Source organism: Caloenas nicobarica, chromosome 4 (assembly GCF_036013445.1).
Source record: "Caloenas nicobarica isolate bCalNic1 chromosome 4, bCalNic1.hap1, whole genome shotgun sequence".
NCBI classification, from domain to species: Eukaryota; Metazoa; Chordata; class Aves; order Columbiformes; family Columbidae; genus Caloenas; species Caloenas nicobarica.
In genome coordinates this window covers 45,541,689-45,830,046 of record NC_088248.1, presented here as the reverse complement: position 1 = coordinate 45,830,046, position 288,358 = coordinate 45,541,689, and the positions used below count along the sequence as shown (strand labels likewise).

Here is a 288,358-nt window from a genome sequence, read left to right as displayed (position 1 = left end):
GGCAGCCAAGAAGAAACCCAGTTTCTCTGGGTGAGTAAAATCTACACTCATGAAATGTGATACCACACACTTGCTTCCACAACATAAATGCGTAAGGCTGCTTTTCAGACAGCAGTGCTGTAAAGTCAGAGCAGGTTGAACTAGCATAATGTAGCACTGCCCAAGAAAGGAACAGTCCCATCTACTTATGCTCACTATGTACCGTTGCACCAATATAGGCCATACATGCATTCACGTGGTGAACCAGATAGGGAACCAGCCTGACCACAAGCTAAGCAAGCCAAAACATCTGTAGAGTTTCTCCACTGATCCAATGCATCGCCTCACTAAAGCTTGTACTGGAAAGAGGGAGGTATGAAGTGGACAAGGGAAAGAGGAGGGTGGGGTTGCCTCTCAGCAGTGTTACAAGCTTATGCCACTTTAAAATACTCTTGTAATTTCAATATACATGTTCTTTACAGATCAATCAACTGGGAAAAAAACTGAGCAAATTCAATGCAAATTCAGCATTCATATGCTGTGGGTCAGCCAGTTTAGAACTGCAATACTTACCATCACTTTTCAAAAAATCATATCATGACACCAAGAAGTGTGTCAGAGATAACAGTAAGGCAGGTGGCAGAGAAAACACCCGCTTGTTTTTTTTAAAAGAGTGAGTATACTTTTCTGCAATGATTATTTCTGTGGAGTACCCCACACGCACAAATGAACATTCTATTTGATTAACTAGGAAGTGAGACCTAGGCTGTATAACTAACCTTGCATAATATTGCACTTTTTCCCCACTCAGAAAATATGTCAACCATTCCTTCTTCGGCATGTAAAAAAAATAATAATTAAAAAAATAAATTAAAAAAAATCCTGCATAGAAAATAACCGGTAAGGGTTCACAGAGCTATTTGATCTAGCTATTGCTTGAGACATCTGATCAACACAGAACCAGTTCTCGCTGATTTCGGCAGGAGAAAAATAATGATATATATCACTACTGGACATCAGGAGTAACACTGTATACATTAGAATGGTTTTATCTTTGACCTCAATGGATCAAAAATGTAATGTAAATGCCATACAATCATAAAGGATAAATCAGGATAGTTCCATTTTATACTTACACCTGTTGAATTTCTGTCGAAATGCTTCCTACCTCTTTCAGTGGATTTGATGACAAATGAAGACTATTCAATGAGGTGTTGCTAAGAAAACTGAAGTCTTCCTTTTTTAACTCAGTGATTTGATTGCTATCCAACATGAGCTCACGAAGGTTGTTCAACTGTTGCTGCAATCCTAAATTTGCTGACTTCAAAAGATTATGAGATAGGTCCAAAATATTCAAGTTCTGGGAAGAAGATATCAACAGAAAAGTATAAAATTAGTTTTATTTTGTATAATATAACACCATTTTGAAATATTGCATTGGAGTCTAATTGATTCGAAATTAGTTGCAATACTACAGTTATATTTGTAATAGAGAAATGGCAGCTTTCAAGCTCCTGCAGGAAGAAGCCTTCTGTATCTTCTGCACCTGTAACTTTTGTGTTCATGGTCTTAAACTGCTAAATTATCTGCTGCAAACCAAATAATTACTTTATCTAAAATTCATTAATTCACTGAAAGCCCTCCTGTTCCAGATAAAGTGATAAAAGCAAAAGCCTACAGCTGGCTGCATTTAGAACTACCACAGTATTAACACCTTATGTCTTCACTGGGGTCCACCCCTATCAATGGGAGTGAGGAAGAAGGGTGCAGTGGCAGCCTACAAAGATCAGTACTATACTCCTTGTCATACTCCAGCTGATGCTCAGGTTCTCAGATGACTCCTGCACCGGCAGGGGAGGAGATGCTGCCCTGAAGGCGACTCCACAGAATGTGCCTGGAGGTGCCTCAAGCCAGGTCTCCATCAGCGCACGGCAGCAGCAAAGTGAGGATGGCTAGAACGTCAGGTCTGTTCCCAGCACCAAAGCTGGCTGTACTCATTTGTGCTTAGTTGAGAGCCAGCAGTCCCCCAGTGCAGGCACAGACATTGTAGGTAACTGAACTGGAATACTGAGTTTAGCAGAAAAGTTCAGATTTGTTCTAAACAACATGCACACTCATTAAAACATTGTACAATGATCAGTAGCTGCACATTGTCTCTATTTTCTTTCGTCCTTTTGCATGATTCCCTGCTTGGTGCAAAGACAATGGAACAGTGTTTCCCCGCCTTCTGTGCTGGTTCCCCAACCTCATAGATGCTATAGAGAAGAATATTTAACCACATGTAAACTACCAGGAGAAACAAATGTAGAGTAAAAAAAGGTTTTCATTCTTTCTCAAAGCCAAAAGTCTTGTGAGACACTACATTCAGCCTAAGCACTGGCCTCCATGGTCTGAATAATTACACCTTGACCTTGAGAATTTAGGTTGCTACAGTTTTTAGACCCCAGGCAACACAGATTCCACAGCATCCATTTTTCCCTATATGTCATCTGCTGCTGTTCTCTCAGCACAAATCCTGTATGGAGAGGTGCCTCAATGGGATGCAATAGGGAAAAGGGGATGGAGAGTATTGACTCATAAGGATGGTGGAGACTCCAGTGTGCTCTAACACAAGAAGCCATTAGGCCTTTTATTTAGAAAAACAACGAAGGGAGATTATATGCTGGATATTTTCAGAGGCAAATAGGCAGTTGTTCCGTAAACAAACTGGGAAAAAAAAAAAAAAAAGAAAGAAAATTCCACATTTATATTTATTTACATGAAAAGATGCATTTCTCAAGCTTACCTCCAGGGTTTTGAAAGGATCATTTTTTATATCTATTGTGTTGTGTCCTAGATGGAGCTCAGTCAGGTTGCTGCAGGAAGCAAAGACTCTGTCAGGGAGCTTATGCAATGCATTATGTTCTAACCTCAGAATCTGCAACAAGGGCACATTTTGGCACAAGTCTGGTTGCAGTTTAGAAATGCTGTTGTAGCCTGCGTTCAAGTAAACCAGCTGGCTGTACTTGGTCAGATTTGCAGGACCTAGCTGTCTTAGCTGATTATGAGAGATGTCCAAACCCGTTATATTGTTTGGGAGATCAGAAGGAATTTGAGTCAGCTTTAGGTGACTGCAGTCAGCCATTTCATTTTGGATCTGACATTGTTTTCCAGCTGAGGCACACAGTAAGCAGACAGACACCAGTCTGACAGACAAGCTGCTCCACCAAAGAGTAGCACTGCCCATCGTTTTATCTGAAAAGGCAAAATGAACACAGTACAAATTACAATCATTTTGACACAACTTATATCTTAAACTGAAGGCTAAGCAAGCCAGGCTCAAAAAACATGTAGCTTATACTGAGCAAACTCTCAGTATTTTTCACCCATAAAGTAGCATTCATTTCTGCATAAAAGGTATGTCTAAATCTTTCTAAATTAAGATTTTTCTTTAAGAACAATAGTATTGTATTACATAAAAATAACTATGTTCAAAAAGCTACCAACACTTTATCTATTATCAATGAACACTTCCATCCATTTTCCCTTCTCTGATTAATTTTGCATTGCTTTAACATGCATAGGCTACAAAAAATTATACACAGGCCTGTCAGTGTTAATCACTGCGCTCTGAGCCTTAACTACGTTGACAAATGTTTACACACAGGCCCCTCAATGTTAATCACTATGCTCTGAGCTTAACTGCAGTTAAAATATTTATAGTTATATGCAGTAAGAATGCCTCATATGCCACTTCTTTATTTTACAGTTCTTGCCAGTTTTTGTTTTACAAGCCAGCCACACAAAATTCTAACTGTCTTGCCATCTCATAGCAAAAGAAGGAATACCACGCTAGAGAAAGGGGTATGAGAAAGTAAGAACAGACAAAACAAATCAGTACCAATCTAATCAGGAAAAGAAATGGAGAACAGCCAAGGTGTAGAGAAAACATGGTCCATAGATTCAATACATTCATCCAAATATTTCCAGGAAAACTTACACATTTAAGAGTTTATATACCCCACCCCATCTGTTTTGAGCATTTCCATTAGGATGTCAACCTCTGGTTGCTCCAATCTTCAATGTCTCTGCCTGTTTAGGTATTACATTTCTGATGATTCTCAGACTTTTTGTATTCTATTCAGTTTTGGTTTATTATCCATAAGATTTAAATTCACCTGCTGCTTTTGTAATGCAGTTTTAATGGATAAGGAAGAAAATTAATTCCACACAAATTCTGACTGGAATAAAGCTGTAAGAGCTCAAAAGGGTTTCATTAGCCAGCTGAGTCACAGAGCTTGTCTAATTAAATAGCATTTCTGCTAATCAAGAGAAGAGTCCAGTGTATCTTCCATGTCATTCTCTACTGAATTAACCTTTAGCAGAGGGAGAACAAATAGTTTGGGACTGCTTGCCAGAATATTTTTTCCATGCTTAGCAGAAAACAGTAAACCAAGGTTCCTCTGCTTCAATTTTTTCTTTGCTAAAAAAATATAAAGCTTATAATTTCACTCCTGAAGCTTTGAGTGTCTCCACAATCTCCATATACACATATCTGTATGGCCTTCTGCCAACAAATTTGGAACCTACCTGCCAACCTCAATTTACCAATTATTTAAGTGTCAGCATGATGGCCTTCCAGGTATAGAAGACTATTGGTGACCCACTACAGAATAGGCTATAGGGGAGAATTTAACCTTACTACACTTCACAGGAATCTAGAAGAGCTTCTCAAAAGACTAACTCCCAGCAACGTGGACTATCTTAGTTCTGCAGCTCGCATTTTCCTTTGCTTGGAACCTGTGTTTAATTAACATGATGTAGCTTTGAGCACATTAGATTATTGCTCAATAGCAAACAACAAAATAAGAAATTAAACCAGCCCATTCATACAGAAAAGGAATATGCCTTTGGAACTGATTTTTTTTTTAAAGAGAAGAGTTTTCACTACCATAACAAAACACTCTGAGGAACTGACACTGCAGCCAAGCAGGAGTTTAGCAGGTCAGACACCAGCAGAGTTTGGCTCCATAGGGAACCTGTCTTTTCAGAAGGCACACGTTAGGACTGTTCCAGTGACAAAAAGCCATGTTACAATGGCCAGAGGAACCCTGTGAAGTGCCTCTGTGGTAGAAAGCTGGACATCTAGGGAGAGATATCAGAAGGTAGTTATAAGCAAGGGAGAGAGGAACCTAAAGCATTGCAAAGGTGTACACAAAGAACTGCAAAAGATGATTTAAAACAAACCTTAACGAAAACAAAACCAACAACAAAACAAACAAATAACACCCCCCCCCCCCAAACAAACAACAAATGATTCCCAGCTGAGCACTGCCTCACCCTTCTGCAGCTCACACAGCCTGGCTGTCCACCCACCGGCCACTGGCCAGCAGGGAAGGGGAGGAGGCAGCAGATGACTGTACCTGATTGTCCTGCAGACAGCCTGACCTGCTACAGCTGCTGCTGAACACAGCACCCACATCCTTAGAGCTGAGGAGACGAAAGGACCACTTGTCCTGTCTCATTGCTCTGTACCCTGGCTGCTGGAAGAGCTAAGGAAAACAAAGGGGAAGCTTGCCGGTAACAAATGCTTTACCTCTGCATGCTTCTGAGGGCTTATTTTGGGGAGGTCAGGTAGCTGGCAGCCTCCTCGGCAGCTGTTGCCAGCTCATATTTAAGTTCGAAAAGCTGACTACCAATGAGGCTCGAAGGGCTGCCTTTTTCTGCTTTTTTTCATTGCAGTAAGTCTTGAGTCAGCTTTAGGTGTTTTATGCTTTGATTGGAGATCCAGTGAAGAAAGCACACACCCACTATCAGACTTAAGGGACAGTGTTATAGAATAATATTTAATAGTCAAAAGAAAGAACAACGAGTTTTAATGTTATGAGCAAGAACTTCAAAAAGCTGGAGAATTTAGCAGGGGAGCCTCCAGCATCTCCTAGGGAGGGACATTCCCACTTCACCTGTATTGCCTTTTTTTTTTTTTTTTTTTTTTTTTTAACACACAAAAATACCTCCTGCCAGCTGAGGGCAGACATCCGGGCACAAGCACCAAAGCACACTCATTAAGCCAACAGCAGTAGCACTGGCTTGGCTAACTTGGAAGTTAAGAGAAATCCAAGATGAAGGAAATCGCCTAAACGCCTGAGCAGGACTTCGGCCTTGTACCTCTGGTATCTGCACTTATTACTGAAAAGTGAAGAACGGCATCCACTTACCGCTGCGGGCTTGATCTCCTTCGGTTTGGGGGCATCCAGGGACTGCACAAGTTTCTCAGCACACGGAAACCCTGAGGAAACACGCAGCTCCGAGCCGGAAGAAGTGAAACTGAAAGCGGGACGGGCTGGCCGGGGCAAGCGGCGGAGGCGGCTCCCGCGGCGGGGGGGCGGTGGCTGGTTCCCCGCCGCAGGACGGGCAACCTCCGAGCCGCGGTAGCCGCCGCTTTCCCTTCCCCATGGGCTGCCTCGCCGCGCCGAATTGCTCTAAAGATCCTTGAGGACATATCCCAAACGCAGATACAGTGACTAATCAGTCATAGGAATATTACTCTTTTAACGTATAAACAAAGCACCAATAGGTTCATACTGAGCCGTGTACAGCGTCTCTTCTTACAAGGGAGTTTTGTTTATGTGAGAGAGTAATTTATTAATTTTTAAAAAAATATATATTATTTTCTACTGTATTAAAAACAATAAATTGTTTTCAGAAGTTCAAGTAATAGCTTTTAGATGTGTATCCTTTTAATACTGCTTGTGAACTCACATTCCTGCTTTCCCAGGGACCTGACCATCAGTTTCCTGGCAGGGACTGCCTCAGTATCAGCTTCTGGACGTGACATAAAGTGCTGCTGCTTTGACTACATTGGCATTGGTAAATCATGTGCAGGGCTCACTCAGCCATACTTAAGACACACCAACACCACTGAATTCACCTTATGTTTTTAGGTAGTCATGCTGTCCCTCTTGACCAGAGAGTGAGTAGCTGCATATTCAGCCGGAAAAGAGCAAACTTGGGCTCTAATTCTTCATTCAAACTGTTTGAAATTACAGCGTGCAGCAATGTGCTAACCACCTGCCCACCAGGAGGTCTGGGGAGGGAGACTGTGCTGGTTTCTACCCTATATCCCCTCAAATCTGGAACTACTGACAGATTTGCTGTGGAGCCCAGGGAGGCAGGCTGGCTACCAAAGAGGTCAAGGACCTTACTTCCAGCTCCCACTCTATGACCCTTTCAGCAACTGCCTAATATAAAGTAATATTTATTCTTGGAGTTAGGACACTGAAACTGAGACCAGAACCAAGCTCCTTTAGAACCGAAAGTCTCTGAAGAATGTTTCATTCCTATTTCACAATTAAACCTTGATCCTCCCTTTCATCTTGCTACAGGAAGAACAAATTTCTGTTCAAATGCTGCCCTGTGTGCTTCCTCTGAAGAGCATTTTCCCTTTGTGTTTTGTAACTCTGCTGCTTTGGAACAGAAGAGATCACATGAATGGTACAGAAGGATAATAAGTAACAACCTCTGCAGATCATATCTCCCTCTACACCATACTTATACTACAGATAAAATGTGATCTTTCATCTCACCTGATAATTTATTCCCTCTCAATCCTCTCTTCCCTATACACATAGAGGACTATGAGGAAGCTAGAGTTGTTTCAGGCACAATGGAGGAAAAAAGTCTGATGAAGCTGCTAATTTTATCAGTAATGCTTTTCCAATACTCTAGCCTTAGAAAAATGTGCATGGCTCAGGGAGACAACGGCACTAGAGTGCTCAAAAGCTCTGCTCTTTTGTGGAACACTTGCACTAAGGGTAAGAACATTTATTTTATTGCAGGAAATTTCAAAGTAAGAAAGCTCTTGTAGATACTTTGCAGCGTGATTTGCAAGAACCAGCAGATATTACTGGGCAAGGTAGACTCTAGAGGCATATGCAACCTGTGCACGATCAGCAAGTATGGGATTTCTATGGCAGAGGACAAAGTGAACACATCTGTCCTTATTTCAGTAGTGTGAAGTCACATCAGGCTCTCAAGTTGCCACAACTCCACTGTAGTTTACTTTAAACTATGCTTATGTTTTCAAGTGCTGGAAATAACATGGCAAGCTCATAATGGAGGGGACAGTCAAGCACTCCATGTGTTCAGAGAATAACTTAGGAAAGAACAGTGCAAAACTGGGCAATGCTCCCACATGGTGGTCGAAGAAAGCAGCTTGAGTGCATTGAATCTGAATGGAGACAAAAGACAGCCAAGATTCTGGAGATGTAGCCATGTCACATACATCTTCAACAACAGAGTAACCAGCTGCTGCACAGACCTCTTATAGTTTAAGCTTATCCAAGCTATAAGCACAGAATGGTGGGGATGTCAGTGCAGTATCTCACAGAACACTCTCAGAGCAAACATGCCACCAAAACTTTGCCTGGAAAAAAAGCAAAAATGAAGTCTATTGATCTTAACCTGATCTTCAGATACATACAAGTGTATTAATGTAGCATATGACTAATTGGACTTCAGTGGTTTTGTAAAGCGCAAGTCAGACTGCAAGCATTAGGGGGAAGACCCGTAACAACAGAACACATGTAGACACTTCCTATGACCATCAGCCACTCGAATGGTAAAAGCACCATAATATTGTGGTTGGATTCAGACATCCCAGGCAGCAATGAATGTGTTCAGGCAAACAGAATTTAAAGAAGTCTGGAAGTGCACCTAGCTACTGGGGGAAAGAAAGCCAGAAAGAACAGAGCCAAACAGTTAAGACTAGAGGCAGATCTTGACAAGAGACATCCTGTAACATCAAGGCAAGTAGAAGGAAGGACAGTGTGACGGAGTAAGTTTGTATCTGCCTCCTGAGACAGGAGAATAGATGCTTCTGCTGTGTTGTGATTACATGAATTCAGCTAAGTTTAATTGTACTGCTGCAGAATCTAACTCTTCAGGTGCCTTTTGGGTGCAATAGTTCCTTTAAGACTGCTCACTCATCACTGCTAATTTACAGGTTGTAAAAATTTAATTACAACATTAGCTTATTGTGGACATAAAAGTGGAGAAGAGTATCTGAGGACTGACATGCAGGCCAGTGGTAAGGTGGAGTGTGTTCATTAGCATTCTCCCAAACCTCTGGGTGCCCATCAAAGACAGGAGAATTTGCTTCCATGCATTTCTTTTTTTTTTTAATTTCTAGCTGAAAACATGGCCTGGGCAGGTAGCTGAGAAGTCCAGCCGGTGTTTGAGATTTAAGCTGTCTAATAGCCAGCCATGAGAAGTGGGCTCCGTCTAAACTGTTTGTCACCTGGAAATAACATATAAAATGCCACCGGACATGCACAGAAAAAGTCTACAGCATTTGCTCACCAGCTCTGACACTGTGGTGTACACTTCGCTGGTGTGTTGTACTCACCATAAAGATCAACTGCAACTGCACACAAGTCACATTACATGAAAAATTCTGGCACAGTAAAAGCATTCACAAAAGCTAATTTCAGTACAATTAGGTTGCTTTACTTAGACTAGCCAGGTGGCAATTTAGAGAACTAAGAATTCAACTCTAGAATGGATTCCTGTTCAAATCCTCCTCTCTATAATAGGACAGCTACAAAAGCAGCCTTTGCAACCCTTTTCTCTGCATCTTCCACTGTTCCAGCAAGAACAAGGATGCAGTGCTACCAGTATGTGTGCTATGTTAATGCCTTTACTTTCCATCCAGGGAATTCTAATCCAGAAGACAGAACCCTGGAGACAGAGAAATGAGAAGTCAGTCACTTTTAAGTTAACCTTTCAGTCAAAGTTAGAGAAGGTGAAAACGCTTCACTTCATTATTTCAACAATGTTTCATGTTTGCATCACTGGTTTTATGTATATATATTCTGCTATTAAATGTTTTAGCTTTTTACATAGTCAAGTAGTAAAGAGGCTGGAATTTAGGACTTGGGTATTCTTGTGTTGTAGAAATATTTTTTTGGCAATGTCTACCTCTAAGACCTCTCTCCAAAAGGTGAGAGGTCTTCTTAAAGTCTTGTTCTTATCCAGCTTTCTCAATTAAGCATGCATATGAAACATTTTTTTTATTTGCAGTAGTTTCTATTTTGCAGCATCTCCCCACAGTATTTAATTGTCTGGTTTCAGAATCCCTTCCTTTTTTGCTGTTCCCCCTTTTTCTGGCACATTTTCACGTTTGTTTTCACAGTATATTTCCAACAGAAAATCTATATCCCAATGCAGATCATATACAAAGGCCCCCACACGAAGTGATTTCACTGTGAACACAACAAACTCTAGTGATAAAGTAAAAATGTCAGCATTTAATTTACTCTCATGCTTGCAACAGATAGCAAACACTAGTACTAGTCTACCACTCCTAGAAATATTTCTGTGCTAAAGACTATGCCTTTGAAGACAAGGTAATCTCAAGGTAAGCTGTTTTTAAAAGAATCACAGCTGCATTTGAACTTCGCATTTACTGAAATCTCTATGCAGTTATATCCAGTATCTTTCCTGCATTGCATCTTTTCCTCAGCAATCACTGTGTCCTGAGAGCCCTAAATGCTCAGTTTCCCTTAGAGCTCACAGAAGGCAAGATACACAGATGTGAATAAGCACACAAACACACCCACAGTCCACCCTTTTTTCTTCACCCCCAGGAAATATTTGACTGTGCTGACAACTACTTCAAATCTAAAGCTACTTATTTACAGTGGCCCCTGGTACACCTCTTGTGCACACCTGTTCTCTGTTGTATCTCATGAGACTTTGGAAACAGTGGCAATAAGTTATTCTTCAGGATTTTTCTCACTAAAATAAAGATATTTTCAACTCTACCAAATTGCAGTGGTATGAAAGGAGACCACATCAGCTGCCCAATATTAAAAGTTTCTAAGGTGTATCACAACAGCCAGACACACAAGTACACAAGTTGCTGCATCTAACTTCACTTACAAGGTACCAGAGAAATCATGAACACACCTTTAAATGCAGTGAATATTCATTGTGAGCCTTCCAGAGCCATCAGTGCTTACGTGGTGCCAGTGGACCTCAGACAAATGATCCTGCTTCTGTACATTCTGCCTAATTGTGTGGGATTTTTGGCAATGCTTTCTTGAATTGTGAAAGCCCCAAGGCTAGTTATACATTGCTCCCAACAGGATCTTTTTAAACTTGTCTTAGGTTAACTAAAATTTTATTATGTTGCTGTCGGTAGTTATAGCTTTTAGTTTGCTTAGCAGGATAGCCAAAGAAATTGTAAGAGTCTTTAGAAAAACAGATGTTTTAGGGGAAGAGCTACGTGGACAACATTTTTGAGGAAGAAATACCCAACCATTTCAACTTTCTCATTTAATTTTGGCATGCTGGCAGTAGTTTATTTTAGTAATGGTAATGACTCATATTTTAAATGTAACAAATATAACACAAAAATGATGAAGCTGAATAAAAGTATAGGATGAAGTGACATGATTCAATGTTCCTGAAACAAAACTTCAGTTCTACAAGTGGTTTAAATTACAATTTTTCATTCTAAATTGAAGTGAACACAACAGCCGCTTGAATCCAACCAACAGCTCTTTTAGGCCCGTCATCAACAGTGCCATTATGTAGCCCATATTCTTTACAAAAGGAACAGTGAAAGTTAGGAAAAAACATTTACAGAGAAGAAAACCAAGAATGGTGAATCATAACTGCCATCCAAACTATCAGGCTTTAACTATAATCTTGTTAGGTTAAAATGTAAAGACTGAATCCAAACACCAGTGCATTAGATTGTTACTAAATTCATCTGCGGGGTTTAAACATCTGTTGCTATTCAAAGTCTGAGATTGTGAAACCTTTTATCTATAAATAAAGTGTGAAACAATATCTTTCAATTCCTTCTAGTCAGAAAAAAAGGCACAAAAATAGAGAACTATGCATTATTGTGAATAGCTAAGAACTCCTAGGTTTAACAGTTGATACACATTTCCAATTTCTTTTCATGGGCAAGTTTTCTGTCAGAATTGGAAATATGACTATGTTGGACAGCAATTATATCTACAAAAACCTGAAATCAAAAAAAAAAAAAAAAAAACCACCAAAATGTAAAGCACTGGGCCTGATTCAGCACCTTGAAATTAGAGACTATTACAATTTTTTCTATATTGCACAAAATTCATTCCCTGAGGCCATTTTCTTTTTGTCCACGGCTTAATGCTTTGAGCATACAAAACGCATTTGGAAACATTTGTTTGCAAATAAAAATAGGCATTTGCACACAAATTATATGACCCCATGCATGGTAACAGCTGTGCTGTTCTCCATTAGCCATACTGATAAGGGGATTTAATTACCTTATACGCCAGTCACTTGACTATAATTCTGACCCAGTGAGGAGTTTAACAGAAAAAATAGTATGACATTCAGACTGATTTATGTTAGGAAAAGTTAACCCTGCAGAACAATGTTTAAATGGGCAGAGAAGGCAAAAAGAAAACCTCCTGTGTGACATGTATCTACGAAAACAATGAAAAATGAGATAGAGAAATTATTCACTTAAAATATGGGTCCTTGCTGGAATAATGAGACTTCAGCCCAGGCAGACAGAAACCCAGGAAGCAGAAGGACCGGGGATCAGAACAGAGCATATGGAAAAATCCCATCTAAAAGAGCCATCTTGGCCACAGCAGGTTACATTGGCTGCATTCTGACCCAGTTTACCAGAAGTAAGGATTTATCATTCGTTGATACAAACATGGGGAAGATGCAAGATGACTTGACAACGAAGGACACCACAAGGTCTATTTAAGTGTGGCTGAGAAGTTGTTAATATCCATTTGAAATTGTGTACTATGCAACTGATTGCTGATCACTGCTAATATAGAAAGATACTGAGAGCTAGAAAGATTCCGCAAGAGATGATTTTACATTCTGGAGAGAATCCTGCCAAGCAACACAACCAAATAAAACTGAAAGTGACAGCCCATGGCATTGAGACCTGCTTCCTGCTTTTACAGACTGTTTAAAAGCAGTCTGCATCAGGAGGATCTGCAGTTTACAATATAAACTGACTTTCTAAAGGTTTTCTCTTAGGCAGTAGAAACATTTTACATCTTTGCTCAAATAGTGGCCAATCCAACAAGCAAAACAAGTCAGGAATTTCTTATTAATTAAATCCAAAGATTGAGTCCACAATTATAAATCTGTCATAGTATGCATCTGCCTAGCTGATAGTTCCAACTATTTAGACATCCAGGAATTTGGGTGAAAAATGAAACTTCAGTACATCTGAGCAACCTACTTAAGCTCAGCACAGATGCCTTACGTCAAGCGTAATGTTGCAAAAGTAAAGCATGTGTGTTGCCTAAAGAAGTGACATCACATTGACTTTCCCTTTTAATTACACCATACAGGTTAGATGTTGTAAGATATTCTTTGTGCCAAGTTGTTCTTGACCACACTAGGAAACCCTTTGTAAAATGAGTGTCACCCATCTATGTAAACATGACCACAGAAGTCAATTTTTTTTCCCCTCAGGTGAAGTTCAGCACTTTTAATCTATCTGCCTAATACCTGTACCCATAATGAAGACAGATGCATGTGTATACAGAATCAGCCAAAGGATTTCAAAAGTTATTTGTATATGTGAAATATCACACATTTCTTCAAGGGAAGAGGATTGACAATGAAAAAAAGCTGAAAGCTATGCATCTCTTCTGATTTGAATTCGTTGTGTTAACACAATTGCAAAAACCTTCAATTAAAAGCACTGAAACAAAAATGAAGTTTTCATTTAGAAAAACTACAGGAGGTAAGAAAGACAGCAGATTTGATTATATATGGTACTTACTACATGGTGAAATACAGAAGTAAGATACTGAATAGGTTCATTGAAGTTCCTTTAGCTTTTGAGACCTGTGACTATTAGTCACTGCTTTATTACGGTTGAAAGTTGAAATAAAAATAGCTTGATAGAAAAACAATGTATCCAGAATATTTTTAAATGTTTTTGCACTACATTATTTAGCAATTGACCTAATAACAGAACTATGAGAAACATATTTGAAGTACTGTAATTATGAGGAAGTTAGAGGAAAATGCATTAAGTCACCAGTTAATTTTTTTCCTACGTAAGACAGTAAAAGCATTTGAAAGGCATAGGATTGTTACCGGTACTATTTTTTTCCACAGTAAAGCCGTTTATAACAGGAAGTGTCACATTTTATAAGATTTTGAAAAGGCAGCACCAAAGTATCAGGTTAGCAGTCACTTATGAATCAAGCCACCAAATTTGTCAGGTTTTTGTACATGCAAAAAGCCACCACTAGATGTCAGCAATAACTTTCTGCAAAATACAAACGAACCGGTTAGTTTCTGTTTAGGAATAGATACAAACTCATGAGGTAGCTCACGAAATCCGAAGTTCCTTAAGGGAAACGTTTAATCTCAATATTGATCCTGCAACTTGTTCAGCATCAGGGCTACATGGGCGGCACAGCTCAATTTGTTGAATTAAATTTAGAATTACAAAGAAATTTCACATTCATATTCTTAATAATGGAACATTTAACATAGATAAGATGAATCATTTTACTCAGCTGCAGCTAAGAAAGCCAAGCCCACAGCCTTAAAGAATCTGTTATGTGTACTGTCATCATCACTTATAAGCCTGCTGCTGCTACTGAATTTACCAGAATCTTATCTAAATAACATAAGGAGTAACATATGGACCCTAACTGCATTTTAACAGCTTCATAACAAAAACTGAGGTGCCTCATTATGACAGTGGTAAGATACCTGACAAATATGCCTTATTACTCCTAAGATACAAGCCTTAACCTTCCCCAAGACTGCCCAGAAGATATTCAACATATGATTTTCTGGTGGCTGATTCATTAAAATTACGCAAAACCAGAAAGCTGCAAGCACTTGAAGTTTTTTGTCAACTGACAAAGTATCTGAGAATTTCTCTCCTCATTCAGTTAAGTGTGTCTAGCTGCTTACTTTGTGTACTGTCATGGGGATAAATGCCTTACTAAAGTGCCTGTGACCTGTTTTTCTTTCTGAATTCTTGTGCTTATGTGTAGAAGCAGGCAGGTCTGAACACCAAATATGAAGGTCCTCAGTGAAGGAACACTGGTATTGGAACCTAGACTTTTACACTGCTCTTCAAAGCAAGTTATGAGATTGATTCACACGTGGTATTAAGTTGTTCGTAATTTGCAGTATAGTTAGTAGAACATTTTTCAGACTTACATTTCAAGACAGATTTCTGTATTTAGGAGGACATGGATTGAAGGGAGCAGTGGTGAATAATTCTGGGTTAATAATTTTGTCCCAGACAAGGTCAGTAGGTGATTCATGTTATTAGTTTGTTTGCAGCTGAGAGTAAGAGCAAAGTGTGTTGCAAATAGTCCGTATGCAAATCGGAAGGAATTCTATCCTTTGATGTTCCCCTACAGTGTAAGCATGGGAAGGCTGTTCTACTACCTTTTTATCATTTTCCCAATCCTATAGGTGGAGGTGAAACTCATTTTTCATTCTTAGAGAAAAAACTTGGGCATCTACAGATGAAGTATACTATCAGCTGCATTTGTGCATGCAGTCAGGAATCAGCCGCCTAGAGTCTTGCTAGTTTTTCAAGTCAGTTCTTCCTAAGATATTTTTGCCACCTGTATTGCAAATAAACTGATCGCAAAATTTGTAGCCTTAACAGCTTCCCTAAGCAGATTATTGTATTGCTGTTTTCTCCGTGCTCTCTTGTTCCATTGAAATGGCTATTACAGGCAGTTGGGTATTGTGTAAAATAAGTTGTAAGTCTTTTAGCACAGACAGTATCAGAACTTACATAGCACCTGACAACCTCAGTCTCTGGGCATTATCATAGTGTTAGTGCTGGTTGAAAGATTCACATTTGAATTTTTTTAAAAAAGTCTGCAAAAGATCCAGAGGTCAAGTTCTATAGCCCTTGAGTTCAAGAACACTTCAAAGTTTGCAAAAGCACTGAGCTGGTTTACCTGAGTTAGAATAGTTGGACATACCTTAGCACATAGCACAATTGTCTGAAGCAAATGGTGCTTGTTTGAGCTACACCGTTTAACATCCAAATCATTTCTGCCACTGAGGCCATTACTGTAGATACTCAGGAAACAATAAGGAAAAGACGGCAAATCCTCCAAATTGCAAATAAAATCACTTCTATCAAGAAGCAAGACAATTCACGGTACAGTTCTGTTAACTCATGTACCCTGTAGATCAAGTCAGAGGTGAATTGCAAAAAATAAGAAATAAGGTAGACAAACATTTTAGAAACTTAAAAATAACAGTGTTTAAATCTTCTTTTATTTACAAATTAAGTCATCTGGATGATTTTTGCTACAAAGAGGAAAAAAAAGGATAAATTTTAGAGAATCTAGGGATTTAGAACTAAAATGAGTCTTTTGCCTTTAGTAATGTCTTTTCAATAGGTAATTTTTACTACAAGTTAAACAAGCACAAAAAAGAAGCTGCTGCAGAGCAGCGCATTTCACCAGTATTGCTGATAACAATGACTATGCACATGTGGTTTGGAGTCCCAGAAAACATGAACTTGGCTTTAAATTTACCTTAGAGTAAAACTTTGGGGGTAAGAAAGCCTTATTTCTTTTCCATGTTAGTTCAATTAAGTTGACAAATGGAAGCTCTTACATAAATGACAGCTAATGACCTTCAAACAAGCTGATATTGTTTTAAAAAAGAATTCTTGAAGCTATAGCCTTAAACACAAAATAGTGAGACAAGCAAGAAAGCTGTAAATCAGGAACACCAAATATACAAACAAACAAAAAAATCATCTGTATGACTTTTATATGTTTTAAGACTGCTCACATGTTTCAAAACATGCCTCCTGTGACAGAGATGTTTGTTTGTATTCTCAGAGCAACTATTCAAAAGCCATTTTTTTCCATCTGAAGCCATGGTCCTCACAATGTTGACAAGGTCAGTGAGGTCCACAGGAAGTCATTTGCTGAGTAAGTGCTAGTCATGCAATTTACAACTGCTTGGATGAGTGGTTTTAATTTACAGCACATTTTTTTTAAGCTGCCAACCTGTTTTGAGGAAAAACACCTGAATCGTTCCCATCAATTTTGTTGTATCCTCCACATAAGTGAGAACATTGCCCATATTTTCAGTGCCAGATACAAATAGGATCGTGCGTTTATATATGCCATGAAATAGAATGGGAAGTAGTGCCCACTTGATATGATTGCAGCCACTTTTCACTCCTGTCACATATGAGATGGAGAAATAAGAGATATCAGAGTTCTGAAAGTAGTTCAGGGGCATAATTGAAAGAATGATGGATGCTACTGCACAGAAAACGATCTCCTTAATCTTTTAGATACAGAATATATCATGGCTCTTTAAAAATACTTATAGTAGACATTAGAACACTGTTCTGTGCCAGTTACCCTGCCCTGTTTCATGGAAGTTTTACAACAACAACTTTTAAAGTTGAAAAGGGGAAAAAAAAAGGTCAAAGGATATTAAAAAAGTGATTTGTTCTCTTAAGCAAATAAAACATTGTATGCACAAATACATTCCTGTACAGTGCCTGGAAACACATCATAGAAGGGCACTCTAATAAAGTGATCATATTATTCATTAACATTTAAAAACTATTCCAGCATACTGCTCTGTGGTATGTTCTCAGCCTGTTTTGCTGCAGTTAAGCAAGAGGTCCAAGGTTCATAGGGGAGGGCTTGTAAGCAGCTCCCTAACAATGTGCTTGAAATTCCTTCCTTTTGTAGCAGGAGTGCAAAACTACAGTTGAATAATTAAGCTATTGAACTAGGATTTATGCCGAAAAGACTAATTTGTAAGCTGTGCCCAAAGTGTCTGGGTTTGAAGTGATTTGCATATTTCTTCTTCTGGTATTCCAGGAATGCTATGGGAAACTTGCTACCCCAGGTCTCAGCAGTAGGTTTCTCATGCATACCTTTCCAAACTTGTCTTTGATAGCGTGGAAGTGGTGAGTGTGACAAGCATCAGTGTTATATTTGTGTAGCTTATGAATACAGGTATTCATGAAACTGGAAGCTAACCTGAAATTTCTTACAAAGTATGGTACAATGAGATTCTGTTTATCTAGGTTACATTAAAAATTAATCTCAATGATTTATGCAAAAGCATAAGGGCTCTGATAAACATAAGTAATGAAATCCAGCCAAACATTTATTTACTAAGATAAAAAGCAGACTTTGTGAAGTAGGAAATAGTGATGACACTGCACAGAATGCAAGGCAGCCCTGGGCATTCCCCTGCACACCCTTGTTATTCAGTACTGCTCTTGTAGCTGGAACTGAGCAAAAATAGAGTTTGACCATGACACTTCAGTATTCACGTTATATTCCTCATTTCATTGCATAATAAATTCATTAATTTAATCATGGGAAGTCATTAAGCTATCAACTTAAATCATTCATCCATATGAAATTACTTTTAAATGCTAGTTTAAAGAATGCACATAAATTACGGCTAAAGTGTTCACTTGGATCAAGTGAAATGATACTAAATGCAAAAGTTAATGCAACAGAGTGGCTATTCAGGTTCAGTAAAGGCAACAAGCTAGGCACTAAAGCCACTGTTGGATATAACTCATTTTTTTATGGCAATGTACACATCCAGATGTATCTTCTTCCAGGGTTTGACATTTTATGGGGATTTTTTTGCTTTTGACGTATTTTTTACTTCTTGTGTGGGCGATGATGTTTGTATCCCTTATACAGACCAAAGCACAATTCTTTGGATGGAAAGTGGAAGACATGCTCCTTTGCTAAGGAGCAACCAAGCACGTCTAAGGGAGAAAAGGTGCAGGGCATTGCAGGGCGTGCAGCTGTGTTCAAGAGGCCCTGCTGACATTCAGTGCTGCCTCGCCACCCTGGCCCACCAAACACGAGGAGCACCGAACCTTTCCTGTACCCACGAGTGTGACGGGGAGCAAATGCCATCATCTTTGGCAAGCCCCTGAGACATGCTGAAACGAGACCCCTGCCATTGCCTCTATCCACTATTGACCTTGAACTATTATACGTATCCTTAACTTCAAAGAATACCACCTTTAAGTTAGTCCACTTTGGAAAATCATCATAGTAAGTCTTATGCTGTAAATGAGCTTATAGCTAAATATAGCCCATTAGCTTGTTGAAAATGCAAAAGTTGTTCCCTCTGCATCTAAAAGACTGCTTGAACATTTCAGTTTTCTTGATACCATTGGTATTTTTGACCTTCACAGACGTTACGAGACCACATTTGCCTGCAGACGACCAAACGACATAACAATCAACTCCTTTGCAGCTTGTCCGGTGTTTCACAAGTTTGCTGGTCTGCAGTAAGCAGAGTTGTATTTTTTTAATTGTTCAGCAAGTTTTTCCACAGGAATAGTTACTTAATGAAACTTTTAACACTTTTGATAATGCCTAACCCATTGAAAAGAATTTGGAACCCTAGATAAGATCAGCCATCTCATTTCTTTGTAGCAATGCAGCCATATTGTCTTCTCCATCTACTCACAATTCCCATACAAATCTGTTGTTGCAACCAATACTTATGTTGTGTAAAATGCAGCCTGCTTAATTAGCTGGCTTTTAAACTTTTAACTTTCATTTTGATCCTATAGATGCTCTTACATACATACAGCAAAGAATACATTCTATTATTACTATAAAGTAACTTCTGATTCTTTGATACTAGGCAAATGGAGCACTACCCTGTACCAAGCATTAGTAAAAGAGGGGGAAAGCTCATAGATACATGTACACAAGAACAATTTTCAGCAGGTCTAAGTACAAATATGGCAAGTGAAGCCAGGAGAACAGTGACATTCCAACTAATAACTCAGAGTGGAAGTACAGCCTAATCTCCTGACCAACAGTCATACGAAAAAGAATAAAAAAAAAAAAAGGCTGTTAGGAAGGAAAATTCTAAATACAACGCACATCATTCCACAAACAGCTTGGAAAGAAAACATGATTATGCAAAAGTTTGATGAACATTTTTATGACGTTACAGAATTTTATATTATATGATGTAACACAGGAAACTAACCTCTGCAGTCAATCATAAGAGGAAAGAGTCCTTAGGACATGCCCAAGCAGGGTATTTCTTGTTGTTCAAATCTTCGTCTGTTCGGAAGCAGACACCCTCCATGAGAAACTGATTTTAGATATCCTAAAGAGGACATTTGGTTTTCTGGGAAGGAATTTTAAGGGTGGTGTTTGGATAAATATAACCTTTGCAGAAGCCAAAAGCCCATTACATGGGTTGGAAAGAAATAGTCAAAGATCATTGCTTGAATTGATTTTGTCAGCGTCAAGGCAACAATCCAACAGTACACACCGCTGATGCCATCCGCTTATAGCACTGCACAAGTAAAGCTTCAGAAAACAAAATCTGGAAGGGACACAGTACAAAACTACCAGCCCACACATGTAAATTGCATTTTCCTGGAAGTAACAGGCAAATGCATGGCAAAATTAGGACAAAGTGACTGTTTATAAGTCAGTATAAACTTGTTTTACGTCTGTATTTACCCAGAAGCTTTAATTTAAGGTTGTGGTATTTATAGCTGGTAAGGCCATGACCTATTTTTGAGTCTCATATTCTTGCTGAAATGCAAGCCATTTTGCCAATGAAGGCTAATGTAAATTCAAAGAAAAACAGAGGTTTTCAGCAGAAGTGCTTTTTAAGGCTAACCCTGACAAACCAACATGTTCCAAGGGAAGTCTGAAAATCCTGCACCTGAGGAGGAAAAAACCCATGTACCTACACACACAGGTGTCCATTTGCATAGAAAATGTGAAGAGAAACCTAGAATTCTTCATGGAAAAAAAGTTGAACGCAAGCCAGAAATGCACTAGTGTAGCAAAACCCCAACACCTTCAGTTGCATTAGCCAGCAAACTGATGGAGGCAGTTCTTTCGCTACAGTCAGCACTGCTGAGACCACATCTGGACCACTGTGCACAATTCTGGGCTTCCCGCATACAAAACAGATACAAGATACACCAGAGGAAGAACAGGGAAAGCGGTCAAGGGATTGGAGTGTTCTTCATACAAGAGACTGAAAGCACTATGATTGTTCAGCCTGGAGAAGAGAATAATCAGGGAGGATCTCTGTGTGTATAAGTATCTGATCAGAGGGTGTAAAGAGTCAGAGCCAGACTCTTCTTAGTGGTACCCAGTGAAAGGATGAAGCAATGGGCACAAACTGAAACACTGGAAATTGTTTAAACAAAAAGCTTTTACTCTTAGGGTGATGAAATGCTGGAATGGGTTGCTCAGAGGTTGTAAGGTCTCCATCCTTGGAGACATTCAAAACCAGACTGGACATGGCCCATATCAACATGCTCTGAGTGACTCTCCTTTGTGCAGGGGCTTGACTAAACAGCCTCCAGAGGTCCTTTCCTCCATCCTTAACTATTTTATGATTCTACAAAGTATCAACTTCATCCATTTCAAAGAGCTTAGGCCAACCTACCTTCCTTTTAATGGGTTTTCGCCTGGTCACATCTCTGAGTGATTAAAGGAAATCACCAAATATACCACTTACAAGGAAAGCAAATTTCAGGCTTCCCTTTACATTACATATGATACTAGAAAACATTCACTGATGGCATTGGTAGAAAGTCACGAGTCTTAACTGCAGCTCTTTACATGGTGCTAATGGGAAACTGAAACATCTCGTTTCAACAAGGACGCATTTAAGCAGAGTTAGTGTAGACTACACAGTATTGCAGCAGACTAAAGGGAATTGGTGCAGAGAGGCATGCTATGTCTGTATATTCAAACTTTAGGCTTTAGACGTAGTTGGTCATATTCCAGCAGGAACAAGGTATAATGGTCCCTTTGGAATCAAGGGTGAACATCTGCTCCAAAGGAGCCTGACATTTTGCTGTAACCCATTTGTGTTGCACTGTTCCGGTGGCCTAGAGTGGAAAAATAAATACTCCTTCCAGTGCCTGTCTGTAGGTCAGAATCAGAAACATGACCTAGAGCATGGTATTCTTTGCTTCAGAGCATTATATGGACTAGAAGAGGGAATAAGGTATATAGTGCTGGCGTTCCACTAGCCAAAGATGTTAACAGGTGCTGAAATGAAGGATTCTGCTGACTCTTGTTTCAGAAGCGCTGTGTCCAATATTACCTTGCCTAGAAAAGCTTCTGTTCAGCAGACATTGCTATAAGTACAAATGTCTGAACTTATTAACATTATTTGCCTTATCCTGTCCACCATCTAGAGGTCTTCAAACTCATCAATAAAGAAATTCAATGAAATGTTTAAGAACGTAGAAGTTAACATCACTAAAAGAAAATAACTGCAGTTATTTTCTTGTTTTTCTACTCAGAAAAGGTGAGGGGCCAAGATGATTTTCTCCACTGTCATTTTCCTCATCATTTTAGCTTTCAACCAAAATACAGGGAAAATTATACTATATATAGCAGACCCATAAAATCAGCATATGTAAATCAATATTACAGAATTAGAAGACTATGTGATTTTTATTGCTGTTATATAGGTGGAAATAAAAAAATTAGGAACTTGTTAGGTTGCAAATGTATTCAAATAAATTGTGAGCAATACCTTTAATTTTGACACTCCTCCTTATACTCATTATATATACTGAATCATGCACCTATGGTAAAAGTAGGGTATGATCATGTAATGGAATAAAATTCTCTATATTGACAAAGCCAAGAAAATTAACAAAGTTTAGACACCTGATTATTCAACAGAAATAACCTCGTTTACTATAAACTTTCCCTTACTTCCAAATGCTTTTATTCCTTTTGAGGAAAGTGATAAAATAACTCCTTCACAGGCAACCATAATATGGTGCCTTCTTTGTCAACAGCAAATGTTTCACTGAAAAGTCTACCACACACGACTAAGCAGTCAAGCATAAGAAATCTAACATTTGTTTTCTCTGCAGTCCTAGAGCTAGGATATCTCCTATTCCATTTTTTTCTGAGATGACATTAACTACTGACTCAGTATGCTGAACCTGACTACTCCTACAATTACACAGTCCTAAAACTACATTTGGCCCTTTGAAGGCAGCCACAAGGCTGATGTGGCCTCCAGTGAAAATGAGTTTGACACCCTGATCTAGAACTTCATGGATGCTCCAGCAAATGTAGAACCTCATTTCAAATGACTGGCACTATTGATCAGGCTAACAATATTTCCTGAGCAGAAGCAAATTAAAACAATTTCATTTATTCAGCATCTAAAGCATATTGCAAGCAGTTATATGACAGCCACTCAAAAGAAAATATTGCAAGACTCCTTTCCAACGAAACATGAAAACAGGATGGTAACAGCTCCCTACCCAATATCTTATTGTATTGTAAAGGCTCAACATAGTCCTATTGGAATCAATAGAGGTTATGCCTACTTACATTAGCAAAGGATCTGGCTGCAACTATTTAGTGATAAACAGCAGTTCAAGTATATTCTAAAGAACCTGTTTGTTTTGTTTTCTCCCGACTTTGAAAACTGTTCAGTTCATGTATAAAAACTTGCATTGTTCTGGAACATGGATCTACTTGCAAGAGGTGACTCATTCTTTCGCTGAGGACAGCATTAGAAGTAAAGCAGACTGAACTTAAGTTAGAAAGGAAATAATACACTGGCAGACAGGACTAAAAGACTCACTGATGTCACACTATTAAGTCCTAGAAAATTACTCTATCATTCTGCTGCCTGAGCCTAAGATTCTTTCCTTTCTTCTTAATCTCACTTTCTGGACATTATCCAGCTCACTTGATTCACCTCTCAACTTGTAGCCTCTGTCAATCTTTAGAAAAATAAGCCCTTTAGATTTTTTTTCCCTTTCTTCTTGTTGCCAAGGATTCTGTTTAAAAAGCATGCTTGCTTGACTTTCAGGAATTTGCACCAATATAGAATAGCGATGAGTTACAGCATGTTCAAGAAATGCACACACTTCCAAGCACAGAAAGAGCTGATGACCAACAATGCAGCTGTCGTATTATGGTGCGCACATTGCACCACACTTTATTTGCAAGAAGGTTGGTAAGTATTTAGTTGTACTGATTTAAAAATCAACAAAGATCCTAACGAGCCTGACATATGTTTCAGGACGTGTTATCAAGTACAATGTTACAAGCCAGGTGGATACGAAAAACATGTTTGGAAAACTGACAAGTTTCTGCTTAAAAACAATACTGCCAAGGATTTCAGTAGAAGGAATTTTTCCTGCTAATCCTCACAGTAACTGAGGATGCCATTAAACATTAACTGTGAAAGTCATGTCTATGTATTTCATATTCCAAAACTTCTCGTTAAGCACAAGCATAAATCAGACTTCGTGGGAAAGGGGGTTTAAACCAGAAGAAATGGAGAGAGAAGCAGCATTTCTTCAAGTTTTGCATCACCTAGGACAGCAACTGTGCCTTCCACAAAGGAGGCTGATCCTATGCACCATGCTTGGCTAGGGTTTCTTCTCATGTCTTCTCGTGAAATTATTCTTCCCTGTGCAAAATACTAAACATTCCCAGCAGGAATGACTTGACCCTGAACATCACAGAACCCTGGACACAGACTGAAATCAGATTCCTATTCTTATCAGCCATTATTTTATTTCTGACTGCAGTGCTATCTTGGCTCTCTTTCTTTCTTGACACTCAAAACACTTCCTGAAGAAAAAAAAAATCAGTGGAAAAAAACCCTTTTAATTTCTAAAAATTATCATTTTATGCTGAAAACTCACAAAACACCCCACCTGCTTGACATTTTAAATATAGGCTTCCATGCCATGAGGAAAAATGATGTTACAAGGTACCAGATGAAGTTTGTTTTTCAATGCACTTTTTCCTATCACTTCAATGTGTGAACAATGTCACCCAGGCTAAATTCCACTATCACCCCTGTGGTTTAGCCTTTCCTGCTGTCTGGCTTTCAGCCTCTAGACATGTCCAATAGAACATGCTAGGCTCATGGATCTAGGCAAAAGGCAATGGCAACTTCCTTAGCTTTAAAGCTTCTTCTCATCTTCATTAGTGTAACGGACCTTTCCCTGGCACGTATCTTTTTGTAATCCTGATTAAGAATTATGCTTCTAGTTCATAGTGCAATTCAGACAGTGATATTCAAATGGATTTCTGTTGGGTTAGAAGCAGATTAAAAATCTGTTCAGAATAACAGTCTGCTCTAAACAGAAAGTTTTAATGTTAGTTATTTCACCATCAGGTGAGTATAAACTCTCCATGCCAAAAGAGTGTGATAAAAGAGTTCTATCAGATCACCTACCTCCCTGCTAAATTTGCCATTTATGGAGATCAGAGTAATATACCTTAGTTTGGCTCCCATCATGATAAATTCCTAGGCAGGTACAGTAGGCATAATACTTTTCAGAAGCAATGCATTTATTGCACAGATCACAAAACTGTCCCCAATTTCATTTTGGTCTTTCGCAGGGAGAGAAGACCAATGCTCTCTCAAAATGGCAGTTGAAAATAAGCAGCTACCATCGGAATATTTATTTGGCCTGTAACTCATTTCTTTGCCAGGCCAAGAAATTATTGGATGGTCAAAAGCAGGATTCAGGTCAGGTGAACTGCCTTGGCAGCCTGAGATATGGCCCACAGCTATTACATCATTATATTTATGCAAGTGTAATGTTATGCAGGAAGTACAAGCAAATATCTGTGCATAGATAATGCCTGGTAAAAGCCAACAAGATCTTTCACTTTTTGCTGTACTCAGAGCTTTCATTTTTTTCCATTACCCGAACTATTTACAATAATCCAGACTTTAGTACTAAATCTTATGAAAAAACTTTTGCTTTCCATTACTTTTAAGGCACTTCAAATTTTCCTTCTAAAATAGCACCCACTGAACTAAAAGTGTTGTGCAAAAAAGTCAAAAAATATTTTCCTATCCAAAACATATGGACATAAATGTACTGAATTGTCCTGCTTTGCCTGCTATTTCTGTCTTTGAAGATGACTACATTTCATTCACAGTGCTTGATAACAATCAAATCTTGCCCAAGACGAGTTTTATGGAGACAGATTGCTCATGCATAAAGATATGTTAGAGGCTATCTCACCCTCCCAGAACTTTACATGGTACCCTACCAGAACTTTACATACTTGCACTAAGTCTCAGGATATTCAACTACATCCAGAAGCAAGTCTTAAGAATTGTTTTATTTAGCGAAATTCATCTCAATTCTTATTGGGTAGACGATTTGACTTTAAAAATAAGACAAAACACTTTGAAAAAGTTAAAACAGCTTTGATGCAACACATTGTGAACAACACCTTTTCCGCCTTTGTTCTGTGCCAACAATCATTCTGGAAAATATTCTGAGGATAATATGCCCAGCTGCATATTAGATAATAATTTCAGATATTGTTCTCAAATTATATTGTGAGTCATGCCTAAGAGCATGCTTCATAGAATTGAAGGAGTCAAATACGGAAGCCCTGCTACGCTTTCTAAAGAAATGAAATGAAGTTACTAAATTGAGTCAAGATGGACAAGAAGTAAAATTGTAATGTAACTCATCACAAAAAAGAACTAAAAGTCCCCAATTATTCTTTAGTGGGACATTTGCATGCCACCATTCAAGATTAATCCACCATCAACAGAAAGATTTTATTGAGACAAGCATTTCCAGCAAAGTCACCTTTATCTTTCATGGTGAGAAGGTCAATTGTCTTCAAATATATCACCACTAGTCATTCATGCTATTAGTCTAAAAATCCTTGAACCTTGTTGCTAAGTACCACATTTTTAGTTATACCTCATCAAAACACACTACTCCAACAGCTAAGCAAGGATTATGTCTGTTTTAGAGTTTACCCTGTCTTTCAAAGGCAATGTACAACTTAAAGAGTCTTGGTAAAGAAAAGGGATAGCAATATAAAAGTTAAATCAGTGTGTACTTTACTCACCTCTTCCTGCTTGTGTAACTTTGGTGTCTCTTCTATTACTGCTCACACTAGGTGGCAGTTACTAGCAAAGGCAAGAAAAGCAATCTGGAATTCTAGTCATGCTGAAAGCAATGCATGATACATTTGAGGGTGCTCATCCTTTTCATCCAAATGCTACTAAAAGATTAAGCAGGACAGAACATAGGAGACTTTTCAGTTAAAATAGAAGATTCCCAAATGCAACTTTCTGTGGAAACTCTATTCCTGCATGTGTAAAGAATCCCAAAGTGTTCATGGCCCAACTCAAAAAGGATCCTTTTCATCTTATTTGGTATCCACAAAACCAAAACAACTTCAGAGAGAGAAAAAACGGAGCCTACTTTCTTACAAAGCAAATGGTAGCACAAGAAAAATAGGAAGTTGTGCTGCTTTGAGAAGGAAAGACACCTTTAAAAGATGGCATAGATTTCTAAATTGCCTCAAAGAAGTTTAAAAGGTGTCCTCTGCACCTTATGCTTCATCATAGCCACAGTAAAAAAGGCAAAAGCTCCTTCATTTTTGTGCTGGGGCAGGGAGAAGGGCTATTTGTTGCAAGTCGTTGATTACTATTTAGGAATAGATTAAGGAGGCATTTAGGCATCTCCAGCACTACACATTCACCTCACTCCTGAACTGTTCAGCGAAACAAGTCTGCTGATGGCAGCAACACCTACTTTCCACAAGCTCCTCTTTCTGTGGTTCCAAGTGAGTCATTCACAGACCGCTATCTTCCTAACAGGCAAGGGTAGACCCTCAACAGCTGGCTCACAGCTTTCTACCTGACTCAGTGAAAACTTTAAGAGTATAATAAAGGCAACAGATTGCTTTCCTCATCCAGCGTTTTATACCTGATAAGGAGCCGAGTGAACAATCTGTTCCCATAAGAAAATGCCTCAGTTAAACAAAACCATTGCATATCTTCCTATTGATTGCTGTATCATTAACTGTATGTGCAGCCACTAAACTTGCCTGAGTAGATGTGAGTGTCGGTGTACTCACAGGCCTACTCTATGAGCAAAATTACCAAGGCAATGACAGCTCCCAGAAGTACTACCTTAAGGCATTTAAAGATAAACCTGGTTTTAGTGGAACAGGAATTTAGCAGTGCATGCCAACATCACAGCAGTCCAGAGTCCACGACACTAAGCAGAATCAAGCAAGACAGTTCTCTCCTTCAATAATCTGGGCCAGTATCTGCCACTCAGAATCTAATCTACAAACCAAACATAGCTGAGTTACAGCATAGTTGAGAGAAGTCTTCAAAATATTACTGTTAAGACAAGAACACTGAAATTTATTTATTGAGATCAGTGATTGCAACAGTAGACAGATCACATCCTTACCTGTTGCTGCAGCATACTTTGGTAACCTAACAGATTTCTAAAGAGCCATGAGAAATAACATAAAACAATATTATCTTTTAAGGTAACTGTTACAACGGCATACAGAGTATCTTTCAAAACCAATCAATCAAAACCAATAAATCCATACAATTATGAATTGCAGGCTTCAGTATAAAGATACTTTTTAACAATTCCTTCAGTGCTGTTATTTTTAGTATGTTTTCAGAGGGATGAACCTATAACCTACATCTCAAGTAAAGAGGATTTAGGTGTTAAAGTACCACACTCACTTGTCAGATTTTTCCCCTCCTTCATTTCAGCTTTTGCCCACCACCTCTTTCCTCTACTGCACACAGAAATTTGGACATTAATCGGTCACCTTTGCCCTGACTGTGAATATCCCAAGTATAACAACATGCCTGGCATAGTGGGCAATATTTAAAATGATAGTAGTTTCATACCAATCAAGTTAAATTATAACCCAGACTAACCTCAGTGCAAATTCTAAAAAGACCACCAGCATTAGACAGAACAAAGCCAGGGATTCCTAAACTGGGAATTACAGCCAGTCATAGTAGACGAATAGGCACCACAAGAACTTGCAGCTTCAGAGAATCAGCTTGCTGCTCACGTTCATCCTCCTGGTTCCATGTGGATGTGGCATAAAGGCAAGAGCAAAAAGAGATCCCTGTGGAGTTGACGAGACTGGAAACAGGTAGGTGCTGCAAGAGAGCGCAAGATGGCTGGGCAACATGGAGCTATGCCTCTGCAAGGCAGCAATAGAGAAGGATGGGAAAGAGAAATGACAAAGTGTAATAGTCCTAAAACCAGGTGTTCTAAAGCAGGGAGCCAGAAGAGAATAGGCAAGTAGATGCTAAAGCCAGGCTACAGTAGTTTGCTGTGAACTTGTTTTAAAGAGGGGCTCAAGTGGGTGGAAGGCTCCAGATAAAGCTGCCTCAGTTTAAGATACAACTAAGAGAAGCAGTACTGAAAATGCTCATGATGGGTAAGATAACGTGGGATGTTAACTGTTGCTAAGATTGTTGCTTGCTTTACTTCTCCCTGTAAATAAGCCTAAAATGTGGGAAAGACAGGTGAGAAGGTCAAGTATAGAAGTTCAAGTCATCCCACCTGCAGTTTATGCCACCATTGCAGGCATCTGCCAATCACAGGCAAAGGTCCATCCACCACCCACATGCTGGAATGGCCTTTTTTCAAGATGACTCCTTCAAACATGAACCACTGTGCTCATCGCACTCCTGCTGCCTACCAGACACCCACAGCAAATGGAAGTTGCCCAAAGCCAGTGGTCACTCCAGGACAAGGCTCTCTCCTTTCTGCACAGAACATGCCTTTTTGAATAGTGACAAGCCTGCCCAAACAGGCTTCACTTTGGTCATGATGCCATCACAACAGCAAGCTTTTGCTCCCCATATCTCACACCACAATCCCCTGCCACCCTAGACAAGGCTTCTCCCAACATATCCACAGCCCTTCCTTGATGACGCTACCCCCATCTTAGGGCCTCTTTTCATAGGTCTACAAGCCTGCTCAAACAGAAAGCATTCAAGCTTATTAACACTGTTCCTACCACAGCATATCCATAGTGAGTGGAAGCTGTGCACTGGCATTCACACCTGGATAAGGATTTCCCCCAATGATTCCATTCTCAGAAAAAACTTCAAACACAATTGGAAATGAAGCACTTTGCTCGTGAATGTCATTGCCAGTGCATGCTCTGGATTCCCTCCTCTCTCTCAGAGATCTACTGCTCCTGAGGAAAGATTTGGCCCTTGACAGAGGGTCTCCTGTTGAGAATATAAGCTCCCACAAACACCACTCACTTCACTCCTCAGTGCCAGTGCTGCCACACATTGCTGCCAAGAACGTGGAAGCTACCTACAGGCTTCTGCCTCACCTAGGGGTGGCTGCCCACCACCAAATAACCGCTTTTCACAAGATTACAACCCTGTCAAACATGAGGCAGTTAGCTCATGGGTAAGGACCCCCCACATAACAGGCCTTGTCTTGGAAGACAAGCCCACCCAAACATGAGGCACTCAGCTCATGAATATCATCATTGCACTCTCCTGCCACCCCCACCACCCTCACACCATATGGAAGCTACACACATGCATATGTCAGTCTTACAGAAGGCTGCCCTACCCCCAACAACTCCCTTCTCACAAGACTCTAAGCCTGCCTGAATACCTCAGCCCATAAGCCCATGCTTCCATAGCACACTTCACCTTGCCACCCTCAGAGGCATCTGGTCCTTCTGGGCAAATGTCCCTCTCCCTGCCCATCCCACCCAAATGCCTCTCATATAGGGCACTTCACCAGTAAACACCTTCACCACTGCACATTCCTGCCAGCTCTGCTGCCCTCACAGACCATGTAAACCTCATACAGGCATCTGCACCTCGTTTGGGGAAGGTAATCTTTTCTGCAGTGGACACTTTTGCAATATGAGCCCATACAAACACTACTTAGTTCCCCAAACACCATTGCAGCCAAACTCCTGCCTCTTCCACAAATGGCAGCAGCACACAGGTTTCTGCCTTCCACCCCAGCTAAGGCTCCAACTCCTGCAACAGGTCCCTTCTGCTGAGATGAGGCCACCCAAATATGAGACATTCAGCATGCAAATGCAATTGTGTGCTCCTGCTGACCCCATCACCCTCACAGCACATGGAAACCATGTAGGCATCTGCCATTCCTGGGCAAGGCTTTCCTCATCCCCCAAGCAGTCCCTATCTTGGGACACTAAGCCCATAGAAATAGCTCTCAAACCTGAGGAACTTCCCTTGGAAATACCATCATAGATTCTGCTCCCCACCCCCTCATCCTCAATAGAAGACATATACCTTGTGTGCACCTTTCCTGTGCAAAGCTTTCCCATCATCCTCCAGTGGATATCTTCTCCACAAACCCACAAGTCGGCTCAAATAGGAGACACTCAGCCTTTGAACACTACTGCAGCCACACTTCTACTGGTCCCATAGCAACTGGAAACTACTCACAAGTGTGTGTCACTCCTGGTCAAGGCTACACTCCTCACTAGCAGTTCACTTCTCATAAAAGTGCAAGCCTGCCCAAAAACCTGTCCCTTACCTTATGAATAACACCATACACTCTTTCCACCTGTGACACCCACACAACCATCTGTCAATCCTTAAGAAGGATTCTCCTCCACCCCCACTGCACATCACTTTTCCTTGGGCTGCAAACTCCCCTCAAAGACAAGGCTTTTAAGCTCATAAAGGTAATTACTACCACACACTCCTCCTTTTCATGTCATCTTCACAGCATACAAAAGCTGCACACAGGCTTCATCCCTCCCTGGGGAGGTTACATCCTACCCAGTAGGGTTTTTTAAAAAGGCCATACAAAAGGTTCTTAGACACTCCTGCCACCTCCACAGCAAACAAACTGCATATCAGGCGTCTGCTTCTGTCCAGCAAGACATTGGTCCCCCACAAATTCCTTTTCACCAGGCTATATGCCCCATCAGGCATGAATCATTTAATTTAGAATGCCATTGCCTAACCCTGCACCTTCCACAGCACATGAAAGCTGTGCACAGGTACGCACCACTGCTCACAGGGATTTTCCCCCAGTTCTATAGCTTCAGCACTTTACAAGCTGCTGCTGTCACTGCACACTCCTGCCTTTTGTATCACCCACACACACCCCATTCCTGGACAAGGCTCCCTTCCTCCATTCCCTTTTCTTATTTCTTTAACTGTACATTTTACTTTAGTTGTGAACACCTTCACATCCTCCTGCCATCCTCACAGCAAACTCAGGCCACACACAGGTCTCCGTGCTGGGTAACGCCTCCACCCTTTGGGTTTCCTTCTCCCGTAACACATGCACACACCAACATCTCTCAACAAAAGGACCTTATCTCAAGAACACAGGCCCTGCCACACATTTTCTGCCAGCACCATTCTCAAAGTTCATTACCGCTCCTGGAAAAGGCTTCCCACCACCACAAGGCCCTTTTTTTGCAAAGATCCTAGCTGCCAAGACACCTCCCAAACACGAGCCATGCTGTTTGTGAGCACCACTCCCACTGCACGCTCCCTTTACCCCACCCCCTTCACTGCATACAGGACATACCCACAGGCACCTGTTCCTCCATAAGGAGATCTTCCCTCATACCACACGTCCCCCCTGCCCAGTCCCTTCTGTAAGCCGAACTGCAGGCTTCACAAGTAACCCTGCACCCTCCTTTCGTGGCTGTAAGCTCACTCAAATACGACTTTACCACTTCCCCAGCAGAGGCAGCACTCTAAGGCACCCACCAAGCCTGGGCATAGGTCGTGTCCCCTGCCGCCCCAAGAAGTTGCCTTTTTGCACTATTACAAGACCTTCTGAAGGTACTTCTTTTAGCCAGGCAAGACCTTCACATTCTCCCCATCAAGCAGGCACAGGTGCCTGCCCCACCCACCAGTACCCAGGAGAGCTTCTCAAAGAGCCACAATCCCACACCAGCACCTCTCAACACAAGCACCTATGCTTATGCACAGCACCCCTCTTACACACTCTTTCTGCCTGCGCCTCTCTTGAAGTCACCTACCACTTCTGTGCAGGCTCCTCATGCCTTAAGGCACTCTCCAGAAGGCCCTGAGCCACCCAGGCAGGTGTGACACATATGGCATTCAAGCTGCAAACATCCCCACATGCATCCAGCTCCATGCCACACCCCCCATGAGCCTCCCTCTTAACAGACCACAACCCTCAGCAAGCACCCTGACAAGGGTGCTGTGCTCAGCCCCCAGACAGCAGCCCCACTGCCTGCTCCCAGCTCCTCTCCTGTGATAAGGACCCCTGTGTGGGGCTTGACTACATTTCTGAGAGAGCCACAGCGTGCAGAACTGTCACCCATGTTGGAGGAGACACATGAAACCTCACTTGCTCTTTCGCACCTGTCCTGCCCATCCCGCCACCTGCGCGGCTCTGGTGAGGTTACTCGCCGGTGCAAACAGCCATTGGGGAGCACGTTGACTGCTGCTCTGTCATGGCGAAGGCCGCCTGTGTGCTCGGCTGCCGGTGGGCTTCCTCATGGCCACCCGACCCTCAGGGAGCTTTTGCTGGTACGTGATGTGGTTTTAATTATGTAGGACGTTTTATGTTTAGTGTAGTACGGCAGTAAAAGGTATGGAAGTCTGGGGTGGTTTTACTTTAAAATAGTTTGGGTTGGTCCACCTCCTGCCTTTTATTTATTTATTTATTTATTTTAACTATGAAAATGCAGACCAACTATTTCTGTTTAAAAATATTTATGGTTGGTGGAGAGGTGCTGCTTATAGCTACCGTAGTCTTACAACCTCGTGACTGTGGCTCCAATCTAATTTAAAATTATAATTTAAAAGCCAAACTGTTTACCTGAATGGACAGATATTTTCATGGGTTTTTTCATGTTTGGTTTCAAATCTTAATGTCCCAGTTGTTGAAGACATTGAGGAGCTGCTTGGATGCAAAATAGTTGGGTAGGGTTTTTTGTTGTTTCTTTCTGTGTGTGCAGTTGCAAAATAACCAGCTACAGAAAGCACAAGAAGTAATGCAACTGTTTATTCTCAGCTCTTCTTGGGGTGCTAATGATTAATTCTTAATGTTTCACACCTCCCCCTTAAAAACTTTTAATATAGACCTGAGAACTTCAGAGTGGAATGAGTAGCTCTTTGATGATTGTCACTAAGTTGGTGTTTTACTAGGTATGATAATAGCTATAAGGAAGCAATAAGGATAGACAGTGAAGGCTTGTATTGGAGAGTGGTTTATTTCACTTCATAGAAAGGTTCTGATACTGCTTTACTTTATCGCTTGTTCCCTCATGTCAACTCTCTGACCGTTGCTTTAGCAGTCATGTACCAAAGCTAAAACATTGGCTTCTGTTAGAAAACATTCCTTTTCTAACCTTTTATCCTTTTCTTAAAAGTTTGATTCTACTGATAGTATGAGGGGCTAAGATTATGAGAAACAAACTTAAATATTATTTGAGATAAAGAGCCACACAAAGTTCTATAATCTCACTGTATCCTTTCTGCAAAATGAGAGAAGTGAGTTTTTGGTAACCTTAAAAAAAGTCAAACATCTTAACCCCTAGAGAAACTGAATTTCTCAGTGAGAAAGTGGGTGTTGCTGCAGTGTTAAAATAGAGCACCTGTTATGTTCTACCGTAAAGCAAAGCATTTAGCTTGGCAATGTTTATTCCTTGTGGAAATTAATTCAGCTGTCTGCTGTAATTTCTGTCCACCAGTGCACAAGTTCCAGAGCACTAATAACTATGAAAGCTCATTTTCAAACCATAAAAACTTTGGACCTTGTGACTCAAATGGTAGCTGTCATGAAAAATGTAACTTTCACTGTTGCTAAAAGTGAATTCTATGGTGTGAATGAGCCAAGCTCGTTTCTGCCCAGTTTCTTCCTGTTTCTTGATTTTTCAAGTTATACAGCTGTGTGATTTTTACCTTGTTGGGTTTTGTTCGTTTGTTTGGTTTTTACCACACCTTCCTAATAATGTTGCTGAAGGGCTTGAATAGCATCTTATATTTCCTTAGAAAGAGAAAAGCCGTTATGAATGAAAAGTTAAATCTATATAGATAGATATAATATATGTACATATACGTGGTAATTTGTCACCTAATTTCAAATGCTTTATTGAAATCAATCAATGAGAAATTATTTCTGTAAGTTTTCATTTCAGTGCTAAATTGAATTAGTGATAGAAGCTTTGAGCTGGGTTGAAAACATAGTCAACATGTCCTTTTTTTTTTTAAACAAGTGTGACTTGTATGCTTACTACTGAGGACAAGAACTATTTCAGTATCTCTTCTAGATTTTTTTCCAACCCTTTTATTGCTGTCATAATATTGGATTAAAGACAGCAGAGTCTAATAAAATACCACTAATTGGATGCTTACCAAAATACAGTAATCCAAATACTGCAGAAAAAAATGTTATGCAGAACAAGACTAGGCTTCACACTAACAAGAACTTAATAGAGGTAAAAATCGCTATAATCTGGGAAGAAATAGTCGAAGTTAGTTGAAGTTGTAGTAAGAACTACAATTGACTCCGGATAAAGCATCTATAGACAGTTCAGTTTTGCCAGTGTGAACTAGCTGTATAATTCTGCGGCAAACTCTTTAAAAAAATAGCTGATTATTGCTAGTGAAGTGCTCCTAGTGCCTGTGGCTATTGAGTAGTTGAGAGAATGTTTTATGCATTTGTGGTGCTTATCACAAAAATGAGAGAAAACTAGCAGAACACTAACTAATTTACTGCGGCAATGTGGTGAAAATGTGAGCTATGCTTGGCTCATAAATTAAGGTGGAAGCTAGCCATCCAGATTGATCTCAGCATAATTCCTCTGCCCATTTATTATGAAGTAGTTAAATCCTAGTGGAGTGGAGAATAAGCTGGAGTTATTTGTACAGTCTTATTGGCAGAAGGCTAGAGAGGAGTTTGCTTTTCATGGAAACTGTATCAACTTTGGCAGAGGTGTAGAACTTGAATTTCTGGAGAAAGTCTTAAATCTTGAATATTTTCATTTTTGAGGAAACAGTGAACTATTTCAGTGCAGGTTTTGAAATGTGTATATGTGTAAAAAACATCAAGCCAATCAAATAACAACTAGATGCCAAGCTAAACTATAGTTACAACCATACCTACTATAAGAAATGTAAAAGTGACCTTTCAAAAATCAACTGATAAGTTGATTAGTAGTAGGTTAGTTGTAGTAGCACTTGAGGTAGGTATTTTAGGTGTTTCTGGGTGCAGGGGGCTTAACGGAATATTCTCTAACTCTTTGCCTGGAATACTGATTCAGTCACATTGCCGTAACAAAGTTAGTTAGGTGCCTGCTTTGAGCTTCTTGGAATGAAAATTGTCTTGCTACAATCCACAGTGAGGACTGGAAACAGCAAGGATTAAACCTACAATGGTAAAATAATTCCAAATTAGATGTGATAGGATAAGAAGCTGTTAAGTCTTGGAATATGCCAACTGGTAGAGATGGAGACAAAAGCAGACTGTACAGTCCTGGTAGCTTTGGGTAGTCCACTTCTGTTTGATAATTTAACTAAATATTATAAATAATTCTTTCTAATACATGGTTTTCATTAATCCCTTCTCTTAAACATCATCTGTCTCCTAGGAACTTCCCATTTAAGATGTTGGCGGGAGAAGAGATGGAAAAATGTTTCTGCTCTTAAGTCAGGGAATACAGTTCTGGGCGAAAGAAATGCCAAGTGTGTTTTGTAGTATAAAATGGTATTACAACATGACTTGCTGCAAGCAAGCCTTAGGAACACCTAGGTGTTCCTAACTGGGACTAAGTGCCACAAGTAGTCTATCTGCTGTTCCTGTAGTTCCTCACTATGCAGTTATGTTCCTTGTTAACTCTGGGGCATTTTTATCTAGTGTGACTCCAAACCTTCTTAGTGATATGGGAAAATTGATGTAGTAGAAGCAAAGCTGGGACAAGAGCAAGTGTCAGGTCTGATGCTTCTGCCAGGTGGAACCAAAAGATAAAGATGGTTCTGAGGCATGACACAGTTTTACTCTTGGGTAATTTTCTCTTCCAGGCTTTTTTCTCCTTTTCCTCTCAGAGAAAACAGCAGCTTGCAAGTCCTTCCAAGCCCCTGTCAAATTTGAAGTAGGCAGTGAAGATGTTGGTGCTTTTTCTGCCCTAGACAGCTGCTTGTCTTGTGTCTTACAGTACTCAATTGTGACTAATAGTAAGTGGTGAGATATCGAGAACAACTGACGCTTGCACAATAACGTTATTCAAACCAGTGTGCTATTGCCAATATAAACTCAAATATACTTAACACTATCGTAATTCCCTAGCAGCCTTCCAAATTGGCTGGTAGACTCTGAAAGCCCTCTTTATTGTGACTTTGTAAAACCCTGGCATATTAGATTAAATAAATGGATGTTGTGCTCTTAAGCCTTTTCAATTGAGATTAAAGTCTTTGTGAACTTTGTGAACAAGTGTAATCTTGCATAGGCCCACATGTTGTACTTTAATGTGCTATTGAGAATCTCAGATTGTAGAAAATGGCAGTCCCCTGAGGATCTGAGCACCTCTTAGGTTTTTTCCTTTAATCTCAGACTTGTATTTTTTATTAATTCATTGAAGTAGCTGCTGGGTTTTGTGACGTTTTACATTTTGGCACATAGGATACTAACACAGACCTCTACTCAAGGCTTTGCATGCTAGCAGTGTTGAAAACTGGCTGCTATGTATATAGTATACTTAGAGGCTGGGGCTTATGCATAAAGTACAGAAACACTGTATTTAGAAGTAGGGCACTAGTTTCAGTAGCTATTTAATGTTTTGAGCGTTAGGTGCTATGAAAATAAGTGAGAATAATTTAGAAGAGCTTGCCATTTAAGAAATACCCAACTCAGTATCTAGTAGCCTAGAGGCATGGGAGAACAAACTTGTTTATGGGACTGAGCTTGCAAGAGAAGGCTACAGCAGAGAAAGGATGCAACTAATTCTCCACTACAAATGTGGTGCATATATATGTATGTCTTCTTGAAGCCAAACTGACTCTTTCCCTCCTAGCCCCAGTAGTGCTCTAGATCTGCAAACAGGACTAGTTCTCATGCAGAGCTGAGTCTGCTGTAGGACTGATGCTTCAGGTAGTGGCAGCCTGTTGGTGCCGCTAGCTTTTAGTCTGTTAGCACACTAGCTGGTATTTTTCAAGTGCCCTTCAAGTAACACGTAGAATTTTTAAATGAAAAAAGAGTAGAGCCCCCAAAAATAGTGGAATGGGGAAAATGGCCTCATTTTTACTCTGTTAAATATTTGTAACATTTACTTGATCAATGCTTGTTTCAACTCAGCAACCTGCTAACTTATAAGTCTTGCATTAACTGGAAGCATTATTTTTTTAACAGCCAAAGCTGCTACAATCCTATGACACTTGACACTCTTGGTTTCTATCTCAACCAGAAGTGTGGAAAATAAATTAAATTAATTTTCCCCAAGTTGAGTCTGTTTTGCGTGTTACCTCTTCCACTTACTGTCCTTACTTCAAATTCCTTGAGTCCCATGTTGAGTGCCAAAAAGGACTGTGACAGATTGACCCTGGTTGAATGCCAAGTACTCACCAAAGCCACTCTATCACTCCCCCTACTCAGCTGGACAGGGTAGAGAATGAAAGGCTTGTGGGTCAAGATAAGAACAGGGAGATTACTCAGCAATGTCATGGGCAAAACAGATCTGACTTGGGGAAAATTAATTTAATTTCTTTCCAACCAAATCAGAGTAAGACAATGAGGAATAAAAAGTAAATCGTAAAACATCTTCCCCCACCCCTTCCTTCTTCCTGGCCTTACCTTTACTCGTTATTTCTCTACCTCCTTCCCCCGCAAGTGGCACAGGGGGACAGGGAATGGATGTTGCGGTCAGTTCATCACACGTTGTCTCTGCCACTCTTTTCTTCTCACAGAGAGGACTCCTCACACTCTTCTTCTGCTTCAGCATGGTCCTCCCCATGCACTGCAGTACTTCATAAACTGCTCCAGCATGTGTACCTTCCTCAGAGTGCATTCCTTCAGGAACAAACCGCTCAAGCCTGGATCCTCCATGGGGTCACAAGTCCTAACAGCAAACCTGCTCCACTGTGGATTCCTCTCTCCATGGGTCCACACGTCCTGCCAGGAGCCTGCTCTACCATGAGCTTCCCATAGAGTCACAGCCTCCTTCAGGCATCCACCTGTTCCAGTGTGGGATTGTCCACAGACTTCAGGTGGAGATCTACTCCACCATGGACCTCCGTGGACTGCAGGGGGACAGCCAGCCTCACCAGGGTCTGCACCATGGGCTGTAGGGGAATCTCTGCATAGGTTCCAGTGGAACCTTTTAGATTCCCTTTTTACAAGGCTGGTTTAATAAAAGATGCTGTCCTTGTTTAAGGGAACTTCATGAGGAAGAGTGGCATAGCTTGTCAGAAGTCACTTACCAGTCATATATTTGCAAGCTGGTAGATATCTGTTATGCCTAGAGAATACCTGTGCCAAAACTTCTAGCATATGTGAAACTGCTTGAAAAACATCTTTATCTAGAATAATAGAAGGTAGTGGTGTACAGAGATTAATATACTAGCTCCTTCTGTATTAGAGCTTATGGTAGGGCTTTTATAGATAGAAGTCATCTTTTGTCTTGGTGTTTGATCTCTCTAATGAACCTGTAAGTCTAATGTTTTCTTCTGATTCCATAGATGACGTTATCTGAGCTATGAGTTTTAGTTTCACTTAATGTACTTTCTTTGGTATTATATCTTTTTATCACTGGGGAAGATTCCACTTTGTATTCTGCACTGAAACTGTTCTCTACTGAATAGAAAAGAAAGTGTCTATGTAATCTACCAAACACAGATTTAGAATGCTAATTATAATCCCCCTTCCCTCTGAGTGCTGATTGAATTTAGCCTTAGTGAATTGCACTGCTGTTAGATTTCAGTTCAGTTACTTTTAAACCTGCTGGATGGTTAGAATGTGCCCAGCTGTTGTCAGAGTCCTGCAGGTGGGCAAATATAGCCAAAGTTTTAAAGTGGTGAAGGTTGACCTAACACAGCTTGATTATATATAAATGCACAACAGAAACTTCAATTTTGTAGATTTCTTTAAATAGTTGAATGTAACTTGTAGTTGAGTAAAATGCTTTGCTTAATCTTAAAAAGGCAAGGAAGTAAACAAATTGATCCCCAATCACTTTCTGTTTTCCAGTACAGCAAATATAGTAAAGATGTCAGAGTTATTTATAAATTGTACATTAGAGATAGGTGTTGGGTCACTACTTTCAAAAATTGAGACACTGGACAATATAGAAGAGCATCAGTCTCACTTTCAATACTGATGTTTACAAGCACAGAACTTTGTATGCTAGGTGCTTCCACTGGATTGAATTGTCCATGTACCTTTCACCTTGATGTCGGGAGCCCTTGAAGGTAATTTCCAAGCTGGTTGCAAAACAGGATTTGAGTGTAGGCATCTAAATTCAGAAAAGTGATTCTGGGAGCCAGAGCTCAGCTGTCACTTGATCTTCAGTTAACCTTGGGAACTGGGATTTGCTAGTCTGGGGATTACAAAGTGGAGAGAAGAAGGGTTTAAAAAAAGGTTATCATATGGCTTTTGTACATACCGAGAAAGCATTGTAGCTTTGGCAAGTCTTGGCACTTCAGCACCGATTCACAACAAAACCCAAACAGGATTTGTAAATTCTCTGCCTGGAAGCTTGTTCTGGCACTTCTGCTCTGAAAGCATGTTTAACACTGGTTAACGTGGTTGAGCTTCTAAACATCCAGTTATCTTCCATAGAGAAAGATGCATAAAGATGCCTTTGCAAGAAAGCTTGGTGCTAAGAATTTACCTAGTGCATGTGAGTTGAGGTTTTTCTCCTTTAGCATGAGGAGGCTCTTAACTAAGTTTCTTGCTTCTTTTGTGATTCCATATGTTAGCAGGCTGTTTCACCTGCTTGTTGAGAACTCTTTACTGAGCTGAAAAATATTTGACAGGCAGGAAACAAGGTATCAGTGCAGGAGTGGAGGTTTGAGTCCTGGTTCCTCTTCCAGGTATCTCAACTAATGGCTGTCATAGATATTTGCATCATAGCTACTGTAGCAAGAATGAACCCTTAACAGGTGTGCTAATAACTGTTATGTGTATGAAGATGAGATTAATTTAAATTTGGATTACACTTCACACAGGTGCCCAATAACAATGTGTTGCAAGCTTTGAAGGGTTTGGAGTTATTTGGGTTTGGTTTAGAGAAACCTCTGAGAAGTCTGCACCAGAATACTTAAGGTTTTTTGTGGCAGATTTTGCTCTAAATAGATACAGTATGTTGACATATAGCACTTATTGGTGAGCATTAGCTATGTACTGCAACATCAGGAGAATTATCATCTTTATTATTATTATTATTATTATTATATCCATATGAGTGCCTGTTAACATCAGGAAACATATACTGGTTCTTTCCCTCTCAAAAACTGAGACTAGTAGATACATGTTATATGCATGCAATTAGTTACATTGTGTTGGTAATTTTATTTAGTCTTGCAACATCTGAAATAGATGCAAGAATGCTATTCTTGTTTAAGTGATGCAGTTCGTAATACCCTTCTAAGATGGATTAGGTAACCTTATTTAACTCTATCCTCTAGAGGTCCTTAATAACCTTAACGTATCTGTCATTCCCACCTGTTTTAATTCAAGACTGATTATGCTAATGTGCCTTAAAACTGGAAACCACTTGACCATTCAATATTGTTTTAAGCAGATATAGCTTACAGCATTTTTAGAGTATAAACACAAAGCTTGCTATTGTGAAGCTAATTCATTTTTATTAGGCTTGTCCTTGTTTAGTCTACATCTAAGCTTGGAAAGCTGTTAACCTTTTTTGAGAAGCTTTTCTTGATTTGGAATTTCCCCTCCTCCCAACCAGCTCTTGCTAGCCTGCTACTGTTCTTGTAACTGTTTTCTGAATGTGTCCCCTGGGAAATAACCGAGCCCAGCTGAAGAGCAAGGTGGGAGCAGTGAGCTCAGCAGCCATCCAGCCAGACTTGCAAGGAGGTAAAGGTTTGATGCTTCCCAACAAGTAATAGATTTGATTATGCTCTTTCATTGTGCAGGAATACAACACACATGTTGTAAATGCCTTATGTGGTTGTGAAGGCTACCACGCAGATCAGAGAAGAAAGGACAACATTGGAGGGGTACAGGCATATGCTGTATTATATCCCTATACAGTACCTGGCAAGTAGACTGCAACATTTCCATGCTGGAGTGTTCTCATTTCAAGGTATTGATATTTTCATTACAATTGAATGCTTCATTCAAAATAGAAGAATTACAGGGATTGCCATGGTATTGATGCATTAGGTTGATTACATATTTAAAGGAAGCACTTTTCTTACGTAAACTGTCAGGTTTTTATATGGCTAAATGACACGTATTGCTGATTGTTCTCCACTGACTATTTTATCTCTTGTGATTTAAAATAAAGCTGGAAGAGCTGGCTAATCATAGAAGTCTCTTGTTCCTGCTGCTTCTATAATTTGGTTTTGTGTATTGCTTTGAGACAAGTGACACTTAAATGTGTAAGCAGAATCAAAAATAAACTGCTGCTGGTGTGAAAGGACATATCTTATTGCTGGTTTATGCGAGTGTATTTAAGGCATGGTGAAAGGGAGACTTTAAGCTGCAGGCTAATGGCTGAATTGAATCATCATGATTCTGCAGTGGATTGCAGTAATGCAAATGGAAGTTTTGTGGAAGCGGACTGCTTTAAGTATGCAAAAGGTAACAGTAAGTAGGGGCATGAGGACTGTCACAGTATTGTTGTTCAGAGTTATAATGAGCAAGCAGGTATTAGCATGTTGAATACTTCTGTTCATTCCAGGCTAATTTAAAAGACAATTGACTGAACCGAAGCTAAATATCCACAGAAATTTATTTGACTAGGAGTGCTATAGTGTGGTTTTTTTTCCTCTCAGTGAGTGTCATCTTTTGTCTTCTGTCTGTAGCATCCACCTATTGGCACAGATAAGTGTAGGGCATATGAATAAATACAATACTTTTAAACTGAAGTTGACATTTCTTGTTCTGATAGTTCTGTTGTTGCAATACTGGAAAACAGTAACAATTGTTTTTAATGTAAGTGTTCATAAATAAAATGTGATATGGTTAATTATATTGAGTCAGTCCACGTATGGCACAGCATGGGGTCATGGGTAGTGAACATAGGTATAATACAGAAACTGATGGCATGTTCTGAAATGATAGGGACAAATCAGAGTTCTGATCTTTAACTTGCTATGATTGCATGTTCTAAGCTCCTCTAAGTTTGTATCCTACAGTTCCCTCAGTTTATCTACCCAGCCAATGGTGTAATTGGTGTTCTTGAGAGAGAAAATTCAAACTTCAGAGCATATCACACACTAGGTAATCACAGTTCTGGTAAGAAGTTAGGCTTTTTAGATTTCCCTATATTCTCTTGCTTCTGTAAACTCTCAAGTTTATTATTACTTGTATGTCTATATTTATACATGTAAGCTGATGTATCAGAGATTAAACTTGGTTTATAATGTCAATTCTTTAAAATTAATAAAAAAGAAATAATGGCAAGTCTTTGTGAAATCCAATTAAAAATTGGTAATCTCAGTTTGGCTGTGGTAGCTATGTTGTTTGAGGGGAGATACTAAGAGATGATGTATAGAAATAAGTAAACAAAATACTTTATCTAGTCATTCTTAGTATTTACTGTATTTTAAATGTTTGAGTAGCCATCTATCAGACATAGTGCTTCTATTAAGTGCATTGCTTGAACAATATACAATCTTTAAGTAATTTGTACTATTACTAGTTTGGAATGATGAGGGGCAGATTAGTCTTTAGAGCACTGAAGAATCAATTGACATAATCACAAAGGCCTCAAGGCTATCACATAAATACCTTACCTCCATTAAGATGAAGCTAAATTTTTGTAAAAATTTCATTTTAATTTCTAGTGCTTCTTAGACTGAAAATCAGATAGGTTTTTTTAATATACATATGCACATTTTGTGTATTATACTTATCTGGATACTGAACACATGTTCTCTTTCTGTAGAAATGTGATTGCTTGCAAGTCTGACTAGTATGGCATACAAAATGTGCCAAGCTGGTTTTACGTGAAGGTAGTGCTTACAACTGTGCTATAAAAGCTTGAAAACTGGGCCGTTTTTCATGGGGAAGCAGACATTTGTAGCTCTTGCCAAAAAGTCTGTGAAACACACCGAATACTTCACAAAAGTATGTGAATAATATTTATATAGACCTAAATTTCTAGTGCTTCAGGGAGTCCTTTCATAAAAAAATCCTCTTTGCATTTGGCACTAGTGACTCTGTAGTAGTGTAAGTACCAAAAGAGCACTTAGATAGCAAGGAATTAATCCTCAGGATTATCTTACGGAATAGCTATTAGGAGTAATGTACAAATATTAATATCACTATTCCCTGTACAGATGAAAACTTAGGTACATAATGAAGATTTAGACCTAATAATCTGGAATCTAGAAGAACAAATCTGCTTCAGTAGTCCATGTGAGTGCTGTGTCCAACTTAGATAAAACCATGAGGACACTTGCTAGTATTGGTCAGAAAATTATCTGTGTCCAGAGATTTTCAAAATATTTCTCAATTGTTGGATCACTTTGCTCTATTGGAGTGGTTAGGTAAACGTATATTTGGGAGGAGCAGTGAATGAATAGTGTTCTTGATGAATGGTGTAGCAGTTCTTTCAGTTTTCCCATGTGAAAGTTGATGAGTTTATCCTGAGCAATAAGTGATACGGAGAATGATTCAAATGTGACATAAGGTCTTGCTGTAACTTGATTAAAAAACAAAAACAAAAAAAACCAAACAAACACCCCCCAAAACAAACAAACAAACAAAACAACAAACACACACAGAAAAAAACCAAAACAAACAAACAAAACAAAACAAAAAACCCAACAAACCAAAACTGCTGCTTATACTAGATTTCAAGGACTGGGGGGATAGGGGAGTGTAAGGGTGGGGTGTATATTCCTTCAATATACACTTCAGTTCTCTGCAACAAGAAATTTCTAACCAATCTCCACTAAAATTAGGAGATATTGAATTATCTGTGTTAGTTCAGACTCTTGAAATAAGTGAAATGAGTTTTTTACTGAAAATCACAATCCTTACAGTATTGCTGAGAAAAGCTAAAATAGACTGAAACAGTACAATTATAATAAATTTTATAGTTTGTTTGTGATCTGTTGAGTATAATAACATTTTGTCAAAATAATTGCAAATACTTTTCTGCAGTATCCTAATAATCATTTATTGTTTGTTTTGCATTTCCCAAGAAGATATTTTTTCCTTATTGTATGTTAAAAAATATACAAATCCTGCTCTGGCAGGGGCCTATTACCAGTTGCTGTGAGGTACAGGCAGACAAACTAAGTAGTAGTGTTTCGTCTTCTCAGCCACATCGTTAGATATACCAATGTCAAACTGATTCAGTGTCGCATTCATATATATGCAGAGTTCTATTATATACGTACATAGACATTTTATGTAGTTTGCATTGGCCATGTGCAGGCTGTGTACAGGCACTGACGTTCGAAGTTCTTTTTCTTCCCTAATGTCACCATGCCTTTTAGTTTTTTGCAATATAGATCACATTTTATGTATTTCAGGATAATGCTTCTGTCTTCAGCGAAGAATTTGGCTAAGGCATTAAATCAGAACATAAAGGAAATAGAATGTGCTATGTATATGTATGCTGATTTATCTAAAAACTGGTACTTTTTTTAGTAAAAACTTCATAGGTAATTATAAAGAAATGCATATGAATTGAATGCTCAGTTCTGCTGGAGCAAGGAATGCTTGTTAACCAGCTACCTTAAACTGCCTATTCAAGGATCCTATAAGATTAGGTTAGATGACAGTTTTCATTAGAATAATGCTGTAGAAGAATATAGAGCTCATTTCCACCTCTACCACAGAATTTTGGACCTAAAGCCATTTAGGATTAAAATCCGACAAAGAACTGTGTTACTTAAAAAGTAAACACTCTGGTATTTACACTAATGCCATTACATTTAGTGCTCTGTGCTTAGTCTTATTTCACAGTGCATAAGGGAGACTTTGGGGACTTATCGGTAGATCTAAAATTAGACAATACATTGAGCTGCTGCCTGGAACTGTTAGTTAAGCATTTCTTAGGAAGACAGGAGGGTACCTTGACTCATGAACTAAAGCATGCCCCAAAAAAGCTGGTTTACCATTGTGAGATCTAAGGCGGGGGAAGCCTTTTCTGAAGGCCTAGTAGAAATGGTTTTATCTAAAATAAATAACTTTGGCATCCTTTCAATGTGTTAAAGTGATATAAATACATTGTAAACATAACATAAAACTGATTAGGAGGTTTTGACCAGAAATGTGGAAGTATACAAATGGCTGAAGCTTAAATATATCAGTGACTAGAGCACCAATAATATCCACTAATATGTACGTACTGGCTTGTAATGCTTAGTGTATTAAACAGTTCTCAGTAGTTCAGTCTTTTTTTTTTTTTAGTAGTATTATTTTTAGAATTTAGGCTTTAACATAGGTGTTGCTCTCAGATTTTTTTAATCTCCCCTAAAATGTCACACTTGCTATCTTAAATCAGGATAGTTGTAACTGCTGTAGTTTCCCATGGTTATTCCACTTTGAAAGACCAGACAGAGATAATATTTTGCAGGCTTCTATTAAATGAGAGAGGGCGTATTGGAAAACTGAGGCTGAAAAGAATTTTCTCCCTTCAATGCATTGTGAATGGTTGGACTCGGATTACTTTAAGTAGCTGTGTAATATGTTGCAAAGATGGAGTGCAAATGAATACACAGATTCCAGGACAGAAGATACTGTGTGCTGAAGTAAACTGATATTCTCCAGCTTCTATTAAACTATTTCCCTGAAAAGACCTGAGCTAACATCAGAAATGGTGGGAACTGGCTTGCATTCCGGGTTTTGTTCTGGTCTATTCATATTTCATGAAAAGGGATGGATTGAAAGAAACTCTTTTATATACAGTGTAATGGTTTACCCAGAAGGTATGAAAACACAAATAAAGATTTATTGAATTGAGATGATTGAATGAAAATACACATACTTTTAAGACTGACAGTAACAAGCATCTTCTAGCCTTATGGTAGCAGTCAGATGCACTCAAAAAACTGACCTAGCTTCATAAAATCTAACACAGGACTAGAAGCACTTGAACAGAATTCATGCTGTACTGTTCCTAGACCAACTAGTTTTATTGACACCATTAGTTTGCATCCAGTCCCTGAATGTGTGACCTCTAAGAACCATTTTATTTTGGGTACTTCTAATGACATTTTTCTGCACAGCTCTTTTCAATGCAGCATTCTTATGATGAGCCATGAAATTATTTTAATAGAAGAATTCATCATGGATGCCTCCTCAATGTTTATAAATATCTCAATGATGGGTGTCAAGAGGATGGGACCAGATTCCTTTTGGTGGTGCCCAACAATAGGATGAGGGGCAATGGGCACAGACTGAAGCAAAGGAGGTTCCATCTGAATATGAGGAGAAACTTTACTTTGAGAGTGACGGAGCACTGGAACAGGCTGCCCAGAGAGGTTGTGGAGTCTCCTCTGGAGACATTCAAAACCCATCTGGACACATTCCTGTGCAATCTGCTCTAGGTGAACCTGCTTTAGCAGGTGGATTGGACTGGATGATCTCCAGAGGTGCCTTCCAACCCTAACCATTCTGTGATTCACTTACAGTAATAGAACTGTTGTTATGATTCTTGCAAATAGACTTAACAGTTGACATTTTATAGTCAAAACCTGGATGCACAGTCATATGAGTCTCCATCTGTTCCTGAGACCTTTATGATGAGCTAGTTTGGGTGCTACTGATACCTGTAGCAAGTTAGACTTCTGTCTCTCAACTGTGCTGTGTCTCTAAATTAATTTCAAATAAGTGCTTAGCTTTTACTTGAATGACAAGCTAAAACCATTTAAATGCTGTTACACCAGTTCCTTATGTTAATTAGCAGTTTTCTTTGATATGTGAACTGTCTACCAATTAGTCAAAGCCAAAACTACTTGTGGGATGGAATAGTTTCTGAGTTACCCCGACACTGGAGGTGAAGAAGGAAAAGCAAACACTAGAAAGCTGACACTTTCTAAATAGAAGGTTCACCTTAAATTGAATATGAAGCTTATCTGATTTCTGAAACTAACAGTATTGAGTGATCATGTTGAATGTGAAATGAAAAGCTGTATGAAACATTTATATATTTTAGTTTGCATAGACTAATTTTTTCCACGTTATATTTCTAAATGCTGTTTGCAACCCTAGACAATGAGCATAGGACACTTAATATCCTCCTAAAGTGGAAGAATGTGTTACTCAACTCAAATGAAATGTACTTGAAAGCAATTTTCTCATCTGGAACAGCTTTCTTTAGAATGAGGCCGAGAAGGCTTCTAAGGTTTGATATATCTTTGGTAGAACATAGCTGTGACTGCATTCAGTGTGAAAGCATTATCATATAGCCTTTCTGTAGAGCTGACTTCCATGCAGGTGTGTATCCCTTTATGGCCATCCAGACACATTAATGGATGCTTCCTTAATAAAACAGGAGCAGGAAAACACTAGTTCAATTGTCAGATCTGAGATTACTTTTTGAAGGACTTCGTGCTTTGCTGTAGTGGGTTAACCTTGTCTGTCTACCAGATGCCCACCAAGCTGCTCTCTCCTTTTCAGCAAGATGGAGGAGAAAATGAGGTGAAAAGCTCATGGGTTGAGAGAAGGACAGAGAGACCACTCACCAATTAGTGTAATGGGCAAAACAGACTTGAGGAAAATGAATTTATTTGCAATTAATAATGGAGCAAGATAGTGAGAAATTAATATAAAACTGAAAATGTCTTCCCCGTGAACCCTCATCTTCCCAGGCTCAACTTCACTCCTGACTCTTGCCTCTTTAGGTGGAACATGGACTCTCCATTGCCTGCAGCTTCCTTCAGGGCATGTCCACTTGCTGTGCTGTGGGGTCCTCCATGGGCTGCAGTGTGGATTTATGTTCTGATGTGGGCTGCGGGGGGACAACCTGCTTCATTGTGGTCTTCTCACAGTGCCTGGATCCTCTCCTACCCAACCTTGTTCACAGACCTTGGTGTCTGCAGGGTTGTTTCTCTCACTTTTTCCTTCCTATCTCACAGCTGCTGCACAGCAATTATTACCTTAGATGTATTATCACAGTGATGTCACCAGCATTGCTAATGGGCTCAACTTTGGCCAGTGGTTTCTCATTTTGGAGCTGTCTGGAACTGGCTCTGTCTGACAGACTGCTCACAGAAGCCACCCGTACAGCCCTGAGCTACATAAACCAAATACATTCGCATTTTTGGCTTTGTCTCTTATGTAACACAGAGCTCCAAAAAATAAAATATTTAGATGTTGGAAAATGGTTTTCTTATAATAGGTGCTCTGAAAGAGACTTTTAATGATACTGGATTCTGATTGTACTGCTTTTTTTCACATGTAACTATGTGTAGAAATATAGTTGTTATCGGAGCCCACATAATTTTTCAAAAAGGTGCTCCATAGGTGAAAAGTTGTAGTGCAGTAATGGCACTTTAAGCACAACCTCTGTGGGGAGGGTTTGACAGGAACTGCATATCAGTTACATGTATAAGTCTTAGAAGGTAATTCAAACAACTAAAAACTTGACCTAACTCCTAGGCTATTCATGGAGCTGGATGAGCAAGATATTTTTAGCCCATGGAAATGACTGCTTTTCGGGCTTCAGATTATAATATTAGATGGTATGTCATAGTTCTATGGTTTGTAAGGATGTATAAATACCTGGTGTCTAATCCTGGCTAATTGTAGTTGTACATAGAAAGCTTAGTTATATACAACAACTTAAGTATTTAGCATGGGCATCCAGACAGGTGAGATGGGATTTCTGTATGTCACTTCATGATTAAATCAGAAGTACTGCAGAAACATTCATATCAATATCACTTCAGTTTGACTATCATATTCCTAAGATATAGAAACTGTGTGTATATATTTTTTAATCAGACTATTTAATGTGAAATTCTACATCTGATGTCAGAAACCCAAATGAGGAGTTGCTTTAGATAGAAGTTTGCCTGCAAAGCAGGAAGGATTTAAAGATTTGGTTCAGACTGAATAGTATGCTGTAGTTTATGGAGAGCACAGCATCTGCAATCTGAGCAACTAAATGTACTCTGTAATGCATGGACCGACAGGAACTGGTGATGTTATACAAGAGTAGTGTGAATTGGAGTGGACGAGAAGATGCTTCACACGTGAATGTGAGCCTATGACGGAGTCTCTGTGTCTGCTGATCTTGCCACTATTCAAACCTGCTGAACTTAACTGCCTTCCTGGAACCTAAATTTCTTCCTCAGGCTAGACATGAGGAAGACTTTTTTTTACAGTGAGGCTGGTAAAATACTGGAACAGGTTTCCCAGAGAAGCAGTAGATGCAACAGTCCCTGGAAACATTCAAGGCCAGGCTGGACAGGGCTATGAGCAACCTGATCTAATTGAAGATGACCCTGCTCATTGCTGGAGTGGTTGGACTAGATGATCTTTGAAGGTCACTTCCAACCCAACTTATTCTATGATTCTAAATGTGTACGCTCTTGAGAAAGTCCTGTCTGCATGACACAATTCTTAAAAAGTGAGAATTTCCGGATACCTGTATATAGCCTGCCCAACTATGGTACTTATCTGCTGTTGACTTTGCTATGTTTTGAAAGAACTTGGTAGTCTTCAAAGTGAATTGGTCTGCTTCAGTGTGGCATTTATTTCTTCAATAGAGTAAACTGCAGAAGATGGTAGGTATGCCCATCTGTTCCAGAAGCATTCTAGGCTCCAAGACAGTTTTAGTTTAATATGCTGGTTAGGATGTGTATGGGGGTAAGGATGTCAAGTATCTCTTTCTCAAACAGGAGTATCACTCAGGGGATAGGTGAATATTTGAAAGGAGTACTGTGGAGATACTAGTTTTCAAATATTTGCTGCTTGTCTTTAAGATCTAATATTAATCAGATCAAAAGCAACTATTTTCCTCCTACTTAAGAGTGGGAAATAATATGAGGTTTTACTTGCTGACAACTACTAAAAGTAGTCATTGTAGCTGACTAATAGTCTTAGTTTGGAGTGTGAAAAACTTCCAGGTGCTTTAGCAAATGAGCTGTTTTGTCATCCAAAGAAAGCAATATAAGTGATGTTTCACAATATGCTTGTGTGAATTCATTAAAATTATTTAAACCAACAGGTAACTTTACATGGATGTAAAATCAAAGAGGTAGGTATCTTGTTAACCTGAGTCTGCTGTCTTAAGCAGAATTCTTTATTTACATGAGATAGATTTGTTTTAATGAATTGGATTCCTCTAAAAGGAAGACTTACTCAGAATTGTCTTTAACTAGAGACATTAAGGCATTGCATTTTGGTCTCACTGTATCAACATGACTATTTACAATTTCGATTCTAGCAATAATGATATTTATGTTAGGAAATGTTTATTAGAATTAGGAAATTATTGTAGGAAATCTGTATTTACTATGAGATTTCTTGGTGTGAATCATGTGTTAGGAGTGTTGATTATTTTGTAATCTGATATACCATACACCTGGTATAGTTGTTCTGTAGTTTTTTCTTAGCTTAATGCCAGCAATATTACCTGTATATTGTAGCAACCATGTACTTGCTAGTTTCTGAATAACATCACTGTATCGACTTAAGTGCAGTACCACACCTCAGTGTCAAGATATAGTACACCTCCATTTCTTCTATAATAAAGTATTTCACAGGCTTTAATGTTCAAAAAGGAAGTAGTATCTATGTAGTTGTCATGTAGTTGTGTATCTTCAGAGCACAAAGGAACAGAGCATATGCTGATACAAGTTATAGTACTGTAAACTGTTACGGAATTTCAGCATCATGGGTGTGACCAAGAAAGCTGTGGTTATAAGTTAGATCTGTTTTCAGAATGGCTTGTGCTGAAATCTAACATATGATTTGGATTTTCTTTTTAAATCCTAACATTCTTAAAGGATTTGATTTAAAAATACCCCTGAAAGTATTTGTTATTCACGCCAAGGTTTTTGTGGTTTTGTTTGGTTTGTGGGGTTTTTTTTTCCCTGTTTTGTTTGTTTTGGTTTTTTTTCTGCAAAGGGTATAAAATCTACATACCAATAAACTTTCTACTTTTCTACTTTTTCTGTTTTTCATTCTTTTTACTTCAGGGGCATGTATACCTTCCTAATTACATGCAAAAGATTAATATTGCAGAATCAAATTCAAAATTCTGCAGCACTGATTAGGAGGGAATGGGCTTTAAAGGAGGCTGGAATCAATAGTGTCATGAGACTCATTTCCCCTGGATGTTCACTCCAGAATGGTTACTTGATTATGAAGATGATGCACTAATTGGAAAATGCTTCTGTTAAAGATAGTGACTTTTAGTGTCATTAGTAACTTAATTCAGGAACAGGATTATGCTGGTTTCTACTGCCAATGACAACAGAAACACAGCAGAAGCTATGAAAACAGACTGCAGCAGCCACCTGTATGGCCTTTTCGCTTCTCAGTTAATTTTCATGCAGCGATTCCAATATAAGGTTAATTCCTAGCGGAAATTGGCCAGCTTCTCATTTTATCTTAAGTTGGCAGGCAGATGGTTGAAAACCAGTTTCTCAGTTCAGATGTTTCCTAATTAGTTGCAACCTACCCCTTTTTCCTAGTGTGAAGAAGTCCCAGAAGATAAAAGGCTGGGAGAGTTGTCATCATAGTAGACTAACATGGAAATGTTGGGAAAGGGAGAGAACAGGTTTGGTTTTCTTGTATAATTTGCACTTTTCAACAAATTTGTGATTTCCTGTCCATCTTACATAGCAGTGGGAAAACTGGGATCCATAAGTAGTCACAAAAGAAAACATATCATCAATAGCACGTTGCTTCAGGGATTAACCAGTTGATAGGTAGTGCTAAACAGGTATCCTTCTCTTGAATCTATAAATCCATGATTAACCTCAACCCTAATGTTTTCTATTGGGTTTGATACTTTCATTACTCTGTTCCATCTTTGCTATCTGTCCTCTGTGACTTTGGTTATCCCTGGGTGACCTGGTCCTACATAAGAGTGAGCATATCTTTTATGTCTGTCAGTTTTCTTTGACCTAATCTTAGTATTGTCTGAAAGATTTTTTTTTCTCCTGTATTTTGCACAACTCTTATAAAGCAATCTCAATTGGTTTTGTTACTGCTAACTCATCTGTAGCTCTTCCTGCCAGCATCAGTGTATGTTTAGGAGAAAATTCTATCCTGGCTTTAAATGTGACTTACCTTTCCTGAAATGAAGCTTCTCTGCCTGTTACCTGGTTGTCCTAAGCTTAAGACTTAATTTACATTTGACTAAAGGATTTTAAGTATTTCCAGTTCAAACCAAAGGGCCAAATTAATATTATCCTCGAAAAGCATATTCTGTTAATGCTTTATATGAAGGTAAAGCCAGGAGAGCCAGAGGAATCAAAACTCTTCTTCCCCTCTCCCATGGACAGAGCAGTGAATTGTACTGGGACTTGCAAAACTGAAGGAAAAAACAAGGAGCCCTAAATAACAACCTAGAAACCCTAAAAGGCCAGGTTACCAAGTTCTCAGCTATGTCTAGTTAGGAGTCTAAATGTTCATTTGGAGCTTCTTAACCAGCAAATAGGAGGAATGCAAAGTTTCATGCTGGCTGGAGAGGCTGGAAACCTCTGTTCCACCACTGCTGGCAGGGAACTAGGCAGACTTCTACTGGGATTTCCCTCTGATTTGGGGCAGTTCATCAAAATCTAATTAGTATTGTCAAATTCTAAGGAATCTACTTTTTTGAGTAAGAAATTATGTTGGAAAACATTCAGCCACTCTAGCTTCATACAACCTGTTCATAAACGGGTATTAGAAGAGATTCTTGGGTGCCAATGTGTTGTATTTACTGACTGATACTTGTATTTCTGTGAGCTTGCATGTTGCTTTATGTAGTACTTCTCATTCTGAAAAGCTATCCCACTTAATTCTGAGTTGGATAACTGATAGTTGCTCATCTTCATGAATTAGTTCATCTCTGGCATATCAGTGGATTCAAAACAAGTATTTTTCTCATGTTCTGTTTATTGTACAGCTTCTGCAATGACCTCTTAGAAATTGTCCAGAACTTATTTTCGTGATGATAATTATGTCAGCTTTGTACTGTAACCTAATTTATTTCAAAAAGATAGAATTCTGACTTGCTGTTATGGTTTTGACTTTCTTCAAATAAGCTTAATTTCAGCACAGCAGGATACACCTGAAATTAAAATTTAGTTGCATTTTGACAAAAGCCTTAATATTTTCCCCCATGTTGCTCTAAGAAATGAGGTATGTTAATCTTAAGGGCTTGATGGCTTTATACGTGAAATGAAGTCTCACAGCAGAAGGTATTACTGCCTGCATTATCCAATGAGTTTATATAATCAAATGTTATCCATAAATAGAAATGTAATGTCTGGTTTAATTCCAAATTATGAAGGCTACCTGACAGTTCAGAGTTCACATCATATAAAAGGCAGGTTTGGCAGTTGAAAGAGTCTAAAACATGGCAAATGCTAGAGCAGATGGTCAACTTAATTGTTTGTTTGTATGGGGTTTTTTCATTTTTTTTATTCTACCCTCATGCCAAAGTGGTGATTATAGTTGTAGGTGTAGATAGACTTCTACCACACTTAACAAGAACACTTGCATTGGTGGAAAAATTTGGGACTTTTTGTAGAACCTTTAAAAATCCTTTTATTCAACTGTGGAAATATGTTTTTCAGTATTGAGAAATTAATATTTGCAGTTAGAAAAGTTTTAAAGCTGAGTTTTGTAGATTTGTCATTGCAGAATTGCAATCCAGCATAGAAAAAGTAGGAGCTTTCAGTAGTTGGGGTTTTAGGGCACAATTACTTTAACTTAAAGTATGAAGCTAAAAGAACAATTTGCCAGCTTCAGTTAAATTGTTTGTTTTATATATATGCACTGAACTTGGCAGCTGTTCTTATAATCAGTGGGTCAAAGTATGCTCTTGGCTATGTTGACCCAGCTGTGTACTGTTATAGCTTGTGTGCAAACTTGAAGGAAGAAAATAATCCTATTACACCCAGTTTATAGAAACAGTTCACTTCAAGCAAGATGACTAAATTGCCAATGCATGCTTCTTTACAGGGTAGATCACAGCTATCAGTGTGGGTAGAAGGAAGAGGCCTTAGCAAAAGAAAACTCTTGCTGAGGGGCATAGATGTCTGCTGTGACTACCATTGCTAATTGGCTGGTTTTTTTCTTCTGAGCAGTAAGCTGGTTGTGAAGCATATGGTAAACACTTTTATTTTCAATATACTTGAGGAATGGTTTTGTTTAATGAATGAAAAAGTAGTTTTGCTTGCTTAAGAGCTGTGATTTGGATAATGAAAGTAGCTCATAAATAAAAACATGCCAAGGAAGCAGCTACCCCAGTCTAGACCTGTTCACCAAGTGTTGCTGCAGGGATTTGGTAGAAAGAGCCTTTTCAAGTTGTGCCCTTTGCCTCTTGATCTGTCACTGGGTACTACTGAGAAGAGTCTGACGCAGTCTTTACTCAGCCCATTAGGTATTTATACACATAAGATCCCCCAACATGAACCTTCTTACCAGGCCGAACTGTCCCAGCCCACTCTTGTATGAAAGATGCTTTGGTTCCTTAATTGTTTTCATGGCCCTTTGTTGGACTTGCTTTACTAAGTCTCTAACTTTTATGTAACTGGGGAGCCCAGAACTGGACCCAGTATTCCAGATGTGGCCTGACCAGTGATGAGAGGAAGGATTGCCTCCCTTAGCCTATTGACCATGCTGTTCCTAATTCAGTCAAGGAATGCTGTTTGCCTTCCTTGCAAGCATGACTTGCTGGTTTCCCTTCAGCATATTTTCCACTAGGATCCCAAGGTTCTTCTCGGCAGAGCTGCTTTCCAGCTGATTGGCCCCCAGTGTGTACTAGTGCAAGGACCTGGTCCTTCCAGGGATCTTACACTTCCCTTTGAACTCTATTAGATGCTTCTGAGCAGCTCTGTCCCTCTGAACAAAAGTACAACCAAACAGTAATATCAATGACTTTCCCAAATTTGTATTGCCTGCAAAGTAGCTGGGCATACACCCTGTTGCATTGTCCAGACCATTAGGGAAGACTGACTGCAGGGTACACCACTGGTGACCTTCTGTGGTCATGCTGCTGGTCATAACTGTTTGAGCCTGGCAATTCAGCCAGCACACTTATAAATTAAATAACATTCAGCTAATGAACTGTATGCTGGTATCTCACAGTAGAAATTCAAGCTTCCTATGCTTTTTCTTTCTGTATACTGCAGGTTTCTTGGTTGGCTTTCATGCAGTAATGAAACCAGCCAGTTACTTTCGCTACGTACTTTGAAATATAATTTCCCTCTGACTCAGGTTTATCACAGATGTACTAATCCTGTGAAGGGATTATTTGCTATAGAGGCTTTTCGCTTTTGCTGTAGAAAATAAAGGAAGCCAGAAACTACTTTTTCCTTTCAGTGTGATATCTTATATTTCAGTGTGATTTGTAATGACATAGGCAGTTTTGTAATGACATACCTTAGACTGTGTTAGCTGTGTTATTAATCAAGAGAAGGTGGGCAGCAATGTTAAGTAAGATTTTGTTTAAACAGATACATTTCTGCTTACCAGTATGGGTAAGAGAGAACATGAGAAATGGCTGGCAAATGACACAGGAGGTAAAAAGCAAAATAACAAGCCAGGAGCATTTAAAAATCAGTGGCATGGAGTACCAGTAATGAGAAGTTCACTAAATAAATACTTTGCATTTGTTCCACAATCAGGCTGGCGTTTTGGGTTTTTTTTATACTGCATATTAACCTACACATTTTAGTGATCTCTTGCTTTCTTCTCTTGCTTTCCCACTTTTCATTATGGTTCAACTGTTTTGTTCCAGATAGCTGTTAAATCTGCATGTAGCCTGACTCTTCTGGATTATCAGAGCTTTTGCTAACATCTAAGTATCAAGAAGCCTGTGTTTACTTGTGTTCTATAGGTGTATGTTCCTTCTGCTTCTGTAAGAGAGCTTAAATCTAATCCTGCCCACAATCAGGCATCACACAAGTGAAGCTAATAAAGGCACGGTGCTCTACAAACAGTGGGAATTTCTTTATGTAATCTACTTGTTTTACCATCTGCTTACTTGCTAGTGTCCCTTGAGACTCCTCAAAGACCCAGTTGAAGCTGTGTTGTGACGAAGCTTGTCATATATTCTTACTATTGGTATGTTACAGCCTGTTAGTCACCCATACACATCTTCCTTTTCCAAAACTTGAAAATCCCCTTATCTTTATTTGTAGGTGCAGATGACCTCCAGAGGTATATTAAAAAAAAAAAAAGTTACTGATTTTTTTTTTTTTTCTTTTCTTCTTTCATTGCTGTATTGAGGGATGCAAAAGTTGCTGGTGAAAAAGTCCACTAATACTTCTGTGGCATGGAAAACTTAGCAGGGCATGCAAATAACCAGAGAGCCTGAACAGTACTTTCAGTTGGTAGTTGCAAAGTGGGTAATTTGGGAATGCTCTAAGAGCTGCCAAGGGGTTAAAATAGATGAAGTAGATGTTGAATTAAACTGGAAGATAACAACCTATGTCCAGGAATGTATCCTATGGCACAGTTCTACTGGGTTTTTTATAAGATTGTCTAAGAGTACCTAGCTTAAATGCTGTAACACATCAAGCAAAACCTATGTGTGGAGCTTGCAGTGCTCCTGCAGACAAAAATTCACACTTGAGCCTTGTTTTTTGGATAGTAAAGACTGCTTCGCTTCAGTTTAATGTATGGATGAATTAAAGGGTTTTCTGTAGCATATTTGTTCCAACCAAAAATGTACCTACTCTAGTATCCAGGTTCCTAACGCGACAGACTATCCTGGCTGTACTTTCACACTGACTTTCCATCCGAGGTCTGTCCACAGTTACAAAATTTCTCCGCCAACTTGTATTCACACCATGAACAAGAACAAGCTCAGTGTGGAGTACAGGGCCTCTTTCCATCCCTCATTATCATGTCTCTGGGCACAGCAACTCTGAGTAACTTGAATGCTTTCTGGAGCTATTGGGCTCCCCTTCTACCTTCAGGCCTCTAACCCTCAATACCTTACTGCAATGTGCATTCACTTTTCCTCTAATTTGAATGTCCCCTTTTATCTTCCTACCCCTTAATCCTGACAGATGCAAGCTTAAGCAGAGAGTTTGCTTGTTATAGAAATCAGACTTGGTGTGTGATTGTAAATGCTTACAGAAATAAATGGAGCAAGTACAAGTGTTCTTTCCCCTGTGCACTCAAACACTATTGCACTGTTTGCTTAATGATTAACTATTTCAATTTTGTGCCTGGTTTATTGACTATATAAAGGGGTTTACTGGCTGAAGATTTAACTAAAAGTGAAGTGGATTAACGAAAGTGGCTGGAAGACGAAATACTTTCATATTTTATTTCATTTTTCAAGCTGTGGTTCTCTAGCTGTTTAATAAACACTGAGCAAATTCTAACCTGGTAAAAATTCTTTCGAAAGGATATTTCACAAAGAGCCATTTTGGATGTTGCTGTTTTGATCCAAAATATCTCACACACCTTTGCATTCAGAGCGCACTACAAAATACCTTCACCAAGTTTTGTGATTAATGGGGAATGATGCTTGGAGGGAAGAGACAATACTGGTCAGGTTAATATTTATGATGAAGTAAAAATGGTTAGTATAACAAAGACAGGAGAAGAATGTTAAATTCATCACTAACTGGAAAATGTACTGGAATGTAGAACAATTGATTAAAGTATTCATATCTGAATTCTTCAGAAATTATTACATTAAGCATGACTCTTGTTCTTTTTATCATGCCTTGTGCTGGACTACCCTGATTTTCAATTAATTGCTTTCAAGCTAGTTACACTAAAAGCTTTGACTTCATAGTTCATCCCAATTTTCTTTCTACAGAACTAATTCTTTGTATTTACTAAACTTTGAGAAGTTACACTTTGTTCTTTATCATAAGTCAAACATTTCTGCTTCTGGCACTGTGTAGCTCTTTTATTCCAGCCTGACCGGTCTGTGTATTCCACTCTATGCCTCTTTTCTCCCATTTATTTAAAAAAATGGGAGAACTTTCTTTTCAGCTTTGGTTTTTACACTACTATAATATTCCCTTTTGGCTTTTTAAATTAAGTTCAGAAGACTAAATTTTTACCCAGTAGTTCTTTGGCTATCATTTTAATTTCTTATTTGTTCTAAGATCTCTGAGGAAGTAATATGAAAGCTGTACTATTGATATTTGAGTAAAACATTTACTTACTGTTCTTCCTGGTGCTGATTTTAGTTTCATGAATTCTACGGTTCACATCAACAACTTCTTAAATATAGTATCAGTGGTCAGCAAACTTGAGTCGCTGATGATTTCTATGGCTTTCTAAACTTAATTTAATGCAAAATTTATCTATAGCTTCTGAAAAACATGTTTTAAAAACCTGAGTTACTGTCCAAGAAAAGCCAGTAACACTTCTAGTGCGTTTACAGTTGGAATAGTGTCCAACTATAGCATGACTATGCCTTGGATCATATGTGGGTCTATAGTTGAACAGAATGATGAGAGTTCAAATAGCAGAATGATTCATAACACCAAATATACAGACTAGTTTCTGAAAAACTAAGTAAATGAACTTTAATCTGTAACTATTTTAAGTGTGTGGACACGTGAGCTGAGATTTTTCTTATCTAATCATACCACAGGTGATTTTCCAAGGGTAGTCACAAACTATTTCATAAAGTACAGTGGAAAGTCTTTTAGTGCAGATGTGTGGTACAGCCTTATGTGCGGCTGTTGGTACATAAGACCAGAGATCACATGCTAAACTAAGATTTATTGTTTCTTGACAAGGTCTGATACTTCTTAGCGGTTCAGCTTCCAAAGAATCTTGGAAAACAGAGCACTATTGCAAAATTGATTTGGATGTACTGTGCAAAGTGTAGCAAATGTGTTAGCAAAGAGCAAAGGTAACCAAAAGTCACAGCAGAAGGCTCACACATAAATCCAGTTCTCATTATTAGACCTTAAAAAAAAAATAGAGATAAAAATATGGAAAATGCTGATCTCTTTATCTTTTAATTATAAAATAGCAGCTTTTGTAGCTTCTCCATGAGCAACATGAAGGGCATAGGTTTCATTACACAGCATTGAACTTTTCACAGAGACTTAATTAAGCCAATATGGTGCACTAGACTGATTCTCAATAGTCTTGCCCTCAACTTTAAAGCAGATGAAAGTTTTGAGAAAGACAAAGGCCTGGGCCTTGACAGAAGTCTACATAACTGTAGATTCCTGTACTAATGACACTGCCCTACTAATGACACTGACAGGAAAGCATGAAGTATTGAGGGAAAATTGACATGATCTCTGGATGAGATGTAGATCAGTTTCTCTAGAATAAATTAACATCCCTTTTTTCAGACTATCCTTTTTATGGATACAGTTGGACACTGGAGAGAGCCTGTTCTTTTAGGAAAGAGTGAAAGTAACCATAACCAAAATGTGTATGTAGTTGTATGAACTGGAGATTGCAGTGGTAGGAAAGTTTAGAAACTGTTTAGTGAGACCAGCTTCAAACTCTTGAACAAAACTTTACTAAATTCAACTGTTACCACATGCCATAGGGTTTGTTCTTGTCTGTAAATATAACATAATCACTACATGCACCAAACTGGTCTTTGATCATATCTTCTGCTAGCTGCAAGTATATAATATATGAGAACTGATGAGCTCTGTAGTTAGAACTGGTGACTGGGGTCCTTGGTGCTCTTAATCAGGGAGGTCGAGGTGATCAATCTTTAACTCTGAGAGAATTCAGAACTAAAGCAAAAAGAACTTGCCTACTTCAGTACTGTTTTTCTTGTTTATGGTTTTGTCAGTCATCTTTCCTCGATATTTGGTAGGATGTCCTGATTCTCTACAGTCCTTGGTGCTTACGTTTTCTATCTTGCAACTTTCACTCTAATGCCTCCAAAATGCAACTACATATTTTTCTTTGTCCTTTTGATGGCCTTGTTGCTCATAATTACTTTTTTTTTCCCCGCTATACCGTCAGTGTTACAAGATATTTGTGTGCTGTTTGCTATATTTTTTTGTACACCTAACACTAACCTGCCTGAAACCCAAATATTAAATATATCCTGATTACTGCACATGTATTTTACAGACATCACATCTCTCTGCTTCTAGCTACACAGGGAAGAACAGAAAACCTTCTGCACATCAAATCTAAAAATTCAGTTAATTTGAATTCATCTTGATAGTACTCAAGATGAGATCACTTCCACAAGATAATTCAAATCCCTTGATAAAACAAAGGTGAATTCAATGATGTTTTAATATAGTCAATTCAGAAGCTCAAACGAAGAAGAAAAATTGTAGAAACCATAGAAAAAGTGAAAAATATTCACTTGACAGCTTGACTAGAAAGTGCACCTGGGCTTTTGATGAATAATGACCTGAACTTTAACTCCCTGGGCAATGTTGTGGTTAAAAGCTTCATCTCCTTTTAGGTTCTAATAACAGTAGAAGGGATTATTTCTGTGTATTGCAAAGGCCATGGAATGCTGTACACAGTTGTGCCTGCATTTTAAAAAGGAATGGAAATGTGAGGATGAAAATAAATATGGTTTAAAAACAAAGCCCCACCTCGAACCCTGTGTTCAGTTTTGGGCCTCTCACTATAGGAAAACCTTGAGGTGCTGGAGAGAGTGCAGAGGAGGGGGATGAAGCTGGTGAGGGGTCTGGAGCACAAATCTTACAAGGAGCAGCTGAGGGAACTGGGGCTGTTCAGCCTGGAGAAAAGGAGGCTGAGGGGAGACCTTATCGCTGTCTACAACTACCTGAAAGGAGGTTGTAGCATGGAGGGTGTTGGTCTCTTCTCCCAAGTAGCAAGTGATAGGACAAGGGGAAATGGACTCAAGTTGCATTAGAGAAGGTTCAGATTGAATATTAGGAAACATTTCTTCACAGAAAGGGTTATGAAGCAGTGGAAGAGGCTGCCCAGAGAAGTGGTGGAATCACCATCCCTGGAGGTGTTTAAAAGATGTATAGATGAGGCTCTTAGGGACATGGTTTAGTGCTAGATTTTAGCTTATGGTTGGACTTCATGATTTTAAGGGTCTCTTCCAAACAAAATGATACTCTGATTCTAAATAGTGTCTGAGCGTGTGTGTGTACATAAATATGGGCTCTGAACCGACATACATACCAAAATAGTAAGAAAATACCCATAGTGGTCTCCTCAAAAATGCAAATAGCAAATTCTATATCACAAGGAAAGTGTTCAGTCTTTAAATGCTTTATTGGCAGTTGTGGACCAGTTGCTTATGCAGAAGCTGGTGGTATGTGAAAATTTACAGTGAACTAAAGAATATACTAAATTATGATGGTTTTATTTAAATATAAACAAATTATTTTCATTGCAACTATTCTTGTTTTATAAGTATAATGGGATAATGCATGAATTCAGTGAAGTGAATGTTAAATTCCTCTTTAAATATTTCATCAGCAAGCACTTCTGCTTCCTTTCTTCTGACATAGAATTGTGAGTGAAATAGTCAACAAAGCTGTAGGATGTCTTAATTTTAATCCTTCCTTTGTGGTTACTTGAAATGTAACCTTATGTGTCAAACATAATGAAGCTTTAAGGCTATAATTTGCAGAAGCATGCTTCCATTTACTTTTGTGTAAAATGGAGGAAACACTAAAAACTAAACTGGAGGAAACACTAGTTGTATAAGCAGATATGAGTTTAGTTATTTAATATTATCACATAAATACTTAATAGGCACAAACATTCATCTATTTAGCTGCTTTTTCTGTCCTATATGTACAATCTATTTGCTATAATGTGTTATAATTGGGAGAGTTTATATCAATGTACAACCACCCCTAAGGTATCTTCTATGTGGGCAGATCAGAAGACAAAACTATTTTACTATTATGCTTTAGATTTGAAATGTTAAACTAAAAATTGTATGTAGTGCTGATTGTTTAATGAGACTTTAATAAATACCCTGATATCCTCACATTGCTTCTCCTAGCATGCAGCAGTTCAGAATTCTGGTCCTGTGATATTAAAAATCATGACCTTAGAACTACGTTGACCACTTGCAATTGACAAGGCTAGCTAAATTTTGTCTTCTGCAATTTTTTTTAGGGTATCGAGAAAGGACCCCTTGAATTCTTTTGTAACTGAAATTTCTGCTAGAAATTTTTTCATCAAACTTGATCTTGAAGGCTTTATTTGTTCTTCACACTATTTTGCAATGCACTAAGTGATGTGCACTCACGGATTTCTTTGACTTACCAATACTGTCACATCAGAAGTGCCACCACTGCTACAGCCATTTTTCAAATTTTTTTACAGCTTTTCTAGTTCAGTGTCTGTTAGTCCAAGAATGTTGAATATATAAGACTACATCCTGAAGAGAGGTGTGAATCAGGCAATTTCTTGCAGCCATGATTTGTATAATCAAGCACTGCTTTTTCTACACTGATACAAAGAAGCACTTGCCAAATTTCTTGGTCATAGTGTTTTTCCAACATTTGAACACAGCAGTTCTTAATCTCTGGGATAAACTGGATTTTTATTAATGCAAGTTCTATCTGCTCTATGTAAATCAATATGATTATCTACACAAGGTGAAATAGCCTTTCTAGTTCAGTTGTTTACTCAACAGAGCAAATAATAGAAGCATTTGCTGTGTCCTTGTTCTATCTTGGCCTTAGGAAAGGCAACCTTTCCTTAGCTTCTACTGTCAATGAGGAGAACTGGCACAGTGAGTAAAATAAGACTGTTCTTTAAGGCCAAACAAACAGTAAGACTTGAAACAATTTCTAAGCACTTACAGAAGTCAATTCTACAGTATATCTATCTACAGATAATTATCAGCCAAATAATTGGGCATAGTTTTCTTCAATGAAGGAGAGCTACTCAGTGGAGAATACTGAGGGCAGGACCATGCTTGCTTCCCTGCAGTTCTGAGCAGGGACGTATTCAAGGCTTGTAACTCTGAGTTGTTTCTGGTAGTGGACAGTTAAATGATAACACTTTTCCGTTCTGTGTAACAACATGATAAAAATATCAGGAAATTAAAGAACTGGACTATTCAATCTCCCCTTGCCGTGGATTTTAATCCAGTGGTTTGTCTTACAGAATACTCTAATGATTGAGTTTTGACTGCCGCAAGGTAAGTGTGCGTTTCTGTATTCCTTAAGATGGCCCTTCACATTTCCACAGGCCAGCAAAGAAATAAGAGCAAGGACACTTATCTGTGAGGGCCAGTTCCAGGTTTCAGTCTGCTTGAAAGGCTGTGTAAATATTGTTGTCCTTACTACTTAAGTAAATGAACACACTAAGCAGGAATCTTCCATAACCTGTGTCTAGCCATTGAGCTGTTCTACAAAAGGCTGACACCTCAGGAGGTAGTGCTGTTGTGCTGTGTTTCAGACCTCAGCTATTTTGTTCAGCTGCCAAGATTTCTGATCAATTCCAGAGGTGTATTAGGTGCCTGTGAGGCTTTTAGTTGGCAAAACCTAAGATTATTAGATAGTTTAGGTTCCTTTAGGCTTAGATGACAGATAAGGATGGCGGTTCTGGTCACAATGTAAATTTTGCCCACACTTTGTTTTGAGTCAAGCCATTTAACTTGTCATATGTATACTGTACTCCCAGCACTGGTATAGCTAACAACAAGTTTACTTCAGTATGACATGTTATGTTAGACCTACACTAACAAGAGTTTCAGAAACTCAGTCTAGAACAAGAGCTGGTCTTGGGAAAAGCTATAAAGGACCTGGACAGGCTGGAGAATTGGGCGGAGGAAGAACTTCATGAAGTTCAACAAAGGGAAGTGCAAACCCTGTAAAGGAATAACCACATGTGCCAGTACACACTGGGGGCCAAACAGCTGGAGTGCAACTCTGCAGAGAAGGACCTTTGGATCCTGGTGGTCAGCAAGCTGACCATGAGCACTCACAGCAAAAAGAGTCAGCAGCATCCTTGGCTACATTAGGAGCAGTTTTGTGTGTAGTCTGAGGGAGGTAATCCTGCTCAGCACTGCTGAGGCCGTACCTGTTGTATGGAGTTCAGGTCTGGTCTTCTCAGTTACATGAAAGGTATGGACTTGCTACAGTTAGTCCATGAAGATTAAAGAACAGGAGCGTTTTTTCTTGGAAGGAGAGGCTGAGAATGCTGGGACTGTTTAGCCAGGAGGTGGCAATGCTCATGTTGGGTGATCTTATCAATGTGTGTGAATAAGTAATGGAGTAAGTAAAGATTCTTCCTGGTGATGCTCACTGACAGGACAAGAAGCAGCAGGCACAAGCCGATATGTGTGAAATTCTGTTTAAACACAAGAAAACATATTTCATGAGAGTGATTGGACACTGGAAAAGGATGCCCAGAGAGGCTGTAAAATATCCATCCTTGTAGCCATTAGACCCAACTGGACATAGTCCTGGGCAACCTGGGCAAGCTTGACCCTGCTTGAGCATGGTGTTGCTCTTGATGAACTCTGTAAGTCCCTTCCAACCTTGTTATTGCTGTGATTCCATGAATACATTAGAGAGATCTTCAGGATTGAAGGAGGAGCAGAAGAGAACTAAAAAATAATATAGTGCATCAAAGAAATGCAGTTCTTTCATCTAGTTGATCCTGTAGTTGCTTTTGCTCAAAACCTTAGTAAAGCTAGAAACAAAATGAGTATAGCTGGTATGGGAATAAAGTAAATACTTCAGTATCTTCATTTGGGGATGAATTACATGGTAATATTTGACACAAAAATACAGCATATGATATTACAGATACTGTTGGTTTTTTTTTTTTCTGAGCAGACATTATTCAACATTACAAATAACAGCTTTAAAACTTGTAACCACAAAACTTCACTGTACATACAACAATCTTAAGCTTTGCTAGAAAATTTCTGCACCGATTTTGCATATTATGTTGGAATTTTACAACTTAAAGATATCAAAGATAATAGTTAAAACCTTAGGGGATACAATGTACTTTTTGAATTGTAATAGGAAAGTATGCTCCAGGATAACTTTTTCCAGCTCAAACAAGCTGTGGGTTTACTGGAGGGAATATTAAATAATAAGTGTTGCACAAGAAATAAAAGTAATTAAACCACTCTTCAATTTTGTACTCCTTTGAGCTCATATTTTCAAATTGTGTCACCTTGCTTTTTCTATCTATTTTGTTGCATATGAATTTCAAGCAGTTACTGTCTGTGCTGTTTCTAAAGGCAATTATGGAATTTCTTTATGCACCAAACATTGAAGTGTGATACTACTATGTATTTTTGACAATGTGTTTGATGTATTGTTAGTACTTCATCTAAATTTCATTACACGCTTCTTGAGGAAGGCACTGATCACTTCTTTTGTACAATAGCAAGTATGTTCTCAGTACTTAGTAATCTGAATAAACTCAAAATTAAATAATCTTTAAGGACTTAAAAGTAGTATAGACAAGTTGGTAAGATGATGTTCAAGCTTAAGTTTTTTTAGATCACTTCTGAGGAAGGCAGGAAGTTGAAGCATTCATATGCAGTGATGAGCAGCAGTTTTTAAACTATACATTTTAGTGTCTACGGAGACAAATTTCAGATCGAGTTTTGTTGGCTCCTGCAGGAATTACTCCAGAGTTCTGTGAATAGAAATAGTTCAAATTTACTTTCTGTATAGCAAACATGCTCAGCACAACAACTGCACTCTTTAAGCAGGTCCTAATTTTACAAAGTATAATTCTAAAGGTATTTACAAATGCAGTTGGGTGTAGATTTCTGTTAGGTAACCCTGCTGATTGATTATTTTTGGTCAACTTGAGAAATTATTTTCTTTGGGGCATAACAATAAAAAACAGTCATCTTGGTGAAATACCCCATCTCTGACCACCAAACGGTTTGGGCTAGTGAAATACTGTGACAGTAGCTATTTCTTTAGAGTGTGCGTATTTATGAGGGAGCATTTATCTACTAAATCAAGTTATATTTGAATTTCTACTTGTCTTAAAGTCAGTGTTTTTAGATATGCCAAATTAAATAATACATTGCAAAACTTGTCTTAATTTTAATCAAGTCTGATTAAAACAGAAAAAAAAATTTTTATTTAAACAATTTACTTTTTAGTATCTAAATGACTGGACCAAATTTTAGCCAGTTTAAGTAGGCTTCTGGAGAAACTTATTTCTCTACAGCTTTTAGAAGCGCATACCTTGATTAGGATTCTGACTTCATAATTCCCACACTTGTTTGTCTTCTTAAACATTAAACTTCTTTAGGTCCTAGAGCTGTAGCTGAATTTTTGCAGCTTAAAAAAAATACTTAAGACTTCATTCTTAAAAAAATGAAAAAACATCTTTACTTAGAAGCAATCCCATGTTCAGGGAACCTATCCGGAAAATGCAGTTTATCAGTCCAAAAGAATCTTGAGCACAAATGTTTGTGTCAGTAAGAATACTTCAGGAACTTGAACAGCTGAACAACAGTACACAGCAGCCAACATACTCTGCCAACTGCTTGACACTTTTATGTAGCTTCTGTTTACTATGTTTCTGGGATTTATTTGGGTATGTGTTTGGATAGGTCAAAGGTCATGGTACATCTTCACAGAACCCAATATAGAAGATTCTACCTTGCCATGGTTCTGCTCCCACTTTGATTTTGATTTGGTGCATACTTTATTTGGGTTCATAAACCTGAAAACTTGTCTGACACTTGATTGTCCATCAGTGGATACCATCAATCTCTGTGAAACCATTTGTAAATGCACTACTTAGAATCGCTTTTGAAGGTATTAGTATTTCTCAAATACAATAAATCAGTCTCAACCTAAAGCAGCCATTTAATTCAAGGAAAAGACTTCTAGGGACAAGAGAATGAATTCCATTTTCCAAAAGAAGAGTGGACTTCTGCCTGGAATTTGACATCTTTGCGTTGAATATACATCTTGCCTCAATGTTTTTCTTTTTATTTCCCTTCTTGTTTGGAGATTTTTCCATATGTATTTTTAAGTACAAATGAGATGTGCATTCAGGTTGCACATGAGAAAAAGACACAAGTGATATAAAGTGTTTTGGAACACCTTACATTGATATAGAGATGAGACATTATTATAGTGCTTGGGATATTCAGTTTATACTCAAGTCTTTCAGAACTTTAAAAACTTTTTTTTGTTGTTTTTGTCTGATAGTGACATGAATCAGACTAATTACCAAAGGCATGTCGCTTCAGTCTTTTCTGCTCTGGTCAAGTTTTTATGAACTATGCTTTAAATCGAAAACATTCCTAGCCACTGGATGCTAAGTTACTGATTAGTTCTCTAGCACTATGCTTTTATAGTAAGTTGTAATCACCTTTTTATAGTAAGTTATAATCACCATTTACACTATCATTCGGGGGGAAAAAAAAATTGCTGTGGGTTTTTCAGATGGAAAGTGCTGGTACTCATTTCTTCATAACATACTTCTGTAGGCAAGATTCTGTATATATATTGTTTCTGATGTGGCCAGTCTATTTTTTTTTACTTAACTTACTGATTTGTTTGTTTGTTTATTGATTACAATGTGTCTTCACCCAATCATTAAGTTTTCTCTAAAATTGAGCTCTTAGGGACCTCGGTTCCCACTCGGGTTCCCACTCGTTTTATAGAAAAGATAGTCTAGATTTCTCTTTTTTTGCCACTGAGTAATTATGCAAAATTATTTTAACTCCTGACTGTTGTTTTTTCCTAGGCTGTGCCTAAAAGAATAAGCATTTCTCCATTCCCTGAAGATGAAATTCAACAGCCTACACATAATCAGAAATTTCTGTGTGGATTCTGAGGCTTCTGTAAGAGCCAGGAAGGAAATACTGATACATGAAGTTAGGAGGGACATAAGGGCCATCATGTCTTGCTGGTTTTTTCTGTCATCACTTTCTTCTCTTGGGCTCACCTCTCCTAATATATAAGGTCTGATTATATTGCTTGGTTGTGACAACTTCAAAAATATAAAAAATAAATCTGGTTTAACTGTGATAATTCTTGCAAGACTTTTTAAGAAAATTGAAATATACCACAAGTTATATTCCTGCTCCTAATGAAATAAAACCAGGTTTTCAAGAATTACCAGAAATGGGATTTTCTGTGCTGATCATCTGAAGGAATATAGACTGAAGAATCACTAGTACAATGTGTGTTACTTCCAGGAAAGCTGTGCCTCTAGTTCATAAAGCTTAAGTCCTTCAGTGAGCATGTACCATGCTTTAAAAATGTTTCTGAGTATGGCTGAAATGGTTCCCAAGTGAGGCAGCTAGTGCCATTGTGTTTACCCGTATTCCAGTAGAGATTCTATATAGGCTATGGCATACACTTGCAGAGGGGTACAGGAGAATACTGACTGTGCACATACCCTACTCTTTATAGTCTGTTAGCAGGCAGGTGCTTGCTCAGACCTGGATGGTACTTCCCCTGAGGCACATCTTTACATTTATTTGTTTGAAGTAGTAGCTTGATTTCCATAGTTCAGAGAATCTTTCATTTCTACTTTTCATGCTGATTAGTGTAGCTAATTGGAATTCCTGTTAGTGAGTTAAGCTTATTTTTCACACAAAAGAATTGATTTTCCTTTCCTCAGTCCATTAATTAATTATGTCAACTTAGCATTTTCAGTTGTGAACTCAAAAGCCCTAAAGCTTCTGTGGTAAGCAATACTTTTTGAAAATGCATCTACCTCATCAATATGCTTGAGAACACAATTCCTTAAATAAAAATAAGGAGTTCTAATAATTACATAATATTTTATCTGTAACAGAGGCTTTAATCATTAAACCCAGAAAGAGATACTTGTCAGCTCTTTGGACCAAATGTGCAGTTTATAATAATCACTACTGGAATTTTAAGTATTGTAAGATGGAACAGTTGAATGCAAGGACAGTTTAGTCCCTGTTCTGTGTACAAAGCAGAGGCAGGTGGAAATATGGTAAATTGTGTGTACTCGCATGCTGTTAGTTTTCTTGAGCTTAAAATGCTGTTTCTGTTTATGGATATGTTTTAAAGTAAGTGGAAATGGCACAGGTAATCCACCTCCACACACTTGATCAAGGTCTAAATTTGAATATTGCCATTTGAGTTAATGGTCCGTTAGTATTTGATATATGGCTCAACTGCGTCCAGTCATAAAAGCTAAGGAGTAATAGCATGAAGAGGAGAGGGGAACAAATCTTTTCAGCAGAGTTATCATTATGATTTCCTTGCTATAAAGCAACTATTTGCTTTTAAGTGTAAAGATAAATAGCTTATTTTAAAACCAATTAATTTGGAAGTTAATACATGCTAATTCATTTTAAAAGCCTAGATATTACAAATCATAGTTTTGAGAAGAGTAACATTCAGCATTTAGATGAAAAAGCAAGTTACCTCTTTCTGACAGACTATATTAGCAAAAGTTGCTGGTTTGTGGGGGCAGTTTCAAGTACCAGAGACTTTTACAGCTGCTTTGATGAACACAATGGAGTTGTGATTTATGTATTATGCAAATAACTGTAAAGGCTTCTGAAGCTTTGATATTTTAGGTGTAATGTGACTGAATTCTACAAATGATCAAATTCTGGAGACAATTCCATTGTATAATACAGTTTTATTCATTTTGTTCATTATTTTTTATGAACAGTCCTTTGATTATTTTTAAGACCTCTTCTTTCCAAGTTTCCTAGTTTAGTGCTAACTGTAATTTTCTTCTGAAACTTAGCGTTTAGATTTTTTTTAAGTTTCTGTGTTCTTATGTGTGGGTATTGTAAGAATGCTAGTGTTCATTTAGCAAATAAATTCAATATTTTTATTTCTGTTGTTTGTGGCGAAGAGACACCTAGAAAATTCAAAATCCCAGGAAACAAAGTTACTTTGTGAAACTAAGTTTTGAGTACTGCAGCTAGAATTATTGGTAGTATAATTAGTTCCAAGAGTATACTTCCTTTTTGTTGTATTTTATTTTAATTAAGAGGGACTGGATAGCACAAGTTACCAGATATGTACTGAAGACTTTGAAATGCTTTAATATGTGCTAATTCTGTGTGGAGAACTGAGAGCAGTTGTTTGGGCTTAAGTGAATCCATTGGGTTCCCTCTGATACATAGAACACATGTTAGAGTGATCTTTGTGCTACTTCTGGTAGGGATTCCTTAGAAAACATCTCTTTCCAGGCTGGCTGTCACTCTGCAGTGTACTCATCATAGGAACTGAGTTTATGTGTAATTTTAGATCATTAAACTGTTGAGTGAAAGCATCTAGTTATCAGCGTCACGTATTTCAGCCTAATATAGCATTTGTCACGAACTCGTGACGAATCCCAGCTTGTGCTCTTAAGGAATGACAGACATGTAGTACAAGCTGAAGAATGTCTTACAGCATCAGTGAGAGAAACAAGTTAGTTTATCACTAGCCTCGGCAATTAAAACTCACTGAGACTGAATCTGATGAGCTTAGGTTCAGACTATGCTAGTACAATCACAGAGCTCTTCCTCATAGCTTCAATCATGAGTTGGTAAATTTGTGCTCATTTGCAGTATGTAATTTAAGCATATTTTCTCTCCTGACTAAGGGCCAGCCACAATTGGTAGCAACAAAGAACATCAGGATTTTTCACGAGGGTAAGGGATAACTCTGGTACCCTGTTTTTGCAAACCCTGTTTTAAGGTCCCTTATCTGGCCTACGTATGTTATAGCTGTGTGAACAGCTATAGATTGTAGAAAATTTCCAAATATTTGCTAGGGTCTAGGATTTGAGGGAAAAAGACAAGAAAAAAAAATCCTGTGGTTCAGAATATGACTAAAAGGCAAAAGATTTGTGGTGGTGGTTTTTGTTTGGTTGGTTTGATTTGGTTTGGTTTTTGGGGGGTTGTGGTGGTTTTTGTTGTCTCTGGTGTCTGGAATTCAGACATTCTCTTGTTTTTTCTCTGCTTTTTCTTCGCTAAATTGGGTTAAGGTAACCAGACCAAATCCTCTGCTGAGCTGAGTAGTTTATCTCTATGGTGACAATACAGAAATGGTCTAAATGATGAAGATGCTCTGAGTGCCTTATTCTCACACTCAGGAGCCATTTATCATGGGGACTTTAATGTGGTTTCCTGGAGAGTAGTAATTGACATTTTACCTGTTTCCAGTAGCATTTGAGCATACCATATGAGCATGAAGAAAATACTTTCAGGAAGGGCTACAATTTTTAAAGGCTGTGCTCTTTATTTTTGAGTCACAGGAGTCACAAGACCTAATGAACTGTTTATCTCTGAACTGAAATTGTATTCCTACAATGAATAATGCCTTTACTAAGGAAATACCTGTTTTCTGTAGTTATACTGGTTATCTGTTAGCCTGAAAAGTGATTTTTAACTGTGGTCGCTCAAATGCATTGAACGTTTCTTCCTATGCCTACACCTAAAACTCAGTTAGTACAACTTCATCTGTCTTTCCTGGTGACATGTAGCAAAAACTTTCTGGTCTAATTTGTGTCCTGCACATTATGACAATTGAGAAGCTATTTTTTATTAAACCAAGTAAAGATTCCAGTAAAGATTGAGCTAGAAATTACTCTCTGAACGTAGGGCACAAATCCCACTTTCTTATTCTGAACTACTTGGAATGCCTTCCTATTTGCTGTGCTAGGAACTGCATTTTTTTTTTCTTTTTAAAAGGCTTTTAACATACTTGTGCATATTAATCAAGAAATATTTAAAACTCGACTTTGTCATACAAAAATTTAGCAGGACAACTTGTTAATACTGGGGTTTCGGGTTTAGCAGAAAGTGGAGAGAATCATTGTCTGAAACTTCCACTGAATTTGACCAATAGTCAATCTTGACAAACATTCCATTCTGTGAAAGAGACCTATCTTTGTTTTTTCTGTCTAATGTAAATAAAAATAGAAGTGCAAATAGTGTTACCTTCACAGAATCAGTTTTTACTGCTTAATACTGTATTAACTGGTTACACAAAGGGAAAATCTAGCTAGGACTGCTGTGGAATATTAAAGGCAGTCTTTTTCTACATTGTTTCTGTGGAATATATGCTTGCTTTGGCAACTAAGATAACCACCTGCAGATCACATTTTGCAACAAATTTAGTAAATCTAGTTTTTACCGTTGTCTACTACAAATTTGGTGAAACTGCTGTCTGCTGCTTTAAATATTAATATAAGCACGGTTCTTCTCCCCCCACATCTCAAAACAGTTGTCTTAGAACACTTAACACTAAATAATGGGACAGTGGTTTTCTCGTTTTGAAAAATCATGAGTGCTTCTTGAGTGTTTAATAGGTCCTGTTTGTGTATTTCTTTTTTTCCTGCATAGAACGCAGGCCATGAACTTTATTACTGACTAGCTGGACTTGCTTTGTTGATTGATTCTTAAAGGAAATGAGGAATTGTTTTGCTGTGAATACATAGTCAGTCTGTGTTCTGTCAGGCCTTGCCTGTCCTCTTGCTTGTCCTCACAAAATGGCACTCCATCAAGGCTATCGCTGTTGTTGGGATACCAGTCATTCAGGGCTTTCCAGGGCATTGGACATTCCATACAACCTGATTAGTACAGCAAATGCCAGAGTAACTTCTGTTTGTTTTCTGTCAGTGGTCCAGTGACCCAGCCTGAAGAATCACAGGATTGCAACATAATTGGTGTTTGAAAGGACCTCTGGAGTTTTAGTCCAATCCACCATGGTCGAAGCAGGTTGAGCTAAAGCAGATTGCTCAGAACCATGTTCAGACAGATTTTGAGCATCTGCAAGGTTGGAGATTGCACAACCTCTCTGGGCAACCTCCTCCAGTGTTCAGTCACAGTAAAGCTTTGTTATGTTTAGATGGAATTTCCTGGGTTTCAATTCGTGCTTATTGCTTTATTGCTCTTTCACTGGATACTACTGAGAAGGCAAGAGAGACTGAGATGTCTCTCAACACCTGTGTTTTGGGTAGCTGTTTTCTCTGCAACCATATACTTAGCCAGGTTACCCTTGTTATTTTTCGAAACTATGCTTGTTAGCTTTATGTATTTTAATGGTCATTTACAATGACCTTAAATAATAATAAAGCTGTCTTTAATGTCTTAAAATACTTCAATATTTCCAGTGCACCTGTCTTGTAGACTCAACTAACCATTTTATCCCGCTGATTCAGGCTTCATCTTTATGATGAAACACCTGCTTAAATCTAGTAACTGTCTTTATAAAGAGCAATGCTTGTGCTGTAGTGGAGATGAATTCATAGCTACGACCATTACTATGTTTTCTAGTGCAGAGTCTAGGATGTAGATACTTTTGCATATCACAAATCTATGTTCTCATGGTGGGATCTTGAACTGTAGAGTTCTTTACAGTTAGCAAGATTGCAATGCTCATGTCTAGCTATTTATGGGTACAATATGTAAAGTAGGCTTTTATGCAAGCTCTGGCTGAATCGTGTAGCCTGCAACTTTCAACCTGGAAGAAAACAATTCACCCAAGTAAACAAAGTAAATGGTGAAAATTAACATGTATTTCTAACCTTAAAATTTTCTACAGTAATGAGTACATTGAAACCAACAGATACTATAGGTCACTGATTTACATCTGTGTGCAGTATGTGTTCGTTTTAGCATGTGTCTAAGCAGCTTCAGTATATTAAGAATCAACAGAAGAACAGAAGTCTAAGTGGCATACAAAATGGCATTAAGAAAGTTCCTTTTAAAACTAAAAAGCTACATTTACTAAACCAATCTCAAATTGTGTTAGCAAGAACATTAGATATATTTGGTTATGATAGAGGCAGTTACACTGCATTCTTTTCTACTGACTTTCAGGGTAGAGACTGTAACTTTAATGTCGTACTTTTTGAGATTAAATGCTATATAAAAATAACAGCTAAAACCCAAAAGCAAAAAGAAACCTTCTATCACCATAAGAAGTCTTAAGAGATGGACCTAGCAGACAGGTATGCTGGTGTATATGATGTATTTTGTCCCTGAAATATAACTTTTTCTTTTGGTGCAAGTGAATGTTGCATATCATGCCCAAAAACTAAGTAAAGATGATTAAGACTTAATATATATTAAAGCTGAAACAGCAATGCAATTCGGCCTTCTGAAAATGCAGCTCACTTCATCTTCCATTATGCAAACTAACTTTGTTGGGTTTCTCACATTATCACTGAGGCAATCACACATAGAAATATACCTAGGTTTTCAGACGTGGGTGGTGTTTTCAGGAGCAGAGAAGTGGAGTCGCTGCCATGGCAGTGACTACCTGCTGTGAAAGCTGGCACGCATTTGCCTTCATTCTTGGAACTGCTTCTGTAAAAGCTGTACTTCTGAGAATGGCAGGAATGAGCTGCTCAGCCAGGAATGCTGCTTTGCCCAGCATAGTGATATGCTCCCTACAAAAGCTGCCATTGTGTTTAAGGGATGCAGATTAATATAAATAAGAATTTTTACTAAAGATATAATACCAGTTGTTATTCACTTTACATCACATGAAAATGCAACACACTCTGCATAGTCAAAATGAAACAGTGAAAAGAAGCTGGCGTGTCAAAAGGTCTGGCATGATTATGGACCTTTTGGACCTACACAGTTAAATTTCAGTCCTATGAAGCTGCTGGTTATCTGTCTCTACACGCTGACCTCCCTCAACTCATGTTAACTTCACTAGGTATATAGGATATTTGTCTTAACTCTAACATCCAAATAGCCTGATGCTACGCAAGGCAAAACAGGCACAATCTGTGTTCATGAGTCATCACTTGAGCATAAACAAACACAGATTTTAGTGCACTTAATATTTGTATTCTGAAATGTGTATGTTCTTTAAAAAAGATGGTTTGAATGGTATGATGTCATTGCGTGGCAGTGATCATTGAAAGCCTTCAGGATTGCTTAATTTCTGTGTGCATCTCTCGGCACTGGAAACTTGCTGTGGGCTGAAGCTTCTTTGTAAACGTACCTCAGAGATGAGACTGACAAATAGCAGCTATGGTTGATTAGAAAATGCTTCATAATAAAGTTCTTAAGGTATTAGTGTGACTGGAGGGGAGCCACAATGACCTATCTTGACTGAGGAAACTGCTAAACACCTGCAGTGTCAGTATTCTGGTTTATGATGCTAAGCCATAGACAAAGAATTCTTGGCCATGATTTATGACAATCAGTGTTTCTTATGACTTCAGTAATTCAGTTACATGAGTGGAGATAAGATGCCATGGTCAGGGTAGTTTCCAGCTGAGGAAAGTCTCTTCCAGTTTTTATGGCTTTTGCCAATAAAATGTATTAATGAAAGATCATAAGTAGGTGTCTTTGTGATGGATTGTACCCCTGTCACTGTACCAGTAATCATAATACTGGGAATCTTGTTGCCTCAGGTCTGTAGAAGAAGGAGCTTTCTTCTCATGGGAGGGAACATGTCACTTTATTATCTTACACTGACAATACAGAACTCCTGAAGGGAGTTCCTGTTAAGTGGAACTAAGTTTAGCTTTACACTTCAGGGTTTTTCTAGTGATATTTTACTTTTTTTTTTTTTTTAACTTTCAACTTTCAGATAAAGATATTTCAACTCAGATTCAAGACTGGTTAGGTTGAAATAGTCAGTGAGGGGGTGACTTACCTTTATGCTGAAAGTTGTTTAAAGATCAAAGATTTTTTTTTTTTATTGTCTTTCCTAAACATGTTCTGTTCCCTGATGCACAGACAGGTACAATGCATAGAAGAGAAATGCGATATATTAATGATGCCCAGCAAAACCATTTTGTGTGCTAGAAATTATAATAGTAAAAGTTTTGTGGCATCTTACTTTTCTGACCCTGAACAGCTGCTGTACTACCTGTAAAAAAGGAATTATAGTTCAAATTCTCTGTAATTTCTTACAGCTAAATGTATTTGTCTTCCGTTAAGGCCTGGGTCTTTGCTCTCAAGAGGAGCAGGGGAGAAAGAAAGTATGTTAATTGCTTTAAAGAGAATAATTAAATTCAGCGCTGAAGCTTAATGTTTATTTTCAGCTCATTCTGAGTATACAAGCTCTCCAGCTCTCCCAAAAATGAGGAGGTAAGTGACGAAAAATACCAATCCAAACTCACTCACTGATTTAAAGTAATTAAATTAATCTGGCTTTCTGATGTTCCAGTCCACGTTGTCATTGCTTTATTAATACATTAAGATTGAGTTCTTTCAGATAGTCTTATGTGTTCATACCATACAGAGTGCAATGGCATGAGAAAAAGGGTAAACACTTGCATTGACTAAGACAATGATTTTACACAGACAGGAACTGGAACAATATTTGACCTGTAGGATGTTTTCTGTGATCATGCAAATCTGTTTGACCAGAACTGTAGCTTTCAATCTCATTATGGCATAAGACCTAGCATTTTAGAAAACAAATGTACTAGTAAAATGTGGTGGAAGTGACCTGGAATAAAAATGGAACCTTACAATATTACTTTGACAATTATTTTTCATAACTCCCACATTTAGACCATTACCATTATGAAAGGTGGGTATTCAGCGAACACTTCTCATTGCATTAATAATCCAGATTTTTTTAATGGAACTCTATCTGTTTCAAGTGAGAATGTATTTATATTTAAGAGAATTAAGTTATCTGTTTGGAAAAAGACAAATTTATTTCTAAGTACGTTTTAGGATTGCATCAGCTTTCAGTTATGCCACAGCTTTTTATAGCTTGACTAGTGCTAATGATATCATTCTTTTAACCTGATGATGATAACACTGGAGTCCCTTGATTAACTAGAATGGCAGCTCATAATTGATATGGTGGTTAAAATTAACAGCAGTGTAAGATGCTGCTACCCTGTGCTTAGTCTTACCTTATACAACCAAATAACTAGAATAGGATGATAATCTGGTTAAAAAAAAAAAAAAATCACTGGAGAGTGTCATAATAAGGCTGTATACAACTTCTTTAGGAAAAAAATCTGCACTCTTTATTTTTCACAACACTTTAAAATAAGCAAGACAGATCCAATACAGACAATGTGACCAAAAATACCACCAGTATTTTTACTTCTCTCCACAAACCATATATAGCGCAGGCAAGAGAAGCACTACTCCTTTCAAGGGTAGCAGAGCTCCCCTGGGAGGGAAAAAACGGATAAAGGGAAATTTTATTATTGGTACACTGAGATCTGGATAACTCCTTTAAAGCAGGTAAATGGCTTCAGAGAGCTGAAAAGTACTGTTTCTTTTTCTGGCTACTGTCAGCTGAGTTTGTTGAGATAGACAGGGGAAGGCTAGTGTGCTGTTACCAGTCTTTCAAGTTGACTGCTACTCTGAAGTCCGTCCTGTACTGTTTCACACCCTGCCCCAAGCAAAAGAAACCAACAGGCAAGACCTGTCAAATTGGTAAGATACCTGGTTATATTTCTGTATTTCCTGTAACCTTTGAGATGTTAAAAATATAAGTGTGAAAGTATAACTTCATAGAGAGTTTATTAGGGTGGAACCAAATTCTTGTTAAAACAGACAAGGCACTATGAGAAGATTTTGTTATGGCTAAGCTTCTTTTTAAAGAGCTTTTCTGCAGTTGAATTTACTTTTGACCATCAATTCACTATAGGAGGATGCCATTAAAGAGAGCAGAGACTCTTCAATAGCTTCCAATAACTGGCAGAAGGAATCTTTACTGCATCATCAGCTATTCAGCTGTAGTCTGAGGATCCCTATAGTGATATGTAAATCAGCGTGAAATTATGAAAGGCAAATATGATGGTACCCTCTTACAGTAACTGCAGTACTTACAGGTGAGTGCAAGGAGACACTGATTTCTTTTACTGGTGCTGAGAGGAATTTTCTTACAGGTTAATGATAAACATCAATTAACACAATTCTGAAGTGTGTGAAACTTGGAGGTACTAAAACTAGTGCAAGGCTTTTGCAGAAATTCAGAATAGGTCCTTTTGAGTTTAGCACATCAAACACTGACTTCTTGTCATACAATTTTCTATACCCTGATCTAGCTCCTTACCCAGTTAGGGCTCCTGCCTACCACTTAACCAAATGCTAGTTCTAATTCTGGCATCTCCTGTAGGTGGGAGCCCCAGCAGTAGAAGAGATTGAGTTGTTTTTCTGTTCTCTTCCAAAGTATGCTCTTAGCAAGCCAGTCTTTCAACAGACTATATATAAATTAAGCTGATGAGTCTCAGAAATATACATATCACTTTGTCTATAGACCTTCAATGAAAGCTAAATCATTGACAAAGTGTGAAATTGTAAATTTTCATCTAAAAAACTGGGAGTCTGCTCATTCTTTTGGAATGTGCAGTGTGTGATTGTATAACTTACTGAACAGGTGACATCACTGATGACCAGTCAAAAAAACCTACACTTCTGACTGTGATTTCTATTTGTAGTATTCCAGATATCAAAGATCAGACTGTACATTTGGCTTAGTGTTTTTATGGTAGTATTATCAGCATAAATTGCCTTAGTGATTTTGAATATTTCCATTTCTGGCAGCAAAGTGCTATAAAGTTTTGATACTGAGTTCTGACTGCAGAAGAATTTCAAGAGGAAAAGGTAGAAAAAAATCTCTCAAGAAGTAGATGCTCTAGTACTAGAGTCTGAGTGCTTGAGACGAGTGTCATCTTTTAGCTCAGACGATGCAACGGAGATGTGCCTTAGGATGTGGCTAGTGAGGAATGGATGCTTTTCTTAAACAGCTAGTGTTCTAAAAGAACATCAGTGTGGGGGAAGCTACAGTAAGTGATAAGAAAATAAATTATTCAGTAAAGTTAGCTCTTTAAAACCTTGGTATTCTATTTGTCAGACTTTGGCCTCCTTGAATATTGCTTATGTTTATCACTAAATGTCATGTTGCCATCGTTTAACCTTCTAAACACTGCAGCTTTCAGTTTGTTCAAGGACCACAGTAACAGTTTCAGAGTTCCTTATAAGGAGGTCATATATTTTCACTCAAGCTTTATTCCCTCTTTGTAGACTGCCTGTTGGAGTTCTTAAGCCAAGAAACCAGCTCTGAATATTTTCTGGAAGTGTTTCCAGTGTAACACTGGAAGTGTTACAAGGGCAGCTATGTGCTGTGTTTCTGCAGGTTTCTGACTCTCAGCAGTGTTATCAAAGTGTATACATTACTGCTGTGAAAATCTTCAGGTTCTCAAAGCAGATGCTTAGAGGCAAGAGTGGTCACTGCAGTCCTGCTGATGGAACCTGGGCACAATTGTGCTATTGGTAGAATATGTAAAGATGTAAATTAAAGATGTAAAGAAGTAAAGATGGAATGGCTATATTCACACTCCATACATTTCGTGCAGGATCTGATGATAGCTGTTCCTATTTAGGAAATAAGGAGCAAAGAGCTCATGTTAGGAAATACAGTGATTTTTCTTGGCTTTCCTATGAGTACACAGGAGACAAAAAGCTTTATCGTTTTCTATCAGTTGCTTGGTACATGATTGTTCTCTTATCATTCACCTGTCCTATGTGATAGGATATGGCTAATCCATAGACAACAAAACATTTTGGTGTGGCTTTATGTGTAATGATTTACATGCTTCAGGGTAGTAGTGAAAGATTCCTGATAACTGTAGTGCAATTGTCTAGATGATCCACTGGCAAAATGCTTGCAGCTGCCTCAGAGGTAGTTAACTCTCTTGTAAACTTAGGTTTTCAGTTACTGCACTAGAGATAAGTTCAATTTCTCAGCATTTTGAAAATTATCTTGCATCAGTATGGAATGCTAGACCAAGTTTTACATGGAGCCTGGGAACACACATATGCCCACCTAGTAGTCCCTTGAAAGCTGTAACTCTCCAGAATCAGAGTAACTGCTATGTTCAGAGTTCTCATCAGTAATTCAATTGTAGCTGCTAATTAAGATTAATGTTTTTTCTTATGAGCTGTGGAAGTTCACTCAGCTGCTCAAATTGAACAGAAGTCAAACTTATACTACTTTTGGAATGCAAATCCTGATGCCTTATGAAAACATCTGTAATGCATACGGTCCTGACCTTTCTTTTAATGCATACATTAGATATGACTATTGGTGTAACATCTGTCTCTATCACCTCATCTATTTCTGCTACCAGCTTTCACTAATAAAGGTATATAAAAAATGTAAAGCAAAATATAAAAAACTGGAGAAAAATCCTGAAAATCATGGCCTCTTCTAAATCACTTAAATTTTTTCACATATTTCTTTATAGTAAGACATGAACGTTCACCTGTTCACTTACAAACTACAGCCACTTCTTTGGAAAATAAATGTCTATGAAGTAGTAAAAGGCTATGCTGTTTAAAATTTAGCTGTGGGATTACTGAATGTTGTCCTGAGGTTGCCTGGCACTTTGAAGATCGATTTTGTTATCATTCAGGAGATCAAATGACTAGAACCTAAGGGATTTAATGGAAAGTTTTAGAAAACATACACACACAAAATCACCAAAACAAGTGAAAACTAAGCCTGTCTGATTATTCAACAAGGTACACTTTAAAACTTTGCTGCTTTAAATTTTTATTTCAGTAGGAGGACGTACTTAAGGATCTGATGGCAGTGTACAGATTTGGAATTATTTTTTTTTTCCTCAAATTTCTAATTTCTGCCTAAATTCTAAGTCTGGAAGAGGGAAACTTGCAGTGTTATATAGTGAACATCTACCTCCCACATGCTCTTGGAAAAGGCTTTTCTCATACAGAAAAAATCATCGCCATACTATTACTTTCAAGATTCTTCTCTGTACTGTGACTCATGGTTTTCATATTCCTTTCCTTTTAATGGACATAAATCAGTTTCCTTTCAATTAAAAAAAAAAAATATATTCACTTACATTAACCTTGGGGATTCAATTATTATAGTCAGAACAAAAACCTCGAGTATACCTCAAGTACTTCTTTTTAATAAACTTTATTAGTAATTAGCTGTAAGTGAACTTCTGGTGCAGAAGCACTGAAAATAATTGGCTGTGGAATGTGGTTTTCATTGAAATCTACAAAAACATACTGAACAATAGACAAAACTGATTTTTTTTTGTGTGTTTTCTTAAGACTGACTTACTGCCACTTATTTTCTTGATACCACAGTCCTTAAAAGTAAATTGTCTGACAAGAAATGTGTAAACGAGAGACTGAGATTGGTCCTTATTAAAAGCCAGTGATTCATTGCATAGGCAATAAAATTTTCATTCTGAATTTTATTCTTAGATCTATTTGCATCCCTCACTCCTCATAGCACTAATTATGAAGTTTCACTTTTCCAGTGAATCCAGTAGCAGATTATTCTAGTTGGGAATACCAGATGTTAGGGGAAAGTTCAGCTTCCACCGCTATCTTTTTATTCTGGCAAAGCCGTGGCCACTCTGCACCAACAAAGCTACAAAATGTTTTTTAACAGCAGAAGAGAATTTTAGGGTTTTTTAACTGCTATGGCTCGTTTCCCATGGTTGTAACTAGATCTTTTAATTTGCAAATAAATTCTGGATGAACTCAGAGAAATAAGATAAGCTTACAGGCCTTTCGTGTCAGCATTACTGTTCTGTAAATGCACAGAAATCAGAAGATCTAGCCAGGCTTGGACCAATTTGATAGAGCAGTGTTTAATAAGTAGGAAGAGATTAATGAATCTGGGTAGAACAAGTGCATCCTGAATGCTAGACTGCTTTCTTCAAGAGTGGCTCTGGCTGTGGTCCACAACCTTTAGGGCTTTCCTCGCATAACAAAAACCATCTGGAATCATGCAGCTGTGGTTCAAGTCCCAAAGCTATAATATGGCTGACCTCCTCTTTACTTGGTAATTCCTTGTGCCTTTGCAGTGAAAAGGTAGCAGTGTGTTGGAGTCCTGTCGTGTGCTTTGTTGCTGCCATTAAGGGAAGAATCAGTATTTGAGTTTTCACCCTGCTGCAAATTCAAGGTGAGGAGTGACTGTACACCATTTTTCTCCTTCCCCTTCTAGAATGCTGAGAAGGGGTGGAGAAAGTAAGTGGTTCCTGTTTTCTGTGCACGGGAAAAGGAGTTCTACAGGTTAGAGGTGGAAAGAGAGATAATATGCCCTAAGTTTTCCTTCTGTATCCTTAAATTTAGAGTCAGACTCTAGTAGTTTGAGGATTTGCATATTGGATTGGGAACTGGGAGTGCAGCCTACAGTTAATTGTATTAATACAGATCGGCTATGTGCTCCTAACTGGGAAACTGAATTCTGTGGTTCGTTCTTCACACATTTTCAAAACTCTAAACTCTTGTTTCATTTAGGAGCTTGAACACTTCTTCAGTTTTTTTCTTGGAACATTGAGTATCCTGGTAACAAATCAGTTATCAAACAGGATGTATCAGGTCCCAGTTTGGGTTTTTCAGCAACAATAATTGTTATAATACGGTATGACAGTTTTCAACTTTTAGAGGGTGTTTCCTGAGACTCTGGCAAGCAATTCCCAAATTTTTGAGGTACTTTAGTTTTTAAAACTACAGAATCTGTTGCTGTTTTCCAGATACTTTGACACAGCTGTCTGTCTTATCCGTTTTTGTTCAAACTGAGGTTTATTTTATCAGAAAAATTAAAATACATGTCCTCTAGATACTTAAGACTTTCTGAGGGAATTCAAAACTGAGTCGGACTTTTGTGATGTAGGTGCTCTTATTTTAGCTCTTCAAATGCAGAGAAGATCATACTAGCAAGTAACCTATTAGATACTCAAACAGTAGTCTTTATTGAAGCTTTTTTCAGCATTGCAGATATCTAGTGTTACTCTATCTAATGTCTTACAATTTACCTATTCTAAAAAGACATTTGCTGTGCTGTGTTGTTGAACATTGCAGGTTTGATTGCTAGCCAAAGCCTGTTTGTCCTTTAGTCACTGACTGTTTGGTGACTGTGCTCCAGAGATGTGACAGATAATCAGCTGCTTCATGCAACTGGCAAGAGGTAACCCTGACCTTTCCTACAAATAATTAGTGTCAATTATACTCCCCACCTACATCCTTTTCCGCACTGTGGAGAGAGAGAGAGAAAAAAAACCCAAACAAACAAAAACAACGAAACACCACAGCAAAAAACAACAACAAAACCCCTACACACATCATGCTTTTCCTTATTTTGTTCTGGTCACATAAGTAAAACTAGCAGCCCAGTGCCACAATGTTCTGCATAACTCCAGAGTTCTGAATTATATCAGCTGGAAAACTACTGTAGATTTTCATTTTTAGGTATCCTACCTCTTGCATGAATGTTAGGGTACTGATTTCTAAAAGGAAAAGGTTCTTGCAAGAAATCCCAGATGAGGAACGAATCAACTGATGTGGTTTTCTGTAGATGTTGACTTCCCTTGTTGATTATTGGCACAACACTTGAAAATTACTATTACACCTAACCAAGTATATTAAAATAGTCCACTGAATTTCTTTCTCTCTGTAGACACTGTCTGGGTAGCTCTGAAGATCCCAACAGTGTTGTTAAGGCCCTTCTGAAACTTAGCTTCAGACTGATCTTTCCATAACACTTCCTTTTCATGATAAGCAAGAAAGTTTTGCTATCCTGTTCTTGAAAAATCAGTTGCAAAGTGTAGAAGTCTGTCAATCGTGATTCTAAATTCCTTTGGCCATGTGTGCCTTGCCATGTGAGAGGATGAGACTGGGTGCATACAGCTGTACTAAGTGGCTAAATGTCTTGAAATTTATGTGATTGAAAATTCTGAAGTTGTACTAGGCGTTAAATGAAGCCTGATATAGTATAGAAATCTACAGCAAATGGTGGTAAATAGGAGAATTGTATGCAGAGCATTAGTTTTTCAGGGGGAGGAGTTCAGCTGGATATTAAAACAGTTGGAATCATTTGCCTGTGCCTTACTATTTATTGTGAAGGAGACTGATTAAAGTCTTAATCCATCAGAATTATAGTCTTATCTTCTCTGTATGAAGCATTTTTCCAAAGCCAAATATTATTTCTAGAACAGATATTGTCTTCCTTTGTCTTCCCTATATATATACTCTTCTTCACCTCTATTTTTTATGAAAAGGCCAATTATATCAACTCTCTCAGCTGCATGGACAAGACAGTTATAAAAAGGTAAGCATTGCGAACCAGTTGGATCATCTGATTCAGCGTAGTGCAATGCATGCTGCTTCTTATCTGCTGTATCCTGTCTTTCATTGAGGTTACATAGGTCATTTATTCTGACTAAGGAGGGGGAAATAGCATTGAACACCACCTTTGACAGTGAATGGTAAGTGCACAAGGCACAACTGTATCAACTGGTAGTATACTGTTCATTGTGGGTTTAGCCTGCTGAAAAGCTGAGAGACAGACTGTCAAGTACCAAAGGTGTTTTACTGTGTTGTTTTTACTCTTTCACTCTTACTCTGTTAGTAGGGTAGTCTCATTGGATCTTGACTCCTTAACAAGTGATACTTCTTGTGATAGACTTGTGAGTTCCTCAGTCCAAACCTCAGATCATCAGTTGGTAGGCAGTATCTGCTTTTAATCTGTATGTGGTGCTGTCCTTTAAAATCCTCACCCTGTTTTTTCACTGCTTAGAAGTGTATTAGTTGCTATGGAAACACCATCAGTGTTATGAGCTTCTAAATCTTGAATACATTTGAGTCGTCTTGTTTTCTTTCCTCTTGTGCGTGAATGCAGTTGTTCTTTGCCTCCCACACTACATCTGCAGCTTGTTTCAGAAAGTGATGCTGAGCAAACTCGTCACTGCTGCCTTGTTGAAGTTAAATGCTGGGAGATTGTAGGATCTGAGCATTCTCATAATGGAGGTTCTGATGGCACCTTTCATGTTTCTGCTGATGAGTCTGATTCTATTTGGAGAAATCAAAGACATAAGGTTTTGTGCCAGAAAGGAATAAATAACCATTATTAATTTAAAAGCAAAAACTTGGGCAATTATTTTTTTTGTTGTATCACAAAATGATTTGGGCTGGAAGGGACCTCTGGAGATTGCCTGGTCCAACGCCCCTGCCCAAGCAGGGCCACCTAGAGCCAATTGTCCAGGATGACATCTGGAAGGGTTTTGAATATCTCCCATGACAGAGACTCCACAACTTCTCTGGGCAACCTGTGGCAGTGCTCAGTCACAAAGTGTTTTCTAATGTTCAGACCGACTCTCCCATGTTTCACTTTGTACCTGTTGTCTCTGGTCCTGTCACTGGGCAGCACTGGAAGTAACCTGGCTAAGTCGTCTTTACACCCTCCCTTCAGGTATGTGTATGCATCAATGAGATTTCCCCCCCAGCTCCAGAGCTTGCTCTGGGCTAAATAGTCCCAGCTCTCTCAACTATTCCTCACAGGAGAGATGCTCCAGTCCCTTACTCATCTTTGTGCCCCATTGCTGGACTCTCTAGTCTCTCAATGCCTCTCTTGTGCAGAGAAGCCCAGAACTAGAGGGGAGGGATTGCCTTCTTGTTGGAATGTTTCAGCTTTCCCCCCTTAAGTTTTGATGATAAATAAAATCCTTAAATATAAGTGGGCTACTTGATGAAAAACTGGCACCAGACTTTAAAATAATCCCATTTTATAATTTTATACCTACTGCTTTAACACTGTTTAAGACCAAAAATTAAGACAGAATTGAAAAATACTTTGGGAAAAAAAGTAAATGAATTTTGAGTTTAAGAAGCCAAATCATAGCTAAAGCTAGAAGGCTATTGGAGTCTAGATGTCTTGTCACAAAAAGTTGATTTACTTTTTAGGTTAAAGGATGTATTTGGCAGATGTTCTGCTAATGTTCCAAATGTGTTGTGTTACACTCTAAAGAAAATAAATAAGCTACCAAAAAAAGTACAAACTGTTAACCTCTAAGCAGAGGTAGATGCTGCTGTTATTTGTTTAAGCAGTTCTGGAATGCTCTGGCATTTTTTCACTTCCTAGCACAAAAGAAGAAATGACATCTTCATGAAAAGAATGCTGTGGATAAGCTGGGTGGTACCTTATCGACTTTGCTATTGTAGTTATGCCAGCCAGACATGTTAGTGTGACTTAGACGTGCTCTGCTATGGTATTTGTACTTTGTCAGAGGTGTTCTGAGATTGATTTGTGACCTCATCTGGCATAAAGAGGTGCTGCCAAGTTCTCAGAATTGATAAAATGTGAGCCTGTTTTACAAGGAGTTTATTTAAAACTTCCTGGCTGCAAAGACCTTTGGAAAAAAAGATGGCTTACTAGCTTTATCATACGTTTTTGCTACTGGTGCCCTTACTTATCTGCTTTTCCCAAATCTTGCTGTTTTTAACAAAACATGGTCTGACGTATCATAGCTGATAGCATTTCTTTCAGATGCTTTTGAGATTAGGTTATGAATAGTTATTTTTCCAGGAGGACTGTGCAGGAGAGCAAAATTCTGCATGCAAGGTGTGTGAATTTTAGTCTATAAGGAAGGACAAGCTTTTAAATGCACTCTAGTGAGTTCTGAGGAGTGTCAGAGGCAGATAGGACTAGCCCAACAAGCTTTCTGTCACTTAATAAGCCAATCTAATCAGGCAAGAACAACTTTGAGTTGAGAGCCATAAGTATGGTTGTGTGCCTGGGGAGGTGTTCTCTATTTTTAGTCAGCTGGTTATCATCTGGCTCTTGGCATCACGCAATGTTGAAAGTATGGAGGAGGGGGAGCTGGAAAGAGATCAGTTGGGGCTGATTTTATTACTTAATTTTTGTTTTTCCTATGGCAGATTGAACAAAATTAGATTGGTCAAAGAGGTATATTAAGAAACAGACTTACAGTTTGTTGAGTGATAGTGCATGGGGTAGGTAAATACAAAAATATGTAGATGGCTGAAAGTGAGGCTGCGGGTGAAAAGGAATATAGACCTGGACAAAGGGATCTTTAATTTAAAAAAACAACAACAACAAAACCACAACACATCTTGATTATTAGCAATGACTTGGCTATCCCTATATGTTTTAAGTTGTATAGAAATAGAATGGTTTGAATGGATTCTTGTTGGGTTGGGCCTTTGTTCCTAGCAGGCCTGAAGTAGGATCGATTAGGAATTCCAAGTGTGTGGTAAAAGCCTTTCACAAAGCATTCTGGGTAACACTTGAAAATCCATGCTCCTCTGCTTTCCCAGCAAACTGTTCTTACTACCTTCTTTATTTTTGCATTTCTCACAGCTGCTATTCCATAAATGTAGTGATTAGAAGTTAAGAATTTTTTTCTCAAATAGGAGAAAAGGAATGCATGTCTCAGTTTCCACAGTAGTCTATACATGTAGTGGTAATAAGGTGCAAAGAAATGATATGAAGCAGGCTTTTGAAATGAAGGGACAGCAGCATATTGCCAAACGGAGATACATGGGTCTGAGCCTTTGTCATGGTTTAACCCCAGCTGGCAACTAGTACCACACAGCTGTTCGCTCACTCCTTCTGCTCTTTCCTCCTCCTGCCATACCCTTCCAAGTGGGACTGGGGAAAGAATCGAAAGAGGGAAAAAAACCCACCTCATGGGTTGAGACATGAACCATTTCATATAACAGCAAATGAGGAGAAAAATAATAAGAAGAATATACAAAACAAGTGATGCACAATGCAGTTGCTTACTACCTATGACACGGCTAGCCCGTTCATTCCCAAGCAGCGGTGTTTTTCCCCAGGCCAACTCCAGTTTATCTACTGAGCATGACATGATATAGTAAGGAATATGCCTTTGGTTAGCTGTCCTGGCTTTGCTCCTTCCAATCTTCTTGTGCACCTGGTAGAGCATGGAAAGCCAAAAAGTCCTTGATCACCTGGCAACAACCAGAACAGTATTATTAGCATGAGTTCAGGCCTCTGCATTTTGACACAGCACTACTGCTCAGAATGACATTTGACGTTCACAGGAACTCAGGCTTGTAGGGATCTGCAGTTCAGAATGGAAACAAAGCTTGATTTTTTGGATTGTGCTGGAAACTAGGTGGCCTGGGATGTTCTTCAGAACTTAAATCAACTTAATCTGAATTCCTGCTTAGGTCTCTGAATTACTGTAGCTATTTCATGGAGCTGTCAGTACATGACACAAATAGGACTGGAAAACTTTCAAGTACAAATTGACCAGATAAACTATTAATTGTCTTGGCAACATTCTTAGCATATTCTGAAAGCACAGCACACTTCAGTAGCAGCTTCTCATTTTTTTATTTGCTTCAGGTTGCAGTTGATGTCTTAGGGGTATTTCAAGAATTAGGAGGATAACCTTTAAGATACTCATCTGTGTGTTAGTTTTGTTTTGAAGGTTTGCTATTTCTGTTAAAACAGGACATTTAAGCACTCATTTATTGGGACAGCCTCATATATTATGTCTTCACAAGCTCAAGTTCACCTTTTTCTCTGAAAGACTATCCTGAAGATCTGAAAACAGAACACTCATCCATATTATAGTTTAAATGAATTAATGTCTGCTCAATATATCACAAAATTTGAGGTGTTTTCTTGGGATAAGTGACAACAAAGTATATAGGTGTTATAATACATAATAACATAATGAATCCAATTGGTAACCAAGCAAGTAGAAAATAAAAATAAAGAGTCTATTTTGGGCTCTTTTTAATCTTCACTTAGAATGCAGCTAAAATTATTCTAAAGCTGTAAGTACAAACAGCTAAAAAGTAGCTTAATATAATTTTAGTAAGATTTAACATTTGAGATCATGCAGTGATACCTTCATTATTGTTTGGTTTTTTTTTTTACTAAATTATATCAGAAAGTAAAATACTAAATATGGGATGGGAAATAGTGTGGAAATTGCTCCAGGAATTCAGCAGTGCCTTTAACATTGCTGTAAAACATGAGGGATCTAGTCTTATTAGGTTAAGATGCTTTCATCTCTAATTACAGAAGGGCTTCAGGGTTTCTTTTAAAAATTTTTAAATATTTGTTTTTAAGAAAATCGGAGTTAGTTTTCTCATCTTTTCTATTCCATTTTGTGGCTGTGTTATTTGTCATGAGTAACACGTCTCAAAGTGAAAAAAAGGATATATACTTTCTGGGATAAAACTTTCCCAAATACACCTTAAAAACATTTCTAAAATGTTTTTGTGATTGTTTTATTCAAATATATGCCACATCTTAAATACATAAATCAATTCATTACTCTATATGATCTACATAGTGTTCTCTGACAGCATGTCAAGTACCTGATTGAATCCACAGTACAGAAAACTGATCAGAGTTGTTATTGATGAGAACCTGGAAATACAAAGCCAACAGCTGCAGTTGTACTCAGTGCTCAGTAGCTGAAGGGGCTACAAACAAGTTTGACCCTGAATAAAATTAACTGTTTATGTTTGAATTCCAGTTCACTCTTTTGCAGATCTTGGGTGGGGAGTGATAGTGATATCTTGGGAATCGAACATCAGGGCCTTTTTTCCAGGCTTGTGGTCACCTGAACCCTTGGAAAAATGACGTTACCTGGTCTATTCTTGAGCATACTCACCTACAAATATTCATTCTGTTTACTTACTGCTTTGCATTTAAGCAGGTTAACCAACCCATGTGAAAAAACAATAATGATAGATAAAGATTTCTTTATGATTAGAGTAGTCCAATTTGTCTTCAATAATAGAGCTTACTACATTTAAATATACATCAAATGATTATAGAAATTGAATGAAGATCATAAAGATCTGTAATTACTAATGATATTCAGGATGGCTGAACAGTAGGTGTTTTCCTATTTGGATAGTGAAAAATATCTAGGAACAATTACAGTGCAAGGCAGGAAATAAAACACTAATGTTAACAGAGTAGTTGCTGCTTAACTAAAATCTGGTCTTCTGACATTTCCTGTCCATGGATGCCAATATATTGAAATTATTATAGTTCATGTTTTTAAAACAGTTCTAGAATGCGAATTTATTTTTTATGAAACAATGGATTTTAATGAAATGTACTCAAAAAACAGTTCTTGAATTGATTGAAGAAGTCATAAGAATGAAATGTTACTTTAATGGAGGTATACATTTTATATTCCGTGGAGCTGGTTTGAGACAGCTGGGAACTCGTTTGTGAAGGAAAACAGCAGGAAAGGCAAAATTACAATGGTGAATGATATGTTGATACAGTATCTATCTATAGATAAGGCTGAGAACAATCCTTTTTATTTCTGTCTCAAAACTGAAGATTGTTAGCAATGTTCTGGTCAAAGATCAGTGAGTACTAGTTTTCTTTCAGCTCCGATGGTTTTCGATGTGAGCAACTGTCCTCCAGGTACTACAGTGACATCAGAAAGTTCATTTGAATTAATGTGGGAGTAGGATTTGAGCAAAAACACCAAATGATGTGTTCTATTTTCAGCTCTGTTCTAACACAGCAGACAAGTGGTTGTCTTTAAGCACTTAAATACTCATTGTAGAGTCAGTATGACTCTACGTCTTGCACTTAAATGTTTATATAAGGGGAGTAGGATAGCTGCCACCATTTCAGCTGTCTGATTCTGGATCTTTCCTAGATACACAGGCTTATCAGCGTAACTGAGCCTTGAGAGGCTATCAGAGCTTATTCAGTCTCTGGCAGCTGCACAGGGGGTCCAGTTCCCATCCTTGATGTCATGATTTCAGTGGGGTTGGCCAGGAAAAATTTTATGGATGTACAGAGCATCTAGTAGAAACTGTTTCTAGGACTTCTGTGGAGCTTTTCGGTAGTCGCAGACAGATTAGGTACTTACACTTTGTGCTTTAATTGTTTGCTGAATTGGAACCATAATCTGCACTTGGATTAAGCCTCTTCTACCTAATCACTTATGTCACTGAAGAGAAGGAAAGGTTGCATGTGCATGTATATCAAGTCCTGTGTGCATACTGCAGGCAAAAGTTCCATCACTCTTAACTGGATGGAAGTGTGCCAGCATTATAAACATAGTTCTAGATGCCTAAAGACTGAATTACCAAGCTGTAATCTTCAAACAGGTTTTTTATTAAAAACAAAACCACCACCACAAAAAATAACACGAACATTTTAATGAAAATACTGTGCTTCCACTGTATTAAGACACCTGCATATTTATAGATACATAGATATGGACAAACATCTTGAAACCTTTCCAAGCACTAACCTATTGTTTAAAAAGTCATGACTGCTACTCTTTCAAAAGCTGAAGTTTTAGCCTGCCTGTCGAGAGTATTAGGACAGTAACCACAGTAGGTTAGTGTGATAAAGTGATAGAAAAGCTGTTTGTGTCTTCACTTACTGGAGATTTTTTTTTTGTAGAGTCTCTTAATGCATTAAGAAGCAAGGTACTAGGTGTGCAGGCTATTTCCTGTTGCTTATTAACAAAAAAGTTAGTGAACTAATCATGGTGAAATGGTATTCTTGTAATGCAGACTGGTTTTGTTTTAATACTTAGTTTGTGTGTAAATAATTAGTTCGGTAGTTTAATGTTTTCCAGCTAAAAGCTTCAGAATCAGGTTGCAAAATCAGCAGACATATTTTTCAGTTGAAAAGTATTATTGGACAGTAATCATAGGACAAAAAGTCATGGAAGCTGGGGGTATGTTTGTCTGATGCTGGCACAGACTCAGCCCCAACTGCAGTTTGAGAGGTGTGGACATCCATCTTTCTAAAGAAGGCTAAGAGAGGACGAAACAAGACTAAATTATTGTTACTGTTGAAACACCTATTTAAATGGACTGGAATGTTTCAGCTCTGACGTATCAGAAACCTAAACAGAATTTACCTGTTTCCTGGTAAGCCCCCGCCCAGGCCACTTTTCTCTTGTAATACTTTCAGCGAAACTAGCACTTACAGAAGGAGGATAAAGATGCTCAGGGAAGAAAAGTGTAAAATCTGCCACAGTGGACCTTAGTTCTCTGCCTGGGACTTCACTGAGACACCACTGTCCTTGGACCCTGAGAGCAGAAATTCCACTTGGAGTGGGGGAGCAGCAGAGCTTTGTCTGCAAGCTGTACTCACAGGTGAAACACCTGCTATAGCCCTAGAAAAGTATGACACTGAACAAGGAAATGCCATGATTTGTTATATATACTAAGCCAATCCCTGTTAATGACTAGGAAGGGACAGAAAAATCTTTGAGAATTTTTGTGTATGAAATGCAGCATACTCAGTTAGATACATTTAGTATTTCTAAATGATTTTCAGAGAACTTTAAGTTGCTGAGTGCTGCATGTGCTTTCTAGCTTTTATTCCTGACTCCTTAGGTGGCTGAGATACAAGATAATGACAGCTCTTGAAGAGTGGGAACTTTTGTAAGCAGTTTTAAATTTTTCACGAACATCTCCTTTTCTTCCTACTCCTGATTGAAATGAAAAATGGTGTTATTCTAAGTAGGATAAAATTGGTTTACATGGTGATTGAAATGTACAATATTTGAAAGCGATCTAATAAACAGCAACCTTTTAACTTGTTAAGATCAAGACGTGTTTATAAATACTGGGAGTAATTGTGGTAATGGCAGAGGTCAGCTTTCTGTAAACGAGCGGGGGTTTGGGCCTTGTTGTTGGAAAACTAGCTGCCTGTTGTATAACGGTTACCCCTGTTTTCCTAAATATAGAGGATTATTCACCCCGAGTGCTTACACTGTGCCTTACGCTTAAATTTAGCGCATCAAAAGAGGGTAGGTGTTCATACGGTAATCTGCAATTTGCTTGCAGTGGGTGCTCCTCGCTGCTACAGCCCTTTCAGCTCTTGTCAAAACGGAGTGCTCCCCGCAAACCCAGGGCTCCCCGAAGACACCCGGGGCCGGCTTCTCCTTCCGCGGCTGGAGCGGGGCGGGCGCGGCCCCTCCGCGGGGCGCGGCCGGCGGGGCGGGCGCGGCGGCGGGGCCGGGCGGCCATTGGCTGTTGCCATGGCGCCGGCAAGCCGGGGGAGCCCAATGAGCGGCCCGCGGCCGCGCTGGAAGGACCAGCCATCTTGCCTATGGGAAACAATGTGACATATTATGCTGTGCTTTACCGGGGGAATAAACAAAAATCTCCTCGGAGGAAACGGAAGAAACGGGCATATTAGTGAGTAATTACAGCGGCTTAGCGTGTTCGCGAGCTGCCATTTTGGCCAGCGGGTGACTGCCGGTCCCGCTGGCTGACCGGAGGAGGCGGAATGCAGGGCGATAATGCTGCGTATCTGCTGTCAGGCAGCGGAGCGGGGTTTTGTCTGGTAAAGGCAAGGTTTCTCTGCAGTGCTCTCTCAGCAGCTCGCTAGCTACTCCGAGCAGCTGTGATCCCGGCGGAGGGTGGTGCCCGTCCTTTTGCTGCTGCCCGTCCTTCCTTCCGCTGCTGCCCCGGCGTGTGCGTGTGAGCGGCCGCCCCCGGGCGAGCGGCGCCGCTGCGGGCGCAGGTGTGTGCGGTTCGTCGGGGCTCCGCGCTGCGCGCTGGCCAGGAGCTCCTTCGCAGGCTTAACGTGCTGCTTTGTGAGCAGGTTGGCTTGGGAGCTTTCGCCTCTGGACTCTTCCACGAAAGGAAGCTGCTTGTGCATCTCGGCTTGTGTGGGAGAGGTACGCCTTTGCAAGGACTGTTTCGATTTTTGTAAAATAAAACTGAGCAAAACTTCCTGCAAGGAATAAGCTTCTTCAGGTATCTTTGCATTTAAAGGTTGATTTGGTCAGTGGCTTGTTCTGAGTGGTTGCTGAATTAATCGATCTGATTGCATTTTTGTTAAATATTTCAGTGGGATGTTCCATATGGTTGCTGATTCAGAAGGATGTTTATAATGGTTGCTAAAATTTTATGCGTGCATTTTCTACTAAAAGGAAAGGATTTTTGTTTGTTTGTTTTTCATTGTGTTTTTTACCATCAGGATAGCGTAGGTAGAATAAAACGTTACAGCACTTGTGAGCATATTTGAAAAGCCTGACATCATCGAGTCCATCATTACTGAAATTCATGCATTGTGTTCTGTCTCAATGTAACTAGATTTAAATTGTCCAACTGCTGCTATGCAGTATGTAGGTCATAATAAAAAGCAGGTTTTTCACCAGCTTTCAATGGACTGCATGCCCCAGTGCTGTGGTTGATTAGTTTGTGGTACTTGTACTGTTAAGAGTAGTGGTATTACAGCCAGCTCACACCTCCTTTTTAAAGATATCGCACATACCGTGCTAGACAAGAGCACAACACACCCATTGTGTCCCTCCGTTTGGCGTTCAATGAAAGGAAGGAAACCAGCACTCCACATGGAGCACAAGCACATTAATAGCACAAGACGGTTAAACTTTCATTGAACAATCTCAGCGATTATTGAGATAGGCTAGAGAAGGTAGAGAAAATAAAAACATGAAGACAAATGGAAGGTAATAATTGAAATGGCAGAGGTTTTCTGACTGGGACTGTATGGTAATGCTGTAGATTTTCAGTGCAAAATGAATTGTTCTGAATAGTTATTAATCACAACACATCTGTTTTAGAGATGAAGACTGTAATTAGACCTACGTCAATAAAACTGCAATCCATCAGTACAGATAACGTTTATATTAAAACTAGCATTTTATGAAATACCAACTGTATTCTCACTGAGTAATACAGTTTCTGAATTAGCCGATATGCTGACATGAAATAAATTATTCTGACAAGTGAATCAAACATTCTGATTCACCTGGCATCTATAGAAAATTAAATGATATTGTGGTCTTAACTCTTTAATAATTATGTAGATTTCAATCACACTGAGATCAGCCATTTGTTTGCACAGTTGAGTGGGCATGAAATCAAGAATTTGAGGTCTGGTATCTTTATAGTTAAATTAATAACCAGTGCTCTGTAATTAAGAGCCAAATTCCAATGTGTTATTTCTATATATATATATCCTGCAAAGGTATTTGAACAAGCGTGTTCAGCAACTATCCCCCAAATGAGATATTGCATTTGGAAACAGCAATATAGAAATGGATTGCTACCATGCATTTTCTCTATTAGAAAAGCTCCATCTTACTTGAATCATTCCAGGATTTCGTTATTCGGTGAATGCACACCCCAACTTCTTTTGCTGTATCTCTGTGTAGGGGTCATACGGTAAGTTGTTTAGAGAACAGCTTTCTTCTGTATTCTATAAAGTGGAATGCACATTTATAGTGTATTTATGATTGAGTCTCTAATTATGATGAAAATTATAAACAAGCAGAGCTGGTATTTCCTTTAAGGTGTTTATAAGCCTTTAACAGAGAGAGCTTTTGTTATAACAATATGAAATACGGATATAGCAGTATTCAAAAAGTGAACGATCTTGCAGTTCAAGGTGGACATAATGTCACTATGAAGGTGTAAGAAAACAAGTGAGGACTATCTATGACTAATCACTGAACAGTGTACACCCATTAGGTGCTGATAGATGCAACTTATTTGTCCATATAATTTAAAGCAGTATTCTGTAGTCTTTCCATTCTGCTTTTCTCCCTTTGTCTTTTTTCTCATATCAATTCCCAGCTTCCCTGTTTCCTTACTGTCTCTTTGGCAACATCTGATCCTCTCAGAGCTATTTGTAAATCAAATCGGTGACTGTCAGTAATGGCCATGGAGGTGCTGCAATAGAATCTGGTATGGAGGAAGAATTTAAATGAGTTAGAGGTAAGAAACAGTAACAAAGTAAGAAGTGTATCCAGTACGAACTAGTTCCCCATGATGTAGGTATAAATGTGTAGAATTGGGTCACTGACGTAGAAATCAAATGGGCATGAAGAGAGAGGGACATATTTCAGCTCATGATGAAATGAAGTGTACTTATAAAGAGAAGGCTTACAAGAAGACCTTGACAATAATATAACACAGGACAAACTGGGTATTTTTGCACTGGAAAGGGTGACATCAAGTTCCAGTTGAAGTCTAGAAGTTTTTCAGGTTTCAGTGTAGCTATAGTTTCTATCCAAGAGATAATTATATGTCATCTGTAAGTCTGTATGTTATGCAAAGTAAGGCTCTCTCTTGGTCAGCAGTGATGTAAATAACATTAGCTGTCATACTTTAACATTACGTTCACTTCAAACATTTTTTTAGATGGATGACCTTTGAAGGTGACTCTGCGCCCATGTGTTATGCTCATAAACCTGATACCAACAAAGCAAAAACAGGCAGATAGATCCTAAAATGCTGTATCATAGTAGTAGGTGCAAATAGTAATAGAAATGAGAGAACAGGATGACCAAAGAAGGTAGAATGCAGTGGTGCAACAGTTTTCTGTATGTTGTTTGTTTAAAATAATCAGCTTTGTGCAAACAGTGATAAGTATCAAACAAGCATGCAGTCTGTGGAGCACAATAACCTTTGGAGAGCTAGTGTGGGAATGTGTTACCTACCCTCAACCTGTGGACTGTTGTCTGTATACTTACATATATGACCAACCTGTGAGCAGCAATACAGATAGCATGTGCCCAGGGAACACACTCAGATATCGAATTAGGGTGCCTTGTATAATGTTACACTGTGGAACGGCTGAATGCCAATTCTGTATCAGAAGGATCAGGTATTGAATATAATACACCAATGATGAGGATGCATCTGGAGCAGGCAAATTGCATCCGATGTGACCTTGAAACAATGTTTCTGCTCCAATGAGTCTATCCGCACAAACATGGAAATAAAAATTGACAATTCCTCCTTGTTTGTAAACAAGAATTTTACAAATGTATACTTTAGTATGCTGTCCTACTACTATGATCCTTTCCCATGTCACTATTTCAGTATTGCATTAAGCATGTTACTTATTGCCAGTATGTATTTTTTCTTTACTGTTGGATGTAGTGTATAGCTTCCTATTTGGGAGATATTCTGTGTTCATTTTTCTTCAAATAGTGTCATGTCTTTTCATGAAAGTGTTTTGACATGAGTTGATCTTTATGAAATTATGAAGCTTCTTAACATTCTAGGGCTAAAACAAAAACTGAAAAGACTTTCAAAGTCACTGATGTAATGGAAAACTTTACGTATGGGAGTGAGAAGGGAGAGACATAAATACTTAGAAGGGCAGCGTGTATCTTGAGTAAAGGCATGCTGGATGACCACATTCTAGATCTACTTTTGCTTTCAGGTTTTTTGAAACATGAAATGTATTTTCCTTTTGAGATGTATTGTTCCATAACAGTGATACATCATAGCTAATGCTGCTGTAAAGCAGGAAATTCCAAAGATGAAGCCTTTTTTTTCTGTTGTTTCCAATTTCTTTCCCTAAATAGATTGATTTTTTTTTTTTCATCTTTTTGTACTGAATAAATATAGTGTTCTTAAAAACCTCACCAACCACCATCAGGGGGTTGAATAGCACAGATGTGGTTCTGTGTGCTTAAGTAACCTGAGTAACATAGTACACTTTTTAAAGAATCGATACTGAAGATCCCAAGCCTCTAAGGATGTGGGAAAAAAAGACAATGGGGGGAAAAGCAACCTTTCTTTCTCTGAATCTTTACTATGATCAGACTATACAGTAAACTTTTTCATTAGCCTTTTCAGAAAAATAGCTGTTAAATAATGCTGGGGCATAGAATAATAAAAGCTTTACTTATTTTTAGGACACTTGTTTTGCATTTTATATACAAGTATTAAAGCAGTGTAGAACTGAACTGTTTGATAGGCAACTAAATCTATCCCTAGTTTGGCAGCAGTTGCTGATTAGCTAAATTTGTCCACAAGCATAGTGGTTTTACTCTTTTGCTTCTTCAGGACCCAAAGGAAAAGGCAGGGATGCATGAGGAAACCCAAGGAAAATGGAATCAGTAACTGCAATTCTCATACCTGAAAATCAAATTCATCCAGGCTTACAAAAACAGTAAAATGCATTGATTTCTAAAGGTTGCATTTGTTTACAGATTCAACAGTTATGCTAATAGTAAATCAGTAGTTCTGACTGAAGGTCAGAATAGGTGGAAGAGTTGTTGTTTTTTTCAAACAGTTTAAAAACAATGGGTCTGGTTCCTTGCTGAGTTCTTTTTTTGATCATTGTCAATACGTGAAGTCCCAGTTCAACTGCAGCAAGCTGAAAAGTAGTTTTAATGCTTCCTAAAAGTCTTAGGGTTGGATGGTGTGGCCCATGATGAGAAAGAGGTAGGGACTGTGTCAAGAGCCGTAGGGTGTTTTTTTCAGCACATTGCCATGTTGTCTGAGGACTCAATAACTGTAGCCTGAACGTAAAGCTTCATCGCCATAGTGGGCCTTGACTGTTACTGTGTTTAATAAAGCCACGTATTTCTTGGTGGGATAGGCACATGTGTGTGAAGCCATAGGAGGCACAGTGTGCTGCCTTGCAAAAAGGAGTAGATATTACTTAAACATCATGTCAGTAGTAAGTGATGAAGGTGCAGAAGATGCAACAAGTTTTCCTATGTCAACAAGTTATAAGTATTTGTACCTGAGGTAAGAATTTGAAAGATAAATTAGCTAATTATAGAGATCTGATGGGTGTTCTTGACAAAATATAGTGACCTATCTCTAGATTTAGCAATAAAGAATACCAATAAAATAATAGAAATAGGGATTTCTGAAATGTAAATTGTAGAAGAGATATTAGTATATGAGTTTATCATATATAGAAAAGTCGGAATGAGTTATGAAATCAGAGAGGTCCGATTTATATTTTTACTATTATTAATGAGACTAAATGCAAAAACAGAGTAGACTATACCACAAAACTTGTAAAAGTACAAATTTCAGTTCATAACAGGTAGGATTAAGACTACTTTGGTCTTTTGATTGGAATAAAATGCAAATATAAACAAAATATCTCACGGCTGTTTACAGCTAATCTCAAACTGTTTTGAATCTGATTAGAACAAGGTTATCCAGTAGGACTGACTTCCTAAAAGCTAATACTTTGCCAAAGTTTATTTTTAGCAAATGAGAGGGGGGAGGCTGTCCATGATTCAGTTATCTGGATCGATTCTGATGTCAGAAAAAAATGCATGAACTAGAAATTATGTATGTTACTACAGGGCGTCTCTGTGCATATGAGCAGTATTTTTACTGTTTGAAGTGACCACAAAGGAAAAATAGTGATCCAGGACAATAAAACAAAGTGTGGAGTAGACAGTTAAATTGGATGCTTGAATGTTCTGTCTTTGAATGTTTATTTTATCTAAATATTTAAAAAATCAGGCATCATTATAAAACCGAAAATACTTCCTTTTTTGTAAACATAAACGTAAACTGAAATCAAGATATTGTTCACACCAAGTTTTCAAGCAGGTGCAAAATGACATTTGTAAGGTACTAAATGCCCGTTTCTCACTGAATTTCATGTTCATTTGAGAACCTCAAACTCTACCCTGTTACACAGATAATGAGAACTTTTGTAGTTTCTTGAACTATGATAAATAAGGATGAATAAATAATGGGTATGAGGTGATTATTTATTGGTGAGAATTACAAGAATTGTATTTTAGGAAGGTTATTCAGTAAATCTCTAGCACAAATGGTTTGCTCTCTCTGAAGCAGCCAGTATGGACCATCATAAGGGGTGTGTTAATGGATTAGGTGGCCCCAGATTTGGCTTGGTATTTCAGCTGCTCTTTTGAAATATCATGAGACACGGAATTTTTGAATTTCAAAAAGACTGTAGCTTTTGAGGCAATCCTAAGCTGTAGTGATTGGCCTAGATGAAGTATATAATAAATAATTCCCTTTTGAACATGGAGGTCACGCTACTGACTTCTGTGTGTTTTGTGCTTTGCATTTGAATTCTGAAGCAGCTATTGTCTGATTTAGGCATCAACCTGTTTTTTTTTCCTACTAATAGTAGGGATTTTAGAGACAAGCAGTAGCAACCAAAAGCGATATCAGTGTGTATCTTTTAAGTCACATATTAATCATATATATCACACTGCTCCTTCTAGCAAGTTATGCATTCTACACATTTTAATAAGCAAATTCTGACAGAAGCCAGCAGTTACCAGTACAATTTTATTTAATTTCTAGTGAATTTATAATGAACAGGGAACTCTCAGCAGTGACATTCCCCCAGATAATCAAATTCATGGTGATTGCACTGTTTTCCTTTTGGAGAAATCCGTAGTTGTTAGGAATCTCAAGGAAATAATAATTTCAGTGTGACTGATGCAATCTAATGGTTTACTTTGAATAAGTAAAATATAAAAGAGGCTAATCAAATGAAGTGCTACTGTATGAGAGCTAAGTGAGATGCTGACGGGTTTGACAGTAGAATAAAGACCAAGCCAAAGACTTTGTTTTGACATACATGCAGATAATCAGGCAAATTCAAGTCTTTTAGCAGACCTCTTCTATAAGGGTCACTTTACAGATACAGATCATGTAATTTGAGCCTTGCAGATTATTCTACTTTTAAACAAGTATGAGAGAGAGGTTTTTAATTCCTTATTTGCATAGCTGTAGATTTACACATTCACATGCTTTTTCTTGTGGCATTTGATTCACAGATGACTGATTTATGGTCTGGAGCAAAGGCCAGATTCAGCACACACTTTATCATCAGGACTGCAACCTCTACAAAAATTGTTTGGAAGTCTGCACCTGTTCTTGTTAACATACACTGTAGTAATGCATTAGGAGGATGCTTTCCAGCTTGAGGCATTAGTTTTCTTATGAGCACGGCAAAAATAATTGCAGAGATGTTATGCTAAACTAATCCAGGTGCGAATTTGTTTACTTTTAAAAATATTTAGTGGTGTAATTATCTTAAACATAATTCTCTAAAAATCAGTCACTGCTTAGGTTAAAACCACAAATGAAAATAAGCATGTCAGGATGACTAAAAGAGCTACAAAAAGTACAACAGCAAATAGATGTTACATTCTGTGTAGATGCATTCTGCTTTCAGTTCTGGTGTTCACTTTCTGTATCATTAGCCATCAGAAGAGAAAGCGCAGATGAATTATTTCCTAATGAACAGCAAGTTCATCTGACTTGCTAGTTGAAAGCACACTTTTGTATTTAAGTAATTGTTTCTATCTGTATTAGATCATCACATTGCAAAGAAAGCATCGAAGTCAAGTTGCCTTTGCAATAGGTGCTGAACGTAAAAGATGGAACAAACTTGTTTGCAAAGGTAAACTGAAGAGCAGGTTTATTGATAGGTGGCTTTGACCACTACTTGACCATGATCTGTCCTGTGATACTAGTGGTTTCCTGATAGCAAAAATGAAAATTTAAAAGGAATTTGAGGAACAAGCAAATAGTAGCTTTGTAGATAAACTTGGAAAGTGTTCTTATGATAAAAGGCTACTGCTTCTTATGAATGGATGAAACTTCCGTGGGAAAATCTGAGCATGTATTGTCCAAAGTTGTGATGAGAGTTTTGAGAGTTGCAAGAGGAGACAGGAAGAGAATTATGAAAGTGCTTGAAAGGGAAGAGGAGAAAGATAGAATTGCTGGAGTGAGAAGTTGAGGAGCCAGCTGTGTGTGCCCACTGTTCTGGGGCAGGGATGGGTGTGATGGCTTCAAAGCAGAAAACTAGACTGGTCTCATGGGGTGCATTTTGCATAGATCAGAAAGCATTGCCTAAAACTGGGGGCCCAGATACTGTAGCTAAATTGTGTGATGACAGAGGCCAAAACAATAGCATTCCTGATGAGGGACCAAAACATGGTCAGACTTCAAAAATGCTGTGGAGAAATCAGTCCTCTTAGGAAAAGCTACAACACACTGCTTAAGAGAGTAAAGGGGAAGCAGGTGCTAGGAAAAATAGGCCAGGTCCTTGAGGAATTCACATGCTTGAGTATCCAAGGTCCTTTTTTTTTTTTTTTTTTTTTAATGCATATTTGCATTCTAGTTAAATTTCTAATCTATACACAGCGTGCCAGGGTATCCCACAGATTTTTTTTTTTAATTGTTTGTTTGGTCTTCATATGTACACTTAAGAATTCCAGTTTGCAGTTTTGAAAACAATGATCCCTTCTGTGGTTTTATTCTTTATCTCACATTTTATTCTTGGGAGACTGATCAAGTCTTGGCTATTCATAAGCACTTTAGATGAAGCATTAGAAGTTTGGCCTGTGTTTTCAAATAGGTTGTTATGTGAATATCCATTATGGAAATCGGACTCTCTCTAGCTATCTGCCACGAAGAAGGGAATAATGCAATTCTGAGGATAGGGATCGGGCAGTAGGCAGTTTGGAGGCAAGTGTAACAGTTCATAAAAGAAGTTGCTGTGGTATTCGTTTTACCTGGCCACTCTAAAATAAGGAACTTTATTCTGAGATTCTGAAGTCAGTACCCCGAACTATCTATGAAGCAGTTATTTACACTCTGAACTATCTGCTCCTTCTGCTATGTGTATATATTTGCTGACAATTCACTGTGCTCATTCTTGTCCATTGGTTTTGTACTGAATTATTTTAACTGGGGCAAATTGTGTTAGAATGTTAGTGGGATATCTTGTGTGTTTTGGTTTATATACACCTATGTAGTAGGTATGCAAATTATTTACAGAAGGTGTCCATTCCTCAGAGTATGTACTTAGTTTTCAAATTGTCAGCTGAGCTAGAAGTTTGAAGGTGTGTTGAATTCAAACATGGCATAGAAGAATAATTATATTGCAGGCTTTCTCATGTGTAGTCCTTTCAGAAATCTGTGCAGCTCCACTGTCATCTTCAGGATTGTATACATTTTAGTTAGACTTCTAAGGACTTTATCTTCCAGTATGTTTAGGAACAGCTTCTCTTTATGTTCATTAAAAATGTGTTTTTCTGAACTAATTGGAGATAATGCTGTGAAAGTTTCACATTCAACACCTAAAATTGTAAAAACATTCTAATCACGTATGTAAATGAGATATTTCTAGAAGAAGCCTCTCCTTTTGTTATTGGACTTATTTTCACTAGTGTTGGCACGTGGATAATCTTTACTGAGCATCTTTGTAAAGACCTAAAAGGATTTTTAGCTATTCAGTGCCCAAAAGCAAATAGTTTTGTTAATGAACTTCTTTAGGGATAATTTTGGAACTATACTCTGAGGCCCCTACTCCATTTTGGTGGGTACAGTTTACGACTGTAAAATTTGTACCCTTAGATTTGCAATACTGTGAAATCTAATTTCCTGTTTCTCGTAATCCTAAAATAGTGTGTCTTCCTACAAGTGCTGAAATTAAGATTCAAGTTTAGGCTTGTAAGAATCGAGTCTGAATAAGACTCTTAAAAGCAAGGTCATGACTTCAAGGTAGTTGTTCTTCCGTGACTTACCTCAAAGCTGGGTGCGTATAGTATTCTTTCCAAAGACACCTTCTAAACAAGGAACTTAAAATGTATTTAAATGTTTGTTTGAAGCAGGAAGAGAAACGTTTAGCAAAATGGATCTTACAAATGAAATTAGTATAGACTATGGTATTTTCAGAAGCTCTTGTTGGTCTGTATTCTCCCTTCGAATGCAATAATAGAAGTCGTCCCTGAATTAATTAAAAATAGTTACCGGAAATTTGTGTGCTTTTAAATGCCACTAAAAGGCCTTAGTATCCAGCTTTTTACTATTCTAGCTTTAGGTTCTGCCCAAAGTGCCTAGTAAATCCCTTTTGGAGAATACTAGAAGGATTTAAATAAAAGAGGGCAGGGAGGAAAGTGTTGCACTTTTGTCTATTTCTGCCACTTAATGTGTGGGTTGGGTTTGGTTAGTTTGTTTTGGCTTTTTAATTCACATAGGCATTTAATTCTTATCATTCTTATCATTATTATCTTCGACACCATCTGAATGAATCTGCTAACCTTATTTACAGTATATTTATCACTGGAAATGGCTTTACGTGTATATATACACACATTTTATATATCTTTTTTTTAAAATGTCCTGGTAGATACATGATTAGTTCTACCTCCTAAAACTTTGAGAACATTGGAAATTACTTTCAAATTATGCTGTGCATTTCAAGCTGGGATCCTACAAATGCTAACCTGACTAGAAAATCGAGGGCAGTGTGGTTTCGGTGTTTTATTGTGCTTAACTTTGTGTGCTGTATCAGACACACCTGAATGTTTTAAATGTCACTAACGAAATCAAGGTAAGGGTTCATCTTAGTTTCATGTAGAGGATGAATCAGGAAATAGAAATATTGTGTTGTCATTACAAAGACAACACTGTTTCAATATTGTATCAAAGAAGATTTTGTATGTTGTCGTCTTTAGGTATGGATCACATAACTTGTTGGCATAGAGTTTTGTTTTGTTTATATTTCAATGCCATTTTCATTTTTAAAAGTATTATAAAACCAGTTTGAAGTACTCAATTTATTAGGGACGGTTTAGACTTAAATTTCAACTCGTATTTCTAGTTCATGACACCAGTCTATTGTAAGCTGACTTTTGTTATAAATAATCAAAAGCCATAGAGATACTATGTAAAACTATTAGTGATTTCCCCCACTCCGTTGTTGTACTCAGGTTTCAAACTCTAGTCTTCAAATAACTGTTGATCATATGTCATTTCTTTTCACCCTACTGATCAGAATGCAAAGGCTAAAAAAATGAAAAATGCTTTTCTCATGTTTTCTTTATGAGCAATTTGTTTAATTTGTGTAGGAATCAAATGCGTGTGAGCTTAAATTGCAAGTCAATGGGTTCATAGCACAAGGCAAAGCAATACAGAGAGCTTAGTGTGTTTTGGTCACTAAATTTGTAATAATTAAACTTCTGCTAAGAGGTATCTAATATGTCTACTTTCGATGTTTTTATGTATAACACAGTAATTTGACAACTTTTGAATCTCTACGATCTCTTTCAGGAGGTAAAAGAGAAAACTGGGATAATTAACTCTGTTCTGTAAATTTATTAGAGAAAATTTTACCTTTCAGCTTCTCAATTTTGTTTTTCCATATATGTAAAGCTTTCAAGCCATTCTAGAAGCAAAGGATACCAGAAGTCACTGACTTCATCCTTTAGTTTTCTTAAGTGCAAACGTCCATTGTTGCTTGTAGTGATCTGAGGGTTAGAATTGAGAATTTCTATTTTGAATAGGACCAAGCTGATGAAAAATTGAAAAGCCTTGAGGCAAAAAAGGGTATTTTGAACATTTGTTATTAATAGGTGGATGACTTTGAAAAACAGAGGATGTTAAAGTTCTAGGAAGGGAAATCTGCCTTTCCATACGTTTATTTTTCAAAGAGAGGAAATTACCTAAAAGTGTAAAACTTCAGGGATACAAAATAGAATATCTGCTTCAAATTATATTACCTTTGACTTCCAGTTCTTATATATCTTAAGATCTGCCTGAATGTGATGGTGATATTTTCATTTCTGCTTTTCAAGCCTTCTTCTGTATAACTTCAATTGCCATGGATTTGGGTTTATGGTGTGGATGCAGGTGCTGCTTCCTTTACCCAACGTGCAAATACATATAGTTGTGTTGCTGCAACTGTCAGTTTCTTGCTGTTTGAGGATATTTTCAAGGACTTTTCTCTCCACCTCCCTAGTTGACACTGGCCTTTGTTATTTGAATTGAAATCTCTAGAAGGCCTGATTTTTCATAAGAAGTATACACTGCATCCTTTGAAAAGTGTGTGTAGCACTTCATGTGCCATACTAACTACCAAAAAGTGAGGTATCAAAGAAGCATTATTTTAAAATTGTGTCTGTAGACTCTTTTACTCATGGAATGATTTTCCTGTGCAGGGATAAAACCTTTGGTGGAAAACAAGGCTGTAGTTTTGGATTCTTTAATAATTAATGATGTTCACTGGTCAACAATGAAAGTGTACTGATGGAGGAGGATTAGGAAATTGCTAAAAATCCTTTAGGTAATGTCATGCCAACTTTTGTGCTGTCATCTCTGTACTTGCCACTTACATGAGGGTCTAGGTCCGTTAGCTGAAAAATTAGTTCTGGCCGGCAAATAAGTCAACATAGAGCAAATAACTGGCAATACAGCTGTAACATCCTGTGTTGCCTTTAACACAGTGAACATCAACTTGTCTTTCCTCTGCTAGGAAAAGCATGAATATAGCTCAAAAAAGTGTTTCAAACTAATAGCCTGTTGTACGATTAATGGTACTATAGAGAACACAAGTAGCAAACAAAAGCTGTAAAAGAGCTCTCATTTTCACTTAGCTGAAGCAGTGCATGATAAATGACTACATACTAATGTGATTCTGTTAAGAAAGCAGCAAAACAAACAAAAGCTCAGCACTGATTTTTCTGAGCCATTTTCCTGGTGGGCTCAGGCTACTTTGGGTATAGAGTACCTACTGGGAAATGTTGGTATTGTGCTATAACTTGACTTTTGTAAGCTGAAGCTGAAGAACTTAAAAGCCAAGTGTTCCTTTCCCTCCAAGCTACTAGTGTGAGGAAGTGTCAAATCTCTGGGGAAATGATCTTCAGGAATAGAGATTTGAACAGGAAGGGATCAGTTTTCTGCTTTAGGGACTTCCTGTTGATCATGATACATCATACTGCAGAAGAGGAGATTGACCAGGTGATTTGCCATCACCAAAAAAAGAAAGATTGTTTAGCAGCTTCCTGCTGCTATATCATTGCCTTTCTTTAACATACTTATGTAACTTATCTGTCCTCGAAGTTACAACAGTCTGTATTTGGATTGTCTAGAAAGCATTAGTTTCAATAATACTGCAATTGGAATGTCAAGATTTTTCAAATACAAAATGTATGTATGTAATAACATCCAGCTGTATACATCCAGTGATGGGATTACTCTGACCAATTGCAGGTGAATTTACATGTTGAGTCCTTAATTTAACTACTGTTGTGTGAGTAGGAAAGAACATGTGAGGCATCTCTCTGGGAATCGCCAAAAATTTGGTACATGTTAAAGCCTATTTTTGGGGTCATGCTCAATTTCATAAAGGCCCGAGAGCCTTGATGTTTCTAGCTAAGATGTACATTGATACTGATCACACTCTGATGCCATGGGTTTGCCATTCTGGCTCTTGCGACTCCAGAGCTTTTGAACTTCTCTGCAGGAATCATAGTTTGTGCTTTGTATGATTTATTTGTTGTCTTTATTGTGTAGGCCTAACTTAATAAAATGAGTCTATGGCTGCCCATAGCATGAAGCTACAAGCTTGACAGGCCAGTTCTAGCCTATTAGAAGTGGAAGGGTGAGAAACAGCTTTACTGTGCCCACTGAGCTGATTACAGAGGGGATGGTCCATGGCACCTTTGCAGAAAGCAGTGATTCAGCTCTATTCTTGAATAAGGTAATTTCTTAATTTGTAAGAGATTTTGAGCTGAGTCCCAATCTAACATAATATTTCCTTTAAGTCATATTACTTTGAACAGTTACTCACTGATGTCTGTGGCTACCCTGCAGGCCCTCAAACTTGCTCTGCTGGTGCAATGCGGTATAAAGAAGGTGCAGGCTAGCAGTTGGGCAGCTCTGGTCCTTCTTTAACTTGTTGTGTATGTTTGGGATTTGTGCTTGATTCTGCTCATCTGAATTGCCTGAACTGCTTCTTTTCAGGCTTAAATTAAACAAAAGGACACTTTGTTTAGCACTAGGAAAAAAAAATAATGCTAAGGATAACTAGGTACTGGAGTGTCTAAAGAAGTTGGGGTCTCTTTCTTGCTGGATGCCTTCTGAAACAGGCTGTTTAAATGTCTGTCAGGAATGATACATTTACTTTCAATTTTGCTGTTATGAAGCAGATGAACAAGATGACCTGGAAAACTTATCTCTTTGAAGATACAAGGGATTGTAGGAGAACTGGCTCAAATTCAATCTACTGCTGCTGATATTGCCCAAAGTTTGTGTCTTCCTTCAAGCTGACATGGATTGGTTTGTAGCCAGATCTGTTTTCGCACCCTTCATGAATAACCAGCCTGTCACTGCTATCCCATCAAAAATTCCTTCAGAATCAGTCTATAGAAACAACTCGTGCAAAGGCCTGAGAATGTGTGGTTTGAGGTAAAAGGATGTGGTCATAAGGAGAGTTCAAGCTGACTTAAGTTCTGCCAGAATGTGGTACAGATAGAATTGCAAAATAATAGAATGGTTTGGGTTGGAAGAGACTTTTAAAGGTCATCTAGTCTAACCCCTCTGCAATGAGCAGGGTGCTCAGAACCTCATCCAGCCTGACCTTGAATGTTTCCAGGGATGGCACATCTACAGCCTCTCTAGGCAAACTGTTCCAGTGGTTTGCCACCCTCAATGTAAAAAAAAAAAAAAAAAATCTTCCTTATATCTAGTCTGAATCTTCCCTATTTTTGTTTAAAATCATTACCCCTCTACTATTCAACAGGCCCTGCTAAAAAGTTTGTCCTCATCTTTCTTATAAGCCCCCTTCGAGTATTGAAAGGCCACAATCAGGCCTCCCCAGAGCCTTCTCCAGGCTGAACAACCCCAGCTCTCTCAGCCTTTCCTAATAGCAGATATGTTCCAGCCATCTGATCGTTTTTGTGGCCCTTCTCTGGACCCTCTCCAACAGGTCCATGTCTTTCCTGTACTGAGGGCTTCAGAGCTAGATGCAGTACTCCAGGTGGGCTGCAAGCGCACATTGCTGGCTCGTGTCCAGTTTTTCATCCACCAGTAGCCACAAGTTCTCGGGCAAAAGCACACTTTCAGTCTTGGAGCTACCATATTTGCCTGATAGCCTTGGTGCCCTTGGGCATGGCATGCTTGGCCAACTCTTTGGGCAACTCCTAGTGCATGGCAGATTCCACCTGTCAGGAACTGATGGTCAAGCATTCCTTGTGACGTGCCAGATGACATACTTTTCCAGTGGTACATTCAGTAATGTCGTTGAAAAAGGTTTTCGTGATGCCCAAGGCCTTGGTTAAGATACAAGTCTTGCAACGGATCTGCTTCAGCACCTTGTATTGATGGATGCAGTAACTCTGCTGTTCTTATACTGCTTGTAGCCCTTCTCTTGGGTTTTGGTGACAGCATTCTTGGAGTTGTTGTTGGGAGCAGGAGCTGACTTGGTAGGCTCAGGCATTTTGGCAGCACCTTTTCCTACCAATAAGCAACATGAAGATGGGCAAAGATGGAGGCAGTATAGCTGCAAATGACTTGAGTCCACTGGTGGCATGTACGTGAGCTCTTGAAATAACTATCTTCTTTGCAGCCTGAAGGACTGATAACTGTCACAATTGTGCGAAATTGTGAGGAGCAAACTGAGAGTTTGCTGAAGCAATTGTATCTAATGAGCTTTGGCTGACTTTAGCTTTATTTATGATATTAATATCCTATGTTGCAATTGGAGGTGGGAAACCCAAATGCAAATGTTGGATCTTGCTAAAAACCAAATATTGCCTTTGAGATCAGTCTCTTGGACAAAAAATAAACCCCAAAAGATACCAGAAAAATAACAGACTACCAGTCTTACCTTTTATTCTAAAATGCTGAAGTGTTATCTACCTGTAGGTGGATGCATTTAAAGCTTTGCACAGTTGCTTATGTCTTTAGGTTGTGTTTTCAGTTAAGTGGATAGTAGTAGCAAAATGTATAGACTGACTAAAGGAACACTTAAGGAAAGATAGTTCTCTACACTGCTTTTACCTGTTGTTTGGCTTCTCAAGAGGTTTTGTACTCAGTTGAGGTGACCAGTACCATTCCCTTCACCCTGGGCTTCAGTGCCTGAAAGCTTCAGTTGTGGTAGGTCTGCTATCCCCTACCCTCTGGGCTACAAGTAGCAGAAAATGTTAAAATTATTTGATTGGTAAATCTAAGGACTGTTATTCATATAGATCCATATTTTTTCTTTACTAAATTGGCAGCATAGCAAATTGGCTGAACACCATTGTGTTAATTATTGAGAAGCCTAAATTCCTTTGTGGATTTAGTCATGGTAATTGGAACAGAAATTCAATACAGAGTGCGGAGGTGTAAAGCTGGCTTGGCCATAATCTGGTGATTTAAGAAAGAGCAGAATAGCATTAGGCCTTCTGTGCTCTGGAACATAAAGCCATGTGAAGTGAAAGGAGGGAACTGGGACTTCTGTTTCTTCTGTGAATTTCTTTTGCTTTGCATGGACCTAGTCTGAGGCTGAGCAGGGCGGCTGTGCACAGGAGCCTGCATAGCCTCAGAGCCTAGGGATGGCAGTTCTCCCCTGAGAAGGGGACTCAGTCTTATCCATGGCAAACTGTTGGAAGGTGTTAATATTTAAGAGTATATTGTTCAGGTGTTAATATTTCAGAGTAACTGGAGGAGAGGCAGTCCCTCAAATTTTCCTTTCTCCTAGGTAAATTCTCTTTATTAGACTAAAGAGAGTCAGACTCTTGCTCTGTGAGCCACATTAAGTCTTTAATTACTCTGGGAAAGATGGGCCTGTGTCCTCAAAAGTCCAGACAGTAGCTTGATGCTTACTATTCTGTGTCAGCAAAGCAGGAGATGTGACTGTAAATCCTTCTGGAAATTTAATCCAGCTTTTCAGTATCTGTGGCATATGTTTTAACATCCATCAGTACAGTGTTTTTAAAAAAATAAAATGTGGTGGGGTAACACCATCTTCCATGATTTTTGTGAATAGTGAAAATAACCTGAGAACATCTTATTGATGTTTGTGCCTCAGTGGCAAGGTTGATAAAACCAAAGTTTGTGTGTGACCACTGTCACCAAAGTTGTTTCATCAACGTGAGACACCTCTTGTTTGGTCCAGCAGGAGAGTTTTAGCTGTCTTGGAACTTTACTGTTGAAGGATATATGGATGCTTAGGAATTTGGGTTTATTTAAAACTGGTATTTTAAAGATTGTCACTTTGGATTTAGGCTCAAAAATCATTTTGAGCAGCTCATTCAACAAACCCAGTCATTGGAGTTGGTAAGTCACAATAAGTATTGCAGGTTTAGAGTGCTAGCTTGTTTACAGGCCTAGGGTTTAGGCTTTTAGGGAAACCCTACTCCTTAATGTCCCCAACACCCTTCCAAAAAAACCCTCAAAATCTTACACAGTAGCTGAACACATTCTAGCAGATAATTGGTCTGAAAGACAACCTTGTACAAAGTTCTTGAAACAATGGGCTAGTGGTGTGTATCAAGAGCGTGATAAACAATAAGCTTCTGTTCTCCATTTCCTGAAAAGGCTTTTTCGTATTGATTTCCCCATATGTTTTTAACTCTTTACTCTTGGAGCAAAGTAAGTTGGTTTTATTAGCAAAATAGTGCTCTCAGCAGGCGTATCATTCTCTTGGTCCAGCTTCATACTGATTTCTGCAGTGGCTGTAGTTGCTTTTCACATAATAAGGAGAGCAGTTCTGTGGTTTGCTGCCAGTTGTATGAAATTGGTGTAAGTATTGGAATTGGTTACAATAGATGACCAAGAGGGTTTAAATATTTAGCTAATATGTTTTTAATAGCTGGGGGTTTTTTGATGCATGTGATTTCACTTCAGGCTTGAGAGTCTCCTTATGCTTTAATGTATTTATTTGGTGCTCAGTTAAAGGTATTGTAATTTTTAAAGGATTCTATAGTATATAATGCTGTTCTTAAACATACTAAAAATATAACCATTTCAATGACTGACAGAATGCTGGTTTTGAGTCCTTGGATATCAAACTAAACCTGCAGCAATGAAATTCAATCCTGTATTGCCAAAGGTGACTGGCAGAAAGTCTGGTATTAGCCTTCTTTCCACCTTCTATTTAGGAAATAGATTAATTTTCCAGAGAGATATTGACTTGATAAGCATCTTATGATGGTTTTGTTTTAGTATATTAGATGTCAAAGAAGTGTAGAGAAGGTGACAAATCCATAGATGCTGACTCTGTGTCAGAGCCTTTTACATCTTCAGAAACATCTAATCATAAAGACCGTCAGTGGCACTTTGTAGCTTTTGTAAAAGTTCTTGTAATAGATACATCAAGATTCCTGAAAAGCAAATTTAAATTGTGTGGTAAACTCAGCTTACTGTGATGGCAGAGCTTCTTATATACAAAATGTCTTTCACAAAAACCTGGCTAGGGGTTTCAGTGTTATATAATTTTACTTCTGTCACCAGGCAAAATTTTATTATGGGAGGGGAGGAGAGAAGCAGACTTAACAAATTCCGAAGTAAAATATAAGAACTGAATATAGCTAAACACAGACGGTGTCTTTTAAAGAGAATGCAGATCTACTGTTCTAGAGAACAACAGCAGAGGTAACTCTACATCAAACATCTGCCATTTTGCACAAACATCAGTTTGTGTTAATGAACTGAAGGCATGATTCTTTATATTTGATGTCTTGATGCATGTCTTTCAAATGTGTGAGAGTTATCAGTAAAACACTTTTGTAACAAATTCAGAAGGCTTCTTGGATACTCTGCTGGATCAGAGATTGCCTGATAACTCTTGGCTGGCTCTTGAGTGCTTTCTGAGGAACACAAGCCAAAAAACCCTACAATTCCAAGCTGCTTCTTTTTGGTCTTCCTTCCTAGTTTCCAGGTTTTTCTAATGAGTTTATAGGGATGAAACACTCCTATAACAAACATAAAGAGAAAAATGTAATAACTTTATTATTACCTAATGATACTAGTGAGGTGGGCCATCCACCTTGTTTGAATGAAATGAGAGAAAAAAAAAAACCCTCTTTAGACAGGGTGGAGCACTCTGCTTTTTTAATGTGGAGAGCTACTTTGGGATGTACTGAGATACTAGAGAACAGAATTGATTATGTGGGAAACTAATATACTAATAGAACAATGCGGGGGGGGAGGAGAGAAAAAAAAATAATTACATTGTATGGTCTTCAAGAAACTTCACTCTCCTTTGAAAGTTTTGTAAAAGATGAGTTCTTCAGCCAGAGCTTCAATACGGGAATTATGAAACCTCAAAGCAGTGATAAATGCTGTGTGTGTTACTTCTGTACTATTCACGCAAGTTGCAATTTATTGTCCCTCAGGGATGTAGATAATTTCCCGCTTCTTGAAATCTCTTGACCAATGATTCTATTGCCATATGTACTGGGAAAGATACATACACAAGAGCAAGACTGCTCTGTAGCGACGCTGGGAGAATTTTTGAAGTATTTTAACATAATCACCATGCGTAGTTCATTGAGATAACTCATATTCTTTAGGGTTAGGAAAAAGCATCAGATGTAACTATCACAGTAACTTGGCTGCCTACCTATTCTTCCTAGCAATGTTGAATTCTGTGTTCTGAAAGCCTGAGTCACTTTGTTTTTCAGTAGACTATCCACCTTTTTCAATGTGTAGCTCTAATGAAACTGTAGTAGAGACTGAAACTCAGGTATTGCTTCTGTGGGTTTTTTAATGTTAAAGGTTTTTCAGGAGTTCTTTTTCATATGGTGGTCTATAAGATTTCCAAAGTACCTTTTTGATACATATCCAACTAAAGAAAACTGCATGGATATTTGTAGACATTGGTATATTTGCTGTCATTCTCATATGATAATTCTTAAGCTACCGCTACTACATGAGGCTGAGGCATGCATGCTGACATAGGGCATCAAGATGTATTTAGAAGTAACCTCGCTAGAATGCACAGCATATTTAATGATAGGGGGGGAGAGCAAGAACTTTTAATACATTAATAACATCTAGCTGAAATTTCTAAATTAAACTTGATATCACTGGAGATTAATTTTTTCAAATCTATTTTCATTCCTTGGCTTTATAAGCATATGATGCATTTGCCTGAAGATGGGCATGCCTGGCTTTAGGTTCAGTTATCACATATGTCCATGCGTTTTTCATTTATTTTACATTATGTAGGAACAACCACAAGTAATGGTTTATATGATCTATGTGTAAAGAGGTAATCCATCCTGTCCAAGAGAATGGCCACAATTCTTTCTAGCTCCATTGCATTTCAGCAGTGGAAGCTACTGAAAGCACATCTGAGACACTGAAAAAAGTTTCATTCTTATTTGTAAGATCCTTCAGGATCGTATGTGTCTAAGACATTTGCAAGACTAGCTAAAGTCCAGGACAAAGCATGTGGGTGGTAGCTTCACTCCTGTCTTTCTGGAGATTTTTTCCTGTAATCTGGGAAATACTCATTTTGGAGATTATATAGTGGAGCTGGTATGCAGCTCTTTTGTCTGTCAGCGTGTTGAACAATTTTCTGTATCTCTCAGCTATCAGGATTCTTTCTTCTGGTTTATTAGAACTCTGTCCTGTAGCATCTGGTCATGGAGCTCTTGGAAACTTGTACCAAGTACCTACATGAGCAGCGTGAACTGTGTACTTCTTGGTAATGTTTAAATTGCTTAATACTAATCATTGATTAAATCACACTGCAGTGTGCCACTAAAGAAATTAAACGCTTGATTTTAGTGTTGCTGATAGCCACAAAATGAGAGATACAATTAATCATCAGTCTCTGGAAAGCATAAGGTCATCGTCCTGGTAGTAGTGACATATTTTTCTGCTTTACTAATAAACATACAGTTATATTTCTCTTTGAGACCTTGATGATATTATATTTATGACATGTAATGTTTTGTGTAGATAAAAAAATCTAATTTATATCAGTACTGAAAGCACATCTTAGTATATACCAAAACAGCACTTTTGTCATGTTTAGTAAGCACTAAAAATACTGATAGGTAAATTATTATTTACACAAAACAGTTGCAGAGTGTATGAAGAAGCGGGTACCAAAATGGGTTAGGCGCTGATGGTAAATCAGTTAATGGTAAATCTGCCTTCTGAGAAAATGCTTCAGAAAATAAATGCTGCAGTGCAAAGCATTGTGTATTGTATTAATGCAGTAGTACACTGATACTGCTAATAATGATTTTAACATATTCTTCTATTTTCATATTTGCAAAGTATTAGTATTTGGCATACAGATACTTGTCAATTTTTAGCCTGTAACCATCAGATGAAAGCATTATGTATAGCAAGGTAATGTAGCATCTGACACTAGTGGTCTGGTACATATGGGTCTTGTATCTATTTACAAACTATGCTGCATGTTCCACCTGACCATTACAGCTCTCAAGCTGGCTGTAATTCACACATTCATACATTGTCTGAAATATAAGCTATTCGAGTCCTTTAATGTCTTTATTCAGGGATCTCAAGTATAAACTGAGCTTTTTAACTTATGTGAACTAGTTTTGTGAAAAGTAGTAGTCCTAAACTAGCCTTTTAGAATAAAGCAGCAATGATGATTAATTTAATGGGCCGGTATTATATTTAGAGTTTGTGGGGCTGTGCTTTTTGTTGTAGCTGCTTTTAACTACAGTATCACTAAAAATAGTTGGGATCTAATGGAAGGGATGCTTCTGAGCTAATCCAGAAAGAATTTGTGCTATATTTTCACACTCATCAGCTTTTTCATTATTATTGTAAGTGTATTATAGCTAATGTTTTTTAATTTGAGTCTTCTGGAACAAGTATGCTTTTTGTGCTTGTTTTTAACAATGAGTATTGTTTTACTATTTTAATAGTTTACTAAATAGCCTGTGTGTCTGGCATCCTGTTTCATGTGTCAGTATAACTCTCAAATAGTTACTGTTCACAAATAAACCAGAAATTAAGGTGACCTGTGGTGTTCTAAAACATGCTCAAATTAGTGTGCTTAAGTAGACTTGATTGGAAATGTAATAGATATTGAAACATTTTCTAATTTTTCCACACCAGGCTATTGTAGGTTTAGAGAGTAACTTCAAATCTGATCACTTCTCATTGAACCAAAGTAGCAAGTTTTTCAGTGGCAGTGCATAACAATGCGGACACATATGAAAAGTTGTTTTGTTGAAGCAAAGTAAGTTGTGCCTTTGAGAATTGCTGAGATACACAGAGGAACATCTTGGAAGCTTCTTCCTGTACCAGAAGTTGCTGTGAGAGGTTAAATAACAATGGTGGTACTGACTTGGCTTACCTGTATTGTCTGAAACTTCGAAGTAATTAGCTTTTAGGTACCCATCAAGATTTTTTGGGGTCTTTTCCTATAGTCATTGATTTGTTTTGATACTTTACATTTCTCACTATTTTTACGTTATGAGAGGGTAAGCTGGCTGGTTGGGGATACAGCAGAAAAGGGCAGGGGGGATCTGTATCATCTCACTGAATGGCCTTGGCAGAAAAACTGGAGTGCCAGTAGCTTCAGGTCACTAACCTTCCAAAATAGCACTGATGCTGAAACTGCAAATGTGAGATACAGACTAGAAAGAAAGTACTGGCTTCATTCTTGGTAAACTGATTTGTCCTGTCCTCAAATCTGTATACCAGCCAGACATGATGCACTTAAATGCATATAGAAGTACTTCCATCTCAGATGAGCCCTTGTGTAAAGAAGGCAAAGCATCTTCAGAGAAGATAAAACTCAGAATGTGTTTTTCACATAAAAACATATCCCTGGTGGTTAATTTCCTGAGCTACAGGTAATAGTCTTCAAGGTCCCAGATTTCCTTTTAATAGTTTTTTCGTTCATTATCCACACTGGTTGTTCCCTGCTCTGTTTCTTTAAATAAAAATTTGGACAATGAACAAAGTTTTTTGCTATGGATTTCCTGATTTTTTTGATTTTTTTTTTTTTTTTTTCAGCTTCGATTGGGAGGCTGGTTTTTCCGTACTGCATTTTCATTTCGATTGTAGGCAAACCCATTGCTGCTGAAAATAGCTCAAATGTTCTTAGAACAAAAACATCAGCCAGTAGCTCAGATTCTTTCTCTTTTTCTTTTGCAGACTCTTACACGTGAGTTAAATTAATTTCTTGAGAGAAACCTTCATAAAGGGCTAAATAAACAAGATCTACATATACAGAAATTTCTGCATTTGAGACACAGCTAAACTTGTCTGTCTGGTAAGTTGTATTTTTCTTAAGGATTTGTCTTTCTTCCTGCTCTTATGACTCACATTCTTGAGTTTCTAATTAGTGTTCAGAGAAAATCAGCTTCTGTTTGCTAGTTCTGCTGCATGCTCTGTATGAAGTACTAAGACTAATCTGCAAAGACGTTATTACTGTGCTGCTTTTACAAACTTCAAAATAGTACCTGTGATTCTGTATGGTATTTTGATATAAGTGGGGTTTTAATTGTTTATCATTAAATGTTTTAAAGCAAAATTGGTGATTGTTCTGTCTGGAAATTATTTACCTGTTTAAATGTTCTGAATTTAATTAATTAACTTCAGAATTTGTATTGCAAAGTATATTCTATGCCAAGTCAGAGTTTAAAAATAAACTTTCCCAGCAATTCATTCATGTCTCATTGCTTGCTGATTTCATCTTGTGTAGATAAAATAGGTTCATGTTATTGATGCAATGATGTATTTTTCTTGGTGACGTTCCTATTTCCTAGGGCAGTAAACATGCTTGTTAGTAGTCTTTAATTTGATAATATCATTCTGTAATAGTTCTATTAAAGATATTTGTGACTTTGAGTTTCTTCAGGTTTTGATTGTACTGCTTGAAACAAATATTTTTTTCTTTGATTATGAAGTGTTAACTGAGTACAACCCAAACAAAACCAAGTTTTGTCCACTGCCTTCTATTTTTATTCTTCGTTGTGATTAAAATGAAGAAAATCTCAGAAAAGCAAAAGATTTTTTGCTTAGTGCTGTGTCTGTTCTAAGCAATTGTCTAGCATTAAATGGCAGTCTATATATACCTAGTCCATCTCACCACATATGCTGTGGTGCTTTGGTTTACCACAATTACTGTGTATAGATGTATTGCATACCCTGGTTCTGCATAGCTCCTTTTGCAGCTTTGCTAGCTTTGCTAGCATAATGCTAGTTTATTTCACAAATGTATTGGAAATCCACATTGTATTTAAAAGTAGTTGTACATTTAATGTAAAGCAGTAGTTATGCATTATGTTTTCATAGGAAGAAAAATTAGATCACTGCTTTTACAAGAAAACTGTTTGGGGGCTTTCCAGTTCTTTTAAGTTTTAGTAAGAGGCTTTCCATCTTATTTTTGGATAAAAAGAGAAAATCTGAAGTGTATGTATGCATTTCATATAGCATATCTTTTTGTTAAAAATACACAATTTTGTGTAAAAAAATCAGGAATTTTCTTTAGCAGTTTTTCAGAAAAAGTAAACCAAGTCTGGTTCAGTTGTAATGTTTGAAGTAATGTTTTATTCTGATATTTGAGAATCATGAATCTAATTCTGCTTGTTCTTCCTTATAGTAGCAGATACCAATAATGTAACGTTGGACTTTTGGTACTTTGTTTCAAATGAAACAGTTTCTATTCTTTTTCCCCTCTCCTTTTTAATTAAAAGTATGTTCCTCTTGATTTAAGGTCTTCCCCATTCCTGTCTTACTGTCACACATAAATCTTCTTCCCTGGTCTTTCAGATCAGTCACCCTGTCCTTGTACTTCCTAAGTTCTTTTGACCACACTCTAGTGAATACTTGTCTTAACATTGATGGTTTTCATATAAAAAGAATTTGTCACCTGAGACTTACTTCAGAAGAAGCTGAGGTTTATGAAGGAACTTAAATCACTTTAAAGGCCATACTGTGGTTACTGTTTGAGCAATGTAAAAATTTGTGATCCCTTAACATGTCCAAAAGACATAGCTGGAAGAGAAACTACACAAAATAGGGCTGCAAAATAAACAAAATATTTACCAAGTTTTTTCAGTTAAAAGCAATGCTTGAATTTTGCAAAGTAAGGGCCAAGGATGATCTATTAATGGTCATTTTTTTAATTCATGTAACTTTGAAGTTACTATATAAGACCAGGTTTTTGCTTGACACCTGATTTTTAACTGAGTAACAGAGCTGACTTACAGGAACTTGTATCTGGCATGTTAACACAACCCAAATTTAAGCTGAGTGAACTTGGCACAAAATTGAACTAAAGGGAGGAAATCTCAGGAGTGCAGTGGAATTTCTTTCATTGAGTAAGTATACCTCTGCATTCATGAGGAACAAACAGTAACATTTTGTGCAGGTTTCTGCTTTTGACAGTGTGTCTTTGTTCACTTCCCAAAGGTGGTGTCAAATACATTGAAAAAATAAACTTTCTTATTTTAATTTTTCATTTTATTTGATGGGTTCCCTGGGACCATATCATTAAGTCTGGAATGGCCTAACACTGTTTGTAATTCTTTGTGTCTTGCTCAGAACAATTTAGGTTACATTAATGTGTTCCCTCCTTATTGTCTTTGTGAGCTCAAATAGAGGGGTGAGAGGTAACTGTATCTATAAGCATTTTATGATGGAATTATTTGGTCTGTGTGTCTCAGAAAATGTTTCTTTCTTGCCAGTATAAGTGTTTTCCAAACAATGTGTGATATTACTGAACTGTTACTTTGAGAAGTAATAGATGGTCATAGCTTGAATTTCTTGGCAAAAACTTCATGCTGATAAAGATCTTAAAATAATATGCTGTTTAGTCACAATGTGTCAATATTGCTTCCGCTGTGTGGTCCAAGTTCAATTCACTTATTGATGGCAACAGGATTTTGTGGTGTCTGTTCTATATGGGATTCTGATCCATAAACAGAATTCCAAAGTGGCAGGATTTTAACAGCAGATCATAGAAATATGTTGAAACTGTGTGGGTTTAATATGTGACAATGCTGGAGAAGAAAACAATGTTTTGAAAACTGTAGAGCAAGACCTGATGATAGAGGAAATTAATCTGAATAAAAGGCCATCATACAGGCACATCTTCATTGCATTAGCCTCAGACTGGGGATATATCAAATTGGAGGTGCTTGAGAGCATGTGTATTCTTATGTGAGACCTATGAGTGTGTCTGCACTGGGCTTACCTGGCCATGGGCTGTTCTCAGATGGCAATAGATAGCTCTGGAAAAAGTTCGTGGTGTGATTCCGTATGTAAGTAGCTGCTTTAGAGGGCTGCAATTTTTATGGCATCCTGGCTAGTTGCTGTCTGCTGTAACCAACGATGGCCCCAGGGCTTAGGCTGTGCTCTGACCTTTTGATAGATCCAAATGAACTAGGAACTGGCAGGATTCCCAGATTCTCACAGTAGCTTTTGCTCATCACCCTTGATCTGCAGTTTGGGGGAAGAGGGGAAAATGAATCACTTCATTAATAATCGAGTATAGCAATGCGCATCTTCTGCCTGGATTACTAACTCTAACTGTAATTTTAACTGTCCAAGCTTTTTGTTGCTTCACCTTTCTACAAAAATCCCTTTTGAGATATTTTTTTTTAGATTCTGCTACCTCAAAAGTATTCATTTTCCATGGTTTGTTTTTGTTGGTTATTTGTTTTTAAGTAAAAGTTGATAGTCAAAAAGACGTATTTTTTTGCTTATGAAACACACAGGAATAGTTTAGTTTTCACTTCTGCCTTGAGCTTTGAGTTTCATTTGACTCTAACTTGTGTTTGAGTTTGAAAAATACTGATTTGGTAATAAAGTTGCATGATATATAGAGGATTTTCCTGTTTAGCCATCTGTGTGCTTGTACTTTAAAGGGAAAAGCGTGCTTATGCACTGTCTCTTCCTAAGTAAGCACTTAACCATATGTCTAAGAAGTATGTTTTAATCTGTTTTCAAGGTGGCTCACATAAGGCATTACTTGCTTATGTTTGTATGTAAGACTGCATTTCTCTCTGTATATTAGTGGCTTATGTCCCTAAATGTTTAATGCTGTTTAGAAGTCTGCGTCATCTTTACTGCTAGAGGCAGCTTGAGCACTTAGGCTGCTTCCATGCTTGAGAATTCTAATGAATTGTTCCACAGAAAGGTTTTTTTTGTTCCCTATAAAAAAGATCATTTAGGATAAATGCATTTAAAAAGGAATTAACTTGGTACAACAGAGTCTCTTAGCATGCATATCTTCCCTGGTTTGTGCAAAAATAACAGGTGACACATGTAGTAGCAGCTCTATTCTTTTGAAGCTAAAAGTGTGAGCAACAAGTTCCTGTGTGCAAGAAGCCTCTCAACTTTGGAAGTGCTCCATGAGGCACCTGTACGGGATTCACTCATTTGTGTGATTCATCTCAGTGGACCTGAGTGAACTGAGAGGTGAGGTGCACCAGATACAGCAGAACTGTATGTGTGACCCTGAATCTCTGTCAGGTCTCTGGATCTTCTGGAAAGCAGCGGATTTCTTCTCCAAAGTCAAAGGAAGTAGAAGTGAGAACAGCAGAGATAAATAGTATATATCTAATAAGATACTATTATCTTATTTACTTCCTTGGAGGAAAGGAAGCAGAGGAGGCATGAAAGGGAAGATAAACTATGTTGCTCATGTGAAGGGGCAGTTGACTTGGAGAGCCAATTCCTCTGTCTTGATAACGCTTAGTCTTTCAGTACTCTTTTTCAATAGTTTTCATAGCCTTCAATATATAGAATTAGCTAGTTGATCCTTCCACAGTGATGGTTAGACAAATAAAGGCAGTTGGAACTTGCTGTCAGAGGTCCATTGGATCTCTAGATGGTGCTAAATCACCTTTTGGCTTCTGCGCCCTCCTGGGTCCTGCACGAAGCTTTCCAGTGCTAAAAAGGGAAGCTAATGGCTGATATTTCTGATGTTACAGATCAGGCCAAAAGTAAGATTAAAAGTGAGAATAAAACTGTAGAGCAAGACCTGGTGATAGAAGAAATTAATCTGATTAAAAGGCCATCATACAGGCACCTCTTCATTGCATTAGCCTCAGACTGGGGATATACCAGATTGGAGGTATTGTTAAAAATGAGGATAATGAGGGGTGTGTGTGTGTTAAACAAAAAGCTTGGATGCTATGGCTTAAAGTCTGGGGACATTCTGATGTGCTGAAAGACATTGGTTTTGCCTGTGACAGAAACAGTGATTAAAAATGACCTTAGACTTCTGGAAGCAGAATTAAGCTAATATTAAAAGCTTCTGAAAAATCTACCTAAAAGTATGTCCCAACTGTATCTGGAGGCAGGTTTCTAGAAGACTACCTATAATGTAAGAACTGAGTATTTAAAGCTAGATTACCACTTTGTACGGATACCTCTTGGAGTAACCAATGGTAACACGTTCCCACAAAACATTTTATGGTAATGACTTTACATGAAATGAAATATGCATTATTAAGATTCAGCAGTTGTACAGTTTAATCTACTGTTTGAACTGGAATTCAATTTTGTCTTAAGGGTGATGCTTCTGAAAAGCACCTTCATCAGCTGCCCATTTTAAGAAAGAAAAAAAAGCTTGGAGTCAACAGTGTCAACGAATGTAACTAGGCAAACATGTCTGAACTCCTAAAGAGTGTAGAGATGTACTGCAAATGTGCCTTACTGAATTACATTAAACTCCAGAACTTGATGTCCTGTGAAGTTTGTATATGCTAGTGGCAAAGGTTGCTGTACACTGGCCTCCCCACCCCTATCTGATTTCTCTCCTTTATGTAAATAGGATAAACATAAATCCACTGACATGGAAATAATTATGTGGTTTCTTGCTTTGTAGCAGCTGACTGCATGGTGGTTTTCTAGCAAAACGCTTAAGTGACAGGCGGCAGGTCAGCATGGTGTTGATCTGTCTTCCTGTGATCTTGGAAGCCTCTTCCAAATGACTTAAAATGCCTAAATTTCTGTAGTGAGATGTGCCAAATATTTGCTTGTATAACCAAATGACTGGTCAAGAAACATTTGTTTCTGTCTAGATATGTATTAAGATATATATGGTAGTAATAAGGAATGGGTAGAACAGCTGACATGAACAAATAGCTGACTTCTAATTAGAATTTGAACAAAACTTGTCAACTTACTTCAGATTGAAAGTACTGTTATTACGTGACATTGGATAAGGAGTATGCTTTTGTTAAATTTTCAGATCTTTTTATTCTTTCGGTCCAGGTAAAATGAAAAGCAGTAGTGTCAAAATAAAACTCTAAATTTAGAAGTCTGTTCCATGCTTAGCAATAGTATATGCTTGACCAAAACATTTATTTAGGGTTGGAGGATTGTTTCCAATGGAAATCTGGGCTCCTTTGAGGAAGGCCTTTACAAGCCAGCAAACACAACAGTGCAAGTTTGAAAGACGTTTGAGTCAGTCGGTTGAACTACTTATTACAAAATGTTTATTCATTGCATTTAATAACTTGTCTGTCAATTATCTGGCAAACCAGAATGACCTGGAAAAAGGTTGTTCTTATTCTTTAAAAGATTCACGTACATGTCTGGGCCTATGGAACTGTCACAAACTGCTGCTACTATGCATTTGCAGAATACTTGAGTATTCAGTGTTTAAAACCTCTGTCTATCTGGTCAAAAATTACATGACACAATGTTTAGTCTGATCTTTGAAGATTAATAAACACTGACAAAATCTATAGGATATGGACAAAATGTTTTTTGGAGAGAATCACACTAAGTGGTAGGTAGTATATTTTAAGTTATTTTAAATGTTATTCCCTTGTTTCTTGTGAACTCAAAATACTTTCTTTAGGTTTTTGCATAAATTGCTCCATTTAGATTAAGAAAAAAGTTTAAACTGATAGAGAACTTCTAAATTTGTTTTCCTTTTGAGGTTTCAGGATTATTTTTGTTTCTGCAGTCAAAGATGCATTTCTCTTAATCACATGCTCCTCACCAAGTAGGAATGAGGCAGGTTTTGAAAAGAGCATCTTTTTCTGCAAAGAGAACATCTTTCCCATCTGTTACACAACGGTAATAATATTAGAATGAATCACTTAATAAATTTAAAACTCTGGACCCTTCATTAGTAGCACCTCTGATTCTGGCACAGTAGGCACTGAATGATACTTTGTGTTTTGTTGAACTGATGGAGTTGTTATACTCAGTTTTTGTTGGCTTTGTCACTGTTTCGCACTTGGTGCTCTCATGCATCCTTGTGAATGACATGTTATGAGATGTTATATCCAAGTGCGTTATCAGGCATAGCAGTGGCAGGCTGTGTTCTACAGCTAATAGAAGAGGAAATCTCAACAGAATTTAGAAAATGCAACATCCTGCATGAAGTGCATGTACCTCATCTATTCATTGATTCTTCTGGCAATAACCTTTCTGTGTGTAAACCTTCCATTTTTTTCCCCCTCTTTCTAACAACAGTATCTTAAGCAGATGTGTAGTCCTTTCTCTGTTGTTATCACTGTGTAATTTCACAATTATTGTGAATAACTTTAATGTTCCATTGCATGAGTTACACACTGTAACATTTAACACTTGTACATTCCTTTCTGAAAACTCAGAGCAGTAAAGAAAACTGATTTAATAGATTAACTTTTCATTAAATTATGTAATGAGCAATCATGATAATATCTCCTGAATGCACTTCTAAATCAATGGAAATGCACTGATTCTGGCATTCAAATGATACAGAAATTTTCATATCCCATACATGAAACTGATAGAAATTATTCCTGGAAATTCGTAGTAACATACAGTTAAGGAAAAGCCCATCCTATCTGTCACTGCTATAAAGAACAAAGAAAACTGATATGCACTTGTTTGGACAGTACCAAGTGTAATGAAGCAGTGATGGTAGCCCTGGCACAGAGAGCTACTAGTGCTATTAATACCAGGATCACTAGCATAACCATGAAAAATCACTGTCCTGCTTTGGGCAAGTGGACAAATAAAGAGAAAGAGCTCAAAATGCAGTGCAAGACCATTCAGTTCAGTTTAGATCATGATAGATGGCTTGGCCCTTTATATATAGCTGTGCTACTAATGTGAACTGTGACATGTCAAACCTTAGTTTTTCAGTCAGTTCTTTGACAGCTTCTTCCATTTCATGCTGTTATTCCCTTTCGTGCTGACAGTAATAAAAGTCACTGTGTGATTATTTTCTGCATAGAACAATCACGTTGTTTTGAATTAGAGACTAAGGAAATTACTAACCATAGATTGTAGTATTTTAATTAATAAATGTTTTGACTGTAGACAAGGTGTGGGGAAGCAATCAGACCAAAAAAATGATAGCGCATATATATATATGTCTAGATTGCTAGCTTCAGTCTAATCCAGGCAAATAATGGTCATGCACGGTTTACCATAGAATAGCAATTTGGTCTATGTCAGTTAAACACTTCTCTGCTGACAAAGCAGTATCTCCTGAGATGAGACCGCATGGTCTTCCAGTCTGACCATGGCCTCTTCTGTGCCGGGAATGAGCAAGGAATTTAAAGTACTCATCTTTTCATCCCTACAGGATGAGTCCAGGGTATATTGATCAAGTGAAGCTAGCGTGGTTTTGGTTTTACTATTAATTTGAAGCAGTTTATGTGGAATAAATACAGCACTCAATTTTTTCTAGGCAATGTGTGAGGCATAACTACATTTCAAAATCCAAGTGCATATTTACTAGATGCATGTTAGATTAACTGTGTATAAAGCTTCACACTATATTTGCACACAATTGGAAGAGGTGTAGGTACAGTCAGAGTATGGAGGATTAAGCTGATGTGTCATACCTCAAAATCTGCGATATCAAGACCTCCACTTCAACCAGCTTTCAGTTTTTGTAAATAGGATATTTCTCACCATAATGACCTGCACGAGAATTATCTCATTTCTGAATTAGGTCATAAATTTAGCTATGGATATGGATTTTACAGGAAAAGGACAACAAGCTATAACAACAACAAAATATATTTCTCCGTAAGCATGGGCTTATGTTGACACTTCAATTCAGGCTGCTTATCAAACATCTTTTTTAGAATAATCATGCCTTGACAGCTGCAATAGATATAAAACCGACAAATACTTGGATTTTTTTGTTTTTCTTGCTTCCTAATGGACTTCAGAACTTGATGACCTTTGCTGAAAATAACTTGACCAGCTGGAGCCATATCCAGACAGAACTATTTGAGGGCATGTGGTGAAGGCTCAGCTGTTTGGACTGTGTTTATCATTCCACAGATATGATAGCTAGACAAATAGAGGAAATAAAAAAACAGTCATGAGGGTGAAATTTAAAACTAAAAAAAAATCCTCCCTAAATCATTATTTTTTTCTAATTACTGATGGCCTTGAGGAATATTTCCACGCCTTAAAATGCTGTTACTCAAATGCATGCTGCATTTTTTCATCCACATTGCAGGTTCATATTGCAATGGTGATACTTTGTTCTTTCTCTGTGTTAATGCTGAGGGTCGTGAGAGGTCAAACCAGGTCTCTAGATCCAGTCTAGAGGCATGTCAGTGCCCTAACTTTTGTGCTGATTTCATCACTCTCGCTTAACGTTACCATTATTGGTCAATATTCAACAGTGGTTTCAGTCCTTGGTTACAAGTTACAAGTGGTTACAAGTACTTTACCTGCTGAGAAAACCTACCATAGATCTTTGTTGGTTAATAATTAGCTTTTTGCAATGCAACTGCCAGTGGAAATATGTTTAACATTCTTTTGATCATTTAAAGGATTTCCTTCACTCTCCTATTTGCTGTGCCTGCCTACTAAGATTCTATTGAAAAACAGTTTTCTTGTAACCAAGAAAAATATACTGTTCTAATAAATAACTTTACCAGAGGTGTTACTGCTAGCTGTTTTATTTAAATGTGGTAGGGTGCTGCAGAACCAGGTGAGTAGGGAGCTGGATCCCAAATCTTTCAGTCAGCAATGGTATGCTTAGCCAGTAGTTCATTTCTACCAGTGCTGGATTATCACTGGAGAGGTAGTAGGAAGGGCAATAAACTTGATGTGTTGTAGGTCAAGTTGTCTAAATATGCATTACCTCTAATGCTTGAACTGGCTAGTGAAGAGAGCTCACAATGATACTGCTTATTAGCAAATAATTTTTAGGAGCTGTCTCTTCATTCCTTTTGTTCATGTGATACATTAGTATTGTTCCATTTGTGAAGGAAAACCTGCTTTTTGCGTAAACATACAAAAAGTTACATGTGCTTGTTATCAAAATAAAGGTGGGTTCAGACTCTTTTGAAATATACATATTTGTAACAAGAGGGTCCTATAAGAACCATTAAATCTTTATTAAAAAATTGAGTCAGTCTTGAGAAAAACTGTGTCCTGTACTCGAGTAAGATTTTACAGACTTGATTGATACCGACGGGGTTATGAAGTATCGCGAATGTTGATCAAGATTGTAAGAAACTTCAGCTACTCTTGTGGTAGAAGTTGCTTCTGTATCCTAGATAGTTTGATTTTTTGGGGGCCTAAGTCATCTTTAATTTTGGCATAATCTGTTGTTTCTGTAATGGAAGCCTGCCTCAGAAAATATTGGACTACGCTGTCATGGTACTGTCAAATATTCTGCTCGTTAATTTCCCGGATGCAATTTCATTGCCTGAAAGGGTGGAGAACTCCATTAGCTTCCTTAAGACCTTTGGTACAGTCAGCTGTTTTTCTTTGCTGAGGTTTTGCCTGTCAGCTTGAAAGCTTCAGAGTGGCTTTGCAGAGCTGTGCCTTGGAGAACACTGGGGTACAACAAGCTGCTCTGCGGAGGTGAGGAAAGGGCAAGTCCTGCAGCGGCTTTGACATGGCAGCCCCTGGCGTGTCTTGGGATACAAGCCTATCCTCAAAGGTAACCTTGTAGTAACACCAATAGCAGGTCCTACAAGGCCATCAGTAGGTGTAAAGGCTAAAGTTTATGTGTGGGGAAAACCTAATTGAAGGGAAGGAAGCAGGAAGTTATCTTGCCCTTTTTAATGGTGCAAATATTTCAACGATTGTCAAACAGACATTTACCTGTATACATGAACACAAGCCTTTGCACGTGCCAGAGATTCTCACAGTATTGATGCAGTGCGATTTTTTTTTTTTTTTTTTTTTTTTTTTTTTAAATCCCCTCCTCCCCTTCCCCCGACCCCCACCCAGCTTCAGCGCAGCGGGCTGGCTGTAATCTTGATTGAATTTACTTTTCTGAAAATGAGGTGTTAACCTATGGTGGACATGGTATCTCATCTCTGAAGGAATTCATCAGATACATGAGGGATACTTGGATGAATAGAGACACAGTTGCAAAGTAGACTTTTGCCGTTAAACCTTTCAATTGCTTGATTCTTGCAGGTGCAGTATTCCAATTTTCTGCCATGTTTGTGTATTGTGCTGTCGGTACCTTGATCCTCAGTCTAGAAAAACTGGTCCTATATTAGTCAATATTTATTTTTCAACAGTATTCCCTTTCACTTTGGCAGATACTTAATACTGGGAATTAAAATAGTCTTTGTGGGGAATTTGTTCTCTTTTGACCAGGTAGCATACTTGAACTCATTCCTTACTGCTAACTCTGTGACTTAATTCCAAGTTACAATTTAATTGGGCCTTATTTGATAACTTGTTAGGTTTCTTGTTACTGTATTTTAGAGATTGGGGGTGGCTTTAATGCAGCAATGATGCATCTTCAGTCAATCCCAATGATGAAAATGGCTTTCAAAACTGTTACTGTTTTGGGCTTTGTTCTTGCCCTTTTCATACAGGGCATAGTGATTGTAATAAATGAACAGATCATTTTTCTGTGGAAGTGCCTGGTGGATTTTTCTTCTGAGCCTGGCTGAGTAATACAGTTTGTCCCTGTTCCTAATGTCAGAATTCATTTAAATACCTTCATTCTACCTTTGTGCCCATTTCCTAATCTCTTCCTTTTGCTTTTACAGAGCAGTAGGAATATTACTCAAGTCAGTGTCTAGAGCGGCATAAAGGTTGTATAGCTAAGAGCAGAATTCATCAGCTTTATTACTGTTTCTATAAAGCTGCAAGCTACAGAGCATTATATTAGAGAAAAAATATTAGAATATCCTGTCAGGAGACGGTATCATTTGGAATATTAAGCAAAATTGTCTTTCAAAATTATTCAGTGCTAAATCACTGTGTGAAGCAACTTATGTGGCTAATCTGTTGCCCTTTCTAGGCTTCTTTAGCTTTCCAGTTCTTTGGAATGATGAAGTCCTTCTGACCTAGACAGAAATGCTAGGTTGACAGTCGATACCAAGGTCTCAGACAAGTTCGTCTGAGTAGTTGCTTGTTTTCAGTGGTGTAATTAAACACATTAGGCTAGAGATATAGTGAGCTCTTAGTCTTTGAAAATGACTGACTTACGTATGTAGTCCAGATGAACTGCAGGCCAACTATCCCTGCATTTTCATAATCATTTTTAAGTCAGTATAACACTTTTCAAACTGAAAATGTTTATGCAAAAAAGGTGTTAGCTTTTGGTCTTAGTTGAAGGATTAGTTCTCATTTGGACCAGTAGATGAGTCTAACTCACCTCACATCAAGCAATGAGTAGACCTGACACAGGGGAAGCAGGAGTGACAGGGAAGGGAGATGCACCTTTCTTGTGGTGAAGGCAGGATCCTAGATTGAGTTGAATGAACTTTAGAACTGCTCAACTTGTCCTCTGTAACCTTTGTAGGAAATGAGAACATGTCTGTCATGCAGAAAAAACACATATGCCTGCACCCAAGCAACCATGTGAAGTTAAAACATGCAACACGAAACCTCCTTGCACCTATGCAAAATAGTTGTCTTGTATGTTTTACTATCTGGACATCTTTACTACTTGGGCATCTTCAATCTCAGAGGCTTTTTCTACACTGTGGGGCTGGGAGCTGCATGAGGTGCTTCATGGCTGGCACACGGATCTGCAGCCATAGTGGTGGGACGTGCCTTGTCCCTGTATTTGCACATGTCTGGATGACTTGGGGACCAGGACATTTCATGGAGAATATGCCCTTTGCTGTAGTCAAAGACACAGTAACTTGGAGGCCAGGCTTTTTTCTTGAGCTATGTAATCCCTCTCATGTGAAATCAATAATAATTTTCAATTAGTCTCAGAGTGTGGTGAGATTTGGGGGTTTGTGCTTGTTTGGTTTTGTCTGTGTTTTGTTGGTTTTGGTTGGGGTTTTTTGTTTGTTTTGGTTTGGGTGTTGGTTGGTTGTTTTTTTTAATCCTGTTACACACTTATATTTTATTTTTCTTTCCTGACAAAGCTGTACCTGAATCTTCCCCTGCCTGTTTTCTTCAAATTTTATACTATTAAATTTCAAAAGTAATAATTCTTACTGTTGTTTAAGTTTTATCAGTAAAAGCTGGTTTTGCGTAGTGTTACTGCTTGTGCAGTACTTTAAATGCAGCTCATTTCAGTGATAAGTTTAATTAAAAAATTATGTTACGCCAGTTAACAAGGTGATGAGTTCTAGCATTGGAATTGGAATGACTGGGAATGCAGACACCTCTTCATTAGTTCTTCTGCTAAATCGAGTCCATTATTTAACTATATCTTTTTTCATTCTGCTGGAAGTATATTTTTCCTAAAGGACTGTATTTAAGGAAATATAGAGCAAGTTGGTTTTATATAGGGTGCATTCATTCCTTTGTTCTCTTCAGGTGGGATCTAGTTCAGTGCTAATGACCTCTACTGCTTGACCTACACATCAATAAAATTGCCAGCACAACTCCTTTCTCTATTTCAGCACAGGCGGCACAAGAGCAGTTCACAGATAAAAGCAGTCACGAGGTACGGGATTACAGAAAGTCAGAAAAAGCACACTGGAGTGAGAAGTCCCTCAAATAAACCCATATTATTAAAGTGCCTTGGGTTTTGTGCTGTAATTGTAAATTAAGTATGATCGAAGTTATTTTGTTTAGTATGAAGTGCCTTCTTTAAGCTGCTCATGTGAACTTGGAGTGAAATAATAGTATGGAAGAAAATGTGGTCTAGACAGTCGTTTTTCATGACTGCACATTAAAAATTAGTAGACATATGGTAAGCAACAGGATATCTGTCACACTAGGTAACAGATGATTGTCAGCTTTCCCAGTCCCCTGAGCAGAAATAAGTATCCATTTATTCTTCTGTTAAGGCAACTGTGCTACCCCATGTACTAGATTAGTTACAAGGCTGCTATTTAGTCACAAATGTGGTCATTCCTATACTGCTTCCTTAAGAACATAGTTTTAGCTGACTTTCGTAGCAAATCATAAAATAGTTACACAAAACCAGTCCTTAGCTGTATAGTTTCTTGATATATAACTCAGTAATGCAATAGTAGGTTAGCCATTGTTTTCTTTAAAAAGTCTCCACCATGCCATCCACCACTCTGAAAAGCAGAATGGGTTAAATACATAATATAAAAAAATACAGATAGCAGTACATGTCAACCCCCAAATTAAATATGCAGCAAAAACTGGAAAACAAAGAGATCCAAATTACTACTTTGATAATTTTGTACTGGAGCTTTACAAATCAAGAGTGTTACTAGAATATAAAATATCCATAGCTTACATGAAGTTTTGGAATCCCTTACACAAATTGAGTACATCTCAAATTACTGTACTCCAGCATGTTCATTAAACATTAAAGTGACTTCATGTATTGACTTCACAAATCATCTTTAAAGTAGTATCAGATACTGAAAATCGAAACTTTTTAGACTTGTACTATGCATGCTGACTTTGTTTATTGATATCACTCATAGTAGTGTTCTGCACAGACTTCCATCCTGGTGAGTTTAGAAGCTTTGGATGCAATAAGTAGGAAATCTGACATGTTCTGCAGTAGGTGAAAGACTTATCGTGAGCAATGACAGAATAAAACATATGCTGAAAATATATTGATAATGTAAAACATCTGAAAGCCAACAAAGTAGAAGCAGTTTGGCAGCATTGATTTTGTTAAACCACAATACAGTACTGGAGGTAGTGAAGGGAATTCCTCCAGTGTTCCTGCTTGTTTCAGTTTTGCACAGGGCAGTATCTGTACTGATTTGTATCCCATCAACTTTAGCAGATCTCAAGTGCATCTATCAAGAGGGGATAGGGCAAGAGTTCAATGTGGAATCAGGTCATTAGTAGTGATTTTGGAGGGGGTTTTTTTTCCTAAGGAAATAAATCAAATTTTAAATAGGTACAATGAATCCAGCTTTTAGTCTGTGGTGCCATCTCTTCTCATTTCATGCACAAATGTCTATTTGTGTCCCATGAAGTCTTTCTTCATCTCCTGGTATTACCTGAGAATTTCAGCTTTGTTTAAATTTGCAATATCTAGCCAAAGCGCAAAAAGATATTCCAGTTGCCCCCTAATCAGAAGTTATGTTAGCTCCAGGTACAGAAGACAGAGTATTTCATTTTAATTTCTTTTAAAATTTTTATGTTGAAGTTTTCAATTGTCTTTGCCTAAATAGCTGATATTGGCAGTACTGTTGAAATGTGCTGTTTCTAGAATTGCTAGATGCATGCATTAAAATAAATTAGAGCTCCTGCGGATGTCTGATGAAACAATTTAGAATGTTTAGTTTGAACTAGTTTTAAGCACCCATTCTTGCCAGTATTGCTTTACATAAGCGATTTAGGTTCTAATTTTCATCTCTGGGCTCAGCTTGAGGGAGGGTTGTTTGCCTCTTTCTTGGTTGGCTGGTGGAAAATGTGCAAAATATACACTCTTGGAAGGGTACAGGATCAAGTCCCCAGAATGAAAGTTCTCTCGGGCAGCACCAGAAGTCAGAGAAGCATGATGCCTCTCCCTTGGCATGATACCACTACAGAGTATGTCTCAGGGGAAACTATCTAGGCAAGCATGCAAATCTCTTCTGTGCTGGGGCCACCAATTAGTGCCAATTAATATGGAAATCTTTTTTTTGATAGCTAGGAAATAACCTGTGTACAGAAAAATCCAGTTCACAATTTGAAAAATTGTGAATATTTTTTCAGTAGGGAAGATATCAGTAATTGTTCAAAATGAAAGGTTCTGAACCTGAGTGTAAGATGTAAACTAACAGCAAAGGAATAGCTGTGAAATTAGCTTAATACATGACAGAATACTTGTTGCAATACTTTTGGCTTCAGGCTGGAAAGTGTTCAAAGCAGTATGTTAACATTTCTTTTGATAGAAGGGAGAGCTTCAAGCCTTGGAATTTCTTTCCTCACTGCCACTTCCAACAAGCAGCACTGGCCACACTCAATCCTGTGTGCCTGACTTGATTGAGTGAACGTTCTAGGCTTAACAGGAACCTTCATACTCCTAAAGGAAATTTGAATTTTTACAAAGCTGGAACAAAGCTTTTAATTTAAAAACAAATGTTATGGCATGTGCTGTTTTTAAAGAAAAAGCAAAAATCTTTATGCAATGGTAGAAGTCTTTTAAAAATAAACAACTCCCTAATTTCCTGATTAAACGGAGCACTGAAACTTGCAAGTTAATGCTAAAATAATCATGCAAGCTCCAACATTTCTTCCTTAATAAAAAAAAAAATGACCTGGCAAAACAGCTTGTATTATAGAATGCCAGGTTAGAAGGGACCACAAGGATCACCTGATCCAACCTTTCTTGGCAAAAGCACAGTTTAGACAAGATGGCCCAGCACCACCCTGTCCAGCTAAATCGTAAAAGTCCCTAATGTTGGGGAATTCACCATGTCCCTGGGGAGATTGTTCCAATGGCTGATTTTTCTCATTGTGAAAAAGTTCCCTCTTGTGTCCAGTCAGAGTCTCCCCAGGAGTTACTTGCACCCATTACCCCTCATTTTTTTCCATGTGACTCCTTGTAAAAAAGGAGTCTCCATGTTCTTTGTAGCCACCCTTTAAATACTGGAACATGGTGATGAGGTCTCCCCTAAGCCTCTTTTCTCAAGGCTGAACAAGCCCAGTTCTCTCAGTCTTTCCTCCTGTAGCAGCCTCACAGTCATTAGATCATCTCTGGCCCTTCTCTGGACCCTTTCCAGCCTCTCCACATCTTTTTTGCATAGTGGGGACCAAAACTGAACACAGTATTCCAGGTATGGCCTGACAAGCACTGAGTAGAGCAAGACGACGACATTTTTGTCTCTGCTGGTGATGCCCTTGTTGATGCAGCCCAGCATCCCGCTGGCTTGCTTTGCCGCAGCCACAGCACATGGGTCACTCACATTGAGCTCGTTGTCCACCAGGACCCCCAGGTCCCTTTCCACAGAGCTGCTCCCCAGCCAGGTAGATCCCAGCCTCTGCACTCAAGTAACAAGCAGTCTCTCTAGTTGTAGATGTATAATCAAGTATAGCATATATTGAGAAATTATTTTATGTATTAATACTTAGATTTCATTTCAACCCACCCAGGGGTACTGAGTGGCTTTTGGTTATCAGTTTTGTGGTGACAGGGATGTATCTAATGGAGTCTTCTGGAAAGCAACATGATTTGCATAAGTAACTTCCCCCTTTTAGAATTTCTTGATAGAGAAGAAACATGTTTTCCATGTTCATTTATCTTGAAACAGAATTCACACAACGTTCTCAGAATTTTGCTTTTAAATCAAGTGTTAGGCTAAAAATGTCTCTTGATCTGCAGCAGCATCTCAGAAGCAGAGAAGTCATTATGTTTAATTAGAATAAAATATTTATTAAACACTGGTAGATTGAGTGTGTTCAGTAATGGAGAAATTGTTTGTGGGTAATGTGCTCTAGTAATAACGTACAAGACATGCATGACGGAATAAATCTACATGGTGATTTTTCCTTGTGGCTTGTTTTTCATCTAGAGTAGAAGTATTATTTACATAGTATATAATTTTTCCATCATTCTTAGATATCTGAATCAAAAGTCATTTTGAAGACTGTCTTGTTAAATTGATAGATTTAGGTGCCTATAAGGCTATTGTATCTCCTCATATATTCTTAAGTATCATTTTTCACCTGTAGTATATGCAAGTATGGGGAAATTGGTGAGATGACGAGGAGTTTGCCCATGAAGAGCTAGTGCACTGCATCTTTAGTGTCCGAGTATAGTCGTATGTGATAATGAAACAAAGAAAAAGCATCTAAGAAACCAGGTAAGAAAACTAAATATGAATTATAGCCTGGGCTTTTTATATTATAGCCTATTGGCTAAATTCTGTCCCTTGCCATTGAGACATTGTTGATTTACTGGAAATCAGTCATTATGGAGAATGAACCTTTGTTCTCTGGCTTGAGCATGCAACCTTGAATGTTTACAACAAACACTGTTGTTGTCTTACTGAGGGCTGGAACTATCACTGTAGCTCAGAGTTGTCTCATTTGCTAGCTACAATGCTTTATTACATGTTTAGTAGAGACAGATAAAATCCAGTGTAAACATACAAGGTGGTATGGATAAGCTGATTGGAGGAAATGCTTCAGTCAGGAGTGGTCTGAGCTATGTGTCATTCTCTAGATGGATGCCAAAGCTTTACCTATGTTACAAAATTTCAAAAGGAAGAATTGCAATCAATTTTTTGTGTTGAGTATTAGTTCTAGAATACTATCTCTAGATTCATAGCAGCAAGCAATGACCATAGGCCAATCTGACTTCATTTTAAAAAGAAATTTCAAAAATAGGGCTAACCTTTTCCAAAACCCAAGAAGCACTGCTTCTGTGCTTAGTCTCCGAACACTGAATAAATTGTCTTTGCAAACTAATGAAGATACAATTGAGCATTTCTAGCCTGTGGCATCCCCTTCAAATCTTTAAATGTAACTGGAATTTGCTTGGAATTAGAGCAACTATTTTCTGGCTATATTTTTCCAGTAGTGCTTACTGTACTACTGAAGCTATAGAAAGCAGTTGTTTCTGTCCCTGTAAAATTGTTGAGGAACAGTAGAAGGAGAAAGCTATTTGAGAGTGGACTGATGGCTGTGAGTGCAGCATGTTGATGGCATTTCAGTTTCAATCTCTCAGTCATTGTTCGAAAGGTAATGGGGTAATTTTGTCCCTGCTAGTGAAGTGATGAGTTTAAAAACTAGAAGATCCACCTATGAAAGACACTGAAGTGCTAGCTGTTAAGATCTTCTCTGGATAACATCTTCTCTGGATAACATCTATGTTTGTCAACAACCCACACTGATTAGTGCTGGTGATTCCAACAGCAGCCCTGTTCAGCATTTAAGTAACAAGTGAGAGGAAACTTCAGTTTTTCCTATTTAATAAGGGCACTGTAAGTGCTATCTTTGGATGGACCAATGCGTACAAACCCATAGATGTTTTCTCACTGAGTAAATGCTTTGTGTGGTCTGTTTGTGACAGCAGCCTAGCTGTTTGCCTCCATATCCCCCAAATACATGCAGTCTGGTAACTTGATTTAGCACAAGGACAGGCATAATATTAGCACATGAGGTGATTGTAAGCAAGTCAGAATAAAAGTGCTTAGCACTGTTATATCACTGAGGATTTTTATGTTCACTAGATGTTCCCAGATGCTCAAGAAACCCCATCCCAAGTTTTTGGTGTAGTGCTTTTCATCCTGTTGTGTCTGATTCCTGAGTGCTTTCCACTTAATTGTATTAACTTTCTTCTAGTACACCAGGCTTGTGACATTAAGACCTCTTCAGAACTAAACCTAGACAAATAAGGTAATTGCTGGGTGTGGGAAATTTTTTGTGGCTGTTGAAAGAAAGGTATTTCCAAAAAGCGTTCTCTCACAGGATGGGAATGTTTTTCTTAAGTTTTATACAAATATTATTCTACTTGGCAAACTCTACCTGAGATACAGCAAATGCATGCTTTGTAGCTTAGTGGTGATGCCACTCAAAACAGGGGTTGGGAGTTTGTCTAGGAGACAAACTAAGAAAATGCAGAAGCTGCATGAGTGCTGGCAGTCGCGGTAGAGATTTGTGTGTGGAAATTTTCTTTATATTTGGGTGATACAATACAGCAGGTATTCAGAAGCTTCTTACCTCCTCCAAGCCTAGGCAAATATTTCATGGTTCCTGGCGTCATACTCAAGATTTACAGCCAAAACTTGAATATGTGTGCAGAAACAGAAATTTATTGTTACTCTGTCAGTGGTTTAAGTTCAGTTAAAACAGGTCAGTGCAAAGCCTACTGCTTTTTACTAGTAATGGCAAGATTATTATCTACTGGGCTACTCTGGACCTGGCAAGACAGGCATAGAAATTTGAAATTTCCTGTGGGTTATCCATCATCTTCAGTTTTGGGATGAAGGACCTATTAGGAGATGCCTCAAATCTTAGAATTTCTTGTGTGCATCTGGAAGCTACTCCTTTGAAGTTGTTGTCTGCCTAGTGCTATATACACCCAGATTCCCTGCCCTTTCATGTTTGCCAAAGTGAATCTCGTGAGAGATTTTCAGTGTCAATTATGTATGTTACTGATTTCCTAATTCCGTCTTGTGAACATTTGGTTATGAGGCCTCCAGTTCTCTCAGTGGTTTTAGAAAGAGTTCATTTCTAATTAACCATTCAATTGAAACTTATTCTTTTTATAGCAAACTTGAAATTGCTGTTCAGGACAGTAATTTTGAGGAAATCTTAGGTACAGACCTTATACACATACTTTATGGCATCCTGTAAGTCAGCTTTAATTTGCATTGATCTTTAAAGAAAACATACGTGAAAAATCTACAGTTTTTATCAAGGAGGAAAAAAAATACAAAATACTGTCCAAAAAGTACTTTTAAGTAGAATCATGTACAGATAAATAACACTGAGACTGTTGTTATTAAGAAAGTATCCTTTAGTAAATAATAGTATTAAGTATTGTTTCCCCATTTAAAACAAACAAACAAAACCAACAACAAACACAAACAAAAACCCCCACAACTGGAACTGCACAGTCTGTCAAAGAAATGGCTGAGTAAAATTAAGAGGAAATGATCTTTTCCACATTTGTGAGCACACTTTTCTCTCTTCCATGTGGTAAGAGTCTGTGTTAAAGTTTCTGACATTGCAGCCTTACAACCAGAAAAATATGAGAACGAAGGCCTCTGTAAAACTGAAAGCAGACTTGTCCATTTTTTCTGCAAGAATGTCTTTTTCATTAGAAATAGAGACTTAGTATCATCACTATCCAACAGCTGCTGCTTAAAAACTCGACACTGAGCACAGCAGCTGAACAACTGACGCTCCGTAGACTGAATTGGAATAAGCGTGACTGATGAGCATTGGAGAATGATAGCTGGAAGGCAAAATTCATGACAGCTGGACCAGTGAATATAAAGACACTGGTGCTTAGTGTTCTGCAAAGACCAGCACTTGAGGCCCTGGTGAGTAGATAGGGAGCATAGAAGCGTACAGAATGTTTGTCAACGATGCATTTGCAAACATGGCCTATATTTATATGCACCATTTCATGTATGTGATACTCATTGCATACATAACTTGTGGCATGCTGGTCCTCATGTTTACCCAAGGACTGAATTTACATATGACTTTTCTTTGTGTCTGTGCAATTCTTATCCGTTACTTTCACACACAACTACCTAAAAACAGTGAGGGCACGTTATTGTATGTAGCAGGGTGTACTCATCTATGGGCTGGGTCAAGGCTGTCCCAAAATGATACCCAACTATTACAACCTGGGAAGGATATGAGTTTTGGTTATGAAAGAAATTATTGGGCGAAATATTTAGTGTGGTCAAACCATAGCATTTTAATTTTTTTTTTTTTCCCTCAGTTCTTGTGTATTCGAGAAAGATTGTCTCAGATACTGCATTGTTTTAAAGCAGATTCTTCAACTAGGTATTGGCAATATTCTGTACAACTCAATGTGGCTAATGAAGCACTGCATGCTACCTTCAGGGCTATAGCTATGGCTTGGCATAAAAATATGACCTTGACATGCTTTGAGCTGCACAGTGAACTAGTCGATAAGAAACGACTGCAGTTTGTAACCCTGTATAGTCGCAGAGACATTATGTTCCCAAACACAAAAAGAAATTAAAGCTGAAGAGTAAAGTGACTTATTACACATTAAATGTCCAAGTAAACTGTACATTTCCATTTGCTACTGTACAGAATACCCTTTGCTGGCAAGTTACATATAAATTGAGATGATCAGACAGTCCTTTCAAGTGATTAATGGAACAGAGGCAATCTCATGCTAGATATTCTAGTAAGACTTGATTCTGGCAAGACAGTTCAGCTGAAATGCCTTTTGTGGTATAACTTCCTGGTCATCTCAAAAGGAAGCTGCTTCAAATTTGGGGAAAAGAGCAACTTTGATGTTAAAAATTGAGGCCTGTGTCTGTCGTAGTTTTGTTCATAACTTAAACAGTGGGAACAACTCCGGACTGGTACATTATCTTTTCATTTCTGTTTTTCATGTGAAATGGCTGACATTGTATAATTTTAAAACTGCTTGAAATGGTCTTTTTACAAGCACAGTTCTGAGATACTTTTGCAAATCATATGGATAGTATCATCATTTCTTTCCCCAGTCTTCTTTCTGTCTTACATAAGTCTTGATGTGTGGCACCCCCCCTTTTGTAACAATCTGGCTTTTCCAATTTGTGATTTCTTTCACTCTTGAGCAAACTTTTTGTTCCTCCTCCTCTCTCTGAGACTTTTTTTCTACAAAAAAGCAACTGAAAGCAATTCTCAGTTACTCTTTTCACCACTTCACTAGATGGCCTATTACTTGGTCATTTTTCACCACTTTTGTCCCTCAGCGGTTTAGAGGCAGAAGAAACATTAATCCTGAGTTTGATTGTCCCATGAGATTCAATTGCTCTCACCTGAGTTGGAACTATCAAATGTTAGCGATTGTGTGTTGTCTGTGGTCTGGAAGATATGTGACATGTTAACTCATTCTGTGCTGTAAAAGTGTTAAAAGCTCAATTAAAGTTCATAATTGTATCCAGAGATTTCCTTAAGGCAATGGGAGAGTTTTGTTTCTTTTCTCCAATACTATGCTACGTGTGGCTTTGTCTTCTGAATAAAAATACCATGTACACTGTAATGTGTAAATCATGACCGTAGTCTTGATCTTTCAGGCGAGTCTGGTATTGGCATGCTGTGTATAGATTTATTATACTGCTTAGACACGTTTCCCTTGGGAAATGTTTATGAATGTTTTAGATACTTAGAGTGGAAGGGTGCATGTAGATGCTGTAGTCAAATAGTTAACTACAAGGAATATTGCATATAGTTGTTAAATACAAACTAGTTTCATTTGTGCTTTTTAAGGAGATCAAATTCAAAACCCTAAGATGAAATCTCATTGTCAATCCATGGAATCATCCAATAGAGTTTGTTTACATTCCTACACATTTAGGTGTTTGCTCTGTATGGAGGGCGATGCATCATTTTCCCTGGCTTCAAAAAGTCATGCAGTGCAAGAAGATGGGTGAGCTGGGGATTTTGTTTCAAAAACACTTATCCAAACTCATAACTTGGCCTTTGATTCTATGGTCTTAGAAAATAACTCCTCTAGACATTGAACATCTGCATCTTTAGCCTTAACAAAAAATGTAAATAAAGAGAAGAAGGAGCTCTACAATTTAGCTGTAATGCATTTGCGTGCTTTTTCCTCTTAGACTGCTCTGACTGTTTGGAGTACAGAGGTATTCTTCCCTGTATGACAGTCCAAACTGTTTCCAAAATGTTACAGAGCCAGGGTCCAAGTCACTGCTGCCATAATTTACTTCATTATAGAAATCCAGCATGTGCTGTATTCTATAGGGAACCTACATGGGACAGTGAGCTTGAAATTTCAGAAATTCCTTAAGGGCCTATAGAAGAAAAGTATCTGTGCAATGAGGATTCAGCTACCTGAACACAAATAGACAATGTGTAAACATGGCACCATGCCTGAGCTAGTAAGGTGTGTTTGGGTACAATGTCGGAGCTATCCTACTCTTAGTATTATCCTTGGTGCTGTAGTATGCTTTAGGAGCCTGGCAATTTGGAGTGACACCAGCTTGAGGTTTCTGTGCCATGGCAATTGCATGTTACAAACATACACTTAGCTGGATACACTAAACTCAGCAGTACAAGTGACATGGAATCTCAGTTCGAAGATTGTATCCCAGTTCTGTTGTTTGTGTACTTAAGTGCTTGGCTTCCCTGTGAATTCTGCAAGAAATTGGATAGCAACTGTTCACACTCACACGTGCATGTCTTGTTAAAGAGAATTTACTTGTGCATACTGTCTCATTAACAGACAGAACTGTATCTCTGTTACTATTACTAAAAGTATAGTCAAATATTTGTCTGTTTACTCTTGTTGGCTGTTGTGTTCTGAATTTGATTTTATTCAGCACAAGTTTTTCAGTGGTCTGTGTATTTGTTCCCCTTGGTTTCTCTCACAAGCATATCTGAGATTCATGACATCGATCAGTTATAGAAAGCAGTACCAAAAGAAGACATATAATAGCTTAAGCCACCTCCCTCATAATTTAAAAGCTGACACACAAGAAATTATCCCATTCTTAACTTTATAAATATTTGTTTTCCTTTTTTAAAATGAACAATCCTTTTTGCTTTGATTTATCTTATTTGAGCAGCTAGTGGAATATTTGTATGCAATACAAAAATACTAATTATGCAGAATGAGCTGTGTTTATGTGCATTGTTCCCACAAATATTATATGTAGCACACGATGCCGTCATCTTGTTCTCTCAAGGGCTTGAGTTTTCCATCATCTATATTTTATAAGTGTTGTTGCTTAACCTAGGGTAAACTGGGGAGGGAGGGGTCTGCTCATCTCATGAAATGTATACTACTAACATTTTTTTCAATTTGAAATAGCAGTCAACATATAGTTAAGTGTCTATAGAGCATGCCATTTAAATGTATAATGAGCAATTCCTATATGTAAGATAGGAAGGACAAATTTAAAGGCTGGATAAAAGTGAATGTATCAACAAAATCTGACATTTGGAATTTATCAAAGGCAGAGAATATTAATCCTTAGCAAGCCATCCCTGTTCAGCCCTGTAGTTTTGTCATCTTGTCATTGATGTTGCGAATTTCTTGGTATTGCAGATACTTTGTGTGTGAAATAAGGTGGGGGGAGGGTCTGAAGAAAATTATATATTTATTTTGTCAGCTCTTCAAATGAGCGAGGCACCCTCATTTACATCTGCTGTCTTCCTTTCCTATTACCATAAATACAACCTTTCATGTACTTTATAAAGACAGGAGTGAAGCAGTAGCAAAGGGGTTTGTGTTTGAGAGCCTTTGGGAAAAAAATACTAATAAAAGAATCTACATAGTATTTGGTATAGTTTTCCTTTATTTTCTTATGTATATTAAATGCTTCATTTCTAAAACTACTAGTAGTATTTTGTTGTCAGCAGAGAATAGCTATAAACACATAAATAGCTTACAATATGCATGGTATCTGGCTTCAGAAACCATGTATTAGGCTGTGCTAAATGTTTAATAGCCTTAAAATAAATTGCTGACTTTTTAATGTATAACACTTTTATTGCTGTCAGAGGAAGACTGTCACACCCTTCTGAATTCAGAGGTGCATTAGGCTTGTTTTAGGTTTTATAATTGCTTCTATTTTGCAATAAATGCAAACAGTTTTTCAATATTAACATAATTTAATCTTTACCATAAGGCATGATCAGTAATGCCGTACCAAACAGTAACTGCCAGTTTCTTAAATTATTATTCTTTTTATTCAACTTGACAGCTAATTTGCAAGCTCCCTCCCCCCACCTCATGTGATGCTACAACTTTTAATATTCTGACAGCTGAATCCTCTGACTCCAGCTGGAAATGCAGATTTAATATGATATCAACAGGATTCTTTTACATAAGCAACCATATTCAGTATATTCGAGGTCAAAGATATAAATGAGTGTTCATTTAATGCAAACAGGGAGGGAAAAAAAAGAATAAAGGAAAAAGAGTCTTCTGGTTTCCACTGGGAATTTCTGTAAGTATGACCAATTAGGTATGTAGGGAAATCTGACTTTATAGGTTCCCACCTAATAGGGCTGCCCCTTTGTAACCACATACCAGACAAGAAGGCTTTGGATGCTTTTACTATATAAAGATATGTTCACGTCAAGAAGTTTGACTGACATTTTTGTATACCAAAATATTGTTTATTCTTAGAAGAGAAACAACATCTTGTGGCTAGATATGGAAAAAATATTTGGAGTGGACATTTTTGGAATTAGTTAAATAAAAGAAATAGTGTGTATAAAATGCTTGACAAAGCAGAAAGTATAAAAATATCCCTGAACTTGCTCCATTGCAAAAGTGCAGAGTTAAAGCTGATTTTCCAGTTCCTACAGTAGCCAAAAAGTTGTTTAGGCTGCTTTTAAGATAAGCTAACTGCACTCAGTTAACTGTGTGCAAGAAGAAAATTTCTGCTTTTTAATATGCAAAATCAGGGCTAGAAATCTGTTTAACAGGAGGTTTTTTCCTTAGCCCTAAATCTGATACTTTTCTACAGTGCATGCTTACTTTTAGCTTGGGAGTAATCTCATCCTTACACAGAAAAACATGCTTATCTCACAGAAGACCACAGATTTTCTAAGCATATACTAAGGACTTTGAGTCAGAGCCCTAATATTTTTAAGTGAGAAAGCTAAGAGTGGAAACCTGCTACAGGTCTGGTATTAGCCAGTATTGCAGCTTCAGATATTTGAATCAGAAAACTGAATTCCTCCACAGTATGCACAGCATCCGTGTCTACTAAATACACCATAGCAGTGTCTGTAACAGGGAATATATCAACACAGTGGTTAATAGAAAAAAAAAATATCTGAAGGCAGTAGTTCTTCTTCACTTTGACTTTCTAAATTTCTCAATTTCATGCAGGTTGTCTCATACTAGCAAGCTGTTGTCATATGGAACAATTATTTGACTCTAAGCTTTTTTAATCAGTCTAAAATTGACAAGTAGGCAGTTCTTAGGCTGCTAATTCTCTTTACCACTTCAGGAGCAAAGCTCACCCTTGGCCTTCTTATTCTGTGTGCAAATTCCATGTATTGTACTCAAATAACTGGCAGCTGCAGTGGGACCATAAGATGCCTAAAGAAGGATGTGCAAAGCCCAGGACAGTACGCTGTTGCTGGTGCTTCAGAGCAGATGCAGCCTCAGTACTGTGGTGTTACTGTAATACTGTGGTATCATAACCTAACATAGCAGCACAACATAGTATTAGTACAATGCCTTGAGTGTCCTCATTGGAGGACCTGTGGAAATCAAAGTTTATTTTGAGACCTTTGCATCCTTCAGATATGGCTTATGAGATGTGTAACAGCCTCATCTGCCTTAAGACGGCAAGGGAAACTTGCTTCAGGCTTTTCTATTATCCAGCTCTCAAGTACCCTCTTGGCCTGCTGATCCTATTAGGGAAGGGTGGATTTTCAGCGAAGATGACTGTAGTCAGAGCACTAAGAGCAGCTGAGGCTGCCATGCCTTGGAGAGGAGATAATCTGCCTGGTGCGGTGCTGCCCGAGCCACGCGCGCTGCAGACTAAGCAGGAGCAGAGTCTTGCTGCCGTCCCTTCAGCTCACAACTGGCGTGGCAGAAAGCATTGCGCTGCTTATGGAAAATGTCTGGTCAAGTGATCGTGTGCCGTGAAGCGAAAAAGTCTGGAAATTGCTGCAATAGTTGTATATTATTCCATTATTTGAGACAGTGAGGTGACACTGTAGAGTTTCTGTATTACTTGGAATTTAATACCTTTTCTATGACTAAGTATTCTGAGAAAGAAAGCAAATTATAAAATAGTAAGCATACATATCTTAGCATGGCCACTAATCTTGCTTCTGGTGTCTTGTGGCCTTTGTCTGCATTGACTTCTTTCCTGAGAAAGTAAAAATTCAAAACATGCTCCCCTGCTTTTTCTTTTGTGTACTTTTAAAGTTGTGTGCGACTGGGACTTTCTGATATACCTTTCTCAAGTATGATCTGAACATTTCAGCTTATTACATGCAGAGTGAAAAGATTTTAATGAAAGGGTTTAATGAATCTCATGAAACAATTGTTTACATACAAAAAGCGATTTGCACATATGCGGGCTGGGGATGTTTCTGAATAGGACCCACAGTCATCTAATTAGATACGCATGGTATTAGTAGGCATTCGTAGTACTCACAGGACTAGTCCAAGGACAAGGGATCCCTGCTGAAAATTTTCCATTAAAAAGATAATTGCATAGCACAAGGCCTTTCTAAAAAGCCTGCCTGAATTTTTTCTTGTTTTTAATTAGGTGCTGAGATCTAGATCTAAAAAGACTGAAAATAGGAAAAAAAGTTTTCTTTCCTGGGTAGTAGAACTAATCATGCTGGCAGTGACTGAGGAATTGTGAAAAATGCAAAATAGGAGGTGCTTTGCTCATAGTCTTGTATTATGATCTGATAATCCTGGTAGAATTGAATGTTTGATATATACTTACAGATTATTTCATATTTTGCATTGCGGTATGACAGACCTACATCCAGTTAGTTAATAAATACAGTACCTATGTGTACCTTGTACTGGTACAAGGAGGTTCCAAACATTATTTTTTATTAAAATGAGATTTTTGCTAATCTTAATTCTCCATCAGCACCCTATTTGGCTCAACTCTGTGAAAACATGACAAAGGGTGAGAACACTGTCCACTCTGGTATATCCCTTAATGAAAGCGGATCAGAAAACATGGCTGGGTTGTGTGTTAGGTGGGAAAAGTGTGCTCTGTTTGCAACAACAATAACAAACAACAAAAGCAAAAACACAGCACAGATAAAACATTTGTTACTGTGAAAGAGGCTGTTAAATGAGTTTAGATGTTGTCACTGTGACTGGTAACATCAGCGCGAGTAACTAAAACTGAATAAGTAGTTAAAAAGGAGTTTGCACATTTTCAGTCAGGATTGGAGAGCAACCAAGGGAGTGATTGCTGGGGTACTTCTACCAGGAAATTGAGATAGGACCTAAAAGAGGTATAGTAAATTTCAGGAAAGTCAGGGAGGGGTACAGGCTCCTTATGAAAATTTTGACTACGTTGAAATAATTTATTATTCTCTGTCAGCATTATGAGGGAAGAGGTGTAAAGACTTAGCTGTAGCCTAGTTATGAAGGGAATGATAGTGTGCACAGGTGGAAATGTTCTAAGACTTAAACAATTGTGAGATGGTAGTGCCAGCACATAGTAATACTAGGAAGAAGTTGGAAAGAATGGTGTGAAATATGCTTTGGCTCTTTATATTGCCTTTCTTTTGAGCATGTAGAATGCTTACTGAAATAGTAGCTTTTATTTTTTGATGGGGAAAGCAGCTCCAGATTGAGTAACAACAATGGATCTCAAAGTACATTCAGCAGAATTGTAGGATGTAGGATAAACTTACTTCTCAAGGCCTTAGCAAGGACTGGAGGAGAAAAACAAAAAGCATGTGGCGTGGTTGCAAGTGGGACTTAGCAAAGATACATGGTTCTCCAGTCTCTGGCTGGTACAATTATAGCAAGGGGCAGTCACAGTGCTGTTCCCCTTGGGCTAGAATTGGGGAATCAAAAAGTCTCTGGACTTTGGAGGTCCAGGTCTTTGTGCGGGGAATGATAGACAGCTGATGCTTCCTGCACTTGCACAGCCCTGCACATGTATCAGTGTACATGTGTCAAGTATGATTTTGTGCTTGCAAGAGAAACCAATTCAGAAGACAGCCCAAGAACAGAACAAAACTTTGGAGAATTACTGATAGTCCCCTGTGGTATATTTGAGGTTTCACAAAGGTTTATTCTGAAATGCTATAAATATACAGAGACTATTATTTCAAGATACGTAATTAGCTAAAGATGCAGATAGCCACACAAGGGATATTCAAAAGGTGCCTATCCTTTAGCTGCCATTCCTGTCAATGTTCACAAGCTTTTGTAAATCCTAGGAAGGTACTTAAGTAACCCTTAAGTCATAAGTAGCAAAGTAATACAGGTATGTATAATTTTTACATCTAGGAGTGTAGTGCCTTGCAATAGTTGGCTCTTCAACCAATTTTCAGATAGCTAGGTATATATATGTAAAAATAGAGATGTCGGGAAGACAGGGATGGCCTTTGGATGTTAATTTTTCTCTCCCTTAGGAAAGAGACAACCTTAGTCACAGGTGAACAAATGTTAAGTCTGAACATATGGCAGTAAATAGGTACCATTAAATAAACAAAACAACAATTAAAAAAAAAACAAACAACAAACAAATAAAACACAAAAAAAAACACAAAAAAACCCAACACAACACCAAACCACAAATAAGGTCAGATATCGATGAGCAGATGGATTCCAGCTGGAGGCCATAAGAGCTGTGACAACATTTGACACCTCTACTGAGAAAAATGAAAAATAGTTAAACTACCTATTTCTGTCTCTGTTGTTTTCAAATGTATGTGATAACCTGTGATGTGTTTAGTCTTCCCTTCACCTTAACTGAAGCATTGTTTTAGTAGATGGAAAAAATGTGATTTTTTTTTTTTTTTCCTCCCATTAAAAACAGGCATAATGGTCTTTTTCTAAAGCTGGACAAAATTAGCTTCATAATTAATAAGTGCCTTAGATGTGTTTACTGAGATGAAGAAAGCAACTTCAGGCCTGAGTTTTAGTCATGTTTTGCCTGGGTTCAAGTCTTGCATCTGTTTCAGCTACCGATTTCTGGGTTGTTTGTATTTTGGGGAGGTTTTTCTGCTTATATTAATAAATTGAGAAAACAGTCACCGTCAAAAATCAACCAAGCTCCTTACATCACAAATGCCCAGTGAAAGTATATAATAAAAAGCTGGCTGAGACAGTTGTTATATTCCTGGCCATTTGCCCTTCTGTGTTAATACTTGCACTGTGGGCTCTTTACAAGGTGTGGTAGCTTTGGCAGGTAATAAATTAGCTGCAGCTGTTGAACATGAGTCTCAAAAGCTCTTGGCCAATGTGTAAGTGTGGCCAATGTGTTTGTGTAGCCTTTACAGGGGAGAACGGGAATCTTTCTGAATTTTCTCTGACTGGATACACCTCTATGGCCTTTCTGTCAGAATGGCTGGAATACGAAAACTCTTGTAATGCTCAAATTGGTTGAGGTAGGGTTATATATGGTGGCAGAGGCCAGTAATCATTTATCAAAAAGATGATCTGTAATCATGGGGTTTGATTCTTTTGCTTCATGTTTCTTCATGGACATCTCTGTAGGAGCTATTGTTTGCTAATGCAAAAACTGCTCTTAAAAAAAAAAATCACCATCTTATCTACAGTATACTTAAGCTTGTGCCAAAAATGAGCTTGTGCATATTAAAATTTTGTAAACACAGTATAAACAGATCCTAGTACAGATTCTTGTAGGTGAAACTTGGAAGTTGTGTTCTAAAGCTGAGCTTGAGAAAATGCAATTCTCCCTTATCTCTGCAACGTTCACTCTTACTGTACTTGTGACACACAAAGCCATTGTTTGGGATGCACTCTAGGGAATGGCTGAACCCATTCTTTTTCCCAAGCTCATTTATTTTTGACTGCCATTTTCTTGGTGAGATCCTCAAGGTCATTTTATGCTGCTTCCTGCCTTTTTTTTTTTTTTTTTTTAATGCAAAGCAAAAGAGCTACCCTTGTTTTAAATACTGCAGTGTGTCCCTCAATGTGTGGAGTAATACTATGCAAAGCTGAAGCTCTGGAAGTTCCCGAGCGCAGACAAGCTGATCATCTGTATTTCCAAAGTACAAAGATAGAATGCATGGAAGAGTTAAAATGTGGCTGCAGGCCCAATCTGCAGCTTTTACTAGTATGTCTCATTGCTGATCTCCCCAAACTCCATGATTTCAGAAGATATCTGTTAAGTTAACGTAATGGTTGGTGAAATTGAAATTTTTTTCAAAAGGTTTTTCTCTGTGAAGAGAGCTGAAGTGTAATCGAAACTGCCCTGTACACTTAAAGCAGGGATACTTGCTAATATACTTACAATCATGCATCTACAATTGAGGTAAGGACAACAGTAAAAATATTTCACTGTGGTACTTTAATGGGTTTCCTTCTGTGTATTTAATAAGATTAAATTCTGTTTGGATTCCGTGTCTTAAAATAAATAAAAGGTGCAACACTCAACAGTAGTAGCATATTTTACTAGAACCATGAACAGAATAACATCAATCATAGAATAAATTAGGTCATCTGGTACCTCTGGAGATCAAGTAGTCCGACCTCCTGCATAAAGCACGGCAAATCTTGAAGCCAGATCACGTTGCAGAAGAGTTTGTGTGGCTCAGCTTTGACTGTCCGTAAGGAGGGAGACTGCATGGCTGGGCCCATTTTCGTGCTTGACTACTCTTACAAAGTTCACTTTTTCAAGCACAACATTCTTAATCCCCTGTGTTGCAACATGTCTGTTGCACCTTGTTCTTCCACTGGCCTTTTCAGGAAGAAATCTGATTCTTGTGCTCTCTCTAGCTCTTCTTTAAGTGCTTGAAGATAGCAGTTAGATCGCCTGGGCTCTCTTTTTCAAGCTGAACATCCACAGCTCCCTCAGCCTTTTTGCATGTGTTCTGTGCTCTGCTGGACTCACTCCAGTTTTTCAGTATCCATCTAGTACTGAGCTGGTCAAAATTACATGGAGTACTGCAAAATTACGTGGAGTACTCACCAGCACATGATATGAGGGAAATGACCACTTCCCTTGACCTGCTGGTGATGCTTTTGCTGGTGTAGCCCATATGCAGGTAACCCTCACTGCTCTAAATGCACACAGCTGACTTGAATTCAGCTTGATGTCCTCCGTGGTTCCAGATCCTATTCTGCAGACCTGCCCCCACAGGCTATATGTGCTGCATGGAGCTATTCTACTCCTGGTGCAGGACTTTGTTTTTGTTGAATTTCATGAGGTACCTATCAGCCTATTCCTTCAGCATTGGAGGTCCCTCCACTGTAACAGCTACTTCCCAAATCTGGTGACCTCCATGAAGTTGAATTTGTTTGGTACTATTGCCAAGGTGCCTAATGACCCATAAAAAACCAGCTGCACTTAGTTTCAGGGAATGTTATTTTTGAATAAAGAGCCTAACTTAAAAGACTGATAACCTGTCTTTTTTAGCCAAAAGTACATAAAAATCCAGAAAGTTCAATACAAAATTCCTGGCAAACATTTTTTCTTGCTCCCTAGCGGAATATTTTGTTTCATATATTTAACAGAATGACACTTTGCCAGAGTTCATGTTGATTCTTTGTTCTAACATTGAGAAATGGGTCCAGGTACCCTGAGGTGCAGTCCAGTACCTAAAATCACATGGCTAATTTATTCTGAGATCCTTTATAGATGACTTGTTTAAAGGAAGCCTTAGCAGTCTAAATACAGTGAAAGGTCTGTTAGCATGTGCTCCACATTGTCCCTTGTGGCTACTGTAAGTTAGTTCATGTTTCAAAATTGTCACTTTTTTCCCCTGGGAAGAATTTTGTAGGCTCCTCTTGAGCACCTTTTCAAAAGCAGTGCAGAGTAAATGAATCTTATAAAACCGCCTGCCTTTTTTTGGTGTCAAACGCTTCCCATGTCTGTCTGCCTGGGAACAGCTACAAGAGCTGCAAAGATGAATCAAACCCGCAATAGAGCAGCACTGCTCAGCTCGCAGGGCTCTGTGACGGCTCTGACCTCTGAACGACTCGCTTGCTCTGCATCCATTGGAAGCTCCGAACAATGAGTCCCTGTCCAGCTACACCCAGCTCGGCTTCCTGCTGGCGGACTTGAAGGAAATCTGCCCGGTGTGGAACCGTGACTTGCAAAACATTCTACAGCAGCCAAACAGTAGTGGCTGAAGACAGAGCGATTTATTGGTGTTAATGCCCATCCTCTTCGTGTATGAGTCATACATGCAAAACAGTCTGAAATGAAATAGTTGCTAAACATAGTTAGCTGAGAAGCGTTGGAGTGTGGCTGTTCACTGTAATTCAGGTTTATGTTCACCTAGCCAAGCGTTCTTGGGGGAAGAAGCACGTGGTTTGATAACCTTCTTGCCACTGTGAGGATGAATTACAAACTCAGTCCTGTGGTGCATAACTTTTTATAAGAAAAATTTCAAAAGTATCATTTTGGCAAAGGTAGGACTGCTTTTCTGTGACTTTCTAAATCTCAAGTTTCTTGGAGTCCTCTAGCTTAATAGATGTTGTGAGGCTTTTTGACATAGCAACTTTCTTAAACAGCTTATCAGCTCATATATAATACAAAAATTCTTCTCACTGATAAGAGACTGAGATCAGTGGAGAGGGGAGGCTTGTCATCCTCCCATGTCTTGGAACAAGGCTGGCGGGGGGGGGAGAAGCGCTGTTTGTTTGCATATGTGGTCATGTTTATATAACAGGTGACATCATCAATAATGTATCAGTGAAGTCCTCAAGACCTGCTTCAGTTTTATAGATATGCTGATAATGGTTAGCTCTTAAGAAGAGTGAATTTATAGATTAAAAGTACAGGTGAAGTTCTTAAAATAAGCTGCTATGGTTAGGTTTTCAGAGCACAGAATTTGATGGAGTGCAGCAAGGCAGGAGCCTTGTTCATGTTTCAAGTACCTACTCCTACAACTGTGCTCACTGCATTCAGTTAAAAACTGCATTGTTTACTCCTGTAGAATATAAATCCTTAGTTGTGGAATTATATATGTAATGGGGAAAGACGAGTGATAGGTTTTGTTGCTCTGAGGTAACACAAAGAAAAATGCTTTGCCTCTGAATCAGGCTGTGTTCGTGTTGTGAATTCCGGAAGCCATTAGATGTACGTGGTGGTATGGAAATACTGCTTCCGTAATGGGAAAAGCTTAAAACAACACAGGAAATTTGCATGGATTTTGGTAATCATTGATATGTACAATGTATTTTGCTCTTGTAAACTATACTAAAAACTTTATTAATGCATGGGGGGAAAGAAAAAGGTTACAAAATTGTTTTCTGATAGTGATTGATAGTTGCAGCATTTTTTATACAGGTCACCTGAATTTCATAATAAGGTGATAATTTGGAGACTTTTGCCTGAAAATTAGTATAGAATTTGTATTAAATCACTGAACATGCTCTGTGTATGTTAAGAGAAATTCTGGTTCCTTGTTATAAGTGTATTTATCACGAACCAAAATTGTGAAGTATCTGAAATGACAAAACCCGAACAACTATTTTTCAGCCAGTAAACAGAATGCATCTGCTTTGTGGTGCTTCTGCAAGTCAGTCCTTATATGGCAACGTTCAAAAACACCACATGTACGTGCTGTATCCGTGTTCTATAGGCGGAAAGGTAGAACTTCTGTATCATCATAGTTCTGTCACCTTCCATTTGCTATGTGGTAATGTAACAATATATATTGTTCCCTATTAATGTTGACAGACCACTGCAAATTGTGATTTACCCAAGAACATTAAGTGTAGACATGTCATTCAGTGGATACTTGTAACTGACTTACTAATGTGTAGGAGTAGTTTGTATTTCTGTAGTCTCTTGAGGCTTAAATTAAAAAACACGAAAGCCTGAATTATGTTCAGTGTCCTAAGTGGTGAAAGGAATTCTGTAGCATGTAATGTCTATTTAAACGGGGCTTTTTTGTCGAAACGTTTTTAATAGATGTGTGATGACTAAGGAATAGGATCCTAAACTAGAGTGAGGGGGCACCATTGACCTCAGTTGAACTGCACTGCTTTATAACAACTGAGGAAATAGCAGGAAGTATTTGCGTTCTTCGCTGTTTCTAAGACTAGAAGATAGAGAAAAGAGCTCTGACTAGAGGACAAACAGAGAAATTTATAGGAGTCTTAAAGAAAATGGTATATTTTGGTTTGGAGTTTATTAGCTCTGATGACTCATTTTTTTTCTCTCAATTCATTTAAGTATTGATTCGCTACCATTTAAATGAGGCTGATACACTACTCTTGTGCAAAACTTTCGAGGCCATCAAGTTTAAACACAGTTTCCTTACTTACAGTAGAGGATTTGGTGCTGCATGCTTACACTAAGTGCAAGTTTTCTCCTTGGAAGAATCTAACATACAGCATTTAGTTCTATATGCATATAGAAATGAAGAGGTTTTATGCATGCCTGGGCAGCTTCTGTCCCAGTGCAAGTATTTAGAAGTAGTTTGCCCAATATTCACTAGAAATGGGGTATGGAATAACTGTCTTCTGCAGCCACTTAATTGTGACGGAGCATATGACTGAGATACATATTTGTGTCTTTCTTGCTCATTAGCTAGGTCATAGCTTCATCCAGTATCAGTACTTCTAAAATCTACTGAAGTGAAGCGAATGATCCAGTCTCTGAAGATGCTGGATAGAGCAGAAAGATTAACTGCATTTGCCAGCCAGCACTAAGGCCATGAGAGACAATAGGATGTTCAATATAAATCATAATTGCTAAGGGCACAAAGGAGCAGATACTTATTCTTGAAACCTAGCGTTCTGGTTCGCTTAATATTCAGAAGCATTCGCTTGTTCAGAGTTTGTGCACTTCATAAAAAGTCAGAGTTTTTTGGATGGCATGGCTCTAGTTAATAATTCACTGCTGATATGTTTGTAAGGTCTTATCTTCCATGCTACTATTTGTTTATGCTGGTGTCACTCAGCTGAAGACAGCTCAGAGCAGTCCTGCACTAGAGCACAGATCCAGCTTATAGATTGCCTTAGACATCACAAAGGATGTAACCACGTCTACTATGTGTCTAGAAATGGATTGTTCTTGAATGTGGCTTGTTTGAGAATTGCAGCCTTTCTTACTGAGAGAAGGAATAATAAATCCAAATGCCTTGAACTTGTGCTACATATATGGTAACATTAGGCAGGGGAAGAGTTTTTTTAAATATTTTTTTTCACTGGAAAAATTTATGTAAAACTTGATTTTGTGTCTGTCTTTTTTTTTTTTTTTTTTTTTTTTTTTTTTGGGTCAATTAGACTGACTAGTTCACTTTCCAAAAGCTCAGATGTATGGTAAGTTCACTGACCTGATCACTAGAGAGCATTTTATGAAGAGATCATTGTTGAGAATGCCTGCTTCCTATTGCCATAGATTCTGGGTAGTCTTGACTGTTGTTGCCTTCATTTACTTATTACAAAGGAGAGAACCTTAAGTTTCTCAGATTCTCTGCTGCATCTTTTCAAGGGCAATATGTGTATTCAGTATGCACGAACCTTTTGCTGAAGCTATGTGAATCAATTCTTTAGTCTGTTAAGGGGATCTGTCCTGCAGCTGTTTTTCACCTATGATCAAGAGAAGTTTAGAATTACAAGACAAAGAGGGGAGACCATTGAGAAAGACTTGGGAACTTAGTGTGAATTCCACAGTTGCCCCTTCCCCCACCCCAACAAAAGCATAAAACCAAATTTATCATTTGCTATTGCTGCAGTGCAACAGCTTGCTTCCATCCCAGAATGCTGAAGAGTGAAATGGAAATGCAGACTTTTCCATCCTTTTCATTGTGAGGAAGGTGTAGGGCTTGAATCTGAACAAGTATCAATGTATGCAAAAGACAAGAGTTGTAGTGCTTTGGATTAATTCCATCTAATCACATACCAGGTCTGTGATTTTGTCTAGAGCGAGTGGTTTAGGTATGTGTAAGACAGGGTTAAAGTGATCCTTTCACCAGTATTTCCCCTGAACTTCCAATTACCAGTAGTTTAAGAGCTTCTTGTAGCAGGTTTTGCATCTGAACAGTATTTTTTAATAGCTGCTGATGGTTTCATTTTTAAATATTGTACTTACAGGTTATGTAAATTTGGAAAAAATTATTATCCTATTCTAAGCTTTTACCCACCTTTCATATTTTTATGGATCTGTGTTTCAATTTAGTACACAAAATGTGTATAACACAGAAGTTGTATGGTATACTTCTTTACCACAATAAGTTTTTAAACAATTGCTAAAGATGGACGTATTATTTTCTTTATCTGATCTGTATTCTAATGTATTTAATAAGATGGAATAAATGTTTTAAAATACCAAGGCTTCATACCACAGTAAGAATTCTATGAACCAGCATTGTTTGCTTTTACAATATAACTAATGGATCAAATTTGATGGGAGCCGTCAAAGCAAACTAAGAATTATTTTAAGTAAAAGGTATAAAGCAAAGGTGAGTAGGGGAAACATTAAAAGATTGTCTCACTTATATCTGGTGTTTGCCTCATGGCTCCTTCAAGGTGACTAATGCTACACATTAAAACATGCTTGAAGGCAAGATACTGTCGCTGTATCAGTATTTAAATTGAGGTGAATCGTAGGGCAAAGCTACAGAGCTGAGTGGAGTTGCATAGGAAATTGTTACCTTGTTTTACAGAAGCTGTTTTGAAATTTCAGGAAGTTGTCCTGACTTCCTAAGCAAGTCAAAACCCAAACGTCAGTGTCAAACTTCTGTGAATAGAAAGACCAGATTAAGATAACTTTTTCAAACACATAGTTTTTGTTGCTGTTCTGAGATGATTTACTTTAAATTTATTTCTAAATAAAAGCTTAGATTAGGCTAAAAATCAAACAAGACAAGAGCCCTCAACAATTTTGCAACTTATGTGCAAAAACATTTTCCAGAATTGTTGCTCTTTTTTTTTTTTTCAATAGTTTTTCTACAAAACATTGGGTTTGGATGTTAATTCTGACCTGATCAAGAGATATACATAGTGTTCATTAGCAATGGTCTTACAAACAAGAAGTGTCCATTCTTTAGAAAGAGAGGTGATGCATAAGAAAAGGATTTTGAGTAAGAGGCAGGCTTCCAAGGGATAGGGCAGAATGGGATGAAGTTACAGCCAAAATACCCGAAAGTAGATGGGTGTTCACAGCTGTGGGTTTGAGATGAAGGGACTTTATTTAGTAGCTGCAGAACTCATGCCATTGGTGGTGCTTAGAGCAAGTGAAGAAGAGAAAAATAATCTGAGATCAGTCTTCAGTAATTAGGATAAGGTGCCAGGAAAGCCAGACAGAGTGGGGTTAGGGGCATTGGTGAAAACTGATTACAAAAAGGATTACAGCACTGAAGGAATGGAAGTAGAGAATTTCAGAAGAGTGTAGAATAGAAAGAAACAACTAGACATGCGTCAGTGATAATACAGAGCTCTTATTCTCTAAAACAGTTAGTTTCTCAAGAAGTAGATTGGTTCATTTTTAATTATTTGAAAAGGAAATTTCCTTTCAAGAGCAAATCGATTCTTATATACTATGCTTTGCTTATGCATGGACTTTAAGAATTAGCTCATTTTTTAATTGGAAGTGCTCTAATTTAATTTTATTTATATGTAGGAAAGAACATAGTACTACCTTAAATGTTACTGACCTTCAGATGAAGTATTTACATCACCTAGACCAATTGTAAGGTGACAGCTTTGTGGTGGTATTAAAATAGCTTTCTACATTTAAAAAGTTCCTTTTTTTTAACACTTCTAGATTCTTGTATGCTGTGTTTAGCAAGCAGTACCAGCAACTGCTGTAAGAAATGAAAAAGCAATTGTGTTTTCAGTTCATTAATTTTATTAATTTGACAGCTTTTCACAGATAGCCATTTCATTACTTCAGGAAACTTCAAGACTACTTAGCGTAATTTCTTTACTGGAGGAAGGAAGATGTCTTTTTAAAAACAATTACAGTGTGATTTTAAACCCTCTCCTCTTTCCTTCAGAAAGTTTGGGTGAAATGTTAATAACTGAAGTCACTCTTAATTCATTAGATCTGATTGAATGTTGGTCCCTTAAGTGTTCAGTGATTGGTCTTTAAAGAAGGGAGAAGCTTACTTCTCTATCCATCTGCCATACAGGTCTGTTTTACTCTTTCATGTGAATATTTATGCATTTTTTATGCAAATAAAGTTTGAAAATGTTGGTTTGGGGTGGAATGATTGTGAAATAGCAAAGTTCTAAATAATGTTGCTGTAAGCCAGACTATTAAATATAAAAATCATAAAAAAGCATAAGTAGAACTTATTGATAAGGTAAACAGTTACCATGTTTTCATGCCTATAGCCCTCCTTGTCATGTGAGTTTGGGTTGGCATACAGTTGAAATCAGTTGTGCTCTATGTAGTAGAGGACTATAATGAGCAATTAACAGTGGCTTTTAAAATTACACACTACAGTGCACTGTATGGTAGGTGACTGTAGTTATAAAACTATAATTAAGTGTGCGGGAATTGAGAACATCTGCTAAGGGAATGGCACTTACTGTTGCCAATTAAAAAAAAAAATCCTAATGCTGTGAAAAATAGCATTAAAATATTACATATACCAGATTAAGCTGAGGACATAATTTTAATAATTAAATAAACTGAGGGGTAGTTCATAAAGGAAAATATTCTGTGATGCTCCATTATGTTATCTATCCTTTCTGTTATTCACACTGCACTTGATGAGATTGAATAGCTGGTATTACAGCAAGGCATGTAACTGATCTACACATTTTCATGAAACAGATACCATCTCATGTGCTAGTGCTCCATGAGTTAGTTGAGTGACTCCCACAATGCAGAACAATGAGCCCTGACTAGCACTTAGAACTGTGGCTGCTGCAGGTACGTTTAAACTAGTCTGATAACCTCGAAGTAACATTTCATTTGGCGCCAGTAGTAAATCCATTCAGTCAATGAAGGATTCCTTTTGGCGTCAGCACTCCTGGGATGTACCGTTGGCTAAATTTCACTATGTGGTTTAGAAAGTAAACTAAAACATATTGTGGCGCTAACGAATCAAACCTTGTCTTAAAACTTCAAAATATTCAAGCATGTTGTTTAGAACGGCATTATTAAACTCTCTAAACTAGCTAACATAGACTGATAGTACCTATGATTAATGAAGTCATTCATTATTTCCTGTTGTACGACCCTGTTTCAAGTTACTTGTCAAAAGCTAGAGGCCATGATTCTACAATGTAATAGTTTTGTTCCCATTAAAAATTCTGGTCATCTGCAGTTTAGAAAAGTTAGGACTTGGTGGATGGAATAAACACAGCTTTGCTAGGAATGTGACTTTTACCTCCCATTACAAAAAATTGTGTGCCTCTGAAAAATCTGTCTGCAGATGCTCAGTAGGGATTTGGCAAAAGCACATGATCTGAAGATCCATTCCCATTGCACATGAACATAAAATTAGAATTGAGTGCTTGAATGCTTCTGAGTGCCAGGGGTAGTATAGGGAGTGAGTGGGACTATTCATTGCTACTGCAATGAATGCTAGAGCAAGCTGAAAATAAGATGACGGTGTTTGCTGTTCTTTCAGGGCCACTATAGACCAGTCTTTGAAGAGGAAAAGGCTGCCTGGCTTGAAGACTGAGGAAATAAGAGCAGTAGACTGTGACAAATTGCCTCTGACAGGGGAAGGGGGAGTTTGGTTTGGAGGGCAGTAACAGGAATACTGGGATTTGAGTTAAAGGGACAAAGGTGAGACTGGCCTGGAAGGAACCTGGGGCTGAGGGCTGAAAGCTTACTGTGGCTGCCTGACTTCCTCAGCTGAAAAGGTGGAGATTTGCCTAGTGACTCTAGAAAAGTGATTCAGGTGTCCCTGTGGTGCCAGATAATGAGACTCCAGCATTTCGCCTTCCTTGTAGAAGGAAAGAAAATATAGGTGACAGGAGAAAAAATTATATTAGTGTTGCAAAGGCTGCAGATAAGACATGCCAGAGTTAAAGCCACCTTTGCTGCTTCAGTTTGTTCCCTCTGTGTGAATGCAGTTATCTGAATAGTTTTATATCTGCTTGTTTTTGCTAATCTTTGGCCTCATCCAGAGCACACGCTGCATCTCCTCAAGGGCTGCGGGAGTGGATTTGGGTAAGGAATGGACTCAGTTGTAGACCCTTCAGGATAGTAGAGAATGAAGTAGGGGACTGAATACTGGTCCTGGTTTGTGTCCCTGCCACTTCGTTCCTGTGATGGTGGGCGTTGTGTGTTATTGTGGATGAGCAGGGAAAGCTCCTGCCCGTGCCTGGCTGGCAGGCAGCTTGTATTGCACTGAAAAGCCATGCATGACAGTGCTGCACAGATGCCTAGCCACCTCTTGGGGATGCCTAACTTTGCTCTGTGTTGGCTGAGTGCCTGGCACAAGCCTCTGATCTGTGAAAGTGCCTAGCACATACTTGCAATGAGAGTTCGATTAGCGCTATTAATGTTCAAAGTATTCTGGCCAGTTGGACCCAAAGTATCTTCAGTTCAGTTATGCAAAGTTACTGAAATCTTCAGTCTGTCTGTCACTTCAGTGAGGATACAGTGGCTTTCTGACACAAGTTAACTTGTTTGACATGCATAGCTGTTACAGTGATCAATGTTTAAAGCAAACCTCGAGGAGAACTCACAGTTACAAATGAGGTTCAAGGCTGGATAATGGTCAAACATGGTGTAGGTCCGTACAGGAAGAACATTGTTCTTTCTGTACACAGGCAAATTATTTCTGGGTTTGTGGGTTTTGTAATTTGTTTTTAGCAATCAAAAGTTTTATGTGACATCATTTAAATTCTTTAATTGTAGTTTATTAAAAATTACATGTACATGTAGATTACAGGTGAAAGATACAGGCATGTGAGTATGTACATATACTGGTGTTTTCTACATGTGTTTTCCCTGAGCTCTTTTCTCACTAGGAAATACCGAGGGTTATGCTAGGTTCAAAAAAAGACCTAGAAGTATTCCTGAGACAGGTCTTTTAATTCTGCAGAATCTGTGTGGTCAGTGCGATTATGTCCTCTTTGAGCTGAATGAGAATTCCATGTATATGTTCTTGAGGTTATTATGAATATATGATATGGCTAATAGAATAATTTTATTATTCAGCCTATTGTTCTCATTCAGAATGGAGAAGACTTAATCTTGTGTTGATAAAGCATGGTCTCGTCTCTGACCTTCACTGTCTGGAATGCTGAATCAATGAATTGAGTGATTTCTTTCTCATTTAAGAGCAGTAAGAATAACAAGAGTGGGAATCACATGGTAATGCTTTATCCCAACACTGGAAAATCAGATATTGTTCAGATTGGTGCATATAAAAGCTTGAACCGAGCAAGAGGTAATGAAATAGCATGATTAGTAATTAACATATTTAACCGAACAGTTCAGTATTTTACCCCATCAATAAGAATATATTATCTGTAATTCCTGGAGAAAACTGAGAGTGGGGAAATCAATCCTCTGATTACTAAAGTTAAATATGGTAATTGTAAATTTGTCTCTTACAGAAATGAATGCTACTTGCAGGCAGAAAATACAATCTTCATAAATTCTGAAATGTAATGGTTATATGGATAACAATTTCTGTAGTAGAAACTATGTATGATATAGATAATGGCTAGATGAACTCTTATCTAAAGAATTGTAGTAGTAATGATCTTGGGAAACATTTTAAAAATTGTTTATAACATTTTTATTTCAATAACGTTGGCACAGTTTTCTGGTTGTAGAATTTTGCAGTGATTTTATTATCAACTTGTTAATGTCTTCTCTTAGCAGCTGGTAGCTCTTGGAAGCTGCTATTTATCCAGTGATCAAAAGGGTGAGCAGGTATAGCTAATGAAACTTCAGGCATTTCCTTTGTATTTGATCAACACTTTTTAAAAAATCTGTCTATAATTTACTGTTTTTCTTTGCTATTTTCTTGACTGCAATTGCAAATATCTGGACCTCATGTTATCTGGTTAAACAATCTCTCTTAGGTTAGCTGACCTTTTAAAATCTCCTGACTTAACATTGTTTGCTATAGTATTTTTTTCTGTACTCTATTATATATGCTGTCATAGTACATAAGGACCAGCATCCCATTACTCTGTAAGACATACAGAGACAGATCTAAATTAGGCAGATTTCCCAATAATTTACAATCTAAAATGAAAAAGTAGCAGATGAAGGCAGCAACTGAAATACAGGGTATCAATGTTTATTGGTATTAGTACAAAGCAGCCTCCAGACACTGAGCAAGGGCTATGTCTTTGCAGAGACTGGGATCCCGTGCTGCGGAAACAGTTGAGTGGAGATAGCCCCTCTCCAAAAGTGACAAAGGAGGATAAAAGAACACTAAACTCACAAAGGTGAGAAGGTCTGTTGAAAATCAGTGGCAGAGCCAGGTGTAGAAACCACATGTTAATGCCCTATTACAGGGGATAATCTGGTATACCATATAGTACCTGGCCTAAAGAAGCCTCAGAGCGTGTAAAACTGCTCAGTTCTGTCCTTTAAATGTCACTGAAAAGTTAAAATGACAGAGAAATTGTTAGAATTCATAAAAATAAGCAGGTCTAATTCTGTTTCTTTTAGGTGTATAACTAGATTTTTTTGGCCTGTGAACTCATGAGAATGGCTGTAAGTTTAATAGGCTTAATAGTGGACCCATTTAATGAAATCCGCTCCCCAAACAGAGCTTAACTTACAGAAAACGGGATCATAAATTTCCTGATCATTTTACATTGTGGATCGTTGGACAGTTTTGAGAAGATGGGACCTTTTCCCATGAGTGGTTTTCAGCAACAGGATTCAATAGCCATCGGTCAAGGGCCTGACGGTCTCTCCTGCTGTATAGGCAGATTCCATTTCTCTTTCAAAGCCTGATTTTTCTCAAGATCCTCAAGTTTTCCAGGTTATCTCAGTGACTCATACTCCACAATCAGAACCCAGAATGATAGAGCAGTCTGCTTTTGGAATTAAAATTGCGCTTTTTAGACAGCAGAATTTTTTTTTTTGTTGATTACGTGATGTCTAACAAGGCAAATTAAATTTCGAGGGAGGCAAGTATTGTAGCTGGAATCAAAGTATGTGTATTTATCCACATACAGCTGCTAACTCTTCCTGTATGAATTGCCTTATATCTTATAATGCTACGGTATATTGCCCATTTGGCCGTGATGCAGTTTGTGTTCTCAAAGGTAATTCCTCATGGAACTTGTAAGCCTTCGGTGTTACTGAGACCTCTGCATTTCTGTCAAACTTAGGGAAATTGGCTAAAAGTTTTAAGTACACAGTAGGAGTACTGAAATTGTCCCTGTGTGATCCTATCCAACTTTTATCTTAGAAAACAGTGATTAAAATATCCCAGTGAACATCTTCTTAGATTATCTTCTAAGTTATAGGTATTATTTTGTCTTTATGAGCATGTTACAAAAAGTTCAAAACCAAATCCTGCTGCTTCAGCATACTTACTAAGAATATATTAAGGAGCCTTATGTCATCCCACACATTGGTGTGACTCTGTTAGCTAGATGTAACATTCCTTAGCTGTGGTCAAGGGAAGCGTATTTTTATATTTAAGACAAAACCAATGGAAGGAAACAGAAAAGGATTTTTCTTTCATGAATGAACACTGTTCCCACTGATTTGATTGGGAGTGCTTTTGACTCATTAAAAAACAAAACAAAACCACCACCAATGAAAAAAAATATTGAAAGGAATTCTATTTAGGTGGAGATTTATGCATGTTAGTCCGAAATTGGCACATATTACACACCCAGTAGAAAGAAGCAGGAACGCATTGTTTGTCATACTGTGTGAACATGGAAAATTTGATAATACTTGAAGTATTCGAGTGACCAGTAGTTTGCAAAGTCCTGGAAATGAGTGATTAAACTAAAACTCCCTTATTTTCCTAATGTCTTTGGTAGTTACTGAAGGCTAATGAACCTAAATTTAACCCTCATTTGTGCACCTCTTTGTTTACCTGACAAGTGAACTTTCAGGAGAACTGAGAAAATGTGTAGTGCCGTTTAGGCACTCTTGTCTTGAAGATGGAGGTTTTTGTGATTGTGTTTGTAGGCATTAATCTACTGCGTGTCTATTTCAGTGACATGGTCTCATACAGTAATTTTAAATCATTTCCAGCCTACAGAATGAGTTAATTTGAACAAACACAGTTCCTGTAAAACAACGGCAGAGGAAGCCAAAAGCAGGGAACAAAACGACCATTAAAGGCTAGAAATTTACAATTTCATCTTATTAAAAGCAGTAGTAGATGCCTGGAGTAAAGGGTAAGAAATGTGAATTGCAGTCAGCAGTTAATGGGACTTTTCTTTTTTTCTTTATATTTAAGCAATAAAAATAATAATTAAAAAAATCACAAACACCACAAGCACGACTGGAATTATTAATAATATTTCCTCTAGTGGTAGAGCTTTAAGGAGATGCTGAGTATCAAAGCAGCTGTTTGTCCTCCTCCTTCCTTTTGCAGCTGTAAAAATAACCAGTTAAGTGTACAGAATGTTGTCAGTCTGAACATCTTTCTTGGTATCCTGTTAAACTTGCAGTTACGTTTTAGGGAAATGTTCTGATATTGGAGCGTCTGAGATGTATTTTGAGGCGACAGCAAATACCTACTTAGAACTAAGTGCAGATGTTTTACTTAAGCTGGGTTTCCAGTACATAGCTAGTCGAAAGTATACATAGCTAGTAGAAATCATGCTACAATAGGAGAAATTTTAAGCTTTAAGTTTTTTTCTCTAAAGCGAAAGACTTGCTTTTAAGTTGATTTCAATTTAAATATAAGTGTTTGAACTTTTTCTTCAGATGCTGTATTTGATGAAGATTGCTTTAAGGAACCTTCAGTTTAGAGACATGTAGTCCTTGCTTTTCTCATCAGATATTTAGTTAATTTTCTCAGTTTCATGAAGAAACAGAGGAACAGGAAAGCATAATTCTAGCTTCTCTTAATTTTGTATTCATAACATTGTCAGAAAAATGATATTAGGAAAAGAATCCAAGGTCCAGAAAGAAGTTCCTGTGTCATCAAATCTATTCCCTTGCCTTCAAACAGCTACATTTTTCACATACTCCTGTCAAGTTCGGGCTCTTAAGTTTGACCGCAGTACTGATAAAAGTGCTCCAGACCTTAATGACTCTCAGGAATAGAAACTACCTTATGATTTTCAACTTTTATTTAAGATAAATGAAATGGTTAGTAGTTCTCGTGCCAACTTGGTTCCTTCTTCCAGTTCTGTCCAGTTCCTTGGTGTGTTTATAGAGAACAATCAGCCATGGATTCCTGTGATGGGTTCTCCTGTACCTGATGCTCTTTGAACTCTTGCTCATGGGAACTAGAACCGCTTGTGATTTTCAAGACAGGATCTTTCCAGTGCCTTGAATTTGCTAGGGGAGGTAGACTTAGATGTCTGATATGTTGTAAGGTAGCTACCCCACTAAGCTAGTTTGTTAGTAATACTGCAGGCAGCTGGAATAGCTTCAACTGTATTCCTAATTGCAACTTGGCAAACACAGCAAAAATCCTAAATCCAACTTCTGTGTCTGTTCTGCTGCCTTTCCACACTGCTCAGAAATTATCTGTTTCCTACTAGAATATCACTCACAACCAAAATTTCTTGACAGTTGTAGCAGAGTAACTACCCATTCTCCTTCTGTCTCTGAAAGAATCTCTACAAGCACACATCTCCTCAGCTTTTCCCAGTCAGTTAAACTAACTCAAGCTCTTTGCAGCCCAGACATGTCTCCTAGTATTTTGCATCTCCCCAGTAAACAGAGCTTTTGTGTGTACAGTTTTCCCTGATCATGCACTAACTGCTGCTGACTGCGGTGCAACCTGTCTATATTGCATCCCAGTAGAAGTTTATGGCTGTGTACAAATCATTCAGACATCCCAATTGTTTAAGGGACCTGATCCGTACATTTGCAGATGATGTGCGTAAGTAACACATGTATGATGACACTGTGCTTAACGTAAGGATGTCTTCGCTATCCTGTAAGCAAAATTTAAAAGTTAAAATTACAGAAACTATGATGGCAGTTGTCTGCCTGTCTTTTGTTCTTTGATTGTCTATCTGAAATACTTTTAATTAGGACTGGAGTATTCAGCTCCTTGTAAGGTGAGAGAATGTGATCTGGGGCAAACAGTATTTACGCCTGTGTTTTAAAATGAAGCACAGAAATAGGTCTGTGGGGCCTACATAAAGCATATGCTTAAGCATATGCTCAGCATATGCCTTGCTGGGTTGGATCTTAGTATGAGCTCCCTGCCATTTTGTCGTCTTGTTGCATATTAATGAAACTGAAACATGGTGGAAACTTCTCCAGTACTTTCTTAATTTTTTGTTGTAAGCACTGTCTCCCTCTGCTCTATCTTTTTTTTTTTTTCATATGAACAGTACGTTTGCATATACGCCTTCTTCAGCTTAGGGGCTTGACAGGAGAGGTCTCTGCTCCCGAGGAAGCTTTGGGACAGTTGTTTCTTCATACGAGTCGCTGTTTCCACAATCCAAACGTTTTGTGTTCTGTCAAGCTCTCATTGCATTCTCATTGCCATAGTCATCCTGCTACAGCTAAACATCTGAAACAGTTTCTTCTAAAAACTGAGCGAAAAAATACAGTCAGCTTCACTATTTTCCAGAACTAATGTTTCATACTTTTTTCCCCCTCCTTCACTGAATGTATGATTTGGCCTGTTGCAGAGATGAGAGCAGGAATGCTCTGCAGCATCTTCATGATTTAAGTTAAAAGAATTTACTACCACATGCAAAGCAGGATATAGAATCCTGCCTGGTAATAAATATGTGTTTGTAAATCACCTGCCATGTTTAAACTGACTAAGCAATCCTTGGAGTAAAATCACCAACTGATTTGACTTCTTAATTTTGCAGATATTTTCCCAAGTAGAATACTGTCTCTAGCTCAAACTGTGAAACTGGCAAATAACATTAAAGCAAATCTGACACTCTTTCTCACGCAAATCTGGAAAGCTCCTGTCCTCTCCAGATAGCTGGGCATTGCAAGACAATGAAAATCTATCTTTTTCTAGCCAGATCACACACACACCTATCCTGCTGTTGATCCATCTCCGCTCTGTATTGTAAGCCTCTCACTGAAGATCTTTGGGGTAGAGTTCATTACAAAGAATGGCAGCTATAAAGAGCACATACTAGAATTAGCTTTAAAATCAATATAAATACTGTACCAGAAAAGCACATTTTAAACCTGCTTTTTATAATATCCTTTGTGAAATGGTAAGGAGTAAATAACAGGTAACTTAGAAGATGTTTAAAAAGTTATTAGTTCATTAACACTGTCTGGTTGATCTCTGTCATCTTATAAAGTTATCCCGAATACCTTTGGGGAAATCATTTAGTTGGTTCAAGTCAATCAAACTCACAATTTACCTTATAGTACTTAGCACCAAGAGTGCCTGTAATATAGTTGTAGGGGATGCTGTTGGTGGGGAATAAGGGTTGCAATAATAACTATTGTCTCTTTGAGCTTCTTTCATACTCTGACTGTATTAAGTGGAATAGGTCAAAAATATTTTCAGACACAATCAATGTGGAAACAGCCAGCTTGTTTTGAAACAGCAGCAGAATCTGTATGATCAGATGCAAAACATACCAAACAAGGTAACTTACCACTTTGTTTTTCAAGAGCCTTTCAAAACTTGTGTAAGCAAGCAGGCAACTAGATTCTGGAGTTTGCCCCCAGTTAGCTTTGCAACTAGCAAGTCTGGGATTTCGAAAGGATCTAGACTCCGTGGCTACAGAGCAGGAGGCAGAAAGACCCCCAAAATTATCCATGAGCTTGGATGCATTTGATCTGGTACTTCTATGAGGCATTTAGGAATTTGCAATACATTATTAGTATAGCTGTAACAATAAGAAAGGAAAGAAATCTCCTTTCCTTTTTACCTTCCAGTTCTTTCCAGAATTTTACATGGAAAGGATATTCTAAATTCTGACAGTCTCTATCCTTAGGTAATTATGGATTATAGTTATTAATAATTTTGAAGATAATTATTTGAACAAGGTGTAAGCAGGTAATTGCATGTTACTAGTCATTTAGGCTTTGATTCACAAAGCTCTTGCTCACATTTATTTAGTTCATGTTTGATTGAATGTTAGAGCTCCTACCTCAGGGCTGTAAGTGCTCTAACATCTGATCAATAACTTAATTAAACCTCTAACAGTAAAGACACGTGTCTTGTATTCATGAATAAACTGAGGGCGTGGAAACCTTTCTTGACTTCTCACTAACCCTTTTTATAGCTCCATATAGATGTGGAACAGAAGGGGTGACAGAATGGCTCCCTGCAGCACCCCACACTTCAGAACTTACCAGGAACAGAAGCAGCAGTCACAACTAGCTATCAGGGTCTCTTGGAGAAAATAGAGCAGGTGTCAATGAGATTCCCACTAGTCTCTTCAGCAACCCCTCTCAATGCAAAGTATTGCTGAGCTGAGGTAATCTTTGTAGTGTTATCAAGAAACATAGGGAGTTATTGAGAAATAACACAGCAATATATATTATGTATTTAGTGGAACTGTAGCAATGATAACTGCAGCTGTATTCAACCTGACAGACACGTTTTTGTGCACTGACACAGTAATTCATTTCCAATCAAGCTACCTCTGCCAGGTGAAGCCAACTATAGAAGAATGCCATGAAGATTAATCCTCAATCTTCCTCTGCAAAAAGTTAGACATGCTACTGTGGTGAAGCTTAGTGTTCTCTTACCTCAGCATCTAAGATCAGGTATGAGCTTGGTAGAAAACCTACCTGATCTAGGTGACTGAACAGCAGCCTCTGATTTTGCAAACTCATCTTCCAATAGCGCTTCTAATCTGCACAGTAATTACAGGCATTCCTTCCATCACAGCTTTCTAAGAGCTGAGTACTTTAGCTGATCATTGGGCACCCTTTTTGGAAATGAGTATCTGATGCTTTCAGTAGAATATTCATCTTGCCTCTGTCGGGGTCTGTATTAGAGCTACTTAAAAACCCATTCACAAAGAACAGTTTCCAGGAGACAGTGAAGCAGGAACAGAAGTACAAAACAAAACGCTTTGTTCCCCTCTCTTCTCCCCACTTTCTTGAAGGAAGGATCTTAAAGACTGCTTGAAACAATGCTGACTAAAATGCTTTCAGGCATATGGCTGTTAAGTTCAGTGCATTTGCTTGTATCCTACTGCCAGTATCATTAAGTATTTGAATGCTACTTTAGCTCCTCAGAAGCAGAGAATTCCAAATAATTTGGATATTAAATGCAAGGCCTACTGTTTGCATGAGTGCAATTTATGTTGCCTTATTTACATGCCTATTTTTCAGGTATGGAAGACTAATTTGCTCTTCAGCAAAATGAGATTAATGTGAAAGCATTAGTCATGTGTATGCAATCCCTCACTGAATGTCAGCAGTGCAACCCTAAGCTGTTCAGGTAGAAAATCTCTCAGGAGGACAAAGCTGTAATGCTAAAACTGAGTGTTGTCTCTTAAAACTTGAGTAAGAGTTAAGCATACTTTATGTAAATATATCGAAGCCACCTGCTAGAAATCATTTTGGCTCTGCAGTGTTCCAAGAGTTCTGTACTTGTTGGGTCTGAAAATAAATACCGTGTTTCATTTCGTAGCTTGCGTGTCATGTCATTGGTGATCCAGTTCCAAGCTAAAAGAAGGCTTGAAAATGGTGTCTCCTCTAGCAGCCTGAAAACGCTGTAGGAATGTGAGGCTTTAAGAATATTCTGTAGCTGTTACAGAAATCCAAAATTATAGTCAAAGACTATTCATCAAAAATGAACAAAATAAAATTTGCCTTAATTTTTAAAAGATCTTTTAGAAATTCTTAGAGGTAGTTTTCTGATAGCTGCAGCATAAAAAGAATGTGATAAAACTTTATTCACTGCCATGTGTCTATTTCCATAGTTCTCAAAAAGTTTAATGTGCATCTTTTTTGTCAGAAAACTGACTGAATAATAGCAGCAAAGTTCAGAGAGTTTCTGAAAAACAGTAAGTTTTTCAGGCAGTGGAGAATCTGGCATTATTAATACAAGAGAATACAGCAATGCACATTACCTCAGAGGTACAATTAATTCAGGGTTCCTGTTGAACTGGAATTGTGTTCTGACATTTTGTTTACTTCTATTAATTAGTATCTTGAGTCTCCCATTATAAAAAGAGTCCTTCATGCATACCTTCCAACTTCCTCCAACATAGTTGGGCAGTTTATATTTTCAATTTATTTTTTGAAGCTGTATTGCATTAAAAATTCATATTTTCCCTTTGTTTTATCCTGAACTTAATGTGGGAACAGCGCAGAGGGAGAATGACTTTTTTTAGCCCTCAGTATTTTGGCCTCCAGTGTTGTCTGCCCATTCAGTAAGTTATAGTGAGAAGCATATATCATAGAATCATAGAATGGTTTGGGTTGGAAGGAACCTTAAAGATCATGTAGTTCCAACCCCCTGCCATGGGCAGGGACACCTTCCACTAGACCAGGTTGCTCCCAGTCCTGTCCAGCCTGGCCTTGAACGCTGCCAGGGATGGGGCATCCACGGCTTCTCTGGGCAGCCTGTTCCAGTGCCTCACCACCCTCAATGTGAAAAACAAAAATCTTCCTTATAATTGATCTAAATCTACCTTCTTTCCATTTAAAGGCATTACCCCTTGTCCTGTCACTACATGCCCTTGTAAAAAGTCCCTCTCCAGCTTCCCTGCAGGTCTCCTTGACATGCCGGAAGGCTGCAATAAGGTCTCCCCAGAGCCTTCTCTTCTCCAGGCTGAACGACCCCAACTCTCTCAGCCTGTCCTCATAGGGGAGGTGCTCCAGCCCTCTGATCATTTTCGTGGCCCTCCTCTGGACGTGCTCCAACAGTTCTATGTCTCATGAGAATGGAGTAGGGAGGGAGAATCACCTCCTTCAACCTGCTGGTCACACTTCTTTCGATGTAATGATACAGCTGAGATTGGCCAGTATGCTGAATGCCATTGGAAACCTTTTCTGTGCTTATCTTTTTATTTCTAAAAGAACCTGAATAGAAGAGGTATTAAAGCTCCTGATCCTAAATTAAAGCTGTGATGTAAACTGGCAGTAGACGGAAAATACTGTCTAGTTTGTCCTGTGGCATACCGTCAGTAGGTTAAAGTCACCTGTTAATGTAGAATTTCCTACTTTTTCTACAGTTGCAGTTTTGTTTTGTGGGGCTTTACTATTTGTTTGTAAGCGCTATATGGAGTCGGGATATCTAAATAAAGAGATTCAACATATGTGTGCATTTTACATGATTTTGGTGCAAATTATTACCTTTAAAAAGTGCATTGATGTATAGTGGCTGGATTCCCTACCTATTGACTCCATTGGGAGTTTTGAAATGTATTCTTGTGAATTTCAAGACAAATGCCCTGATGCTGTGCATAGCAATACAGTGAACAACATTAAGAGTGTCAGTGTTGTCTGTAGAGGCACATTAAATCACTGGCTGAAAACAGCCACATCTCCTGCTTATAAACTGTTGAAAAAGACCGGATAAATTTGGCTACTTAAAAAATATTCAGAGAGACCTACTCTTTATATCTTTCAGTTTGCACAAAGTAGTGAATAAAGCTTATTAGCAGCCCTTAAAAATATTTCCCCATTCCTGTGCAGGAGCAATTTTTAGTTTATGGTTTCAAGATGAAAAGTCAATCACTAGTTTTTTTATCTCAGAGCAAATGTTTACAACTTGAGATACCTAACACTTGAAAATAGAGTAGCTTATAATGGAAGCGACAGCTCATCTTCAACTTTGGAAGGACAAGCAGTACCAATTTAATTAAAGCTGTGTTAAAATAGGAATGTCATTTGTATCACAGTAATTCTCCACCCCTCTGAGATGTCCTGCTGCCATTTTGTACCACACATTCTTGTCTTGTGCAAATTAATAGATCGTTTTATTTTCCGCAGGAAATCTGAAGACTTTTATAGCAAATCCTCCAGTCCCAAAATGAACACAGGTATGCTGCTTCTGTGAGATTTTTCTTTACTCATATGTGTTGTTTAGTAAGCAGAGAAGGTCCCAAATTTATTTAAATTTTCATGAGCAAATTGTACTTTACTTGGTGCTGAACTCAAATTACACAAGATATTTTAATAGTATGTCTTCTTGTGTACATTTATATTCCATATATAAAATTTATGTACATATTTTTATATGTATGGATATATATGGATATGTAAAATATACATGCATGTTTAGCTTTCTGTGCTTAAGTATCAGTTTTGTATGTGTATATTTTGTGTAAAAATACGTGGTATGAAGACATAACAGGTATAGATGAGGGCTGTTAAAGCATCACATTTTCCTAAGAAAATGCACATGCTTTAAAAATACTTCGTTTTCATTCTTTACTGTCATTAAATTAAGGGGCATATAAATACTACTCTGTATTATTAGCTACACTTGCATAATCAGATAAGTACTTTGTACTTATAAGGATTTGTGTTTTCTCAAGTTGCTGTGATAGATGTATTGACCAAATGAAGTACTCTACACTATAGGAAGTTATCTTTGTGATCTCTGACAACATAGTAATGTTTGCTCCCGAATCACTGAAGTCAATAGAGTTCTGCTGGTTTTGCTGGAATTGGGAGCAAGCCTCTTGAAAGCAGACTGGCAAAATCTTGGCCTCACTCATGTCAGGTGTAAGGTTTTATTTGCAGTCAACTCTTTATACTCCGTAGATGAGCTGCCTGGTTTGCAGGTTAACTGTGGCAGGAGGACAGATAGATCCATCCTTTCCAAACGAGTTGGTTTTCTCATTGATAGTAGTGCTGCACTGCGACAACTGACTTGACAACTTGAAATAAGCCAAATGTGTTATGTGGAACCTGAGGACCTGAACTACCGTTGAAGACAGTTTAGGCATTTTGGCAGCATGCTGTAAATCAAGGCGATTAGCTTTTCCATAGTGCAGGTTGCTGTTATCTAGACCACTGTATTAATCAGGCATCCTGGCTTCCCGTTGTCTCAGGCAATGACTGGAATTCAGTAGGACAGATTTTTTAATACAAAGTTATTGGCTCACTTGAAACCACTACATCTGTAAATATAATAAGCAGGAGAAATTAAATTCTTCGGTTGAGTCTGTGTTGTTGTTTTTTGTTTGTTTGTTTGTTTTTCCCAAAGTTCTGTTTGTTCTTCATTGTTTTACAGATATTAACCAGGGTTGTACATTTTTCACTTATGGAAATACTCTGAAATTTGTCCTATCCTTTTGCATTTTTAGTAAAGACATTTTTCCTAAACATGTCAGTCTGTATAATTAAGGTTGTACTGAAATACTGCTTGCTTCATAGGACTGTAATTTCAGAAGTAACTCAGCTAAACATAAAACATTTGACTATGATTACATTGTGCATTGCAATCATATGAGTTAAGATCGTATGATCGATATAGGTTTGTACTTTTTTTATACTTTTATACTTTCTACTATACTTCTATACTTTCTGCTTCTACTGGATAGAGCAGTAAATTGCAGTTTGTGCTACTGCAGCTCTGAAGTATCACTTTGTTCTATGTTGTACTGTGTATGCTTGATATTAATGTGCGTGTTACCAGCTGCACTAAAAGGGAGGTATTAACAAAAAATGTGGTATTTCCTATTAGTTCTATTGATGTTGGCTGTTTTCTGACTGAAAAAAAAAAAAAATCCAGTGAGTAGGGTGAAAAGTAAACATCTTGCACTTATCTTTTGGTAAAGCATCACTTTACTAAGAGAGTGGCTGAAGTGGAAACTGGTTTGCATGGTGTTATAGTCTAGTTCTTTGGGGGTTTTTTGTGAGGTTGATTTGTTTGTTTGTTTTGATTTATTTTCACTATGTTTTCTTTTAGTATAAAATGCATGCTGCAGTTCTTTTGGGTTTTTTATATTTCACTGTTTTATAATACGAATTTGTGCATAACGCAACTGGAGGTTATCAGATACCATTGATTTGCCATTATGTTGTTTTAAAAATATGCATTTCATTAATTACTCATGCAGATAAATGAGCACTCGAGTTAGATGCCAATAACTGCTGAAGTAACAAAGCTTGTCTGTATGCAGCTTTAAAGAGGAAAAATAGATCTACTGCTTAGAGTGAGTTCCTCTAATCCAGTGTTCCCTGTGGCTGCGACTTGGCAGTCTGTCTCAGCAAACCCTGTAGAAGATATTTTTGTCTACAGAGAAAATGTTTTGAAGAGCTTTGGTTTTCAATACTCTACCATATATGGGACGGATTTTTTAGCATTTGATGTTAATTCTGTACCACATGTTAGAAAGCAGTATTCAACAGCATAAGGCAATGAAACATGTTTTCATAAGGAAAGAAATAGGTGTAAGATGTAGAGGAGGTTTTCAGAAGTACCAAAGGTACTTTGGCTCATAGTTCCTCTTGGTATTCAAATACTGTCATAATTTTAAAATAGTAGTCTAACAGAATGTATGCCTTTTTAAACGTAGACCAAGCAATCATCAACAGAATAATGCTTTAATCTATATGTAGGGGTATTCATCAACAAGTCTTCAACTACTTCACAGATTTGATAATATTAACTCGGTGAGACATTTTGAGAAACTAAGTCACAGAAAACCTGAGCTGGCCATGAAGCTCACATCAGATTAAAGCACCAGATAAATATGTTTATTGTTCATATTACGTATGTGCCTGTATAGCTGACGTTGAGGGAGAGGTAATTGCATTGAGGAATAATGAATAGGTACAAGTAAATATGCTAAAACAGATTCTTAGTGTCCACCCTTAAATATTTTGACTGAGTTTCATGAAGATAATTCTTGGTAAATACATCTAATTTTAAAATTATTACACAAATTAGCTGTTTGCAGTAGATGAAGCACATAAAGAGCAGCCAAGAGTGAAAAAGTATGCAGTTCTGGAAGACTGCAAGTATTTTGTTTCTTAAAATTATTAGTGGACATCATCACATGGACTAATCTCTTACATTTTTGTCTGGGAGACAAGAATTGAAATTTGTGGGTCTCTGCAGAGTTCCTGAATAGATTGTGGAGCCATTTTTAGATCACTACAACAAATCAAGTGGGCTTGAGTGTTTCAGGCATCCTACAAAATATTTACTTTTTTAATCAATATTTGTTGTAATTTAGCTAATAATAGCAGGTTCACCTGTGTAGTCAGTGTTAGGTTATGTGATAAAAGCTCTTCTGCACACCCAAAAAGCTGCTCAGAGAAACAGTGACAGGAGGGGAAGCCCAAATAATATCCTGCCCTGCCAGGCTTCTCCCAGGCCCATCCCAGGAGATATCAAAGGCCCATCTCCATGAGCCTCAAGGAGCCCAGGGGCACAAGGGCAGGCAGGAAACCAAATTAAGGACTACCAAGGAACAAACACCTTGTCCAGGACCCTTCCAAGACCGTCCCAGGACAGGCTCAGCTCTGGAGTCCAGGCATGGAGTGAATGGCAGATTCAGTGTCTGAGCACAGTTTCTGGAAGGATCCGCCGTGTACACATGTGCATATATATTCTCACTTGTGGACCTTCATCTTGCTCAGCCAGACAGGGGAGGGGGATGAGGCCATAGTGCCATCTGTGTTAGTGTGAGTGATCTGTGTGTCTGTGGTCTGTGTGCCCAGCCATGTGTGTATGTGGTATATATGAGACCGCATCTGGAATATTGTGTCCAGTTCTGGGCCCCTCAGTTCAAGAAGGATAGGGAACTGCTGGAGAGAGTCCAGCGCAGGGCCACAAAGATGATTAAGGGAGTGGAGCATCTCCCTTATGAGGAAAGGCTGAAGGAGCTGCTTCTCTTTAGCTTGGAGAAGAGGAGACTGAGGGGTGACCTCATTAATGTTTATAAATATGTAAAGGGTGAGTGTCATGAGAATGAAGCCAGGCTCTTCTTGGTGACAACCAATGATAGAACATGGGGCAGTGGGCACAAACTGGAACACAAGAGGTTCCACTTAAATATGAGAGGAAACTTCTTCTCAGTGAGGGTGACAGAGCCTGGAACAGGCTGCCCAGGGAGGTTGTGGAGTCTCCTTCTCTGGAGACATTCAAAACCTGCCTGGACGCCTTCCTGTGTAACCTCATCTGGGTGTTCCTGCTCCAGCGAGGGGATTGGACTAGGTGATCTTTCGAGGTCCCTTCCAATCCCTGACATTCTGTAATTCTGTGATATGTGTGCTCTGGTGCACACGTCTGCTGGGAACACATCTCCAGACTCACTACTGGCTTGACCTGGGGGCATGGAGGGGCAGCAGCTTCACCTGTCTTGGACTGTTACATCTATTTGCCTCAGAAGGTCAGGATGCAAATAGAGAGCAAGAATCCCTGGTCTAGAGACTTCTAAACTTGAATTCACTGTGCAGACAAATGGGAAAATGATACCGTTCACCAGTACAGTGGATGAAATAATGATCAGCAAACATTATGTTTGGGTGCCATTTTTCTTTTCTTTGATCTCTAAGAGCTTATTAAAAATTTCCTGTCCCCTGGCTGCTCTCTCTCACCTCTTCACAAGAGGTCACCATCCTTTCATCTTTACCAGCTTGCTTTATGCCACTGCTTTTACTGACTCTCTGAAATACTCTGTTCAAAAAAAACCACCCCAGATTCCTAAATGAAAGTGATGATGTTTTGATTTAGCTCCATTCTGCTTTGGAGCAGGACCTGACCAATAGACTATTTGTGAAATAGAGATACAGCTAACCTAGGGTAATGCTGTCAGTAGTGTGAGCAGTTGTTGGGATCATGGATTTAGGGGGAAAGGGTTAAAGCACTTATTTGTGGAGAGAAGCAGAATTAAGGCGGGGGGAGAGAAAGAAGTGAGGAAAGATGAGGAATGGAGAAAGCCTATAGAGAAAAATTGTAGGAGAGAAGTTGGCAAAGAGAGAGAGGAGCTGAATAGTGAGCTGACACGAGGAAGAGAGCATCCAGAGCCCTACCATGCAGAGAGCATTAGGATACATATGCAAATATAAGCACATTCTCCTAGCTGGAGGGAAAACCACCCTCTTCCTTGTCTTTTCCAGTCAGTGAGTGGCTCTTTCTCTCCTTAAAGGTGAATCTGCAGCATTGATCCTAGCATTTAGGAGTTCATCCCTATATGCCCTTGCTCTGTGAGATATGGTCTGAAACATGTTGCGACAGATAATCTTACCTCCCCTTTCTCCTTTGTTTTCTGCAGCACCTGCTAAGGATGCTTATTTGTCTTCTGATTTGATGGAACTATGTAGGGCTTGCAAAAGATTACATAGGCACCACCGTGCTAAGTCCTGATTTGAGCTGGACTTGCATTTTAGGCAGCTGCTTTGATTGTGAGTTATTGCCCAACTTCATAGTCTGCTATTGCCTGCAAACCGTAGCTGATTCAGATCTCCTTTACTTCAATGTTAAAAGTTTGCAGGAAGACAGGACTCTCACTCCTGAAGAGTTTGTCATGTCAAAAGCATAGAAAATTGTGTGTATGTGTGTATGTATTTACATACATTTTGTATAGATTGTTTCACATATCCTCATTTGTTCCTTGAGTAACAGCCGTGCAATATTAATTACTTGTAATTTGCAGGTGAAATTAGCAGATAATCATTAATTCAGCCTCTCTTTTTTTTTTGACTTCTCTGTTCTCTAGACTTAGCGCTTTTTGGTGTTATTCGGACTTAAAGAATCTGGGTGAATATAGTTAGTATTTGCTGGCAATTTGATGGAGCTATGAAAAAGGGGTACAGGCTGGAATGAGCATCTTGAAGTTCAACTGTGTAAGGCCATGCAGATAAGGGAAGCAGTTTGAAAACTGCCTCTTTTGAGGCAGCGTGTAGATCCTTCTGATCCTCATTCAGATATAACGCCCTCGACTTAATGGGAGTCTGGCCTGAACAAAAATGGGAAGAAAGAGTCCATCATGCATAAATATGTGCTTTTCTTCACATATTAATATTTTATTAGAATTTTTTCCCAACTCAATCCAATATATTTGTGCGGTTATGTCTTAATTGAGGACTAATTGACTCATTTTGTACAGGTACTGAGAATGTTATTGCAGGTACAGACTTGCATATGGGCTTCTATATATAGGGGTAAATGTTGTATGCATATATGTATGTAGTCAATTACAACATCTGTTTTAGCTATCTTGCATGAAGCCATATCAAATACTTTGCTAGATAATGGGTCCGCTAAGTATAAAACTCTGACTCAGTTACATTAAAATTGATTTGAAGCAGAATCTCTTGAAGTTACAATAATGAAATATTTCTAGTCAATTTTCTTGTCTTCCTTTCCTCCCACTCCAGATAGTTTCTTTATCCTGAAATTCAGGAAGGTAACTCTTGAAAAAATACAAATAAAGCATTGCTTTGTTTGAATAGAAGATGCGACAGGATAACAGAATTGTTTGCCTGTTAGCTTGTATTAATCAAATAGAGTAGGCTGTCAAAGTCTGCAAATATTCGGATAAGAACACAACCTCAATATCAACACATCATCAAATCTCCTTGGAATTGCTTCTGGTGTATATCGGAGTGGGGGCAAAATACAAGCATGGAAAATTATTTTAATTACCATTGCCAGTCTATATTCATGTAAGTAAACTCAAACAAATGTGCAGATTTGATAGCCATTGTGTTTGTTTTATGTGTACAACACCAATAATTAATTGCAGGTAATGTATTGCTTTTGCCTATTGCTGACTGAAATAATTTGGCTTTTTGCCTTGAGAGTTGGATTGGCAGTGAGTCTTCTGAACTGCTCACATCTGGGGCAGTGGCTCTGATGTTTGCCAGCCTTAATTAACTACTTAATGTGAATCCTGCAAGACCTGTGGCCAGAGGACTCTGCTGTTTCGGGGGAATGTTGGAATGAGGAAGAAAATCCCAGGAGCGCACTTCTCTTGCAGACATGGGTTAAAGGTGTCTCTGTGGCTCACATTACTGCTGTCGTAGGAAATACTTTCTATTCACAGGTTGCACATCTTCTTTAAATGTAGTTTTATAAAACTCCCTGTCACAGGACACAGATATGAAAACATTAGGGCCTCTACCATAGTTGTGGTTCTTGACTTCAGTGGGGTACTGCATGAAATTTCAGTACTATCAAATAATTAAAATTATTATATGGAAAAGCAGAAAAATATTCTAGTTAAATACAATCAGGAAGAATACTTATTAACTTGCTTTTACACCTATGATTGAGTTGCTAAAAAGCTAAGATGTAGGAAAGCTACCTTCTAATAATAACGAAGTACTTATAAAACAGAATGACAGCTCCAAGTGAGTGAGGAACAAACAGTGAGGAAAGAAAACAGTTATGAAAGATCCAAAATAAAAGTTTTTTTCATTCTTGGTTGTTCAAAGTGATTTTAGATTTCTAGTCATTCCATCAGGATGTTATTGGGTTCCAGACATCCACTTTTTATCTTGCATTAGATAAAGAAACAGAGAGGGGAGGGGGAAAAAAGGATAATCGACCAAAACAGGAAAAAAAAAAAAGAAAAAGTGCCATCCTTCGTAATTTTATTTCTTGAGCTTAAAGGATCTAAAAGACTGAAAAAAAGCACTTTGTCAGCTGGTCAAACATAAGCTTAGTTTATGAATGGTGTCTTTCTAATGCATACAATGAAATGATTTTATAGTGCAGATTACTGATAATATTAGTCTGGAATGCTTAATCTGTCATCTTGATTACTTGTTTGGTTTTACTAATTAGCTATAATTAAGCAGTCTTTCGAGTAACAGAATGTATATATTTCGCTAGTGGATTAAGTATTAAATACTGCTTTCTTTACTTATTTTCTGTGAGGTTTATTGTTGTCTAAAGCTTGTGAAATTTTATGTATTCTGCTAATCTGCAAAACTTGCAAATTTACACGTTCCTGCAGCAGTTGCTTAACTGCACGCTTATTTTTGCGTATGTTTGGCGTATCTCACACTGTGATATGTTGCATGTGCTTGCTCCCTTTGTCTGGGGCTGCTGTCTGTATTGTTTTGTGCTTCCAGATAGCGGTGGGTGTGCTCGCAAACGTGCTGCAATGTCTGTCACATTAACAGCTGTGAAGAGAGTTCAGAGTTCTCCAAACCTATTGGCCTCAGGTATAACCGCTAACCAGTGAGATACCCCTCCTGAATGGCTTTTCGATAGTGTTACTCGTCCCTGCAATATTACTCTGCAAGGAGGAGAAGGGTAACCATGTTTTCTGTTTCACTGACAGGTCTGTTATTTCTACAATGCTCTTCAAAAACTAGTCTTAATTTCTCTCTGCCTATGCTTAGTTGCCATTAGTGAAAAAAAATAGGAAGTCCTAGGAAAAATCAGTTATTTATAAATTAATTTTGCCTTCGATACGTATTTTGTGTCTCATATCCCGTTTTTTCAAGGTAACATAGCATGAAAAGTAGGTTTTGTTTATAACAAACTTTGTTTATTGCAACTTGCTTTAAATACTCTTCCCAAAGGTAAAGAATCCAAATGTTTTTGTAAAATTATCATCAGAAGCCAAATTAACTTTAAAAAAATCATTTATCAAGCAGGTTTTGCTAAAAAATGTTTAAAACAATAAAACCGTGCAGAATATTCAATAGACACGCAGAACTGCTGCTTAGAAATATTTTTCACTTGTTTAGAGATGTCATAATTTTAGTTTCTTTAGGAGGAAAAACACTAATATATCTACAAGTAATCCAAAAAAGCACCAGAATTTCCAATCTGTTCAGTCCTGGCAGTATGTATGTATCAGTTTCTGTGTTTTGCTTTGAAGTGATGAAGAAACCATCACACATTCTCCTGTGAAGGGGGAGAGCAAATCCTGACAGAATCTGTAGGCGTCTTTCTTAGTTTTGAATTAAACCGTTCCAGCTCATCATAAATGAATTATATTTCTTTTGTTGTCTGGATTTTAGATGGTAGTATATCACAGTATTTATTGGGAAAAAAAATGCAGCTAATGTTTGTTTATTGTTAGCTGTCTGAAATAGCAATGAATAAATAACAGTAACTCTCAGCATGCTGTAACGTTCTGTAGAACCTGTGCAATAAACATTGCATAGTTACCTATGATCTAATATTCTGAGGTGTGCTTAGGTAATAGGAGGGAATTAGGTAACTGAACAAAAAGATTCCTACGTATTTTTCAAGTTGTATCATTATGTTTTATTTCTAACACAAATTTAATATTTCTTTTTCAGGATCTGATTCTCAGTCTCCAGATTCAGGTAAAGAAAATACTGTGTTATTTATGCCTCAAAGTAATACCATGTAAGTGGATGAATAACAGTCTTCCATTTATTTGATTTCACTATTCCATACATCCACATTCTTTAAGGAAAGCACCACTGAAATTGTAATAATAATTGCAAGTGGTTAAGACCTCAAATTCAGGTCTCATTTGAGAAGCAGTATTTCCTGTAACAAAGTGCATGTTGTCAGAAAATATAAATTGTGTGGGAGAGTACAGGCTGCTAATTTGCCACCTTTAGCTTCAGTGGCACTTGCTATTTCATTTCTAGTCCCTTACTCAGGATTGCAAGTTCTGCCCACCCCACTTAGCAGCCTGCTTGCACAATGTGTCACTTTTCTCAGCCTCTTGACAATATTTTGTCTTCAAATCTGTAACTTGTTGAGGCAGCATAGTGTATCCCTCTGTGTTTGGACAATGCCTTGAGGGCTTTTCACCTCTGAGGACAGAGAAAACATGGATGGTTGGTTTGGAAAATTGAGGTGTCATTCAAATTTGGAAATAAGATGCATTATTGAAACAACTAACTGAGTATTGTGGTGTGAAACTTGGTGAAACCAACTAACTTTATGTAAGCTGGGATGTTTTTCAAAATCTGATGCAGCTGTGAAGTTCTAGCACCTAATCAGTGAAAGTACTTCAGCCTGCTTCATACAAGGGCTGAAGGACCAACATCCCAAAAGAACTCCCAAGGCTAAAATCCATAGCCTGTATGAATGTTGTGGGGAGATACCAAACTGCTAGCAGCAGTATTGCCAGTGCATGAGTTTTCTAAATTTTAAAGAGAAATATTTTGTAAAGTGGCAGCTTTAGCCCTGTTCTTATAGCTTCCATGATGATAACAGCAGCAAAGTGAGTTGTGTAGTAGCTAAACTTTTCCACAGTTTGTTTAATATCTGTGTTGCAATGACGATAGCAATATAGAGATCTACTAACAACAAAAAAAATTGGTTTGATTCTTTTTTCCTCACAAAAGCTTGGAGATCTTACAATGATGGAAGTAGAGAGACACTGAATGGAGATGCTAGCAGTTCATCTCTTACAGCAAAAGGTTTTAGGAGTGTGCGGCCAAATCTACAGGATAAAAAATCACCAAGTCAGGTAAAACCGAACACACCAAGTTTCATGCTTTGGCATTTGTGTGTGCATTATTCTTGGGGGATGGCATATCTAGATGGATACCCCTATGGAAAGTTGTCCTGATGTCTTTCAGATAGTGTGAAACACTTGTTCATATGGGTTGTTACAAACTGTTTTACTGCATTTATAAAGTATACTCCAAACAGGATGCATGTCTCCAGCTTAATTACCAGGAATTGCTTTCAATGAACACGACAGCCAGCTAAATAAAAGTAGGTCATACACAAATGAAAGCTTTCTAGGAGTGTTCTCAGACTTCAAAGAGTATTTATTAATATTTTACACTTGGAGAAACGCATCAGTCATCAAAGTAATATCTGAGAATAAAGGTTTATTAATTATAAGGCAGACAATGTTTCTGCCTGTTTTGCAGAACAGTATAATTACAGCACACTAAAACAAAACAAAAAAAACCCACACCACAGCTACTTAACTTCGGAACATATTTATCTGTCCAAAAAATATTGAACATAGCAATGTCAATACTGTCTCTGTTACGATTTGAATTGAAAGGCTAAGAGGCTCTGTGGGTTTTGTATATGTGTGTTACCTGTGAATAATAGCTTGTTATCTAAGATCATGGAGTACATGCTGGAAATTACTTACATATCTGAACAATTGTACAGTAATAATTCTTATTCAGTGTAATAATTATTTTTTTAAAAGAAAATGGACTATTGCAGGCGCCCTTCTGATCCCAGTTTACTCTGAGCAAATGGAACATCTGGCTTTCTAAACACAAGCTGTACGGCCCTGAACAGCAAAAGGTGTCCATTGAATTGAGCAATGTTAGGATAAAGCCCTTTAAGTTGCTAGTTCCTTTATTTAAAGATAAAAGTGAAACTGAGTTATATCTCCTGCTAACATTTGTTTTCTTTCTGTTTCTTCTTCAATGTTATTTTGCTGTGTGTGGATGCTTTTGGCAAATAAGGCACCTCTGCCACCCCCTAGAAAAGAAAGTTTTCGGAAAGCAGGAGTAACTAATAACAAGAATGGAATTAATCTCCAGGCTGTAACAAGCAGTCCAGCTAAACACCTTCCCACAGATTCTGCCTATTACACTAACGAGATTTTTGTCCAGGAGACAATGTCTTCTCAATTAACTAACACAACTGTGTCCTATGCACAAAAAATCACTAAACCATTGACCTCAATCTCCAGTGCAGGCACAAGCACAGTAGCTGGTATTAGTACTACTCTTCATCAAGGCCAAAGGCAACAGTCTCCAAAACGTCGGGTATCTACCCTAAAATTAACCCGGACACGTGACGCAGCCAGTAGCATTCCTTGTAATACACAGCAACAGCTCAAGCCTGTTGAAGTGCCAGTATCTCCACAAAGGCCTGTTTCACCTGCCTGTAACCCTGTGCCTGAGATACACACAGCATCTCTTTCCATTCAGATAGCTCCCATCCCTGACAATAAAGCAGAGCCTGAAATCCAAGAACATCCACCTAGTATTTCTCCAGACACTTCAAAGATGTCTTCACAGGATTTGCGACAAAAGTCTACAGTTCTTCCTTCTTCACAGGCTGCAGAATGCCATGTGGTATATTTAATTTTTCCATCTTTTATGGTAGATCATTCATGAATCACTTAATAACCGTCTGTTTAGTTATACTTACAATATCAAAGTTAGACCTTTGTGTTTTCTGGGTAAAACTACCTGTCACATGGATCAAAACAGAACTAAACAAAACTTGAAATTTTTGGAAGAATATTGCAAAGAAAAAAACTAGCCCAGCTGAGCTGTAAGGTAGACTTCTTTGTTCCTTTGTGAGCACTTTATGGAGTGCAAATGCACAACAGGAAATCAGTGAATTGTAGGTGATGCATCTGCTTATGTGGCTTTTCCTAGAGGGGTTGCATTAAAGTGTTATGCCGCCATAGGTGTTGGAAGGAGCAAGTATGGATAGAAAAGGTTGGGTTGAGGGAGTTTGTATAAATGCAGCTCTGCCAGTTTTCTAGGGCCACCAAAAATACATTTTGTTGGTTGGTGCTTTCTTCAGGGCTAGTCATTGCTGTCTCCTATGTGTCCTGTGTAATACCAATTTTTAAAGAAAATGGTTTGTTAAAATCTTTTGTCAACCCACCTCTACATGAGGCGTCACAAGGCACTCAACTTTTAAGTCCCTCTGTTTCCCCTGTACCCTATGCCTACTGAGGTTAAACTTCTTTGTTAACTATACTGGTGTCATCTGGGAGAAATGGGAGTATCAGGCACACAGCATAGGACCAGAGGAGTCTGAGCAGGGTTTGTCACCATTCAGAAAGTTACTGAGTCAAATATAATAAGCCTGGGAGCAGTAAAGAAGCAGCAAATACATACTAGGCAACAGGAGAGCTCTGAATAAACTTTGTTATTTCTACTCGGCTTTACCTAGTCATGTTAAGATTTTGCTATTTTAAAAGTTAATTATTCTAGTATATTTACGAATATACCAGTTTATGTGAGTTTGAAATTCCTTCAGTGGAAGGGAGGGATTGCTATAGTTCTAGGCATATCTGCCTCAAAGCTTTGAGTGAGAATCCTATCATGGCATATTTGTGTTCCTCTAGTTCTGCTGACATCAGTGGGGCTACTTTGAAGTGAATGCAGCACAATCTTGCAAACTTGAAGTCCTGTGACAGCCCCACACTTGTCAATAGTAGTAACACATCTGCTCTGTCAGACTGTGGTTCTTTCACAGCATCACATTCAAGCAGCATCTGCATTAGCTACAGGATAATTTTACAGATTTTAATATGTCAATTCCCCCCCTTTAACTCCCAAGTAAAAATTTTGAACAGAACTAAGCTTTGTGAAAGCATATGGCAACAATTTGCAATGCTTGCTTTGAATTCACGCCACTAACAAATGGGAGCACAGAAGAATTAATCACATTTGTCCTTCTCGAGATTGCAGACAAAACTATCATCTTAAACCCTTCTGCTAGGCTACATGAAATTTAGAACATTTTGAAATAAACAAGTTACTTTATCCTTGAGAAGAACTAGTTTGCTACTCAGAGATTTTTGTCAAATAGAACAAGTCAATTTAAACAAGACCTACAGTAAAGAAATCATGTCGGAAATAATAATCACGGCTGAGCAAGAACCTTTCCTGGTAGACAGAGTGGTTATGAAGGCTGTTGGAGGCAGGCTTGCAAGCCTTTTAAATATGGGCATCAAGGGATGCTGTCAGACATTAGAACAGGTGTAGGAGTGGCCAGTACATCTTATGCGTCTATGTTTTCACTTAAAAATAGTTGTTCAGCCTCTTGCAATATGACACACTGGATATGCTCAGATAAATCGAAGTGTTTCTCTAACAAAGTATTTTTGTGACAGCTAACAAGAATTAGGGGAAATAGCTTTTATATCATCCAGAATAATACTCAAACTCTAATCAAAATGACTGAAAATAATCTATCTTCTAGATACTTTTTTTTTTTAGAATTTTAAAAGTCAAAGCACATTTTGCAGTTTCTTTTTATTTTAGAATCTGTTTTAGTTTCACGATGAGCTCACAAAAGGCAGAAAAGTAGCTGTGACTTGTTTGGCAACTGCACAGTTATTTTTCTGCCTTTTCCTTGGTTGCAGTGTGTGGGAAGAATGATTATAAATTGGGCAACTGATTTTTTTTTTTAATAAAATTATACAAATTTCAGCTGATCACAAGGATCATTCAGGAATGTAGCCAGCTTTTCAAACTGCATCTAATTATTGATCTCTTGCCTGCAGAATTCAGCTGACATCCTCCTTGATGTTCAACTTTGAAATAAATTCTAAATATTAGTATGAATTGGTGTATCTGGCATCACAATAGAGTCATGGAGCCAATGGGTTTTGCTAGCTCTGTGTTAAAATATGTACCTAAAACTAGAGTACAAATCAGCACAAAGCAGTATATAATTCTGCATCAGTTGAGGTCCCAATGCCAAGATGCCCTGGGTTGCAGTTAGAAATCAAGGCTACAGCTGTATGTCTAGAAAGATTTATTTTCTGTCTCAGATCTGTGGTTGAAATCTTGGAGCTGTTCTAACTAATGCCAAAAATTATGATCCCCTTTAGTGCTATATCTCATGGTATTTGCAAAATTCACAATTCTCTTACATAGACAAATTAACTTCTGGTATGCATGATTGTACTTTCATTGTTTAAATTGTTTAAGACTTGCAAGCTCTACAGGACTCTGTACACTGGTTAAAATGCTTTTGTATATGCAGATCACAGGTGGTTATGTTAAGCTATATTCTCTGGGGATGCTCTCAGACTCTAGATTAGGCCCACCAGCAATGTTCAAAGCTGCCGCAGAACCCCTTAAATGCCAAATGCCTTTAGAAAGGTGCTATAAAAACAAACAGCTCTCCCTCTGCTTCTGGGTTTATGTATGTGGAGGAGAATGAGGTAAGACTGACTAATCATCACTTCCTTAGAGGTGGTGAATGAGAAATACTGTGCATGTGCAGGTATCTATGTGTGTAGAGTACATGTACAGCTATATTATGTCACAAAGTATGGAAAAATACAACCAAGAGAGAACTTATATGGTCCAAGTTCATGGACAACAATTTTGCAGTGTTCTTTAATGTATCTTGTTATGTTTGTACTCCTATTTGCGCTTCATTTAAGAGCTTATCTGCTGGAATTTTAGGAACAAGCAGAAGTGTGGTATGATTCACAAAGTGACATTTTGTGAACACTCCTACTCAGAGAAAGGTTAAACCCCTTAAAAGTATATGTGAAAAGAAAAGCATTCAAGTTACTCAATATTCATTCTTTTCCATTATTACAGTCTCAAGAGATGCTGCTGCTCTGTGCCATACTGCAGATATGGGAGAAATAACCTAATCTGTTTCAACAGAGAAATTAGTATTTGTTAGTATGAGACCGATGGAGGTAAATTCTGTTGTCCAAATTTCTTAAAAGCAAAAGTTCTAAACTGGTGAAGAACTCTGAGATGCATCTTCTGAAATAAACACCTGGTAGTTTTATGTTTGTTTTGTTCCTGGTTTGGTAAGCATGCTCTTGTTCTAGATAATGCTCTCTCAAACTGAGAATGCAAAACATTTTCCTGTTTGATTGAATTCCACAGATGAGTAAACACTTGGTTTAGTCCTGATGTCCCGGAGGAATAAAAATTATTACACCAGGTGTTTACAAAGGTGTTTCTTTTGCCAGCCTTATAGCTGTAGAAAAGTGAATCAAGGCAAAAAGCCTCAAATTCAAAATACTGTCTCTGAATCAGTTTATCTAATACAGGCATTACTGTTTGCTAGACATGGACAATACATTGAGTGAAGTAGAAGGGAGAGGAGACAGGTTTCAATGTTTTGGGGACAGATGGCAAGCTAAGAAAACAGAGCACATAAGTTTCATTTTAAGTTCTGTATCACTAGTGTGGTTTCGTACAAGGGCTGAATTCCACCTCTTTATATTGAGTTTAGAATAAGAGGGCTAGGTAGTAAAAATGGGCATAGGAATATAACTTGCAGCATCAGTTTGGAGATTTTTACATCAGCTTTTAACAAATAAAAATAGAGGTATTTTTACCCATTTGTGCAAGTGTATGGGTGTAATTTGATTGTTGACTACTAAACTCTCCCACGTCTTAACAAAATGAGTTTATTCACTTATCTCTGAGTCTCCTTATCTGTGTCTTGACTGTTGAAGCAAGGCCAGCACTTTGGTGTCATTAGTAATATCGCACCACTCCCCACGGATCTTGCATCAAAATGATAGATGACTGGTTTTAAAACCCATACTAGGGTCACCTGTGTACTTCATGTGAATTGGGCAGAAACTATATCCGTCAGGCCTGACATTTTACTATTTGGTGGAAGGTGAACATTTCCAAGGACCAGCAGAAAGATGTGCTTGAGACCTTCAATTCACAATAAGACCATATTGACATTTTTTTTTCTCTCTCTCAAGCGTTGCTTCACAATCCAAGATAATTATGTAGTCTAACTAGTTCTTCATCATCCTAATTGATTAAGTACTTGTTTGGCACTTAATCTGCCTGACTTCTGCTAGCGCTTCTTGCGCTATAACAATAACAAACCTCATCTGAAGCACACTGAATGGAACCGGTGTTAAAAGTTTTCTGGAATGCATTCAGCTTTGTCCTTCTCATATTTTTCGCAGTGATGAAAAATATGGATTAGTAGTAGCTAAACATATCCATTTAGAATTCACCAACAGTCCATGTTGAGAGAGATCGGGTTTTTTAAATGGTTTAATCAGTCTTCAAAAATAATGTTTTAAATCACCATTTCAGCCACTCTTTCCCAGAGTGATGGTTGCACCTATGACAGAATTCTAGAACCAGGAAGAATGTTCAAGTTTTACTCTACAAAGCTGAGAAACTTGATATAGGGAATAAGTACCTAGAATTTTTGCATTCCTTCTACCCGCGTTGTAAGAATCATAAGTTTATATTCTTTTTAAGAATATGGCTTGATGAAATCAGCTATTATTTGCCAAACACAATGAATTTAGTTGTTTGAGAACTCAGTGTCACTAGCTCTCTGGATGCACCCTGAATATCTGTTCTTGTGTTGTCCACATCTTCTTTTCCCAAGCATGCAGACAATCTTCTCAGTTGGTAGCTGAAGGCTTACTAGGTTTCTCAAATCTCCAGAATTTCTCGTTGTTTTAACAATTTAGAGATCGATTTGCATATTTTGGCTCAGTCATATGTAATTTTCCTTCTGGGGATGCTGAGAGGATAGCTTGTCTCAAGAACTTCAGGGCTTCATATTGACTCTGCCTCATAATTGCATTATGATCTCCTGGTTCATGTCATCTGCTGGAGATCTCGAATTATGACATAGATTATGAAATTCATCATGAATGATGGTTCTGTCATCCCTTTATGTATCTGTGAGGTGAAAATACTGTTTCTTATATGTGTACGTAAATGCACACATCTTAAACCCTTGATATGCTGTGCTGTAAAACCAGCTGTTTCACATCTGCATATGCTTCCTTGTCGTTAATTTATTTTAGTAGTATTCCATAGTTCTTTTGAAGTTTCAGTTGGCAACTTAGTTATCTCTAAATAATCATATCTCCTTTTACAGTCATATACTTAGTTATTGATTTTTCTGATGAAGTAGTAATCTATTCATATTTACTCTACGGATTTTTTTTTTCAATTGTAGATTTGACATTGCTGTGAATAAGATTTGGATGTTAAGCTATTTGACTAAGTTTCTTCACTGTTTTAAATGCAGATTTTAACAACAGCTTCTGGCTATTTTTGTGTACCCCAGAGGTCCAGTAATGCCAAAGAGTTCTTTTGAACCGTTTGTAACAAGCGACAGATATCTGTTCATATGCTTAAGATTCTTTCCTGAAATGCTTATTCATAGGGATGGTCCCATTGACCCCAGTAAAGTGTAAATTCTAGTTATCTCAGCAAGAATTATGGAACTGGACCCCCAGTGACCTCTCATAAGTAGCACAATCTGGGTTATGTTCCAAGTCTTCCATAAGAACTTTAGAAGATATTTTCAGATTTTGGATTAAAATGCCACAATGGCATTTTAATCTGATGGTTTGAAACATTTTTGAATGATTAAAGACATCTGCATATTCTGAGCATAGGAAATAACCATAATATTATTGGTAACAATGTAATATCTGACAGTAAATGTTGCTTTTTTAAGTAGTAATTCCTGCATGTGGTGTCTTAATGTCTTCTATTTTATGTACATTTAAAATCCCGAACACTTTTTCCCTGCAGCTATTCCAGAGTTCCTCAGCCCTATCACAAGTGAAACCATTAGTGCTGAAGCAGGCAGTATTTTGACATACTTCAAGAACTGTTTGAAAGCTTGTGGCTAATAGGCAGTATGGAAGGATTTTTGCAGCTGTTTACCAAAGACTGGATGCCAACATGCTTTTCATGTATCTTTAATTCAAAAATAAGTTAGTTGCAAATGCTAAAAAACAGTTTCAGGACTCGCTTAAACCCAGCGCCCTGTGACTGATTTGAAATAACAGAATATAAAGCTCATATATTGTGTGGCGATTTTCAGAAGCACTCTCATGGGGGAGGATGTTCCCTTTTAAGGAATTGTGCTGAAGCCAAACAACTAGTATGTTTTCTTTCAGCATGAAGTCATCCCTGTCCTGTTCTTGTGCTCCCAGTCTTTGTTGTTCCTCAGATGTATACCCATTACCCTAACAATCCTTGTGTCCTCTTATGTTGAAAAGGCTCCTATGCGTACACCTTATCCAGTAGGACAACAGGGTGCTTCCAGGGTGCTTGGAAATTCTATCATCCAAACTTTTTTATTAGAGGGGCAGTGGAGAAGATGTATTTAGTCACAAGAGGCAAGTCTACAAACTGCTTGCAGATTGTATGAACATTCAATACTAGTGTTTCCATTTAGCTTGCAGTCCTGCCCATCTGTGTATTACAGTTAATTTCAAAATGATACCTGTCCTCTGACAAAAAAAGAGAGCAACGTTTACAGAGATCAGACTTGCAGATCCTTTTTTCCTTTTACAAACAAAATGAACATAATGTTCTCTAGCCTCACGTTCATGTAAAGTATAAAATAGCATGAACCTTCTCAATGCACAGCTGAGATCATTAATATATGCAGTACGTTATGAATATTCATCCCCAGCACACTATGGTTTCTGGCATTGCTTCCACTAGTATTTGATGCATTAACTACTTTCATGTTTTCCTGCTCTAATATAGAACGTGGTTGATTTACTTCCTAATCCATGTGAACTTGAACTTCCTCGGGCTGCTGAAAAACATACGCTTTTGTAGTTCTCCTACCCACAGCAAGAGGCAAAGGGAAAAGTTTTTTATTTATTTATTTGGTAATCTGTTTCTTTTCTTATTTTTTTTTCCTCAAATCTCAGCTTGGAAACCAGAAAGTAACTGCCCCTGTGATGGAGGTAAATGCTTCACAGACACACAGACAAACAGCAACAGAAGCTTCTCCACTGCCTCTTCCTCCTCCTGTGGTACCAGTTAACAGAGCCTCTTTCTCACCAGACAGTGGCACCCATCTAGTACCATATTCTCTGCCAGCGCTTGATGATTTTCTGCCTTCACGCTTTTATAAAACCCCAGCCCTTTCACAATTTTCATATAAATGCCCATACCTAGCTTCTGAAAGTATTATCCACAGGAACGAAACCGTCTCTGTGAGCACAGACTCTGCCATGAGTGAGTGCTCCTCCCGCACAATGAGTGAGTCCTCCACAGCCATTCTAGATGAGCTGCAGACCTGTAGCTATGATACTACTGACTGCTCTGAAACACCTTCCCCAACCTTGAGCCAGATGTCTGCTGTGTCAGATGGCACCACCTTAACCAACACTGCTGCCACTTCTCATGTAATTATGCTTCCTTTTTTCCTCCTCCGTTTTGTTCAAACAGGTTGTCAAAGGGGAAAAGAATTCAAACTTGTCTGTTATCCCGTTACACTCCGTTAGCAGTTTTCTGTGTTCAGTCTGACAGTATATTATGCAACAGTTATTTGCAAAAAAAAACCATCGGCATAGCAGATTCGATAATAGGAAAATGATACTAAGTTGTTGCGCAGTTGTGTGGTCAACTAAGGCGTATCAAACACTTTGCTTAAAATAAATGAAAATAAATTCAATAAAAATCCGTTCCAAATTCATTAAAAGCAAGTGGTCTGTAGAGTTTGAAGAGATTTGTTTAAAAGCAAAATACTGGTTTGTGGCGTTTGTAGCCTCTGGGCTACCACTATTTTTGGTTTATACTGAGGTACAAATTTCAATAATATAACTTGTTAATTCATGGTAACTGTTGGCGATATTTAATGCAGTTTTGTCCCCAGCCGTGACCACTGACTGCACGAAACTGTTTTTCTCTCCTCTAACTAACCTTTTCCTCTCCTAAGCACAGTTTCTTACAGGAGTGAACTTCATAAATAATCTCGTAGTACCCAAGTGTCCTGTTGCTTTTCTCTTGGTTAAGTCAAGTCAAAAAACAGCATGCAATTGGACATTTTATACATACATTCACTTTTCTGTACCTTAGTACACTCGTATATGGCCAGAAAGAAGGTATGGAATTTGGGTCAAATCCAGATCACTTCTGATTTCTTTTGAGATTATCTGCATGATTAAAATGAGTCAGAACAAAGCCTTCATTTAGATTGAGCAATTTGTTACTGAATTGCAAAACAGAGAGATGTTCTGAGACCAGAGTTTTACTGGGTCACAACAGTGTTCAAACTTTATACAAATACTTCAGCATGCTATCATTTTCAAGTCTGAAAAGAACAGTGTATATATTTTTAAAGTTTTGTGTATGTTTTATAAAAAGTATTTTGAGCCCAAACTTGCACATAGTCACCTGGAAAGTCAGTGATTTGCTGTCAGTACTCTGGATGCTGTTAAAAAAATAGTAATATTAACAAGCATGTAAAAGCTGTCATTTCTAACTCTTGTTACACAGCTCTAAAAGTGGTTGGTTGGTTGGGGTTTTTTTTAAGAATCCGTACTGTGAATCGGCATACAGCCCAGTAGTTGTAACCAAAGATACCATAATCAATATATTCTGGCATGTGTAAATAAGGCACAGTCACTACATGACTATTTACCTAGCTAAGGGAAGCATGGAACATCTGAATTTTCTTCTAACCTACTTCTAAATTAATCGGCTAACTGTATTTACTTTCTTCAAGCACCATTTTTGTAAGCTAAAGTGAACAGTTTCCTTATTTCCATTTTTGGGTAGTCTCCCTGTAGAGGGATATCTTTCGGTCAGGTCTGACCGCATTTTCTCTCTTAGACATGGCAGGGATGAGCATTACAGCTGTTCAGCATTAATAGACAAAGAGAAAGGATGAGTCTCCCACCAAAGGACAAAAATCCCCCTTAAGAGCTCTACAGAAATTAAACTGCTGGCAAGACCCACCTCTGCAGTGCAGAAAAGTCTGTCTCCCATCCTCTGTAGAGGAGGGCCAGACTATAAATGTATCTATGAAATGACAAAATGATGGGAAAGCTGGTGGCACATACACATGTGCTGCTAGTGGCTCTGCTTCTGTAATACTGTTCGTCCTGGACGCCTTCCTGTGTAACCTCATCTAGGTGTTCCTGCTCCAGCAGGGGGATTGGACTAGATGATCTTTCAGGGTCCCTTCCAATCCCTGACATTGTGAGACTCCTGTTGGTTTTGTCGATGAAAACCACTGAGAGAACAATAAAAGTAATACAGGCTTGTTCCATCCAGCACTGTGCCTGTGTAAGACAGAACCACACCTTCAAAGACATTATGTCCACATTGAGGATGTTTCTTTATTCTTGAGGTCCTCAAAGAGAGCTTAGGTAAAAAGGTTTTACAGTGGATTCTCTGAGAAGAAGAAACAGCATCAGAAAGAGCTGAATCAACAAAATTGTAAAATATTCCAGGTAAAAGGCAGAGCTAAACATAAAACTGTGGTTAAGTGACCATACTTTTAGTCACAGATTACAGCTTCATTGAAAACCTGAAGTATGAGAATTGTGATTCTTATCTGGGCTTATGCTTAGAATCAGAGTTAAAATCAGAGAACAGCTGGTTTTGGAAATTATTTTTTCTGATTCTATTCCAATTATGATTATTTCCCTTATAAAGTAATTTTCATGGGTTCTTTTTGTTCATGTAGTTTAAAATTGTGGAAACTAATGGGAACTTGGAAATGGAAGTATACAGAAGATTTTGCCTTTTCCCAAGTTCCGAGACCGTCTCGAGCTTCAGGAATTGATGCTGAGTATTTCAGCCTAAGTCAGTGTCCAGAGGCCAGGTGTGTGCTGTGCAGCATTGTTGCACAAAATTGCTCAGACGTCCATAATGGGGCCTCTTTCCCTTTGCTGCCTGCCTCAGCAGAGAGAAAGTTAGAAAGCAGCCACAGTCCCAGATAGATGCTTTTCTTGGCTCTGATTCAGAAGTCCAGAGAGCTGCTCTTTCTGGTACTCAGGCAAAATAAAGGGAGTTTAAACCCAGTACCTAGGAGAAATCTCTACAAGAGTTTGGTTATCCAGCAGCAGAAATTGGAGGAGCACTGGTAAAGTATACTGGAGAAAAAAATAAATGGAGGAGCCTAGAGAAACAAACAGCATGAAAGCAATGAGGATTATCTTCCCATTAAGATGGGAAATATGTGCATTTTGGTGAAACAGTTATTTTCTGTATCATCTTATTTTCCCACAAAGGAGATTACCTAGGAAAGCAACAGGTCTAATTCACTAATAGGCATCCTAAAGATTCCACTTCTTTGTAGAATCTGGGAACAAGCTCTGTCACCTGGAACTAAAGCATCACATGCTCAAGTTGAAATGTCAGAAAGGGCAGGAGATGGCCCTTGGAACGTCAAGCTTCACGAAACTGTCTTTTATAGCTAACCCTCTCACCAGTGCAAGATGCAGCAGATAAACTAATGCAGTAGCCATCTCCACGGAAATTTGCCTCAAAAAGTCATGTGATCTAAGAAATTATAGCTGAGCTGGTATTGTCTCTAAAAGTAAACCCAAAAATGTCACATTACCTTTATGAATGATGTCCATCAGCTACTTGTGTGGATCCTGTTTTCATAATATTGTGTGCTACATAGTATAAGACCCTTACTGTCTAACCCAGCTATTTGGTAAAGCCTGTCAGAGGAATATCTTAAGTTTTTGTTTCTGAAATTCATAGGAATAGCTTTTGAGTCTACAAAGAACTCACACTAATTCTGTTCCTCTCTTCAGAGAAACAAAAACCATAGTAAATGAATAAGAAGGTATAAGGTTCTGGACAAAGTTGCCATGCCTTCCCTAGAAACAAGCTTTCCCAAAGAGACAACATGGAGTAAAAGAGAATGGGTGAACCCCAGGAGTAGTAGGCTAGAGATATCTGGCCTCATCTGGGAGCCCTGTCTGAAAACATGGCTTCATACTTCTTGAAATGCTACCTTTGAGCTCAGGCAGCTTTTGTATTCCTACAGCTCCAAATTCTTTTGGAGGGGAGGTTGACATGAGAAAAGCTCAATGCTCTCAGAATCTCTGCTTTGATCCTTGCAATACTCCCCATGAAAGTGCTGCAGCCCGGATCTGGGGATTCTAAACCCGGGGGCAGGGAAGCAGATTGTTGCTGAAGTACCTTTTGTGACAAAAGCCTAAATGGCTTGTGGTGCTGCTACAATGCCAGTTTACTTAGCTTTCCCATTTTGTTTATTTGATTTTGTTCTGTTGTTTTGTGTTTACGGGGGTTTTTTATTGGTGCTATTTATTTTTGTTGTGATAGGTTACATATCAGCATCCCACAGTCACTCCAGCTGGCTTCCATTTTCTAAAGAAGCTTTGACTCACTCACTTTAGCTAGTCTTAATGACAAGTTCCCATTAATATCAATAAGGCTTGAGCGTGTGCATTAAGGGGATATGTTTCTTGGAGTGAGTGATCTGTGGCAGGCAGCCTTTGTCACACGGCGAGAGGAACTTTTACGGCCATCTTCATTTTATATTGCTGTCAGACCTCTGCAGACCTTGTCTGTCCTGTCTTCGTTGCCTTGACCGTGGTCTTTCTGTCACCTTCCCATGACTTCAGCGCGCTTCGCAGACCGCACATACAAGGGGAGAAGGGGGGAGGTACAAGGTATAGAAGGAACAGATTCTGCTCCCCTTGTGACGAGTTTTGTATTTCAGTGAATGCGGATGCCGCTATGGCTGGGTACCTGACAACTGGTGATTGTTGTGTGGGTGACAGTCTTGCCTCGCTCTCTGTTTGGGATGGCAGTCGGAGGGCTTTGTGTGTAGTCTAATGGGATATTGTTTTGTTTCTCTCAGGCTCAGATCACAGTGAATGGGAACTCTGGCACTGCTGCCAGCCCAGTGAGTCACTTTCAAAGGCCTTTTTCCCCTTCTTCAGTTTACCCTCCACCAGCTTCGCTCAATTCCAACATTGTTATCATGCAGCATGGCAGAATGATGGGTAAGCCTCACACAGAATATTTGCTTTATACGTTACACAACATATTCCAATTCATGTGGTAAAGATTGCAAACAATTGCAGAGTGCTTCACATCCATAATGAAAGGTATTGTCTATTCATCTACCTTGGGAAATAAATGTGAAAAAAATAGCATTTATTGTTAGACACAGTAGTCATCGCGAACTGGAGTTACTAATAAGTTTTATTAACTATATGTGTGAGAGTGAGTTTTTGCCACCTTTCTACTAGCTTTACCAAGGAAGGAGTATATATCAAAACAGCTCAACCTGTACGGCCCCTTCAGGTTTTGCCTTCTTTAAGAAACCAAGGGCCAACTTTTTACATTGGTTCTCCCCACGAGTTCCATCATCTTTGGTAGAAATACTGCCAAGAAAGGGTGAGGCTCTGGGCTTTTGAATGCCTACAGCCATGTCAATGTATAATTTATGTATTTTTTTGTACAGAGTTGTTATTTTTTTTTAATATATTATCAGCCTTAAAAGGACTGTTGCCAGATAACTAGCGTTTTGCATCATCAGATGCAAAATAATTTGAATGTGATCCTGGAGTTTACTTTTTTGTTGTGCATGTGGGGAAATTAGGTGACAGTTTCATTCTGAGACTTACAGCTTACACAAATGCCGCTATTCCTATCATACTGATAAGTAGAAAAACTGTATATATGGGTTTCTCCACATCCCAGAATTCTAGATTCTTCGATTGCTTCCAGTTTGCTGATCTAAAGGCCTATCAATTCTGGTTTGGATATATCCAAAATATGCAAAGTGTTTTCCCATGACTTTTACTCTTCCATTATGCTGAAGTTATGTATTCCACAATAACAGCCTGATTTAATTCTCCTTGCTCATGTAAAAATCCCATTGATGGCCTCAGTTTGAGGCCTACGAAGAATAAAGGATCCAATCCAAAATGTATTCTAAATTTAACATCATGAATTTTGGGAAAAAGGCCCAAATATTCAGACATTTGCTACGCAAGTTGCCCCTCGCCATATATGTGTAGCACAGGGTTATTTACAAGATTTCAGACTTGAATAAACAGCTGAAACAGCCATACCAAATCCAGCTCTCTGCTGTAGGAGTGAGCAGAAATATTCAAATTAAAATTAGAACTTCCAGTCACCAGAGCTCCTTTTGCTGATTTATATTCAGATATTTTGCTTCAGAAGAATCGATGAATGTTAGTGTCACACGAGGTGCAACTGTAATCTTCGACAGTAGTATTAGAATATTTTGATTTTGCTCCCTACTTTCACTTATCCTGCAATAGACATGTCTCACAAGCACTGTACCTGCTCTCACAAAAAAAGATGCTTTGTCATAGCAGTCTACTAATTTACTGAAACATGCTGCGTGAAGGAGTAGGGCTCTTTTTCCTGCATACAGGAAAGAAGTACATCATCTGCAGTAGTACAAATTTTCATATGACACATCCCAGCAGTAAGGTGGTGTTTGTTAAATAAATTACCTTGTCCCTCTAAAATTCAGAGTAATAGTGGCACATTAATTTCATGTATTATAAAAGAACATTTGTGCCTTTTATGAAGACGTAACAAGGTGGATTGACGATGGCAGAGCAGTGGATGTGGTCTACCTTGACTTCAGCAAAGCATTTGACACCGTCTCCCACAGCATCCTCACGGCAAAACTGAGGAAGAGTGGACTGGATGATCGGGTAGTGAGGTGGACTGCAAACTGGCTGAAGGAGAGAAGCCAGAGAGTCGTGATCAATGGGGCAGAGTCCGGTTGGAGGCCTGTATCTAGTGGAGTGCCTCAAGGGTCAGTTCTGGGACCAATACTATTCAATATATTCATCAATGACTTGGATGAGGGAATTGAGTGTACTATCAGCAAGTTTGCTGATGACACCAAACTGGGAGGAGTGGCTGACACGCCAGAAGGCTGTGCTGCCATCCAGCGAGATCTGGACAGGCTGGAGAGTTGGGCAGGGAAAAATTTAATGAAATATAACAAGGGAAAATGTAGAGTCTTGCATCTGGGCAGGAACAACCCCAGGTTCCAGTATAGGTTGGGGAATGACCTATTAGAGAGCAGTGTAGGGGAAAGGGACCTGGGGGTCCTGGGGCACAGCAGGATGACCATGAGCCAGCACTGTGCCCTTGTGGCCAAGAGGGCCAATGGCATCCTGGGGTGTATTAGAAGGGGGGTGGTTAGTAGGTCAAGAGAGGTTCTCCTTCCCCTCTACGCTGCCCTGGTGAGACCTCATCTGGAATATTGTGTCCAGTTCTGGGCCCCTCAGTTCCAGAAGGACAGGGAACTGCTGGAGAGAGTCCAGCGCAGGGCCACAAAGATGATTAAGGGAGTGGCGCATCTCCCTTATGAGGAAAGGCTGAGGGAGCTGGGGCTCTTTAGCTTGGAGAGGAGGAGACTGAGGGGTGACCTCATCAATGTTTATAAATATGTAAAGGGTGGGTGTCACGAGGATGGAGCCAGGCTCTTCTCGGTGACAACCAACAGTAAGACAAGAGGTAATGGGTTCGAGCTGGAACACAAGAGGTTCCACTTAAATTTGAGAAGAAACTTCTTCTCAGTGAGGGTGACGGAACACTGGAACAGGCTGCCCAGAGAGGTTGTGGATTCTCCTTCTCTGGAGACATTCAAAACCCGCCTGGACGCCTTCCTGTGTAACCTCACCTAGGTGTTGCTGCTCTGGCAGGGGGATTGGACTAGATGATCTTTCGAGGTCCCTTCCAATCCCTAACATTCTGTGATTCTGTGATTCTGTGGAGAGGCATAGAAATATTGTGAGTCACCATAAAACCAGTAGCAGCCTGCACAGTTCACCTAAAGTATTGTAGATAGATCATTAGTTTGCTCTACAGATGGCAAGTTTATCAGGTCTGTTTTTATGGATTATATGTAGAGGCACTCAAACGTACCAACATAACTTCAAGGGATGAAAATAAAATGTCAGGGGTTTTTTAATAACAATATACATGCATCAAAACTTAATGTTTCTAAAGACATATCACAGAAGTCTTTGTGGAGGGCTGTTTGGAATCTGTTGCTGTGCTTACAGAACAGCAATTTTCTATAGTTTGCTAGAGGTGGCAGTAGGGGGAGAAGTTTTGAAATTATATCACTACTTTCAAGGAATGGATAGGAGAGGTGCAAGAGTTTGATTTATAGGAAAAAGGCTGCTGTCACTATTTCTCAAGAGATTTTGCTGAGTTTGTGCGGGTTTTGGTTTTTTTGTGAGCAAGATGCTGTGACAAAGTACATCTAATCTAGGAAAATCTGAGTGGAATAGCCTGTCTGGTCCTTAAGTAAGTTTTTGATTCTGTTAGTGGAACATTAAGTAGGGCAAAGCCCCAGCTAAGATGATTGATTTTTTTTTTTTTTTTTTTTTTTAAGATGTTGTATATGGTTAAGATTGTTGTCAGTCTTTGTACAGCGTACTGAAACGGGAAAGCGTGTTATAACTGCCAAGTATGATTATTGTATCGTTATACAATATTCTGTCATGTTATCTTTACAGAGTCCACAGAGACATACTCACAGCATGTTCAGACTGTTGGCAGCACCACCACCACCAGTACAATACCAATCTGTAGATCCTCAGAAGAAGAAAAAAAAATTACAGTCATTAAAGCCCCACATTATGCAGGGATTGGCCCGGTAGATGAATCTGGAATCCCTACAGCAATTAGAACGGTAGGAAATTCTGGGGAATCTGTGTATGAACTCGTACAATGAATTGATTGTTGGTAATGGGTTTTTCACATTCTTCTAGTCTTATATAATGCAGAATACAGTGTGCGTAATCAGCGAGCTCATGAATATAATATTGTGTGTTGACGGAAAAGGAGAATGCTGATGGGAGCATAATTGGGCAACCTCATGTTTCTAGTTTTAATTAGAAGTAGCCAAAACTTTGTGTCTCTTTCCTGCTTCTCTTGCAGTTCTTGCCTTTTGGATATATGTAGTAATTGCATTTGTTCTGTTGTTTCTAAAATAAAGTTTATGTAGTCTATATATATGCATGCATGCAGACAAGTATACTTATATATGTGTGTGTATTTATATAAAACTCTCATGCTTCTACATTTTCTGGGGCACTGATTCTCATGTCATCAGGGTAGTGTAGAAATGAATCGTTTTGTTCTGTTGATAATCGAAGTGACTAGCATTTTCATGGAAGTGCAATATATGATCACCGTGCCCTTGAGTGACATGTAAACGAATAGCGTGGAAACCCTCTCATTGTGCCTAGCCCAGTTTTGATCATCTGCCACGAGTTGCTGCCTGAGCAGTCCCAGGATGCCGAACTGAAGAGTTTTGTTTTTGCTATGCTGAAGCATTCTTTCCACTCTGCTGTCAGGGCAGCCTCTTCTGGCTGGTCCAGAGAGCACAGTGGCAGCGGCACTAGGGCTGTAAAGGAAGCGCTGACTGGCCTTACCCGCCGGAGAAGCAGCGCTGTGCTAGCCGGAGAGAGAGTAAGAAGAGTGGGAGCCAGGATGAAGGCGGCGGAGCCCTTGCAGGTGAAGTCTTTTATGGCAGCTGTTAGGATGGCGGCAGCTGTTGGATGGATCCGCTCTGCCAAGGCTGATGTGTGGGGCTGTGTTGTATTGCCAAGAACTGCTGCAAGGGATTGAAAAATTAGGGGGGGAAATCAGGAATTGATGGAGAAAAGCAATAGGAAAAATTCAGAATAAGTGGTAAGATGGGGATAATTTTGATAAGAGGGGAGACTCTGGCATTTCTTGCTTTATTTTTGACACTAAAAGTAAAATGATCAGAATCTTTTAAAAACGACGACATTTATTTGCAACAATGCTCCAGCTTCCTACCCCCTTTTTAGTTAGATATGTCCCTATGCTCTATATAGGATAAAGTAATTGGTTTTGTTCTTTTTTGTAATAGTGGATTGATCTAATAGGGTGTTGTATAAGATTATAATAGAAATCCCCCTCAAGTGTGTTTAACAGAGTTGGCAAGCTGCCAACCTATATTTAAGTTTCAGATCATATGGTCTGAGTCTCTCAGATTTTCTCCTAAAAACATAATGTCATTTGAATTGGGACATTTTTCAGCTGCATTTGCTCTGGTTTTTGTTGTTTCAATTTGGAAATATCTTATAGATTGTAAACTTAGTAGTATAGAAATTATTCTCACAATGAGATATGAGTTAAAAGATTATGCTAGCATGTGTGTGTGAATGTGTGCCTCGTGTGCCACTTTGTGTCTTTATTCTGCTTCCTTATGACATAGCTGTGAGACTGTTTTCAAGATATTGATTTGAGATTACATTTTAAATGTGCATGAGTATATTGGAGCCACGTGTACCCCAGTTGTGTAAGAACAAAGGTGATACAGTTGCCAGTAAAAGACTCAAATATGCTGTGCCTTGACACCTCTCAGAAGTGCAGTACTATGCAGAGATATGCAAAAGTGCTATAACTGCATTTCCCATGAACAGTAGCAGGTAGGATATATCACTCACTCTTTTTCTAAGGTCAATGAGCAATCAAATGGGCATCTTCTCCCAGAAAGTTCAGCATCATTCCGTCTGGAGAGAAAAAGAAGTTTTCCAATAGTTGAGTTTGTTGTTGCATGCAAAATATAAAAGTTTCTTATTCTTCCATCTTTATGAAAATGACAACGGTCTATCAAACAAGCAGTAAATGCAGGTTGACAGGTGGTTAGGTGACATGCATACTGTGTTGCGAAACACTGTGCTACTCAATGGTAAGCTTGTGAATAAGAACTTGGGAGGAATATCTGCATTCCAGATTTGGAGTGCTTTTCAGGAGCAGAGACATTTTTCTCGCTGTGGTTACCTCCTCTAAGTCTGTCTTTACTCAGAACATGGTTTGTGATGGCAGTTTAGCCAAGGAAAGCAGAGTGATGTTCTCTTTCTATTCCTGCAAACCCTCTCTGTCCAAAGCTTCTGAGAGGGGGAGGATTCCTATAAAGCTTTCCCTTCTCTTGGAACCTCCATCCCATGGTAGCATGTTCCCTCCATAGCACCTGAGCTCCTGCCAGCTCTGGGCAGGGCAAGTCTGAAGCCTGAAAATTCAGATCATTAAGTTCTGCCACTATGCCAAGCCCTGCCCCAAAGATGAAGAAGTTCCAAGGCATTAAAAATCAAGTCTCTGGAAAAGAGCGGGTAAAATGCTGTTCACTCAAAAAAGCATTCCATCAAACGGCACCACCAGAGTTAACCACCGACAGGGTCCTAGGAGAGGAAAAAACAGATTCATGGAAAGTAGTATGACTGCACTGGTTTAGACCATCCAAAATGATTGCTTCATGTCTAACTATCTAACTATTATTCTGTAGACTAAAAAGACCTCTGTTTAATAAGAATGAAAAAAAAAAAAAAATCATGTCCCACCAGCTTTCTTTTCTGTACTTAGTAATGTAATATTCCAGCCAGGGAAAGAAAAAAAAAAGGGCAAAAAGAAAAGCACCACAGAAGGTCCACTGAAAGTAGTGCCTCTTTTAATTGTATACTTTCTGATGGATTATTAGAATACTGCAATGATTACGGACTCCCCTAAGTACCAACTGCAGATACTTCTTATGTCCTCTTCATGCTATTTGCCTGATTGTTCATCCACATAAGATGTTCCAACATTTAATTGCAGCAACTATAATGTATGCAAAGCAGGATGGCTTCTGAATGGCTTGGTGCATTGTGAATACTGCTAATTCCTCAAACAAATGTAGGTATGTGGGATTAGTGAAAATAAATTGAGAAAATGTATTTTAAATTAATTTATTCTATTCCTTAACTAATCCTATCTGGCTTATAATGTAAAGCCAAATTATTGGCTGAGACTTTAAACTCCAGGATGCGGGTTGAGGGAGAGATAATGGGACAAAAACATTCCTATGTCCATAAAGATGTTGGGAGACCTTTTTCTCTGGTCAGGTGGGAGCTTCTCCATACCTGATCTCTATGTGGAAGCCTCCTGTTGATTTGTCGAGGACCTGACTGATAAGGAGGAACCCTGGACAAACAGTAGGGTCATAGGAGTAATATTTATGCGGTGTTTTCAATCCAGTCACCTGCCACTGATTTGAGCTCTATTGGAAGACTCTTCTTGGCCCAATACAACCAGAAAGGCCGTTGCAGTATCATGGGACCATTCCAGGTTTGTAGTGCTGTGGGAAATGAGGAGTAGTCTGGAGGTTATGCCCATCAGCTTGAATTCCTTCAGACCTTCTGGACTTCCATGTAAACTTTTCAACATATATGGTCTTGGAGCACCAAACAGCATACTTGTTTCAAATCCAGCTCAATTGTTCTTACCAGAGTTCCGCTAGTATAGATGTTTAATACCTTTAGGGAAACAGTGTTAATATGGTCCAAAACTGCTTCTGAGCATCTTCTCTTTGGCAGAAGTCAGGAATGTTGGTAGGTGGGTGAAGGGACCTGATCTTGATATGAAACTATATCTCCTTCATCTCTTGCAAACAGGTCTGGGTAAAAAGCATAACCTGCCGCTTAAATATCTTTCCTCCCCAGCAGATCCCTGAGTGTTGACCGTCAGCTCTTCTTTTAAACAATTTTTTTTAAATGTCATTTAGTAGCAATTTTGTGAGAACATATATTGATTCCTCAAAATACAGGAGCATTTTCTGCTTAGTCCCTTGTAGTAAGAGCTTACTATTGTTAACAAAACAGGGTAATTATGTACAGTAACTGTAACAAGTATTTAGGGCAAAAGTGTGATTCACTAATGATGGCATGGAGCCAGGTGAGCACACTCAGATCTGTCAGTTATTTTGTAGAGAAGAATTTGTGGATTTTCACTTTTCATGATAAAGAAGAGTAGGCAAAGTGATTGCAGATATAGTGCTAGCTAATGCCGTTAATGCACATCAGGAGGGGTCTTTTGAATTATCCCTGTGCACACGGAGGTTTGGAGATAATTTTGTACATCTGCATTAAAACTTCTGCTTTTCGGACTAGTATGGAACAAGTAAAATTTTAAGACTTAAGAATAATAATACTGAAAACATGTTTGCCTTGGTGTTATCTCCTTTTCTGAAATATTATCATGCTATCTCAAAGAAAATTACAGCAAAAGAGAAAATGTAGAAGGATGAGAGAGAAAATTAATTAGAAGCATGAGCAAATGTTGGTGTGAGGAGAATTTGGGAATTTGGGATTGCCTATTTTACGAAAGTAAGGTAAGTATAATGTAATGAGTGGTTATTGAAAGGTATATTTACTTTTCTGAAAATAGAAACATAGGATAAATTAAGTTTCCTGGAAAGGGAGTTTAAAACTGATAAAAGGAAATACTGTTTGTTTACAATCAAAACATTAAATCTTAAATATAGTGTTGTCTTAATTATTTTATTGGTAGTATTCCTAAGTTTTTCTGCATTATTTAACAATTACATTTTGAAGATAATTTAAGTTGGAAATTGCCAGGAGTTCAAAGAAGCTATTCTTACATGCTTGTAATTGCTGAAATGTTTGTGTTTTGCTGTAAAGTATGTAGCCATTCATCATTGTCAAATATAGGGTACTAAGAAGATACACACTTGATCTGGCACTAATTCCTATGTTCCCAACCATTGTACCATCCAAGATCAGAGTCCAAAACTGGCTCAGTCTTCAGTGTCTTCCAGGACTTTTTACAGGAATTCCTAGATGGAAACCATGAATACATCATTTGAAATAGGTGGTATTAAAATGATTATATTAAGAAGGGATCAAAATATAACAGACTTTGTGTCCAGAATAACAGCTAAGTATCTGATCAGATCTTTACACACAGCTATTTTTATTTTTTGTTAATTGTTAAAAACTGTGTTTTATTTAGACAGTTGACAGGCCGAAGGATTGGTACAAGACAATGTTCAAGCAAATCCACATGGTTCATAAGCCTGGTAAGTATGATTTTTGTCTTGGCTGGCTGTTTCTCAGTGGTATTAAAAAATGCACTTTTCTGCATTTTGGTTGGCTGCTATGTGAAAATACAAGTGTTCACCAAGTGTCAAATAATGAATCAAACCAAAAGGGTAAATTGGAAGATAGATTTTACTGCAGGGAGCACCATTTCCTCTGCTAAAGGCTGAAAAATTCTAATGGTTTTATTTAATTACTAAAACTAAACAAAAATTAAAGTCGTTAGAATAGGTAAGCAACCAGTATGCTACCGTGTCACTGGGGAGCTCAAAGAAGTGATCCTCACCTCCACTGTGAGGGACAAGAAACTGGCCACTGTGAGTGTCCTGCCACACCAGCTTGCTTTTGGAGAGCTCATGTGTTAGAACAGCATGGGCTAGCAAACCAGCTGTTTTGAGGATACATTTTCTGTCTGAATTACATTTTTTTTCATGGAATGTCTTATTTGGTTTTGCTGAAATTGAGATTTGGTGACATTACTAGCCTTAAAGTTAATGTCCTTTATTATGATGGACACCAAGGCTGTCAGGAAACTGTATAAACAGCAGTTATGCCCATTACACCTCTGAAAGGAAGGAGACTTCATTCACCTGAGGTAGAGCTTGCATTTAGTGTGGTCATACAGCATTAGTGGGAGAACAAAAAATGGAAGCAGTAAATTTTTGGCTTACAAGATCTATTTTGAACACTAGTCACATAGTAGGTATTTCAGGTTGCTCTTTGCGAAAGGAACAACAACTTAATAGTCTCTAGTAGAGGAGAGCTGACAAAAGGAAGATGTTGAGCTTGTGGAAGGGAGAAGAACAGACAAAAATCCGTGATTTGCAATCCAGTGCTAACCACTAAGTACACAATATGGGTGACATGGCAAGATACCATTTTACCAATAAGGTGGTAAAAATAGCCTATGGGTAAGTATGATGGGAAAAGAGAGTCTTCAGAAAACACCTATGAGATAAGGAAAATAAATTCAGCGTTTGATTGCCTACCAATCTTCAGTTTGTATTTGCAAAAACAAAGCTGCATTGCTGTGATAAACTGACACATATTGCACTGCTGTAACATCTATATTTCTTTTTGTAGATGACGTCACAGACATGTATAATACTGCATATGCATACAGTACTGGTAGGAATTATTCCCTCACTTCACAATGAGTCTCTTGTTAATGTCAGCAAGTAACAGGGGCAGTTAACTATTGATGCTTGCTTTTGTAATGCATATATAAACACTTTTTATTGTCTTGTTTGATCTCAGTTGGTGTTTTTTCATGCCTTTTTTCCCAAATGAAGCAAAGTTTAATTTTGGTTTCATTCTTACCACAGAAATGAATTGCAGCTGTGGGCCTCTTACTGCAGATGGGATATGTTGTAATACTGTCGGGTTTGATTATATTGCATTTATTTAACTAGTGATTGTGAGTAATGCAGCCTTTCCTTATCAAAATTGAAAGGAAACTACTGTGTGGAAGTAAAAACGCTAATTACATAAATGGGAAGGCAAAAAGATTGTACTGAAAACACCTTTTTAAAATATGCAGTAAGAATGCGTAATAAAGATGAGTCTGTTTTATGATCTTGTTCATTTTTGCTATAAGCACTGGTGTTAACTTCATTTAGCTGCAAGAAAGACACATTAATAGATATATACTTGTTGTGTCTTTCAGAAGATTATAACCATGCAGTAAAATTATTTACAAGAACAAAAGTGAAAATGTGAAAGACCGTATGTGCAAAAACAGCCCACAGTGCCTTGTGCAAAAGTGCCTTTCAAAATTCTTCCATTTCAGTGTCTGTTGCATTTGATGTGCTCTCACACTGCCTTTTTGTGTGCTGGTGAGAGCATTTGTTGTGGGTCAGTTGTTCGAGATCTGTTTGGACTCTTGTGATTTTCTTCAAGATACGCTGTTGCCTAGTTGTCCTAGACTAACAGTAATTATTTTAACAATGAAAAAAATGTGCATTTCCTGCCTTTTCTCTTCTTTCTGAACATGGAGCAACTGAGGGGCAGATGAGCTTGGGGATTAATAACAGGCTGTCACTAACAAGTCTGGTGGATGCATACGGCCATTAACTTCTTTCCTCCTCAAATTAATCAATTTATTTTAACTACACTGCACTTTATCTCTGCGTTTGTAGTTTTACATAGAAATATGTAAAAAGTATTCTAATGAGCTGCACAGTATACAGCAATGTGCATTTTATAAAATGCATTTACACATTTTTGTAACCTTGCAGCTTTATTGAGTAACTGTGAGTTCTTGTAGCATTCCATGTTGTGTTTTATTAAAACTCATTCTCATGCTGTGACTATTGCTGGTTTTGTTTTATATTAGGTAGCTACAGTCCATCCTTCTCTGCTCAGGCACACCCAGCTGCAAAGACACAGACGTACAGACCATTGTCTAAAAGCGCTTCTGACAGTAGCGCCGATGCCTTTAAGGTCTCATCCCCTTTACCACCTCCACATGTGCCACCTCCAGTACCACCACATCGTCTGAGGGGAAGGTCTACACCAGAAAAGTAAGTCAGAATTTTTTCAAAAAGTGTTCTTCGTATGTACAATAGTCCAATTACAGGATATGACAAAGGATAAAATAGTAGCTAAAGAATAATATGACTTCAAGGGACAGTCAGGTGATGAGGGGTCATCTTCATCAGCAGTGTGGGCATCATGCATGGTGCTGCCATTTCTTCAGTGTTCTAAATAAGTGCTTATTCTTACAAGTGATACCACTATGAGCATTTAAGGTTTTCATTCGCATTAGCAGGATTGTCCTGCCTGTTGTGTTCCAGAACAGTCCATGCTCTAGCAGCTGTCTTGAATAGTAAGTCTCTGAGTAGGAAAGGCCATTTATGGTATCCAGCAGCAAAGAGAAGGGATCTAAATGATGTCGAAGAAATTGAAATCCAAGGAAGAGCAAAACTGTAGGAGTGTAGCAGTCAACCTACATTTCCCCAGAGCATAGAAGTGCTTTATATCACCACTTTTTAAATCTCCATTTTGGTAGACCAAGAAGGTGTTTACAGATTAAAGGGCCATTTCAGTTTTCTCATGGTTTTCCAGCTTCAGACTTGCTGCACAAAACCAGGTTCCAGTGGTTAGAGTCTAGTCTGGGTAATGTTAATACTTAGCTCAGGAAATAAACGCTTATCCTTCTGATAGAAATATGCAAACTCTATAGACTCTGCAGCATATCTATAGCTACTAGCCCAAGCAAAAAGCTTTTTCTTTAGTGTTTGCATTCGTGAATACTATGTTAATGTAATATTAAGTTATTATACACTTATGTGTACGTGTATCTATGTATGTATACATTTTATATATGGAAAGGGTAATTTTTTTTCCCATTTGTGGCTACAAGCCCACCACTCTCAGTTACACTCAAGCAACACAACAGAATTCGCTGATTTTGTCATCTTGGACATTGTAAACATTTTTATATGTAGAAATTTAATTATATTAAGCAGTTTCAAATAATTTGCAGTTTGCATAAAATATTATGAGAAGAGTGTTTAAAATGAAGACTTTTTGAAAAATTTCTTGGTAGTGGCAATCCAAAAGTTAATCCAACAGATAGACATACCGCAGAGGAAAATGAGATTGCTTGATGGTTACTGACTTTGGCCACTCCTGTTGCTGAGGACAGGTCGTCACGAGGAGATTCTAGGGGTTAGAGTTGGGCTACCTCCCAAGGGCCATGATGTTTGAATTTTGTTAGCAAGTCATATGGAAGCGTAGATTTTGTTAGCAAGGCACCAAAATACGGATCTGCTTTGTGCTGATCTCTGAAGTTGTGTGAGTCATCATCCTGTGCTAGGCCAAATGCCTCGGTCGCAGAAGCTGAGGCCTGTTAGAGTTCCTTTTGTCAAGCTTGAAAATAACTGCTTCAGCACTGAATTTGGATTTTTGGCCTCTCCTTTTAATCTCCTGCATGATAAGACAGGCAGTGGAAATCTCTGTTCTCCTGGCTAGGGGACGCCAAACATGTTAGTTACGCTTTCCCTGCTGCTGGCAGCTATAGCTTGTCAATCTTCTCCTGCCCTTGGGAGATTCTTTTTTTAATTGCCTATAAAGCCTGAGTATTTAAAATCTCACATAAGAGGCTTAGGTCCACATGTATCTCAGTTTTATAGCTGGGAGGCAGGATACGGTTTACATTAGCATAGTCCATAAGGGATTACAGGCTAAACACTGTAATTTAAGTGAACTGAGTGTGAATCAGAATTTCAGTAGCATCCTTTTTTTCTTCAGTGACCTACAGGATAATGCAACTTGATCGGCATACTTCCATTTTCCTGTTCTTTCTCAAAAAATGCAACCTTTTCTGCTCTGAAGCTAATTTTTTCCTCAGTGAAAATAAACAATAGAGCCAAGTACAACTACTTCCCTTGAAAAGCAGGATGTTTTATGAACAGAGGTGTCTGTGTCCCAGAAATTGCACTCACAAACATACTGTAAACAATAGCTACCCCATAGATTTTTTTTTTAAGGCACGTGACATGTGCTGTGTTATGTCAGGTCACATCAATCCGAATCACACCAGAAAGGCTGAATAGAACCAATAGAATTTAATCAGTGTATGCTCTTTCTTATTGTAAATACACACAATAGCTGACAGGATTTTTTCTTTCCTTTCCCCTGGTCTCTGAGTTATTAGTGGATCGTTTTACACAGGGCTAAATAAAAATATGTGTGAGCTACAGTTTTCCAAATGCAATATGAGCAGTGACTACAAAAGCCGCCATGAAAAGGTTACTCTCACTGTGATAGTAACTCGCTAACTATCCCCCAAAAATGTGTAGGGAGCTATTTAAATAACACAAGGAATTACTGAAAAAATAGAGTAGTGGAGGTTACTTTTTATTCTTTGCATAGCATTATTAAATTGAAAGCGAATTTGTAATCATAGAGAAAATCAACTGCCAAATAGTTGGTCTTGTTTACCTATTCGAATTTCCAAGGAAACTGGATACTGCTTACAAGGATATTCAGGAGCAGATCTACTACACATCAGGATAAAGAGCATCTATTAGATTTTCACACTTTAAAAATAATTCCTCATTTTTTGTCTCAGAAAATTTTGTCGCTTTTTCAGTATGGACTTGCATCATATAGCGTGATGACAAAAATATCTACCACCTGCCTATATTAGTATAGTGCATAAAACAAGTATAGGAAATTTGCAGTTTGAGAAGGTGTGTCATGATATTTTGACACAGTGAATCAGGGAAGATTTTAAACTCATCTACCAGTTATAACAAAAGTGTGAGTGATCACATCTTCTGGACATCCCTAATACTCCTCCTGCTGTACTGATTATACCTGCTGTAAACAGGTTACGATGTCACAGTGGTTAAAACATTGGGATTCTAGGCCAGACATTTCATGGCTGAAATTTGAAAAGAGAAACAGTACTGAAATGCATTTGGTTCTGCGTTTTTCTCTTGCACGGAGCTGTAAAGCAGATGATGATGACAGTCAGTTAACTCAATTGCTTGTATTTGTTTTTTAGAAATGACTGGGATCCCCCTGACAGAAAGGTAGATACCCGCAAGTTCCGTTCTGAGCCAAGAAGTATTTTTGAATATGAGCCGGGAAAGTCATCAATCCTTGAACATGAAAGACCGGTAAGACACAGAAGTGACATGGGTAATACAGTAAAGAGATCTGGTGAGAGGTCATCTTTTTATTATGTACTACTGATTATAACCACTTCGATGAATATTGAAGGTTCTTTCACAAATATAATTTTGCAGCAATTTGTCTTTGCTCTTTCCTGATGGTTGTGTTGAAAATGTGAGTTTGGCTTATTTGCTAGACTTAGATTTGCTGTTATTTCCAGGAAATCACCACTTGGCAAACCTAATGGATGATGAGCAGAACTGTGGATTAGTGGAAACTGCTTTTTCTAGTTTTCATGCATGTCCACCATTCATTTTCAGTCGTATTAACAGCACAAATGCTACCTGATGAATTAATGCATAAAAATATTCGCATTTGCGGATGTGCCTCATTGTACACTTAAGGAGCTTGTGGTCAAATACTCATCAAGGTTGCCCAGAGATGTGGTGGAATCTCCATTTCTGGAGGTGATCAAGACTCACCCAGACACAGCCCTGAGCAACCTGACCTAGTTAGGCCTGATTTTAGCAGGAGATTGGACTAGATGACCTCTGGAGGTCCTGCTCAGCCTCAGTTACTCTGTGATTACTGCGTGTAGACTAACATGTAATTAGAAGTCTTTATTCCTGCTTTCTGAATAAAGACTGCAATTGTGGGTTTTTTCACAAGCTTGTCTGACAAAGCTAGACTTAATGCATGCAAAATGACCGTTAACCAAACTCTTCCTTTGCTGAAAGACACGTTCACCCAGCCTTTCTTAACTTACCTCTGTGCTATCGCAATACTTATTTTAGGAAAACTGTTACGTATCAATGCCAATGTTTTCTTTTCTTGGGCTTTAACTTTGAGGTTGAAATTGTTGAGGGATTCGAAGAAGGGGTTTATGTGATCCATACTGGATTATTATTTGCTTCTGTATTACAGGGTTGTTCACATAATCTATTTTACTAATTTAAAGAAATAAAGCAAATAATCGAATTCCAGAATATGTAGTATGTCTGCAGTGTGAAACACCTGTACTAGGCACCTTTCCCTTGTGTTTTTGTGGTCTTTGCAGGAATAGAATTTCTGTTAGCTAGAAAGTACTAAGCTGTGTTTCTGTGAAATTAAGTTCTTGCAGAACTGATGCATTTTTGGAAGAGGAGAGAGGCATTTCTAGATGAACTGCTAGTAAACCAATGTATTTTAATGGGATTTAGTATTAATTGTGAAGCTGAACTTAACAAATAATTTTATTTTAAAAGTGATGGCATTTGTTGTGAGCACTTTTTTTGATTGCCATGGCTCCATTATACACACTGAGGTCATTTGCCAGCCTTCCCAATGCCAAAGAATAATAGCAGATTCAAGTTAAAAAATAAGAAAATTACAGTGATGTTTCAAGAATGGCCCCACTTTTCTAATAAATTACTTTTTCTACTAATGTAATGTGGAAAAAAAAATATAAGAATTGCAGTGCTGATGACTATGATCATAGATACAATTTTTCAATTTTACCAAACAACTGAAATTACAGAAAAGTGAGATTTGCTGACTGTTCCTGAAGACTTTTTTTTAACCTGCCTTATGCATTTTATTTTTGTTGTTCTCAATCAAGACGTTGGATTTGGAGCTTTGTTTGGTCCTTAAAATATTTGCATGCAGAAAAACTTTAGTCACATTGTACTTACTGAGCAGCACCAGTCAAGGGCAAGATCACACTTTTATCATCTGAAGCTTAGACTAGAATTTTAGATTTAGCTGTTGTAAATAAAAGGACGGAGTTCCTCATAGAATAAATTTTAAAAGCTAAGGAAATAATATTCATGGACAGAATGGAGAAATTTTTTTTTTATTTATAGTTCAGAGGTATAAAAGATTGGATAGCAGGAGTTGATGTAGAATACAAAAGGTGAAAGTCGTGCTGACACTGGTGTAATATTATTAACTAATATAAAAACAGTTGGCCTAAGCTATGACAGTTTTATCAGTGTGGAATTGCTGCTGTTGAAAAGATGATGTTCAGCTTCGTTTGGACTGTGTTACAAAAAGAGAAAGACTTAGTTTCACTAAAGCGTTTACTATCCTTGTGTTCATTGAATGGGACGTGGGAAGTACAACTCACAACTTGTTAAATGGTGGTCAGCAAAGTAAAATGATTTTGCTGTGTGTCTAAGAAAAGCTGACATCTGAAAACATTGTATTAGTTCCAAAGTCAGATGAAAACTTCAAATTCTTAATTGTGTCACTATTGCATGAGTTGTCTTTCGTCTTGATAATCTCAAAATATTTGATTTTGAATTGTTCTGATAATGCTGAAAGAAAATATTAATCAAAATACCCAATAGAAAAATAAATAGTTTATTAATATTGTAAAATATGGACATTTGTAACATTTGAAGTAAAAATTCTTTCTGTATCAGTGTTGCTAAAGCCAAAATAGTCAAAGGGGATTTCTCCAGCACTCCAAATCTTAAATTTTTTTGCTGAAATTTGCAGCTACCTTATATGATACTAAACAGGACAGATGAGGTTTGAAAAATCACCATTCCCGTTATTGACATTGATACTACACTGGAATCTGTTATGATTAATGTGGAAATTAGAAATATGGAAAGAAAATAATAAAATGGCATTCAATGTAAAACTAACATTTAGTGGGAAATATTATTCAGCAAATCCTCATTCAGTGGATCAAAAGATGTAAGAAATAATCTAAAAAAATGACCTAGTAATAGACATTAAATGGCTAGATTGGTTAGGGATAGATTATTATCTTTGTTATGGATATAAAAAGATGAGTGTAATTTCAAGGTGCAGTATCATGTAGCCGCCTTCTGTCATGAGACAGGAAATCAATGTTGTACTTGTGTAATTTGAACTTGTAGGGGTATAAAACATCAACAACAAGGAGGGGCTTGGGGCTGGTGCCTTGAGATTACAACTAAGACTCAGTGACATTAAGGTGTTGAATAGTCTTCCAAGCAATGAGGCGGCAGCTGCTTTCGTCCCATAAGATGTTTCCATTTTGTGAGGTGGTACATAAGTTGTTCTGAGGAACGTGTCTCCAGTGTCTGCAAATCAATACAGCGCTCTTCTTTTTCTCTAATATCATATGAACCACAGATTTGTTTCTTAAAATCAGTGTTTCCTTTCAGGTTAAATTTAATTCTAGATTTTTTTATACATGTTCAGTATACAATTTTTCTACTGAGTTTATATACAAGAGTATTTTATGACCAGAATAAACTGAAAAACATTACTGTTTTGTCAAACAGCAGAAATAGGTTGGGCTTGCACTATGATGCATATCTCTTGTTTGGTGGTGGTTGTGGCTTTTGTTGTTGCTTGTTTGGGTTTTTGGTTCTTTTTACTGTAGTGGAAAATTTGATGTTTCCTTTAGAATATGCAAGTTTGATCACCTTTGATATCTCAAGCTGGTTATCAAAATATTTTGCTCAGGGTTAGTTGAGTTACTTGAGGAACACTTTGTCAACTAAAAAAATTTTCTCAGTGTGTTTTTAAATGAAATAAGGAATTCCACATAGAGGTATGTTTTGGCGTGACTTTAAAAAGTATGTTTTATGATAAAGATATGGAGAGACTAAGTCAGTCTGGTAGGGGAAAAAAAGGGCAAACTTCTTCAGAGCTGATGTAAGACAAAATGCCAAAGCCAAATAGACAACAAATATCTCAGTCCATTGTTCCAAAGAGGCTTCAGGATGGTCTCTGAACTTGCAAATGCAAAATATTAATTTGACCATGCAGATCATATAAGAACCATTTAACTCACCAGTTTAAATGCACAGTTTTGATTATTACCTGTGAATGTCTACCTGTATATATCAAATCAAGTACAGGCAAACCTGCGTGCAACGCTATAGATGTATTTTTTTAAAAAAACAGCACCGGTGTTCTTTTATACTTGAGTATGTTGATACAGGTGCTGTGTTGACCATCTATCTGATGAAAATGGCAAAACAAGCCAAGGTACTTACTGGTCTTTAGCGGTATATTTTAGGCAAGTTAAAAAAATGTTGCTGGATGACTAGATTAAGGATAAGAGTATAGGAACATGACTTTACTGACTGACAAGTCATAAAAAGGGAATTTACCCTCTTATTGCTTTTACCCTTTAGTCAAGCAGTTTGGGAGATACTTTGTGAGAACAAGCCAAGATCAGTTTTCTTAAGTCAAAATGATTTATTCATTTAAGTCACTTAGAAGAAGAGATAATAGAAAAAGGTCCATCAGCAAAATTGAATCTGAATGCCAAGTGAAATCAATTGCCTGTGTATTGATCTCGGTAGCACAGGGAATGCAGTTCTCCCTACACTGCCGGGCAGCAGTGAACTTACAGGCTTTAGTGCTCAGTTTCTTTTTGTTTGCTGCCCTCTGCGGTTCAAACTGTAAATGAATTATGTCTGTGGGTGGTGCAAATGCAAGTGCAAAGCTTCAGAGCAGCTTCACTCCAAACCCTGCTATGGAGCACCAGCAAGTTGTTCATCACTGGCATTCACTTCCCATGCTGTTCCCAGGAATAATCCTTCCCTTACTTGAAAGGGACATTGTGAAGATAAATCTATACAATGACAGTTGGTGTCCAGATATTGCATGAACAGCTTATAGGTATGCAAGGACCGAGGTAGTTCAAAAGGGTTGTTGACCTTTCAATAGAGCAAAGTTGGCTGTCTGCTGCAGTAACATCAAAGGCAGCAAGAAAAAGTGCTGTAAGATGTTTAATTACCTGAAATGGTCAGGAGTATGGCGTTATCTCTTGCAGAAAGCAGGACCCCATCTTCTTCTTTGAATATTGCTTTCTAGGTCACACCATAATTAGTGTCTAAGTTCTGCTAATTACAGTTGTGGAGGACAAATTTTAAACTCTTAAATATCTTTAACAAGAGGCTTTCATCTGTTTCAGAGATCTTTAAGCCAGCACTTCACTGTAATTCTGTGCTGCGTGACAGCTTACGTCAGATCTTACAAAGGAACTGGAGTTATTTAGAAAATAATTAATGCAGCCAAGTTTACAGTTGATTAGATATCCCACTGGGAGCTCTACTGTTTTGCACTGTCATGTTTTCATGCTACTTGAATAAATCTGTCAATTACTCTTCTGTTCATTGAAAAATTTTGTTAACGCAGTCTTCGATTGCTCCTTATCTCTTTGCTGTGAGAATTTTCAGATGAAAACAATGTATTTCACTGTGCAAAAAAATGCTTCATTATGTCAACAAGGCTGTGGGAGATAAAGCATTACAAAATACTGCTAAAACAAATATGGAATGCATAATTTTTTGTTCCCTACCTTTGACCATACGATTTAAAATATACCAGTTTTATTTCATATGCTGAAGTGGCTTTTTACTACAGTCATGCCTGCATGATGCATATTCTTTATCTCTGCTCAGCGCTTGCTTCAGTACAGCAAGATCCAGAATTAACATGCTTTGTGAGAAGACAAGGAATGACCAAAAGCAATACTTAGAAAATTATGTCTTCATTGCTGATCATATGGGCAATTTCTTGCCTATGCTGAAGATGACAATCATCTTCTTAACAAGGAATCTTAAGTACATTTAATGCTACTAAAGTAATGCAGTGATGTTTACAGAAGTGGTCAAAGAGCCCTCTTAGCTTTAAAAGAGTAATTTTAAAATGTTTAATATCTTCCAGTCATTGGAAGAACAGCAACGAAAAGAAAAGTAGTAAAGCTACCAGTCAATGACAGCTCTTGAACAAGAATATTCTCATTCTTAAATACCATCTTCATTCTTTGATATTATTCCATTCCTTTCCCCATATTTGTTTTGTGTTTGTGTGTGTTTGTTGTTAAGGTGACATGGCATTTCTAGCACTTTGCTCAGTGTGTGCCTTTTCCTTCCCTTTTCCTTCACAACTGCTCCAGACTGATCGCATAAACCCAGATGACTTAGATTTAGAAAACGAACCCTGGTATAAATTCTTTTCAGAACTGGAGTTTGGACGTCCGGTAAGTGAGGACAGAATATTAATATTTAAACATTAGGAAAAATATTTTTATAACGAGGAATTTGCAAATTACCAAATTCAGCAAAAATATGCCAGTAAAGTTAATATTGGGGTTTTTTTTTTGAGAAAGGTCAATAAAGTCACCTCATGCATATAACTATTATTTTTCAAGTGGACCCTTAAGTTGCCAGAGTAGTGGCTTTAATAGCTTTAATACAGACTACATATTAGACAAATAGCAGTGCATAAATATTTAGAGAGCAAGACAAATTGCATATTAAACAGGGATGTTTACTAGTCTCCCTAAGTCTTTTGCATTTGGCTGGATTGGTTTTGAACAATCTTTCAGAACAGAAAAACATGTCAGTTTGCATTAGAGATGCTAAGTTACAAATCATGTCGTTTACCTGAAGGAAGGTGGCTAAATTTAAATGCATGCAGCCATATAAAAATTGCTTATAGCAGTAAATACTGATTTTTTTCTCTATTATATGCATACATTCAGAATGCATATTTTGCACCTGAACAGAGAGATACAGGTTTGCTTTGTTTTCAAGCTGGACACATGCTAGAAGAAAGAGACCAGTTCTGCTCCAATTTTCACAAAGAGCCACATCCAAAAAAAAGACTCAGGCAAGCAGATGCTACCTTAGTCCTACTGCAAGCATTTATGTTTAAAATTATAAACCTAAAAATCTCCATTTGGTTGAAACACCTACATGTCAGAGATACCTCAGTTTTCCACCTTTGGTTGCCTAGGCACTCACAATTCTTCTGCAAACACCACAGGCTTAATTGGATGTGAGCACCAAAGGCTGTTTATATATTTTATACAAGGATAAAACAGTATAGTTGTCCTCAAAGGAAGATGAGCCCGAGGTCTCCCTTGCTGCCTGTACAGTGCCTTAATGACAAGGTTGGAGATGCACCTGCTCTTGCTTTTGCGCACACCCTCTCTGGCTCAAATTCTTGCCTGTGCACTCTAACATCTTTAGGAAAAATGATGACAAATGTCTTCATCACAGAAGAATGTCTAACCCAGTGGTTACAGTATTTTCCAGAGAGGTGGAAAATGTGCGTTCAAATCTCCTCAGAAAAGGAAGGAAGTAAACGCAAGCATTCCCTCAATCTGGTTAAGTATTCTCATAGCTCCCCAGGACCCTGGGCAGCTTGCAGAAAAATACCAAAAGCACCTGCTGACAGGCAGGAAATCCCAAATAGACATGGCATTTGAGCCAGAGAGCATCAGGGTTTAAAACATTCCCGTTCTTATCTTTCCCTGTTAGCCTGCGATTCATTGGAGCCCTCTCAGCATGATAATTACTGGCATGCCGGGCTACGTGAGGAGCCCGAGCGCTTGTCACAAAGTCCTGGGGGTGCTCTGGGAACCAGGTACCTCCGTCCCTTTTTGCAGGCATAGCCAAAATCAGAACTCCCAGTTACCTCAGTGAGAGCAGAAGAGAAAGCAAACTACATGCATTTTTAAAAAATTTTAATTTTTCAATTGTAACATTTAAAAAAATTACCCATTGAACACCACCTGAAAATTTAAAAAAAAAAAAAGTATCTGGGTTTAATTTGTTATCCGGTGGTCTATAATGTATCACATTTTACTGATTACCTTTTATCTCCTTTTATCTAGCCATTCAAGCTATTTTGTCATTTCTCTCTCTAGGTGGGCAGAAACAGTCCAGATACATTCTTCTGATGAACTATATGTCAACAATAATTTACTGATAATGATAAATTGGGAGTAGTGTCTCCTGTAAGATAAAGTATATTGAGATTTCCCCAGCAGAACATAACTGTGATGCTTTACACTCTTCTGTCTCATCAGTATTAAAAACTGCTAGTATTGGTTCAACTATTCCAGTTGTAAATTTTACCAGCTAAAGTTACTAACATTTCATTATGATGCTTATAATTTTAAAAATATTGTAACACATTCTTCCTTCCATTCTACCCATGCGTGTCACTCTTCGTATCTGATGTTGTCAACACTTAGTTTCTAACTGTGTCACCTTCTCCACATGTTTCATTCCTTGCTGCCATTGATTCTACTCCATTTCATCTCTACACTTCTGATTTTATGATGCAGCCACCTAAAAAGCTTTTGGACTATGTTCGAGACAATTCTTCTGGTGTTTCCAATGAGGTAAATGAATGATTCTTGTTCAGATGATTGTCTTGGGAAGAAGGGTTGGAGTGCTCATTTATGTCTTCAGTTTGTTAAACTTTAGTGGTTTCCTTCTCATAGCTATGAGGCATTTCTAATTCACAATCATTGTATCTTTGTCTTCATATCTTTCCAGATCACTAGTGCATTTGGATGTTGATCTTAGTATCCTAGGAACTGTGAGTCCTTATCCCCAAAACGTCTCAGAGATTAACACTCAGAATTACACAACAGCCCATATGTCTCTAACTCTTTGACAAATTCCCACTTCTTCAGAGTTGGGCAAGTGCATTACTTTCAGACACAACTAATGCATCAGCACAGTAGGATTTTTTAATTAAAATATCAGACTGCAAATTCTGTATGTCAAATGAAAGCCTTTGTGGCTAAGCTATCATTTCTCCAATTAAGTATTTATGAGTAAGGTTGCTAATCAGGAAATACAGCAATTAATTATCCTGCTGTAAATTTATAACTGCAGGATTGACAGTCACTGTCATTACTCTAAATAAAACGCATGAAGGCTGGGTAGTGGGCTGTCACTGCCCTACTCTGAGTGGGAGAGATTCAGGCTGTTGTTCCTTCTCCGTTCCCTCCCCATTTTTAGAGGGTTAGGGCCAAAGTCAGTGCATCCTGTAATGGCAGCTTTACTTCATATGGTGGCTTTACTTCATTCATGTTTATGATTTCACTCTCATCTTCTGTAGTCTCTACAAAAATTAATGCAAATCGTGGCCTTAAATTGTGAATTGTTTGCAAGCTACTCTGGTTTGGTTTCAAGCTCTATAAATCTGGAAAAACCTCATGGTTGTGAAATTTGGGCCCAGTTCTCTGAGACAATAAGCTCCTAGGCCTTCACTAATACTTGAGAGTACTCGATATATCAAAGACGACAATCTAAAAGCATTAGCATTATATTTGAAATATTAGCATGTTCAGTAGATCTGGGCAAAACAGCTATTAAGTAATACTGGTTTTCCCTCTGTTTAATTGACAAAAACATTTATCTTTTACTTTGAAACTTTTTAAATCTTTGAATATGATAAATAATCTTCACAAACTACAGCAAATTAAATATTTCAGGGGGGGAAATTTCAAAATAACTTGTTAAAGTATTAGACCCACCATGCAAACAGGCCTGTTTATTGTTTATAACTTTTGCCTGCTTTTCCTAACTTCATTTTCAGTCACCATTAAAGCCTTGATGCATGAAAACAGCTAAAACATTGACTTAATTGTAAATATATATCTGCTTTTTTGAGTAGAACTGAATCAAAATATTCAACAAAGTCTGTATTTGGTAGTTTGGGGTGATTGTCTCCAATATTTATTTTTGTCTGGCAACTTTTATCCACGTAGGGCAGCGTTGAATATTTTGGAAGATGCCTAGTTAGCTTTGGAGATGGGGCAGCTGGGGAGATGTGTTCTGTTGGGCCACCTGGAAGTGGGTTGGAGGGATCATGGGTCAATATATGGCCAAGAGCTGATAGGACAGCTAGAAACAGTGGTACCCACTCTTGGCAGTAAAAACCAACCGTATCCATTGTCAGCTTTCACCTCGTTTGCCATATCAGTGTGGCTCTGCCTGTGGGTAGAAGGTATAAACTCCATACAGTCTATATGTAATAACGTGTACCTGTGGTAAAAAAATAGTCTTGTAGAATGTGCAACATACAGTATCTTTCATATAGAAAAAACCTCAAAGAAGGCATCAAGGAAAGGGCAAAAGGGCAAGTTACACTCAAGGTGATAAAGAGTATTTTAAGGGACAGAAAGCAAAAGCCATGTAGGAACCCAGCAGTCAGTTTTGGCATGGCATATACTTGATGCTGTTTTAGGCTGATCACTAACACACTATTGATGGCCTGGGGAATGCTGTGGATAGTGGTTTGTTTTCAGTTGTGTGATTTACTCATTGCCTTCCATAGGAGGCAATGGGGAGCTACACCGCCCTTGGGATTTGCATCATGGTCTGTATAGACCCAGGGCCATTACAACTAGTGGAACGTAGTCACTGCCTCGTGGCTGTTTGGCCACTATCATGTGATAGATGCTCTTGGCCCAGTCTCTAATGGAAGAGGTTGGCTCCTGTGCAAAAACGAACAAACAACAACAAAAAACACACCACAGTAGCAATTAATCTGAAATGTTTGTATCACCTCATGCAACAGTTCTAGCAGAGGTGACCTGTGAGCCCGAGTCTCCTTCTTCTGCTGGTACACAGAAGAAATACTTGAATACTTGTCCACAAAGTGAAGAAATTTCTTTTTGGAAAAAAATAAACATTTTAAAACGCTTAACTTGTAAAGGACTTATTTTGTCTGAAAGTAACTTTAAAGTCTTTGAATTATTAATGCTTTAACTGTTTACGCCTCAGCTGCCATTCTTACCAAAAGCCTGAAAGTTTTACCTGATTTTTAATGTGATTTAAAATAAACTACAGTTAAAAATTACTGAGAAAATTTGAATGATCTTAAATCAAGTTTTAGATAACATTTGATCCATATTGTATCATGTTTGTGCGGTTCTCCCTGCCTCATAGTATAATAAATTTCAGTATAATCCAGAAGTCAAATCTTCAGTTAGTGTCTTGATAGGATCACTTGCTATGGGGTGCAGGTCTTAAAGCCTACTGACAAATAGCTCTAACTGAACAATCATATTTTCTTTATAGTGCCCCACCTGTAAAAGTAGTTTCAACGGTTACTGTAGAATGTCATTTAAAGTATACAGTCTCATGAAATCTGTTCCCAATTATTTGTAGACTATAGGAGCCTTCTAGAAGTATACATAAGTGTCTTTACATATCTGGGTGAAGTCCTATTCATGAACTTGCAATTTAAATCACCGGGAAAAAAAAAGAATACCTAACAAAAAAAGCACTCACACAGGCCATGAGTGCCATTACTTCTACAGTCTTTCTGTACAGAGGAAAGTCTGTAAAGATTTTTCCATGCAGAGAAAAAGTCTAGAAGGCTTCTATAGAGAGAAAAATAGTTCCTGCAGCTTACAAAGCTGTATAATAGTTCTATTTCCAGTCCATCAGGTTAGCTCTGAAATGACCTGTCAGGAACTTAAAACAAGTTTAACCTTTGAAGCACACTGCTTTGTAACCATGAAGAGACACCCCAGGGACCATGCAGTTCGTTCTAGATCCATACCTAGTTACCAAAATTGTAGTATTACATAATTCTGGCTGCAGACTTGAAATGTATTAAATGATTGACTTACAATTAGTGGTCATTTAAGGTTGACTTTGTATCAATAATAATATTATGGATCAGCACTCCATTCCATCTTCCAGGATTCATGCAGTAGCTAACTCTGTAACTCCACAAGCAATGACTAATGTTCTGTGATAAGAACTGTTCTTACCAGGAATATAAGGTGGTCAGCTACTGGCCACAAACATCACGAGATTTACAACAGTTTCTGGCTATAATTGACTGTGGGGTTTTGGTGAGTAATTGGGAGGGAGGAAGAGCTCTGCAGGCCTTACTTCCGCATGAAGGAATTTTTTTCAGATTTTTTTTTTTGGTTTTATAGTAAAGGTTTGTTTCAGCTGTTCCATATCTATTTTGAAAAGGGAATGGAGAAACATGACTTTGGATCATTATTTAGTAGTTCTTTAAAAGAAAAAAAAATTGTTGAAGTAGAAATATGAAATGAAATCTAGTAATGCTTTGTAAAAACTGCATAACTATTCTCATGAAATATTGCAGTATCTCTGCCGGACTGTCCAGGATGGTAATCATCATAGTCTGTTTTTATAGGATTTGTCACAGAGTAACAATCTTAATCAAACATGCTAAGCAGAAATTGTCACCCTTTTTTCAAATACAAGTGTATAACAGATTCCTATATTTGTTTTCACAGACTTCCTTATACTATCGCTATTCAACAGAAAAAGGCCTGGACAGGCCCTCTAGGTAAGAAATACAATATATTATTTCAGTAGACACAGATTATCCAGCTTGAGGGTTTTCTTTGTGACCTGACGCCAGCAGATGTTGCTAAGAATCAGATTTTAACATTCATCTTGTGAGCTACTGATAAAATAGAGCAATGCATGGAGAGGACGTTAATCTTTTGATCCTGAAGTGCAATTCTTACTTTCGTTTTATGAGGAATAACGATTTACATTCAAAATAAGTCATACTGTATTCTGGGTCTTTCTACTAACATCCCTGAGCTTCCTTCTCAGCTGCAGCGATCCATCATTTAACCTTACTGCGGGCAGCACTTCTAGCGCTGTTTCCCCAAGTGTGCTACCTCATCTGTTCTCGGTCTCTGTCGTTTTCCTACCTTTGCACTGAACTTCTAGTAGCAAAAAATAGTCTTAAAAAACTTGATGCATTTATTTCAAAGCCTTCGCTGTGAAAATGACATAGCAATTTTCTGTAAAAATTCAGTGTTTCTCTGTGAAATATGCTGTAAGATGTCTGAGATGAGAGCTTCTCCCCTTCACATGTTTTTGATCTATTTGTTCTGCCATTGTTTAATCTATAAACCAATAATATAATTATGAGCTTACTTTTTAAATTCCTGAATTCTGCTCTCAGAATTAGACTGCTGCTAATACTGCTTATTTCTGTAGTTCTGCAAGTACTGCGAGTGACTACAGGAAGAGAAGGAAGTCAGAACCTGCTGTAAGTCATCAGAGGGTGCACAGTGACCAGAACGCAAACAGAGCTGGTCTGGGCTGTACAGATCTGCAAGGCCCATGTACCACCCTTAGAAAGCCTTTAACTAGCTCGTCTCCTTCATCTCCATCACGAGCAAAAGGTAAGAGGAGAGCGTATTTGTTAGCACAGAACTACCCATGATATGTTGTACAATACACTGGTAGTAAATGCAAATGTTTACTGCTGCTCAGTGCAATTGGCTAGGAGATTTACTATACAAAGCAATAGCTTTGGGCCTTTCCTGAAAGCCTAACTCGTTTATTGTTACATGCATAATTCTAAGCTGAAAAGCTGGATTTGTAACAAGGATTTTCCAGTTTCAACTGCTTATTCTAACAAAAGGAAGTTGACTAAACGAAGACTATGATTTGTACCACTAGATATAATCCCATGAAGTTTTATTAACTCCACTACTTTCTTATTAGATTATTGTGATTTTAAAACTGGTTTCAGTATGTACAGAAACTAAATCAAGACAAATAGCATATAAGATTAAAGATGTGTTTCCAGAGTAGTAGACCTTTCAAATCTAAAGCTGATGTCTTAGACACTGTCAGTTATCAGGACCTAATTTAATCAAGCAAACATCCATAGTCTGATTTTTGATTTTGTAAATCCTTGAAGTATTTAGTACAGCTTATACAATCTAACTAGCTTCTTTTTCCAAGTAACTCGCTGTTCCATTACTATTCCCCATGTCTCTCCAGAAAAGAGACAACTGAATCAGTCGTTGGTTTGAGTTTGAAGTTTTGGGTGGGTTTTTTTCAGCAAGACAAAAGGTTTCCAGTAAAACATATGTTGGAAGTAACATACAGAGTAATATTGTATACAATATGCCTCCTGTTATTATTATTCAATTAATTGCTGTATTTTGTAGCTATACTTTCTAATCAGCCTATAGCTGCATTAGGAACTGTATAAACCTTCATAAAAGTCAAATCCCACTGAAAACAACATAATTTCCACGCTGCAACAAAATGTGTCAGACAAAGAAAAGCAGTGAGGAATATTAAAGAGCAAAGTGATGGAACAGTAAATGTATTTTATACCCAGATGAACTCAGCCATTTAGTGTACCAGGCCAGGCAGTGAAAAGTTGGTAAACTCTGTTTACCTGCACTTACCTTTGACTACATCACTGATCACGAGCACTTGCTATGACTTAAAAACTTCCTGTGTTTGAAAATCTTTCCCTTAAGAACATCTACCACAGCTAATTAACTTTTGGAAGGTGACCTAGCTGTGTCACTCCTTTCTCTCCCAGCATTTTGAAGCCTACTAGGACATTACTTTTTCTTGACATCAACAATTTTGTTAAAGAAGCAACACATTGTAAGCTGTTCGATCAGTATTGATGTTGAACTCAAGTGTTTCAGCTTCTGATTGAGATTCAACTTGTTCTAATAGAGAGCAGATTGAGCTGTTAGAAATGTGTCCTGAACTGAATGTTGCCATGTTTGAAAGTTCAGCATGAGTATGAGGCCTCAGTTCCAACTTTGTCTCATAGGGACTTCTAGACCTAGCACATGCTTAAAAATGTCTTAAAACTTGCTTGAAAACTCAGGCTTTGTTAAGCTAATCTAAGGGCTATTGTTTCTTCTATGTGCTGTTTAGGCTCAGTAACTGATACATCTTGCTTTACACCCATGTAGTGGCTCCTCAGCCATCTTCTTTTACCGTCCGTAAGCTGTAGAAAACACCACTCCCTTCAGTGCTATCACACAGGGAATAAGGAGGCTACCTATGAAAAACTGTGATAAATTTCCCATTTGATCTTTTATAAAGAATTATCTTTATCTTAATTATCTTAGAATATGCAGTTGCTGTGAACTCTGAGCATTATCCAGCTCAAAAATTCTGAACAACTTCTTTCAGAATCCAGAGGTGGAAAAGTCAATATATGACTGAGGTCTAGATTTTTTGATTGGCTTCATCTTTAAATCCTTTGCAGATTTCCTTGTCTGTTGACCTGCTTCAAAATCAGTATTAATGCTTGTTTTCTTATGTTGCTTTGGCCTGGGTGGGGAGAGGGGGTGCAGAGGGATTAACAGCTCCATAATTCATAAGGAATTATTGTTGATGTTCAAATTATTGTGAGTACATTTTTATTAGCTCTGCTGCCCCAGGCTGTAGCAACGTGTGTACTGACCTAAACTATAATAATTGGTGCATTAATTGCTGTCTCTTTTCTGGCCTTTCTGATACTGATGTTAATTCCAACTTTCTCAATCTTTTAATTCCTGGCAATGTCTCTTTTTTACCATGCTGCTCTATGGATTATAAAGGTGGGGATATTAGCAAAGTATATCCATCCCTTTTGAGTTATTCAGTTCACAACCACAACACCTCAAATGAATTAGAATACTGTAGCACATACAGACAACATTTAGCTGTTCCAAATGATTCAAGAAGAGCAATCAGCTACAAGAACGGCTGGCAAATGACTCGTCAAAATGCAGAAGTCTGGAGCAGCACAGAAGAAACTGCTTCTCCAAAGATAAAATCCCGTAGCTGCGATGATCTGTTAACAGATGATCGCGATAGCTTTCCCGATGCACAGGCCAAGTCTGAAAGCATGGGCTCTCTGTTATGTGAGGAGGACTCCAAAGAAGTTTGCTCAATGAACTGGGCCTCTCCCTACGTTCCTGAGGGCCGTGGTAGTGGTAGGCCAAGAGTTCGTCACAGGTCTGCACATGATGCCCCAGGTTTCCTAAAAATGTACAAGAAGATGCACCGCATCAATCGCAAGGACTTGATGAATTCTGAGGTGATTTGTTCTGTGAAGTCCAGAATACTGCAGTATGAAAAGGAACAGCACAAAGGTATTCTTCAAGGCTGGAGAGAGTCTTCTACTGAAGAGGTGCCCAGAGACATGGTGCCAACCAGAATATCTGAATTTGAAAAATTAATTCAGAAGTCAAAATCCATGCCGAACCTAGGTGATGAAATGTTGTCAGCTGTTACACTAGAGCCTCCTAAAAATGGCTTATGTCCAAAGAGGCGATTTTCTATCGAATCCTTGCTGGAAGAAGAAAATCAAGTCAGACATCCCTCTCAGGTACAACGGAGCTACAAGTCTAAAACCCTGGTGCCAATTCATATTGAAGTGACCAGCGATGAGCCACAACGATCGCATATGGATTTCTCAGACAGTGATCAGGATGGAGTCGTTTCTGACGTCAGTGACTTTATCCAGATAGAAGGTTCATCCTTTTGTAGTGAAAGTGACTTTGACCACTTTTCCTTCACATCGTCTGAAAGCTTTTATGGATCAGGCCATCACCACCACCACCACCACCACCACCACAGGCATCTCATCAGCTCCTGCAAAGGGCGATGTCCAGCATCCTACACCCGCTTCACCACCATGCTAAAGCATGAAAGGGCTAAACAAGAAAGCACTGAAGATCCAAGGAGACAGGAAGCAGAGTCTGGCCTCTCTAAGATAGCGTTCCTAGTCAGTCCAGTGCCTTTCCGGAGGAAAAAAAGTGCAGCTCCTAAAAAACAAACTGAAAAGAAAAAATGCAAGTCGTCTGTATTTGAAGCACTAGATTCTGCACTTAAAGACATCTGTGACCAAATTAAAGCTGAGAAAAGAAGGGGAAGCTTGCCCGATAACAGTATATTACACAGACTTATTACTGAGCTGCTTCCAGACATTCCAGAAAGGAATTCATCTCTTAAAGCTCTGAAAAAGAGTCCCATGCACCAGCCTTTTAACCCACTGCCTCAAGATGGTGCTATCCATTGCCCACTGTACCAGAACGATTGTGGAAGATTACCTCTTAGTGCCTCTTTTCCAGACCTGGACGCAACTAACAACAATGATAGTGCACTGTGTTTCCAAGGTGGATTAACTTTCTTCCTCTATCCTTGTGGTTCACTTCTCCAACCTTACTCCCTGTATTTCCCACCCTTTCTCATTCCATTTTCATTTGTGTCGTCTGCAAGAAGCTTTCATCCCACAAAATTCCTAATGAAGGATGTCATTTTTACGTAGGCGATGAGGATAGATAAATTTGCTGTCTATTCACAAAATACAGTAACCTGGACAACTGGAGTAAAACTGTATTTCAACTAATAGATTGTTAGTAATATAAATTACAACGCTGTTATTAAATGAAGCAATGTGACTGCATGCATCATAACATGCATCATAATGTGTGCACCATGACATAATGCATCTCTCAAACCAAAAACTTTACTATTAAAAAAAAAAAAAATCTGCATTTAAAACATGCTGTACTGTATTGTTACATGTGAGCGATAAAAAATGCTGTTAATTCTGCCAGTATCATAGAAAGTTGATTCTGTTTTCTTACAAAAATACACTCATTCCGCTGCTTTATTTTTTTGTGAATAGACCCTAGATCATTTTAGGAAGTTTCCATCTCCACTGTTCAAACAATAAAATTTCCAATTTCTGTGGCAGCAAAACTAGCTCTTCTCATAGAACTTTCATATATCTATGAAGTTTTGAGAAATTTCATCTCTTCTTAGAAGGGAAATTCTCAATAATCAAAACTTGAATGAAATTGTCAGGGTGAGTATAACTTTTTAAAAAGTCTGTCTTGACAGTGATCTGGTTTTCAAGTTACTGCTTTGAGTTGTTCATTGCTCTGCTTCTCTTTTTCTCAAAACAATTCCTTGAGCTTAAAATGTTTTTAAAGTTTAACCTTGCAGTATTAAAAGAAGCAAACTAAATTCGTAGCAGGAATGCACAAAGGTGTATTCCCAGATGATTTAGATAAATGGCAAGTCTGTAATTTATTTCTCTTTTTAAATGGTAACATTTCTGTGTTAAAGAATTGTACTTCTGAGACATACAGTCACCTGTGACAGAGTAACTTTGAAAAGTTAATGGCATTGCAAAGCTATTCTTGAAATCACAAATGGATGTAAGAGAGAATGTCCTTAATATATCAGTTATGCAATATTTGATCAAACCTATCTTATCTTTAGTCTCACATATTTTTCTGTAACTTTTACAAGTACCACACTAGTAAATAAGTATTTCAAGAGAAATCAAAATTGAAGCTGTTACCGTCCCTTCTTAACTAGTTAAAATAGACATATTGAGAAAAGAGAATTTGGTAAAAACCAGCTATAAATGGCAGTTGAGGATTGAAGTAGTCATACGTGAGGCCTGATCATGATTAACCATGGCAGGCAGTACTACATGATGAGACTGAAGTTGATGGGGATTGTGCTGTTCACGTATCACAGTTGCTAGATGAGAATTTTCCAGTCCTTGAAAATAAGGAAATCTAGAGTGCAGAGTCAATGTGGATTCCTAACAGCTTCTGCAGCTCCGAAGGGGCCTGGCAGGAAGAAAGTGGTACACTCTGTCAACACTAATGTCCCTAAAGTAGCATAGAGAATGAGTACAGCAGAATATTCCACTGATTTCCAGCAGCGCCAGTCATGGCTGAGCTCTACTTCTAATGAAGTTTCATGTTTTGTTGGATCTGTGTGTGTCTCTTACAGCCACCATCCACAGAGAGACCCCCCAAGGTCATAGCAAAAGAACACTGAAAACTACTAATATTGACTGCATGAGGAGCTGTATAGAAATAAAGGAAATTGTTCTTCCTAAAGCTTCTGCATTTTCCCTCTTTCCCTCCCACATTCTTCTCTTTCTGACTGAGTTTAAAGAAAAAAAATAATAGATGTGTTTGGAGGCATTATATCTTAGGACTATGCAATGAGTATAGATCCTCATTCACAGACACATGCCATATCAAGAAAGCTGTCCAGAACTGGGACTGTGATATACTTGTTGGTGATGACATGCATGCAACTAATGAATATAAAGAATGAATATAATATAATATAAATATAAATAATAGAATATTAATAATATAATATAATATAAATATATAAAATATATATAAAATATATAAAAATCTAAATCTAAATATAAAATAATATAATATAATATAAATAATAATGAACATAAAGAATATGATTATCTCATTTTTTGCCTCCCCTGTATTTATCAATAGCCTCAAGTTTTTGTTGCTTAGCCAACAGATTACTGGAGACCATCTACACTTTTCTTCTGCAAGACCCCAACATACGGGATGAGATGCTTTCAGTTCTTTTTTTTCCACTTGTACTTCTTTAGAAATGTATGGGTTTTGTAGGAACAGATTGTGTGAATGATGTCAAAGGAAGACAAACTTCAGTCACATGTCTCCACTAGCAGGTATCACTGCAGCAGTAGGAGACTAAAACAGTAAATCTCAGAAGTCAAGAGGCAATTCATTTCATCCTCTGATTTGAAATAATTCTGTTGTATTTTCATTTCGCACTGGCAACTTGCAGAGCTATAAAGAGTGTAAGATTTTGATTTTATTTCTATTAAAACATGAAAAGATGTGTTCACCATCCTATAATATACAATTCTATAATAAGCATTGGTAAATTGTGCTTTGGAGAAAAATCTGCCACATAGATTGGTAAAAATTTGTACTCCATCTCTTAAAACAGAGTTGTTATCATGAAATAATATCCTTTTAAATACCCTTGTGCTGCCTAACGCCCTTCGCAAAGTAGAAACACAGATTACTTAGGAGAAACCAATTTTTCTTCGCTGTTTTCTCATTGAAGCATGCTTTCATCATGTTTTGTGCATGTAATTATGTGTTTATATTGTTGGCATTCCGAAACAGTTTCTTGCAACATGATGAAGGCCTGGTGGGCTCTCATGTCTTCCATTTGGTCCAGCAGGGCTGCATCCCCGAGTACAGCGAGGCAGCATTTTCCTCTCTCAGTCCTCTGCCATACATTCTCTGCTGTGGATCAGAGGGCAGCCTTTGCCTTTGCTTGAGAGTCAGTACCTTTTTTCTTTTTTTTCCCCAAGGTGCACTTCAGCCATCATATCATGTGCTTTTCTTTCTATTAAAGGTAAAATAATTGATTTCAAAAGCGCTTCACCCCCCTAAATGAAACCAAGCAGCATCACAGGTTTGAATGGTTTTGTTTAATTTACCATAGTTTCACATAATTTCTGTTTTCAGTAGATCAGGAGTCTCCTGGAAACTATTCTTCTGCTTTCACTGATGTGGGACGATGTACTCCAAGGGAGAGAAGAGGAACTACAGATAAAGAGGTAGTGAAACAACAATAAATAATGCAGCAATATCCATATGGAAAATTGTTAATATATCTGAGACAAGATATGTGTTGATTTTAAGACACTGTCATGATACAGCCCAAAAGAACAGTTACTTATCAAATCATCAGATGGCACAGCATCCTTCTTTTTTCATTAAAGAGATTGGTACTTCAATAAAGTAAAATAATATCAAGCTTTGTAAGATAAGCTGCTGCTCCTATCTATGATTAAATAGATATGGGCATAAATTTACTAGTCATTAATAGGCTCTGTCAAAGTTGACCAGAGTCGGTGTTTGGGACAGAGAAGAATAGCAGATGTGACCGGCGAAAGGCTTTGCTGAGAACCAGGGCGTTACACAGAGAAACCTCCTCAGTAGTTTCAAAACAGATGCAAAGAATATCTGTATTTTACCATTATTTTTGTTTAGAAAAAGCAAAAACGCTGCTGTTAGTGTGTTAGACAAAACCACTTATCCCAAGAGCGATCTCTAATTTCTGTAACAGTTGGTGATTGTAATTGTATAATGATTGCTTATATTAATGTTTTGGAAGAGGAAATGGAAGCAGGCATACAATATTTAAAGTAACACAAAATATCAATGAAAAGAATACACCAAAAAATTGAGTATATCATTCAGTGTCTTAAGAATATTTCTATATCTAGAACTATAAATGCTCTCCAAACAGGCTTCACTGATTTGATTCAATCATAAAGTAAATACGTTCATATTAGCCAACATCCACAAGCCATAGATTGTTAACATTTTCCATTGATTTTTATTAAAATATTGCACAAAATAATGGCAGCATAAGAGAGTACTGTATTTTAACTGCTAATAAATATTTAAGTTTTTGCCCTTGGCCATCTACCTTGTTAAATGGTGGTACAGGTTAGAACTGGTTACAGGATCTGAATTCAGATCCACTTATACCCCACTGACATGGTTATATTGCTGCAATTCGATTAAGAGACTGGTTTCAAAAAAAACCATTACAAAGTAAAGATTAAAAAAGTTCCAGGAGCCATAGTGTATGTTCCTTTTAAAGAATTCTGTGACATTGAAAGTCATCGTTCAAACTGAAAACATGTAAAACACTACAAGCCATTCAAGCGAAGACAAAGTTCTAGGGATGCTAGATGTGCCAGATGATAAGAAGGGAGAGAACCCAGTTGAGAATATCTGGCCTGTTAGAAGGGGAAAATGCGAAACTTACAACTGTCACTTTTTATTCCTCTATAAAAAGATGTGCATACTTACATCATTACAAATAGTATCTCTCAGAAACAGTGCAATCAGCTTGTTCTAGTCACCAATATATCCCAGAGAGAGATTTTTTAAAATTTAGCAATCTCATCTGTGCAAGTACTTGCAGAGAAAGACTAAATCACTTTCCCAAATATCCTCATATAATACTGCTAATTGCTTCTTGCACCTTCCTCTGAAGTCTCTAGTGCTGGTTGTCCATCAGAGGCAGTCACTACGTGAGTGAGGCTCTTGGGTCAGATCACAGTTTGTGTTTTCAGCACAGCTTTGAAAACAGTGAAAGTATAGGTGTCAACCACATAGGTGAGGAGGCACAGAGATGGTTTACAGTTTCATTTTTTAAACAATATTGAGCTTACAGATACTTGGTGATAGAACTTGATAAAGAAATTAGAGGAATCATTTGATGTGATTGTCTGTGATAGGAAGAGAGCTGCACAGATGACTCAGGACATCACTTCCAGTCCTGTGTTTCTCATACTTTCTTAGAAGTATGGATGTGGTTACAGCAATTGAAAATATTCCCTACCTTTTCCAGCTGTCAGAGTAACTTTTTCTTTATATATATATATACACACACACACACACACACATTATATATATAAAAGTGATGGGGTATTTACAGTTGAAATTAGCTTAAAGATAACAAGTTTAACAGCAGAGGCATCTAAAGTATTGGAGAACATGAAGCATGCAAATTTCTGTTCTACCTAGAGATCTAGTTGCCTACGAGTCACATTGGCATTTAGTTAACTTTTTTTTTTTACTTTTTTACTTCTCTTAAACATAAAGTTGCAAAGCAATCTGTATTAAAATTTAGCTGCTATTTCTATTTTTAAAAGGCTAAGTCCCAAACACCTAACTGCCTTAAAAAAAGAAGCTGTGTATTTAATTGCCTATTACTGCAAGAACCAGTTTAAGGCACATGTCCTTTATCTTTTTGGATCTTGGTCAACTTTTTAAAAGCTGAAACATGTTTACCATATAGTAATACTACCTGAATGTATTAATCACTTTGCCTACTTTTCAGAAACTACCAGCTAGAGCTGTATATGACTTTAAAGCTCAGACTTCTAAGTAAGTACTGGACTTATGTTCATTTAAGAATCCATAATTCAAGAAAACTCTTTATAGCACTTGTGGCAGCTAACTGCTGCTCTAGCCAGTTTCAGTAGCAAATGCCATGGAAGCAGAGGACCCTGCTTGTCGTCACTGTAGTCTCCACATTAACTAACTGTGCGAGAAGTTATTTTGTATTAAAAATGTCTTAAATTATTCTCCATTGTATTTGAACACATGAATGGCTGGGCATCGTTAGCCTTTTTGAGCATGCGTCCTGAGGGTCACCCACTGGGTGCTCTTCATTTATTGCAAATTGTGTTTAGGTTACACAAGATACGGTGCTTAAAATACTGTCATGTAGAGCATGCGTATCAAAATTCTGTATAATGCTTCACCATCTTCTTGTCTGTCTTAACATACACAGGCTCCCTGCAGGATGTGTCATGTCCCACACCAAGACAAACCACAGTGGTCCATAAGAAAAACAAAATTATCAGTCACTGAGAGAGTCAAAGTAGAGTGCCTGTATTTCATTCCTGCTGCTGTTCTGATGATCCAGCACATTTAAATGATATTTAGATATGGCCAAACATTGACACTAGAATTACATTAGCTGTGTCTGATAGAAAACTCACAACTTGAATGATCAGAACAGCAGATTAGCTCTTGAAAAACCAAACGGATGATACAGAAGAGAAATCCCAGGCCAAGATCTGAAAATGTTCATAAGGAATTGGATCATTCTCTTTTTGGGTATCCAATATTATGTGTATCACAGGCCCCGAGTATCAGAAATTCTGAGAACATAATCCTGTGGTTTTCATGCTTCTGAACAGCTGTCTTTAGAGAAAAATGTGTAGAGCAGAAGCATGCCAAGCCGTGCTGCTGCAAAAAGGTAGTAATAGGCCATAGATATGTGGGATATATTCTGTAGTTTTCCCTACTGATTTCATGAAGAACAAGAAATACTCCTCAGATGCTTGTCATAAAAACCATGCCTAAACAGGCGATCCCAAAGACATCATACTTGCATGCAGACGCTAAACTATGTGCTCTGGTAATAACTGGCAATACTCCCTGGAATCACAGTGTAAAACAGGCCTGTATAACTTACGGATAGTACCTGGGATTTATAAATGTGAATACTTTCATTTTATATGCTATAATCGACTGGTAAATGCACCATAGCTGTCACGCTTTTTCTTCAAATGTTTAGTTGCTACATTCTGTTTCAGTTCCAAACTGTAAAGATCTCAGAAACTATGCCAGTAGAGGAGTTAAATGTAAAGCTGTAAACATCTGATCTAAATAAATTTGTTACAGAGAGCTGTCCTTTAAGAAAGGAGATACTGTTTATATCCTCAGGAAAATTGATCAAAACTGGTATGAGGGTGAGCACCATGGAAGAGTTGGAATATTCCCCATTTCTTATGTCGAGGTTCGTTCTGTTTTAATTCCTTGAATTAGTTCGGGTAATAAGTCCACAAACTGCATGAGAATGATGAAAATCTGGTTGGTTTGTTTTTTCTTAGAAACTTTCTCCCCCAGAAAAAGCACAGCCTGCCAGGCCACCTCCCCCTGCACAGATTGGAGAGATTGGAGAAGCTATTGCCAAATATAATTTCAGTGCAGACACAAATGTGGAGTTATCGCTTAGAAAGGTACAGTTTAAAAACTACCTTTGTCAAAATACCATTATAGCGTCTACTGCTACATAGAATTAATATATAGGTAAACACTGTACTGTACTTTGTACTTCAATATTTGCTATGTACAAAAGAATGTAGTGGTAGAAAACTACTAACATATAATATCTTATTGGCTTGCACAGTCTTTCACAGCTAACTGCAAATAGTTTAAAGATGTTGTGCATGTAAACTGATTTGTGAGACACTGGCATATGCAAACATCTACTAACTGCCCACCTAAATTTCTAGTTTTCACTGCAATTATCCGTTCCTTTTTTTAATAATTACTAATATTTCTTGTTGTCACAGTTATCATGTTAAGGTTTTTAATACAGAAAAATACAGAAAATAGAAAATATAGAAAAAAAGCTCAGAGAGATTTTTGTGACTGTACCAGTCCTTGCAAGTATCTCATTTAATAACAGTCTGCTTTTTATAACATTGTCTTTTCTTTTTGTATGCACATCCTCATGGTTATACTTTATTACACATGAGCAAAACAAGTGTTAAATTTCTGAGGTTTGAGACACACTGGAATATTACCTCTGCAGAGAAACTTTATTATTGCAGATATTATATACTTAGTTGTGAGTAGGATATAACTTTTATCCACTGGCAAGTTCTGACCCTTAGTTTTTTTAAGAATTAGAGGTCATAGAAGTTACCCAGTGGTTTGTTTTTCTTTTGAAATAAGAGTAAGGATACCATTTCTCGATGCTGACCTAGAGCCTAATCCAGCATCACTGAAGATGTCAAAGAGGTCTAAAAAAAAAAAATCAGGAATAGGAACTTAGAGAACTAGTGGCTGGAGGTAGTTTGATGATTTATTGCTTTTTAAAATTCTCTTTTGTTCTTATTGTGGTGGTTATAATCTTGGTTTGTTTTTAGAAGTTTGTTTTTAAAAGTTAACTTGCACTGGTTTTCTATTGTTCCATCTCACTAAAGATAATTTTAGGGTGCTCCACAAATCAACTGCAGAAACAAAATTACAGAAACCCAAGAGAACACAAAACTAATAAGGAAGGATTTGTTGTAAAAAACACATCATGTAAAACAAAGGAGAGGGTAGATCATGAAGTTTCACTACAGAGAAAAGTTTAATAGAAAGCTGATATTTTCCATTTCAGTTGCTAAATTCTCTAAAAACAGCAACTGCCTCATCTTTTTTACACAGGAAATGCATTTCTTTCTCTCATCTTTCCCATGAACTCATTTTTCAACTTTGTACCCCTACATGTTCCAGTTTTACTGATAACAAAGCACTCACATGGGTTTCATTGGTTAACTTTTATTACTTTTAAGGAAAAATGGGCATAGCAGTCATTATTGCATATTACAAGTTTGGTTGTTAGCTGGTAGTTTGGCCAATTATTAAAACAGGTTATGTTCCAAAGAAAAATGTAAAAGTTAGTCCCCCAGCCAAGAGTAGGAGACTACATGAGATTTCCCTCTGATAAAAGAATAGCATTTGCGGTCCATAACAAGTGCTTGGTTTTGCTGGAATGGTAGTTGTATCCATGGCTATATGTGGTTACTATAAAGGAGTGAAAATGGAGACGATTCTCAAGATTGATGGGAAACAGCCCTGCAGGGAAAATAACACTATGTCTTAAAACAATATCTGCTATTAAAAAAAAACCTTACACTGTATCTGCTGATAACTCATTTTCATAATGCATTTCAGGGAGACAGAGTAATTCTTCTTAAGCGAGTTGATCAAAACTGGTATGAAGGTAAAATACCAGGAACCAACAGACAAGGCATCTTCCCTGTTTCCTATGTAGAAGTCATCAAAAAGAATGCATCAAAAAGTGTTGATGACTACCCTGATCCTCCGATACCCCAAAGCTATTCTAGTGACAGAATACACCATTTAAGTTCAACTAAGGTAAGGATATTTTTTTCTTTGCCATCACCCCTAGAGTGGGTTTAGAAAGACTTGTAATTTTTTTGCTAACATGATACATAATTTATGCATTAAGTACACTACATTTTCTTTCCCGCATAGGTAGAATTGCATTACTAACTTGTTATTAAAATATTTTAATAGCCAAGTGTGTATCCTACATTCCGCCAGGATTTTTGCTCTTTTCTTCATTAGCATTAGTGTATTATTGATGATTTTGAACACTCAAGATGGAAACTTTTCTAAATCTTCCTCTTTACCTTTGTTTATCTCTTCAGCAGTGGGTTTTGTGTGTGATTATAAACTACTTATCCTGCTATTAATCTCTATTTTTTTCAGTTGCTTTTCCCCCTTTTCTACTTTAATATACTTGCATATTGATGCTCCTTTAGATGCTTCAACTTTGAGATAAGTTCCACATTTATTTGCAGCTTTGGGGACAGCTACCAAAAGATGTAATTTATAGACAATAGTGGCATCTGAAAATATTGCTTAAGACTAAATAATATTAGCTGGTTTGGGACAGTTGCTAGAACAGGTCTTGTCTGGTTTTCCAGAATGTGTCACAACAGAGAACTACCTCCTCTCTCTTCTGTTCCAACAAAATTGTTGAACTGAAGTGGCATCAAATTCCGTAGCTGCAGACTGAGGTATTTATAAGCTGGGGCCCCTTTTTGTCACAGGAATCCAGAGGTTCCTGAAGCCAAGAGTATGAGGCAACTTAGTTGCTCCATATTACAGAGCTCCCTCCATGTGGAGATGCCTCTCTCCTCTTTTTCTACGGAGCAGGCTCCTCCCTAAGGCATCGTGCAGCTTAAGCTGGTGATTGTCGAGCATAGGGGATGCTTCAGAGCCTTTACATTCAGGTAACAAAACTGTCCTGCCACTATTATCAAGTTAGTTCTGTAAGGGAAGAAAGGGGAAGAAGCCTTCTTTGTAACATAGGAAACTTTTGCAATCATCTTGTTCTAGTGTAAGTCAGTAAAAAAAAAAAAAAAAAAAAGAGCCTCTATTGATGCTTTTAAACAACCATCTCGTTTCTTAATTCAACGGTGGCAATCCCGTGTAAGAAGACATCTTGTTCCTGACTACCTAGAAGGACTTCAGCAGGGCTGAACGTGTTCTGGAGTTCACCACAATTACTGATACCACTTTTCCTGTTCCTTTGGGAGTTTTAGCCCATATCACTCCCTGTTGCTAGAGCTATTGCGCTAAATTTCTCTGACCTATTGGCAATACAAATAAACAATACAAGTCCGGAGCAAACTTTGCTTTCCTTAACTTGGCCTAGACTATCTATATCTGTAGCTCTTGCGCACCCTGTGGCCACAGGAAACTAGAAATGGGAGTGTCTCCTCAGCAGAATTATTGACCTTAAAACCACCGGTTAGAGGTCCTTGTTCAAGAGATAATAGGAGGGAAAGAGATTGAGTATTGCTTGTAACGGCCTAGCTCTTTTTTAGTAGACTGCATTGTATCATTCTATAGGCTATTTGCTTTGGTACAGAAGACTCTATAACAAAGGTTTGTCTAACTATAAAATAAAGCTATTTGCCTCAAGAAAACTCAAGCAGAAGGTAAGTAAATTAACCTTCCTATTCTGTGACATTATTGTAGCCTTTGGAAATTAATTTCCTATTCTAGGGTAATACTTAAAGTCTAAAGTAGTCCAGATAACTTAGAGAGATGTACATCTAATAGTTCTGGATAATTCTAACAGTGAGAACAAAATATTTTCCATTCAATTTTAATTTTGAAGAATAGTAACAAAAATGCATTTTCAGTATTTACTGAAGCAATGGATATCTACTGATGCTGTGTACGTATGACTCGCCAGTCTGTCATTCTTACAAAAGGACATTTCTTTTACCAGAAGGATACTTCAATCAATATTATGTAATGGTACTCAAAATATACTGCTGTGTACTTTGCTGTCACTGTTTTAAAAGCATTGTTGACTGCCTACATTCATGTAGAAATGAATTTACCTTTCACAAATGTTTGGCATTCTGAACTAATAGGATTACTTTTGAAGAAAAATGCATTCTGTAGCTGCTCATGCCTTAATAAAAGTATGCAATGTGTTAAAGATGTTTCTTAAGCATGTATGCAGAAGTACTAAGAAAAAGTATAAGTAGTGGCATTTGGATAATTAGAAGTCACCTCAGTTGTTACAGTTTAAAAGAAATACTTAATGACACCTGAAGTGTACTTCTGAAAATACCATTCTCAAAATAACAGTAATGGTCCAGGGAAAATTACATTAATATTAATTGTATGATTTAATAACCTGTGACAGGCTCGCTAACAGAGCACCATAAGTAATATATTAATAACTTTAGCAGATCAAATGCAGGTTGCCTTCATGAATGTAATTATTCTGGTCTGTCTTAATGTTTGACATTTAAGGCCCAAGCCAGAACCTGATACAGTTTCATTTTTCAAATGTCTTTCCTGCTGTTCTGATTCATCTCGTAAGGATTTCAGACACATGTGCTCACTGAAATGATACCCTATAATCCAGATGGTGGCACAGACAGACATTTTTCTTTTCCAGTCTACTCATATCTTAGCTCTCTTACATGCTTATTTATTTAAATTCCCATGTTCTTCTTATTTTTGAAGTTGCCTTCCCAAGCACTGTCCCCACTTGCCAGACACTTTTCCTCTTCTTGGTCACACATTGATCAAAAGATTCTCCAGGCTGCCACAAGTGACTGGTTTTCAAGGACTGTTGGGTTTTCACCTTCAAGTGTGTCCATCTTACCTCCTCCACCACTTCCTGACAGTTTTCTTTGTGACTTAGAAGAACTCAATTCTTTGGCATTAACAACATCTCAATCTGTAGCAGTGTCCCCAGGTAATAGCGTTCACCGACTTAAAGATGATCACTTTATTCCAAATACGGAGGTCTCTCTCAGCTCTCCTACAGCTCTTCCTCTGCCCTTTCTTGTATCTACCTCTGCCTCACCTTCAGCCAGCTCATCTCATGACATAGCGTATAAGCATACCTGCAAAAATACCAAACCAGGAAAAGATGAAGACTTGAGAGGTATACTCGACTCTTCAGTTGTTGAAGTATCTAGAGGCTTGTCAGATACTACGAAAGAGGGTGAACATGTTGGCGCTATCTGTAACATCCCTTCGCCACATGAAGGTGGCTCTGTCTCCAGCGTGCTAGCTGCAACTGCTGAAAACGAAGAGAAAATCTGTACTGCAGTTCATATAGGGGATGAGTCAAAGCCTCAAGAATCAGATTTCTACGGAGAAGCACAACAGACAACAGAAGAATTGCCAAGACTCTATATAGAGGAGGATCTGGGAAATGACAATTTAGAATTCCCAATAGCAAGTGGAGGAGACTCCATGGTATGTTATGAAGGATACACTTCACTGAATATTGATAAGGTATTTAAATTTCTAAGAAACCTGGGCTTTGCATTCAGATAGCTTACTCGCTATAATTATTCCCTGCCTTTTCTTGCATTTACATGTTTGTATTGTGCACAGGCACAGTTTCATACTATTGCATTGGATAAAAATTGTCAGTGTCAGGGGACAGTCCTTTCTCGTCAGCAGGTGTATACACCGTTTTAAGTGCTCTGGTGTATCAGTTCTGCGAGTCCTTTCCCTTCTGTCCGTGTTAGCTGCCATGGAGCTGCTGATGCAGAAAGCCAGTGAACCGTTTTCCTCACTGGCCTATTCATGTCACCCTTTTTGAGCCTGAGGGCCCAGCAAGCAAACGCTATCAGCAGCCTTCCAAAGGAGGGACATGCCTCCTGCAGAGACTCCGCCATTTGTACTTCACATGTGTCACTTCGCCAGCCCATATATTTATAGTCCACTCTGTTACAAGAATGTGACTGATAATAACAGATCAGATTTTGTTTGGCAGTTATTTCCCCCTAAATCCCTCCCCAGTTCCTCTTTGGGACAGCACAACACTGAACTATCGTAAATGCGTGCTAGCCATTAAATTCCACAATATCACTACACAGATTGTGTGGTTTCTAGGCAAAGTTTTAGAACAGATCTTTTCTGTCCAGCACTGTTCAAGCAGTTGTTTTGGCTGGCATATGCAAAAATGTAAATCAGATACTTAGGACAACATGTTTTATGCTAAATGTAAAACCAGTTACTTGGAAAGATTTTGCAGGCTGCCTCTGCCCCTACTTCACCTGAAAAACACAGGAGAAAACCATAATAGATATGAAATCAACTGCCACAAATAGTGACTTGTTTTGATCTCTGAGGGAAGGATTTTCTTCCAGAATAGTAGACTGACTAATTAGAAAATTAGCATCACATTTCTGACTGTTCAGGTTAGTTACATGACTCCATATTGCACATTTTATGTCCTTCACAGCTGGTTTAATAGCACAATTCTCATTTTTCTTAAATACTTAAAGCCAGCTTTACTTTCTGTGGGGACATCAGGAGACTCCGATCCTCCCTTCCGCCTTTCTTCTAATCATCCATTTCACTCTGCCAAGGCATCAGCTTCTCACTCTGTTCCTACAACACCCCCGGCTACTGCTTCCCTCTCACCTCCTCTCCTCTCTAAACCCTCAAATCAGCAGGAGAAAGGCTCACCAAAGGTAAAGGTAACTGCACCCCTCGAGTATGGATTGTTGCAACTCTTTATGTCTGTTAAATAACTGCCAGGCTAACACTGAGTTTGATCTTTTCAGAGGTATTGTTTCCTTTACTAATATTAAATAACACAGCACTTGGAGTATTAAGATAGGCCTTCTTCAAGTGAAACACAAGGTAAAACTATGACGGTTATGATACAATGAAATAGCTTAAGGAGATACCAGTGACAGGAAAGCAGAAAGCTTTCCATTCAATTTCAAGTCCATATCAGGACATCAGTAACTCTTATTTAATTGAAAGAAACAGAGTCATATTCAAGTACACAGAAACTAAGCAACATTTGTAGTTTTAAAGTGTTTGCAATTTCAATCGAAAGCCTGGGTGAAGATTCACAAAAGCACCACTGCAGAGGGTCCTGTTCTAAATACCAGTTCTGTTAGTCAAGGACTAGACAAAGATTATTCCCTCCTCAAGACTACACTTTGTGTCAGCATTGCAGCTCTGTGGCAGAAAAATGAAATCTGGGAAGCCGATTGCTCTAGACAGACAAAGTCAATTTCCAGTGGAGCTTAGACCCAAAGTCAATTTCTAGTGCTGTCACCCAGAGAGTCCATTTGCTCATGAAAAGGAGAAAAAGTCATGTAAAAAGTTGGAGAAGCTGTACTAGAAAAAGATATCATTACATCTGTAGCAAAAAAAAGAAAAAAAAAAAAAACAAACAACCTGCCACATCTTACAGTGTTTGCTCATAGAAAACCCAGACATAAAGGGCTTGCAGAAGTCTTAAGGTCCACCAGCTCTCTTGGGTTTTTTCCTGAAGTAGGGAAGAGACATCAGGGTTCCCTCCAGGGCATGAATCTGTCATGGGTTTAGGTATGTTTCACCTCAAAGAAGGGTTAAAACATAGTATTGCATTTGTTTCTGCAACTTTGAATAATTTGTCAGTTGTGCAGTGCTTTTGATGGGTACTTTTTGCTTAGCTTAACCAACAAAATTCAGGAAATTCCTCATCTACACTGAAATTCTTTTTAGGTGACCCCGATATTCCTCGCTTTTGTTTGAGCAAGGCATGTTAATCCCAGCCGAAAATAAATAGAGGGAATATCTGCTTTGAGAGCTAAAAGATCTGCTCCTGGCACCCTCCCAGAGAGGGCACTGCTTTTCATTGGGCATGGCAGGAAGCAAGACTCTGAGTAACCTTGGGAGATGATCCATCTTGCAGGCACAAGAGCCTGAGTACTGACAAGAACTAGAGATCTGGGGGTTGGTACAGAGTTCTAGCTCTTAATTTTTATTTTCAAACCATTTCAAATCTGTCCAGGGAACAGATTCCTTTATAAACTTAATCGGTATAGACTTACCTATTTGAAAATCATTGAAATCATTAGACACACTCCTATGGACACCAGATTTTTTTTGCACAATATTTCCAAAAGGAAATAAAGATTTGCTTTCTTGAAAGGGCAAGCAAATGTTTTTCAGCAGTCAACACTGACTACATTGGCAGGATAGAGAGTTGCTTTAAAATAAGTTTAGCCAGGTTTTGGCTGTCATCATTTCTTGCTACTTATGTCTAGAGACTGGGCTTGAGAAGGAAGGACAGTTCCCACCCGCTTCTGTTTGTGCCTGCTGTCCATGATTAAAGTCTTTTCTCAACTGCTACAGCAGAAAGAACATGAGACATTTCCAAGACTCAAATATCACAAGTGAAGGGATGTTCTTCAGAGAGTTCTTGAAACTGTATACTGATACCTTGGTAATTTTTGTTGATGTAAAGATACATACATACATACTTATGTATGTGTGTATATATATTTTTGGAACGTTTCTCAAATCTAAAGCATGACCAGTGATTTGGGCATTAGAGTACAGGAGCCATGGGTGGGAAGTGTCATTTTGCTCCATGTTGGTGACAGGGATGTGTTCTCCAAAGGAAAAACTCTGAAGACACTCCCCAAGGAGAAATGTTGATGTTTTCCTGCCTCCTGGGCCTCCCTCGGTATCCTTTTTTTTTTTGTTATTTACCCTCTCACCTCCTAAGAGGAGACCATTCTTCTGTCTTGCCACATTCTACTGGCAAACAGTCACAAATACCGAAGAAAATGTTTCTAGTGTCAGCCTTCTACTCCACTTGCATTCCCCCTGACTCACCCCGACCCTGAGAATTCACATTTGCTGCACACCTCCCTTAGGAGCTGAATTCTGTCAAATACTTACCTGATCGATACTGATAATAACAAAATGAGGATTTTTTCTTGAAGTACTTTCCATCAAGTATTTACTTGCTTTCTAAATGCAGCTTTAAGGTCCATGTTCTGTTTACCAGCAAGGAATTACATTTGTCATTGGTATTTCTAAGATAGTATTATATTTCTGCTCTGTGCTGTTGAGCTTTTCTCTATGATTAACTGAGCTGCTTCAGTGAGTACACTTGCAATAACTGTTCTTACTCCAACTGCAAACACTGTGCGTGATTAATTTTTGATCTGTAACGTGTAAGAGCATGTGCCAGAGCAGCAAACCCTTGGAAAAAAAGATACAGTGACTGCAATGAAAATACCATATACTAATAGCACCGTTGTTTGCACCTGTAACACACTTGCTTTTTGTTATCAAGAAGGGCATGTCCAGTTTGCATGTGTGAATGAAGCAACAAAAATCCCCTGATGCTTCATTCTTAAACTGTCACTTGACACAGGTTTTGTGGTTTTTCTAGGCTAATTTAAGGAGAGAGATATTTATTATGGGTAAACCTCCTCGTAGCCCCGTGATGACTAAGAGATCCTGCAGCTCACCTGTCAGAGGTCACAGCTATTCACATAGGGTATGGTACTGGATGCCCAGTGTGCAATAACAGCAGTTGCATAGAAAAGGTGTTCAGTGTCCAGTCTTACAGTATTTTGCTTTGCCCAAGTGTCTCCACACTATTAGTATGCCGTGTTTTCTTCCTGTTGTGCTTCTGTGCTATGTCTGAGTAAAGCCAACAGGTGTCTATGTGCCAAAACTTACTGTATAAATCCATTAGTGTATTGTATCTCTGCAGTGCTACATAGTATTTCCAGTGCTACAAGAGGTAAGCGATCAAAGTTCTTTATATTTAGCCTGGTTTTTCCTAAATTACTCCTCTGTTTCAAAGCACTTCTAGTTTATTAAAATAACAGCTTCTGAGAGTCACAAATTTATACTTCCTTGCATTTATACAGGCTCTTGTATATAAGCCAAATCCTTGTCTTTGAGTTCATGTCCTTTTTTTTCAAAATGTTCTGTTGCTGCTATATTATATTCACTCAATACTGTTCTCTTTATCCAAACACTCTTATTGCAGCCTGTCATACTCTTTAGCCTCTCCCTCCATATCTGTAGCATACAGTAACATAATCGGAACAACTCTATCTAGCCAGAGAGTCAGATTGTTTAGAGTTTGCATGAATTGCACTCAGAAAGGTGGTCTAAATTATGAAAACAAAAACAACAACAAATGCCAAAACCCAAAACCTGTATGGAAGTCCAGCTGGGAATAAGATCCAAAATTACAAGATCACAAATTCTACACCTGATTTGCATGTTAGGACTATACAGAACCATTATATGTAAGTGCATATCAATCATGCATGAGAATCAGGTGGATGACTGGGACCACTGACTTGACTGCACCTTTTTTAATGTTTTGGGGACTGGGCCCTACAATTTTTCTGAGGAAACAGGATAGTTTAGTGAACTGAGCCGTAGTGGGCAACTAGAAATCTTAAGCACCAAGAGCTACCCATAGGGTGATGCATTTCATTATATCTCTTGAGCACAGGTAGCCAGACCTGGCAACAGTCCCCATTCCAGCCAGTGCACTGGATGTGGGAATGAGAGCTTAGGGAAAGGAAACTGGGAGAAAGTGTTCTGATGTCAGCTGGGGTACTAGTGAGGAATACATTTGGATAGAGAGTAAGATCCAAGGTCCCCCTGTTCAGACACAGCAGATTACTTTACCATAGTTTTCCCAGATTCTGATTCTGTCAGTTTTCTTCGTAGCAGTAACAGCTGAAAATCTTCATTCACCTTGATTTTCTGTCATCTGTTTCTGCAGTAGTTAACTAGCAATAAAATGTTTTAAAGCATTGAAGCACATGCAGAAAAGGATGATAATACTGACCTACCTAATTTCTTCCTTGGTATATGTTCAAAGCATAAGTCATTTGCAGTATTGTTTAGGACATTTGACTTTTATTGTTTGCAAGAAAAATCGTTAACCTCGGTCCTCTTGCATATCTGACTGTCTTTGGTATTCAGCTCAGTTACAGACCTTATGAAAGATTAGCAGAGAATAATGTCAGATCCCAGTCCAAATACCAACCAATCTGCCCAGTGGAATATTCTCTTGCTTGAGAAGCCAGCTGTTGAAGGGGGTTTACCGAGAACTGAAATGTCTAATTTGCAATCTTTATTGTTGGATTCTTCAGTAAAAAATATCCATCTTTTACACTGGCAGAGGAGAGTTAAATGAGAGGGACAAGAGAATCCAAGAGTGTAAACAATTTGGTTTTTAACTTTGAAAACCTCTTTCCCATCTAGGTGTCATTAATATGAATAAAAGTGCTGTAATCTACCTGCCTGCGCCTTTAGGCACCTTTTAAAAATTATACTCTACAGACTGTAGAAATGAAGTGGAGAATGTTCACAATATTTTCTGCATGTACTTATACAAACATGATGAAAATAAATTTAACTACTTCAATTTCATCTGGAGATGTTGAGGGGCTGGTGGGGGGGGGGAAAAAAAAAAAGCACATTTGAATATTTGATATCATCAGGCTGGGGTTATCTCAGCCTTCTCTCATGGAAGACTGTGTCATCTTCAGGAGTAAACTGAAGCAAGATGAACTGAAATAGTCAAACCTGGAAAAGAGAGAACTATGGAGCAATAGACAAATCCCATGTCTTCAAGATCAGGTTGCAGTTTGCTCACTGCACCAAAGCAAGTGCTATGAGCTGTGTTTGATATCCACACTCCCAAAACAGATACGGTTCCCAGACTTGTATCAGACTGGCAGACTCCACAGCACGACCACAGGGCATCCTCAGTCAACAGAGATTATGGTCACTGCTCAATTCAAGCACTCTCCAAGCAGCTGTTCCTGAGCTGTTTCTGGCCTCAGCCAGACTCTAATGGGTAGTAGTCAATGTGTTTCTAAGCAGGATATCTTTTCTGTAGTTGGTTAATATTTTTCATTTCCATTGTGCCCAGATTCAATGAATATTAGTGGCAGATAATGCTCCATTAGAAAGGAAAGTAGTTCCTTTCATAAAGCTTTGCACTGGAAATACAAACTACTTTTTCCTCTGAAGTAAAAGCGTTGTCATTTTCACAGAATCACATGCATTCCTTCAGAAATTGTTTCTGTTCTTTGCCTCCCAACAGCCTGCATGGCTTTATGCTCCCCCTTGAGATGAAACAGAGTTAATTAAGCATAGCATGTTGTGTGTGTGTGTGTAATGTAAATTGGTATGTTTTTTGTCTATGAATATTTCAAATTCTGCCATTATGTACAGGAGATTTTATTTCTGCTTACCTAAAAGTATACCTCCCCCAATGAATGTGTAACGTTCATCCGTTGTATTTGATTTTTCTAATGCTATTTCTGTTTCACAGTGAAGAGGCAGCAGGGTTCTATTCCAACTCTCTACTCCACTAGAAATAGAAGGGACTGTTGATAAAGTTCACAGTTTTGTTTTAGTTTTTATTACGTCTTCCAAAAATCAGATCTTTAAACCTGCCAAGATCCTGTTGCTTGCTATGTCTCTTAAGGATTTGTTGTGAGTTGGAACAGGGGGCGGGAGGGATGTTGTTTTACGCAAGGTGGAGCTCTCAAACAACTACGTATCGTGCCCCTGTCCAACTATTTGGACCTTAGACTATAAATCTTTATTACATTTCACATCATTTCATTTCAGCCACAGCGCCCTGTGCTCGCTCATGAAAACATACAGAGTGGGGGGGAACCGTAAGTATACTTCTTGTCTACTCAACCAAATCTTAACATTTCAGCAATAGCCAGCACATCGTCAAATAATTTGTTAACCTGCCAAGTGCAATTATGAAGAGATTTCAGAAATTTACAGATAATTGCATGATGTAGGAAGAGACCCAAGAAGGTACCAGAGGGCAAAGCCTTAGTAGTTTAATTTACATCAAACTCAGACAGATGTGCCAACTTACAGTTCCCCATCATTATACTTTAAAGGGATGATAGTTTTGTAAAATAAAAGTTTAACTTTTTTTATTCTCTCAATTCTTACATCTCAGCAGAATGTCAATTAAAGATTTAACATTGGTTCAACTCATCTGCTTTACTGACTTGACACAAATTATTCAGAAACAGTTCTGGATGTGAATTGAGAGAAAATAGTAACTTGATAATGTCGATCACAGGAACATAGGCCCACCCTTTTTTGTGTAATCTACATGTGCAACTTAAAAATAAGATACAAGAAAGCCTTTGTGAAAACTGGAGAAGAACCTTGATCTCAAGTCTTATTTTCACAAAAAAACTAAGCACTTGGGATAAAACATACAAGGCATGTAAGAGCTGTTTCAGTACTGACATTTAAAATGGAAGTTTGGTGCAAGATTGTTTTGATTTTCTTTTTTTTTTTCCCCCCAGTCTTGCACTTGGGTCCTGCTAGTGCCAGAGCACATTGGAGAATGCTCTTATTAGAGGAGGAGTCCTCCTAAATGTTACAAAGGCTTAGCATGTAAAAATATTTAAAAGTTTACCTGTTAGTCACTTGAAGGAATGTCAAGAGAGAAGAGAAGGACAAAATGTTACCAAATAAATATACCACCCATGATATATAATGAAAATTGGACATTTTGGTTTTAATCTCACTAAAATCACAAGGTCCTGTTGGTATTGTTGAGCATACTGAAGCAACTAGATCTGTTTTGTATGCAATAATTACCTAATTAATTTTGTTCAATATAGTTTTAGTTCATGACTAAAGTTACTTATTCTTAAAATTAAAAATAGAAATATATTTAAATTGCCAACTAACCATTTCTTGTCTTAAATATGTATTCCGTTAGCATTGAAAATGGTAGTAGAGTTTTCATATTTAAGAAATTCTTAGATTAGCAAAGAGAGAATGAAAATACAACAAAGGAGTCATTAAAATGGATTATCTAGAAATGACTAAGACTAAATCTCTAAAGTACAAAGAAAGCTAATTGGAAAGTTCTTGTTACAGTATTTGAGTAAGCAATTGGCTTCAATCCTATTCATGATACATGACATCTGCAACTCCTGTACCATTGGAAGCTGCATTTAATCAGTTTTGGAATATCATCATTGCTCTGCTTTCCTGGAATAATGATAAGCATGACAGAAAACGTTATTGCCATTTAGCTAAGAACAGATTGTTCTTACTCCTGCTACACAAATTACCAGAGTTAATTGCTTAAATAACCAGTCCCATTCCATTTTGTTACTGTGATTAAAATATAAAATTAGACTTTTCAGATTTGAGGAGATAACTGCCAGTCATGAGAAACTAAATTAAAATCATTTTTCCTTGGAAAAATGTCTTTTTCTCCAAACCAGCTATGTGAAAAATAAGTGTTGTTTATTCATGATGACCACCATTACAGTAAGCCTAGCACCTGTCTATATATAGGTTTTTAGAATGGGACTTTCAGTAGCAGGAATTTTTTAATGAAAAAACCATTTCATTTAAGCCATGGAAACTTTGCCTGAATGATACAGAGCTAATGGAAATATTCAGTACCAGCACTTCAAAGGGGGAGTTATTTTGTTTTTATTGGGGCAAATATAATGGCATTTAGGTTTTAAAGCCAGTTGACTGTTGTTAAGAGGGAACAGTGGACATGATTATGTTTTGTTTCATTATTTTGAAATCAAAAGTATTTGCTTTGTACAATTTCTGCAGTTGTACCCTGCTCCTTTACACAGTCACAGGCTGGGGCACAGATGGTGAGAAAAAGAGGCAGATTCTGACTCTGCACGACTCATGGGGTTTTGCAGCAATCTTCCCGTGGGCTCTCAGCCCAAGCACCTTTAGTTCCCCCTATTACAAGTTTATTGCCATTCTTTCCATTCCAAGAAACTCAATTAAAATCTGACAAGGAGTGTAAGATGATAAATTTAGGAATCTCATACATCTTTCATTTATCCACCTCAGATCCTTCAATCTGCAGCCCCTGGCCAGGGTGGAGGTACAAGTCAGTGTCTGAATACCATTTCAGTTTCCATCCTTACATCCCCTGATCTGATTCAAGCCTCTCCCTCGCTCTCAGAGATTTTTTACATGTAGATATACATATGAGGGGTGGTTTTAACCAGGAAAGGGGTTATGGCAGTATGTTCCCAAGTAGCAATTACTCTCCACCCTCCCCACAGAGGCAGGCACCTCTTTCGCATGCAGAGCCCTATAGTGCCAAGTGTCCCTCAGCAGCTGCCACTGCGGCATCCAGGCAAGTCCCCCAGTCACGGTGGCACGTGCGGGAGCCAGGCTTCTGGTCACCCTCCTCCACCCACTGCAGAAGGACACCAGGCACCGAGCTTATGCCTTGTGGCACTTTGGCTCTGCCTTTAAGCTCCAGAAAGCTGAACCCAGGGTACATGTTCTCTGCCCCAGCAGAGCCAAGTTTTAGGTGCTGATCACAGGGAGTTAAGAGGCTTGTGCATCTACAGACTCCCCTCTAGAAGTCCTCTGTTTTTTAACTCAACTACAAAATAATACTAAAAAAAAAAAAAAGAAGAAAAAAAAGACTACTGTGTTTAAAGCAACTGGTCGAGGAGCCATAAGGTTTGCCCTGAGCGCCCAGTCTTTAGTGTCTGATGAGCTACCTTTCCAATAAAGTTTTGTTTACTCTAAGTACCTTGCTCTGAAGCTTACCAGGCAAAATAGACCCTTTGCCCATGTATTTACAAGTTTACTTATTAGTTAATGTTTAAACCAGCACCTTTACTTCAGCAAAGGTGCAAAAAACTCTTACTTCTTTTTAAAATGCATCATTTGTCCTATTCAAGGTTTCAGGCTCTATATAACTATACTCCTAGGAATGAAGATGAATTGGAGCTCAGAGAGGGAGATGTCATTGATGTGATGGAAAAATGTGATGATGGATGGTTTGTGGGTATGTTTTAATTTGGTTGCTGCTTTTCTTTGTTTTCCCTGAGCTTTGCTGCTCTCTTTGCTTGATGTCTTTTAAACAAGTTAATTTTTGCTATTCAGCGTAAGAAACCTGAACCTGGCTTTATCAGGAGAAACCCCAAACAAAATCCACTAAAATTCGTAGGTGACTTTTTCACTTGTTTCTTTTGGGATTGAAGGACACAAATTGACATGTGCGCCTCCAGTTTGTCATATAGCACTGTTGTCATTCTGATGTGACACAAAATGGACTATGTGTTACTGCTCTCTTTATAAAGACCAGGTAACATAAATCTTTCTTGCATGAATACATGTACAGAATTGACCACTTGTGAGGCCCAAGTATTACTGAACAAACAGAGATTTCATATCTAGGCCTAGATAAGGTGGCTTAATCATTCCATAGACTCTCATGCACACAGTGGCTAACAATCGTCTAACTAGTCCTCAGCATTTCAAAAATTCAAATTATTTAAGTAGACTTGATATTGTTGAAAATAAATAATTTCTATATACAAAGTCAAAATTTTAGCACAGCTTTTAATCTGGTCTAACAATTTAATCAAATATGCCTCTGTTTGCTTTTTCCTTCCTGCAGTTATAATTTGTTAAAACTCACGACTCACAAATGAAATTCAAAGTAACTTTTTGAAGTTATAAAGAATTGTAGATATTTCTGTTTGTGCAATATTAAACATAAAAATTTAAAGGCCATGCTTACATAGTGATTTCCTGTTGTTATTCCCATCTTTCATCTATTGCTTCTAATTTCAGGAACCTCGAGAAGAACCAAATTCTTTGGTACTTTCCCTGGAAACTATGTCAAGAGGCTGTGAAATTTTTTTTTTCTACTTATTAACGCTGCATCTCTGCAACACATCTGCATAAAGCTGCTAGAAAACATGCTACGCTGGCCTTCTGTTTTCTTGCTTGCAGTCTCAAGTAGAGGCCATCTAGTTCATCCTCATCCCATCCCACCCGCCAAACCGTTCCAGCAGTATTACAGCAACGACCACGGTGTGAATCACTAAGCTTTTCAGGAACAAGAGGAATCATTTCAACATTTAAATACTCCCTGCTTTAAAGTCTTTTAATTTGAAACAGTAGGAAAAGCCTGATGACAGGTACACAGATGAATTGCCATGGGGTGGGCAGGAGGGAAAAAACTGTTCTTGGCTTGGACATTTGTGGTACTACCATGGAGTCTGATGGGATTTTTTCAACATATATGTAATACAGGGGAAGGTTGCTGTTTACTCTTTAAAAAAAAAAAATTGTTTAAATTTCCACGTTTTTATTAGCTTAGCAGCATTTGTTGCTTTCATTTTGCCGTATCACAGGTTTGCCTATTGTACTGGTTTACAATGTATGACAAATTATAATATAGATTTTTTTGCCTGCACTTGTATGTTGTAACATATGCACAGTGATTGTAAAATCTCAAGCAAGCGTAGTGAAAAATTGAAGAACTGCAAGTGTTCTGAATGAGTGCAATGGTATTGGCTAAACCTTTTTTCTTTTTTCCCCTAATAAAGCTGTAGTGTCCTCTGTGAAAAGGTAAGAAGGGCAAGAGGTGTAAAACCTCAAGAAAGAGGATTTAATAAAGAGACAGACAATTATATAAGCATAGACAACAATAACCTGCTACCACTGTCTCATATTAAATGGTTGTAATCAAAATGTTGTCATGAAGTTTGAGAGGTTAGTGGTTTTAATTATCGGGAGTTTTAAGAAGCAGGAAGTAAACAGTGTTAGTGCAAAGGGTTGTTGGGTTTGATTTGGTTTTGGTTTTTTTTCCTAACATAGCCACCTGAAAATATTCACAAGTATCATGTACTGGTTTTCTTCACTATATATATGTATGTATGGTAATGAAACCTGAGTTACACATTCTTTTTAGGAATTTAGTACAGGGGAAAAAAAAAGTCACAAGTATTAAAACTGATGCATTTTAGAGGTTTGTTTGGGCTTTTTTTCCTGAATGAAACAAGTATTTGAAAACATACATTTTCCATAAGCAAAGGTAAATGTAATTAGCAAATGAAATTAAGGCACAGGATAATAATGACTTGACTATGGCTTTATAAAAATTTTAAAAATCAGATTTGGTTTCTTCAGCACCTTATAGACGGCAAAAGCTTCTAGTGCATTTCTCATGGGTAAAGGATTGAAATTATCAAAAATGTATGTAGTCTCTGTAGCATTTTGTACATATGTTTGCTTTTTTGTACAGAGCCATTTGGTTGTTGATTTTAAAAAATTAAGTTCCTTATTTGATCTTTGCCCTCTTCACATACAGAACATTTCAACACATTTTTCTTTTGTTGCTCTATTTACCATAAGCACATCTGGATAGTGCAATTCTGTAAGATAGCGTTTTATGCAAAATTTTATTAATTAAAATATGGTTTACCAGCCAAATCTAAATGTACATATGTCTTTATTACTGAGAAATGTCGTTAAGACAAAGGTAAAGAAACATCTTTGTGCAGCATACCTTTATTATTGCAGATTTCATGGCAAAAGCTTTATATTCAAAGGCTTTCAATTTTAAACTAGATCTGCATGCAGCTTTGCTGTGAGATTAATACCTATCTTTGATGCCATTTATGATTGAAGACTTAAATATCTGTTGCCTGTGATATTTAAAAAGTACTGTTTCTACTCTGTATCTGATTTTAGAAAAATACAGGTTTTTCATACCTGGCTTTCAGGTCACTGACTTTGAATTCCTACAAGCAAAAGGTCTCTGTGGTTTTTTTTTTTCTTGAATAGACTTCTAATAAATTTTGCTTGGAGTACACGACTGTTTCCTCCATCATTTCTCAAAATACACGTAATGTATTACTTAAGTGTTGCAAAGCAATTAACTCTTCAAGCTTATATGCAAATAGTTTTGGCTTGTACAGAGATTTTTTTTTTTCCCCCCCACCACCAAGCATATACTACTTATATATATGGATTACCGGAATTGCCTACACAGGTCTCAGCTGGTCAGCTTCAGTGTCACTCCTAAAACACTTGAGTGCAAAAGCGTGTCCTGGACTTTCTGCATTGGCTGTCCTCATCTGAGATAGTTTTCCTTTTGCCAGAGCCACCCTTCAGTCCAGAAGCACAAAGGTAAAATACACAATGGTAAACCCTTTGTAGCTGGCAAAAGTTCCCACACCATAATCTTCTAACAAAAACAAAACAAGAACTCCTCTGTAAAGTGACAGCATAGAAGCAAGATTTAAGGAAAATACAGATATTTGAGGAGCATCTTCTACTTGGGACTCTGCCTGCAAAACTGGATTATCCCACACTTATGTCTCTGCCCGGCAAGGAACAACTGTTTAACAAAACCAAAACCTGCAACAAGAAGCAAAGGAAGCAAGCAGCTGCCTTGGTTGGTTTGTTTTCATTTGGTTGGTTTGGGTTTTTTTGTTGTTGGTTTGGGTTTTTCCCCCACCAGCTGGTAAGACATTACTGTGAGTGCCTCAGAGTAGCTCTTTGGTCCTGCTTCTCCAAGCCACACTGGTCACCTTTGCTGGGCTGCCTCCTCCCAAGCACTGAAGAACGCAGGACAACAGCAATCTGCATTTGGACAGGAATAACCTATTTCTTCCAGTCTGATTCATGTTCAGCTTTGTCCTTACAATAGCTGAGCTGGAAAATGCAAAACTACTTAACACCCCTAAATAAATACACGAGTATAGAGCTTAACCTTCCTGTAAGCAAAGTTGACATTTTCAGATCAGGGACTGCTGTTAAGCAGATAAATTCCTTTTGTCAGCATAAACCTCGTCAGTGCTGGGAGTGCTTTCAATTTGGACAAGGCCTAATTTAGTCAGTGCTATTTTCACTGAGGTAAGTGTGCCTTTCCACATGCATCTCTTCTTACAGGCCTATAACCAAATACTGGAATGTACAATCAAACTTCATGTGGTTTGTCCTTTCTGATTGCTGGGTGACCCAGGGTGGGATCTGGGACATCACAGAAGCTCTGCTTTGTGCCATGGACCTGTAAGATGTAGGAAGTACTCTGCTTTAATAGTCTTTTTCTATGAAAAAATAGCATAATAACATCAGCTGGTTGGTGTAGTCTCACTAATATAAAGAAAATTCTGAAAGGTTAAGGGTCTGAGTGGGTAAGGGATGAAATAGCATCCTCTTTGGTAATTGCAAAGGGGATGAAAAAAAGGGAAGGAAAAGACAGATCACTGTAATAAGAATAGCAAGTCATTGACATTTCAGGAAAAACTGTAGTGTTAATATTTTAGTCAAAAAGCACAGAAATACTAAAGTTATACCCAGATAGACCAAATGTATTCAAATAGGCTAAGTCTGCTGAAATCCCACCTACACTATTTAAGGAACAGACTGAAAGATTTTTTTTGAGCTTCTTCTTATACTCCAATATAAATTGACGAAGGAGACCCCACAGGACTAGGTGGTGCTTTGTCCTTAAGGTCAGAAGAAGAGAGACCTGGGGAATTAGAGGCCAGCCAGTTAAATATCTAGGAAAAGACCAGAACAAATCAATTAAAAGTCTCAGATATGGCTTTTTCTAAAAAATTATGTATCGATCCAATTTCCCTTTATCTTGTCAGGATATGTCACATACGTCTTGATTTCTACTGGGATTGGCAGCTGTGTTAGCAGACTGAGGAAAGTCTACGTCAGTCCACATGAAATCAGGTTTGTTGCAGAGTTGTTCTACATTACAGACAAATAGGTAAAGTAACCGGAACAGCCCTAAAAAAACCCCAATAGCTTCCACTGCCTACCCTTCAGCCAGCCACGTGTTTCCTGTTAGGGCAAATGCCTCTTGAAACAAGAAAGCCCACAAGACACCAACAAGCCAGGGAGACAGACGCATGAGCAGCTCAGGGTAATGATCTATATCCCAAACTAAGCGAAGGGTCACCCCAGCGGGTTTAACATTCTGTCACCCGCGCCAAAGCAAAGCATGTTGCCATTCTGCGATGCCTGGTATTTACTAGTTGCCTTTTAAATGCTGATGTACGGAACCCGGACAGGAACACGAGGTGCTTCCTGTGCATTTGGAAAGCAGCGCATAAGCCGATGGGAGACTTGAAACATGAAGTCAGTAGCTCTACAAGGACCTTAGGTCATTGCTAAGTGTATTCCCTTACAGCATTTATAGTTAGATGGTGAAATCCTGCCTTTGCTCCCGTTAACAGCTAACTCCATTGAAGCCGAGAGAACCCACAGTATTGCTAATACAGTTTCTTCGTACGCTTGAAAAGAAAGTTGCACAAGAGAAGCACTGAAGCAACTGAATGTCCAGTTTGTGTTGCTTTTATTGTATTGAAAGTCTGAGTGCAGGCAGAGACCAGAAACTGCTTCCTTTGCTCCCACTACACAGCACAGCAGATAATTCCCTTCTCGAGTAGTTAACTGGCAAGTTAACTTAAAGTAAAATCATATGTGGCTCCAAAGTTGCAAAAGCATATTGAAAGGGCAAATAATTTTTAAACATGTTTATAGACCAGAACCCCTTGTTACATCCAGCAAATATCAGACTGAGACCTGAAACCACCTGTTTTACAGAGCAGGGAACTTGCAAGATCAACATGTAGAAATTGGTACTTCATCCATATGCAATAAGTAGGGAAGATGAATTTAATAAGGCTTTCTTCTGCAACTCAGGTAATCAATCAACACCATGCTATTTATTTACCTGGATGCAGGAAAAATGCCAGATAGTTAAGTTCCTAAATCCCAGCTAAAAAATGCCCAATAGAATCTATTACTCTCAACAATATAGTGAAGTCACATTCCCTTGAAAACTTAAATATATGTTTACATATATCTATGCAGAATATGACAGAAATCCACTGAAAGGGAAACAAAAGAATGAATGAATTCCTGCACTGGTGACATACAGGTTCTCATTCACACATTTTTCTGTTGCCTCTAAAACACAAAAAGAAGAACGGAAGTTTCTAGGTTAAGATGCAGTGATGAAACCAGGGGAGAGCCTGAACAATCCTGCAGGTACAATTTTTAGCGTAATCCTGCAGGTTGGTTACACAGCGCACCGTAGTTCTTTAGCAGCTCTGCACCCAGAACTCCCAGCTCCTGTTTCATTTCCATCAATGTGAATCCCATACATAAAGCATTACAGAATTATGCCTTCTGGTATTTAACGTCTGTTTCTTCAAGAGCCATAGAGAAGCAGCAAAGTTCTGTGTTAACAGACTACTTAATATTACAAGAAATTAGAAGCATTCTTACTAAAATAGCTCTAATACCTGCAGTAACTATCTCATAGCAATTTTTTGAGCAGCCTTGGTATAGTGATGTCACATCTATTTACAGATCGGGTGCGCAGAGGGTTCCACTTCAGCAGAACGGCATTACATCACAAGTGACACTGTGACACCGGGGGGAGGGAGCAGGGAGAGTGTTGACTGGCAACCAGAAATGCGTTGCTAGGTTTATCCTCAGTGCAGATACTCACATCTCAACAATTTATGTTTCCTGCTGCCAACACAAATAACAAACTTGAAAGCCATTAGTTCGTGACCCACATACATGCATAGCAAAGTAATCCTCCTACATTTTCCATTCATCAGAGAAGTCAGTAAATCACTTTAAAAAATCCTGCAAGAATAATGTAATTATTTATTTCTACCAGTGAAGAATCACCAGAGAGTTACATATAGTGACTCTTGCTACATCCCTCAAAAAGGAGGAGATACACTTCTCTGTCACAAGCCATTGTTTCCCTTTGCAAGAGATGGTCCTGTATTCACATGGGTCCACTTTGGGTGCCTAGCTCTAGCTCCAACTGATTTGAACATTAGTTTGCTGTTTAAATATCTTAAAGAATTTGGTCCTTTAAGACTTTTTTGGCTGTCTTACATTAAAATAAAAGGAAGCATTTTATTTCAAGACTCTCTACAAGTGTCAGTTAAGAACCAAGGAAATGAACTGTCATATTAAACTAATAATCAAACCTTCAATTGTTTGCATCAAGATTTTTTTTTCTCGACACAGGGTTAAGCATACAACTGCAACCAGCACGGCAGATGGGGAACACTGAAGAGACGGAACATGTCGTTCCAAGCAGGTCATCGCACTGCTTCTGTCGCTGTGATTTGCTAGATAAACCCTGAGCATGCAAGGACCCAACTCGTGCTTCCCTGGGTTAACATTCCAAACTGTAATGTGAAACATGTACAAACACTGGCTGGCTTAAAAGCCACTAAAAGGCTTTTCTTACGCTACCACTGATTCATCTGTTATAGATGTTGGGTTTTTTTCACGTGTAACTGAAAATATTTGAACAGGTGAGAATCAGCCCCTCCCTCCTTAAACCATAGAAGAGAACAAACAAATGAGGCCAGTATGTCTGAGGTAGCAGAGGGCAATACTCATATGCCATGGAAGAGCTCTAGAAACTATTTATAGATACACTTCATCTGCTCCTACAGCCAGCTCCAAGGCACAAGGCACAAAGCAGCACTAAGCACAACCTGAAGCAGAAAGTATGAAAGCCCTATGTCACCAAACCCACAGGGAAACATTTAGGACACACAAAAAACCCCTCTGCTAGCCACCTATCCACATGTATGTTCTGAAGAAAGCAGACTGCTATAGAGGGGTGCAAAACTTTTGTACCTGCCATGTAAGTCAAAAGTAGCTCTAAAGAAAAGTGGTCAGAGAAAGAAATTGGCCCAAACCTATGTCAGCATCAGATAATAATTTCTCATCATCACAGTCTTCATTACAAAACTGCTGGGTTTTAAGCTGTTATGGAAAAATTATTTTTCAGTAGCACACATCACTGATAAATGGTAGCATCCTGAAATTATTGCTTACTATCCAAACCTCCTTCATTATTTGCAACACGCTCTTCCTTTACCTGTTTCTTTCAGTGGTCATAAACAGTGCAGGCTTTGAGACAGCAATCGGTCTCCTGCAGCTTAATTGTACAGCACTCGTCCTAAGAGGACCTTGGTCTCTTAAGGTCTTAACCATTGCTTTAATACAGGGGAAAACAAACCCCTAGATTAGAATAAATTGTGTGCATTGATTTAAAACTGAAAAGTTTTTCATAGTTAAGTTTCTGCTGGTTTTGTCACTGCTGTGGTTGCATCTTGTCTCACAATAGAGCCAGCTTTCGCAAATGTTTCTCAAACCTGTTTTCACTTACTCCTACCTTCACTGAGCAAAAGTGAGCAGGAAGTCCAATCAGGGCAAGGCGTGAAATGCATAATTATTTACTTCCATTTAGTATTTTCTTTCGCTGTTAAACTAGTTCATAGGCACAGAGAAGCTGGCAGCGTTCTTCTAACAAGCAGAAATAAATAAAAATTTGTAATAAGGAAAATACTTGAAGTATAAGCTAAATGTAAGCATTATGCCTGAGTAAGTGCAGCGTGTGTCAGGACCCAAGGATCCAGCTTTGTGGCTAGCTACATTCTGAAGCTGCCGATCACTGGCTCAGGGCCCACCTTACACTTAAACCAGAATACCATATTTGTCTTTCAGCTGTTGCTGTCTGTCATGACCCAATAAACATGGCTCACTCTTCCATAGCAACTGCTGTTAAAATGCTAAACCCAAACCACAAGGTGAAAGAAAAATAGATACCAAATACAGTACTTTATGGAACCTAAGACAATGATTGTACGTCAAGAGAAATTCTGATGCCTGTTTTTTTAGAGAAGACTATTCAGAAGGTTTGGCACTTGGACTACAAATGGCTGTAGCCTTCCACGTGATCTCATCATTTGTTTGTGTATGAAGTCTCATCTCTTGGGAAACAACAAAATAGATCAAGGTATTAATCTGACAGTTTGACATATGCTCTGGAGAAACCCTGAACTGCTCTGTACTCAGAACCAAGTCAAGAAAACCTTTTTTTCTTCCTTCTAAGCTTCCCAGACTAACACAAAACAACCGTAAATCTGTAAATACCAGTTACTAAAGGTATCTTTCTCTCATACATTCAAATGCACACAAACACATAGAGAGCAGTCAATGAAAAAACCCATCAACTTCAGTGACAAAGAATAAGCCACCGTGGACCATACTCGAAGTCCTTATGGTCTCCTATTGCCTACATGCCTCCAAAAACCTGCAGCAAGCCCAAGGCAAACACCAGGGACACACTCTCACTGGCATTCTTGCTGTTGGAGTACAGCTCTCTGTAAGCCCTTCGCTCTGCCCCGCTGAATCTGAAGGGCCCTATCAAAGAGCACTATTTTACAGCTGAGGATAAAGACATAGACTAAAAAGAACTGCTTAGAATGGAAACTGAGAGAAACTTCAGAAGAATCCCCAGACAGGATGGGCAGCTTTGCCTCCTACCTCACTTCTGTCTTCCATAAAGGTAAATGCTATCTAGTAGTAGCATCCCCAGACATTTATTATCTGTTATTTACAATGGAAAGCATTCTCAATAAGTCAAAATTAGGATAATAATTTCAGAATTATCATCTGAAAAATTTAAAAAAAACCCCAAAAAAACCCCTAAATATCATCTGGAGGAAGGCTAAAGCTTAGTCCAGGAATAAAGTACAAATCACAACCATACAAGCATGAGGATTTTCTTCTTTACCAAGAAATTGCTGTTCTTTTCTTGACACTTCAATTCTGATATTTTTCCAGATATAAACTTTCACTGACAAAAATAAACGAGAAGGGAGAAAACATACACACACAGAGAAGTGTTTCCATGGGGACAGAGATACTTACACTACACACAGGATCTTGAGCTGATAGTTTTACTTCTTCAAGAAGTGCAAGCTTTCTCTTATCATCCAGTAATGACTAGAAGAAATGTTCATCTCTTCAAAAAGCAGTTTTTCCTCAAGTAGCACTTCTCCTGTCTCCTGCCTGAGAGGTTTCTCTAGTCACAGAAATTATATTACAGATCCATTCTTAAAGTCTTGAACTTTGCAAAATTTGCTGAAGTTTTTGTCACATCAAGTGTTACTGAAGGAAAGCAGTTCCTTCTCCAGTAGCAGCATAGGTAATCCCCACACAAACATTCCTTTTCCTGTAATTTGCCTTTTATCTTGATTAGTTAAAGAGTAGAAGAAGGGTAATTCTGCAGGGTTTCTAGTCACTCCACATTAATGATCACGCTTCCACAATTACAGCATATATTTCTATAAACTAACATAGCAGGGTCATAGCACAGCATCTGCGCCAGTTTAAGTCTCTGAGTAGTGTGGATACAGTAATGCACATCCCATGACTGAGACTTGGATAGTAGTGACAAAATGCAGATCCAAGGAGCACGGATGCAATGTCTAAGCAAGATGTACGCAGCAGAAGCTGACTGGGTCACATCTGAAACAGCCAGCCAACAGCTTCTAAGGATCTAAAATTACCACTGTTTTCTGAATTACAAGTTAACATACCCCCTCAGAAGAGCAGATGTTACCTCCATCCCTTCCACTACCTGTTTTCCCTGATCCCCATCACCTTACTTCCTCCAGAAGGGCTGTCAGTGAGCCTCTTCTGTGCATTGCAAATACTTGACTTGTATCATGTAACCCAGCACAAGAAAAGATGTATGGTTAGCTACCACTGCCATACTAAAAGTGCTTGTACATTTATTTTGGCCTACACAGACACAGGCACCCCTCCCATTTTCAGCCCATACAGCTGGGAAAACCATAACTCTGCAGTCTCTACCCTCCCAAGATGTCTAGGGTAGAGAAACTACCCCAACTTCTGCAAAGTGTCTCAGACAAACAACACTAAAGCCACCAAAAAGCACTCCCGTCCACTTCTACTAAGGCCCACAGGCAAGGCAAAAACATCTGCTTGTTAGTTGTATATGGGGCAATAATCTGTCAGAACACACATTTGCACCTGTTCATAGCCACAACCAGTGAAAAGCTCATTTGTAAGAATCACCACAAGCCATTGACAATAATCTAGTGGTAATGTTCACATTTTACCACTATGGTTTGGAAAGAACAGGAGATGTCCCTTGATCCCACTTGATCTCTTCACCATCCCTTTAATAACTGTGATAAGATTTTCTCTGGAAAAGACAAGGAGGTTAAAGTTTCCATGTAGCAAAAAAATATTCAATGATAGTTAAATGCATACAGTCCAAGCTGAAATCAAGAAACAGGACTAATTGTTGTAGAAATACAAAATGAGACTTTGCTTTTATTAGCTGGGTGTCTGAAGAGTTATGCTGTGGTTCTTGTAGACACATGTCATTACACACATAATGAAGTATTTTAACTTTAATAAATGCTGCTCCATAATATGTATCATGAAAGAGATTTCATAAATCTAATAATTTCTATGCATTATTTGTTCAGGTAATGTTGAATGGCAAGCACAGAGAGTTTAACAGCTACCTTATATTGTTAAAAAACTATGTAAGTGCCAGCACGTTAATTTATGAAGCATACTGGGCTTATCTGCTGGGCACACAGCCTTACTACCTTAATTCCAACTTTACTCTTTCGGAATGAGCTTATTCAGTTTCCAATGCCAAAATGGGTTTTAGCTTTAAAGCAAACAAGGCATCAGCTTGCCAAATTTGGAGGTGACGTTTGACTGTAGCTATTAAAAGGAACAGAACCACTGATAAGCGAATGAGGCAAAAAGAAAAACAACTCCTTCCTCACAGTCAGCTTTAAGATTCTGCATCAGAACTTCTACAGGCTGTCAGAACCAAAGGGCAAACTCTCTTCCATACACAACAGGAAAACTCATCCTCCCAGAAAAACATTCAACTCTCATAAAAGTAATTAAGTCTGGAATTTGAGAAGTGCAGCAATTAAACACAAAATTTGAGAAGTGCTTTGCAACTTACTTTTTGGCTAGGAACCATAAAGAAGACATGAGCTGACATTACCTCAGGCTCACAAAGAAACAAATAAAGAAAAAGAACTTTCTTCTTTAGTCACAACAATATTTAACCCCTGTAAAATTGGCAATGGCACGGTAGAAATTCCGTGACAGAAGCAGCACCTCTGGTAACCAATGCACTCATCAGAATCTTAAGCAGCACAAAGGGAAAGTCAATACATGCATAAGTCAGTCTGCAAACAAGCTATAGACGTGAGTTTTCAAAACGAAGGGGAACAGTACTTCAGTGCCTTAATGTGACAAGCATCTCATCCCATTCAATATGATCTTTAGAGCTTTTGAAACACTGGTCATTATTTTATATCTGCCCCAACTCCTTTACATTTTTTGTAAATTAAAATGAAAACAAGAAAATCAGTCCACAAATTTCACATAAGATGAAAACTCAAATTAAAATAAGCACATCTGTAATTAAACAAGCGGTTTTTAATAGATTTCAATTTCTACTTTCAACTTGCTTAGAACTTTATGAAACATTTCTGAAATACACCATTTCAGTAAAAAATTTACTTTCCACTTATTTGCTTGTTAATTTAGATCATATGCTTAACATAGGCTTTAAAAGGCTCTAAGACACCTAATCTCTACTTGCTAAGTAGGAAGCTTCATGGAGAAGGTAAGACAATTTAAGTCTTCAGCTTCTGCAGTATTCCCAGAACAAATTTATCACCCTTGAAGGATTAATGAGGAAAAAAAAAAAAAAACACACACCAACACAACACACACCAAGAGAAGACATTCCTGGCTTCCTGAGCCTGCAGACAGAAAATCTAAGACTATGCTTATCAGTTGCAGTTTGCTATTCAGAAGCTAAACAACAGGGAAAAGTACCAGAGCTATGTGACAATTATAAATGAAAGTTTAAAATGAGAAGAGAGTTGAGCCAAATCAGTGTTTCGAAACAACTTCAAAGCTGAGGAGTTGTAGGAATGTCCTTCTCCAGCTCACATGTATTTCCAGCCTGGAAATTTCTCACACCTGGGAAAGGGGTGCAGTGCCAGAGCCCCACTCCTCTCTTTGCCAGGTACATGAGAAGAATACCAGAGCTGCTTGTCACATCAGCTAGGAAAAGGAAAGAGGATTTCTCCTTTGCCAGGGAAACCTAAGGGTACTGCTAATTTATCAGTCATCCACTAACCAAAAGCTGATATGAAAAGTTCACCAGGATCCAAGTTAGTAACATTCTGGCTCCTTGACTGTGCAATTAGGAAAGACTTCAAACTGTACATAAACAGTCATACCTTGTTGTCTGGGGATTTTTTTTTTTAATAAGGAGCATTTATTACAAGAACATTTCCCATATACCCATGTGTTTTGAAATAGAAAACAGGCTGTGCAGTAGGGAGTACTCTGGCCTTTCACCTCTGGAGAGCTAGTTGAAGTACTCATTGTTCCACGTGTGCAAGTGATCATCAAACTCCATTTAGTATCCTAGGCTGTTGCTGTCTAAACTTCACAAACCATGGCCTAGTCCACTATAGTTTATTATGATAGAGACTAGGATCCAAAGTAGGACAGAAGGCTTATGGCTTAAAATGTACACTCTGAAGTGGTCCTTTTTGTTTGCTTCCACCTCTACCAGGGTTTAGTCTAGTTCTGCAGCCTGCAACAGAGCACTCCACGAGTGTACAGAAGGATGAATTGGTTTTAAATATTTGCTACTTATAACATACTTTTCAACTCTCAGTCTGCCAAACTGTCAGGAAAACAATTCCTTCCATCAAGGCAGGGACATATTGGGAGAGAAAATAGGATACTGACATCCAAAAATATTCTGATGTGAAAGAAGGGTGCCTTTCAGTAAGGCCAGGGGAAAAATGTTGCTGTAATGCAGGCAGAGAAGTTTGATTGTCTGAGGCTAGCATCATGCTACTACTCTGATGCCTAATTTGTGCCCAAAATCTCAAAAACTTGAGTGATATGAAGTTGACACAGCTTCCCTCCCACCCCTGGTTCAGTAAAAAAAAACCAAAACACCACCACCCACAAACCAAACACACTAAGAGGAGTTGTACTCTTTCATATCGCACTGGGTAGATAATAACATTTGGCACAAAAATCAAATGAAATACCAATCTAGAGAGCAAGACCTTCAAACACTATGGTTAGTCATACTACAAACCAAAAGACTATATTATGATTCTGAGGAGGCTAGTTTATACAGCCATTAAATTCAGAGGATGTATATTTGCAGGTAAGAAAAGTTGTAATACCAATGATCTTATAGTACAATAAAACAAGAAGATCTATTAAAAGTATTAGTTTTCTTATATGGCACAAGAACAACAAAAAACTTAAAATGTCACACTGCTATGTATTTGCAAAAATCTATTTTCGTAGCTAGAGCTATTATGAAAGCCAAAATGATGAGCAGAGGAAGCTATAGCTAGGTATGTAGTTTGAAATCTGTACTATCATTACCTTAGAAGACTCATCTTAGTTTCATATTTTTTCATTACAACATATCTTTAATTTCAAGATCTGCTTGTTTAAAAGTTGTTCAGTATGTCTAGCAAATCCTGTCCCAGGACAGTATTCTTTCACGTAAGATGCCTGAAAGCCAGACAGAAGAAAATAAAACAGCTTTTACTTCACTGACAGGAATATACCTTTATTAAGTGGATAAAAGGCTCTACTTTTAATCCAGCTCATCTGGTCATTTTGATCCAGTATGAAAAAACAGAAGGGCTTTGGGGAGATAAAAGAAAATATGTACCCATACTCTGTAAATAGGTGAAGTGTTTTCTTAAAAGAAGTAGTCACTGAAAAGAAACTAGGAAAAAGCCTTGCGTCAGTATTGCCTTTCAAACCTTTTTTTTTTTTTTGAGTATTAGAGAGGTGGTGGGGAGAAAGAGTGAATAGACTTGAAACTTAACCCATGATACATCAATAAAACAGGATCTAGTTATTGCTGTCCAGAACAACAGCACCTTGGAGAGCAAGTGACCCTTCCAGTAAACAGGCAGAAAAAAAATCCTTGGTCCAGACCTCAGTCTCATAAGCATGTGACTTCCACTGAAATTAAAAGCCATCACCTGTCTAGAAAAAGGTTAAAGCTGCCCTCCCCTTGCATGTATCTAACAAGATTAGAAGGGACATACGTGCAGATACCAGTACAGCAAAGAGACGTGAACAAACTTTACAGACACTTAAGCAGTCCCAAATTACAAAAACACAACAACAACCACCAAACACCCCACACAAACCAACCAAAGAAACAAAAAACACCAAATCACCACACACAAAACCCCAACCAAAACCAACCAAATATCCCCAACCAAATATCACCAAAACTCACAATATCTCACTGAAAAGGACTTTATGTACACAGGCATTAGCAGCAGGCACAGATAAGGACATTCAATAAGTGAGAGTAAGAGGTGGAAGCCAATTTTAAATTGAAAGCTACAGATAAATGAATTACACATACCAGAAATTATATGAATGGTATGAACCTACAATTTATCCTTCTATCTCATCTACTGCGCTTTCTTGTCCATCAGAAATTCTTCTAAGCAAGCTACAGCTAGTAAGAAAGGAAAACTCCCAGAGCAAACAAAAGTGAGTAAATCCTCTGTCATAAGGAACAACAAAAAAACTCACACAACACGTTCAAAACAACAACAAAAAACCACACACAAAATACCACCAGCAAAACCCGAAATGCACAAAAACACCAACCAGAAACTTTCCTCAAAGGCAGAAAAAATGTGTACTGTTATTACACCTATATATATATACATATCCTTGTGAGTTTTAGTCTTTCCAAGCTCTCACTGCCTTACTGTTGACTCATTTAGGGGATAAAAACAAAACAATAACAAAAAGACCCACCACACTGCCTGATGAGACCTGTAGATACTGTCCTAGAGCAACCCAAACATGGGACAAAGAGATGCTTACAGAACATTACCCATGCACATATTAACTTTGCTAATATCATATATAAAGACGAATCTGTAACACCATGGTAAGAAAATGAGTCAACAGGTACAGGATCACTGAAAAATTCTCCATCTCTTTTTGAATAAAATTCAAATAAAACATAAGGGATTCAGATGTCAGAATAAAGCTGATCAAGCTGATGCAAAAAAACCAAAAGAAATGCAAAGTATTTATTCAGTAACACCAACAACCAACAGAAGGTATCTGCAACTTAAAAAAAGCCAAGATTTCTACAAAGAGGAGAGGCATCATCAGCTAATACTGCACTTCTCTTCCTCAGTATGAGAAATATGCATGACATCAGTCCAGATTTTTCAAGCCATTAGAGCTGGTACATGCCATGGTCTCAAGTGACTGTAGCCAAAAAACTCAGCTGAAGGGCTGGAAGGACTTTTTAGTGCAATGAACTACTACATTACAAATAAGACAAGATGTAAAGCAAGAGTTTGAGAGGGAAATCTCCTTACCAATATTTCTGTTTACATGAAACAGAATCGTGTACAAAGTCAGAGGAGTGCGTTGCATAGCTGGAACGAGCACCAGCAGTGTAATCAGTCTGATATCAAATGAGCAACAGAGTTGCGTTAAGAACCCAGGACACTGCACCCTGAAGCTGACTGACTGTCGGGCTGAGGGGGACGCTGAAGCAGCAGATAAAGCCCATGTATTTGTTGTAAACTTTCCAGCATTCAGACTTTATTTGTCTGAGGTTGATACTCCCCTCTGTGGGTGGAGAAGCCGAGGGACTGGCTGACGTCACCCAAAGCGCAGGGATAAAGTGCAGTGCCCACAGCTGCGGGGTGAGTAAAACTTCCGAAGAGGTGTCCGAGGTGGGCTGCCCTGTCCAGCAGGTGCTCCGCTGACAGCACCCTCCCTCCTGCAGCTCGGCTCCTCACACAGACCTCAGGAAAAAAGAACAGGAACCAAGAAAAACAACTGTCCACAATGCCTCAAAACGTTATTCTCCAAGGACCAGCACCCTGGGGATTCCGGCTCTCAGGAGGAATAGATTTTAACCAGCCCTTAATCATAACCAGGGTATGTACTCTTTCCACTTCCTTTCTATTTATTATGTTTATTAGTTATTGCAGATTTTTGCCTTTTACTTTTCTGGAGGTCATAGATGCAGACGAAACTGCGAGTAGATTAGCAAGAAGCTGCTAGTTCTGAGGAGAGCCAGCTGAATGCTAACAGTTTTAACAAGTTTTGTGTTGTGACATATTTCTGGGATTGCTTTATTGGTGCAAGAGACTTTAGCTGCATTTCTACTTATGCTTCAAAAACTGAATTTAAGTGCCTTGGAGGCAGAAAAACTCTGGCATGACTTCCCCAGGCATTCAGATGAGAAAATTAGTTTTGAGCCTACTAAAAGCCAGACCCCACTTTTATCATTTTCGTGACTAACCTCTGGGATCACTGGGGGAGAAGACTGCTTGGCAGCAGCTCCTCACGTCTGGAAGTTTGTGCTTTGCAAACTCCCTGCCAAGTTTACAAGATTAATCCGACTCTCATTTAATTAAATCAAGTTCTGATTATTGCCAGCCAAGGCAACAGCATTTGTTTTTACACATGCAAAGGTTTTCACTTTCATGAATGATAAATCAGTGAATTATTAGAAAGTTAACCAGTTCTGAATAGGAAAGAGATAGTTCTTTGGTGTTTTCTGCCATATTTGGAAACAGACAATTTACTTTACCCCCCTATTAAAGGGCAACATTCCAAGCCTTCATTTTTTCATGCATCTTGAGCTATTAGTTGCAATTTGTTTAAGAAATAGCTACTCGATGAATGGAGCGTATAAAACAGTCAGCTGCCCTGCATCTACAGACACAGAACTACTCAAAAGACAGAATATGTATTTTGATAATTTGTATATTTTGGAAATTGTGTTCAATGCACATCAGACTAGAATTAGTGCTTCTTATATTTTTGCTGCTTTTCAGAACCTCAGACACACTAAGCACGTGTTCCATGAGCCTCAGCAATGCTTTGTTTTTCCTTTTAAAAAGCCCTGCACTATGACTCAATGTATACACTATGCCTGGTATTAAATAAATGTCAAGAGCTTTGAAGGATGGATACCAGTGGTGATGTCTTGCAGCAAATATGGTTCTAAACAAGAGTCTGTAGAAAGTTTAAGGATCAACCTTTCAAATATTATACTAGTAAAAATTTGTTTCATTTAATCACATATTCCATTTTTACATAAGTATAAAAGATTTTACTTAAACAGAAGTAAGACAGAATGGGATTATTTGACTGTATGTAGCATTATAACAAAAACTCAGGACATAAGAAAGCCTTTGGAGAAACAGCAGACAAAAAACACTCAATAACAAAAGAAAATAAAAGAGAAACACCTCTGGATGTTTTGGGGCCTTCATTGCCTTTTATGGGCCTCCAAAAGAAAAACGGTTTCCATTATCTCTAACGAAAAATATTTTAGCGGTGTCTGGTTTGTATTTTCTTTGTGTTTATATTAAGTGCAATGAAGTTTAAAACTGCAATAACAAAGGATGTTACTATAAATGTAATTTTCTAAAGAATAAATGATTCTGCAATTGACTCATACCTACCAAATGCCTCACAAGACATAAGCAATCGGTTTCTAGCAATATAGAAATTCTCAAAATCACATTTCAAGTAGAACTATGAAATTATTTATATATATATATATATATGGAAAAATGATATGTTTAAGTTTGGTTAGCTTAAGTTCAGTAATATTATTTGTCGATTTGTTTAAAATTAACACTTTTTTTGTTGCAGCATACACTTAGGAAAGGTCCTAAATAAGTATTCATGCAGTACCCCTTAAGAAGTAGTGAATATTTTGCAAGTTCCACATGCCATGCTTTTTGGACCCCAGGTGTTCCTTTCATAAAAGGTATCACTGCAGCCTGCTAACATTTGGCTTAACTGTCCTGACAATCATTTTAAAAAAATTATCCATTAAAACAATAAATAGAAATTATTTTAAAATACATTTCTAATAAAATAATCGTACAGGTGGTGTTTGCTTGGCCATAGTCCTTGTTCAATGGCAAAAAGCTTTTACTGGGACTTGTCATGAGACAGACAACATAAGAGATCATCATCCACCTGTCTAAAGAACAGATGTCATCTCTAAAACCCATCTGTGGTTTCCCAAGCAAGGCAATTCTCTTGACTGTTCCAAGCAAATGCAAAAACCACAGATCATGATCACTGGGAGAGTAGGAAGAACAGAGGAGACTAAAAATAGACATATTCTGATCCTATATAGGGTAAGAAACAACGAATTAACTAGTAATAATGAAAACACTTCCTGAAATCCTTGGAGCTTTACATAGAGGCAAACAAATTACATCAGTGAAACTGATCAAAACCCTAGTCTTAATGAAACTGAATAATTTCAGCTTATTCTGACCAGAAGATAACTTTTTGCAATCTAGAATTTAGGTCATATTGAATAAAGCACTACAGAAACAATTAAAACTTGTAGAGGGAATGGGGAAATATTATCAACTCCAGATTTAAATTCTATTTTAATACAAACCTTTACAGATCACAATACAAATACTAAATTACTTTTAATAATTAACATAGCACTTGCTTTGGCTGTAACAGAACCCATGGTGAGAAAAATTCTCTCAAATAGTTTTTTTTTTACTTCATACATGGTACAAATTAGAGAACTGCTCTTATAAGTGAGACTATATGGACTTTTTTGTCCTTCATGCTGGTATCTGTTTACTTCAAAATAAGCAGCTAGTGTTATTTTGGATGAATCAGCCTGTCCCCTTTGTTCTGCTGTTCCAAAAGAGCTGAATTTCAGCCAGCTTATGTGCTACATTCACCAATTTCATGTTTCTGTTTTGCTTATCAAAGGTGACCTAAAATGGCAATACATACCTAAGGGACCTAAATACTACTCAGTGACCAAAGACCTGTTTACATGGTGTGGTGTTATGAGAAGTCACCTGTTTGCAAATAAAGGCCTGCAATTGTAGAACAAGCTTTAGTAACATCTAAAGTCATGGCCTCTCTACGATAGTTATTTTAAAACAGAATTATGTTGCATTTCAGTTATTTTAACCATGATGCAGAAGATTATCAACGAGACCAAAAAGAGGCAAGCACAACAAGTTAAGCTTAGGGCTGCTTCTATGAATGTCACAGGCACTGGTACATTTCCGTGAGGCATGAATTGCACCACACAGATCAACTTGAAGGATCAGGGTCACTGTTATTCAAATGTGATGGAACTTAAAGCTAAGCACTTTAAGGAGTTCAACACCTGGCTTAGACATGAATAAAGAGAAAAATGTCATTTTGGCATTTTGAGCATAGTTCTGATTAATTAGCAAGACAACTTGAGAGGCCAGGCTAGCAGAAAATACACTAACTGCTGTATTTGTCCTCAAATGTGGTAAGACCACAACTGCCTTTCTATGTTATCCAGTCAACGGCACGTCATGAACATGAAGTAGCACAATTTCTTAATAGTTCTATTCTGCTGTTGCCTGGAGTTGTAAGGGAAAAACTTAACTTTTTTTTCAAGCAAATTACACAATGGCAGTTGAGACAGAAGACACAAAGACAAGCGGCAATAACTACAGAAATCAAAGTGGAAACTATTTAAGGCAGAAGTGTGAAGATAATTTCCATCTAGTTTGAAGTTATGGTGAATAAAGCATTTCTATGGTGATCTAACAATAGAACTACAGAGGGTCTGTCAGAATTAAGAACTCTCTTTTTTTGTAAGCAACCATATAGTTGTTTACAGGCGCACTCCGTCCCTCTCTCACCAGCCCAACAAGAAATAAGGAAGCATGGTGAAGCTTATTTTCTCTATCAATTTTCAGGTATCCATGGTGCTTAAGCAGTTAAATTTTGTTTGTTTGTTTTTTTCAGATTACACCTGGAAGCAAGGCTTCAGCTGCCAACCTGTGCCCTGGTGACGTTATTGTAGCTATTGATGGTCTAGGCACAGAGAACATGACGCATAACGATGCCCAGGAGAGAATTAAAGCAGCTGCACATCAGCTTTGTTTGAGAATAGAGAGGTATGTGTACATGTCTGCTTACTTCTGAAAGAAGATACTACCCAACCAATTATAGAGTACAACTATTATATAGCATAACTATTTTCAATAGTTTTAAGATTTTCACAAAACCTTTAAAATTACAAGCACCCAGACCTACCCCACCAACTCCAGATCAGGCAAGACTCCCCAGCACATGTCATGGGCACAAGAAGAATAGCTTCCCTCAGGCTACTCACCTCATTTACTGAGCTGCGAACCACACTGCTGACTGCCCCTGCTGACTCCACAAGTCCTATATTTGCTGTCAGTAACCAAACAGTTCTTCATATTTTGGGGAAATAATAAAACCCTCGGCTAGGTGTCACTAATTCAGTTACCTCTCTGCTCTCACGTGCCCTCAGCCACAGGTGCTAATCATTGCCACATCCTCCCAGTCACAGACAGAGCTGCCACTATATCCTCCCAGCTAAGGAAAGCGACATCACATCAGACTTTCATAAGGGGTGACAAAGAAGGCAGTTTAAAGCCAACTGCTTTGGTCACAATGTATTAAACCACATACAGGATTCTCAAAGCAATATTAATCCCAAAACAAAACTAAAAAACTGTCTCTTACCTGAACTGCAGGGGTCCATAAACTTTTTGTGTTCATTTCTCTCAACTAAAGCCAGCGAGAGAAACAACCTGCATTTTTACATCTCCTGAGTTTGCTCAGCCTTTAATGAGAATCACATATCAGCTGTCTCCAAGAATCAGACAGCTCTAATTGACCTGAGGCCCTCCAGGAGATACAGGACTTTATTGCAGCTGACCACAACATTTCTTTCCAAATACAGAAGGTGTTGGGTTTTTTTTCTAAAGGAGCATTGTCTAATTATTAGAGCACACACTATGGTTAAAAATTCCTACAGTTAATTCTAGGTTCTGCTACAGATTGATATATGCAATTTAGCAATTTTCAAAATATGATAAATGTAGTTGTGCCTATAAATATGTGCATATTTTTAAATGCTAAATAGTTGTATTTATTTAATAAGCAGTACTAAATTAATATTTAACATTAATATTACACTATTTTAAAATTAGCTGCCAAATTTCACTTTGCTAATGAAAACAGAATTGTAACTGATATTTGTATAACATGTTTGTTATCTCTGCTTAAGAGACTGAAAGAATCATCTGTGCAACTTCTATTTACAATTGCACATAAACTTTGCATACCTAGATTAGACTCCTCTACATGGACAAGGAGGCTTTGCATGGATATTACGGTCATAAAAAAAAAGTTGTTCTGGTTTAGGATTATTACTAATATATACACTTATTTGTGCAAAATGTTCTGAGGACCCAACATTCATTCTATCCACCATTTAAAACAACCAAACAAACAACAACCCTAACACTGTAAAAAGTTTAGTCAGCTCAGGTCAGAAAGGCGCTCATTTCCCTTTGCAATTGGTAACTACTAACATTATTTCCCATGGTTCATAATATACGTAATTTTTTAAAAAGTAAATAGACTTTTTATATATTGTTTACATATAGTACACATTATATATTGTTGAGGTATTTTTATGTCAAAACATTAAAAAAGCATAGAACAAACTGCAAATTTTCAAGCTGCATTATATTTTACAGGGACATATACAACTCTATAGGAATCCAAATTATTTAAATTCTGCCTTTCTTTCTTTCTAGGGCAGGAACTAAATTATGGTCTCCACAAGTTTCAGAAGATGGCAAAGCACATCGCTTCAAGATAAATTTGGAAGCTGAACCCCAGGTATGAATTGTTAAAAGTTACCTGGCCATTTCCATTTGCCTTTTTACACTCTAAATGATCTCCCTTGAGGTTGTTAAAATTCTTTGAATAGCACTTCATCCATTATCTGCCAGTTTAAGCTAATAGGAACCATCACGATTATGATATGTATGAATGTCATTTTATCTGACTGGATGTTTTTGAATTTTCAGGTATAACTGATAGAAAACATTAAAAAGTTACATACATTCTCATTTTTCTTTAAAACTGTATATATCGCTATAGTTTTATTATGGAAAGAAAATATCTCCTTTTATTCTGATACGGTTTAAGTTGCTTTAACTCTTTTAGAGATTCTTCATCATTTGAGGAAGCTCTTTTATCAGGAATAAATGTCAAGTACTAAAGCAGTGCACTCATTACATCACAAAAGTAATTTTGATGTAACAGTTGGTTAAACAGAGAGATCCATTAACGTTGGGTCTCTTTACTTCCATACATTTTCATACTACACCATGAAAATGAAAGTTACAGATTTGTATAAAACCCATGTACTGATCAATCAGCAAACCATTCACCGCTTCTGACCACTAAAATCTTGATCCTTGTCCACAACTAGTGCTTTATTCCTTTGTCATTCCTCTTTAACCTACATGAACATTTGCTGTTCTCAAGAGAGAGGAAAGAAGAGCATGCTGCTGATCCTGGAAGGCCAGGATCAAAGCAAGTATGTCAAAGTATTTATTCTGTGCTATCCTAGAAAAAATGTAAGTGCAGATTCCATTTCAATAAATGCTATGCAAGAAATACTTCTACCAATTCTGTTTTCATGGAGACACTGCCAAGCATGAATATGGCATTTCAGTGTTCCAGTTCTCTCTTCTTTCCAATCGAAAAACTTGCATTAAGTGATACAGCAAACTTCATCAGAAATATCATAGCCTCTTCAGCAGCAGGAGATATTATAGTGAAGAAACAAAACTGTTCTAATGGCATCTTTTTGTGGAATAGCTAGGATATAGATAAAATACATAGCAGTGGAACAAATTCACTACAAAAGCTATAGAGAAACACATGCAGGCGTGTATGACAGGAGAGTAATCCCTTTGCATGAAAGCTGCATTCCTAAAAAGTATAGTTACTTAAAAATAAATCACAAGATTTCACTAAGATATTTGGCAGACTACTGAAAAGCAGTCTCCACAGGGCCATCAGAAAAGCTGTTTCTCCTAGATTAAATAGCTCACCTCTTCATTTTAGTGCATCTCTCTCTCTCCTTCCTGGGAAAATCAGGAGTACTGAGTATATTTAATGAATAGTAAGCCCCAGAAAAGTAGCAAAGGTTGTAAACAAATATGCTAAACCGTTCTAGGGATGATTTACATTTTAGATCAAGTACTTTCACCTAAGAACATCCATCACTCTGACCTCCCTGTAGAAAAAAAATACAGTTTTTTTTTCTACAATTGCTGAAATTTTAAATTAAATTTTATTGCATATTTAGCCACAACACATGAGACACAGCAGTGTGTATAGCAGTAGTGAACAGTACAACACCAAATTTTCTTTAACCTCAGATGACAAATTACTGCATAACTACAACCTGTGCTGTTTAGGTCATATTAGAGTTTGCTGAAGTCCAACACTGAATAAAGGCATTGAAGCCCAGATGAATCCAAAAGCAGTATAGAGTTACTTCAAATGTAAAACGTTTTTATCCAAAAGTATTGTACATATTGACTCGCGTGCAGAAATGGAAAAACACTGAGTTCTATAAAAAGCATTTCCTCCACATACGTAATAATTTAAAATACTCAAAATGTCATAGATGTTATAAACAGGATCAGATTTTTTTCACTCTAGCCAGGTAGATGTTTTGAAGTTCACTAAGAAAGTTTCACAAAGGGAAGGCAATAATTTAATGCCCATTATAAGCCAACTGAATAACAATAATAGACGAAGACATATACAATCTTCTTAGTAAGTATTGAATTTCTATTCGCAAGATAATAATAGATAATTATAAATGAAAGTAAAACATTTTAAATTGTTCAGCAATTTGGCCCAATATTTGGCCAAAGAATGCTTACTTTAGCATCAATGAATAAAAATTATTCTATGGGTGCTTGGACATAGCTATGTGAAAACTGATGAACTAAATTATCTGCCTACCTGAAGCTGTGGGACAAAGACCCTTCACACCACAGCAAACTTTTGCATTAGGCTGAGCATCCCCAAAGAGTCATTTGGAGATTAATAGAGGCAGTTGTCATAGCACAATGAAATCTCTCTCTATTTTTCTTCTGAGGAGAGGAAACTGAGAAAACAATTCTAGTAAATAATTTGCAGCAACAAGCGGCTGACTGAGATCCACTCTTGAAATCTACACCTTGCCACATAAAAACCCACCACCTAATTTTGTTTGTCTGGAGCAACCTATAGTGTGATGGATAAATAATGAGAAAGTATTACTAATACAATCGCATCGTATTCTGTATAAAAGCAATTTAGAACATAAGGTTCACAAAGAATATAATTAGGAAGAGAAGAGAAAATAAACCAATCTAAATGGCAAACTATCTTGTAAAAGTTTTTTTGAAATCCTTTCTACTGTATTGTCAATGTAAAGCAATACCATGACTTGTAAATTTTTTCTGTCACAATCCCTTTAAACTCATCTTAAATGAATTTGTTTCCACTACCACAATTTCTTGAATTGTTTTTATTTGAGCTTTCCTTTTTTATTTTTAACTTTGCCTTTGAAAATTTTGTTCAGTGTGACTAGGCTTTCAGCCATGAAAGACATTCTACATTCCTGGGAGATATAAATATGCTACTCCATATATAAGTATTTACAAACAAACAACAACAAAACCACCACACCACTATTCTAAAAAGGTCACAGCCTATTACCACTTACAATCAAGTTGTGAAACATGATCTCTCTGAACAGAAAACATCTGTGTACTCTCATAGCAATTATCCCCAAGGAATGCCATCATATGGTCTGTGTTGGATGCATTTCTACAGAGTTTGGAGGCTACATTCATTCTATTCCTGATATCTGTACCAATGCAAAATGTAGTTATCCCTGCAAAAAGGACATCAGTCAGATTGAAAAAAAAAAAAACAAAAAAAAACAACATAAGAAATGAAACACTGTAATTCTTGAATATTCCTGATTAGGAATTTGAATAACCTCCAGTTCTCATTTAGCTTTTGAACTACAGGAGGACTTTTCACAGATTCAATGAGATCCAATAAACACAAGAGCTGGACTATTTTTGCTGCTGTGTATTCTGTTACTGACATTTTATATGAATAGATGAGTTAAAAGAAAACAGAATTTAGGTCTAACTAACTCCAAATACTAGTTTCAAAACTGTTATATAGTAAATGTGCTCTTATGGTGCCACGTCTTCTGTGCTGTTCATTTGTCAACAAGAAACAAAAAAGGGGATGAAATTACAATGTTCATGATTGGTTTTGTTCATTTTGTATCATACATGGATTTAAATCCATTTTAAATACTTTGACATTAATATCTTTCATTAAGTAGACATGAACCTAAACACTAGTAGATTATTTCCATTTACTAATACATTTTGTTAATTGCAACCCAGTTCTATTAAACAGAAACAAGGAATTGCAAGTAAAATCTTTGTGCTCATTCATCCAATTGCTGCTTTCAGTAGTCTCTCACAGTGCAATGCTGCTAAACATTTTCATTTAATAAAACTGCTTTTTACTGTTTGCGTTTTCTGGTTGCACATTCTATATAACCATGACTTTTCTTTAGGTCTGTTCCTAAACATATTTCTGAAACTGTTGTTTTAAATTAAAACAAAAGGGCCAACTCACATTTAGGTTTTCATAATTTTTATAAGTTACTCACCAAAACTTCGAACAGAGACTTGGTACTGTCTGAGAAAGGAAATAATGCTCTGAGGAATGAATAAAAACCTAGAGATGTCAAAATTGTGTCCATGCTTATCCAATCTGCTCTTATTATCTTGATTTATTCTGTGGATTTGACTATTCAAATATCTATTTTGGGTTTTGGTAACAGGTTGTATTTGTTCTAACCATTCCCAAACTCTAAGGTAATTTCAAAAAGGCATTTCGGCATGAAAAAACTTTGTTTAGAGTTTTATTTTGCAGAACAAGGAGACTAGTTTGTACAGCTTGCAAAGCATAAGTGAAAGACCACAATTGCACCTGAATAATTTTAAAGTTGAAGATGTTTGGTGTGTCACCATTAAAAATATGTGATAGCAAATACCAGACAGCAGAAACTGTACACAATGATTAAGCCAAAAGCTCCAGTACCTAAGATACAAGCTTCAACAATTTGAAATAAAGCTCATTCAGCAGTATTGGAACTTAGACTGTCTATAGGTCATATGATGAAGTCGTATAGCAACATAAATACAGAGATGGTCTATAGTGTTGTAGATGGATTCCTAGTAAACCAGTCACACTCAAAAACAAAGCCAAAATACAGAATTGGCAACAATTTCTGTGCAAACTGAAGTACAAATGACTGACACTATCCAAACATTACAAGTTCCAGTCTCTAAAGAAGAGACCGGTTCAGATTGTAAAAACTTACTTGTTAGGAACAAGAGCTTTCTATTCCACATGGATAAAAGTTCAAGTGCTCTCACACCACCAACTCCAAAGACCGCTGCAGGACATCAGGATGAGGTGATGGACTACAGCAGCAAACGTTCTTCTCTCACTAGCACAGAAGGTAAAAAAACCCAAACCCTCAGCATATGACACCGCCATTTTTTCCAAAGTCTGTATTTCTGTGGATTAGTGATGGACAGGGACTCAAAGGAGATCGTACTAAATATGCGTGATGCAAATAAGTGAATTTGCACACAGACAACAGTCTTTATCATTCCTGGCCTATCACTACAGGAGAACATTGTAAATTATCTGAAAGGTCATCGGATATTTTGTCTCCAGATCTTATTCCTATGATTTCCACAACTGGAGGAAATTATCTGGGCCAATATTAAACAAATCATATTCCAGAAATAAACAAACATAGGCAGAATGTTTTCCAGTTTACCCATTTCTGGCTTTTACTTATTTATGACGATTTCACATTACCTTTAAATTATACAGCATCAAATTTTTGATGCACAGGTATGCTTCAAAGTATGGCATAAGTTCAGAAGAATGTCTGCAATCCGATGTACATTCAAGACTCTTTCAATTAAAAGAAATGTAAAAAAATCTGCGTTTTCTAGGCAAGACACTTACAATAAAGTCTTCATACTTTTGCAAGTCCCTCCATTAGTACATGACAAAAATGCAGAAGCCAGAGATTAGCACTAAAGCAAAGCAATTAAGCTAACTATACATGAAATGTTTCTAAAAGAACGTAAACAGTCCAAAATCTAGAGAGCAATACAACAGGTTACTATAATATCCATCCTTCCCATTTCTTCTTAAAATTGCACACTATTTACGAATGTGGAATGCCTTCTGTTTGCCCTGAGGCAGAAAAATAATAGTTTCTGAATGTGTATGGCTTAAGTAGTATATAGAAAATTCATGGGAAAATATAGTATGCTTGCACCAGTTACAAAATAACAAAGTCGCAAAAGTAAAAAATGCAGAGATTAACAATACTGATGTTATCAGTTTTACTCATGACTAGCTTTGGTGTGCATTGTAGCTTTGTGTATTTTGTCTGCCTATCATGTACAGGAATTCAAGCCTATTGGTACAGCTCACAACAGAAGGGCCCAGCCTTTTGTTGCAGCAGCAAATATTGATGACAAAAGACAGTTAGTGAGTTCCGCCTATAATTCTCCAATTGGGCTTTATTCATCTGGCAATATTCAAGATGCACTCCATGGACAACTGAGGAGTCTCATTCCTAACTCATCGCAAAAGTGAGTACTGGTATTTACTTATAATACACAGTCATTTGTGGTATATCACTACCTGTTCTGTTTTCAATTGAAAAGTCCAGCTCTTGCTGTTTTCTCTGATAATCAGGAGTTTATTGATTATCCAAAAACATGGTGATAAACGAAGAAATTTTTTCCAACACAGAACACTATCCATTCGGCTCTGTAGTAGCAATGCTGCAGGTAGCTAAAATTCGCCCTCTGTGCTGGGCTGCACCACTACCTATCATCCTCTCTTAGAACTGCACTTTGAATGTTTCTCAGCAACACGGTGAAGGTATTTTGAGTACCAGGAATGTACAAAATAAACATGGTTACTTCATGGTTACAATTTTAAAACTTTGTTAGCTACTTTTTAACTAGAAATAAGCATTTGTAGGCCAAAGAAAGTTATGCTAACCCTCTTTTCTTTACAGGATATCAACTACTTTGAACACAGGCATAATATTCGGCCCAAACCCTTCATAGTCTCAGGCCGAAGCAGGTTATAAACGCTGAGTGCTGTGCTGGATTTGGATGCATGGTGTTATTTTTTAATGAATACTCACCATTCATGTTAATAAAGCATACTGATGCATTTGAAATTTACTTGCAGTAGCTTATAGGCTAACAATGAAATTAAAAAACAAACAAAACCAGAAATGGCTGACTTGCAGAGATCAGGCTTGAAATTCAAATTTCTATTTGCAAAAGAAAGCAGATCCACGCTCCCATCTCAGTTACACTGACAAGTGTCTGAAGCAACCTTATTCATCAGCCTTATTCAGTTTACAGTGTAGCACCAGATACTGTATAGTTATAAATCTATGGCACTCTGAAATTCTTCTGTCCAAATGCAAATACATGTAATCTGTTAATCTGCTAAATAAAAGACAGCTAGTTATAAAAGTTATTATCCAGGCTATTTAGAGATTCTAAGTTTGCTTTTCAGCAGACCTCTATTCAGAAGGCAACCTAACGCAGAGCTAAAACAGAGAACTATCTATAGGAGAACTTTAGGAGACATGTAAAGCTGTAAAATACAGAAAAGCTTATATATTTACATCCAGCGATTTAGTCTAATATTCCTCTATCACAACTGAGAATGAAATGCCTCACTTACTATTATTTACATTATTAAATACAGAGGGGGGAAAACAATGCACTCTGTGGTTTAAAATGGAAGGAAACTCAAAAGCGCCTGGGTGATGCCATTTATTGTGATGCCACCCTTTATACTTTCTTGCAGTAGCAGTTTTTACCAGCAGACTTAGTGTTCTGCATTTCATTCTGAAAGTCTGACATGCCTGCATTTCAGTTATACTAATTTAAATCTGACAAACTAGACCAGAAAAACAGGATGGTAATTGATTCCTGTGTGCAAAAGACAACCTCTTATGGATTACCAGTTTTGTGAGACATGTCAAATTTTTCAACCAGAGAAGACTGTAGAAGCTCGGTAGAGTCCCATCCTTCTGTGAACAAGAACTATTAATGCAGAACACCACTGCAGTGGAGAAAAGGTGCCCATCTCTCCTTGCAGTTTGATGCTGATACAGGATAAATGACAAAGCAGTCCTTAGACAACATGCCTGGCCTCTAACCATGGGCAGCACTTACCTAAACTGACTTTGAGACCACTGGGTACCATTTACAGGTACCTAATCGGATTTACAGAGAATCAAATGAGTGTATCAACAGCCTAATCTCCTAATTCGGAAACCTCAATTACACAATATTTTCCATTAAAATGTTGAATTAAATAGCCATTTCCCAGCATGTCAGATGTGATAAAAACCTGCAAAAATTAAACTGATAGCGATGCAATAAGCATCAGGACTTCAGTTGGGCAAGGTCTGTCAGGTGTTCCAGCATCAGAGAAGTCTGTGTCTACAAACTGCAGAATCTCTGATGCGGGGTGCTACATCTACGAAACCTTTGTTGTCACAGTCTTTGCTACTTTTTCATAAGTCTGGCTTGATATACATCCTCTGCTAAACACAGCAACAAACAAATAGCCACCTTGACTGTAAATATCCCTTTAGGACAGGGAGCTGAGACTAAGTAGGACTTTGACTCAAAGAAGTGCTGATTCTGGAGTGTGGGTTTGAGCTAACAGGTTGGACATTAGCCACAATTCTGGACTTCACCCTGGCAAAACTACCTGGAAATTACATGAAGTATATAATTACATTTTACTGACACTTATAATTTATTCTGTTTTAACGTTACTTTGGCTGCTCATAGCAAGAGTTGTGCTTTTTCTAGCCTTTTCCTGCTACTTTCCATTTACTAACACTATCAGCACTGACAAAACTTATTCTACTGCAGGATTAAAGATGATCTTGATTATTCTAAAAGAAAAGACTGTAAATTTCTAAGTTGCCCCTGTGTGAATTTTTTGGCTGGCTCATGCTAGGCGATGATGCAGAACTGTACTTTTGCTGTAAGGCGTGCCTACCGTTTCTGGAATTAGCCTTCTTTTGATATGTCTTTGATGGTAGAGCATATATTTCCCTTTACATTTTTGAGAAAGTGGTCCTACACAAATTGCCCTCTGAATCAAAGGGAGGATTTTGGGTCGTCTTCTCCACCCAAGAGTAGCTACTTGGCAGGTACTGTACTATCAAACTGTGAAATAAGAGTATTCTCCCAGGTTTACACAGAATCATTCACCTTGGAAAGAACTAACCACAACACTGATACGCAGGTTGGAGAAAACAGATTAAGCATTTATCATCTCATAGCTCTGACTGTCACATAAATGGTAACCAAGACTGTGGAAAGCCTGGGTTATGTGCTGTTACACAGCAAAAGCAAAGAAATATCCCGTAACAAAGAAAGTCTCTGAGGTGCTATGAAGAAAGGACTGAAGTGTTCACAACAGTGACACTGAAGAAGACTTTGGGCTTAATGTTCACATTATTTACTAATCCTGTTCCAGAGATGTCCAATTGGTGTTCAGTAACTTTACTTCAGTAATGTCAAGCAACATTAATAATTCTAAAAAACTGTACATCTTTTTCATTATATATAAATTATATGTAAAATATACTTCAAAAGCAGTAAAATTAATTAACTGAATACATACCCATTGTTCTTGTGAAGGACCACTTTACATTCTACTGGAAACACTGTAATTTAGAAATGCAAAAGTATGTCTGGCTGGTTTAGTATCTCTTCTTTGAAATGTTCGACAACTATAAAAATTATATATATTGTTAAACTAATTTTAAAGTATTAATAAATATCTTATTGCAGAATTGAAGAAAGTCTAGGAAATGTCACATTCATTATTTTACACTACTTTATAGCAGTTGCTTCAACTGTGGACTGAGATGGTTGTGAGGTACAGGACTGGAATGATGTGTCTAGAATTCCAGCCCTGCAGGTGTCTGTTCTGTCACTGACACAGACAACTCGCATAACCTTTGTGTGCTACCCTTTTGTAGACAAGAATTACTCATCCAGAACAAAGAAATTCAGGGAGGCTTAATTAATCAATAAAATCCAGCATCAAAAATGTAAAGAAATTATTATGCTCTGAATGATACAATCAATCAAATAATTTTTACTACCTTAAAGAAAACGCATGCCAGAATTTTAAGGACCGCTTTATAACTGGCATTGATACATTTTACAGGAAAATACTTTTAAATGAATACCCATACTTTTGCTTTTCTCTGCTTTCACTTTTCTGTATGTGTTCTATCTACACTTTTCAGCCCCGTTAACATCACCGTATTCCTGTACTTTTGTCTTTATTCTCTATAATCCGACACGCATTGCACACTCTCCTGTAATCTGGCCATTAACCCAGTGGATGCAGCACTCCCTCGGGGATTGACTGTGGCAGTGGACGCAGCACCCCCTCCTCCATTGGCACGGTCAGCTCCATCTGCCCCACCGAGCTCAAGGCCGTCTCCAAGATGGCCCCAAACATTCCCCTGGAAATGGAGCTTCCCGGTGTCAAGATCGTACACGCTCAGTTTAACACACCTTTGCAGTTGTACTCAGATGACAATATCATGGAAACACTGCAAGGCCAAGTGTCTACAGCTCTGGGGGAAACACCCATAATAAGGTAATTAGAGGAGCATCTTTAATATTTATGAATATCCAAATTTAGAATATACCAAAAATCATGAGCTTTAAAATCACATTGTTTCTAGGATAATGGGTAAGAGCGCTAGATAGAACCTAAGTCATTTAAAGCCATTCCGTATTTTGATTAAAATATTAGTAATTTATGACTTTCAACCCGAAGTATTAAAGGAGTCTTTCAGAATTTACAAATAAATACTTCATAGGAAATTATCTTCTATTTGTAGCTAATAAATAGAAACTGATGATACTACCTGGACTATTAGCTGACTGAACATTCCAAGTCAAGATTCTGATTCCCTCCAAAATTCAAAACTATTTATTATTGGTATCATAATTATTTATTTAATAACCATCTAATAATTTATTAATAATTAATAAAATACTATTATTAACTCACATTTCTTTCAACTGTTGAAATTCAAGTCATGAAGCTTAGGAAATCTTGTAGATGCTTATAGTGTTCCAGATATTTAACTTCCATTCAGGACAACTTGTTCAGTACGAATAGCTCTTATCAAAAAAGAGACAGCGTTTACTTTATAGGCCTACTGATCCACCTCTGACTTATGAATTTTATCCATGGCAATAACTAAGAGTCAGGTAGGAACATTATGTATCTGGACAACAACAATGATTAAACAATAAAAAGTTTTAAAGCAGTATCTATTTTTTTTCAAGAGACAGTTCATCATTCACATTTCTTTATCTTTTGCATAGTAGTAGCTTAGTTTTCTGGTTTACAACAGTACTTAATAATTAATAATATGTATGGTGTAAACTAAAACTAATTACTAATATTGCGAATAAGTAATATTCACTGGAACCAATGACCCTTTTTCAGCACCTTGCAGAATTGGGCTGTTACTAACCACAAAAATCACATTTATACAGAAGTATTTGAGTTCAACTTATCTGATGAAAACTGTAGTTCATAAATTCTTTGCAAAGTGATGTTACTCTACTGCATGAATATTTTTCCTCAGTCACAACAATTCAAGAACAATAAAAGAAAAATTTGCTTTTTCTTTATTCTGAAATCATGGGTTAAGCCCAGAGTAATGAGATTTCACAAATTCCTGTGGCATTCCCAGTTTGAAATCTCTCTTCTGTTGTGGGATTGGTTTTCACTCTGTATGCACTCAGAAACGTTATCTCACACATTTATGTAGAGGTTGGTTTTGCCTTCCGTATGTAATCGTATTATCACTTGTTTGATGTTTAGAAATCTTAGAATTTTAGAGTTTTATTAGCCTTTGGTGAGAACTGTAAAAACCAAGCTACTTCAATATAAAAGCTTGTGACTAGAGAAGAAAGTGGTGATTTCTTCACTAGCTTAAAGATGGCTCAGGGAAATCTGTTGTCTGATGAAGATGTGAACAATTAACATCAGCAACAGGGGCCACTGCCCAACTGCAGCTGCTCTTACTGTGCCATTTGACAGCTTAGATGTTACCCTGGGAAACAAACCAAACCATACAAAGCAAAACCCAGTCTAATTCCTTGTGGAACTAGCTGCTTATTTCCAGTGGAAATTTACCTAAGGTTCAACAGACAGTAGGAGGCCAGTTGTAACAGGAAATTTTAACTGGACATTTTATATATTAGTGAGATAACAGCCTTCATCAAAGTAAATTTGGACCTTTCTAATTAGTCCCTTACCTTACGTAAAGATATGAGCTGTGATTTTAACAACATTCTTGAGAACAGCTGCTGTGAAAATGGAACTTCTGGAGCAAAGAGCACCTGGTAATACAACACTTGATTGCAGGAATGCAACTGCTTTGAGGTTAAACACAGGTACCGGCCTATTTCCAAATGCTGTAAGAGCCAGAACAGTAGTTACGGAAATACTTTCATGAGTTTGTAGATTTATTTTTGTAACAATTGCACAGATATTTTTTTCCAGCACTTTTTAGATCTAGAGAAGGCTACATGAATCAATGCTACCTGGAAGAGTCTTTCGGTAGCTGTCAAAACACACTGTCTTAATGTTTGTTTCCGGAACCACACTCCGTGCCTGGTAGAGCTATTTCTCCAAAGTTATGTTTGTTAAACTGCTTTGTCTGCTCTTTGTCCCTGTGATACAGTGACCCATCTCCAAACGCAGTGCCTCAGTCTGACGTGTACAGGATGCTGCACGCCAACCAGGAGGAGCCCAGTGAACCCCGCCAGTCTGGCTCCTTTAAGGTGCTCCAGAATTTAGTCTCCGAGGAAGGTGGTTAATAATGACATATCCTACCTGTTCAAAGTATTTCTAAATGTTTGTGGGAAGGGAGAATCTGAGAAGAAAATATGAGAGATGAGAGCTTTAAGAATTTCTGAAAGCTCAAGTAATTCTGAATCTTCTAGATAGCACACCAGCCTCCTAACATTTTTCACCCTTCCTTTTATAGTTAGCAATCTCCTGTGTGAATAAAATGGGAGTGTTAATCACATTTTTCAGAATTTCTTCTCAGATTTTAACGTTGTTAATATAAAAGTTGACTTAAACTGAATGATAATTTTTATGTGAGAAAACTTTCAGGACAAGCTGCCTACACTCATGACACCGAGAAAGAAAACACTCTCTTCCACATCCAGGAAAAGAGGAATTTAAACCAAGTCCTAAAACAAGTTTCACTTATCCCCTCTTCAATCTAAATAAAAAATTGAAGAGGACAATATAATTTACAGTCCTATTTCCTTCAAATGAAGACATTTTGAAAATAGCATTAGTAAAGGCCGCAAGTTTGTTATATTTACAGTAAGTGCACATAATAAAATACAACCAAAATTAACCTAAAAGGTAAATATTTACTATTTTAATTTTTACATCTCAGTATTTACCAAAGAGGTGATAAATACATCTAATAGTATATGTGTGTATATATATATATATCATTGTGGGATTTTGCTTGGCATTTTCTCGTGTTTTGCTAATAATTTTGTATTCATATCATGTTACTAATCTTTCCGAATTTGTTGTATGGTTAGTTATATGAATGAGAATCTAATGATAGGTCTTGACTATGTTATGTTGCTATATTAAAGCTAAATACTCCTCCCTCTCCTGCTATACCCAAGACCTACTATCAGAGAATTAGATGAGGTCCATGAGACAGGGAGCACTATGTATATATTCTTGCTTTTTGGCTACAGCTACACAATATTTTTCCCAGTTGCAAAGAGGTGGAATCTGGCCCAGTAAACCTGTAGAGAGAAACTTCGTTGTTTGGTGATACAAGTGAAAGCCTGTAAATACATCCAGGAGTGTATTTACAGGAAAAGTATTTAACTGCACCAGATGCTTTTGTATTAGCCTGCACATAATAGGATTGTTTTGATTCTCAGAAGGACGCCCCATGGGTACAAGAAGTGTGAAAGCTCCTGTAACAAAGATACCTTCTGCCATGCCTGGTGCCCAGAAAGTGCCACTGTGTGACAAGTGCGGGAATGGGATTCTGTAAGTTGTTTCTTTTTTAGTTTTAGAAATCTCTAGTTCAAGCACGTGTCCTCAAACACCACTGCAGACTACAGGCATGCTTTCTCAGTGGTGGTCTCGGTCTCCATTTGCACTAGTAGAAAAATGCTTCTAGAGAACAGAGATATAAAAAAATATTGTTCTAAATCCCAAATTATTAACTTGCACCTAAGACACTTCAGATACAGATTGTTTCAGTTTCAACAACGTACCATCAATGCTTTAATTAAGATTTCTCAGGACCTTTTGCAAGTCAATCTTTAACACATACATAATGAAACCAGCAGTTACCCGTGCTGCATTGTCGCAAGCTGTGAATTCTCAAAAGTTTCTTGGTAGTGTAAAGCATCCTTCTCCCAATGCAGCAGGAGTATCCAGAAAGCTCTGGGGGCCTATTTTAAAGCTACCAGATTTCTATTTGAATGACATCACTAACTTCAGCAAAGAAGATAGATAATGGTGAGCTCAAAGAACAGAGTCACTGAGGAAAATAAATGTGGTTTTAAAACTCTTTTTGTCACCATTTTGATCAGTTAGACTGTACTTTCCGTGTTGTAACAAAATGAAAATGTTTCTTCAAACTCTAGTTTTCTGATGAACTAGTGAACTATGTGAGCAACTCTACAGCATTTTATGTCACTTACTCAAACTCAGCTTCCAACCTTAAATTATATAGTAGTTGGCAAAACCCTGAGATGAACAACCTGAAAACCTTAAGATAAATACCTAGAACTTTGAGTCATATTGTAGTTTCTTCTCACTTTGAATTTATATGAATTAATTGGTTTTTTTCTTTTCATTGTTTCCATACAGAGGAACAGTGGTGAAGGCACGTGATAAATACCGGCACCCAGAATGTTTTGTGTGCTCTGACTGCGGCCTCAACCTGAAACAAAAAGGCTATTTCTTTGTGGAGGGCCAACTATACTGTGAAGTTCATGCACGAGCTCGCATGAGGCCACCAGAGGGATATGAAACAGTTACCGTTTACCCAAAATGCTAGTCTTACGTTAACACACAAATCTATGCATGCACACAAAAAGCCACTAACAGCTTAGAACTGCAGTACAAGAGTCAGGGCTTCTGCCTGATACCAAAGTAGCAGCTTTTAAACCTTTTCTTCTGGGATTCTGAGGGAGGTGGAAGTCCCTGTTAGGCAGCAGTAGCATATTATACCAGTAAAATTCTGCTAAAATATTATCTTTGAAGTTGCCAAAATAACTCAATGAAGTATAAACTAAAACAGCTGTACTGGACTAAAGAAAGTGAAACAGCTGATTACTACATGATTACTACAGCATATACATAAGCGCTCTAATCAAGACATTATTTTTAACAGAATTTAAGTATCTGTGCAAACACCAAAGCCATCCAAGTGTTACAGACTGGGCCCTAACAAATGTAGAACTTTTACATATCATTAGAAAAGCAGATATTTTACATGGATAGTACAAAAGAAGCAGTTGTTCCTGTCCACTTCTACCATCCATTATTCAACTACCATTAACGTATGCCAAAAACAGATTTTGCTTACTTTGCTTTGAATTTGGCATTATATTGACTTAATTTTCTGATGCAGCAACTGTGACAAGGAATAAGTACCAATTCATACAATAAAATGGCTTGCATAATAAAGACTGTTTAGTAAAAAGCAAAATAGAAGTTCTACATTGTTTTAATGATTTGCAGTGAAATCAGCTTTCACATCACTTAGCAGGAAATTGTTTTGAGGCATGCACACACGTACATTGTTTTTTGGAGGAAAAAACAAACAAACACACCAACCCACGCTCTAATAGGAACTCGCTGCAAATTGAGAATGAAAGTAAATTTTAAAACTTTTCTGCTGAAAATGGTACTGGTTTTTCACATCTTCATCTTTCAATTTCCGTAATAGAAACAATGGAGAAATATCTTCATAATATCTTTATTGCTGATAAATTAAAACTTGGACAACTTTAAAAATAAATCTTAAAATATGCAAAGGAAAGATCTTTTCAAAAAGCCTGGTGAAGTCCTAAGAAAAAAAAAAGGCTGGAAGAATACAGTTTTTAAATCAATTTCTGAAACTTTTTAAGGGCTACATTGCTTTCAGGTAGGTGGCAGCTACGCACCTGAATGACAAACTGAACCATAGCATCTTCAAAAAATATCAATGCAATTCATAAATGATTTATTGGGGTATTCTGAACCCACTTTAAATAGAAAAATCCACAAAATTTTATATCAAGTCTACAAGACTAGCAGAAATTAACAACTTGGTGGCAAAACGAATTTTACATACTTTTCTCATTTTACAATGAAAGAAGCTTAAAATGTAAGAAAATGGATTCAAAACAAGAAGCTGTACATACTTTAAATCTATTTTTAAAATTCACATGAGTCCCAAAGCTTGAAATACAATGCCACATATTCAAAGACTTTTCAAAATGTCTTAAAAGTATTATTTCAGTATTTAAATGTTTTTAAAATGTGTGTCATTGCATTTATAATTTACATCTGCATATTCAAAGCAGACATAAAGAAAATGTTGCACCCTTTTAAAGGTTATTTCCCAAAGCATTTTTGGACACAAAACATAATTCTGCTCCCCATGTATCACTGAGGATATGTGTAGCGTTTATATTTTTTCCACTGATAAAGCCCATAAAATAAACATGAAAATCCTTTTGAAAGTGAGAGTGCATATAATGCCTATTTTTACAAATCTAAAATGCCATTTGTGTTTTAAAATATTTGCTAATGTTCATTTATTTGTGGAGTAACTAAAGATAAAAATAAATCTACATATGACAAAGATTCTGTATTTCTTTTCAACTGGTATGAAAAATGAGAAAGTGTGAGTGTCAAGTGACTTGACAATAATAGAAGTTTGGCATTTTCGGCCTGACAGAGGAGTATGCTTCAGATTTACCAAATCACTGGCAAGAATGAAACTCAATTTTTGTATGAGGCATTTGAGTATATAATCTGGGCAAAATTAGCTTTCTAAAACTGAATGAGATCATGTGCTTT

General features: G+C 37.9%; 4 protein-coding genes, 1 long non-coding RNA gene and 1 pseudogene across 26 annotated transcripts in view; 3 read left to right on the top strand and 3 right to left on the bottom strand.

Moving 5' to 3' along the window:
• TLR3 (toll like receptor 3) overlaps positions 1-6,260 on the bottom strand; it is a 10,463-nt gene extending 4,203 nt beyond the window's left edge. The window contains exons 1-3 of the mRNA XM_065633421.1: positions 6,177-6,260; positions 2,765-3,213; positions 1,148-1,339 (exon numbers count right to left, since the gene is read on the bottom strand). Coding sequence (XP_065489493.1) covers positions 1,148-1,339; positions 2,765-3,205 — 633 coding nt within the window. The 5' untranslated portion in view covers positions 3,206-3,213; positions 6,177-6,260. The remainder of the gene's footprint in view (positions 1-1,147; positions 1,340-2,764; positions 3,214-6,176) is intronic.
• An 87,545-nt stretch (positions 6,261-93,805) lies between these two features.
• On the top strand, positions 93,806-252,017 carry LOC135988609 (sorbin and SH3 domain-containing protein 2-like). Of its 19 annotated transcripts, none has more exons than XM_065634684.1 (26): positions 93,806-93,893; positions 117,351-117,468; positions 170,735-170,784; positions 179,969-179,995; positions 180,995-181,119; positions 194,955-195,099; positions 198,619-198,794; positions 203,924-203,990; positions 205,093-205,137; positions 206,345-206,531; positions 209,525-209,639; positions 215,525-215,608; positions 217,706-217,762; positions 221,660-221,712; positions 222,381-222,568; positions 229,493-229,581; positions 231,885-231,931; positions 233,240-233,354; positions 233,449-233,577; positions 235,289-235,492; positions 238,136-238,918; positions 239,920-240,108; positions 242,823-242,930; positions 246,050-246,099; positions 249,145-249,251; positions 250,043-252,017. In XM_065634684.1, exons 3-26 carry the CDS (start codon positions 170,775-170,777, stop codon positions 250,102-250,104), a joined length of 3,162 nt encoding a protein of 1,053 aa, XP_065490756.1. In that variant the 5' UTR covers positions 93,806-93,893; positions 117,351-117,468; positions 170,735-170,774; the 3' UTR covers positions 250,105-252,017. The 19 variants fall into 19 exon arrangements, with proteins under 19 accessions (XP_065490756.1, XP_065490762.1, XP_065490758.1 ...); XM_065634690.1 differs by having other exon boundaries at positions 229,490-229,581; positions 238,136-238,879; positions 240,004-240,108; XM_065634686.1 differs by having other exon boundaries at positions 229,490-229,581; positions 238,136-238,879.
• LOC135988723 (histone H2B 1/2/3/4/6-like) lies at positions 109,343-109,707 on the bottom strand (annotated as a pseudogene).
• Positions 182,072-192,896, top strand: LOC135987883 (uncharacterized). Its single transcript, XM_065633148.1, has 3 exons — positions 182,072-182,707; positions 190,030-190,509; positions 192,798-192,896. The coding sequence occupies exons 1-3, from the start codon at positions 182,072-182,074 to the stop codon at positions 192,894-192,896; spliced, it is 1,215 nt and encodes a 404-aa protein (XP_065489220.1).
• Positions 213,919-265,729, bottom strand: LOC135988611 (uncharacterized). Its single transcript, XR_010606179.1, has 3 exons — positions 265,543-265,729; positions 229,462-229,567; positions 213,919-225,976 (listed from the first exon to the last, which is right to left on the bottom strand). It is a non-coding gene; the product is annotated as an uncharacterized LOC135988611 (long non-coding RNA).
• A 135-nt stretch (positions 265,730-265,864) lies between these two features.
• Positions 265,865-288,140, top strand: PDLIM3 (PDZ and LIM domain 3). Of its 4 annotated transcripts, none has more exons than XM_065634701.1 (8): positions 265,865-266,113; positions 269,972-270,123; positions 271,804-271,888; positions 278,214-278,281; positions 281,597-281,860; positions 283,971-284,098; positions 285,217-285,325; positions 286,157-288,140. In XM_065634701.1, the coding sequence occupies exons 1-8, from the start codon at positions 266,021-266,023 to the stop codon at positions 286,344-286,346; spliced, it is 1,089 nt and encodes a 362-aa protein (XP_065490773.1). In that variant the 5' UTR covers positions 265,865-266,020; the 3' UTR covers positions 286,347-288,140. The 4 variants fall into 4 exon arrangements, with proteins under 4 accessions (XP_065490773.1, XP_065490774.1, XP_065490772.1 ...); XM_065634700.1 differs by having other exon boundaries at positions 265,866-266,113; positions 285,214-285,325; XM_065634702.1 differs by lacking the exons at positions 278,214-278,281; positions 281,597-281,860 and adding an exon at positions 277,592-277,779 and having other exon boundaries at positions 285,214-285,325.
• The last annotated feature ends 218 nt before the right edge of the window (positions 288,141-288,358 follow it).

Coding starts and splice junctions, on each gene's coding strand:
- LOC135988609 (XM_065634679.1), top strand. Junction 179,996..180,994: donor TTCTCAGTCTCCAGATTCAG/GTAAAGAAAATA, acceptor TCCTCACAAAAG/CTTGGAGATCTTACAATGAT. Junction 233,578..235,288: donor TGGAGTTATCGCTTAGAAAG/GTACAGTTTAAA, acceptor AATGCATTTCAG/GGAGACAGAGTAATTCTTCT.
- LOC135987883 (XM_065633148.1), top strand. CDS start 182,072: ATGCTTTTGGCAAATAAGGCACCTCTGCCACCCCCTAGAAAAGAAAGT. Junction 182,708..190,029: donor AGGCTGCAGAATGCCATGTG/GTATATTTAATT, acceptor CTCAAATCTCAG/CTTGGAAACCAGAAAGTAAC. Junction 190,510..192,797: donor ACACTGCTGCCACTTCTCAT/GTAATTATGCTT, acceptor TTGTTCATGTAG/TTTAAAATTGTGGAAACTAA.
- PDLIM3 (XM_065634700.1), top strand. CDS start 266,021: ATGCCTCAAAACGTTATTCTCCAAGGACCAGCACCCTGGGGATTCCGG. Junction 270,124..271,803: donor CTTTGTTTGAGAATAGAGAG/GTATGTGTACAT, acceptor CTTTCTTTCTAG/GGCAGGAACTAAATTATGGT. Junction 281,861..283,970: donor GGGGAAACACCCATAATAAG/GTAATTAGAGGA, acceptor CCTGTGATACAG/TGACCCATCTCCAAACGCAG.